The sequence below is a fragment of the Lithobates pipiens genome, unplaced genomic scaffold, assembly GCF_037356315.1.
Source record: "Lithobates pipiens isolate NorthernLeopardFrog02 unplaced genomic scaffold, aLitPip1_a1.2 Scaffold_30, whole genome shotgun sequence".
NCBI lineage: Eukaryota > Metazoa > Chordata > Amphibia > Anura > Ranidae > Lithobates > Lithobates pipiens.
Window position 1 is genome coordinate 92,684,539 of NW_027507791.1, and position 245,775 is coordinate 92,930,313.

The 245,775-nt window shown below is 42.9% G+C and overlaps 2 protein-coding genes across 4 annotated transcripts in view; one reads left to right on the top strand and one right to left on the bottom strand.

Moving 5' to 3' along the window:
- The first annotated feature begins 3,484 nt into the window (after positions 1-3,484).
- On the top strand, positions 3,485-123,298 carry MAP3K9 (mitogen-activated protein kinase kinase kinase 9). The gene is made up of 11 exons (XM_077464617.1): positions 3,485-4,610; positions 31,816-32,229; positions 67,542-67,722; positions 82,033-82,181; positions 89,976-90,151; positions 96,987-97,227; positions 97,437-97,559; positions 107,284-107,434; positions 108,715-108,818; positions 115,822-116,610; positions 118,567-123,298. Exons 1-11 carry the CDS (start codon positions 4,124-4,126, stop codon positions 119,040-119,042), a joined length of 3,291 nt encoding a protein of 1,096 aa, XP_077320743.1. The 5' UTR covers positions 3,485-4,123; the 3' UTR covers positions 119,043-123,298.
- A 109,431-nt stretch (positions 123,299-232,729) lies between these two features.
- The window catches only part of TTC9 (tetratricopeptide repeat domain 9), a 78,554-nt gene continuing 65,508 nt past the window's right edge, over positions 232,730-245,775 (bottom strand). For all 3 annotated transcript variants that reach the window (XM_077464620.1, XM_077464618.1, XM_077464619.1), the window contains one exon: positions 232,730-233,127. Coding sequence is in view for 2 of the 3 variants with exons in the window: in XM_077464619.1 (XP_077320745.1) it covers positions 233,048-233,127 (80 nt within the window). In the remaining variant the exon portion in view is untranslated. The remainder of the gene's footprint in view (positions 233,128-245,775) is intronic.

Below are 245,775 nucleotides of genomic sequence, written 5' to 3' on the forward strand. Positions count from 1 at the left end.
AAACAGACCTTTGTTTGACCCTGTCAAACTTAATTAATGTTCTGTACATAACTTTCCCGTATTCCACATAATTATTTTAATCACCTGTTTTTTTATCTTATCTGTTTGATTTATATGCATTTCAGGGACTTAGGACAGTTCTATATAACTTAAATCTATTCTAATGAACTTTCACTAAGTAAACTATCTTATAAAAAGTATGAGAAAGAAGCAGAGAGGTCATCTAAAGTTCAGCATTTAAAACTTTCCCTATATTTATACATTAATACAGATTAATAATTATTGTTTTACTATTTAATAATAGTATTGATAAGACCACTACTATATAATAATAAAAATAACAATAATTATATTATCAATGAAACATACGCAAATCAATGTGAATAATATGAAATACATTGGCTAATATGAGATTCTACAAGAATGCACAGATGTGCTGCCTGTCTTTGCCAGGTCCCAAAAACCTGACAGTGACTTGTGGTGCATCTATGCACATGGCAGATTGTGGAAAATGATGGGGGAGGGGCTTGATTGTGGTGAAATTCTGCTTTAACATATTACTAAACCCAAGAACCTACAATCACTATATCTGGTCTCCCACAGTACACAGAACATGGAAGTTCAATTATTTTAGTAAATGTAAACTGCTAAATACCTTTTCCCCCAGTCGTCTTCCAGGTCAGCCCTTGAGAAATGGAGCTCCTCCTCACATGCAGGAAACACATTGCCATTAATTTCTTTAAAAGGCGGTCCCTCGGGTCCCTGGTCAGTCTAATGCACCGTACACGCGACTATCCTTTCCAAATGAATGGACTTGCCCACACACAGACTAAAATCCGTTCATTTTCAACGTGACTTCAGGTACGACGGGACTAGAGAAAAATCAATGTCGCCGCTTTCATCGGTGAGATTGACACCTTGCAAGCCCCATCACATGGTATGTGTTTTAAGAGTAACCCCTACACTGAAAAACAGCGTGGGGGTCCCCCCAAAGTACATACCAGACCCTTATCCGAGCACGCAGCCCAGCCCAATCAGGAAGGGGGTGAGGACGAGCGAGTGCCCCCTCCTGAACCGTACCAGGCCGCGTGCCCTCAACATGGGGGGTGGGTGCTTTGGGGAAGCACCTTGTCCCCATGTTGATGAGGACAAGGGCCTCTTCCCGACAACCCTGGCTGTTGGATGTCAGGGCCTGCGGGCGGGGGGCTTATCGGAATCCGGGAGCCCCCTTTAATAAGGGGGCCCCCAGATCCTGGCCCCCCACTCTATGTGATTGAGTATGAGGTACCCCATCCATTCACCTGGGGGGAAAAAGTGTCAATAAAAAACACACAACACAGGTTTTTAAAGTAGTTTATTAGGCAGCTCCGGGGGTCTTCTTCCGACTTCGGGGGTCTTCTCACTGGGCTCCTCTGCTATCTTCTGCTCTTTTGCCGCTCTTTCTCCTTCGTCGTTGTCCGGGGGTCTTCTTCCGACTTCTCCGTGCTTTCCGGCCTCTTCTCCCGCTCTTCGGTTCTTCTGCCGGGCTCCTCCGCTATCTTCTTCCAGCTCTTTTACTAGCGTTGGCCCGGTCTTCTCGTTTGTCGTTGCCGCCGATGCCGCCGCCTTCTTCTTCTTCCGATGTTGACACAACTCTCTCTCCCGCTGTAATGTCGGGGACATTGTGCTGCGACTTATATAGGCATCATGGGCGGGGTCACCGGGTGATGTCACATGGTGACCCCGCCCCTTATGATGTCACAGTCCCAGCATGGGAACCCATACCAGGCAACGAGGCTCACAAGGTGTCAATTTCGCCGATGAAAACGGTGACATTGACTTCCTTCTCTAGTCCCGTCGTACCTGAAGTCACGTTCACAATGAATGGACTTTAGTCCGTGTGTGGGCTAGTCCATTCATTTGGAAAGTCCGGCGGACTAGCACACAGACAAGCGGATTGTCCACCGGAAAGCAGAGTCTGGCGGACAATTTTGAGTCAAGTCTTCTTTCAAAGTTCGCCAGACTTTTGGGAAGAAAAAGTCCGCTGGAGCCCACACCCGATCAAATTGTCCGGCGGACTAAGTCCGACGGATAGTCCGATTGTATGTACGTGGCATTAGTGTTTCCTCCGTCCGGAGGAGACATGTTGCCTAAAGGACCTGAGGGGCTCCATCTCCCAAGAGCTGACCAGGACAGGTGTCCAGCAGGTGCAGCAGCCATAGCAGGTGGAATGGAGCCTCTGAGCGGCAGGGGGTCAGTGGACCTTACTAAAGCCGTTCTGGCGTGAAGGAGGTCGAGTATGTGGCTGCGGCCATCCCCCCTCCACGCCTGGGCTCAGAGGGAAGAAGGATCTAGGAGGTGTCTGGGATTCTTCCTCCCTCTGAGCCCAGGCATGGAGAGAGGTGTTGATACGGCATCCCCTCGGCGAGCTTCGGCAGGGGGGTGTGTACCCGCGGCCGGAGGCTAGCTTGACCCGGAAGACGCAGCGCGTCATTTCCGGGGGGTGATCAGGTCATCGCCAGGGAACTGGTCCAACCCCTTAAAGGCGCAGGGAGGTCAGATGGTGCTGTTTTACACATGGCAAGGCTGCAGGAGACAGCGCAGACACCACAGGATACCATGATGCAAGAGGAGGATGACATCCCATCTGCCCAGGCTTTGGGAGGTGAAGGCACCAGCAGGACACGGGTAGGCACTTGGGGGTGTCCTTTGTGTCCAGTACAGTGGGACAGCATCTAGGTGGTGGTGATCACTAGCTAGCTGGGGCTCAGCAGGGGGTTACTAGTATCACCAGGTGTGCACTGTAGTATGGTGTGGTGGAGTGCGCTTTTGTCTCACTGCCAACGGATCCCCCTGTGTTTTTGTCTTCTGGCAGGTCAAACTGCTGAAAGACCCAAATCCCACTCCCAGGAAGCGATGTGCAAAATGTGCAACCAAGATGCCCTTGGAATACTCAGAACCACTGTGCATCTGTGCACAGACTTGTTGAAAAACAATCAGATGCAGTAGGGGGACACTAGTTCTGGTGACAACTAGGAGTTTTAATCCCTTTGGAGGGATTTCTTCTCACTTCCTGTTGTGGCAATGGGAAATGAAAAGAAATCTCCCCAATGGGACACAGATGACAAAAAACTGACAGATGTGATATCCCTCTATTTCTTTATCCAAAAATAAATGTTTGCCTTTAGTTCTCCTTTAAATGGCAGAATGGTATCGCTGCAGCTGCTACCTGTCCCTTTGCCTGAGGTGGGCGTTCCTCCCTCCCAGCCCCTCGCTGTACTTTGTATTTGCACGGACGCACCATTAAAGTTTATTTAAATAAAAAAAAGAGCCGAGCGGTCAGCAGGTTTCATGCAGGAGGCGTCAACAATAGGCTGAAGCCGAATGTGTTAAAAGCTCGCCTGGCGTCCAATAGAAAAGCAAAGCCGGATTGACAGACGGCTGCGTCAGCCAATTGCGGAGAAGAGCGGCGGCCGACTGCGAGCTTCCTTCCCCCACTCTTGACAAGAAGGAGACGGGTGCCGGGCGGATGGGTGCGGGCGACCGAGAGAGAAGGGAGCTGGGGGATGCTGCGGGTCAGCTTCTCGTTGCCTGTGAGTGAAGGGAGCCGGTGAAGGCCTGGCCCGGCTGGAGGTGTGTCGGTAGAGGGCCGTATCTTGCAAGTTGTCCTTCCTGGGGAGCAGTGTGCATGTGAAGCCCTCGTCATCCCCATCCTCAGGCCCTGACTGTCCATGCTGGCCTGCCCCCTGCTCCCCTTTGTTCTGCTGGTGTTGTGGTGGATGGAATAAGCTCCTTGTAATCCAGCCTGTCCCTCCCTCAGGTCTGAGGGGTCACATGGAAGGCCACCATTGGGGGTGATAACTTCCTTCCAGCTGCCCCACCTGGAGATCTTGGTGAACTTTATGTAGGATTCTACGTGAGCTGAGGGCGGTCTGTGCCGCTATGCCATGGCACCGGTGTTAGTGCCCCTGGATCGCGGTGTACTCTGGGAGGTATCCTGCCACTAGAGGTGACTGAGGTGTGTACGGGAACGGACTCGGGGGGGGGGGCCCTCCACAACCTTGCTTCCTCCCTTACCCACCCATGAAGTGTAGTGCATGGGCACCGGGCACCATACACCCATTCTCCCCTATGGATCGGTTCAATGGAGCCCCTCAGATCTCTTCTCTCCCTGCCTGGCACTAGCAAAGCCCCATTCGGAGCGACCAGAGGAGTGCCCAATGCGTCCGTCTTACCGGCCCCGTTGGTTTCAGAAGACGATGAGGATCAGGATGACCGAGGGAGCACGCCCACTAGACAGGAGTTTTTGGAGGAGTACGATGGCCTTGGCGGAGGGGGTGTTGGGGTCCTTCCGCCTTCGCCCTCTCTGTCTAATCAGTTGTACTGGACTGCCGTGTTTGATTACGAGGCCTCCGCTGAGGATGAGCTGACCCTGCGGCTGGGGGACATTGTCCAGGTGCTCTCCAAGGACTCGCGTGTCTCCGGCGATGAGGGCTGGTGGACGGGGAAGATTCAGGACAGAGTTGGCATCTTCCCCAGCAACTATGTGACCAGGACAGAGAGCTTCTCCAGCAAACTTCAAGGGAAGCGAGTGGAAGAGTTACCTTGCTGCCCAGCCTCTGCCCTACAATGTAAGAGCCTGACATCCTTGGTGCTTGCAGTATTCTGTCCTTTTTACTTTTGTATGGTAAACATCAAAGCCGAGTTCTAGCCGTTTTTGAGTTTGTTAAAAGTCAGCAGCTACAAAAAAGTGTAGCTGCTGACTTATAATAAACACAGACTCCCCTGTCCCGCGGTCTAGCGATGTGGCCTGCCGGAACCCCTACCTCTCTCCCTCGTTTCTCCCTGGTGCTGGCATTGCAATTGTGGGTGCCTGGCTGTGACAGCTTGCTGCTTCACAGCCAGGTGCACAGTGCGCATGTGCGAATCTCACTGTGCCTCAACTGCTGGGCAATCTTCTGGGACCTGTGTGACGTGTCCCAAATGATTGCAGAGAGGGGGAGAGGAGAACATCTGCTGGAGGCACCTAGGTGGCCCGAGCGGAAGTGGGAGCAGGTAGTGAACCCCCCCCCCCCCCCCCCCAAAAAAAAAAAGAAATATAAGGGGGTGAGGAGTGCTTAAAGTGGCACTTCCACTTTTGGGTGGACCTCTGCCTTTACTACTGTTGTGGGGGAAGGCATGATGGGATGTTCAGCCAGTCCTAAAAAATAGCCAGAATAATAATGCTTCTAATAACTGTAGTTATTGTTAGCGAGCATTGTTTTTATTTATTATTGCAGTGGGGTGTACTCTTTGATGTGACTTTTCAAGTGGTTGTAAATGCATGTACAATTTTTCTCCCCTGTAAGTGGAAGTCCACTTTAACTTGTACCTACAGTTAAGCTTATAACAAGGCTTATCTGTAGGTACAGTGAATATCTTTTGAACTGGCACTCTTCATCAGCACATGTGACTTGAAGGGATCATATACCCATGCCATACCTTCAGAGTTTGGGGCTCCTGCGCACATGTGCCGGAGTGACGTCATCGTGCCCCGGCCATTCACAGTCAGAGTCTGCGAACCCAGAAGAAAGACTGGTTGAAGATGGCAGCACTAGGGAGCCATTACAGTGCTTCGCTGGGGGACTCCGTGTGCAGGTAAGTCTGTCATAATTTGCTAATATGTGGTGCATATTGGTAAGTTTTTTGACTTTTTTTATATTTAAAAAAAAAAAAAAAAATTGTAATACTTATCTGCTCTGTGCAATAGTATTGCACAGAGCAGTCCCATACCTCCTCCTATGGCATCTCCTGCTGGTGCTGTCCGTGCCTCCTCCACAAGCCGCGTGCTTCTGAGCCGGGCTCTGTTTGTGTCTATAAATGCATACAGAGCAGCTCTGCCATGTGCCTCCTCCCTCCTTGCAGGATTTGACTGAACAGCAGTAGGTGCCTGCTCTCAGAGCCTCCTGTTAGACCAGGAAGGTAAGAGGAGCTGTGTTGGATCAAGAGAGAACTCTGGTAAGTGTTTGGGTGCACCAAGATATATATATATATATATATATATATATATATATATATAATTATTCTCGAATGCAGTGTAAGATACTTGAGTTCAATGCGCATTTCTTACACCGTGTTCAAAATGCACTGCAGTATGTTCGTGCAATGAAGGTTGCAAATGGTGTATTTACCTCCATTGGATTACATGGTACAGAGGTATCGTGAACTCGTTGCTGTGTTTTGTAAGTTAGTGCATGCACTACTTTTGTTCTAGTCTGGCACGTTTTTTAGCCCTGGTCTATGCTAAGAATTGCACCACAATCATGGGCAAGTCACATTCGATTCAGCCTTGTGCGATTTTTTTTTTTTTTTTTTTTTTTTTTTTTTTTTTTTTTTTTTTTTTTGCCCATACATTTATTTTTAATGGGCTCAAATCGCACCGCATCACACCAACGTAGTGCATGCACTAATTTTAGAAATGCACTGCAACTGGATTGCATGGTCGTTTTGTACCATGTGATCCAGTGCAGGCAAACGCACTGCATTTGAGACCTGAGTCTGTCATTTAACATTGCATTGACATCCACCGCTGATTGCAAACGGAGTGTAATTTGAATGTGGTGTGGGAAATCTGCACCAATTGCGTTTTTTCCTGTACCACCTTCTAGTGTGCACCTGGGCTGAAATCACACCACATCACATGTGAAACGCACAGTGTGTGCCTGTGTGGTTCATTGTGTGAACCAGCCCTAATGCAGGGGATGCATTAAAGCAGAGCTCCAGGCTCCCCCCAACAATTAAGTCAGCAGCTACAAATACTGTAGCTGCTGACTTTTAATATAAGGCCACTTACCTGTCCAGGGATCCAGCAATGTCTTCACCTGTACTGATTCTTCTGTAATCGGTTTCGGATACAGGTGCTGGCATCTCTATTAAGGGAAACGGGAAGTGAAGCCCTGTGGCTTCAGTCTCTTTCCTGTTGCACATGCGAGAGCTTGTGAATGGTCCCATAGTCTTCTGGAACCTGTGATGTGTCCCAGAAGACTGTAGGGGAAGGGGGGGAGGCAAACTGAGTAAAAAAGTAGAAGTGGGTAGCTGTCTAAACGAGGTACCGGCCCCCCCCCCCCCCCCCTTTCAAAGTGCTAAATGTGGCAGTGGAGGGTACAAACAAGGGTGAAGGGTGAAGCTCTGCTTTAAAGTAAAGTTTTTAATTTGTATATTTTAGGTACTTATTAAGCGCTGTCAATTTACGCAACGCTTTACATAAACATTGTACATTTAGATACCTTGCTGTAGGGGGCAAAAGGTAATGTTAAAAAAAAAAAAGTTCACCTAAATTGCAAATGATCCTCGCTATTTTGCAGATCTAGTGTAACCAATAGGATCTTCAGCATCCAATACTTCTGGGTATGTTGATGTCTGCTTCTTCATTCCTAGTCCCTGCAGAGCTGCAGGGGCACAGTAGAGATGTAGCAGCCAAGAATTGGGAGCCAAACTACATAGTATGAAGATGCATTGATCTGACACGCCCAAAAATTATTGGCTTCTTAAGATCATAGTGGTGGCTGTAACTGCAAAAGAGAAAACATTGGCTGCAGTGGAGGCAGCGCTGGTATTAGGGCTCTCCTTGTGCAATGTGCACAGACTACGTTTTTAGCATTTTGTTTTTTCCCCACAGGGCCAATGTGTATAGGCACAGATATGAACATTTTGTATCTGTGCAAACCTTTACATGTCTACAGCATAAATGGACACTGCCAGGTTTGAAATGTAAACCGTGTGCAGTCATCCGTGCCGTTCTAATGACCTGAAGACTGAAATCATTCTACACATATACCCACCACAGCTGACTGCAAACTATTAGGCTTCAATTAGACCCCCCCCCCCCCTTTCCTTGCACCGCAATAGGCAGCAGATGGGTGTTTACATGCCGCTGTTTGATGCTTTGCGCCTACATGTGAAGGGCAGCAAGCCCACTGAATGCCACACATTGAAGCAAATAGGGAAGCACCGTAAGCGCTCCACAACCATGTGCAATGCTTGCAGTTGTGGCAAGTTTTTATTTATTTATTTTTTTTTTTTCAAAAAAAGTTAAAACAGGTGGTGAGGAGGCATCACAGTACTTCCTCACTGCATGTCAGGCTTCAGAGGAAAGGGAGATTTAGATGCAGGTATATTCTAAGGCCTTTTTCACATGGATGATATGTTCAGGTCCGCCTGTCAGGTGTTTTTTTTTTGACCTGAATGGATGCTCCATAGACCTCTACATCCTACCCGCTCCGATCAGAAAAAGTGTGACTGAGGAAAAACCTACTTTTCCATGCGACATTGGATCAAGTGACGATGGACTCTGCGGTCTACTGTCATCCGTTCTCCCATAGGGGAGAGCGGCTCTCTGACAGGTCTGTCCCTGCGCAGTGTGCAGAGACAGACCTGTCATCTTCCTGCTCAGTGGGCATCGACGGAGCCATCCCCGCTGAGCAAGCGGATGTCCACGCGGTGGATAATCACGGATCCGTCCCGTGTAAAAGAGGCCTTATGTGTACATCTTCCCGTTAAGTTGTCCATGCACCACTGCTGCAAGAATGACTGGGAGTGAGATGTAAATATCAACAACATTTAGGTGTATACCCCTCATCTCATACAGACATGGAAATGTGTATGTCCATTGGAGCTTAGATGCAGCGTGGACAACTTTTGATGCAGAATCTTGCCAACTGCTATAGTATTGGGCCACGTTCATGAGGCCTAAGCCACTACAGAGAGTGGTCACTTCTGGAATCACTCGGTCTCATTTCTTCTTGGCAGATTTTGAGATGAGATTTTATCTATATACTGGGTGAAACGTCTTTTATAAGTTTGCTGGTTTGTAGACTTCCATTGTGAGCAGCAGTGGAGCATAGCCATTGTGTTGCAGTGTACAGCAGGAAGTGGAACTAGTACATGGTATATTCGCGTATGACTGCTCCCATGTGCATATGTTTACGAACTGCTTTTAAGGCCTCATGCACACTGGGCGTTTTTACAACAGCTGTTTTTAGCTTCAGACGTTTTTTATTTTTTCTACAGTCCATAAAGGTTATCCTGTGTGTCCATGCACACATAGTCTGTTTTTGGCTTTTTAAAAAAAAACAAAAACGAAACTAGTGGGTTCTGAGGAGGGTTTTTTTCAGCTGTAAAAAACGCTCTAACCTTTAAACGCGGCTCGTCAGTTTTTTTTATTTATTTATTTATTTTTTTACATTTTTGATCCATTATTTAAAAAAAAAAACAACAAAAAAAAAACGCTAATGCGGAAAAACGCTACTGCAAAAAACTTTTGAATAAAAATGTTGAAAAACTCACTGCAAAGCTACTGGTGTTTTCATAACGTTATTTTAACATCCAGCGTGCATGAGGCCTAAATGTATTGCTGCTTTTGCTTTCATTTTTGTGACTGATCTGTGTTCTGTTTGTTTGTTTGATCAGGTGGATAGTCCAGTATTGGTAGATACTACCACTACAACACAGTTTGATAATCCGAATTTGTCTGTAAATGATCAGCATTTCGTCTGCATGATATCAGTGGTAAATCTCACTGCCTGACACTCTACTATATTGGCTACAGATGTCCTGATCTACAAGAGATTTGGTCATCTTCACTGATGATTACATGATCCTCCCTGCTTTTTCATTTTATTCTGATAGTGGGACTCCCTCACTGTCAGAATACACTCAAAGCAACATTTCCAATAATCCTGTTCATGGGAGGTTAGCCTTTCAACCCCCTCATGATCTTACAGAGATTGTAAAGTCTCATTTAAAAAAACATGTTTACCTCCTCTGTGCAGTAGGTTTTGCACAGAGCAGCTGGACCCTCTTCTTGGGTTCCTCTTCACTGCTCCTCCCTCCTGTTGACTGCCCCCACAGCAAGAAGCTTGCTATGGTGCACCTGAAAAGAGTCACAGCTCCCTGTGTCCATTCAGACACTGAGCCCCGACCCCACCTTCTCTCTCTCTCTCTCTCTCTCTCTCTCTCTCTCTCTCTCTCTCTCTCCCCTGATTTGAATAGCTGATTTTGACAACAGCGGGAGCCAATGTGTCTCAGCCAATCGGGAAGGAGCATCTTGGGCGGCTGAGACACCAGTGGCCATCGCTGGACAGAGGGGGTCCTCATGTAAGTGGGAGGGGCGCTTCTGCACACAGAAGACTTTTTTTTTTTTATCTTAATGCAAAGATTGCATTAAAGCGGAGTTCCACCCAAAATGGAAATTCTGCTTTAAGTACCTCCTGGCATTCCACATTTTGCATGAAATGGCTGTGGTAATTACTAAGGCAGTGAAACTGATCAAATCACCTGTGCAAAATAATGGGAAGCCTGCTAACGACCTGTTGGGGCACCTTGAGGACTGGAGTTAAGAAACACTGTGTTAGAGGCATGGGGGAGGAAGAGGATAGATAAGTTGTCCTTTCCATTTTGGGTTAAGGTCTCATTTAATAACCCACGCTCTGTGGTTACTATTGCAAACGGTTAATCGAAACAAGACGTTTGATGGGGAAACATGGAAATCTTTTGGGTAATTGGAACGAGGTGTTGAAGCCAATTTGTCCATCCAAAATGTGTTTGCTTTAGTTTTGGATAACATTGGGGGGGTGGTCATTTTTACTGAGGTTTGGGGTACTGTTAAAGTTGAAGTCCAAGCTAAACTTAACAAATCCTTCTTATAAATCCTTGCCAACTCCCACCTTACCACCTATGCTGATCAACCTGTGTAAGAAAGATGCATATACTTCACTATTGTCAGGCCTCCCCAGTCCAATCGCGTGCTCCGGCTCCCCTTTGTCAGCCAGTGGCATCACCACTACCAGCCATTGTCAAGAGCTGTCTTTTCTCCCCTGCAGCTCCGCTGACTTACACAGTGGGTATGATGTGATTAGAGCAGGCTAAATATACTTGCCTGCTGTGTTCAATGGCTGTGCACAGAGCAGCCCTGATCCTCATCTTCTGGGTTCCCCCTCTGGTGGCCCTAGCTCTCCCCCCCCCCTCTTAATTTAGTAAATGCAGGAACTCCACCCAAAAGTGGAAGCTCTCCCCAGGAGGAACCAGTTATCTGCTCATACTTCTGTGTAAGATTGTGCGGCGATCTACAAAACTTCCAGCCCTCCTCTCGCTGCCTTCTGGGAGACACACAGGTCCCAGAAGACAGCGTGACCATTCAGAAAGTGCAGCGCGATATGTGCACAGTAGTAAACAGGCTGTGAAGCCTGTTTCCCTTATTGAAGATGCCTATACCTGGAGCCGATGGATGGATCGGCTTGGGGTGCCGATATTGCGGGCTCCTTGAACAGGTAAGTGTCCTTATATTAAAAGTCAGCAGCTACAATATTTGTAGCTGCTGAATTTTTTTTATTTTTTTTTTCCCAGGCTGGAACTCCTCTTTAAGGTAACCCATGGTGTGGTTCTGCTGTGGTTGTCGTGTGATAATCGCGCTGCAATTGCAGCAAACTGCATCATGTGAAGCTTGTCGACCAAAAAGAATCGGGCGCTTTTTTGGGCAACAAGTGCCATGTGATGCGGCTTGCTGCGTGATAATCGAGGCAGAACTGCACTGTGTTTTTAGGTGCCATTAAAATGAATGGCATCTGAAATTTGCGTTGTGATTTGTCATTTTAGCAGAGCATTTTGAAATCTTGGGTAGATTTGTGGCGATTCGAAGCCCCCAGGTGTGAATGCAGCCAGTCGGCAAAGATGTTAGGATGGAGGAGGGATCATTTTTAGGATTAGTTTAGGTAAAGCCTGGAGTTCTACTTTAATGAGATTTTCCTCACTTCTTGAACTGCAGACAACATTTTACCAGTGTGTGGAGCCCACCAACTGCAACATACAAATTAAAATGCTTTTCTTTAGCAGAGTGGTGAAGGTTAGAACGTCTCTCAGATTTTCATTGTGTCCTTGTTGAAGACTGTCCCTCCCTCTGTCTGGTGGAAACCATTTATTAGTAGGACAAGAAGGCAGAGGCATCCCTCTGAGAGCCCCAGTTAGCAGTAGAAACATAGGACTTCAATCCTCCTTCACTCCATTAAAAAAAAAAAAAAAAAAAACATGTTGGCATACAATACACTTTAAAGGATAAGTTACCTTTAAATATAGCCTGCCGTGGATTGCACTCGTAATAGGTAAATTTTAGGTGCAATGCCAGAATCTCAGTATAGCTGTTTGCCTGCATGTCCTCTATGGACAGACAGTTACTGGATAGCAGGAAGATCAATGATCTATGTGAGCGCTCGCCAGAACCCTCACATTTCACTGAGATCTACAAGCCGTCTGCTACAGCGGGAGGTGATACTTGTTTGTTCGTTCACAGGTCGCTGTGAATGAATGACGAGGCCTTATCCACATGCTCTTTAAATTTTGTGACAGTGTTTGCGGGGAGAAGATCCCCTGCCCCCTTTCACATCAGGGGTTTGGAGGGGCGCAGGCAAGTGGTCTTTGGTTACATTTACACCCTAAATACGGGTGTAACCTGTTATCAAAGGTAAACTTATTTTAAAGTGTAAACCTAAAAAATCTAAATTGCAGCTTGGATATGGTAGTTAAAGGTTTTCTTTTTGTCTTGCTGCATTTTATTTATTTTCTCCTAATTAATCTACAAATAACACTTCCTGTCCTAGAGTGACAATGCTCACTCACTTGTTAGTTACAGTATCTATGGTGGAGCATTCATTCAACCCTGGGACCCTAAACTGCTTAAGGCTGGGTTCACACTGCTGCGGTGATGAGATCGGATGTGATTCGCACTGCAGTGCAAATCGCATTCGATCTCTGTGCGATGCGAGTTCAGCCATACAGATAGTATGGCTGAATTCGCATCGCATCCGGCCCAAACTCGCACAGGACCCTTTTTTTGGTCCGCAGCAGAATCGGATCGCATGGGTGTTCACACCATGCGATCCGATTCCTGTCCGAGTTTGCAGATCGCACTGCGATATGCGAACTGATCTGGGGGTGTCATTAACGTTTCACTGACACTCTCAGCAGTTCGCATAGGGCAGTGTGAACTGCTGCCGGGAGACATGCGATGCGGGAACCCGCAGCGGATTCGCATTGTTCCCGCATCGCTGCAGTGTGAACCCAGCCTTAAAGAGGAAGTAAACTCTCCCACTCTGCTTTTCATTTAGTCCATTTTATAATAAGTAATTATCAAACTATAGCCACTGTAATCCAGCCCAAATCACATTAATTACTGTTTAAAGAAACTTTAAAAAAACTTGTTTCCAAGGGTAAGGCAGCGGCATCTTAAGTATTGTTTTCTGGGTCCACAGTGGAGTATATTTCCGCGCTTACATTGAGCACTAACCTGTACTGTTAACCAAGCCTCCTTCTCAATCCAACATTTCTATGGCAACCCTGCTTCCCTGTTCATAGCTGACTTGCTTTATTTCATAGTATTTACTTGTGCCGATTGTCTAATGTTTGCCTTTGTCAGTCTTGTCAGCTTCAGCTGATAAGACTGCAGTAATGGCCATGTTTACATTGCATGTCATGTCGCATGGGCACATGGTGTGTAGGAGGAAGCTCTGAATGATTCTGCAGCCTCCTGGGATTTGTGTTGTGCTGTAGGAAGTCCTAATAACAGATGGATAAGCACACAGAGTGTGCCGTAAATCAGGGGAGATCTGGGCATGCTCAGTGATGTCATTATGAGGAACAAAAAGGATTACAACAATGCTAAGCAAGTAAGGAGATATCAGCAGTGTTCATTAAGGTTTTTTTTATGCTGATTTACATGGGACAAAGTTGTGGGGGAGAGTTTACAACCACTTTAATAATTTGGATTAACTCCCTCTACCCCATTCCCCTTGTCTCTGTTTATATAAAGAGATATTTGTTTTTAACAGAAGATAGCTGAGAAAACTACTGACTCATGCAAAGAACGGAGGAGAGAGCAGCCAGAATATAGGTGTTGTGGATTGAGGCAAGTGCACATTATAAAACAGGGCTTGACAAATCCCAGGTGCCAGATCGCCATGGTGATTGAAATCGTGTCCTGGTGTCTGGGCTTTTGGCAGCCCAATCGGTGAAGTACAAATTATATCGCCTGATTATACTTATACTCCTGGGCGTTGAGCAGGTGTGTTTTATTTTTTTTCCCTAAATTTAGCCTTAATTGAGGCCGTGGCTTGCTGGAGCTGGATACAGCAATCGCTATCTTGTTTGTTACATTTGCCTAGGAACTGGCACCCTCTGGTGGGCCAGGCTGGCAGTGGCTGCACCCACCATCTTGACTGAGGGCTTCCCTTGTCTGCTGTCACTGCCCACCTACCTCGGACATCTCCTTCCCAGTTTGACATATGAGTGCTGGTGTTGCGGTTATAGGTGCCGCAATGTTGTGGTGCTTTTTCCTGGTTAGAGTGGGGCAGCTGGCTTAGAGTGCTGGAATGGCCTCAACAATCTGGCACTTCAGATTAGGGAGTGTGTGCACCCGCCACCTTGGCTGTGCTGTCGTTTTTAAAATAAAGCCTTAGTTTTTTTTTTTTTTTTTTTTTTTAAACAGACTCCTAACTTTTTTTTTTTTTTTATTTAGCTGGCTCCTAGATTTAAACCTAATTTGTCAAGCCTTGATCTGAAATGGCTTTTGTTAATTTTTAATTTCAGAGGTTTCCAACTACTTTAGAGAGGTAAACATCTTACTCCGGAGTTACTTCCGGGTTTGCAGCTCAGGTGCTCTGATTGGCCATCAAAATTTCCCAAGTTGTGGGGACCCCAACAAGAAAATTATTTTCGTAGCGTAGGTTGTCAGCACCCAAGGCAAGACAAGTAATTTGTGCCCCTAACCGATGGACATTAACCGTTCCCCGTGTGTCCCTTTCACTCGTACAGTACGAAAACCCCTTATGGTACCACTCTTTTGTTCTCCTCTCTTTTCCTTTTATCTCTCTATCGTAATTTTTTTTTTTTCTTTTTTTTCTTTTCATACATTAGGGGACACAGAGCCATAGTAGTTACTATGTGGGTTATAAGCCACCTTTTAGGTGATGGACACTGGCACACCCTAAGGCAAAAAGTGCACTCACTATATAACCCCTCCCACTACTGGGAGTACCTCAGTTTTTTCGCCAGTGTCTAGGTGCTGGTCACGGAGTAAAGATGTGCTGAGCTTCTCTGGAGCAATCCTTGCTGGGGCTAGCTATGCAGACTGATCCATTCAAGGTGTCTTTCTGGCCTTGTGTCTGACGAAACAAGGTTTTTGCCTGTGAATGCTTCTCTTTTGAGAGCTAGACCCTGGAATCCATTACTTTTTGGTATTAAGGCCATAAAGTTTACTGCCGGTGGTGCTATTGCAGGTCCAGGATTGTGGGCTTCCTTGAGGATCCCCAGCTCCTGAAGGTTTAACAGAGCCCACCATGAAGGGTGAAGATTGGGTCTGTTGGTTTACCACAGAAAATCCTGCGGCGGGAAAGGTAAATGGAGATTTTCTTATGAATTGTCTCCTTTTAAAGTAAATTTGGAGCACATACCTTATTGTGTTTTGCTCAGAGATCACGCTGTGTCACAGAAGCAGCAGACTCCTTTTCTCCAGCCAGCAGGCAGACCTCCAGTAAGATTGGTTTTTTTTTTTTGTTTTGTTTCCTCCAGACACCTCCACCTGAGCTGAACTCTTCCCCCCCCCCCCCCTCTCTTCATGAGGCTGAGTGTAAGGGAGAACGAAAAACAATCGGAAATGCCATTATTATTTTTTTTTTTTTTTTAACCACCCCTACACAGGGTGATTTCCAGGTCTCTTCCACGCCATCCATCCCTCCCTCCGTCCCTCACTCACAAGCCGGATCAGAGGCCCGTGCTTGCGCGGGAAAACTTTTTTGAAAGAGAAAGGAGGGGGGGGGGTGCAATGTGAGGTGGGGGCAAGGCTTAGCGCGGCGCTGCCATCCTCCAACGCGGGAGTGCTGGCTGCAAAATTGTTGCAGAGACATGAGAGCAAAGGGAGCATGGAAGAGGTTTTGGTGACACAGGCATTTCCTGCTTAACATATTTACTATTTGTATAAGGCTGAGCATTAATAGCAGTGGATGCGATTTCTTTTAAAAGTACCTCTGCGTTGTGCATCGGGCTAAGGTCAGAAGGGGGGGTTAACAACCCCAAAATAGAACTAAAAGGGTCCCCTCAAGCTCTGGAAAGCCTACTCCTCTTTACAATGGCATCCTCTCCTGAGAGGGAGTGGCTGGTCAGAATGAGCATCAGGGCCATGAAATGTTTGACTGTTTTCAACACTGCAGCCCTGTGTATTTTACCAAAATATCTTTTTTCCCTGATGGGTTTAAAAAAAAGGAAAAAAAAAAGTTAGTTTAACCAGTAGAGACCCGCGCTATAGCCAAATGACGGCTACAGCGCGGACCTCCTTTGCCGGGACTACGTCTATTGACGTCGTCCCGTGCTCTGTGATCGGTGAGTCTACGAGACTCGCCTGATCACGGATCTGAGCAAGGGGTCGATCCCGACCCCTTTCCACATGATCAGCTGTTAGCCAATGACAGCTGATCATGTGATACAACGGAGCCGGTAATCGGCTATTTTTCCTTTTCCAAAAAGAGACGATCACCGGCGGCCGTGATCGGGACATCAGTCCCGATCACCGGCGGCCGCGATCGGGACATCAGTCCCGATCACCGGCGGCCGCGATCGGGACATCAGTCCCGATCACCGGCGGCCGCGATCGGGACATCAGTCCCGATCACGGCCAGCTTACTAGTGCCCACCTGCCCCCTGCCAGTGGCACCTCTGTAATAAAGTGCCACACATCAGTGCCCACAGTGCCACACATCAGTGCCCACAATCTGCCTCAACAACGGTGCTGCACCCCAGTGCCACATATCTGTGCCCATCAGTGTCATCTACCAGTGCCCAGCAGAGCCACCTATCAGTGGTACCTATTAGTGCCACCCATCCGTGCTATCTTATCTGTGCCTATTAGTGCCGCCCTAACTATGCCTATCAGTGCCCACCAGTGCCGCCTCATGACCTGTTTGCAAAATTTTATAACAAACTATTAAACGTGATTTTTTTATTTTTTATATATATTTTTTTTATTTTGCATCTTTTTTTTTGTTTAGCAAAAAACTAAAACTCCCAGCTGTAATTAAATACCACCAAAAGAAAGCTCTATTTGTGGGGAAAAAAATAACAATTTTATTTGGGTACGGTGTTGTATGAGCACGCAATAGTCATTCAAAGTGCATCAGCGCTGAAAGCTGAAAATTGGTCTGGGCAGGAGGGGGGGGGGGTTTAAGTGCCCAGTAAGCAAGTGGTTAAGCGCACAGGTTCTCCTCCATTGCCCAGGACTCTCAACCTGAGGACCTAGGGGCGGGAGAAGACAAATCCCCTCAGGGGCCATGGTGAGGCTGATGACTCCTCTTATGAGGTGTCAAATGTGGGAGAATCAGCTGGTTTCAATCTTAAGATTGATGGTGCTCAGAGGCTAAGCAGGGTCAGGCCTGGTTAGTACATGTATGCTATATATATATATATATATATATATATATATATATATATATATATATATATATATATATATATATATATATATATATATATATATATATATATATATATATATATATATTGTTCTATCTTATTCGATAGTCCATGTTCCTGTATTGTTTGTAACCTTTAGCCCTTTTGTTTTTGGCCTCTTTTTTTTTTTTTTTTTTTTTTTTTTTTTTAGGCCTGAAGATTACACAAAACCCACACGTATATTTTTTCTGAAAGCAGAAACCCTAGAGAAAAAAAAATCGTGTGACAAAGAATTGGAATTCCCTTTTAATTTAACCGCAAAGGTCTAGCAAAAGCAAAATTTCAGTAAAAAACACACGTGAATATTGGGGCAAACCAACGCAATAAATTACCCAAATCTTTGAGAAAATATAAGACGAGGTTGCACCGAGTAAATGGCTAACCAACCTGCCAAACCTTAAATTTTTGCCTGCCTGTGAAATGGCAGCAAAATTCAGTACCCTATATTTTCAATAGGCTATGCTTCAAAAGCCCCCTCTATATGTATCAGTTTAGTGTTATGGAGGAGGTCTTGTGCTAGAATTATTTCTCTCACTCCGGTGTGCGTGGCGATATGTGACGTGTATTGCATTTGATGCGTGTGTGTGTGTGTGTGTGTGTGTATGTGCTTTTTATTTAAAAAAAATTTCTTAAAGCGATTGTATGCCCGCAAAAAAACAACAACCCTGTAAGGCAAAGGCATCATGAGCTAGCTCATTTTGAAATACTTACCGTATATACTCGAGTATAAGCCGAGATTTTCAGCCTCTTTTTTGAGGCTGAAAGTGCCCCCCTCGGCTTATACTCGAGTCATCGCTGTCTGCCCGCTCGATCAGCGTGTCGAGCAGACAGACAGCGGCCATTCTATTCAAAAGCCGCGCCTCCGGCTCCGCCTTCGCCTGTGATAGGCGGAACACTGAATTTCCCAGCAGCCTGTGTTCCGCCTATCACGGACATCGTATCATCCTCGTACTACGGACGAGGATGATACGACGTCTGTGATAGGCGGAACACAGGCTGCTGGGAAATTCAGTGTTCCGCCTATCACAGGCGAAGGCGGCGGCGCAGCTTTTGAACTTTACAATGGCCGCCGACGAAGAGGGCACGGCACGGCACGGGACGGCACGGGGGCAAGGCAAGGCACGACACGGATGCAAGGAGGCAAGGCACGGGACGGAGGCTCGGGACAAAGGTAGGCTGGACACACACACACACACACACACACACACACACACACACACACACACACACACACACACACACACACACACACACACACACACACACACACACACACACACACGGATGGATGGAGACACACAGGGATGGATGGATGGACACACACACACACACACAGGGATGGATGGACGGACACACAGGGATGGACGGACACACAGGGATGGACGGACACACAGGGATGGACGGACACACACACAGGGATGGACAGGCATGTCTCACCCTCGGCTTATACACGAGTCAATACGTTTGCCAGTTTTTTTGGGGGTAAATTGGGGGCCTCGGCTTATATTCGGGTCGGCCTATACTCGAGTATATACGGTACCTTAGAACGCATCGCCTCCCGGTCACCACTGAGGGAGCTGACATGTTGACGGGTTCACGGCTCCGGTGCTGTGAGTGCCTGGAGCCGCGATGTCACTCTTTTTGGCAAGGAGCTCTGATTTTCCGGAAGCATCCGCCAGACCTTCAGAGCCAATTTGCCACTGACACCAGCAGCTGCATGCAAGGTGAAAATCTCCTAAATTGTACAGGTTTAGGAGATATTCACTTTACATACAGGTAAGCCTTAGTATAGTATACAACCGCTTAAACTATTTTTTTTTTTTTCCCTCACTGCATTATTTTTAGTTGACGGGTTCTCTTTATTGAGATATGCATGGTCTAAAAGACCCTGCATGTCTCCCCTGGGCTCCACTAAGACCCCTTTCACACTGGGGCAGTTTTCAGCCACATTGGCACTAAAAAGAGCCTCTAAGTGCCTGAAAACCACCTCCCATTCACTTAGGCTGGGTTCACACGTGTGCAGTGCAAATTCCAGCTCTGTTTGTTTTTCTCTGCAAAGAGAAAAAAAATGTCTGTTTAGCGGTTCCTCTCCATTGTAGCTGCGGATCAGCTGACCTGGGAGAGGGAGGAGGTGTAGTGAGGAGGGGGAGGGAATTTGTGTTCAGAACGGAATGCATCTGCGAATCCGATTCCCTAATAATGTGCTTGCAATTCGCACCGCAATGCCCAGAAAATGCACACTTTTTTTTTTTGGGGCAATGCGGAGTGCGAATGTAACGCACATATGTGAACCAGCCTCCTTCAAATGAACATATTTTAAAATGTCATGTGAATTTTGATGTGCCGTTAGCCGCATCCAATTTGCATAGGTGTGAACCCAGCCTTAAGAGTCTTTTCACACTGGGCGGGGTGCTTGTGGGACATTCCGATAAGTCCTGCAAGCAGCATCTTTGGGGCAATTTGGGAGCGCTCCCGAAATGCCCTGCCCATCGGAATGAATGGGGTTAAAAGTGCCGCATAAACAGTGACCCCAGTGTGAAAGGGGGGTCTAAATGTTTTGCAATGCAAATCGCATTGCAAAACATTTCCTGGCTGAGGTTGCCAGGGACACCGAGATGTCGCTTTCTGCGTCATAAGAAGAATGGGAGGCAAGCCGATGTGTGTCCGCTCTTCTCCTTCCCCTCTTCCCGCTGGCACCCACCATGGAGCTCCTGGTCCTGCAAGCAGAGCCTGGTAAGCGTGGGGGTGGTGCGCTGGTACTGGGGTGTGTTTGTGCAAGCGATCGTGCAGCAGCGGAACTGCTTGAATGCTCTTTCCTTACAGCCAGGAGTCTGCCTGTCAGTTTCACACACAATCCTGGTGGTTGCAGCCACTGGTGTGCATGATACCCACTGCTGTTAGGACCGTACGACGTACGCACCTGGCGGTGAAAGAGTTGATGTGCCACAATGTGATTTTTGCAATAGAGACGCAGTGGCATTTATTTTACTGTATATCCATTGAAAGTAGAATGAATGGTAGTTTTAGCGTTCCATATTAGCTGTCAGATCTGCAGTATGCATTGTAAAAGTATCCGCTACATTGATCAATATTTTGTTTCTTGTTTGTTTTGCATGGTCTAATATTTATTTGTGTAATTGTTCTAGTGACCAGTGAGTGACCTTCTCCTAATGCAGACCTGGCACTTTCCCCCAGTCTAGGGGCTTTCCAAAACCATGTCTCCCAGGCTTCAGTTATCCAGCTCATGTTGTAAAGCATTTGAACGACAGCCGAGGAAATTTTGTACTTTTTTCTCATAATAAACATGAGTTGTGTGGTACACTTTTTAAAAACCTTTTTCTCTAGCAAATTTCACACGGTAGGTACACAGTGGACCATGAAGGAAAGCTTTAAAGAATAACACCAGCTTTTCTTCTCCAAAACAGATGCGTTGTGCATGTAAATAAATCACAACCTCCATGTCACTTTATCTGTATCTTACCTACTTTAGCAGATTTCTGTGTCTGTGATATCACTCCTCGTAGCTGAGTTTCAAAGTTCTCTGACATCTGGTTTCCTTCCTTTTTACCAGTCCTGATACTACATGTCCCATGATCCTTTGAGCCTCTGTGGTTTCAGGACAGGCTATGGGAGTCACTTGTAGCTGTTCTGGGAGTTGATGTGAATAGGCCCTAGGGTCGCTGTAGATGTTTCTGGGCCCTCATGTGTGTGGTGAAAGGAGAATATCTATCTAAATTCTGCTCTCACTAATCACACTCGCTTCACTGCAGGGGAGGAATTGAGTGTTGGACAGGAAATGTGCTATTCTAGCTATAAATATAGACATAGAGGTTCCCCAGTTGTGAGACTTTATAGGCACTTCAATTAATAAAAAACAGATAAATATTATGAATCATCAGTAAAAGACAGGAAACATACATGAGATGAACAAGTGAAAAAACAATATGATGATACACTCTGGTATCCTCAGGGTTATGAGAGGTAACCTTGTAGTCGTTCATTGATGTATCAAAGCATGTTCCATGTTTGGTTTAAACAGAGTCTCAGACCCTTCTGCCCAACCTTGGAGGTTAACGTATGTTGTACTGGATAGAAGAGCCAATCGTAAATAGCATCCAAAGGGTGCTACACTTGACCTGAAAACACCAGGGGTTACTGAGTCCTTGCTAACGGGGACCTGCACCTATGGACCCATTATAGCATGGCAGACCTAAAATTGAGTAGTAATATGAGAATGGGCTAGCTTTAGACAGCACAGCTAAAACTATGTGTCCTTCATAAAGGTGTGGCACAGGAAAGCCTCCATAGATTTAGGGATGGAGGTGTATAGTTCTATACATCTCATTTGATGTCGTGCCCCCCCCCCCCCCCTAAAAAAAAACCTCCTAGTTTATGAAGTGGCTATGGAAGAGTCTCAGTCTACATCAGACTATTACATGGTTCAAAGCCACAACTCAACCCAGAATATCCAAGGATCTGCAAACAGAGCAACATGGTGCACATGTATGATCTATGCTGGGACTGATCATTCCATTAATTTCTAATAAAAAGAAAGTTGCAGTTTAGCTTGATACTTTAAGCCCTATATTAACTACCCAGTGTCAAGGAAAGATTTGTTTGATAGTGAAGCGTTTTCAACTCAACGCGCCTAAGCGATAAGTACAAAAGACACACACACACACACCCCCCATAAACAATGCATGTAAAGTGCCACAAAAGATCAATGAGAAACGGTGCAAAAAAAACAAGATTTATAGTCCCATAGACCATACGATATCTGTGTAACGCGGTGAATGTCTGTGCTAATCCCAACAGAGTGGGACAGCTCGAAAATAGCTTGAACACTAAAGTTAAAAATATGTGTAAGGTGAAAACAAGCGTGCATCCACTAATAAATATGTTGATACCCTATCAGGGTTAAAGTGTTATATCACTAAAAAAAGAGATAAATACAGGTGATCAAAACAGTGCACATTATATAATAAAAGAATCGGTGTAAAACAGTGATCGGAACACTATTAAATGTAAATATAAATCATATAAACAAGAGTCCACAGGAATTAAGCCACGATGTGAAACAATGTGCATCTTCCAATGGTCTAAAGTCAAGGGATGATAATATCTATATTGTTACCAGATTTGTAGCATCTCATATTATAAAGATCTGACACTCCTGTGCAAAAGCCTGCCTGGGGTTCCTCTCGGGGGGGGGGGGGACACTCTTGATGCACCAAGATATCCAATAAATAAAAAAAAAGCTTGGAGACAAAGGTCATCGTCTATTCTCAGATGGTCCTGGGTGGTCTCATTAGTAGAGGATAAAAGAGAAGGACTTCATGGTGTAGTATATCCAAAAAATGTATTGAAGTAAATGCAACGCTTACATCCAAGAACACAGTGAAGAGTAAAAATTCAAAAATGGCCACGACTCAGACCAGCTCGCTGTGTGCACGGTGACATCAAGAACTAGCGCTCTAATGCGTTTCCCCATACAAGGCATCAACTGGGACATAATGAGGTTGAGTTAAGGCTGGTACACACTATGAGAAAATCGGGTGAACGATCATTCCATTTTCCTCATTTCACGGCAAAGGCTTATTTTGGTTATTGTTCTGATCATGCGCAGTCTTTTATTTCTGCTTTTTCTTGTATGTAAATGGTACCCATTAAATGACAATTGTTCAATCTGTTCACACGCAGGAAAAATGTTGTAGTTTGTGCTTTCGGAAACTTTTGTTTGCAAAGTCTGAATCGGATGTTGAAAGTTGTGTTCACACTACACGAAAATCGAACAATCACTCCTGAATTTTTTTTTTCTTCCGATTTAACTAAAGGTTAAAGATTGTGCAGTTTGGAATAGAGGTCGACCGATATATCGGCCGATATTTGCCGTTTTTTAAATAATCGGCATCTGCCGATTTTGCTGATAAAAAGCCGATTTAGAACTACAGCAGGACTTTGAAATGACTTCTGTAAGAAGTCAGTGTGAGTTGCCTGAGTCGTCATAGCAACACTTTCCTCCTCTCTGGGCAGGCTGCCAAGAAAAGAACTAAATGATACAATGTTTACACTTCAATGAATGAACTCATCTCAGTGTGTAGAAGTTCTCAGTTTAACCATTTAAAGACTAAATCTTTTCTGACACTTGTTGCTTACAAGTAAAAATCCTGTGTTTTCTGCCAGAAAATCACTTGGACCCCCCAAAAATTATATATATTTTTTTAGCAGAGATCCTAGGGAATAAAATAGCGGTTGTTGCAATATTTTATGTCACACGGCATTTGCACAGAGGTCTTTCAAATGCATTTTTTTGGGGAAAAAAATACACTATTTAAAATAAAAACAGTAAAGTTAGCCCATTTTTTTTTTCGTCCAAAAGTTTTGACTACCTGTTTTTATTTAATACATAGGTTTTTTTTTTTTTTTTTTTTTTTTAATCTAAATCATACATACAAGTAAACTGATTGGAGGTTTGTTTTGTTTAATAAATGTTTAAATGTAAGAAATTTTCTGTATCACTTATGAAGGCTGCTTTCACACTGGAGCGGGCAGGCGTTGATGGTAAAACGCAAGTTTTAGTGGCTCTTTACCATCATTTTAGCGGTGCTATTTGGCTGCTAGTGGGGCACATATAACCCAGCTAGCGGCCAAGGAAGAGGTTAAATACGCCCATGAAGCACTGCTGCCAAATCGCATTGCATGCGCTTCGGCAGTGGTGCCCATTCATATCAATGGGCAGGAGTGGTGGAGGAGCGGTATACACCACTCCAAACGTGCTGCTTGCAGGACTTTTTTTTAAGATCCTGCCAGCGCATCGCCTCAGTGTGAAAGCACTCTGTCTTTCACACAGACTGCAGGGGAGCTATTTTGCAGGCACTTTACAGACGCTATTTTTAGCCCAAAAGCGCCTGAAAAACGCCCCAGTGGGAAAGGTGTGTTAGATCAAGGGGGATTAAAAAAAAAAAAAAGGAAAAAAAATAAATAAATAAAATAAAATCGGCCTAACATATCGGCCCAAAAAAATCGGCATCATATATCGGCTATCGGCCGCCATGATTTCTAAATATCGGCATCGGCCAGAGAAAAACCCATATCGGTCGACCTCTAGTTTGGAAGTGCATTTGCACTCTGAAGGTAGCATTTGCTACAAAACATGTGCCAGTTGCACTCATTTACCCCAGAGTGTAGTAAATGAGGTGCAGCTTCAGTTTGCAAAGGATATCCAATCGCATGCAAGGAAAATTAAAAACAGCATTTTGTTTGCACATGGTTGGAAGACGGAAATTAGCAAAAGTTCCTTTCATTTACTTGCACAATGTCTATATACCTTTAGTAAATCGATCCCAATGCATAGCTATTTCTTGCAAACTCTCCTAATCCCCCTAGTTTTCACTATGAAGCCAGCCTCCGTTCCCAGTCTTTGCCTTGTATGGGGAAACGGTCGGGTGGAGCACTGGTCCTTGACGTCACCAAGCACACAGCCAGCTGGTCTGAGCTGTGGCTGTTTTTGAATTTTTACTCTTCACTCTCTACTAACGAGACCACCCAGGACCAGAGAATAGATGACCTTTGTCTCCAATCAAAGGTTCTCAGAGGGAGAACCTAATGCTCCACCTACCCTCCTCCACGCGGCATCCTTACATTACATCTTCTCCTCAAGGCGGGGTCTGTCTATGACGATAGGAGGAGTGAGAGAGAGAAGGACGAGGGAAACCCCCAGGCGGCGGCCAGGACAGCAAGTACAATTAATAAGTTACTGTTTCTTTTTCTAAGTCGGGTGCCAAGCAATATATAAAGTACTCAATATGGATTAAATTAATATACAGATTATATTGCAAAAGTAATCTGTGCTACAAACTCATTAAACAGTCCACATTCAGTGAGAATTAAAGTATTGCAAAGTGCTCTGTGTTATAATCAATATGCAATACATATACACTAATAAGCTGTGATATTATGAAACTGCACTGATTGCCACTGATGAGGCTGCACTGATGTGCTACAATGATGGGCACTGATAGCCTGCACTAGTGGCCCCTGATGAGGCCCTGCTGATAAGCTGCACTAATGAGGCTGCACTGATATAGGCACTCATATCAGTGCTGTCTCATCAGTGGTATGGGCACTAGTGTCAGTGCTGTCCCATCAGTGGCACTGGTGCCCACTAATGATGCGGCACTCTTGAGCTGCACTGATAAGGCAGCACTTTTGGCCCCTGATGAGACTGCAATGATGGCCACTGATGGGCTGCACTGGTGGCCCCTGATGAGGCTGCGCTGCACTGATAAGGCAGCAGTGATGGGGCTGCACTAATGTACCGAGCGGAAGAGGTGGAGCCTAGAGAGGAAGGGATGTTGTTTGCAGATGACTGGGCAGGGGTGTGACCTTGACAGGAAGGGCTGTGTCATTTAAATTAGGGAGTGCATGAGTTTAGTCAGGCCTATGGCAACACAAAACCTAAATAAATCACTGCACGTAGCTCCTCTTTCCTCTACAGCAGCGGTTCTCAACCGAGCGTTCTGCGGCAATCTGACTGTCAGGCAGCTGACAGGAGGATCACACAGGCAGAGATAAGCAGGGAAGCCTAGAGCATCCTATTGGCTGGAGAGCGCTGTTCTCTTCTGGCCCCTCTTGTCCTTCCTGAGTAAGTGACATCATCTGCGGTGGACAGTATAGGAGGAGAAATTAAATGTGCTCTGAAGCTAGAAGAAAGCCAATGGTGCTGTGCCCAGCTGTGTCCCCCCCACCCCATGTGATGTCCCATGTAATGTGCCATGTCTCATGTAATGTACCCTGTCCCATGTAATGTGCCCTCTCCCATGTCTCCTCTAATGTCCCATGTAATGTGCCCTGTCCCATGTCATGTGCTCTGCCCCATGTAATGTGCCCTGTCCCATGTAAGGTTCTCTGTCATGTCTCCTGTCCCATGTTATGTGCTCTGCCCCATGTAATGTCCCCTGTAATGTGCTCTGAATGGATCAGCTCTGCAGGAAAAGAAAACATGTGTTTCACATTAAATAGGTACTTTTTAATATTTATTATTTTATTTAACGCTATTTTTACAAATATTTGTTATCAACAGCTCGCTGATCATACCAATGTTCCGTGAGCTGTAGATGTCAACATTATTTCAGGGGTTCCTCGAGATCTTAAACTTTTTGCCAGGGGTTCCTCCAAGGTAAAAGGTTGAGAAACACTGCTCTACAGGGTAGTTTGTATAGGAATTATAATGACCCATTTTAGCAGGTTTAAGTTTAGATAGGATTTGACATGACTCCTACTGTAAAGTTAAAGTAATTGTAAAGTTTTTTTTGTGTTGTTATTTTTAGGGGAAAAAAATGTTATACTTACCTGTGTAACAACATATTTGGCAACCCATCGCAGTTTGCTACGGAAGTGAAGTTCCGTCGCCGCCATCTTGCTACACCCCACACACGCCCACAGTAAGGATACACTAAGAAGGGGGAAAGCGGACATGTTGCTACGCCCACTGGAGTTTTTCATTTTACATGTATTTATAACAGTAAAGTTAATTTATATAGTGAAATACAGTACTTAGAACTCCGTCTGACTGCTTAGATGTTGAATTTTAACCTCCCTAGCGGTAATCCCGAGTCTGGCTCGGGTTAGGAATTTACTAGCAGGAGCGGTAACCCCGAGCCAAACTCGGGATCGCATCGCTGGATGCAGGGAGGACACAGGGAGAGTTACTTACCTTGTCCCCTGGATCCAGCGATGTCCCCCGCGCTGTGTGATCGAGCTGTCCTCCGCTCGATTCACAGTGCCGAATGCCGCCGAGCTCCGTTCCCTGCGACGTTACGGCGCACGGGAGCGGAGAACGGCGGCAAATTTAAAAAAGTAAAAACACACAAAACACACACAGCACTGTAATCTTACAGATTACAGTGCTGTATTAAAAAATACACACCCCCTTTGTCCCTAGTGGTCTGTGCAGTGCCCTGCATGCACTTTTATATTATAAATACTGTTTTTTCTGCCTGGAATTTGGAGATTGTCCATAGCAACAAAAAAGTGTCCCTTTTTCAGTGTTTTAGGATTTGATTACATTATTGAATAATTTTTATTATTCTTTATTATATTATAAACTTTATCATACCCGGGATGTCTGCTAGATTCTGGTTTGAAGAGATTTAAGAGCGTTATTCCTAAGAATTACAGGACTACAAAATAAAACGCCAGATTTTTATGCAAAATAATTGTACCGCTTTCAGCACCTAATTCCAGACTGAATCATACTGCCAGGTAGGTTAAAAGCAGTGAACTTCTGTCAGATTAGCAAATCTGTGAGATGAGCAGGGTTGCCGCTGATTGTAAAATTCAAGATCTAAGTAGTCAGACGGAGTTGTAAGTCCTGTATTTCACTATAGAAACTGACTTTACTGTTATAAATACGTGTAAAATGCAAAACTCTGGTGGGTGTAACAAGATGTCCACTTTCCCCCTTCTTAGTGTATCCTTACTGTCGTCCAGTGTGGGGTGTAGCAAGATGGCGGTGACGGAACGTCATTTCCGTAGCAAACTGCGATGGGTCGCCGAATATGTTGTTACACCTGCTCTGTTGCAGTGGATTTGCACAGGGCAGCCCGGATCCTCTTCTGCCTTTACAACCCCTTTAAACTCCGTGGAGATAATAAATAAATAAATAAAAAATTAGGCCATTTGCTGTGTGTTTAAGAAAAAACAAATCCTCTATTGATGGCTGTCCTGTGTTTTGTCTGCTGCTCCATTTGGTAAAACTGTTTTTCATTTACCCCCACAGTACTGTAAGCCTCATATTTATAGTTCTAGTGATAGTAGAATGATCCTAGGCAGCGGCTCTTTGTTTACTTCTTCTATTCAGAAGAAACATTGTATTCTTTTCACAGAAAGTCCATAATGCTTCATGTACACGGACATTGTTCAACCTCTCCTGAAAGATTTAACTTCACAGCTAGAAACTGGCATCTAAAAAATGGCTGGTTAGCCGCATTTACGTCTAGAAGCGTTTGGGGAAAAAAATATTATTTAAAAAATTTTTTCTCCAAAATAGCCAAAAATGAAAAACGGCTACACGCGAGTTTTGCCGCATTTGGCGTTTGAAATGCCTCTAAACACATCTTCTGAACGCATTTTTTTTTTGGGGTTCCAAAAAAGCCTCTAAACACAACTGCCTAGAAACGACTATAAACGAACCAGTGTACATGTACTGATAAGATAACATAGATGAGAGTTCAGGAGCAGTTGAAAAAAATGCCCAACTGCTCCTAAACATCCGTTTACCAGCAGCAGTGTACATGAGGCCTAAAAAATTTCGCTTAAAGAGGAAGTAAACCCTGATGGGTTTACTTCCTCTTTGTCTCCCTGCAAAGGTAAAGCATAATGGACTACTATGCATCGCATAGTCACTTACCTGACACAGGAGCCAGCGATGTCACTGCTGATGTACGGATGATGTACTTGTATGTGGCTCCTGGCCCCTCCCTCATGCCGGGTGCCCTCACGGCAAACAGCTTGCTATGGGGGCACCTGAGCTGAGCCAGTGCTGTGTGTCCATTCACACATGGAGCCGCAGCTTGGCCCCGCCTCCTTCCGTGTCATGATTTGACTCGCTGGCTGTGGTTGACAGCAGTGGGAGCCAATGGCTTCCACTGCTGCCAAAAGCCAATCGGGAATGGGAGTCGCTGGAGAAGCAAGGCTCTCCTGGACACCGCTGGATCAAGAGGAGCTCATATACTGTACATGCACAAAATCATCATGTGAGTACACTCCTCGCATTTTTGTAAATATTTTATTATATCTTTTCATGTGACAACCCTGAAGAAAATTTATACTTTGCTACAATGTAAAGTAGTGAGTGTACAGCTTGTATAACAACAGTGTAAATTTGCTGTCCCCTCAAAATAACACAACACAGCCATTAATGTCTAAACTGCTGCCAACAAAAGTGTGCAAAAGTGTGTAAGTGTGTGTGTGTGTGTGTGTATATATCTATCTATCTATCTATCTCTATTAATTAATGTAGTGTCCAGAAGTCGGCTATAGCGGGTATTTTATCTAGGAGTCAGACATGAAGCTGTATGAAGGGATGGGGGGATATAAATCTTTTATTTTATGGTAGTTCTAAAGGCTGGGGCTTTTTTTGCATGATATTTAACAATTTAAAGATAATGCACAATGCTCGTAAACTTTTACTTTAAATGTCATTGTAATGCCTTAGCTCATCTCCAGTCTTATCAGCCCCCAGCTTCTTTGGGTTCAAATGGTGATCTTCCCTGCACAGAGCCTACAAGTGATTTGTAAACATGTATTTTTGTCCTACTTGCTCTGTGTAATGGTTTTACATAGAGCAGCCCTGATTCTCCTTTTCTTGGGTCACCTGCTGGTGCTTCTGACTCCTTCTCCCTTCAAAGTGCCTCAATAGCAAGCCACAAAGTATAGTATGGAGTTTTCCTGTAGCAAGGTAAAAAAAATCTTCTGCCTTTTAGAACAGGGCTTGACAAATTTGCTTGGAATCTAGGAGCCAGGTCGGTAACAGCGATCTGGACCTGTCCCTGGCCTGACATGGAGACGAGTGAGGGGAAGTCATTGCCCATAGCTCTTAGAGGGACATTTTATTTATTTTTTATTTAAAAAAAAAAAATGTAATAGCATTTTTGTGTAAATATGAGATGGGAGGTCTCTCTGACCCCAGATCTCATATTTAAGAGGACCTGCCATGCTTTTTTCTATTACAAGGGATTTTTACATTCCTTGTAATAGGAATAAAAGGGGCACCATTTTTTTTACAAGAACAGTGAAAAATGTAAAAATAAAAGTTAAAATAAATAAGTCCCGCCAAGCTCGCGTGCAGAAGCGAACGCCTATGTGAGTAGCGCCCACTTATGAAAGCGGTGTTCAAACCACACATGTGAGGTATCGCCGTGATCGGTAGAGGGAGAGCAATAATTCTAGCCTTAGACCTCTTTTGTAACTCAAAACATGCAACCTGCAGAATTTTTTAAACGTCGCCTATGGAGATTTTAAAGGGTAAATGTTTGTCACCATTCCACGAGCGGACGCAATTTTGCAATTTACTCAGCGTAACATTATCTTTCACAATATAAAAAAAAATTGGGCTAACTTTACCGTTGTCTTATTTTTTAATGAAATAAATTATTTTTCCCCAAAAAAGTGCGCTTATAAGACCGCTGCGCAAATACGGTGTGACAGACAGTATTGCAACTACCGCCATTTTATGCTCTAGGGTGTTAGAATAAAAAATATATATATAATGTTTAGGGTTTCTAAGTAAAGGGAAGGAGATAGGCAGGAAGGGGAAGCTCCATTAGCATTGCTGGTTGTCATACCAACGGCCACCACAAGAGGGCGCCGGATTCCAGAAGGAAGCATAGGACTGCAGAAGGCCCCAAGCCGCGGCCTCAATTACCGCCGGGAGGGGGGTGTACACGGAGACAGGATACCCCCCAGCTGTGCTGCCCCAGGCGCCAGGTCGCAGATTCTAGTCGCAAATGTGACCTGGTGCCCGGGGTTTGTCGAGCCCTGCTTTAGAATCACTTTATATCACTTCCTTCTCCTGCCCAGGACTACATGTCCCATGAGCCTTGGTCCTCTCACCTTCACAAGTCCTCAGGCACTTACATGTATGGATGGTGTACTGAGCTGTATGTGTGCTGCACTGTATTTACTGTGATGTAAACAAATAATGCATTCTGTATGCAGCCCAAGTAATCAGTAATGAAAATAGTTGACAGCCCTGTATCCATGAAGATTGAAAAGACTGTTAGGTTGTCTTTGCTTTCTCCACACCAGTCTCTCATTTGATATTATTAGACTTCATTCTCATGAGGTGGATCTACTGCCACAGAGTCCGCCTCTGTCCGCCAGCTCAGCGGGAGATCTCTCCGTTGAGCTCCACTGAGCCGGCAGATGACAGGTCCCTCTCGGCTCACTGAGCAGGGAGGGGCTTGTTGAGCGCCACTGGTTGCTATGGAGAGATCGGACGAAAATGGACAGCATATCTGTTTTCATCAGATCTCAACTGATCCGATCCATCAGGGATGTATGCGGACATAGCGCCCTCCGTCTAATTTTAGCGGATCGGACCGGGCCCGATGTCGGCAATCATGTCACCGCTGATATCCGTCGCTCCATAGACTAGCATGGAGCGCCCGCCGATAAAACTGACAGGCGGACCTGAATGGTCCGACAGTGTGAAAGGGGCTTTAGGGTTATTATGTTTGTAAAGACATTTATAGATCTGTTTTAACTAACCTGTTTTATTTCCTATTTTTTCCCATGCTTGCCTTACAGTAGAAGAAATCGATTTTTCAGAGATGCTCCTAGAAGAGATCATTGGAATCGGTGGCTTTGGAAAGGTGTACCGTGCTATTTGGGGAGATGAGGAAGTAGCTGTCAAGGCAGCACGTCATGATCCAGATGAAGACATCAGCCAGACTATTGAGAACGTCAGACAGGAAGCTAAACTCTTTGCTATGCTTGATCACCCCAACATAATTGCACTGAGGGGTGTCTGCTTGAAGGAACCCAACTTGTGCTTAATCATGGAGTTTGCCCGAGGAGGATCACTCAACAGGGTGCTTTCTGGGAAAAAGATTCCACCAGATATATTGGTGAACTGGGCAGTACAGATTGCCAGGGGAATGAATTACCTGCATGATGAAGCCATTGTACCTGTCATACATCGGGACCTAAAATCCAGCAACAGTAAGTGTAACCTATAAATACATTTAGAAGAAGTGATGGTAACACTTAACCGGATTGAGTTACGATTGAATATTTTTTGATGAAAGGAGCAACTAAGAATTTCAGGTATTAGCTATTCTTTAGTAATATAGTTGAACATATTCCTCAGTGCAGTATCCTCGGTTACTACATTATTTAGTTTATTCATTTTGTAGAAGGTTAACCTTGCTGTCCTGCAACACTGAGGTACTGTGCTGAACGTGTAAGTTCACCTTTACAGAAAATCTGTAAGTTGGACTTAAGCTGGACCCCCTCCCCCATCCCATGATCCCCATGCCTTTTTAAAGTATCAAAAAATATTTAGCATGGAGTGAAATAGATTCACTCCATGCTAATCTGAGGAAAGACATGATAGGAACCTCTTTACCTACCTCATATAATACCTTGTATATCACTAGGTGTATATTATGATTTGACTATTTTGATACCTAGTTCCAATTACATAAGGACTAATGACTCTTGGAAACAGAGGAGGACCGTTCTGTGGCATTATATGGGTGACAATGACCATTTTGTAGGTGGACCATTCAACGTGTTTCTACTTTGATGTTTTTGACTACTAACCGTGAGTGTTCATTCTGAAACTTTTCCTGAAGAAGTGTGTTATCTCTGGCGAAACGTCATAAAGGAGCCACCAAGAACCTGTATTCAAGGTTCTTTTATGGTGTTTTATGTGCAGTTTTTGTGTGTGTGTGTGTGTGTGTGTGTGTGTGTGTGTGTGCGTTTTTTTTTTTATATGTATGCATGTACAATTTTATATATATTTTTTTGATACTTTTTACAAAAATTGGGTACCATTATAGTCCTTATTTAGTTTGCTAGGGGCCATTATTTTGTAGATCATTGATTAGGATGAGGTACCAGACAAGACTTAGCAAAGTTGTGCTTTGCTCATTCAGTGCCCATTTTTTGATGCTACAGTGGTGTGAAAAAGTGTTTGCCCCCTTCCTCATTTCCTGTTCCTTTGCATGTTTGTCACACTTTAAGTGTTTCGGAACATCAAACCAATTTAAACAATAGTCAAGGACAACACAAGTAAACACAAAATGCAATTTGTAAATGAAGGTGTTTATTATTAAAGGTGAAAAAAAATCCAAACCATCATGGCCCTGTGTGAAAAAGTGATTGCCCCCTAAACCTAATAACTGGTTGGACCACCCTTAGCAGCAACAACTGCAACCAAGCGTTTGCGATAACGTGCAATGAGGCTTTTACAGCGTCCTGGAGGAATTTTGGCCCACTCATCTTTGCAGAATTGTCCTAATTCAGTTACATTAGAGGGTTTTCGAGCATGAACGGCCTTTTTAAGGTCATACCACAACATCTCAATAGGATTCAGGTCAGGACTTTGGCTAGGCCATTCCAAAGTCTTCATTTTGTTTTTCTTCAGCCATTCGGTGGTGGACTTGCTGGTGTGTTTAGGATCATTGTCCTGCTGCAGAACCCAAGTTCATTTCACGAACAGATGGTCGGACATTCTCCTTCAGGATCTCTTGGTAGACAGCAGAATTCATAGTTCCTTTTATCACGGCAAGTCTTCCAGGTCCTGAAGCAGCAAAACAGCCCCAGACCATCACACTACCACCACCATATTTTACTGTTGGTATAATGTTCTTTTTATGAAATGCAGTGTTCCTTCTACGCCAGATATACTTGGACACACACCTTCCAAAGAGTTCCACTTTTGTCTCATCGGTCCACAGAATATTGTCCCAAAAGTCTTGGGGATCATCAAGATGTGTTGTGGAGAAATTGAGACGAGCTTTGATGTTCTTTTTGCTCAGCAGTGGTTTTCTCCTTGGAACTCTGCCATGCAGGCCATTTTTGCCCAGTCTTTTCCTGATGGTGGAGGCATGAACGCTGACCTTAACTGAGGCAAGTGAGGCCTGCAGTTCCTTGGACGTTGTTGTGGGGTCTTTTGTGACCTCTTGGATGAGTCGTCGCTGCGCTCTTGGGGTAATTTTGGGCGGCCGGCCACTCCTGGGAAGGTTCACCACTGTTCCATGTCTTCGCCATTTGTGGATAACGGCTCTCACTGTGGTTCGCTGGATTCCCAAAGCTTTGGAAATGGCTTTATAACCTTTTCCAGACTGATAGATCTCAATTACTTTCTTTCTCAATTGTTCCTGAATTTCTTTGGGTCTCGGCATGATGTGTAGCTTTTAAGGATCTTCTGGTGGACCTTACTGTGTCAAGCAGCTCCTATTTAAGTGATGCCTTGATTGTGAACAGGTGTGGCAATAATCAGGCCTGGGTGTGGCTAGAGAAATTGAACTCAGGTGTGGACAACCACAGTTATAGTATGTTTTAACAAGGGGGGCAATCACTTTTTCACACAGGGCCATGATGGTTTGGATTTTTTTTCACCTTTAATAATAAACACCTTCATTTACAAATTGCATTTTGTGTTTACTTGTGTTGTCCTTGACTATTGTTTAACCACTTGCTTACAGGGCACTTAAACACCTTCCTGCCCAGACCAATTTTCAGCTTTCGGTGCTCTCACAATTTGAATGACAATTACTCAGTCATGCAACACTGTACCCAAATGAATTTTTTGTCCTTTTTTTCCCACAAATAGAGCTTTCTTTTGGTGGTATTTGATCACCTCTGGGGTTTTTATTTTTTGCGCTATAAATGAAAAAAGACCGAAAATTTTGAAAAAAAACGCATATTTCTTTGTTTCTGTGACAGAATTATGCAAATTATTAATTTTTCTTCATAAATTTTGGTCACAATTTATACTGCTACATATCTTTGGTAAAAATAACCCAAATTAGTGGATATTATTTGGTCTTTGTGAAAGTTAGAGAGTCTACAAGCTGTGGTGCGAATCGCACAAAATTGATCACATCTGATGTACTGGTGGCCTATCTCGCTTCTTGTGACCCGAACAAGTCAGGAAAGTACAAATACCCCCCAAATGACCCCTTTTTGGAAAGTAGACATTCCAAGGTATTTAGTAAGAGGTATAGTGAGCTTTTTGATGTTGTCATTTTTTTCCCACAATTCTTTGCAAAATTAAGATTTTTCATTTTTTTTTTTTTCTCCACAAAATTGTCATTGTAATAGGTTATTTCTCTCACGTGGCATGTGTATACCACAAATGACACCCCCCAAAAAATTCTGCTACTCCTCCTGAGTATTACAATACCACATGTGTGGGACTTTTTCACAGCCTGGCCACATAGAGAGGCCCAACATGCAGGTAGCGCCATCATGTGTTCTAGGAACATAAGTTACACATCTAACTTGTTGACTATTTATTACACTTTTGAAGCACCAGGACAATGACACGTGACACTGATGACAGATGGCACTGATACGTGGCAATGATGACAGGTGGCACTGATGACAGATGGCACTAATATGTGGCACTGATGACAGATGGCACTAATATGTGGCACTGATGACGCGTGGCACTTATACGTGGCACTGATGACACGTGGCACTAATACGTGGCACTGATGACACGTGGCACTGAAACGTGGCACCGATGACAGATGGCACTAATACGTGGCACTAATATGTGCCACCGATGACAGATGGCACTAATACATGGCACCGATGACGCGTGACACTGATGACAGATGGCACTGATAAGTGGCATTGATGACACGTGACACTGACAACAGATGGCACGTGACACTGACAGGTGGCACTGATGACAAATGGCACTGATACGTGGCACTGATGACAGATGGCACTATGTGGCACTGACGACACGTGGCACTGACGGCAGGTGGCACTGACGGCAGGTGGCACTGACGGCAGGTGGCACTGGGGGCAGGTGGCACTGGGGGCAGGTGGCACTGATGGCAGGTGGCACTGGGGTGGATGGCACTGGGGGCAGGTAGCACTGGGGTGGATGGCACTGGGGGCAGGTAGCACTGGGGTGGATGGCACTGGGGGCAGGTAGCACTGGGGTGGATGGCACTAGGGGCAGGTAGCACTGGGGTGGATGGCACTAGGGGCAGGTAGCACTGGGGTGGATGGCACTGGGGGCAGGTAGCACTGGGGTGGATGGCACTGGGGGCAGGTAGCACTGGGGTGGATGGCACTGGGGCAGATAGCACTGCTGGGGGCGGATGGCACTGCTGGGGGCGGATGGCACTTTTTATTTCATTTTTTTAATTTTTTTTTTTTCCAGAATCAGAACGGCTGCCGCTGCAGCCGTTCATCTCTCCCCTCTCGCACTGTCTGTGCGAGGAAGGAGAGCGGCGCTGCGAGATGATCTCATATGTTTACATATGAGATCATCTCCCATTGGACACGCCGATCACGCTGTAAACGGCCGCTGTGATTGGCCGTTTACAGCGATCTGTGTTTGCCTGTCCCCGGGGGACACGGCGAACACAGAACTTCCGCGATGCGCGCCCGCGGCGGCGCGCATTGCGGAAGTAAACATCAGGCCGTCCAGGGACGACCGCCCGAACGAACGCGCCTGCTCTACGGCCGTAATTCGGCTATAGGGCGGGCGCGAGGAGGTTAAATTGGTTTGATGTTCCGAAACACTTAAGTGTGACAAACATGCAAAGGAACAGGAAATGAGGAAGGGGGCAAACACTTTTTCACACCACTGTATATGACATGGTGGTTCAGCCACCATTTTTTCTGAAGTTTGTCTCATTTTAATCAGGAGTTTGTTTGCCTTATGTTATTTCTCAGGCATTAGTCACTCGGAGACAAAGCCCTTCACACATTTTAGATGTGATTTTGGCTGTGAAGATGTATTTGAAAGTGTCTGCTGCAATCAGGCAGCTGGGTTTTTTTTTTTTTTTTGTTCATTCTTCATGAAGGTCCTAGGGACGGTCAGGTGGCTTCTAAGTCTATTGCATGGTGGATTCGTCAGCTTAGTCCCCAAGCTTATGGCTTGATTGATAAGGTTTCACCTTTTCAAGTGAAGGATCACTCTGCCAGAAGTGTTTGGAGCCTCTTGGGCTATTCATCATCGAGTGTCAGTGGCCCGGGTTTGCAAGGCTGTAATCTAGGCTTCAGGACACACCTTTCACAAAGTTTTCACCAGGTTGTTGCAAGGACCGCTGAGGCTGCTGATTTTGGGTGGCAGTGTTTTGTAGGCTGTGGAGTGGTGTCCTTGGGCATGATGGTGGCTACTGTGTCGACTTCCTCTCATGCATCGCTTTGGCACATCCCAGTTAGTCATGATTTATAGCCTGTTCTGTTGATGTGCCTTGATTGTGACTCACTGTGTAGAGATGGAAGCCAAGACACCACTGGAGGGCTCCGTGTACAGGCAAGTCCTTCAAAATGTGCTAGTATGCAGTGCAGTGCACATGACATGGTTTTTCATCTTAATTAATTAAGGTGAAAAACCTTTTGTGCTGCTGCACTCCTAGACCCCCCCCCCCTTTTTTTTTTTTTTTACTGAACCCGATCGTTCCAGCTATGTTCTCACTTCCGGGAGCCTCAGCCGCAGCTCCCGCTGCTGTCAGTCAAATCCAGTGACACAGGAGCCGGGGCTGGGGCTTTGTCCTGCTATCTATGTCAATGGACGCAGCAGGACTCAGTAGCGAGTCCGCACGAGTTTCCCCCATGGAATGCAGCTCTCTGTGGGGGCACTCGAGAAGAGGAGGAGCCAGGAGTGCCGCGGGTGGACCCCAGAAAAGGAGTATCGGGGCTGCTCTGTGCAAAACCCTTGCTAAGAGCAGGTAAGTATGACATGTTTGTTTGTTGTTTTTTTTTTAAAACAAAGCTTTATAATCACTTTAACGTGCAGGGGGAATAATTGTTTGTTTCATATTTTTTTTGAGGCTTTACTACAGCTTTAAAAAAGCTTTTCTTTCTGACATTGGTGACAACTCAGTAATCCAGGGTATCAAACTATGCAGCTCAACTACCAAATGAAGTGACATTAAAAGCTGAACTCCAGGAGGAAAAGTAAAAACGCTCCCTTGCAGTGGGGCGTTTTTTTTACATTTATTTATTTTTTCTTTCCTGTAGCCACATAAAGAAGCACCACTGTACACAGTACTGGGTTGTACACACAGTAGTCTTTTCTCTTGTTGCATTATTGCATTAAAATAAATAATATTGCATTACAGTATCGCCGGTTATTGCATTAACTCCATAATAACTGAACATCTGATATTAGAAGTGTCTAAACTGGGGACTTGATGATGATGCATAGCCAGGATTAAGCCAGAATAGGGCAGTGTACAGTATTAACATTTGAACATAGCTGCTCACAGATGGCAAGGGCTTGTTTTGTTACTATAAAAAGCATAAAGCAAACCCTTTCCAGAGTAGGTATAAAATACTTAATATGTAGATCTGGAAATACTAGCTGGTAAAAGGCCTGTCTGAATAAATATATTCCGTATTCACTTTTAGAGGTATATAAAAAGGAAAAGGTATTAAATTGGAATGGATGGGAGGGGTGATCGCTTGTTTTAATGCTGAGCTTCAGGCAGAAAAAAAAACACGTTCCTAAATTCGTTTGTCCAGTCTGCTAGGATGAAAGTCAATTTTTATGACCTGAATACCATTTGAAACAAAATATATAAACTTATTTCAGCACCTTCAAAGCCTTAGCTTTCCTGTATTCCTGATCTAATTGGGACACTAGTGCTGTTAAAAGCCTTATCAGATCCGTTCATCTCTTAAAGTATAACTATAGGCAAAACTTTCCATTTTGGATAGTGCAAGGGAGGGTTATAGCCCCTGTCAGAGTTTTTTCCGCCATCTGTCTTGCATTGCTGAGATTTCTCTGGGGACCCCCAAGTCACCAGAACTAGTGTCTCCATTGGAAGATTTCCCCTCCTATCACTTTTCTCGGGACAACACCAAATTTGGAATTTTCTTTTACTTTCACTTTAACCACTTCCCGCCTGGCCTATAGCAAAATGACGGCTGGGTGGTGGTTCAGTTAACTTGAACCATATGCTGTTTTTCAGGACAACTGCCATTGCACGAACCCGTGTCGGTCTGACACAGTTACACGATCTCTGTAAAGAGCCGCTGACAGAGATGTGATCAGCCATGTCCAATCACGGGTCAAACATGAAGAGTCATTTATTGGCTTTTCCTCACGCGTGTCTGACAGACGCAAGTAGAAGAGAGCCAATCAGTGGCTCTCCTGGCCGGTGGGGGGGGGGTCTGCGCTGATTGTTTATCAGTGCAGCCCCCCGCGGATGCCCACCCAGGACCACCAGGGATGACCACCAGGTATGCCACCCTTGTCATTCAGTGCCCATTAAAAATGCCAGTGCCATTAGTGATGCCTATCAGTGCCACCCATATGTACCCATCAGTGCAGCCTTTCACTGCCCATCAGTATCGCCTATCAGTGCCCACCAGTGCTGCAAATGAGTGCCCATCACTGCCGCCTCTCAATGCTACACATCAGTGCCTCCTATCAGTGCCATCTCATTGGTGCCACTTCATCGTGCCGCCTTATTAGTGCCCGTCAGTGCAGCTTATCAGTTCCCATCAGTGAAGGAGAAAACGTACTTTTTACAAAGTTTATTTTTAACAAAAAACAAAGAAAAAGATTTTTTTTTTTTTTTTTTTTTAATTTTCTGTATTTTTTTTATTTATTTAGCAAAAAATAAAAACTTCAGAGGTGATCAAATACCATCAAAAGAAATCTCTATTTGAGGGAACAAAATGATAAAAATGTTGTTTGGGTACAGTGTAGCATGACCGCGCAATTGTCATTTAAATTGACAGCGTGAAAGCTGAAAATAAAAAAACAATTATATAATTGTTAAATATAATTATATAATTGTATAATTGTAAACAGCAATAAAAACAGACAGGTGTTCTAATCCCTCTCCACTCTATCCAAAACTAAAAAAACAATGTTTTGCCTTTTTTTTTTTTTTTTTTTTTAAAGAACAGGAGTGCTTTATTGTCAAACAATTATAGACAGAAGAACAATTCAGAATACAGTTATACTACGTACATCGTGGTCGGAGCATATGACAGTACAGTACACAGTTACAGATTTGAATACATTTGGGTGTACAGGTCGCGACAACCCGGTTAGTTAGACGTCCACGGGAGCCAAACTTTGTCAAATTTCCATGGACAACCTCTATTGAGGTAAGTCAGCTTATATAGCGGCAGACCATTATTCACACTTTTTTCCCAAGAGGCAACAGAGGGTGGAGTAGAAGAGATGCATTTACACAAGATTTCTTTTTTAGCATAGAAAAGGAGATATGAGACTAGTAACCTAGTGTTATGTGACCTTTGTTCATCCTCATGAATTCCCAACAATGCTATTGCAGGGGTCCTGGGGACATCCAGGTCAAGCCGGACATTTAAGTGGTCAAAGATCCCTGACCAAAATCTATCTAGCTTACGGCAGTCCCAAAACATATGGAGGTATGTCCCTAGTTCTGACCTACAACGGGGGCAATGCGGATCCCTGTCAGGGAAGATCCTGGCCAAGCGCACTGGGGTATGGTATACTCTGTGAAGAAATTTCGTTTGAATGAGTTTATCCCCCGCCGAGACAACCAACTTAGGACCCTGTTCCAAACAATCCTCCCAGTCTTCCCTCTCCAGAGTGGGAATATCAGCCTTCCACCTTTCCCATAGTAAATTCAGCTTGCAAGAATCAATTGGGAGAACAGTGCGGTATAGTTCGGACAACGGTTTACGTGGGCCATCCCCTGCAAACAGCTCCTCCAGCGGACTACATTTCACAACCGGGGGCTCAGGAAATTGAGCCCTGGCTGCATGACGCAATTGGGCATACCGAAAGTACATCCAACCAGGAAGGGCATGTGAAAGGGTCAGTTGTTGGAACGACACCACTTCACCCAGGGGCATAACATCACCCAGAGTCGCAATACCGAAGCGAGTCCACACCTGCGGGTCCGGAATCGTTCCGAAGTGTGGCAGGCGAGGGTTACCCCATAGGGGCTGGGCCGGAGACCAGCACCCCGACCTCCGAAACCGTCGCTTGGCCGCAGTCCAGGTCTGGATTGTCGCCCTCGTTGGCCCGGGGACAGAATCATGCGCCTTCACCCCCCTGTAGACCAAATTTCTCAGATCCTGCATGGAGCCCAGTAGGGCAGCCTCGAGGCACACCGCCGCATTAGACCCCCGCGCCACAAACCACCAGGAAACGGTGACCAACATTGCCGCCCAGTAATAAACTCGCAAATTGGGGAGGGCAAGACCCCCCAAACTCACTGGTGCCTGTAGCGCGGATTTAGCCAGCCGGGGGGCGGAGCCGTTCCATATAAAAGAGCCAATACACTTGTCAGCCTCTTGAAAGAACGCACCCGGTATACAGACCGGGCAGTTCCGGAAAATATAATTAAACTTGGGAAGAATGACCATTTTAATTATATTTATGCGTCCCAATGTTTTGCCTTTAGTTATACTTTAATTTAAATATCTATTAAAAATTAAAAAGGGCAAATCGCTGAGGAATTAAAACCAAACAAATCTGCAGTAATGTGAGCACAACCAAATCTAAAGATTACACTGCTATATTTTTTTGCTATGTTTGACGCCCGGTTGTCGGCACTCTTTTTACAGTCCGCTGACATTTCTTTGTAGTGCGCCCCCAGACTGGCTGTTTAGTGACCATGAGGGTCGCGTCATATTTGTGATCCTGTCACTGGTGTCCACTTAGCAGCAATAGGATTTCTATGGGGACTACTAGCGTCAGAAGTTTTTTCACTTTAATGCATAGGATGCTTTAAGGTGAGAAAACACAAGGGTTTACAACATCTTTTAGGCTGGATTAACACCTATGCATTTTTTGTGCATTTTGCAGATTTGCACTACAGTCCATTTACCATGGTTTCCTATGGAACACGTTCTGTAGTGCAAAATGCAAAAAGCACTAAAAATGCATAGGTGTGAATCCAGCCTTATTTTTTATTTTCAGAGTGAATATCCTCTTTAAGTTAGTAGCTACAAATACTGTAACTTGTCCAGAGGTCGAGCAACATGCTTACCCCCTAACCAGTTCTTCGCCAGTCATCTGGTCCCCGACGCCTGCATCTTTGCAACAAAGAAGATTGCATTTTGTTGTAGTTCTAGGGGTAGGTTTGAACAACAAGGGTAAACTGTAAGCTTTCTTACTTGGAATTTATGTAAAGCATTTGTGCAGGTTAAGGAACTCCTAAAAACATGTTGTAATATTTGAGGACTTTTTATAAAAAAAAAAAAAAAAAAAAAAAAACATACACCACACATGTAATACTTTCCTGTTCTGCGCAATGCCCCCAAGCAGCCCCGATCCCCCTCCTCTTCTAGGGGCCCCTGCCAGCGCTTCTGTCTCCTCCTCTTCTCAGTGTGTCACCATAGGAAGCCACTTCCTGTTGTGGCATGGTCCCAAGCTCTGCTGCTTGTGTTCATAGACGTAGACGCCACAACTCAGCCCTGCCCAGTCGTCGGAAGATTTGATTGACGACAGCAGGAGCCAATGGTTCCAACTGTTGTCAGTCTGGCCTATGAGGAGGGTGGAAGAGGAGAGAGCTGCTGCTCTCATGGGCTTTGCTGGATGGAGATCAGGCTCAGGTAAGTATAAGGGGGAGCTGCACACAGAAGATTTTTATTTATTTTTTACATTAATGCAGAGAATGCATTAAAGTAAAAATAAACCTTCTGCCTTAAGAAAAGGGGCAAACCTTTGCAGGTTGCATTTGATGTGTTTTGCAGCAGGGTTTCCAGGCTTCACGCCTGGAAACCTACTGTAAGGGAACCCGGCCTTATGGCTTCACGCCTGGAAACCTACTGTGCATGCGCCAGGCTCCACGAGGCTTCACTGCTCTCTGGCCGGTGGAAGGAGGAGGGAGCCCGGGCGGTGACGTCAATACCTGTGGCTGAGGCTCCCGAAAGTGAGAACAGGATACCCCCCCCCCCCCCCCCGTAAGGGGCCAAATGTGGCACCAGAGAGTGGGAGGAGTAAAACGAGCGGCAGTTCTACTTTTGGGTGGAACTCAGCTTTAAGTGGACTGTAGTGCGTTTCGCACTGCAAAACACATAGGTGTGAACCTAACCTTAGAACCACTTTAAACCCAAAACTTCGCTCCCTAATCCCTGATCTTAATGTAACCTCTAATTGTATTCTTTATACCTAGTAAACCCTTCTGTATTATGCTTGCCGCTGCACCCACATATAACAGTGCCAAGATCTTGGTGCCAGAAGCTATTGATCCATAGGAGCCATTCATACGTTCGTTCTTGTCTTTCGTCTCTGAATCTGTTCTGTGATTGTTACTTTAGCCTCTGTGTACATTATTGTAAATATAACAATCCTGCGTGCTCTCCTTTTGCCATATGAAGTGAAGTTGTACCATACTGGGGGTGATTCAATAAGACAACACATTTCTGGAGCTGTGTGTATAGTCATACAATTTTCATGGTTGGTACTGATTTGTGCAGCAAATAAGGTATTATTTATTTGCGACACTTTTACTTTTACAATAGGACGCTGTTGAGCCAACTTTATTCCATGTTGGTGTAAATTCTTGCGTGTGTTGAAAGAACTTCACCACCATATTCATTGCAAGGCTCTTCTTCCGCCCTGCCATTTTAAATGTTGCGGCGCATGGGCACATGAACCTTACGTTTCTGTGCATGCGCACAGTGCCACCAGTTTTTGTATATGGGCGCTCTGTTCACAGGTGACGTTCACATGCAGACAATATGCCACAGATGTACAGTACATTGCATTCTAGGATGGCTGTGACTTGGCAATCCCAGGAGGCAGTGGGGCCCTGAAGACTGAAAAACAAAAGACACCCAAAGGAACACATTTTAATATTTTTTGAATATTTTTGTAAAGGGGAGGGGGGGGGGACCAAAAAATGAAATAAAATACTGGTATAAGGAATTAAGTTCAGCTTTAGTCCTTGTTCACATGGGGCGTACATAACCATATACCTGTGGAGGGCCATTGACCTGCACAGGTGTTCCGTACATCCCCATGCAAGATGCAAGCAGCCCTATTGCTGTCAATTGGGATGCATCTAGGATGTGTTCAGAGCTGTGCACCCTCACAGATGTCACATTGAGAGCAGTGATTGTGTCTTTGCACCTGCTGTGTCTCAATTGACAGCAATTTAAAAGTAATATACTCATACCATGCTAAACAGAGAGCCTATAGCAAATCTCCAACAGAACAACCAGAATGGATGGCACCCCTCCTGTAAAACCGAGCAGGTGTCCTGGAGTTCTACAGATGCGAACGTGTTTCGAGGTGTCTCCGTTTCTTTCGAGATACTGTACAGTAGAGCTGCACAATTAGTCGTCAAGAATCGTTATCGCAATCTTGACTAAAGTGTTTCATAATTCTTTCTATGCAAAGAATGCTCTCTGCTCTTCTGAAGCCACAGCCATCAAAAGAAAAGGAAGAGAAAATCTGGGCAGTCTGCCAAGAATCAAAAGATTCTTTTTCATTTGACCTCAAGTGTAAACACTGTAACAATTTGTCAATGGAATAGACTTTGTGTGTAAGACTCGGGTTCACACTGGGGCAACTTGTCAGGCGACTTAGCTGCCTGACAAGTCGCGTCCCGTTGTGTACAATCTAACCGTTCTAATAGGAACGACACAAGTCACTCAGACTTAGAAAAAGGTTCCTGTACTACTTTTGGGGTGACTTCAGGCGACTGGCATTGACTTCTATACAGAAGTAATTTTGCACGCTGCCGCTGAAGTCGGATTCAGGTCACCTGAGGCAGTTGTTAGAAAAAACACTAAACCTTTTTCTGACATTTGATGGTTTCAAGTTAAAATCATTTTCTTGCTAGAAAATTACTTAGAACCCCCAAACATATAATTTTTTTAGTAGACGCCCTAGAGAATAAAATGGTGGTTGCTGCAATATTTAATGTCACACTGTATTTGCACAGTGGTCTTTCAAATGCAATTTTTTGGGAAAAAATTACTTTAATGAATTAAAAAAAAAATAAAAAAAATAACCAAGTAAAGTTAGCCTATTTTTTTTTTTTTTTCACAATGCGAAAGATTTTATGTCACGAGAATCGTGATCTTTTTATTCTAAACAAAAAAAATTGTGATTCTTGTTTTGATCAGAATCGTGCCTTTTGGAAACCAAGGCCTAAAGCTGGCCATTCATGGGTCAGTTTTTGTCCAGCCAGTGGGGACTGATCAAAATAAAAAAATGAAACACCAACAGGGTGGTTTTACAGAAGTTGATTGGTAGATCAACTTCTGTTCAACTACAGTGGCCACACATTCATGGAAATTCAGCTGGCCCTTGCCATCCATGTATGGCCAACTTTATGTTCTAATGGAACAGATAATTGATAGGTTTTCATTAATCTCTAAAATTTTCCAAGTAGCTTCAAATAGCCTGTAAAACTCTACAATTTTGCAGGAGTAATGCTTGTGACAGTTCTATCAGTGGTGCGACAGATTCATTTAAGCCCCATACATAAGGGCCGAATGTGAGACAATGGCTGGTTAAAAAACAAAACAGCCATACATTCATGTATGTCTGTCTGTCCAACAGAACCCTGCTGTTTGTTCTGGCAGAGGGGCCGTCCCCCTGTCAGAACACAACAGCTCAGCGGAGGAGATTGCTGAACTAAACCTCACATGGTTAGTTCACCGTTTGGAGAAATGGTGCCCCAAGGGCTAGATACGGGCAAGCAAAGGGCCACGTCTGGTCCCTGGGCCAAAGTTTGGAGACTACTACTTTACACCTTACATGCATACCTACCTACATACATGCAATCCAGTAATTTGTCTTACTGCTTGACTAAACTCTTCCTAAAGAGTATCTATGGCACTTTTAATGGTTGAGCCACTGAACACAGCAGGGAACCAGGAAACCGATTCCCCCAGAAGTGTTGGATTCTGCAGGATCTTCAGCTGGCGGCTTCTCAGTTACTGCAGGAATTGGAGGCGTGGGCAGCATGTGAGTTGAGTATTTCATGTCGTTTTTGCAGGCATCACTTTGTTCTTAAACTAAAAGATCAAATTAGTAATTTTGAGCCCACACAGCCTCTAAAGTTAATAATGCTCAAGTTTAACAGTTTCAACTGCTCTATTAAAACAAAAGGTGTAATTTCGAATGAGAAGCCTCATCACTCCCTCTTCTAATAGAGGCCCGAGTCCTACTGCATTATAAAGTGACGATTTATTGAGGACTTTTTAATTAAATGGCAATTAAGGTGCTCAGGGGAACGTTAAAGGCCCCAGCGATGGGTCATACAAAATAGCATTAAGTGACTTCAAAAGATCCCATTCTTTTCATTTACTGCCTGACCACATTATTACAGAAGCTTGCGAAGCTTGGCAGATTAAAGCCCTGGAGCAGAAAATGCTTTCACACAAAAATAATGTCTGTGTGTAGCAAAAACAACAATCAGCAGGGAGTTTATTCCTTCAAAAGCATTGATCAGCAGTAAGGTGATTTTCTGCGTAATAAAACAAAAGCTGATATTCGGTCTGAAAATTGCAATAGTAAATCGGTTGTTTAGGAAAAGTGGCTCTCTGCTTAGAATGATCCAGTAATCGAGAGCTCTGATGTCCAATTCAGGTTCTTGGTAGTACCGTATTTATCGGCGTATAACATGCGCCGGCGTATTACACGCACCCCAAGTTTAGGAGGGAATTTAAAAGAAAAAAACCTTTAGGAGGGAAGTTTAAGGAAAAAAACTTACATTTAAATGCCTATCAATGCAGCCTTATCAGTGTCATTTGCAGCCTTGCATTGCAGCCTTGTCAGTCATTTGCAGCCTTCCATTGCAGCCTTGTCAGTCCATTGCAGCCTTGTCAGTGTGTGTGTCGTTTAAAATTGGCGCCGCCGAGATACAGAGCGGATGCCCTGTGTATCTCGGCAGTGTTCGGTAGTTCTCGGCTATCTTCGGCCGTTCTCGGCTATTTTCGGACACACTCGCCCATTCTCGGCGGCTTTCGGCTTCCTGAAAGCCGCCGAGAACGGCCGAGTGTGCCCGAAAATAGCCGAGAGCGGTGAAACGCTCTCGGCTGAAAATACCGGCCGAAAATACCTGGAAGCCGCAGAGAACGGCAGAAACGGGTAGCAACAGCGGGGGATCGGCGTACAACACGCACCCCCCAAAAAAGTGCATGTTATACACGGATAAATATGGTAATTCAGGTTTAAAGAATTCTTTTTATAATATTAAATTTTTATTTTCTGGCCTGCAGAGGATCTTTAGTCACATAATATACCAGAGAAGTATGTCTTAGGCTGGGTTCACACAAATGCAAATTGTATGTGGGTTTCCCCATGTCCAATTCGTATGACAGGCGATGATTCGCACCTGAATCAGTGAACAGGGACACACCGGACCCCATGCTGTGAACTGCAAGTACAGAATATGTGAACTCAGCCTAAAGCTTTTTTGGCCATACTTCCTTTGTGGGTCACAGAAGTGCACTTATTTGTGTTCTCTTGTGACCCAGAATGAACTGACACCGGAATCCGATCCACTCCAGACTCTAGAGTGATCCTCACAGTGTCAGGATCCACAATGATGCCTTACAGCCATACAACCTCTCAGTGCAGCCACCACATATAATTATTGGTAGGCTGCAAAAAAAATTAATTAAATTTTTTTTATACTTGCTAGGTAAAGGCATAATTTTTTGTATGCATCGCATACTAGCACATTATGTTAAACTTGCCTTAAGGCCGGGTTGATAGTGGAACCGGCTGTGGATCGCACAGGAGTGCTGTGTGTCCCTGTTTCAGGGATGAATCAGGGCTGAATCTATACCTGAATTCAGCCCTGAAATGGAGCCAAAGACACACAGTGCAGTGCAATCTGCAGCCTCAATGGAGATATGTGAACCGGCTCCATTGGGAGCCAGTCACATTCTCCTGCTATGCGAATTGGATGCGACCAAATCCACATCTAAATCACGTAGGTGGAAACCTGGCCTAAAACGAAGCTCTTCCAGCGCTGAGATGTCTGTGATGCAGGCGCTCTTCTCTTCACCTATCTCCTGGATTCGTGGACTCCGGCTCTGTGACTGGTATGGGTGGCCATTCCTTCAGAGTGCATGTGCCTTTGATGTCACTGGCTGCATCTACACTAAATTTTTCGGTGCACGTTTAAGAGATATTTACCTATAGGTAAGCCTTATTATAGGCATACCTATAGGTAAAAAACAAGAGATGGAAGTTTACTTTTAATACCACTTTTAAATAGTTATTTTGGACAAAGCTGACCAAAACATTCTACTTCCATTACTAATTCATGCGTTCACTGTCCACGTTGTATAAACTGCACATGACGTCATCTACATACAGTGCTGCAGTGTATTTTTTTTGAATGAATGTTTCTTCTGGCTAAGGTGAGCGGATGGCCTCACAATCTCTGTCTCAGCCAATCTGTGGGAAGACTTGTATTTATTCATAAAATATTAAGCTTCCAGTGCTCAGCCTGACTTAATTTGTTCCTGGAACAGGACAGGAAGTCCTTGTCCGCTGCCGAAACCCAGCGCTGTATACTATATGTAGCACATGCCATATATAGACTATACAGCGCTGACTGCTGGTGCATGTATTCGTGAAGGAAAGTGTTTGTTGGGACCAGCTTGGTCCAAGTGAACTGGAGTAACACCATTTAATTGCCAAATATTTGTAATATGCACAGCTTGTGATAATAACTCCACTATGAAAAGCTATCTAAACTTTTTTGTGTGTGTGTTTTTATTTATTTATTTATTTTACATAGAGTTGAGGGTTTTGGGACCCCTGTTGGGTATTTATTTCTGTTTTTGTCCTATTAACATTGTCGCTGGCATTAGCAGTGAGGGATATCTTTGAGTGCAGAGATTTGGTCTGGTGTCAGCGGTCTAAAATGGGATTTAGGTCACTTTTGGAGAGACTTCCTCTCACTTTGGTTTTACTTCAAGTCTACTTTGGAGGAAATCTCTTGAATGGGATATGGATGAAAAAAAGAAAGCGTTTTTAGCATCCGCTACCCTCTCCAAAATAAAAGTATTGGCTTTAACTATTGCAGCCTTAGAACTTCTGTGTCGCTGACTGCTCGATGGACTATGACAGAAGAACGTCAGAGTTTAAAGTGGTTGTAAACCCTTACAAACCACTTTGACCTACAGGTAAGCCTAGATTAAGGCTTACCTGTAGGTCCAAGCAATATCTCCTAAACCTATATGGTTTAGGAGATATGTGCCTGAAAACGGGCACCGCTGTCTACGGCGCATGCGCCGTAGACAGCGGCGCGCAGGTGCACTGAGCGTGGCATACTCAGCGACGGAGCTGACGCGTGTGTCGGCTCCCGTGCGCATTCGCGGGAGTGACGTCATCGCGGCTCCGCCGAATGACAGCGGTGGAGCTGCGAGACCCAACCAACAAGATGGATGCGGCGGACTACAGGGGACAGCGGTGACTTCGCTGGCTCCTGTGTCAGGTAAGTGACACATAATGGGCTACTATACGATGCATAGTAGTCCATTATGCTTTGCCTTTGCAGGGAATGAAAGAGGAAGTAAACTCATCAGGGTTTACTTCCTCTTTAATTCTCTTCTCTATATTGCCCATATACTTTCCCCATCCTGCCCCCAGTGCCTGAAATCTCCGGCTGGCAACACTGCAGTTCCATAGAATCTAGCTGGGTTAGATATTTCTAGTTATGATATGGGTCATGGGAATATTACGATGTATTTCACTAGGTTATAGTAACGGATTTTTAAATACACGTAGAAATGTTTTTTCTCTAGCATGTCCACATTTATCCACTACCCCACCCGTCTTCTTCATATGTTAGTCTCTCTAATCTGATACCCGTTTTACCTTTCAGTTTGTGTTTCTAGCTTATGGACATCTAGAAATAAAGAAAAGCATTTGATATCAACAGGATTTCCTGAGAGGTATCCTGAAAATGTGTTGGAGAGTTGCTGAGATGGCAAGGAAATCTGGTCATATTTGTGCTCCCTTCTGGGGTCACCATGCAGCTACATGCTGACTAAACCTCTAGTACCGTAACTTCTTTTCAAAGTTGCTGAAGTGTTTTTACTTCACCTTTTTAAGACCTGGTTATACAGTGAATCCAGGTTCCAGGTAAACGCAATTGGTAAACTGCTAAGGCTGTCTAGGGCAAATTGCACCTGTGTTGAAGTCAGAACCCAAACTAGGTTTATATCAACTATTCAAAGAATCAGGTCAGGCATGCCCCTGGAGCTCAACAGGGGTGTTTTCTAGATTTCCACAAGGGTGTAATTAGGCTTTTCGTTGGGATTCTGGGTGAGGTGCTTAGATGGGAGAGCTGAGTGGAGGGAATGAACACGTGCAGATAGCAGAAAGAGGCAGTGGACAGAAACCACACTCAGTGCTTTGGATTGAGGCAAGTACACACTATATAGAAGGATGTGCTTTGTTCATTTTTCATGTCAGATGTTTACAACCACTGTAGGTTGCTGGCTGCACATGACATATACAATACATGTAGGGCAGAATGTGCTCTCACAGAATTCTCCTCCGCTTCTCATCACTTCTTCCTAATAGCTGCTGCTTTAGAATCTCCCTCGGTATCTTCTCTATAGCTCTCAAATTTGGGTCAACCAATCACCCATTGGGGCCACATTATGTGTAGCACTGTTAGAAAAAATCCGCTATAAATCAGCTATAATGGCCCACCTCAAAAATAATTTTATTTAAAATCACTTTAACTAGATGCTGACTGCCGGCTGTCAAATGACGGGCAGGCGGCGCACCTATTGTGGCAGGAGGGCGTCATATGACGTACTCCCATTTAAACAGGGAATGCGCGCGATCGTGCGTGCGCATCCCTGTCCCTTCGGTGGCGGCGTGTCACGGAGACACCGCTCGACCACCGAGGGGGGTGAACAGCCATTGGGCATGGCTTTTTACCACGTGATCGGCCGTGATGAAGTCACGGCTGATCACAGATGGTCACACCCCCACTGTGCATAGCGCATGCGCGCGATCACGTCGGCGGCGTGTCACCGACGCTGGTAAACAGCCATTGGCTGGCTGTTTACCCACGTGATCGGCTGTGATCCTTTCACATCCGATCACTAAATGTAAACAAACTGCGGTAACGAGATGTTATCGGGTTCTCCTCCTCACACACCGATCGTGCGTGAGGACGAGATTGCGTTAACATCTTGTTACCGCTTACAGTGTACACCAACACACGCTGATTGCCCCCACCCACCACCCATCATAGTACCGGTCACTCACAGTCCATCATAGTACCTGTTACTCACAGTCCATCAGAGTAACCAAGTACCTGTCACAGTCCATTTGAGTACCTGAGTACCCGTCACACTCCATCCGAGTACCCGTCTCAGTCCATCCGAGTACCCGTCTCAGTCCACCCGAGTGCCTGTCTCAGTCCACCCGAGTGCCTGTCTCAGTCCACCCGAGTGCCTGTCTCAGTCCACCCGAGTGCCTGTCTCAGTCCACCCGAGTGCCTGTCTCAGTCCAGTCCATCAGAGTACCCGAGTGCCTGTCACAGTCCAGTCCATCAGAGTACCCGAGTGCCTGTCACAGTCCAGTCCATCAGAGTACCCGAGTGCCTGTCACAGTCCAGTCCATCAGAGTACCCGAGTGCCTGTCACAGTCCAGTCCATCAGAGTACCCGAGTGCCTGTCACAGTCCAGTCCATCAGAGTACCCGAGTGCCTGTCACAGTCCAGTCCATCAGAGTACCCGAGTGCCTGTCACAGTCCAGTCCATCAGAGTACCCGAGTGCCTGTCACAGTCCAGTCCATCAGAGTACCCGAGTACCTGTCACAGTCCATCCGAGTACCTGTCGCCAGGCCATCAGAGTACCCGAGTACCTATTTGCAGCTCATGCCTCATAGAATATACGTTGTGGTGTTTGCTTTCCGAAATGGGGTCATTTTGTGGGTAATTTCACTGTCACCTTCAAAAGTGTGATTAGGTAGGAATGAAATGAGATGTGTCATTTATGCTCCTAGAACGCCTGAAGGTACTACTTTAATGTTCGGCCTCTCTATGTGGCCAGGCTGTGTAAAAGTCCTACACATGTGGTATCGCCATACTCGGGAGGAGTAGCAGAATATGTTTTGGGGTGTAATTTTTGCTATATACATGCTATGTGTTAGAAATATCTTATAAATTTACAACTTTGTGTAAAAAAAAAAAAAAAATGCGTTTTCATTTTTTCCACATTTTCCAAAAACTTCTGGAAAAAAATGAACCGTTCAAAAGACTCAATATACCTCACAGATTATACGTTGGGGTGTTTGCTTACCAAAATGGGGTCATTTCATGGGCAATTCCATTGTCCTGGTACTCCAGGGCCTTCAAAAATGTAATAGGTGGCTGTGAAATGAGATGTGTCATTTTTGCTCGTAGAACGTTTTTTTTTTTTTTTTTTTTTTTATAGCACAAAAAATAAAAAACCCACTAGTGATTAAATACCACTAAAAGAAAGCTCTATTTGTGTGGAAAAAGGGACACAAGTTTCATATGGGTATAGTGTTGATGCTGAAAATTGGTCTGGCCAGGAAGGGGGTGTAAGTGCACTGTATTGAGGTGGTTAAAATGCACAAAAGCAGCATCATCCTCACCTGCCAGATGAGTTTCAAAATCATGGACTTCCATCAGGGACTCAATTTTTATGTATTTTAAGTGAGTTTATAAATATTTTTTTCAGTGATCCACTTAATATCAGAGATGGGCCAATCATGCCAATTCTTGTGCTGGTGTTGGTTGTGTTCATAAATGTTTGACATGGATCAGCCTGAGCTGCAGCCTCTTGCCTTTTGGCTTCTACAAAGTTACAATGTTCTTTCACTGAAAAGAGGAGAGGAAGGGAAATACTTCCTCCCGTGGCAGTCTGATGACCTCATTTCCACCTTGGTAAAGTCAGTTCACAAGAGCTCAGGGACCGCAGAAGAGAGCGAAAATATACTGATGAATATTGTGAAATGGCAGGAATTTATTAGTAAAGACTTTAAATTTAGCATGAAGGTCCACTTTAACTGCTTGCCGATCATATGCTGTATACGGATACATACCTAGTACTTGATCCTGCACTCTAGGGTCAGGGGCATGAGCGCCCGCTGTGATTAGACAAAGCAGGAGCAAATTGGCGGGTACGGCAGACTCAGATGTTTTTTAGTGAAATGTTGTGTTTCCTAGAACTTTGTGGTAGAGCTGCACAATTCTGGCTAAAATGAGTCACAATTTTTTTTGCATAGAAGATAGCTCACGATTCTCTCACGATTCTCGCGGCATAACATCTTTAACATTAAAACAAAAAAAATTGGGTAACTTTACTGTGTTTTTTTTTTTTTTTTTTTTATTCATTGAAGTGAATTTTTTCCCAAAAAATTGCATTTGAAAGACTGCTGGGAAAATACAGTGTGACATAAAATATTGCAGCAATTTGCCATTTTATTTCCTCGGGTCTCTGCTAAAATATAATGTTTGGGGGTTCCAAGTAATTTTCTAGCAAAAAATACTGATTTTAAGTGTCAAAAAGATTTAGACTTTAAGTGGTTAAACTTCCTGCATTTACATATTGTTGAAAACTTGGCAGTCTGCTGATTATTTATTTACACAGAAGTTCTATCCCTTTGATCTAAGAAGGAAGCTTAGTTACAATGATGCAAGTAAAAAAAACAAAACTTTATTTTGACAGCTGAGTGAGCAGATAGTTTCCCCACTTGTTTATATGAAAGAATCAACAACCTCTGCAGGAGAGATGGGGGGGGGGGGGGGGGGTGAATCGAGATCACGATTTTTTAACGATTAATTCTGCAGCTCTACTTTGTGGTAATATCGTGTGACATGAAAAAATTGGAGCTGCCACTATTTTATTTTCTTCAGGGGCATCTGCTTTCAGAAAATATGTTTGGTGATTTTATGTAATCTACAGGCCTAAAATGATGTTTTAAACGAATACAAAAAATGCAAAAAACTGCTCTGGCTGTGCAAGGGTTAAAGGAGTTGTTGATCTTCGGAACATGTTACATTTTCTACCAGTAAACTTTGTTAAAAAGAAAAAACAGTTTTCTAACTTTTTTTAGCTGGCTCCTAGATTCAAAGCAAATTTGTCAAGCCCTGCCATACATTATCCCACCCCCGTTCTCAAATACAAGCACAAAGTATTTGCACACAACGGCCAGTAAAAACGATCGCTCCAGAGGAAATAGACTTTGACTGAAAACAATCCAATGCCTTGGCCTCGGATCTCTTCGAGAGTCATTGCTTAATATGACAGAAATTGTCAGATGAGATGGTGAGCGCTATGCTGGGCTCTCACTACGTTGGACAGCATTGCATTATTATGTGCTGTAAAATATTCGCAGGTCTGCCTTTTAGATCTGCAATCACTTGGAACATTCTTTTGTTCTTGATGCCAGAAGCCAGAAAGGTACAGACTCCTGCTGAGCCGTGCATTAAATAATTCAGAGCTGCAATTTGTACTGAATCCTGCTGAATGTGCAGTAGCCATCAAATCCTACAAAGAACATGAACATCAATTATGTTATTCTGATACCTAGAACATGAACATTATTACAGGACCATACGGTCTGTGTCACTCTGTTTAAAAGATGCAATAAAGGTCATTTCCTTTTATAAAATCTGTAATGAGCAAAACGCACAACAAAGTGCACAGATGGCAAAGCTGTTACGGGTTGTTCACCAAAATAAGTGACATTATATCTTCAGTTTGGTGAGCTAGCTTCTTATATCCTTTGGGTTTTCTCCAACCCGAGTGTTCCCGGTTCCTCATAAATCTTTCTTTTTTTATTTTTAAAATCCAGCAGGATTCGTATGGACTTAGTGGGCGGGTATGCAGGCATGGGAATACAAACTCAACTGTATCCCAACTGATATCACAAAGGGATATACTGTGTGTGTGTGTGTATATATGTATATGTGTGTGTGTGTGTGTGTGTATGTGTGTATATATATATATATATATATATATATATATATATATATATATATATATATATATATATATATATATATATATATATATATATATATATATATAAAATATATTTTTTTTATTATTATTTATTTTTTAACTAGCATGTGGGCCAAATACTAAAGTATCCCACAATTTTTATTTCGCTACCTAGTGCATGGGAGTTTCTTATTCATTGTTGTAACAAAGGTACTCTTCATCTACCTACTTCATCTAGTCCTCTGGTTTCTCTAGCAAAAATAAATAAATAATGATAGATAATTGATTTTAAAGCTGAACTCAAAGCAACTATAAAAGACACAAATGAATGCAGCTCTGAAATCGTTAAAGTGGAAGTTCAGCCAAAACCTAAGGCCGGACATACGCGGTTTGACTCTCCTGCTGAGCCGGCCGAGACTCGAACCATTAATGGGCAGGCTGAATGTACAAAGTTGAACTTGGGTACAATCAGGCTGCTGGATTCTCTTGCGATAATCGCTAGCTGCCGCTAACAGTAATCACTGTACTATCCCAGTGGGGATGGCTTCCCCCACCGGGAGAAGACAATTACCCAGTGGGAGGGTATTCCTTGTCAACACTGTTGATGGGGAAATTGTGCAAATTTCTTTCCTGCAACCCATGGTTGCAGACAGAAATTTGCACCATGTATGGCCTGCCTTGCTCCAAACCTACTCTGTCACATTCTAAACCTAATCTATCTAACCCTGTAAAGAGAAAATCGCTATACTTACCTTTTCTGTAGCCGATCCAGTCCAGACTCCAGCGGCACAGGCTGTGTAGATAAGAGAGCCGACAATAGCTGGAAAATGTCTGGGAAGTTACGTCGCCCATAGGGTTACTATGGGGCTTCTGTTGGCTGACTCTCCTGCACACTACCACACACTGAACAGCTCAGTGTGGGACAGAATTGGAGTAGATGCAGAACAGGTAAGTATAGCGATCTCTTCTTTGCAAGGCTAGATAGATTAGACCAGGGGTTGACAAATTTGCTTGGAATCTAGGAGACAGCTAAAAAAGTTAGGAGCCAGGTCCGTGACGGCGATCTGGACCTGTCCCTGGCCTAACATGGAGACGAGTGAGGGGAAGATAGCCCCCAGCCCCCCACCTGTCTCCAAGTCATTGCCCATAGCTCTTAGAGGGACATTTTTTTTTTTTTTTTTTTTTAATTGCATTTTAGTGTAAATATGAGATGTGAGGTCTCTCTCACCCCAGATCTCATATACAAGAGGACCTGTCATGCTTTTTTCTATTACAAGGGATTTTTACATTCCTTGTAATAGGAATAAAAGTGACACACTTTTTTTTTTTTTTTCTTTTAAAGAACAGTGAAAAAAATAAAAGTTAAAATAAGAAAAAAAAACATTATTTTAAACGCGCCCTGTCCCGCCAAGCTTGCGTGCAGAAGCGAACGCATATATGAAAGCGGTGTTCAAACCACACATGTGAGGTATCGCTACGATCGGTAGAGTGAGAGCAATAATTCTAGCCCGACCTCCTCTGTAACTTAAAAGGTGCAACCTGTAGAATTTTTTAAACGTCGCCTATGGAGATTTTAAAGGGTAAAAGTTTGTCGCCATTCCATGAGTGGGCGCAATTTTGAAGCATGACATGTTGGGTATCGATTTACTGGACGTAACATTATCTTTCACAATATAAAAAAAAATTGGGCTAACTTTACTGTTGTCTTATTTTATTTTTTTATTAAATACATTTTCCCCAAAAAAGTGTGCTTGTAAGTCCGCTGTGAAAATACGGTGTAACAGACAGTATTGCAACAGCCACCATTTTATTCTCTAGGGTGTTAGAATAAAATATATATATAATGTTTAGGGGTTCTGAGTAAAGGGAAGGAGATAGGCTGGCAGGCAGGGGAATCTCCATTAGTATTGCTGGTTGTAATTCCAACGGCCACCACAAGGGGGTGCCAGATTCCAGAAGGAACCATAGGATCGTAGAAGGCCTCAAAGCCGGGGGCTCAATTACCGGTCGCCGGCGGCGCGGCCTGACGCGATCACGCCGGGGGGGGTCCACGGAGACGGGATACCCCAGCTGTGCTGCGCCAGGTCACTAATTCTAGTCGCAAATGCGACCTGGCGCCCGGGTTTTGTCGAGCCCTGGATTAGACTTAGAATTAGGGATGCACTGAAATTGCGGCAACTGAAACATTTTGGCCGAAAATGTTTTTTTCCGCCATATTGCCGAAAGAAAAAAAAATGCAGATGATTGCGCAGTAGCAGTGGCTGCACAGCCAGGTGCCACTCATTGCCAGGTGTCATCCTGGTGGCTCAAGGTACTGTCCTTCACGGTCCAGTCCTTCCTTCCCTCCTCCTCTCCTTGCAGAGCGGTGATCTCCCTGTGTCAGGGAGCTGAATTGCCCGGGCCGTAGTAACAATGACCCCCTCCTGTGATAGACGGCAGACTGATCCAATGCCAGGACATTGAATCAGTGTTACTTGATCACAGAAGGTGGGACATTGTTACTGCAGCTGCAAGTGCAAGTTACTGCAAGTGTTTAGCTGTGTCCAATGACAGCTAATCATGGATGCTGACAGCGTGAGGAGAAAAAAAACAAAGCCGATAACTGGCTTGTGTTAAAGGGACATTGGCACTAATAATCAGGGCCCTGATTATCATTGCAGTCCCACCAGTGCTGCCAATCAACCAGTGCCTCCTCATCAGTGTCACCTATCAGTGCCCATCAGTGCAGCCTCATCCGCGCACATCAGTGTATGATGAAAATTTGCTGTCTTTTTTTCGTTTGTTTAGCAAAAAATAAACTCAGTGGTGATCAAATACCACCAAAGAAAGCTCTATTTGTGTGAAAAAAATTCACTGGAAAGCTCAGTGTGCTACTACTTCTCCCCGAGCTCTTATGCAGCTAAGAACGAAGGCAATGTAATCACTTATAAAAAGGGGAAAAGGGGTATTTATGAAGGTTTTTTTTTATATCTATATACAAAAATATTTTGCTTTTTTTATTTCTATTTTAAACTGAAGGGGTTGTTTTGCAATCACTGTAAGCTTGGCACCTCTCTTTCCTCTCAGGGATTACAATTGGTCCTGAAATGAGGTGTCCTCACCTATAGTGTGAATCTCAAAGAGTGGAAACTGAACTTTTAAATGTAAATTGAAGTTTTTTTAGTGAAGGTAACCTTTCTGCTTATACAGTACGGCTTCATGTACACAGGACGTTTTTACAACCTCTCCTGAACGATTTAACTTGACAGATGCGTTTAGCGTTTGCGTTTTTAGAAGAGTTTGTAAAAAGTAAAAAAAAAAATAGGCAAAAATGAAAAACGCCTATAAATGAAACATGGCTAAAGGCAGGTAGCCGCATTTAGATGTGTTTACCATCTGAAACGTTGGAATTTTCGGCGTCTGAACTCATTGTTTTGCCTTCAAAAAGAGGCCTATAAACGCACCTGCCTAAAAACGACGGTAAACGAACCTGTGTACATATACACATAAGATAACATTGGATGAGTTCAGGGGCAGCTGAAAAGTGGCCAACTGCCTCTGAACGTCCGTTTAGCAGCAGCCGTGTACATGGGGCCTTATTCTGTATGTAACGATTTTTAAAAGGAGGATTTGCACTTCCTAGACCGCTACTTGGTCTTGCAGCCTCTCAAACGTTTTTAGCGGCTATAAAATATAAAATATTACTGTATTGTGAAATGGAGGGGTTAACTGCCGACCCAGCAAATCATTTGAAATCATGTAGAGCACAGGAAGTCTGCCCTTCGCAGATAATGGGCTTCCTGAGGAAAGGCTTTATGCTAAAATTACTGGTAAGCAGTGGCAAATCCCGCTTGTTACAAACACTGAAGTCTCTATAAACAACAGATTCAGGAAGGCATATAAGAAGCACCAAGCAGCTTATGGTTAAGCAAGTTACATAAAGCTTACTGACTGCATAGGGGCTGGAAGTGTAATGATTTCTGTGCTGGGCGTCTGAGAAACCTCAGTAAGGCATATTTAAGTCAGAAAGATGCAGTAATTGACCATTTGGGTTTCAATAGCGGTACTAGGTTTGTAAACTGTTAAACCTCATCTCCAGGCTCCCTTTGTCCCCCCCTTTCCCCCACATCTACCTCTAATTGATCACTGCCATTACAAAAAACAAAAAAATGTAAATGCCCTTTTTACTTGCCTAAATCTGCGGTCACTTTGCGCTCAAGTCCCGATTCTTCTCTATTTTTCTGTTTACAAGAGGCAGGTTGTCCATGTCACCATAAGAATTAATGGAAGAAAGTTGTTCTGTAACTGTTCCCAAATTGTTGCTTTACAGTGGAACTCCACCCAAAAGGGGACCATAAAGGGGACCATATAATACGAGGTCAAACCTTAAGAGTTTCAGTTTGTATGCAATCAGGCAGGCCCTTGCACTACATGGTTTTGGTAAATCTGAAGACAAAAATCTGCAGAAAATCTAATAGTGTGTAGGGGGCCTTAGAGCCAGCGGGGGACAGATGCAGTATTGGACTGATGCTCCATCCACCTAGATAAATCTGTTTAAAAAAATAAAAAAAAGAACCCTGAACCTGAACTTCTCTTTAAAGGTTTTAGGCACAAGTGTGTCTAGGCACCCTCACATACCATATGCTCTGCTATTTTTAGGAGGACTTAAAGTGGGGTACCCCCTAAAATAATTAAAAGTCAGCAGCTACAAATACTACAGCTGCTGACTTTTAATAATCGGACACTTACCTGTCCCAGGGTCCAGCGATGTGGGGGAACGAAGCCCCCCTCGTTCCCCGCTCCGCTCGCAGCGCCGTCATGTGTACTGTGGGCACCCGGCTGTGGCTTCACAGCCAGGCACCACTGCGCATGCGCGAGTGGCGCTGTGATACGCTGTACAATCACCTGGGACACGTGACAGGTCCCATGTGCGGCGTGAGGGGAAGTGATGTCACCAGCCCGGGCAAGGAAGAAGGCAGACTACGAGGGACCCCCTAGTAACAGGTATTTAGAGGTGAGTAAAAAAAATTTTTGGCAATAATTTTTTTTTACTTTTTTTTAACGAATTTTAAGCAACTTTTTATTTTTTGGTGGCAACACCACTTTTAGACAAAAGGAACTGCATAGGCATAATGTCTTCAATGTTTCTATAACGTAGCAAATCTTCATTTATAATTTTTTTGGGGATCACTTAAACTTCCCAGTGGATCTTTAAACATTATTCCTAGAAAGGATGTTATTGTAGTATTATGGAAGTATTTGTGCATTAGTCCACTCTAAGGCACCTTTCACACTGACGGACCAATCGGGTCCGCCTGTCAGTTTTTCAGGTGGACCCAACCAGAATCATCCATTGCTCCCTATGGAGCGGCGGATATCAGCAGGCATATGTCCGCTGACACCTGCCAACATCAGGCAGTCCATTTCCATCCGACTGCCCCATAGAGGCCAGCGGGCTCCGTTCTGCATCAGCAGAGTTGGATACAGACCTGTCATCTGCCTGTTCAGTGGGGATCAGCGGACCGAGCCCCCGCTGAGCAGGCAGATCTGCTACCAGAGCCCACCTTGTGTGAAAGGGACCAGGAATCCTTTCTGAGAGCCTTGCTTTTAGGAATCAAGGGAATTTAAGATGTACTCCTTTTGGCGTATATGCTTACACAATTTGGGGAATTGTCCAGTCCAAGGTTGACAGTTGTTTACATTAACAATAGTACACATCATGTTTAATTAGATGAATTTAAAATTAGGGGCCAGTTGACACCACAGTCTCTGCATGTGCGTTTTTTTGATGCGTGTCCCCCCCCCCCCTTCTTTTTTCTCCATCTCAAGTGAGGAATTGAGGACATGTACATTCCGGTGTGTTGCGTTTTGTGTGTGATGCGTTTTGTCATATTCCACACAATAAAATTCAACATATTCAACTTTCATTGACTGCACTGGAAAGTACTGGACTGGTGTGAACTGGGGCCATTGGCATGTAGAACCAGCTCTTACACCATTTACTGTTTCCTTAACTTGCCATAATTGTAGTTATATGTAAATGCAATGTATTGTCCATCAATATGTGCAGATTCAAATCTGAATTTCATGTCGTGTTCATTGGCCCCACCAAATCCCCTATATAGTCTCTTGTAGTCTGTAGAGAGCAGGTCACTACATTCCTTCTGTAGCATTAGAACAAAAGGCCGGATCATGTGTATTTCTGGCCTGCTGGGCTGTTGGAAAAGATAAGGCCAGAATAACACAGAGCTCAGTGTTTCCGAGAGCGACATTTTACAGCCAACAAACTGCAGATACATGCAGATACAGTACTCCTCATTCTGTGTTGTAAACTGATATTTTATTTGCTTAATTCAAATATTTAGTATTTAAAGCACCAAAACATAAGAGCAAAAAAATATAATGTATTTCAGGATGTGGTGGCTGCAATAGTTTCTCCCTAATTTTCACCTGGTGATCCTGTTAGTAACTTGCGTTCTTTCATAGGACCACAATGCTCTTTGGCTGCACTTTATCTAAAGAGGAGCAGTGTTGTCACCCTTGGATATGAAGCGTGTTTGTACGACAGAACAGCTCTTTTCTCTCCTAAAAGGATAGGTTCTCTTTTGGAACATGTTCCAGCTGGTACCCCACTCCTCCCCCTCACCTTTTCCACTGTGACAGCAGGTGGGGAATCCTGTCCCCACACCCACTGTCACATTTCAAAATCCTCAGTGATCTCCGTGTCATCTGTGAATGAGGAAGCTACAAGCCATGTCTACTGATGAGTGCCCTCAGTTTATTCAAAAGCCCTGCAGCTTTCTAACAGAAAACCTTATAGAGGTAAGCGCAGAAAGCTGTACGACTTTATTTTACATTTTATTTTCAGTTTTGGTAGATTATTCTTACGATGACAGATTACCGTTAAATGTAAGTACTGTATGTTTTTCTACTTGCAATTGTTAGATATGGTTTTATTCTGGATACTTTGTTACTAAGGCCCCTTTCACACTGGTGCAACTTGTATTGCGACTTGGGACTGCAAAGTTGCTTGACAAGCCGTACTCCCTGATTTCAAATGAGTGCCTGTACGACTTCAAGTCGCAGCAACTTCAAAGTAGTCCCTGCACTACTTTGGTTCAACTTTGATGCGACTTGAAGTCCATAGACCTTAAGATTAAACAGGCATTACTTCAAGTTGCATGGCAAAGTCGAGTGACTTTCAGGGCATACAAGTGTGAACGGGGCCTAAGTGTATATGTATTTAGCATTTTTCCCTTGAGATCTGCGTGTGGGTATTAATGTATTATGTATAATGGCACCCCAAATGCAGATTGCAAAATGCAGACACCAAATTAAGGTCTGGTTCAAATACAGGATTGCACAGGAAAGTGCTGCGTTCTTGTGTGATTTTTTTTTTTTTTCTTTGCAGCCGTTCATTAGAATGAGCTGCTAATCACCCAGGATTGCATAAAAAGTAGTGCATGCACTACTTTATAAACGCGTAGCACCAAATCTGTACCATGCATTTTGGTGCCGCAAACACACTGCATTGGACGTTTGAACGCGGTGCCGGAAACATGCACAGAATGTGCCTTTCCCGCACTTCATGCAAATTAGCCTTCAAATAAATGAGCTGCATAATCTGACTGTGCGCCGCGTTCCTGTTCAATCCCAGTGTGAATCAGCACTAATGGTGTCAGAGGCAGGTAGTAGAAGTGGTGTGTTGTGTTTTGATGTACACATTTTTGGTTTTAAATTTTCAGGGTGAATAAAACAAAAAAAACATTTAAATTTCTATTGCTTATTCAACAATTTCCTTGATTATTTGAATATTTCTATGTTTAGTTTGCTTCGATGGAAGGAGTTATAAAATTATAAAGGTGGAGTTTGCTTACAATGCTGTCTGTAATAACGGCAGTTTTTAGGTAGACTGTGGTCCTCTGTTCATTCTATAGTCTTATGTGTGATGACTGCCACAAATAGCAGAGTTCCTGTAATCTGCTGGGTTACTTCCCCAATTTATTTACTTTCTGCAAAAGATGCAGTTACTGTCTTGGCATGTGTGCTGGACAGAGTTCTCTATAAATGGGGAGTAATTAAAAGAAAAAAAAAAAGGGCCGACAGCAGGAAGTGGTCTGCATAAGACCTCTCCAGAGTAGCATGCTGTTCTTACTTACTCATTCACTACGAGATTTGTTTTCTGTATTCTGCAAAAAACCTTGATGCTGCTGCTCTCTATCTCCCCATTCTGTCCTTGTCCCCGGTTCAGCTGGCAATTTTGTAGCTGTGGTGACAACTCTGCACACGCTCAGTTTTCAGTGAGTTTCTATGCTGAGCATTTCCTTCCTATCACATCTGAGCAGCCCATATGAGTATAAAGTCGCACATGTGGGCGTATTCACAGTGGTAAATGACAGCCTACTCCCTCCTTCCCTCCATGTCCCCTAAGCAGCTAAACACAATGGGGTGGGCTATTACATGTGGGTTAATAGAGGCTTCACCTCCCTCTTATTCTTGGACATCAGAGGGAGGGGCGTAACATGGCCCGTGACTGGCAAAAATCCACCCATACCATGTTATTGCCAAAAAATAATAAAGATTTTATTTCAAATATATATTTGTATGACAATTTAAAACTGTTTTAATATATATATATATATATATTTTTTTTTTTTTTACTCTATTCCAAAGGCTGTTTCTTTTTTTAATTTTGAACATGAGACCAGCAGCAGAGGGCTAGAAGCTCCTCCTGCTTATGTTTCCCTGCAGACAGGCTGAGAAAGAGCTGGGTCATGTGACAGCTGTATATCAATTAGGAAAAGGTACTAAGAATTTTTTTTTTTAATTGTCAAAATTAAAATTTACACCAAAGCACACAAAATCCACCCCCCCCCCCCGAAAAAATGTGAAGCCCCCCCCCACCCCCATATATACGCACCTACAAATTTAAATGCACGTGGTGGGGTGCCTACGCATGAAACCATTGATTGCGATACACGTTACATATTACAGCACACCCACACAAACTGGCTGCTACCTTTTTTAGTTGGCTCCTAGATTCAAAGCAAATTTGTCAAGATCTGACTTAATATAACATTTAGTAAAATATCAGACTTTATTTTTGATTTTTCATTCCAGAGAAAAAATAAAATAAATGAAAATGACATGAACAAAAATGAATGGGACCCTTAACCTAGTTTATAATATCCCAATGTTTTTGTTCTTGGCCATTGACCCTCAACTCGAACAGAGCTTTCTGACACTGGGCAGTATGTTACCTTCCATAATTCCTTGATAGTCTGGAGCAGATTTTCTCAACCATTTTAAAATGGAGAAACTCTTGAAATAACTTTCTAGTCTCAGGGAACCCCTACTAATAATTACAGCTCAAGGTACATTAGCATGATGGTCTCCTTGAAAGAAGGCTTCTTGCATTTTGTGGTTATTGGGAGGAATTCCTCCATACAGATAGCTAAAACATCAATTGATGTTAGTGGTTACTTTTGAGAGTTTTGAAATTGCTTAATGTTTAAGGAACCCAACAAGCTGTAGTGAAACCTTGGGGGTTCCATGGAACCCTGGTTGAGAAACTCTGGTCTGAAGTTTGTTGTACGCTGCACATTTTAAGCCAGATACAGCAATCGGCTGCAGAATATAACCAAACCACCACCATGTTTCACAGTAGATATGACCTTTTCTTTGAAAGTTTCATTCATTCTTCTGTGACCATAAAGCTGATTTGGCTTCCTTAAAAGCTTCAGTTTTGTCTTATCTGTCCAAAGGATGTTCTCCCAGAAGCATTGTGGCTTGTCTGTATAAATTTTAGCAAATTCCAGTCCGCTTTTTTTATATGTCTTTCAACAGTGGAGTCTTTAGTCTTCTGAGCCCACTGTCAAAAAACCGACAGATAGTGTGATCTGACACTGATGTACCTTGACCTTGAGTTTATCTTGTGTATCTTTGAAAGTATTTCTTGGCCTTTTGTCCACAATTTACACTATCCTGTTAAATCTGGGGTCGATTTTCCTCTTGCAGCCATGTCCAGGGAGGTTGGCAATACTTCCACTGACATTGAACATTTGAACATTTTAGAGTATGTAAACCCAACATTTCATTTTCCTGATATGCACCTGTTGTACCATGTACTTGTATGAAAAAGTATCCTGTTCTCTTTGTATTGCTTCCTTTATGTGAAATACCTGGTGTTCCTGCCAGTCTCTCTGCTTGACTATTAAAAGCTTTTTTTCTAAACAGGAGAACACACCGTGGTTAGTTCTCTAGCTGTGCTGGGAACCCAGCCTGCTCTCCTTCAATGATCAGACTTGTCCTGACACCCCGTCCCCCCACACAGCCTTTCACTGGAATGTTCGGTGTAATGTTGTTTCTCTTCCTCCCCAAGCATTTATGCAACAGAGATTTCTACCTCACCTTAGAGCAGGGGTTGACAAATTTGCTTGGAATCTAGGAGCCAGCTAAAAAAGTTAGGAGCCAGGTCCGTGACGGCGATCTGGACCTGTCCCTGGCCTGACATGGAGACGAGTGAGGGGAAGATAGCCCCAGGCTATCAAGGGATTACAAGGGATTTTTACATTCCTTGTAATAGGAATAAAAGTGACGCACATTTTTTTTTTTGTTTAAAAGAACAGTGAAAAAACTAAAACTTAAAATAAGAAAAAAAATAATTTTAAACGCGCCCTGTCCCGCCAAGCTTGCGTGCAGAAGCAAACGCATATATGAAAGCGGTGTTCAAACCACACGTGAGGTATCGCTGCGATCGGTAGAGTGAGTTGTGTATCGATTTACTCGGCGTAACATTATCTTTCACAATATAAAAAAAAAATGGGCTAACTTTACTGTTGTCTTATTTTTTTTATTAAATAAATTATTTTTCCCCCAAAAAAGTGCGCTTGTAAGTCCGCTGTGCAAATACGGTGTGACAGACAGTATTGCAACGACCACCATTTTATTCTCTAGGGTGTTAGAATAAAAATATATATAATCTTTAGGGGTTCTAAGTAAAGGGAAGGAGATAGGCTGGCAGGCAAGGGAAGCTCCATTAGCATTGCTGGTTGTAATTCCAACGGCCACCACAAGAGGGCGCCATATTTCAGAAGGAACCATAGAATCGCAGAAGGCCTCAAAGCCGGGGGCTCAATTACCGGCCGCCGGCGGCGTGGCCCGACGCAATCACGCCAGGGGGGTCCACGAAGACGGGATACCCCCAGCTGTGCTGCCCCAGGCGCCAGGTCGCTAATTCTAGTCGCAAATGCGACCTGGCGTCCGGGTTTTGTCGAGCCCTGCCTTAGAGCATCTTCCGGCGCTCACGGGAACCTTCAGCTCTCTCCTCTCCCCGGCTGATAGCTATAGCGTGAGAGGCAGAGAACTTCTGCTGACATCAGCCGGAGAAGAGGAGCAGAGAGCCGAGGAGTCACATGAGCACTGGGTGATGCTCTGAGATGAGGTAGAAATCGGCATAGTTTTTTATAAAGCACAGGCACTGGAACACACAGGCTTATATAACAGATGGGATGGCGTATATATAGAATATAGTTAAAATTGCAGCAGGGGAGGTAAGGGCTGAGGAGTGGACAGAGCTGACCGGCGTAGAGGGGGGAGAGCAGAGAGGAGAGCTGCGGATGATGGAGGCACATAAACTGACCACGGTGTCAAGGCTCAGCAGCCATGATATACCATGGTCAGTTTACAGAGGAGAGGGCAGAACCAGGCAGGATCAGGCAGGTATTTTAGGGTATACAGGGAGCTAAATGACATGACACAATCACTGTGCTGTTATTAATGCTTTAAGGCAGGGGTAGGGAACCTCAGCTCTCCAGCTGTTTTGAAGCTACAAATCCCATCATGCCACTGCCTCTAGGAGTCATGCCTGTAATTGTTAGGGTCTTGCAATGTCTCATGGGACTTGTAGTTTCAAAACAGCTGGAGAGCTGAGGTTCCCTACCCCTGCTTTAAGGGAACAGGATAAATTTTTTTTTGGGTAACAAACACATTAAAAAACTTTTGGCGGAAAAAAAACCCCCTTAATATAGGGTTTTCTTGTACTGGCCTTTTAGGAGCGTCTATAATTTTTTCTTTTTTCTGCCATAAAAATCCAATCAAAAAAGCAACCCAGAAGGGCTGTTTTCTTTTCTGCCTCTAAATGTTGAGCTTAAAATATGCCTTGAAATGTACTAATGTGCATGGACACATAGGATAATGTTGAAGTGGTTGTAAAGGCAATAGCAAGATTTCCTCACTTCCTATTTGTCTGTAGGACGGACCGCATTCTCTACTCCATCGACAATGGAAAAATTGTTAGCTTTAGATAAACTTTTAAGAATATCCCACATTTTTAATAGTTTTTTTTATGCCTTGAAAATTGAATTTGAATCCCTTTAAAATTTACCACTTAAGGCAATACATATTTTCAATTTTTGTCTTTCAGTTTTAATCGTGGAAATGGTAGAAAATGGTGACCTCAGTAACAAGGTTCTAAAAATCACAGACTTTGGCCTGGCAAGAGAATGGCACAGGACAACAAAGATGAGTGCGGCAGGTACCTATGCCTGGATGGCACCAGAGGTTATTCGCTCCTCTATGTTCTCTAAGGGCAGCGATGTGTGGAGGTAAGTTACTTTGGTCTCCTCCTGTACCTTCCTAACCATTTATCTTCTACGATGAATTCTGATTTGTTGAGATAGTTTTGTCACTATTTAAGCTGTGGCAACTTTGAACACTATCGGTAAGCAGGAAGCTGTTGAAGCCATGCAGAATGTTCTCATGCAAATGTTAACTTTGGTGAATTACTTAACAATTTTTTGTTAGTCAACTTGGGACTTTGGAATCCCTGCTGGCAAAGATCACAATGACACATTTCATGCCCAAACTTACATGCGTGTGATTCTGTTAGACCAGAGAATCTTCTCCATTGAAGGATGCATGTCTAACAGAACTGACAGCAGTCATCGGCTAAGTGAGGAATTTGTATCCTACGTTTTTTAATTAGAAAAACAGAAATGACAGGTCAGTAAAGCTTCCAGCAAGACTCTGCTCTAAGGCTGGCTGGAAATAATTGAGTTTTGTTTCAGATTTCTTTTCTTACAGCTATATAGTGTAAGAATTTTCCTGGTTGGATAACAACTGTGATTTTCAACACCAGGATCTTTACTTAAGGCTGCAACATATCGTCACAGGCAGCACGTTTTTACATCCTTGGTGTCTGCTGAGAGACTGTGGTCAGCATTTTGTAGGTGTTTTTATTGGGGTTTATGTCTGTGTTTAAAGGACAATAATTGTTTGGGGTCAGTTTTTTTTTTAACTTTCTATGTTACAAATGAATATAAAAGAATATGTAAAATGGAAATCAAGGCCGCAAACATTCGAAATAAACGACAGATTGCAAAAGATAGTAGGATATACCCCAAAAAATTATTCAAATATATTAATAGTAAAAAGGTCAGTTCTGAGCATGTTGGTCCTTTATAAAATAATCTAGAACGGGTGACTGGGGACAAAGAGAATGCAAATTTTCTAAATACTTTCTTCAGCTCTGTGTATACAAAGGAGCATGGGGGAGCTCTTGTCCATAATAGAGATTTTATTGACACGGCCCCAAATGATCCGCAATGGTTTAAAATTGATATGGTCCAGAAATATTTTGCCAGAATAAAGGGGAATAAAACACCTGGACCAGATGGTATACACTCACAAATCCTTAAAGTGTAAGTCCACCCTAAAACTAAAATCCCTGCATCTACAGACATCCAGGATCTAATACTAACCTATCTTACCCTGTTAAGAAATCAGTATATATACCACAGTGAAGCCACGGCTGACAGCTCAGCGTGGGGTCGGATCGGCTTCAGAAAAGTTATGTAAATTGATTTTTTCATTCCAGGGCTAGATAGGTTAGTGTTAGATCGTGGATGTCTGTAGATGCAAGGGTTTTAGTGGCATGACATCTACTTTAAGAATTGAGCTCTGTCATTTCAAAGCCATTGTTTCTCATTTTTAGGGACTCTTTAATGTCTGGCAAAGTACTACTGGATTGGCTCAAGACCAACATGGTGCCTATATTTAAAAAGGGATCAAAGTCTTTACCAAGTAACTATAGACCTGTTAGTTTAACTTCTATAGTTGGGAAAATACTGGAAAGTTTAATAAAAGACCACATCGAGTTCTTATTGGAAAATAATATTTTAAGCAACAGACAGCATGGATTCATGAAAGACAGAAGTTGTCAGACAAATCTGATTTCTTTTTGGACACAGAAGTGGCTGTGGTATACTTGGATTTTGCAAAAGCGTTTGACACAGTTCCCCGCACACGGCTCATGTGTGAGGTAAAGTCTACAGGTCTGGAAAATTCAGGTTGTAATTGGATAGAAAACTGACTAAAAGATATAATTCAGAGAGTAGTGGTTAACCACTTCCAGACTGCCGCACGACGATATACACCCAGATTTTGACGGGGGATACCGTTGTTATGGCAGCAGCTAGCTGCCATAACCCTGGTATCCTCGTGTTCGGCCGGCGGTCCACTTAAAAATAAAAGTGGTCTCTGCTGCAGATTCACCGCAAGATCACTTTCATTGGCAGCGGGAGAGGGGCCCCCCTCCACCGCCACACTCCAGAGGCCTCTGTCGCTTACCGGAGCCATCGGCAGCGGCGGAGGCAATTGGATGCTGTGCCTTCCTTGGCATAGAGACGAGTGAGGCGAAAATGGCCTCCACCCGTCTCCATGACATTGCAGGGCGGAAGCGACTTCAAAACGTCACTTCTGCTCTTGGCTCTTAAAGGGCCATTTAAAAAAAAAAAAAAATTTTATGACAAATTTTTTATTTATTTTTTATTACATTTTTGTATAAATAAAAGGTAAAATAAGAAAAAAAAATCTAAAGCGCGCCCCATCCTGCCAAGCTCACGTGCAGACGGAGTGCCTGCATGTGATACCTCACGTGTGGTTTGAACACCGTTATCACCATGATCAGTAGAGCGAGAGCAATAATTCTAGCCCTAGACCTCCTCTGTAACTCAAAACATGCAACCTGAATTTTTTAAACGTTGCCTATGGAGATTTTTAAGAGTAAAAGTTGGTCGCCATTCCACGAGCGGGTGCAATTTTTAACATTATCTTTCACAATATTAAAAAAAATTGGGCTAACTTTACTGTTGTCTTATTTTTTAATTCAAAAAGTGTATTTTTACCAAAAAAAAAGTGCGTTTGTAAGACCGCCATTTTATTCTCTAGGGCAGTGATGGCGAACCTTGGCACCCCAGATGTTTTGGAACTAATTTTCCCATGATGCTCAACTACACCGAAGGGGGGGAACGAGCATCATGGGAAATGTAGTTCCAAAACCTCTGGGGAGCCAAGGTTCACAAAGGAGAAAAAGGAGAGAAAGGGGCGCCTCTGGGTGCAGATTTTTTTAAAAGGTTTTATTTTTCAGTGTAAAAAACATAAAATTTTGCACTCACATTTAGTAGGCAAAAAGTAAGCATTAAACACCAGGGGTCATCTGGTATATCTGATTTTTGGGACGTCAGCCAGTGGTCGGGTCCACATCTGTCATCTCATCGCGTTGTTCCTGTTCCTCTCACATGCTGTCCACTGCAGGTGTTTTGTATGAAGCAGCCGGCTTGTGGTGGACACGAGATGTGCGGTCTTCAAAACGAGGCTTGGGAGGCAGAGACGACCAGGGCGCGGGGCTGTGACGTCAGCGGGTATGCGACGTGTTTCTTGAGCGTGCGGGTCGAGATTGTCGGACGACCGCGCTCTTTCATCAGGCAGAATCAGAAAAGGCCAAGGTTCACAATCACTGCTCTAGGGTGTGAGAAAAAAAAAATTCTAGCAAAAAAAAACAGTTTTTAACTTAAACAACGTAAACAACACATCTAAAAAAGAGGCTCGGTCCTTAAGTGGTTAATGACTTACTCTGAATAGTCTAAGGTTACCGGTGGTGTACCCCAAGGTTCATTGTTGGGACCCTTACTATTTATTATTTTTATAAGTGATATAGGGTCTGGGATTAAAGGTACAATGCCTTGCGAAAGTATTCAGCCCCCTTGAACTTTTCAACCTTTTGCCACATTTCAGGCTTCAAACATAAAGATATAACATTTTAATTTTTTGTGAAGAATCACCAACAAGTGGGACACAATTGTGAAGTGGAACGAAATCTATTGGATAATTTTTAACTTTTTTAGCAAATAAAAAACTGAAAAGTGGTGCGTGCAAAATTATTCGGCCCCTTTACTTTCGGTGCAGCAAACTCACTCCAGAAGTTCAGTGAGGATCTCTGAATGATCCCATGTTGTCCTAAATGACTGATGGTGATAAATAGAATCCACCTGTGTGTAATCAAGTCTCTGTATAAATGCACCTGCTCTGTGATAGTCTCAGGGTTCTGTTGAAAGCGCTGAGAGAATCATGGAGACCAAGGAACACACCAGGCAGGTCCGTAATACTGTTGTGGAGAAGTTTAAAGCCGGATTTGGATACAAAAAGATTTCCCAAGCTTTAAACATCCCAAGGAGCACTGTGCAAGCGATCATTTTGAAATGGAAGGAGTATCAGACCACTGCAAATCTACCAAGACCTGGCCATCCCTCTAAACTTTCAGCTCAGACAAGGAGAAGACTGATCAGAGGTGCAGCCAAGAGGCCCATGATCACTCTGGATGAACTCAGAGAACTACAGCTGAGGTGGAAGAGTCTGTCCATACAACAATCAGTCGTACACTGCACAAATCTGGCCTTTATGGAAGAGTGGCAAGAAGAAAGCCATTTCTCAAAGATATCCATAAAAAGTCTCGTCTAAAGTTTACCACAAGCCACCTGGGAGACACACCAAACATGTGGAAGAAGGTGCTCTGGTCAGATGAAACCAAAATCCAACTTTTTGCCCACAATGCAAAACTATATGTTTGGCGTAAAAGCAACACAGCTCATCACCCTCAACACACCATCCCCACCCACTGTCAAACATGGTGGTGGCAGCATCATGGTTTGGGTCTGCTTTTCTTCAGCAGGGACAGGGAAGATGGTTAAAATTGAGGGGAAGATGGATGCAGCCAAATACAGGACCATTCTGGATGAAAACCTGTTGGAGTCTGCAAAAGACCTGAAACTGGGACGGAGATTTATCTTCCAACACGACAATGATCCCAAACATAAAGCAAAATCTACAAAGGAATGGTTCACAAATAAACGTATCCAGGTGTTAGAATAGCCAAGTCAAAGTCCAGACCTGAATCCAATCGAGAATCTGTGGAAAGAGCTGAAAACCGCTGTTCACAAACGCTCTCCATCCAACCTCACTGAGCTCGAGCTGTTTTGCAAGGAAGAATGGGAAAGAATTTTAGTCTCTCGATGTGCAAAACTGATAGAGACATACCCCAAGCGACTTGCAGCTGTAATCGCAGCAAAAGGTGGCTCTACAAAGTATTAACGCAAGGGGGCCGAATAATTTTGCATGCCCCACTTTTCATTTTTTTATTAGTTAAAGTTTCAAAAATCCAATAGATTTCGTTACACTTCACAATTGTGTCCCACTTGTATAAATACAATTTTAAGCTTTTTGGATAGTATAGGGAAGGTTTAACGCCCCTGTATCATTTGTTTTGCTGTCTGCTCCCCTGTTCAGAAGATTTCAACTCACTTTCTGTCCCTATTACACTTGGATTTTGAAAATTTTGGGTTAAGGATTGGTGATAAAGCTTCAGTGGAGACACCTTTTTCCCATGATAACTCATACAGGAGTGAATTTCCCTTCATACGGGTAGATTTCCTCTCACTTCCTGTTGTCTCCCACCGTTTGTAGGTAGGAGTCATTTGTAAGTCGGATGTTTGTAACCCTGGGGACTGTCTGTATTTGGAACTGTCCATAATTCCCTCTACCTTGACTAAGGCTCCTGTTCCAGCTGAAGAAAAACAGTCCCAACGCATGATGCTGCCACCATCATGCGTCACTGTGGTTATGGTGTTCTTTTGATGATGTTCAGTGTTGTTTTTACATCAAACCTATCTTTTGGAATTATAGCCAAAAATCTTGGTTTCATCAGATCATAACACATATAGGGTTTTCCTCCATCACACTTTTCGGATCAGAAGCGGGTCGGATGTCAACGAACATGTCACCGCTGACATCCGTCGATCCATAGAGGTCTATGGAGCATCCTTTCAAGTCCACCTAAAAAATTGACAGGCGGACCTGAACGGTCCGTCTGTGTGAAAGAGGCCTTAAAGAGGAAGTAAACCCTGATGAGTTTACTTCCCCTTTCATTCCCTGCAAAGGTAAAGCATAATGGACTACTATGCATCGCATAGTAGTCCATTCTGTGTCACTTACCTGACACAGGAGCCAGCGATGTCACCGCTGTCCCCTGTAGTCCGGCGCATCCATCTTCTCGGTGGGTCTCGCTGCTCCGCCGCTTTTATTTGGAGAAGCCGCGATGTCGTCACTCCCGCGCATGGGAGCCGCCACGCGCGACATATTCGCAGTTGACGGTGCCGCGCTCAGTGCGCCTGCGCGCCGCTGTCTAGGGCGCATGCGCCCTAGACAGCGGTGCCTGTCTTTCGGCAAATATCTCCTAAACTGTGTGGGTTTAGGAGATATTTCTTGAACCTACAGGTAAGCCTTAATCTAGACTTACCTGTAGGTCAAAGTGTGTTGTAAGGGTTTACAACCACTTTAATGTTGTGGTAGGCCTCTTGGCAGCCTCCCTGACCTGTTTACTTCTTGTCTTTTCATCAATTTTGGAGGGATGCTCAGTTCTTGGTTATGTCACTGTTGTGCCATGTTTTCTCCACTTGATGATGTCTTCACTGTGTTCCATGGTATATCGAATGCCTTGGAAATTCTTTTGTACCCTTCTCCTGACTGATACCTTTTAACAATGAGATCCCTCTGTTGCTTTGGAAGCTCTCTGCAGACCTTTTGCTGTAGGATGCAACTAAGAAAATGTCAGGAAAGACCTACTAGAACAGTTGAACTTTATTTGGGGTTAGTCAGAGGCACTTTAAATGAAAGGTGTGTACTGATTCCTATTTAACATGAGTTTGAATGTAATTGTTAATTCTGAACACTGCTACATCCCCAGTTATAAGAGGGTGTGCACACTTATGCAACCACATTGTTTTAGTTTGTTTATTTGTACAATTCTCCCCCCCCCCCCCCCCAAAAGATTTCAGTTTGTTTTTCAACTGAATTGTACAGTTTATAGGTCACATTAAAGGTGGATAAAGATATATCTTTGTCTAATTTTTTTTCATCACAGAAACCTGACATTTTAACAGGGGTGTAGGTATAATTCTGTTTCCATATTTATCTCTCATTAAAACCATTTTATATTTGCAACAAACCAGGATGTTGCTTTACAATTCTGATATGGTAAAAACTTTTCTCTATCTTTTGGTTTACGTTTCTGTATTTAACTGCCACACCTACATGCTTGCCTCCTTCGTGAAAGGTTGCTCAGTGCGGAACGCATCCAGAAACTGAAGAAAAAGTGGGAGTGGGTGAACTTGGGTGTGTATACTGGAATTAAAAGTGCTAAAGTTCTCTTGATATGCCTCTGCCAGGATCATGGATATTCTTGTTTAATTTATCTCAGAACAACTGCATAAATCTTGTATAAAGCATACTCTATTAATTATATTTTATTATTAAGATATAATAAGGGCTCTCTCATAAGTACAGTATCTCACAAAAGTGAGTACACCCCTCACATTTTTGTAAATATTTTATTATATCTTTTCATGTGACAACACTGAAGAATTATGCCGCGTACACACGACCAGATTTATGTCCGACAGACTTCCGAAGGAGTTCTGCCGGAGTTCCGACAGAGTTCTGACGGACTTTTCGAATGAGCGGACTTGGCCACACACAATCACACCAAACTCCGACGGATTCGAACGTGATGACGTACGACTGGACTCGAATAAGGAAGTTCATAGCCAGTAGCCAATAGCTGCCCTAGCGTCGGTTTTAGTCCGTCGGAATAGCATACACACGAGCGAATTTTTCGGTAGGAACTGGGTCCGGGGGAGTTCCGTCGGAAAAATTTGAAGCATGTTCCATTTTCTAAAGTCTGTCAGACTTTTGCGAATCAAAAGTCCGTTGCAGCCCACACACGATCGAATAGTCTGACGAAATCATTCCGTCAGACTTTGGATGTTGAAAAGTCCGCTCGTGTGTACGGGGCTTTACACTTTGCCACAATGTAAAGTAGTGAGCGTACAACTTGTATAACAGTGAAAATTTGCTCTCCCCTCAAAATAACTCAACACTCAATATTTAAATCACTGGCAACAAAATTGAGTACACCCCCAAGTATAAATGTCCAAATTGGGCCCAAAGTGCCAATCTTTTGTGTGGCCACGATTATTTTCCAGCACTGCCTTAACACTCTTGGGCATGGAGTTCACCAGTGCCTCACAGGTTGCCACTGGAGTTCTCTTCCACTCCTCCATGACGACATCACAAAGCTGGTGAATGATAGAGGCCGTGCTCTTCCACCTTCCGTTTGAGGCTGTCCCACAGATGCTCAATATGGTTTAGGTCTGGAAACATGCTTGGCCAGTCCATCACCTTTACCCTCAGCTTCTTTAGCAAGGCAGTGGTCGTCTTGGAGGTGTGTTTGGGGTTGTTATCATGTTGGAACACTGCCCTGCGGCCCAGTCTCCAAAGAGAGGGAATCTTGTTCTGCTTCTGTATGTCACAGTACATGTTGGCATTCATGGTTCCCTCAATGAACTGTAGCTCCCTAGTGGCGGCAGCACTCATTCAGCCTTGGACCATGACACTCCCAACACCATGCTTTGCTGTAGGCAATGGGAACAGAGGGGCGCCAGACTGAGTGCAGTATAAATCATATATTTAACCACATGACCACTGGGCACTTAAACACCCTTAATAACCAGACCAATTTTCAGCTTTCGGTGCTCTCACATTTTGAATGACAATTACTCAGTCATGCAACACTGGACCTATATGAAATTTTTGTCCTTTTTTTCACACAAATAGAGCTTTCTTTTGGTGGTATTTAATCACCACTGGGTTTTTTATTTTTTGTGCTATAAAAGAAAAAATACAGAAAATTCTGTAAAAAAATGCATTTTTCTTCGTTTCTGTGATAAAATTTAGCAGATTACCGCAGTAATTTTTTCTTCATAAATTTTGGCCAAAATTTATACCACTACATATCTTTGGTAAAAATAAGTACAAATTGGTGGATATTATTTGGTCTTTGTGAAAGTTATAGAGTCCACAAGCTATGGTGCCAATATCTGAAAATTGATCACACCTGAAGTACTGACGGCCTATTTCAATTCTTGAGACCCTACCATGCCAGAAAAGTACAAATACTCCCCAAATGACCCCTTTTTGGAAAGAAGACATTCTCAGGTATTTAGTAAGAGGCATGATGAGTTTTTTGAAGTTGTCCTTTTTTCCCCACAATTCTTTGCAAAATCAAGATTTTTTTTTTTTCCACAAAATTGTCATATTATCAGTTTATTTCTCACACAGCATATGCATACCACAAATTACACCCCAAAACACATTCTGCTATTACTCCCGAGTACGGCGATACCACATGTGTGAGACTTTTACACACTGTGTCCACATACAGAGGCCCAACATGCATGGAGCGCCATCAGGCGTTCTGGAGCACCCAGGACAATTCTGACATTTCTCTCCTACATGTAAAAATCATCATTTATTTGCTAGAAAATGACATCGAATCCCAAAACATTATATATGTTTTTTTAGCAAACACCCTGGAGAATACAATGGTGGTCGTTGCAACTTTTTATCTCGCACGGTATTTGTGCAGCAATTTTTCGAATGCTTTTTTTTGGAGAAAAAAACTGTTTTGTGCTTAAAAAAAAAAAAACACAGTAAAGTTAGCCCAATTTTTGCATAATGTGAAAGATGAAGTTACACCGAGTAAATCGATACCTAACATGTCACTCTTCAAAATTGCACAGGCTCGTGGAATGGCGGCAAACGTCGCTACTTAAAAATCCCCATAGACGACGATTTAATTTTTTTTTTTACTGGTTATATGTTTTGAGTTACAGAGGAGGTCTAGGGCTAGAATTATTGCTCTCGCTCTAACATTCGCAGCGATACCTCACATGTGTGGTTTGAACACCGTTTTCATATGTGGGCGGGACTTACGTATGCGCTCGCTTCTGCATGCGAGCACATGGGGACAGGGGCGCTTTAAAAAATAAAATAAAAAATGTTATTGTTCATTTTACTTTATTTATTTTAGTTTGACATTTTTTTTCCCCAAAAATAAATTTTTTGATCACTTTTATTCCTATTACAAGGAATGTAAACATCCCTTGTAATAGGAATATGGCATGACAGGTCCTTTTTACAGTGAGATATGGGGTCAATAAGATCCCGCATCTCATCTCTAAGCTGGGAAGCCTGAAAAAAAAAAAAAAGATTCTGGATTTGATCGTATTGGCGAGTCAGTAGAAGCACCGGAGGGCGGCGGGAGGGGGGGGTGTCTATGGCTGGGTATTGCAGGGTATCACCGACTATGGCTGGGTATCTCAGAGTATGGCTGGGTATCTCAGAGTATGGCGTTGCAGAGTATTGCGTTGCAGAGCATTGCAGGATATTGGAGGGTGTTGCAGAGCATTGCAGAGTGTTGCACGGTATTGGCGGGTGTTGCAGAGCATTGCAGAGTGTTGCAGGGTATTGGCGGGTGTTGCAGAGTGTTGCAGGGTACTGGCGGGTGTTGCAGGGTACTGGCGGGTGTTGCAGGGTACTGGCGGGTGTTGCAGGGTACTGGCGGGTGTTGCAGGGTACTGGCGGGTGTTGCAGGGTATTGGCGGGTGTTGCAGGGTATTGCAGAGTAATGGCAGGGTATTGCAGAGTATTTGCAGGGAATTGAGGGGTTAATTTTCAGTGAGCAGCGATGTGGGCACTGCAGATGAAGCCCACATGGCTGCTGACACCGATCTCTTCCCCCTCCACTGTTCCGATCGGTACAGAGAGGGGGAGGGAGGAACCGGCGTCATAACATGACACCGGTTTGTTTACAAGTGATCACTCCGTCATTTGACGGAGCGATCACGTGGTAAACGTCCGCTATGAGCGGCCGTTTACCGTGATCCGTGATACAGGACCCGGCGGTCACGGATGCTCTCGAGTGCGCGCCCCAGGGGGCGCGCGAGAGCGGAATTCTGGGAGGACGTCATATGACGGCCTCCCAGAGTTAAGAAACCGCCCTGTAGCCGTCATTCGGCTATAGGGCGGTTATTAAGTGGTTAATAAAAACAAGTAGTAACTCACAGGTTAAATTAGATGAGTTCAGTATGTGGTGAAAATCGCCAGTCCTGGAGTCCAGATGGTCTGATGAAGAAGCTGTAGCTTCGAAATGCATTACCATTCCTTGCCACTGTGAATAATCACATTTCCTGTTCCTGTGAAGTCACGACCAGCTGCTTCTTGTTTCCTGCCTCCTGGTTCCCAGCATTCTCTGGATCCCTGTAAGATCACACCAGTGTCCCAGGCTGCAAAGGGAAGACATTTATGAGACTCCAGGACTGGCGATTTTCACCACATACTGAACTCCTCTAATTTAACCTGTGAGTTACTACTTGTTTTTATTAAATATATGATTTATACTGCACTCAGTCTGGCGCCCCTCTGTTCCCATTTCTACACAGAGCTCATCGCTTCACTCTGAGGGAGCTGCCTCCAGGTGCTAATCATACAAGATCTCGGATCATTTATGTGTGCTTATTCACACACATTTTATGTATACCTATATTCCAGTTGCTATATAATTTTATGTTATCACCATATCTAGCGCCGCTGTTCACCCCTGTTTTTTGGCTGTAGGCAAGACACATTTGTCTTTGTACTCCTCACCTGGTTGCCGCCACACGCTTGATACCATCTGAACCAAGTTTATCTTGGTCTCATCAGACCACAGGACATGGTTCCAGTAATACATGTCCTTAGTCTACTTGTCATCAGGAAACTGTTTGTGGGCTTGTGCATCATCTTTAGAAGAGGTTTCCTTCTGTGATGACAACCATGCAGAACAATTTTGCAGTGTGCGGTGTATGGTCTGAACGCTGACAGGCTAACCTCCACCCCTTCAACCTCTGCAGCAATGCTGGCAGCACTCATACATCTATTTCCCAAAGACAACCTCTGGATATGACTCTGAGCATATGCACTCAACTTCTTTGGTCGACCATGGTGAGGCCTGTTCTGTGTGGAACCTGTCCTGTTAAACCACTGTATGGTCTTGGCCACCATGCTGCAGCTCAGTTTCAGGGTCTTGGCAATCTTATAGCTTAGGCCATCTTTATGTAAACCAACAATTCTTCTTTTTTCAGATCCTCAGGCGGTTCTTTGTCACAAGGTGCCATGTTGAACTTCCAGTGACCAGTATGAAAGAGTGAGAGCGATAACACCAAATTTAACACACACATTCCCCATTCACACCTGAAACCTGGTAACACTAACAAGTCACATAACATCGGGGAGAGAAAATGGCTAATTGGACCAAATTTGGACATTTTCACTTAGGGCTACTCACTTTTGTTGGCAACGGTTTAGACATTAATGGCTGTGTGTTGAGTTATTTTTAGGGGACAGCAAATTTACACTATTATACAAGCTGTACATGCACTACTTTACATTGTAACAAAGTGTCATTTCTTCAGTGTTGTCACAAGAAAAGATAGAATAAAATATTTACAAAAATTGTTCTGCCTTAGTCAGGTAGGCAATTTCTTACCATTCATGCCATTTCCATGGCACCTACAGGTAAGACTTTTTCTAAGCTTACATGTAGTGGAAAATTCAAATTTTCACTTCAATACCACTATAAGAGAGGTTTCAGCTTTGCTCATTTTATTTCAAAAACCCTTTGGCTTCATTGTTCCCTTTTTAACCCGTTCCATGTCAGAGCTGTTTTTGTACACACTTTAAAAAAATGTAGGCCTGAAGATTACATAAAACCACCAAAACATTATATATTTCCAGAAATTAGACACCACAGAGAATAAAATGGTGTAAGGTCCAATTTTTTTTTTTTTTTACACGCAATGTTAGGTGTAACTTTTTTTTAATTTATTTTTTTCCATCACATTGGGGACCTTACTCCAATGAATCTAATTCAGTGCAGATCACACTGAAAAGAGGCACCTGCAAGTGACGTGGGGGGGGGGGGGGTGTCTCATGGACCAGACCCCCATTACAGCACCCTGTGCTTCCTTGGAATCTCAATTTAATTCTCTCTGCTGTGCAGAAACCTCTCTTTGAACCCATTAGGGAACATCCGTTGGGTGCTCTCGCCAGCAAAGTGACTTACTTGATAGCTATTACTTCTGTCAGATGTGTTTCACAGTTGGCAACTCACTTGTAAGGATCCCTTCCTGATTCTTTGCTGAGTTTACTTGAAATAAAGCTTCTGTTGCCCAGCTTTGTAAGGCTAGCACCTAATTAGGGCTGCAACTAACGATTATTTTCATAAACGATTAGTTGGCCGATTTATTGTTTCGATTAATCGGTTAATAACCTTTAAAAAAAAAAGTGGGTCAAATTGACGTTCATTTTCAACCACGGTGACAGGAAAAATGTTGAAATGGAAAACTTCTTGGTGAAAGGAACTTTCAGACAGTGTATGTGGTTTTCGTTCAGAAATGAAGTGAAAATTTCAAACAAAATTCTTTCATTCAGCGAATGTACAAAGATTTTTCATCTGAATATTCTCACCTGAAAATTGATCCGTGAGGCCAGCATAAAGCTCGGTACACACCTATGCAGTTTTTGCTTTTGATCTGTTTCTGCAGTGCTTTTTGCTGTGCGTTTTGATTTTTGCGCACGTGATTTTACTGCAATTTGAATTTTTTGCATTTTTTTGGGCAGATTAAAAAACACAAATTGCTGCAAAAACGCATTACATTCTTTTCTGCAGCTTCTCCATTGAAGTGTATTGAACCAAAAAAGTACAGTTTTGCATTAAAAGTCCCTGACCCTTTCAGATGTGAACGTGTCCGATAGGAAACCATGTAAATGAACTGTAGTGCGTTTCTGCAAAAAGCACCAATAAACATATAAATGTGAACCAGGCCTAAGACGTTTAGTAACATAATGGGGTTAAAAAGACAAAAAAAAAGCAGATAATCACTACTGGAAGGGGTTCATTTTTTTACTGTAGAACTGCAAAAGAACTGCAAAAGTAATATTTACAGTAGTGATTATATTTTTGTACTATAAAGGGCTAATTTTAGGTGTTTTTTAACCCCATTATGTTACTGGCCGATTAATCGATTATGAAAATAGTAATCGATTAATTTCATAATCGATTAGTTGTTTCAGCCCTACATCTGATCTACGGTTCACACTTTCTCCAAGTTCTACCATGTGAATGTCCAGGCTTCTGTAAATGTAGGCTTTCGAACGCATAGATAAAAGGCGTTTTGACTTGCCTGCAAATTCCATATTTCAGAGTACAGTACAGGGCACAGGCCAGCCACCCCTCTGTTGCTGTTACTCTGCATTGCTTGCTATAAAAACAGTGTGGGGTAGGGTATAGGGGGCATGTCCAAAAGCTTGAACAGTGTGCAAACATGTGAAGATAGCAGCCTATAACCCAGGGTCTATGAATATCCAGCCTGGGTATTGTGTCTGTCAGAGGCTCTAATCCTTACCTGCCATTTAAAAAAAAATGAAATAAAATGATTTGGTTGACTAAGGAAAATGGAACAGGTGACATTGAATGTAACCTAATTATAAACTTGACTTTTGTGTTTTTCATTGAGACATTTTATTAATCTTTTTACAACTATGGTGGTCAATACTGGGGGGGCACAACAGACATAATTGGTGTGTTTATCTGAGCTACTATATGACTTAACATGTTAATTATTAATCTTTTCATTAAATTTTAGCTACGGCGTGCTGTTGTGGGAGTTGTTGACTGGGGAAGTACCATTCCGAGGCATTGATGGCTTGGCAGTGGCCTATGGTGTTGCTATGAATAAGCTCTCTCTTCCAATTCCATCAACCTGCCCAGAGCCCTTTGCCAGGCTAATGGAAGGTAAAAATTACCATATGTAGAAATGCCAAAATGAAAGCAAAATTTGTAGTTGATTGTTATGCACAGAATCTACTTGCGCGACACTTTATTATGCAAACTTAATGAAAATGGAGCCAAAACAAAGTGGTGGTGTTTGCTTACATTTTCTCATCTGCAGTATAAAAATATTAGATTATGCATGCTGTGGGTATCATATTTTATTGCATTCCAGTTTATTAATATGCTAGTATTGCAGCCAGCAAGGGAAAACATGTCTAAAGCATTGATATGTAAAGGTACATGAGACACCAATTTATTACAAGGGCAGTATGTTTCAAAAACAAAAATCCTTTTAGTAATCCTTTTAATGATCATTGCTGTCTGTCATCCCTAAGCCGCTTTATTCTGAAACACCCAGTAAGATTAATCATAGTTTCTATGTATGTAGAAGAAACTATCGATTATAATGTTTTTTTGGGGAGGTTTGTGAGCTTTTTTTTTTTTTTTTTTTTTTTTTATTGTATTTTTCATTTTTTTTTAATATTTAAAACAAAGTGAAATACAGAACATCTTACTAAAACCTTACACAGGCAAACCTAAAAACCAAAAGACATGAAACATGAGGGAAAACAGACTAAGGATAGGTTCACACTAGCCCAGCTCCAAAGTTGCATGAATTCAAGTCCAATTTTGGAGTCTGACTTTGATACAACTTTGATGTGACTTTTACATTCTGTGGCATTGAAGTCATATCAAAGTCGGACCAAAGTAGTGCAGAAACCTTTTCTAAAGGCAGACAGACTATTGTTGTATCAGTTAAGATGTCTCTTATAGGGAAACAATGAATTTCACATGTCATCCGACTTTGGGTCTCGCAAGTCGGATCTATGCCTCATAGTGTAAACTGAGCCTAACTGGGCGACCAAAATCTCTACATTTTTTTTTAAACTTTGCCCACTCTCAGATGCTCCCTGCTTCAATACCAGTTTATCCTTAACCCCTTTATACCTCTCTGTATTATACCTTGTACTATAGATTTGATCCACGATTAGCCTACAGTCCTATGCTAACACTCCCCTACCTTTTACGATCCAAATATGAATGTCCTCTTCCTGGCCACCTCTCACTGTCCCACTCCATGTTGTTTAAAAACTCAAGCCAAATGTACATAGTACTACCGTAATATTTTATCCCCCTTAAACTCCCTTTTCAGGCTGCTACATGGCATAACCACTGTCCGCCATTTAGTGACGGCTGTTATATGGCTTGGAATACTGCAGTGGAGAGCTCTCTGCTGTATTTTATTTTTTCAACCATGAGGTTCTAGTTGTTTTTGCATGCATTTGTATATTGCACCTCCTCCTGTTCTATTCTCTATAATATAAAAAGCGTTAATAATTCAAAAGTCTATCTAGAACAGTACATATTAATAGTCTGTGGGCTGGTGACTCCCCTTGCTCTAAAGCTCTATTGGGCCCATGATAAGACATCCTTCCACCCTTAGATTAACTTTTCAAATTATTGCACAAGATGAGATTGCTGACAAAAGGCACTGGTCTCCATGTATTGGCCTATAAAAGGGCACCCCTCCCTTCCACCCAGTAGTTCTGAATTGTAATGCCTGTTGTCTACAAACCAGTTCATGGTAGATTCTAGGCTCTGGAGACTGGAAAATCCCAGAGATATAGGCATTAGAGGAAGCTCCAAATTCACCATTTACCCAAACCTCAAAAGATGGAACATACCACTGCTCTGTTAGAAAACCTGTGGTTGCATATATAACTCCCTAAATTATGACTTATTCTGCTCCTACCACTTATTAAATTAAACCTCAAATGATTACTCTTCATCATACCTGCGGCAATGGGAGAGGCCTACAGATTTTTATGGTCAATAAGAGAAAGAGAGCAGCTTCCAAATGTTGTAGGTGTTACAGTTACCCCAAGTGCTATAAATAAATAAATAAATAGCAGCTGCCCCTTTTAAGTGTAAAATGCACCAGCGAATTACAAAACAATATACAGTAAGGCGCTACTTTTGCTTGGTGCTTCGATTAGGCTTCAGTAGGACTTAGATGAGGCTATGGTGGAATTTTGATGGGGCTTCGATGAGCCTTTAGTGGGGCTTCGGTGGGGCTTCAAGGGAGCTTTGCCATAGACTTCTATGGAGGCTTTGAAGACGTTTTGAGGCACCACTAAAGCTACATGGGGTGGGGGCGTGGCCAGGATGGCACTGTGAGCGGCTGCTTTTTCAGTGAGCTCCGCTTCTGTGGGTTAAAATCACCCGGATCCAGGACTTTCCTCCTTCACAATCAGCCCCTCCGGAGCCTGGGGCTGGTGTTTGTTGGCCCCGTGGCTGATGCACTTTGGGATGGATACCCTCCTCAGTTTAAGGGGGTTGGGTGGGGTGGGGGGTGGGGACTGTTCCCCTAACGGGGCCAGGGACTTTTGTTTCCCTTTTTCTTTTTTCATGTATGGTTACTGGGGTTTTTTGTTTGTTCTCTGTTTAGTTTTGTTGTACTTGTTTACTAAAAATATTGATATTTCAGTGTTGCATTGTCCTCAGATATGTATGTCCCGGGTCCAGCGGGCCAATCCGGGAGCCGGGTTCCACAATGATCCTGATCCTTCCACTGCCCCCAGAATCCATGTCCACACTTAACATTGTATCCTGGAACACCAGGGGATTGAACTCCCCGGTTAAGCGATCCCTGGTGTTCCAATTTCTTAAAAGCTATAACCCACATATATGCGTACTCCAGGAGACGCACCTCATTGGAAGTAGGCTTCTTTCCCTCAAAAAACCCTGGGTGGGGTACCATTACCACTCCACCCACTCTAGTTTTGCCAGGGGGGTGAGTGTCCTAGTATTGAAGTCCCTCCCTTTTCGGCTCCTGGATCTGGCCTTGGACCCGGACGGCAGGTATGTTATTGTTCATGCGACTATTTACTCAATGACCTGGACCATTGTGGGATTGTACTTGCCCCCGCCGGCCTCATTGCTGGTGCTGAACCAAATCACAAGTAAGATGGCCGAGTTTGCCTCTGATAATGCTCTTATCCTGGGTGATTTTAATCTAGTTCCTGACTCAGACATGGACAGACTGACTCCAGGGGGACACCATGGACCTGGGCTTGCTGCCTGGGCAGACACATATGGCCTGACGGATGTCTGGAGGTGGAGGCACCCCGGGTCTCGGGCATTTACATGTCACTCTGCCACCCACAAAACATTCTCCCGCATTGACTTGGTCTTTGCGCGAAGCCCAGTCCTCCCAAGGGTCGTAGATATACAAATATTGCCCAGGGGGATATCTGACCATGCACCTTTGTTTCTGACATTGGATCTTTCCCTGGGACCAGCGGTTAGACTATGGAGGCTTTCCAGGTTCTGGATCTCAGATGCCGCTGTGGATACTCATTTTAGGACCGAATTGAACAGCTATTGGGAGGAGAATGCAGGTTCGGCTGGGGTCACGGTAGTGTGGGATGCCTTTAAGGCTACCACGAGGGGACACTATCAGACTATCATTGGCAAAATACGCAGGGAACGTAGAGCAGAGCTAAAAAAGGCAGAGGGAGAGGCGGTCTGCGCGGAGGCACTTTTTGTCCGCACTCGGGATCCCCACCATTATCGGCAACTGCAAATCCTGACCAGGGAGGCTGTTGATCTCCGTACCTCTCTCACCCAGAAGAGAATGCTGGCTCAGTCCCAGCGGATCTTTGAGCAGGGGGAGAGGTCGGGTAGGATGCTGGCCTGGCTCTCCAGGGAACAGGCAGGGGGGTTGAGCATTTCACATATCAGGGACAACTCCGGTCAGTTGCTTCACACCCCAGACGGAATTAACTGTTTTGCAGAGTTTTATACATCTCTCTATACCTCTAGGTCGGATTACAGTAAGGAAGAACTAACGACTTACTTGGCCGACATGGATATACCAATCCTCACGGAAACGTACCGAAATAGGCTGGACGCCCCTATCACGGTCCTGGAGATTCTCCGGGCGCTTAAATCTATGCAGGCGGGTAAGACGCCGGGACCGGACGGAATCCCGGCGGAATTCTATAAGCACTACGCTACGGAGCTTTCTGAAAGACTCCACCACCTTTTCTCTGCGTCGTCGCATATTGATAAACTTCCCAACACCATGAGCGAGGCGATCATAGTGGTGATCCCCAAGCCGGGGAAAGACCCCACCTTGTGTTCGTCATACCGCCCTATATCATTGTTAAATGCGGACGCGAAAATACTGGCCAAAATCCTGGCCAACAGACTAAACTTAGTCATCACGGCCCTTGTCCATAGCGACCAAACAGGTTTTATGCCGGGCAGAGGCACAGACATTAATATCAGACGCCTGCTCACGCACATAGATAGAGCGGCCGGGAGGGAGACTGGTGTGGTGGCCTCGCTCGACGCGGAGAAGGCTTTCGACTCTGTCGAGTGGGGTTACCTATGGGAGGTGCTCTCGCGATTCGGATTTGGCCCGGGATTTACGAACTGGATCCGCATGCTGTACCGCAGCCCCTCTGCTAGAATCCGTACCAATGGCTGTCTCTCCGGGCAGTTTCAGCTGGCACGGGGAACGAGACAGGGTTGCCCCCTCTCACCAGCCTTATTCGCCCTTGCGATGGAGCCCCTGGCTATATTGCTGAGAGCGGATGCTGGGATAAAGGGAATACAGGTAGGGCCCATCGAGGAAAAGCTGTCCTTGTATGCAGATGACGCTCTGCTTTGTTTAGCGGACGCGTCGTCTTCTTTGGGCACTGCACTGGAACTGATTAATCGATTCGGTCGGTACTCCGGTATCCGCATCAATTGGGACAAGTCTGTTCTTTTCCCACTCCACTCCTCGACCCCTCGCGTGCCTCATCCGCAGCTTAAATGGGTGGACAGCTTCATGTACCTGGGGATTAGGGTCAGTGGTAGAGTTCAGAACTATCTGGAGGACAATATACAGCCACTCATGACACAACTAGGGGCTAGGTGCACGGCATGGCGTTCTCTCCCTTTATCCCCAGTGGGCAGAGTCAATTTGTTAAAAATGATCTATCTCCCCAAGTACCTGTATTTCTTTCGTAATACCCCCATCCACATCCCCAGGACTTTTTTCAAGAGACTGGAGAGTCTGTTGATATCCTTTGTCTGGGCTGGGAGACCCCCCAGGGTAGCTAAGCAGATACTATATCTCCCACTATCGGGGGGGGGGGGGGGGCCTGGCGCTCCCAAACTTTCAGATCTACTACTGGGCGGCCGTTTTGGTCACAATTCGGTGGTGGTTCTCCCAGCCCACACAAAACCCGGCGGTCACCCTGGAGGCAGCCATCCTTGGCTCCTATGCAGCTCTGAGCAACCTACCATTTCGGGGGCTTAGAGCGAGCTCCTCCATGACGGGCTTGATGCGTACCACGGTGAGGGTCTGGCGGGAGGCAAGGAGGAGCTATGGAAAGCCCAATCACATCTCCCCACATATGCCCCTATGGGGCAACCCCATGCTCCCTCACCTGAATAGTATCCCAGACCCTTCTCTGTGGGCGAAAAGAGGGATCGTCACTTTAAAGCACATAGTTCACCAGGGTAGGCTAATGACTTTCCAAGAACTGAGACGTACATATGGGCTTCCAATTTCTTTCCAGTTCAGATATTGGCAACTGAAGCACGCCTTTGGGGCTCAGTTTCCTTCCCCTCTGACTCTGGAATCGGACTCCATTGAACGCCTACTGACTTCCAGGGTGATGGGGAGAACCCTGTCGACCTTATATCTTTACCTAACGGTGGAACATGACACTAGTTTGACCAGGACCCGGGAGAAGTGGAGTTCGGACATTCCGTCCCTGGGGGAGGAGGATTGGGAGGAGTGCCTGACTTCTTACATTCCAACAATGATAGCCGCGAAAGACAGGTTTATACAATTTAAATTCCTGCATAGGGCCTACTTCACCCCGCAGAGGCTGGCGCGGATTTACCCCCAAAGAGACCCTAATTGTCAAAGGTGTAAACAGGAGGAGGGCACTTTCTGGCACATGGTCTGGTCATGTCCCAAAATCCAGCCCTACTGGGAGGAAGTGGTTTCTACGCTAAATGCTGTGACCGGGTCGAACCTTCAGGTCGACCCTCAAACCCTACTATTGAGTCATTTGGCAGATGTTGAGGGGGACAGGTACTGTAAACTGTGCCTTACCTTCGCATTGTATTATGCCAGACGCGAGATTCTACTGAAATGGAAACTCGAGGACCCCCCTACCCCTGCCTTGTGGAGGAAATCAGTGAACCTGGTGCTCCCCCTGTATAAGTTGACCTACGAAAGTAGACAATGCCCGGGGAAATTTGATAAAATTTGGTCATCCTGAATAGATGTGTCCGCTGATCCTGGTTCCCCCTCCCCCTAAATTTGAGTTGAGCTGAGACGGTGGTGATTCCCCCCCCCCCCCCCCCCTGTCCTCTCTCTCCCGACCATTTCCTCCCTGGCCTCCCCCTTCCGCGGGCTCGCGCAAATGTTAGGTACCTGCATGATGGCTGTGAAGCTCCGCTGGGGATGTCCTGCATCTATGATAGGGTAATGGATACTCCTGTTATCTGTACTGCTGGATTATTGATATTTGAATGGATACTGGATGAAGGTGGTTTTTCTTTTCCTTTCTACAACTGTGTAATATCGGATCTACTGTACTTTGCAATGTAATGCTGATTTGTCTAATAAAAAATTTTCTGTTAAAAAAAAAAAAAAAAAAAAGCTACATGGGGTATCATTTTTGAAAAACAAAGTAAAAGCAAGGTGTAAATAGGACTGTAAGCTAACCATTTTATTTAGTGACAGGAGCTTGACTGGCATTGAGAGAGCTTTAACAATATGTGTCCCAAGCCATGTTTGGAAGCAAGTGTAAATGAGCCCTTATATTGTTTTGTGGTACAGTTCCCTCAACTCTACATAAGATCTTTCTGCAAACTTCCACCTTGTGCCAAAATTCAACAGGGAGAGTGAAAACCTTTTTAATAGTGGTTAGCAGGTATGCAGATCTAGAATCTCAAGTACTGAGATCTCTGAGTCAGAGATTTAAAATATATTTTAAGATGTTTTAACTTCAAAATCTTTAAAAAAAAAAAAAATTATAATTTTTTGATGGACGGATGATTGAAGGGTCCAATAACCAAGATGGTTTTTAGAGACTTTATTGGTTAACAATTAAAGTATAACGAAAGGCAGAACTTTTTTTTAAATGTTGGCTAGAGCAGACAGAGATTAGAACACCTGTCAGGTTTTTATTACTGACTGTGTCCTCGTTAGGGAGAATCGCCTTCTATTTGTCCTGTTTACCAATATCATTGAAAGTGAAAGTAAAAGAAAATCCCCAGAAAAGTAATAGAGGGGCGAAATCTTCCAATGGTGACACTAGTTCTGGTGAACAGGGGGTCCCAAGGGAACTCATTTAATTTGAAGGGATTTCCTCTCACTTCCTGTTTGGCTATGGGACAGGAAGTGAAGGGAAATCTCTGCAGTGGGACACAGATGGCGAAAAAAAATCTGACAGGGGTTATAGCCCTCCCTTGCTCTTTCAAACAAAAAAAAAAAGTTTTTCCTATAGTTCTACTTTAAGGCGATGATGCCTCTGTTGGCTTCCTTTTTTACTGATAAGAGGTTACTGTCATGGAGCTGTGATGTACTTTTTGTATTTTTGGTATTAAAATAAAATATGTATATATATATATATATTTTTTTCTCCTTAGTATTGGGTATAATCCATGATTAGTACAATTTTATATCAGAAATTCTATCAGCTGAACATTTCCCCCCCCCCCCCTTTTTTTCTTTTTCAGATTGTTGGAACCCTGACCCACACTGTCGCCCCTCATTTACCAACATCCTGTTCCAGCTAATCACTATAGAGGAATCTGACTTCTTTGAGATGCCCAAAGACTCATTCCATTCTTTGCAGGAGGACTGGAAGCAGGAGATCCAGGAAATGTTTGACCAGCTCAGGGCCAAAGAAAAGGTCTATTCTTAAATTTAACAGTTGTAACCCATAGTCATCCTACTCTGTAACTAATATGGAAAATGAATATAATTGATTTGATTGTAGCTCTTTGTATCCGGTACACATTAGTTTAAAAAATGTAGTTTGTATCCCTAACCTCATAGTTTGGCAGTTTAAAGCGGTTTTAAAGGCAATTTGTTTTTGAATTAAAAAAATAAACCTGTTATACTCACTTGCTCAGTGCAATGATAATGCCAAAAGCAGCCCAAACCTCCTCTTCTGGGGTCCCCCGGTGGAGATTTTGTCTCTTCCTCTTCTGTGTCTGCTCCTCCCATAGCAAGTGCTTGCTATGGGGGAAGACGTGCAGGCTGCATCCCAAGCTGGGCTGTGTGCATCTATTGGCACTGCATGGTTTGAACCATGCCCTCTGCTCTTTGTAACACTTTATAGCACTATACTTTGGGATTTATATTGAATGTGACAGTTATTTGATTGCATTTGGATAGCACAGCATTTATTCACTGGATTTTAGTCACTGGAAGTTCAACATGGCACCTCATGGCAAAGAACTCTTTGAGGATCTGAAAAAAATATTGTTGCTCTACCTAAAGATCGCATAGGCTATAAGAAGATTGGCAAGACGCTGAAACTGAGCTGCAGCATGTTTTTACAGCGGTTTAACAGGACAGGTTCCACTTTGGTAGGCCTTGGTGAGGCCTGTTCTGAGAAGTTGCGTGCACGTGCTCAGCATCATATCCAAGATTGTCTTTGGGAAATAGATGTATGAGTGCTGCCAGCATTAACCTCTGCAGCAAAGGGGGGAGGGATCACCCTGTCTGTTCTCAGACCATAAGCCGCACACTGCATCAAATTGGTCTGCATGGCTGCCATTCCAGAAGGAAGCCTCTTCTAAAGATGATGCACAAGAAAGCCCTCAAACAGTTTGCTGAAGACAAGCAGACCAAGGACATGGATTACTGGAACCATGTCCTATGGTCTGATGAAACCAAGATAAAAACGTATTTGTTTCAGATGGTCCCGACTGCACAATTGTCAAAGTAACGCAGTACCGTATCACAATAAAATGGCTTTGTTACGAAAGGCGGGGTGAATCTTCTGGAGGTTGAGTGGTTTAAAGAGGTCACCAGAAGAAAGAAAGAGGTTTTACCCTGAACAAAGGAAGATTCCATAAATCTTTTCCTTAGGAGTCCCTAACTCCTCAAAACATAGAGCACCTGCCTGCTCTACCCAGGTTTTCACTTCAAAGGCCAAGTTCAGCCCATCCTTTGGCACAAGGCTTGGCCCACAAAAGCCACACAGCCATCCCCAAAGCCCTCTTCACAATGAAGGGGTCACCTCACTCCTAATTGATGGGGGAGGGGGGTGTGTGTTACAGTTCAGCCCTCAGAGTCACAGGTTTTCAAATCGACCAAAGACTGCCCCAAGATTTATAAAAGGCCCTGAATTAACTACTGTGCCAGGGATTTGTTGTACCTCCACACGACCCGTTCAATGGTTTCTACTCAAACCTGTTTACGGTACTAAAGCTCATTGGGGATATTCCCTCCACTCCATTTTGGACCTAAAATCCATTAACATATTCCTTCAGACTCCCAAATTGCGTATAGAATTTATAAGTTAAGTAATTGCCTTTCTGGGACAAGGGGAATATCTGACATCGGTGGATATCCTATCTGCAAGTTCCCATTTATCCACCTCATCAGTGTTTTTGGAAGTTACGCATGCAGTGTCACAAAAGTTTATCTCACTTTATTTTGGCCTATATTCTGCTTCCAGAGTGTTCAGAAAAGTCTTAGCACCTCTGCTGGCCCTGCTCGGAACCCAGGGCCGTTAAGGCAGGAACTATGTAAATGGCCTCATTCTGAAGGACTTCTCTCCCTGTCCACAGGACAATTCAGTTGCTTCAGGCTTTCAGTTTGATTGGTTTTAAGAAATCTGATTTGACTTACCCTTTGTCTAAGCAAAAGTCTTTCTTTCAGAAATGAAGATTATTTCTCTAAGAGCTCATGCTTGAAAACTGAGATCCAAGAGAAGTCCCACAGTGAGTTTCTCAATGAGTGTTCTAGGCCCAATGGTCACTCCTTCTTCAAAGCAGTGCCTTTTACCTAATTTTATTCAAAAACATTTTGTTGGAACAGAAAAAGCAGGCTCTATCCCTTGACTTACCCATGATCCTATCCAGCCAAGCAAGAACTTTGTATTGGTGGATCATTACCCCATCCTTAACAGTGGGGAACCCCTTCCTCCCCGTCAATGGAAATTCCTTACAACAGACAAAAGTCTATCAGGCTGGGGAACAGAGATGGAACGAAAAGCCGAACAGGAAAAATCAAGAGTGCCAATTTTGAAGGCTTATATGCAAGTTATTGGCCATAAAATGAGTATGGGGGTCCAGGTACTGCCTGGGGGACATGTATCCATGAAAAACAATTATTGATATTTCAGAAGCAGGGATTTTAATGATGCATACAATAGTGCAACAATAAAAATAAAAATTTGATCAACAAATCACTCTCCCACAATGGTCCAGAATTTGGTCCTCCACCTCTAAAATTTCCAGATGTGTGGCACAGAGAGAGACAGCATATAAAGTCCTACTGTTCTGGTATAGGACCCCCGAGGTTATTCATCGGTATGACGCCTCTCTTTCTCCCATGTGCTGGAGGTGTGGGAGGACCAAGGGTACGCATTATCATATCTTTTGGCAATGCGCTTTAATTACTCCTTTCTGGTCCATGGTATCTCACATGCTCCAGCAAATTTTTGACACCCCCATTCCATTGGATCCTGTCCACCTTCTCCTAGGCCTTCCCTTCCCGGAGTTGGGGAAGGCAGCTAATAAATTAGCTTCCTATGTGCTGCTTGCTGCTAAAAGAGCTATCCCCTCTAATTGGTTGTCTACTCAGCCCCCAACCCAGACTCAGCTGATACAAACCGTCGGGGACATACGCAGGATGGAACATTTGACGGCTATGGTGGAGGATGGGATTGACCGGTTTGGCGTGATCTGGGCCCCATGGGATGCCTCGATTTTTGGGCTCCCACGGGAGCCCTTGGTACCCCTAGCCACCCGGTTGGTGCCCGTCCCCTAGTGTTCCCTGACCTTCTGGCTCCCTGATGTTTTGTATTGTGTCGGTACTTCAAGTCTGTTTCTGCTGGCCCAACGGCCATTTGAAGCTTACCTTACCTCCTGAGGAAATTTATAGTGGTATGTAGCCCTCTTATGTCAGATATTAGTCACGTTATTGAAGCACCTGCTCAAGACTCCAACCTCTGCTTTACGATATGTGTTGTCTCTCAGCCTTTTTATTTTCATAAGGTTTTACGTAATACTTTTCTGTTGTTTATTTCCTTTCTGCATTTTATTTTGCTTTGTTTTCTTTTAGTTATTTTTTATTTATTTTTTTATCCTTCCATTGCTACTGTATATCTGTAGTCACCATGAGGTTATATCAGTCTCTCCAATAAGGTATGCTCCAGATTTTCTTTGAATATTGTCAGTTCTGTATCTTTTCATTCTCTGTAAAAAATTCTCTCAATAAAAATTACAATTTAAAAAAAAAAAATTTGTTTTTAAGTGCGCATGCGAGGACCAGCCCGGTGACCGTGCCTTAAACTGGCTCCGAATTGACTGTCTGAGATCTCGGCTTTTAAACAGAAAATTACGGTTCTATCACAGCATATCCTCCACAGGCTTGTTCCTCTCATACTAGGGACCTTTTTGAGGTGTTTTGGGGGTCTTAAATCACCCTAGAACCCGCTTGGCACCCACATCTTCTGGCTCCTTTCGGGATGGCATTTCTGTTAACATGACGATTTCTCCTGCTACTGACAGCTCCTTAGGTCAACTCCACATAAAACACAGGTTTTATTATAGTGAATCCTTCACAAGCTTGTTCCTCTCCACCGGGGACCTTTTTTTAGATATTTTTGGGGTTTTAAATCTCTCTAGAACCCACTGGGCACCCACTTCTTTACCATGTTACCATGGCACACTCTCCTGTTGCTGACATATTACTACTACATGAGAGCTTTTACCAACAACTCCTAAACCCCTTGCGATACCTTCTGACACTAATGATCATTCAGACTTGCTACATAATATCAATATTATAATACAAGGAGATTGGGTAAAACCTTCAAATAAATTATTTAACATTTATCGATTTGATTAATTCAATCTTAATGACCGCACCAAAAAACTGGAAATATCTATGGAAAATAATACCCCTCTGCTTATGAAACACAGTAATACTATTGAAAATGTACAGCATGACAATGGCTGACTTCATTATAAGCTAGAGGATGCCGAAAACGGAGCACGTAGATCTAACCTTCGTATTAGGGGCATTCCATAATTAACTACTAATCTCCTTGTCCCCTTAACTGAGATTTCATCAGATGTCCCTCAATTCCTCCTGAGAGATTGGAAACTGATAGGGCTCATAGAGCCTCTGGCATACTCACTCAAAATGGTCCGCCACGTGCTATTGTAGTAAAACTACATTTTTATAATACAAAAGATCAACTATATCCTGATCTTGCGACATCTGCTATTCAGGAAAGGAGAGACTTTAGACTGTTCTTGAAAATATTACAGGATAGTAACATCATTTATCGCTGTGGCTTCCCCTTTGATTTATCCTTTACATTTCAGGACTATCCAGTTTTCTCTACTTCAGATTTCAACCTGAAACTTATGGAACTTGGCCTTCTTCAACATGATCAGGAAGAAAACCCTCAACAGAATATCTTCTCGCCATCTGCTGAACCTCCCAAACCGCAATGTTATTCTCATTCCACCCGCATATTAAAGAAATAATATTTACAAATGTTCTTGATTGATTTTTGGAGGGAAGGAAAAATTAAGTAAAGAAGATACGGTGGTGGCTTATGTCACTGACCAGGGTGGAACAAAAAAGTGTGTGGAACTTGGTGCTTACTGTTCTCCAGAAACCTCACTTTGAAAATATTCGGGAGATTCCCATCCTCACACTGTCACAGAAGGTGGCGTTTTTGGTGGCCATTACTTTGGACGCAGGGTATCGCAGTGTTATCTTGTCATACCCCCTACTTGGTGCTCCACAGAGATAAGGTGGTTCTGCGTCCACGCCTTTCGTTCCTACCTAAGGTTGTCTCTGACTTCCATTTGAATGAAGACATTGTGTTGCCTTCCTTATGTCCCAGACCCGCTCATCCCAAGGAGTTAGTGTTGTATGCCTGGTTCGGGCAATTCGGGTGTATCTGACAGCTACAGTGTATTTTCGGAGGTCACACTCATTGTTTGTGATCCCGGATATGCCAAGAAAAGGACTGTCCGGTTCTTCGGTGACCATTTCCAGATGGATCAGACAGACGGTGACTCAGGCCTATTCTATAAAGGGTCAGGTTCCTCTTTTCCCTGTAATGGCGCACTCTGCTCTGGCGCTTAGTGCTTCTTGGGCCTTCTGTCAGTGGCGCAGGTTTTCAGGGCGGCCACTTGATGGTCGGTGCACACTTTCACTAAATTCTACAAGGTGGATGTGTTGGCATCTGCGGATGCCTCTTTTGGCTTCAAGGTTTTGCAGGCTGCTGTCTAGGGGGTCTGTTCCCTCTTGAGGGAGTATTGTTCAGATGGGCACTTGTTACCTGACTGGCTCCTTATATTTAGCCTTGGTATTTTTTTGTTGTCCCACCCCTCATGTTTTGGCACTGCTTGGGGACACCTCTATGGTTCTGAATGTGGAACGCTGTGTCTGTCAATGAACGAAAGAGAAAATAGAATTTTTGTACTTACCGTAAAATTCATTTTTCTGGGTACATTGACGGACATAGCACCCACCCCTCTATGGTGTTTTGATTCTTCTGACACTACTTGTTACTGAAGGCCTATAACAGAGAGCGGGATGTATACCAGCTAGGACTGCCCATAGGCACAGCCAAGTCCTTTTTTTTTTTTTTTTTTTTTTCTTTTGCCTAGGGGCAATATAACCCTATGGGTCTGAATATGGAACTCTATCCATTAATGAACTCAGAGAAATGTATTTTACGGTAAGTACAAAAATCCTATTATTTTTTTAAGAAATTGTCTTTTTCGGTTGCGGCCAAGTGCATTCTGAATTTTTGGTTTCGGTACCAAAATTTCCATTCAGTGCACTTCTAGCAATAACCACCTGCATTGTTATGCACCCATTCATGCAGCTCAGTGCTAATTTCCCAGGCGATTTGGCATAAAGCCTCCATAGCCCAACTATGTAAAACCACCACCTGGTCTTCTATTATACTTTCTCAAGGTTTTTTCAGGTGGTTGGCCAATCTGTGGTTGCAGCTTTCAGCCGCGAGGTTTGTGCAGCAGCATTCTAATCTTTGACCTTTTGACCCCTGTGGGTTTTTGGGCCTGTTAGCATAATTATTTGCTTAGTTGCTGTTCACCCTTGGTAGTCATTGCTTGGGACATCCCTTGGTGCCTGCCTGTATTTTACAATGAAGATAATTAATTTTGTCCTACCTTGAAATTGGATATCTTGGTGTACTGGACACAGCCCACCCTCCCTTCCTTTCCTTGGTTTACTTTGAATTGCTTGCTACACAACTGAGGATTCCCAGAGAGTTAGAGTTATCCGTGGGGTACCCAATGAGGGTGTTTCCTCAAAAGCTTACCAGTGTCCAGTCACTTGAATGTATGTACCTATAATTAATGCTGCATGAATGTTGCCTGTGTCCTGTACAGTACTCTCAAAATCTAGAATTTACAGGCAAGTCAATTTTTATTTATTTTTAACATACCCATATTGTAACTAAATAATTGGTGGGGGTTAAGACAGGAGAGTGACAATTATCCCTTTCAACACAGGAATTGCGTAGCTGGGAGGAGGAGTTGTCCAGGGCAGCTCTAGAACAGAAGAACCATGAGGAACTTCTACGCAGGAGGGAGCAAGAGTTGGCAGAACGGGAAATAGACATCTTGGAACGCGAACTAAACATCATCATTCACCAGCTCTGTCAAGAGAAGCCAAAGGTGAAGAAACGAAAAGGAAAATTCAAGAAGAGTCGACTTAAGCTAAAAGACGGCAACATCATCAGTCTGCCATCAGGTAGCTCTTTTGTTTGAATTGATACTGTAGCCCTCCTGTGTGAAGGTATCGCATAATACAAGACTCCTGCTGACATGCAGGCTTGACTGAAATGTCGCATGACATTGAAGTTCTGTTTGCTTATGGCTGCATCCCTGCTTTTACACACACATAAGCAAGAATTACCTTTTGTTGATGGTCATTTCTCCTGTTTCTGTTGTGCTTTACAGATTTCCAACACAAGTTCACAGTACAGGCTTCTCCTACCATGGACAAAAGGAAGAGCTTAATCAGCACCAAGTTCAGCCCTCCTGCAAGTCCTACTATTATCCCACGGCTCCGAGCCATTCAGTGTAAGTACCCTTCCAAAAAAGCATTTGAAGTATACATTGTTAAAGTCTTAGTCCTGGCTATACACATTGTATGCCTCCACTCAGCTGGGGATTAAAAAACAACACAACCCAGTTTCACGGTAGAACTGCAGGTCAGTAGTTGGTAAGGAGCAAGTTGTACATCAAATTTTTCTGTTTTTGGTTCTTATCTTAAGCATCCCATCTAGAAACTTTGCTCCTGCATCCTTCCCCATTGTTTTTTCTTTCCATAGTTTAGTATTTTGGGCTTTTGCATAATTTTAGAAGCATGTTAGAGGCCAACCCATACATCTTTGAAGTTTATTGCATTGGGTTTTGTAAAAAGGCATCATAAATCTACAGGGGGGAGTAAACCCTTTAATATCTAAGAACTATATGGTTTGATAGGACAATCAGGGGGTTAAAACATATCAAACTGTTTTGACCTTCTTGTTGTAAACATGATTGACACAGGTAGAAGACCCACTCAATCACTTTTACATTGATCAAAATGAGCCCACCAACCCCTGACATTGCCATGGCCCTCCTTTCTCTATTGTGAGTTCAGAGATACTATAGCCATTTGGAGAATGGTGAACAGAAAAAGGTGGTGTAACTGCTTTGACTGAATCTGGAAGTGCTTAGCAATAGAGCACCTTCATGTTATAGCTTCATAGATCAGTCTCCAAGAGGACATTATAATAGATTTTTGCTTTCTTCTGTTCCAAATAGAAAAAATTGAATGGTTTTGTGTTGCTGATAGGAATACATTTATAAGAAATAAAAGCGATAAAACAGGAAAACGGGGATGTCTGGTTCTAAACAGATAGAGAAGCCAGCATCGGTCATACTTGTACTTGTCATAGGGAGTTGTAGGTCTGCGGAGACCGAAAAAACAATAGTGGTGTTTACTGGGATTTGTGGTTGTGCATTGTACAAATACAGAAAAATGGCCAGCTTCAAAAGTAAATCTGAACCTCTCTCAGAAGCTTGGAGTAATCATCATTGCTTTCTCTATCCGCAATTATCATTTTTTCGCTATTCCATCCCCTATGAGACAAAATACATGTGGTAGTTTTGTCCCATGTTGCTAAGTGCGTTATAAGTCTAGTTATGAGGTCCAACCTGCTCCCACTCCCCTCCTACCATGGCCAATCTGACAACAGCTGGGAAATCGACAGCTGCTTCATAACTGCAGCTTGTCTCTGCACTTTCCACAAAGGCAAAAGAGGAGTGCATAGGGAGGGCCTGTGTGTCAGCCTCTGCTGGTGGCATGTGATACCTTCCCTGGGATAACAAAGGATCATATTGGTGAGCACTTCCACTGTTTAAACAGAACTATTTTGGGAGTCCATGGCTGTATTCTGGTGGCAGAACCAATTAGGAGCCCATTATAACACTGGAGTGGTTGAGAAAGGAATTGTCTCTGGGACAGCTGTCCTACTGAGACAATAGTACTGGTTATAAAAGCATCAGCTTGAGGTATATGACACCAGGCTGATCTATGATCCACAAAGTCATTCTTCATAACAGTATCACAGTAGATCGATCCACTGGGCATGCCCATGTATCTTGGGTTTTTGCAAAGTATCCCAGGCGTTTCCATTGTTTACCCTAGGATGCATCGCAGGCCCACACAACCTCTATGTAATATTTGGAAGGGCAAATGTGCAATATCAATATCTTCTACGCTCCTGAAGAGTAAAGTGCGAAACATGTTGAGGCAAAAGACCACTCCCCTTAAATCTATATATTGCTTGTTGAAAAGCTAAAATGTTAAATGGTCATGTCTAACCTCATATTTAACAGGTTTTTCTCCTGCTTTTAGCAGCTGTTAAATGTTGGATTTCTCACAACTTTTTGCCCTGGTGACAATGGGCAAAGGACAAACAAAGAGAAATCTATTTGGAGACATTGCAATAAAAAGCAGAGGTTCCAGTTGTCACCCACTCTATCCATCACATTTTTATGAAGGCAGAGGAAGTCGTAATCCTACCCACTTGCCTATAGCAGTATATTTAGATTCCCAGGAAATTAGGCAAGGTCATCCTTAAATTATATAAGCAATTAGGATTATATAAATGTCCTGCTTTCCCTTTGAAAATCGAGTACAGCTATTTTCAGATATGCTTTCTGTTAGGACATGCCTGGCTTTCAGCAGGAAAAAAAAAACAACTTCCAGGCTTTCTGGATGGCTGGTCCAGTTGCCATTACAAATGCTGTAACCTTTTGAAAGCTTGTGTTGGCATCATTGCCGAGCTTTTCATCGTCACCTTTTTAGGTCTTACCGTATATACTCGAGTATAAGCCGAGATTTTCAGCCTCTTTTTTGAGGCTGAAAGTGCCCCCTCGGCTTATACTCGAGTCACCGCTGTCTGACTGCTCGATCAGCGTATCGAGCAGACAGACGGCGGACATTAAAATTTAAAAGCCGCGCCTCCTTCTCCGCCTCCGCCTGTGATAGGCGGAACACTGAATTTCCCAGCAGTCAGTGTTCCACCTATCACGGACATCCGCTCATTCTCATACTATGGACGAGTATGAGAGGATGTCCGTGATAGGCGGAACACAGGCTGCTGGGAAATTGAGTGTTCCGCCTATCACAGGCGGAGGCGGAATTTTGAATTGTAGAATGGCCGCCGAGAAGAGCGGCGATCCATCGGCACGGCACGGGACGGAGGAGGCACGGGACGGAGGAGGCACGGCACGGGACGGAGGAGGCACGGGAAGGAGGAGGCACGGCACGGGACGGAGGAGGCACGGGACGGAGGAGGCACGGCACGGGTCGGAGGAGGCTCGGGACGACGGCGGCTCGGGACGGAGGCTTGGGACACAGGTAGGCTGGACACACACACAAGGCTGCACGGACACACACACACACACACACACACACACACACACACACACACACACACACACACACACACACACACACACACACACACACACACACACACACAAGGCTGCACGGACACACACACACACACACACACACACACACACACACACACACACACACACACACACACACACACACAAGGCTGCACGGACACACACACACACACACACACACACACACACACACACAGGGATGGATGGATGGATGGATACACACACACACACACACAGGGATGGATGGATACACACACACACACACACACACACACACACACACACACACACAGGGATGGATGGATGGATGAATATACACACACACACACACACACACACAGGGATGGATGGATGGATGGATGGATACACACACAGGGATGGATGGACGGACACACACACAGGGATGGATGGACACACAGGGATGGACGGACACACACACAGGGATGGACAGCCATGTCTCACCCTCGGCTTATACACGAGTCAATAAGTTTTCCAGTTTTTTGGGGGTAAATTGGGGGCCTCGGCTTATATTCGGGTCGGCCTATACTCGAGTATATACGGTATGTGGATTCTGTCATCCCTAGACAGTTCTGTGCTGTAATTATTTCCTTTTACATCAAGTAAGATAATTACTTTTATTTACAGAATGAAGTGTACATGGATAGTGTTTTGAGTGTTAAGGGAGGCAAGCTATAAAGTAGGAGAGTGAAAAGGAACTGATCTTGATCAAGTCCCCCTTATCTCTACTAATAAGAAATGATGTGAAATCCCACATTAACTGCCCATGGATAGTGATATTGCTGGTTTAGTAGATGCAGTAACGATGTTGGTAAATTGAATTTCACGTTGCTGGTAATCATAATTGCTGTTTCTAAGTCTCATCTTCATTATACATACACAAACAAGAATGGTGCATTAGGTATTGGCACTGACTATAAATAAGGTAGAGATGTACAAAAACCATCACTTCAACTTGTGTTAGTTAACCTGTTGTGTGCACATTCAACATCATGCTGTAACTAAACTGAAAACAAAAATTGATGCTAACACTTTTTTTTTATTTATTTTTATTTAACATCAATTGCTTGAAAATATCAAGTATACTATGGCTCTTGTTTTTATTTTATTTTTATTTTTTATATTGTGTCAAGTCTTACCAATGTTTTTAGGCTTTTTTTGTCCTGTGCATTCTCCCTATCTTGCACTGATGCTCCTCGCTGCTATTAGTATAAAGTGAGCAGTGCCGCCATTTCTGGTTAAATGCACCGCTGTATGCGTACTACAATATCCTTAGAGCTTAATGCATTTGCTGGTAAATATGTAGTCCATCTCAGGGGTGAGCAGGAAAGAGTGGCTACAGTCACATACACAAGGGGGACATGGAGAACGAACATAGCCAGTCTAGAACAGGAAGTCTGAGAACAGCATATTTGAGAGATGAAACAAAGGGAGAGAGAGAGATAGAAGATACATTCTATTTATATTTATACATATTGTATATATTTTATAACAAAGTTTAGAGCCACTTCAAAGCAACCTATTTTAAAGGGACATTAAGTCCAAAAGCCAAAATGTATTATATTGCATTGCTTCTCAGAGAGGTAGTAAAGACTGCTTCATATCTAAATGACCTCAGAGTCTGAGGGGTTGGTAATTCCGCTTTAAGAGCCATTTCACTACCAGCACTTTTACTCTTGTTTTTGCAGAGCTTTTCGGGCACTAACCCCCGCTAGCGGCCGAATAAAGGATTAAAAACGCCCGAAAAGCACCGCTGCCGAGGCGCTGCCCATTGATTTCAATGGGCAGGGGCGCTTTAGGAGCTGTGTATACGCCGCTCCTATAGCGCCTCTAAGAAGCTGTTCGCGGGACTTTATTTTTTTACATCCAGTTCAGCTCCCCAGTGTGAAAGCACTCGGGCTTTTACACTGGGATTGCAGATTAGGCTTTTTTCAGGCACTTTACACGTGCTATTTTTAACGCTGAAGCGCCTGAAAAAGGCCTCCAGTGTGAAAGGGATCTAAGGCTGTCAGCAGATTGGCTGCTACAAATTCGGCAGTGCTTAAAAATAGAGAGCAACTGAGCATGCGCAGAGCAGGGTGTGACAGTGTATTACTGGATTTTAAACAGTATCTGCACTTATTTTTAATGTTTTACATAGCTATACCTGGAAAAGGGGCCAGCTTGAAGTGATCTAGCAAGACTTAATTTTCTGGCTAATGTTCCACTTCAACCACTTGACCTCCGGAAGATTTACCCCCCTTCATGACCGGGCCAATCTTTGCAATATGGCACTGCGTTAACTGACAATTACGCAGTCATGCAACACCGTACCCACATAAAATGTGTCATTTTTTTTTCTTCAAATAGACCTTTCCTTTAGAGGTATTTGCTCACCACTGCGTTTATTTTTTGTGCTATAAACAAAAACGACTGACCGTTTTGAAAAAATATAAAAAATATTACTTTCTGCTATAAAACACATCCAATAAAAAATTGAAAAAAATACATTTCTTCATAAATTTTATGGCCAATATGTATCCTGCTACATGTTTTTGGTAAAATACATTCCAATAAGCATATATTGATTGGTTTATGCGAATGTTATAGCGTCTACAAACTATGGGATTTATTTATGGAATTTGTATTGTTGTTTTTTTTATATTAGTAATGGTGGCGATCAGCGATATTGTAGCGGGAGTGCGATATTTTGCGGCAGACTGTCGGACATCAACTGACACTCCTGACACTTTGCGGGAACCAGTGATACTCATGCAGTGATCAATGCTAAAAATATGCACTGTCGCTGTACTAATGACACTGGCTGGGAAGGGGATAAACATCTAGGGCGATCAAAGCCAGTGTTTTTGTGTACTGCTGTGCTGCTTTCACTAAGGGAAGAGATTGATTCTAGTTTAGGATCGTTCCTTTCTCCCTGTCCAGAAGAGCCTTGTTTACATATGCATATCTCAGTTCTCTGTGTGTTCCTAACAGTCGCCGGGTGCTGGATGACATCGAGTCCCCGGGACCCGCGGATCAGCTTTTGCTGTGAATTATCACAGCAGATGCAGCCCAGCGGCACATAACTTATAGGTGGAAGTGCAGAATCACGTGTATATAAAAGTGATTCCATGCTCTGTAGCAGTGAAAGTGCTATAGGGCGGTCAGAAAATGGTTAATAGAACTGTTTTCAACCAGGCTGCCTTCAGGATTCTTCAGGGGTGCCTTAGAAAAATTCTTGGAAATTGCCTGAAAATTGTATACAAGCCAGCGGATCAAGCCTGCCTTTTAGTTACAAAAAAGCCATAAGTTTTCATTGTGCACCATTGTAACCTTCCAGCCACTGGCATCCTAACAACTAATGATGTCGTTGGTTGATAAGGAGGATGTTGATCACCTGCACAGCATCCTTGTTTGCCCCTCCCCTGCCCCTCTCTGTATGCATTTGGGTCACATTAGCGGAGTATGGGAGACGAGAAACATTGGAGTACCAGTACGCAAAGGTATGTTTGCTATGTAACAATAAATCACTTCTAATGTTGGGTGTCCTATAGGTGTGAATGTAGCTGCGTTTATATAAAGCTATTTTGTTTTTTATATTTTAGAACGGGCTGCCTAGTGCATAATTTTACACTGTGCCTTGACTCAAAAAAGATTAAAAACTGAATTAATACATGCACATAGGGACTCGATAAGCCATACTACAAGTTGCAGCCACAACATGTGACCCTATCATTACAAAATCTGGCAAGCAAACCTTAAAACTTTAAATATAGGGGAGGGGGCGGTCTGTAGTTGGGGCAGAGGCTGACACATGAAAAGAAAGATTATGCTGCATAGCCTCCTGCTCTAAACCAAACATATTTGTTGGCAATATATGGACAAAGTATAGGTTTGCTTTTAGACTATCATTTGAATCTATTGTAAAAACATCCAAGCCCCCCATCCAGGACTGTTATTGTAGAAGGAAAAGATTTGATTTTGACCTTTATTATCTTTTTTCCAATCTTTTTCTACTAAAGGTTGTTAGAGTGTGTGGGTGTTACTTTTTATTTATCACCTGACATTTCTTCATAATTTGCACTTTATTCTGTAACGGGTATTAAAGAGAACAAATTGGAAGCTGCTGAGCTGTGAACTTATTATTTTATAAGTTTAGTTTCCTTCTATTTCATGTTATTGCAACAAAGCTATTTTTTGGTCAAAATTTTCTTTTTTCAATTCAATTTGCAGTAAGCATTGGTTTTCTAACATTCTGATTTCTCTTGCAGCATTTCAGCTCTTGGCATTTCCTGCTTCTATGATTAACTCATTTTCCCAGAAGTTTTTTTGCTTATAGCAGGCAAACCTGTCCACTTAGCACTCCCTTTTCCTTTTAATATTTAAGGAACTTATCACATCCATTTTCCCATCTTGCATTATCAGTTAACGCACACGACATGTATGTGCATGCACTGTACCTAGAAGCATCATCTTGGTTTTATGAGATGTTTATTGATCTTGTAAAATATACTGTAACATGTATTTTTCAAAAATGTATTTTAGTAGATGGAATTTTTGCTGCTTCTGCAAAAACGTTTGTAGAAAATATTTTTCACATTTTGTATCTGTGTAATGGTCACTCTAGTTGGCCCATTATCGGACTTGTACATCAAGTCCACTTGTCACTGAAGTCATAGAGAAAGGGGAATTAGTGTGACAGCAGTCACAAATTGGGGCTTGTGTCAGCAAATGCAGCTTGTTTTCAGGTGTGCTCCACGTGCAGTTGAGATCAATCAGGTGTCATTGTCCGGACCTTTAGGCCCTGTTTACATCGGCACAATTTGACAGGTCAAATCGCAGCCTATTGCGGGCAATGGTGCCATTCCAAACAGCGCAACGTCGATTTTGTGGCACCGCACAGATTTCCAAATCTTTTGTTCCTGCACTACTTTTGGCGACTTGAATAGACCCACACAGATGTTTTTGAAGTCGTCCCTGAAGTTGGACTGAAATGCGGCTTTGAAATTGGAAAGTTCAGAGGAAGTCGGGCGATTAAAAAGCTGTGTTCAGTGCGAATGAAGGCCTAATGACTTTAAAAACTGCACCAAACTGAATCAAGCTGCTTTTGCATTCCTTTTGTCTTCTATGGAGAGGAAAGCAGTTCAGTTGACACAAGCCCCAAGAGTGATCTTGACTTTAACCATTTGGCAACCAGGGATTTTATTTTTTTGGACATATTAAAATCCACATTTTTTGCTAGAAATTACTTTCAGTACCCAATTAAATTTTCTGAAAGCAGACCCTGGAGAATAAAGTGGCAGTTGCAATTATTTATGTTGCACAATTTTTGCGCAACTTTTTATCAGATGCATGTTTTTAGGAAAAATTCATTTTTGAGTTTGCTTAAATTAAAAATAGATACCACAGGTGTTAAGTCTTTAAAACTGCATGTATCCGTGAAATTGAGAAAAACTATGATGGCCCAAATTCTTTATAGGTAATCGAATTAGGCAGGGGATATATCCTCTTTATGGAGTCAGCAGGGGTCTAGTATGCATCCAATGTCTCCCCTGCAGCAAATCAAGTACAGATGCTACAGTAGCTGGGGAATGACAGCTGTGAACCCAGAAGTGATGTAATAGGCTTCATGTACCCTGAACGTTTGAAAACCTCTTCTAAACGATGTAACCTGACAGCTAGTAACCAACATGAAGAAAACGTCAGTTTTGCCGCTTTTACATGCTGCATTTAGAAGCCTTTTCAATAAGGAATCATTTCTAATCATTTGCAGTGGGAAAACGCTCTCTTGCATGCACGCGCGTTTCAAATGCCTCTGAACATCTGTCCTGAACGGATTTTTTAAATAATAATAATTTTGATAAGAGAACATAGATGAGAGTTCAGGGGCGGCTGAAAAAAAAACGCTCAACTGTCGCTTCCAGGTTCATTCGTTTTAGAGGGAATTGGGGAATGGAGCAGCATGAAGAGCTGTGCCATGTGATTTTTCAGTCTAGTTTTGTTGAAGGAGCAGATGGAAAATTCTCAACAAGACTGCACCTCCATATCAATCAGAATACAAGATCTAGCATTCATAGATTCATCCATCTATTCTATTTAGTGTGGTTGGGGAATGAAATGATTTCATTCATTCTGCCCACAGGGTTGAAATCTTAATGTGTATGGCCTGCCTAACAGGATCAAATTATTAAAGAAAGAACATGCTTTTATAAATCTATCTCAACACCTAGGGAAGTTAGTGCTGTGCCAAAAAACTCAGTGAAAAGCACTGCATTGAATTTTGAATTTGTTAGGTTATTATGACTAGATTACAGTGGTTCAGCACTTTTACCCTAATGCATTTTCTGTGTTAAGGTAAACATTGTCCCAGTAATTGTATCACTCCCTCATATCTACCTGAGAACTAGCGCAATCTAGCACTTTGCCTGTTTGCAGTGGCTCTCTTCTCTCTCTCTCTGCTCATAGTCAGCAGAAGGAACCATTGTCTGCTGCTGCCGTCAGTCAATTCCTGTGATTAGAGAGCGAGACTGGGGCTGGGTCACGTTGTGTGTGCCATTAGATGCACACAACTTGGGTCGGAATTGAGCCCGCAGGTGAGCCTCCATAGGAAGCTGCTCAGTGGCGCACTCAGAAGAGAAGGAGACAGAAGCGCTGGCAGGGGACCCCTGAAGAGGAGGCATGTGGCCACTCTGTGCGATACCATTTTACAGAGCAGGTAAGTATAGTGTTAGTTCCAAAAAAAACAAAACTCTTTAATAAACATTTAAATGTTCATAGCATGATGAATTTATTTGTATGCAAGTTCCCAAAATCCTGATTTACCTTCATCTCAATTTAGTAACTCCTGGTGACTCCAACAAGACCAGAAACTGGAGCAGTGGCCAGAAAGATGAAAGTGAAGATGATGAGAAGAAGGACACAAAGAAGAAAGTTCGCTCATGGGCACAAACCAGTTTGTGTAGTAAAGACTCTGGTTCTGGTGAGGATAGGTAAGTGTGGAAGATATTTAAAGGGGGGGGGGGGGGTGTTATAGTTTTTTTTTTTCCCCCTGTTTACAACCCTAATTTCACAGTTGGAATCCTGTGTAAAATCTACATAGAAACAGAGTGCAATGATTTGCAAATCTCAAAAGAAACTTTAATAAATATTTTGACTAGAACCTATATTTTTTTCACTGTAGAAAACATATTAAATGTTTAGGCTCCATTCACACTTGTGCGACTTGGCATGTGACTTTGGTCATTAAGGACGCATGACAAGTCGCACCCCTTCATTTTCAATAACAATCGGTCAAATATGTGCGATTTTACAGTCACAGCAACTTTAAAAAGGTTCCTGCGCTACTTTGGTCCGACTTGATTGCCATAGACTGCAATGTAAACCATCAAAAGTTGCATGAAAGTTGCACCTGAATGTTATACATGCGACAGTTGTCCATTATCATTGGTCAAAGCCAAAGTACCATCCCAGTCTCGCCCATCCAAAGTTCCGTAAAAGTTGTACATGTGTTAATGGAGCATTAATCTGAGAAAATTTAACATTTTAAGAGAAAATGTCTCAAACAATATTATATAAACAAAAAAAAGCATAAATTTGGAGAAAAAAAAACGCATTATTTTTTACTTTTTGCTATAATAAATATCCCCCAAAAATATATGAAAACATTTTTTTCCTCAGTTTAGGCCGATGTGTATTCTTCTACATATTATTGTTGGGAAAAAAATCGCAATAAGCGTATATTAATTGGTTTACGCAAAAGTTAGTGGCTACAAAATAGGTGATAGATTTATAGCATTTTTTATTTATTTTTTGTTAAAAAAAATGACTGCTTTAGATCTGGTTTTCTATTCTGGAAATTATCACTTGGAGATGCACTGATTACATAATAAGCTTTTTAGGAAGAGTAACCCCTTGTGGTCAAAGCAGCCACAATAGTTAGGCAGACGTTTTAGTAAGTAATGTAATAAATGTCTGTTTATGTTTAGATGGGAAGGACTGGTTGTAAGAATGGTTTTACTATACATAATGTCCCGTTTAATTGTAGATTCTGCTTTCAGGGTCTCTTGTTGATCAGTGGTTATAATTGTTTTTCTTCTCAGTGACCATCATAATTCCTTAGGATGTTTTATCACCTCCCAGGTGAAAACTTTGCAGGAAACCCATTACAGGCAAATAAATGTGCAACTAGAAGCTCAAAAAATACAAAATTGAGACTTGGTTCTTCACGCTTCTATCCTGTAGGTAATGCTGTTTTTCTTTAAAAATGCAGGGTGTCAGTAGAAAGCTCAAAGTCTTGTTCATCAAATACATCAAACCATGGGAAGCTAATCAAAACATCTACTGCACCTGCGTTTACCACTGTGACAGAGACAGGTAAGGCATATGAATTGGTTTCTAGTTACTGGTGGCAATTTATTGAAACTAGTATGATAAGCCTACAGTGCGCAACTAAGTTTGTTGAAAAAAAAAAAACATTTTTGTACTTGTAGTTTTCATTTCACTCTTGTGTGAATAGAGCTCATTAAATACTTACAACAGATGAATCAGTGCCATTGTATATTCTGGGTATAGAAGGCTTTTATTTGGTGCATTCTTTATGTGCCTGCTTATGTTTCTCATTCAAAACTGTTCAATGGACTAACAAATGTAAAATCTAGTTGTGTTTTTTTGACATTTTATTTATTTTTTGTCTTACTATGCATAAATCTTATAAAAGTCTGAAAAGTTTTATATTGCAGCTTACAAATCCTTACATGTGGTGGCTACATTTGTTTTCTTTAGGCTTTTTTCCTTTTGTTTTCACTAGATTATTCTGCCAGTGATATACTTTCTTTATCGTACATCACGAGACACAGAGCCATAGTATTAGCTATATGGGTATATAGGCACCTTCAGGTGATGGACACTGGCACACCCAAGACAGGAAGTTCGCTCCCTATATAACCCCTCCTCCTACCAGGAGTACCTTCGTTTTTTTGCCAGTGTCTAAGGTGTTGGTCACGAGTGAAGATGTGCTCTGAAGAGCTCCGCTGGAGGGATCCTTATTGGATTTAAATAGCCTCCACAGACCAGATCCATCCAAAGAGCCACTGAGGCCAAGGTGGATGGTACCCGGGCCTCGTATTAGAAGAATGAGTTTTTGACTGTAACGCCTTTGGTCATTCTCACATTACCTAAAGTTTTTCCTGGCGGGCGCTATACGGGTCCAAGGGAGTAGAGCCCAGATAAAAGCTACCCGGTCCTTTTAAGGTTTGTGATGGGTGAAGGTTGAAGCTCTCTGATAACAGCAGAATCCTGCGGTGGGGATAAGGTTAGTAAAGAAGCCTAAGAAATGTAAAAAGTCCAACTAGGATTTTCTTCTGTGAGTGGAATGTTGTAATGTCTAAAATCTCCACTAGAGATCATGCACAAACCTTATTACGTTGCTTCTTAGTAAGAATGAGCTCAGGCGTGTTCGCATGGTCCATGTGCAGAGCCCGTCAGGAAGTCAGCGCAGCACTGCGCTAATCACAGGCAGTGAGACATTGCCCCTATGAGCTGCTGCAGAGATCGGCCACTGTCTCGCTGTCTGTGATTAGCGCAGAGTGCGCCGACTTCCTGGCAGGCCCTGCACGTAGACCATGCGAACACGCTTCTCAGCTACATCTGTGTCAGCAGCAGATAGTATGTTGGGTCTCAGCCATCAGGAGCAATGCAAGGGGGGAGTCCTGGATCGCAGGGAAGGTTAGCAAGTGGGTAAACCTTTCTGCAGCTTCCCCCTCCTGGAAAGAGGAAGTGGTAGGAGGCTACAACAGCTTGTTTGTACTCCCCCACCCACCCCTTCACAACCTCCGAGAGGTGCGGCGGCTTTCAGTGTTTTTTTTCCCCCCCGAGTGTCCCTCTTCTGTGTCCTCCCCCTCCCTTTCATGGAATCTGCCGCAAGGCAGATCCGAACAGTGCCGCGCTCGGGAACTGGGAGACGTTTCAATTAATGGAGGGGCGTGGCCTAGCGCTGCACCGTGTACAGGACGCGGCGTCTATGTGGATTATACAGCGCAGGCACAGAGCTCAGAAAACAGACCTCTGCCAGTTTTCAGCTGAGAGCCAGCAGGCAAGGCACAGGAGCGATGGGAAGCACGTAAGGGGGGTGATACAGGCATTCCCAAAGGGAAAACATTTCACTCAGCATCAGGCTGAACTTTATTAGCTGCATTTTCATTTGCTAGACTATAGTTCAGCGAGTGGTGCTATGCCTCCCAAAAAGGCCGGTACAAACACCTTAAAAAAGGTACCTAAAGCATTAACCCCAGGCACTGAGGATTCTAGTCATGCCCCCACATTGTCATCTTCTCCTGAAGTACCAGAAGTGGCTAGCCAGAGTGAGCTAGTAGGACTGGTGGGAGTTGCAGCTGCTGCTGGCACTTCAGCCCCTGTTTACCTGAGGTAAAAGCATCTTCATCTGCCCTGCTGGGGCTAGAGGAGAGACTAGTGGCTTTAATCGCATCCTCCATCCAAAGGGAGAGGAAGCATGGTAGATCCCCGATCCCCCCACCTCAGACCCTTTATCAAGGGAACAGTGGGTGGAGGATGAGGTATTGCCCTCAGGGGATCGGGAGGAAAGACAATCCAATGACTCCTCTTCTGAGGAATCAACAGGGGAAGAATCCTTTTCAGCCTTGCAATCTCAAAAATTGCTGGTACAATCTCTTACAGAGATGGTTTGTTCCACTTTCAAGTTGCCTCTGAGTCAGCCGAAAGTTCGGTTTCTCCTTTGGGTTCCTTAAAACCTCTGCAGACTTTGCATGCATTTCCCCATCCATGCATTACTAGAACAACTTATTTTTGCTGAATGGGATCATCCGGATAAGCATTTTCTCATGGAGGAGACATTCACCAAGAGACTGAATGTGCCAGCAGTTGACGCTGCTATACCCAATGTGAATAAAAGTCTAAAGCCCCGTACACAAGAGTGGACTTTTCAACATCCAAAGTCTGACGGAATGATTCTGGCAGACTATTCGATTGTGTGTGGGCTGCAATGGACTTTTGATTCGCAAAAGTCTGACAGAATTTAGAAATGGAACATGCTTCAAATTTTTCTGCCAGAACTCTGCCGGACCCAGTTCCTACCGAAAAATTCGCTCGTGTGTATGCTATTCCGACGGACTAAAACCGACGCTAGGGCAGCTATTGGCTACTGGCTATGAACTTCCTTATTCGAGTCCAGTCGTACGTCATCACGTTAGAATCCGTCGGAGTTTGGTGTGATTGTGTGTGGCCAAGTCCGCTCATTCGGAAAGTCCGTCAGAACTCTGTCAGAACTCCGGCAGAACTCCTTCGAAAGTCTGTCGGACATAAGTCTGGTCGTGTGTACGCGGCATAACTTGTCCAGTAGACAATGCTCAAATTCTTAAGGATCCGACAGATAAAAGATTGGAATTGCTGCTGAAATCCTCTTTTTCTTTGGCAGGTGCAGTTACTCGGCCTGCAGTTGCTGCAATAGGCATCTGTCAGTCCCTGAAGGACCACTTTAAACAGGCCCTTAAGGAGGTTCCTGTACACCAGGCCCGGGACTTGGCCGCACTGCCAAGAGCATTATGTTTTGCCATTGAGGATTCTATCCACCAGGCGTCTCGCCTTGCGCTTGTGCTGGTGCACATGCAAAGGATCCTGTGGTTGAAAAATTGGTCAGCTGAAGCACCACGTAAAAGGCGCCTGACTGGTTTTCCTTTTCATGGGGATCAGCTATTTGGGGAAGTTTTGGACAAGTACAGCCAAAAGATTTCAAGTGGGAAAAGTACTCTTTTGCCAGTAAAAAGGCGTAGACGCCCTTCATTTAAGCTTGCTCTTTCGCCAGCTGCCAGCCTTTCAGGTAGTAGAGTAGTACTAGAAATGACAACTGTCCAGGGACAGTGGTCAAGAACTGAAAGAACCTTGCCCATCAACATCCTAGAGATTCGGGCAGTGCATCTGGCTCTGAAGGCCTGGACATTCAGGTTACATGGTTGTCCTGTCAGGATCCAATCCAACAATGCCACAGCTGTGGCTTATATCAATCGCCAAGGGGGCACCAAGAGTCTCGCAGAGGGAGGTGAACCATATCCTAACTTGAGCAGAAAGGAATGTTCCGTGTCTATCTGCAGTTTTCATTCCGGGAGTAGGGAATTGGCAGACGGACTACTTGAGCTGCCAGCAGTTTTTCTGGGGCAATGGTCCCTTCACCCCAACATTTTTCTTGCCAAAAATGGGGGACTCCGGACGTAGAACTTCTGGCGTCCAGGTTCAACATGAAGTTGGTCAACTTTGTGTCCAGGACAAGGGATCCACTCCCATGTGGAACAAATGTGTTGGTGACCCCGTGGGATCAGTTCTCACTGATTTATGCATTCTCCCTATTCAGTTGCTGCCATGACTTCTTTGTAGGATCAAGCTGAAAAGAAAGCCGGTAATTCTTGTAGCCCCAGCATGACCAAGAAGGTCCTGGTATGCAGAAATTGTAAAGATGGCGGTGGGGGATCCATGGTCCCTTCCCACTATGTCCAGACCTACTCTCACAGGGGCCGATATTCCACCCTACCTTACAAACTCTAAATTTAACGGTTTGGCTATTAAAACCCACATTCTGAAGAAACATGGGCTATCCGGGTCAGACCTTGATTAATGCAAGGAAGCCAGCTTCCAGAATCATATATTATAGAGTCTGAAGGGTTTATGTTTCCTGCTGTGAATCCAAAGATTGGCACCCTTGGAAGTATATCATAGGCATAATTCTTGCCTTTCTACAATTAGGAGTAGAGATGAAGTTGGCCTTGAGTACTATTAAAGGCCAAGTCTCGGCCTTATCGGTCTTGTTTCAAAGACCACTTGCTTTGCATTCTTTGGTCCAGGTTTTTATGCAAGGGTGATGCGGTTTAATTCGACAGTTAGATCACCTTTAAACCCTTGGGACTTTAACTTAGTTTTGTCAGTTACAAAAACAGCCATTAGTAGTAAGTTAGTATTCTTGGTTGCTATATCCTCAGTAAGGAGGGTTTTGGAATTGGCTGCTCTTTCTTGTAAAGAGCCATATTTGATTATTCACAAGGACAGGGTCATTATGCATCCTTGTCCAAGTTTTCAGCATAAAGTGGTCTCAGGGTTTCACCTGAACTAAGATATTGTCCTTCCATCGTTTTTTCCAAAACCATGTTCTAGGGACGAGAAGTCGCTATGTTGTCTTGATGTGGTGAGAGTGGTCAAGGTCTATTTAGAGACGACTACTCAGATCCGGAAGACTGATGTCTTATTTGTGCTGCCAGAAGGTCCTAGGAAAGGACAAGCAGCGTCGAAATCCACTATTGCTAAGTGGATTCGACAAGTGATAATTCAGGCTTAAGGTTTAAAGGGTAAGATTCCTCCTTTTCAAGTCAAGGCACACTCTACCAGAGCAGTTAGTGCTTCTTGGGCAGTGCATCACCAGGCCTCCATGGCTCAGATCTGTAAGGCTGCAACTTGGTCTTCAGTACATACATTCACCAGGTTTCATTAAGTGGATGTAAAAAAGCATGAGGATATCGCCCTTGGGCGCAGTGTGCTGCAGGCAGCAGTATAGGTCCTCAAGTCTGTGGGCGCCCTGCAGGTTGTCTCCCTCCCCTCAAATAGGATTGCTATGGGACGTCCCATATAGTTAATACTATGGCCCTGTGTCCTGTGATGTACGATAAAGAAAATAGGATTAAAGGATAAAAATTGGGTACTCCTGGTAGGAGGGATTATATAGGGAGTGAACTTCCTGTCTTGGGTGTGCCAGTGTCCATCACCTGAAGGTGCCTATATACCCATATAGTTAATCCTGTGGCTCTGTGTCCCGTGATGTACTCCAAGAAAAGGATTTTACAGGTAAACTGTCATAAAAATCCTATTTTCTGTCATGAGGGGACAGCCCTCACCCAGCTGTATCTAACCCAACTGTCGCCCTAGGCTGCTCTCCTGATTTGGACTACAAACACCACCTCCTGTCTGCAGCCCCATCACATGGGGGAGGGTTTTTTGGTTTCAGAAAGATAGCTGGGAAAGCTGATAACATTGTTTGAAATTTTAGATCGGTAAACAGGATGTTGCAAGGACCCGAGATTTCTGTCAGGATCATTAAGTATTTTTCTGTACTTGGCCATGTGTAGATGACCAATTGTTTTTGCCCCCTGTCCTCATAATAGAGTTTATATGCTAAAACAAGATTTGGCTAAAGAACAGTTTACAGGAGAAGCTTAGCTTTGTTGAAAAATATGGCCCCTTCCCTTAGCCTCTGCATCATTAAAGTTAGAGGACCCTTAACACTGGCTCTATAAAATCCCATCTCTACTCTTCCTTCACCAACATCTTAGATCTCCTGTGTGTGCACACGCAAATGTACATCTGTGTGTGTGTATATGTATATGTATGTATATATGTGTGTGTGTATATTATATTATAGATTCCCACAACATGCATGCACCCCTTAGTAAAACTGCCTCCTGAGATGTGTGATATGAACAACTGAGGAAGCAGTGGGGGCACCTACGTCAATCTCGCCTAGGCAAGAAAGTTGGACGTACAGCAGTAAAAATGTTAAAAACCTTTGGAAGGATAAGGAAAGATCATCCAATGGGGGTGAGGGGGAGGAGCAGGAGCAGAACTAGTTTCATGGGTTAAGGTCTGCTTTAATAGGAAAGTTGTGTAGTATAACAGTTTGTCATAGCTGGGGTAGTGCAGTGCTAACACATTTGGTGCTGCTTTCTTTGATTAAAGGGTAGGTTCAGCATATCAGTGCCTACCCAAAACGAAAGTATTTTTGACTCTTTAAAACCCAACTACACGTTTAATGCCCCTTTTAAACAGTTTGTATAGGCCAGGCTGACCCAAACAAACTATTTACTGCACTAACCGGTGCGCTTGCTGGATGCGCTATGTTAGCTGTATGTAGACTCAGCTACATACAGTATACAGTGCTCTATTCTGGCAGTGAGACAGACTTCCCATCCCACTACCAGAAAATAATAGTGTTGGCCTGAGTGCTGATCAACCATTCAGTTAGGCTTTAAATGTAATCTGCCTTAAGAAAAGTATGTGGGTTGCCATCCTTGACCTCTCATATTGAAAATACTAGTTCTCTGACTATCTGCTTGTGTTTTGGCGCCAAAGCTTTATGTCCCTTATATAGAACAAATGTGGTTGAGAAGGAATTCTGACTTCACCAACTTTAATTTGTCTTATGTTTGTGACTTAAAAGTATTAAATCCATACAGGTCAGCCTTTTTAGGGAGCCAGAGGTCCCCCCTCCCATATTTCTGTCATGAAAAATCTGCTTTGATGTGAAGTGCATTCAGTTTACTTCTTGGGTCTGCTGTTTGTTGAAGATTTTTTTTTTTTCTTTGAACAGAGGCTGAGAATGCTGCTGATCAATTTGTGAATCAGGTTGATCTTAAAGATTCCCAAACACCCACTCCAAACAAATCCTACCTCTGCATACCATTCCATAAAGGAGAAGATTTGGAGGGTCATTTTAGCGATACCAGTGACAATCCCACACCAGTGAACTCTGCTACAAGCACTCCACAGCTTACTCCTACCAATAGCCTCAAGCGTGGCTCTCAGCACAAGAAATGCTCAATGGTTCTTTTGGGTTGTGGTGCCCTCCTTGCCACTGTAGGACTTGGATTTGACCTTCTGGAAGCTGGCAAATGTAATTTAGGTCAAGAAGAACCTGAACCAAAGGAGGAGAAGAAGAAAAAGGAAAGCCTCTTCCAGCGTGCTGCCCGTCCAAGAAGAAGCACCAGCCCACCATCCAAAAAGCTTTTTCGTAAAGAGGATTCACCATCTCACCCAGCAGAACCAACAACCTCTATCACAATGCAGTCCCTGTCTTCCATCTCTGAATGTAACTCCACTCGTTCACTTCTACGCTCAGATAGTGATGAGATAGTGGTGTACGAGATGCCCACTACACCCATTGAAGAACAGGCACCAGTTGTCTGCAATCCACTGGTCAATGTTCAGGTGGAGACATTCAAGCGAGCTCCTAACCAGTCCCTTACTCCAACCCATGTGACTCTGAATTCCCGAGCTCAGCAGGAACACAGAAGGACTCCCTCTGATGGTGCAATTAAGGTTCCAGTCATTGCAAATGGGACTTCATCCAGTAATTGTTTAGTAAGCTCTGCGGGTTCAAGTAAGTAATTGTAATGAAAGTGTCAAATGGCCTTTTTTTTTCATGTTGTTTTATACAACTATTGCTTTGCCCTTCAGGGATTAAATTATCAGTCTATAGTTATGAGGCACAAGTAAGGTATTCAGTATGCCAGGGGGTACAAAAAGAGCTTATATTTATATTATGTGTTTTTGTTTTTTGTTTTTTTGGTTTATTTTTTTGTTTTGTTTTTTAAGCATGAAATGTAGAAGATAAAAAGAGCAATGATGTTGACCATAGTTAGCACTCCGGTATTTCTAACTTTTTCCCCTTATACCCCAACATGTTATCGAGAAACGTTTCCCTTACAGTCTGATGGTGAATAATAGTGTATGCTTCCTTAACCATTTTGTGACCAAGGTTTTTTCTTTTCTTAAGCTTAGACGCACAAACCAAATGGACTTCTTTAACTCTAGGACCATTTTTTCTGACTGACAGCGGATCTGAGAACTAGCAACACAAACTTCTAGATCTCTGCCGCAAGGTTAATTCATTTTCTCATGGCATGAGACATTTTCCGTAAAAGACTTTAGCTGTATTGTAGTCACAAATGGATTAACTGTCTTTAGTGATGTGTATTAATAAAATTATATGTTGGCAGTTTTCCAATTGTCTGTACATAAAAGCCATTCTTAGTGGGGTAAAAATAGAGATTATGTTAACTTTTTAATCTGAAAATTCTGAGCCTCTGACTTTAACATTGTAAAGGTTGGCCATACATGAGTTTTTTTTTTTTTTTTGTTTGTTTTTTTTTTTCAAATGGCAGGTTGAATGAAAAAAACAAGCCAATGTTTCCATTTACACACAATGTGGATGGAGAAACGTTTCCTACTTTGATTTTGTATTTTGACAGTGGGGAGCCTTCCCAACTATCAAAATACAATGATGCATATTCCTGGCTATAGCCAGCAGCACTGATCATTCCAGTTGGTTGTACACAAGTCAATCGATAGATTGACTTGTGTACAACCAGCCTGCCATCAGCTGAACCGGCCAAATTTCGATCCATGTTAGACCAGCTTTTGTCACTACTGCAAAACATTGCAGAAGTTTTGACTATTGTAATCTGCATTTTTTTTCTGGGTCAGTGACAAATACTTATGTCAAAGTCAACATAAGAGCCAGGAAACATGCATTTTCAAAAGGTCATCAGCTCTACCAGCCTGCATGTTTTTATTTCAAGAAAGTTTACTTTAAATTGCACCTTGCAGTACAATGCAAGGTCAGCTTTTAATGTCTGGGCACCCTTCCTCTGTAAACCTCACCAGCAGTTCATGTGTGCGAAAACTACCTGTAAAGTTAGATTTATACTTGCCTTACCCACTCTTATTTTTTAATTTAACAGGCGGGATGAGGACCCAAACATTAAAAGCAGACCTTGCAGTTTAATGCAAGGCCCACTTTAAAGTGGTTGTAAAGGCAGAAGTTTTTTTTTTATCCTAATGCATTGTATGCATTAAGATGAAACACCTTCTGTGTGTAGCAGCCCCCCTAAGACTTATCTGAACCCATCTCGATGTTGCAGAAGAATCTTGACTGCCTGGGAATCTCCCTACTCATTGGCTGAGATAGCACCGCCATTGGCTTCCTGCTGCTGCTGTCAATCAAATTCAGTGAGCCAATGAGAGGCGAGAGGGGGCATGTGAATGGACACACAGAGCTGCGGCTCAGCTTTAGTGCCCCCATAGAAAGCTGCTTGCTGTGGGGGCACTCGGCAGGAGGGAGGGGCCAGGAGAGCAGGCGAGGGAACCAAAAAGAGGATTATCTGGGCTGCTTTGTGTCAAACCACTGCACAGAGCAGGTAAGAATAACATGTTTGTTATTTTTTATTGAAAAAAACTGAGACTTTAGTATCACTTTAAGGTCAAAGTTCTGAAAACAGTGCATTTAGTAATGTACCCTGCAGTATATAAAAAGTTTTGTTTCCTATTTGTTCAGGTATTGTGTCCCCAAACAGAGATCCACATGAAGTCCCTCGTCTTCCTGACCCTAATTTGGTTTTCCCTCCAACACCCCGGCGCTGGAATATACAAGAAGATTCTGCACTGGAAAGACCCAAAACATTGGAGTTTGTCCCGAGACCTCGGCCTTCCACCAACAGACAAAGACTTGACTCATGGTGGTTTGTATCTCCAAGCAGGAACCGAGGGGAATCGCCAGCTAACAGCTCATGCACTGAAACCCCCAGCAACATGGACTCCTGTTTTGCCAGCAGCAGTGGAAGCACTGTGGAAGAAAGGCCCGGCTTCTCTAGCTTCATTCCCTTCCACGTGGCACAACCAATAGGCGAACGGACATTACTGGATGTGGATGTTGAAGGCCAGAGTCAAGATAGCACTGTCCCGCTATGCAGAACCAAACTTAAAACCTTCAAAACTACAACCTGTGAACAAAAACAAGAGTTCTGGTCTTAAACCGGCATGTATTTGCACTGAATGCACTTTGAGGATTCAAAAGATCACTGGAAGGCAATATGAGATTTAGTCATTATGCTGCTTGTGCTGATTATCCTTAAATCTGCCTTTTCATTTCTTAAAGACACTGCAATACTCAAAAGTCAAACGTCTACAATCCCCAAGAGCTCCTTATCGGATGCACGAGTTCTGAGAATTTTATCAGTTTGCCTTTTCTGGGGAAGAATTCCTTGTTGGATTAAAAATGAGCATCCAAATCCAGCATTTTAATTGTCCTGCTGTCATATATGTAAACTCCATTCCTTTACTTCTCATTCCGAAATAATCTACTAGAGCCACTGTTCATTGCTGTGTTCATTTTTTCTTTCAACTAAAGTGTAGGCAAAAGGCCTTTCTGATATATGCAATGGGATATATGGTCCCTATTTTTATGGCTTCTGAACAAGTCATTTCTAATGGTGATTTGTGGTTTTGTTTTCCTCAAGTCTTATACACTGAATTGTCCCATTTTTTTTTTTTTCTGCATTCCTGTCTGAAGCTATGCCAAAAGCTATGAACAAATGTAAACTGGAGCCAGAGCACATTAATCGAAGCAGGTGATTGGCAGAGGATAGAATGTGATCTCTGTTCTCATGTCAATTTTGTACTCTACTTTGCCATTATGGAGTTGCTCATTTTTCTCTGTAACTGCATGGATAGCTTACCAATGAATTGCCAAGCCACCTCAATTGTCCATGTAGCTCTGTTAAAATGTGAACCAACGGACTGGTCTGCAGTCCATTGCTCTATAAATGCGAAAAAAACAAAAAGTAGCAGACCTGGCAACAAACATCGGTAATTGTTAAAGGGGATATAAACCAATCCATTATTCAAGAAAAGTTTCCCCATCTAACCTCTCCCAGTGTTAATGTTGACAAAAGTCCACACATCCTACAGTCTTTTTGAAACCTTGACACCCTATTTTCCCTTTTTTTTTTTTTTTTTGTGTCACTTGATTGTCTAAAGTTCATCAGCAGATATTGGTGGCCCATATAGACTTTCAGTATTACTTTTCAAGAAGGTCTGCAATCTCCCAATAAGATGGGACAGCACTAAAAATCATCATATTGTTAGTGACAGGGATAGGTTTTTACAGCAAGGGTCTGGATCAGATTGACATCTGCTTAAGGCCAGCAAATATTTTGTAACATAAAGCTATGTACAGCATCTCTGTTCAATTTAGGTGACCAAGGTGGACGGGATCCTGGCATCTGGCTCTTGTGCCAATCATCAATTATTATGTGTCATCTGAGTTCTTATTGTCAACATATGACCTAAAGCATAGAGCTTTATAGCGTATGTCTATTCATTTTCACAGGATGATCATATGAAATTTTTAAATACAAGTTTTATTAGATTTTTGGAAAGGAAAGCAAAGATTAGGTACAGCAAAACTCCACTTCTAACAGGGATGCAACCCTGTGATTATCAGAATAAACTTGGATATGTCACACAAGACCAGTAAAGTAGCAACAAGTTTGAGGTGGTAAGAAGGCAGCCCAAAAAACCCAAAGCGGGAGAGAGAGAAGTGCCCTAATCAATAATTAGCAGCATGCAGATATCCAACATGAATAGAATAAAGACTTCTAATGGTAATATCTGCTATGTGAAACTATGTAAGTGTGCCATAGTACCTTTCCTAAACTCATGACATTTTAGACTTTTTTGCTTAGTTACTTCCAGGCTTATTTTTTTTAATGGTCTACATGTAGTGCCTCACTACTTTTTACATAAGAACTGGCTTTTTAAAGCTAAACTCCAGGCAAATACAAAAATTGTTTTATTTCTGTTCTGTTTTAACACACCAGACTTAGATAATAGCATTGACCTAAAATTCACTTAATTAGGGCTGCAACTAACGATTATTTTTATAATCGATTAGTTGGCCGATTATTGTTTCGATTAATCGGTTAATAATCTTAAAAAAAAGAAACCACTGTAATTTTGCTGCAGGTTGTATTTTTACATTTTTTTTGGCCAATTTGTTGTTGGGCAGATTAAAAAACACAAATTGCCGCAAAAACGCAATATTACATGCTTTTCTGCAGCTTCTCCATTGAAGTATATTGAACCAAAAAAAACAAAATAGCACCGTTTTGTTTTAAACAAAAAGTACTAGTCTTTTCCAAATATGCAGCAGCTGAAAAAAATCATGGATGTGAACATGTCCCATAGGAAACCATGTAAATGAACAGTTGTGTTACTGCAAAAAGCACCAAAAACACAGAGGTGTGACCCAGGTCTGAGATGTTTAGTAACATAATGGGGTTAAAAAAAACTAAAATTAGTACAAAAAGAGCAAATAATCGCTACTGTAAGGGCTTCATTTTTTAATATGGGACAGTGAAAGTAATATTTACAGTAGTGATTTGCTCTTTTTGTACTATAAAGGGCTAATTTTAGTTTTTTTTAACCCCATTATGTTAGTGGCCGATTAATCGATTATGAAAATAATCAATTTATTTCATAATCGATTAGTTGTCGATTAATCGATTAGTTGTTTCAGCCCTACACTTAATAGCAGATTGGTACTCAGAGGATTGGCACTCTGTCAGCCAGTGCTCTATTTTTTTGTACAGTGCTGTTGGTCTACCTGAAGGGGAGAGCATAGAATTACCTTATTGGTTTCCTTCTGCTCTTTTGTTGCCCAAACAGGCTAGCTGTGTCCTGGACCAGGCCCTGCTGCTTGAGTGCAGTGTAGATTGCAGAGGTCCAGGACCTTGTTTTTCCCATTTGATGGTTCCTGAATTACAAGGCAATTACAGATTCTGTAGCAGTTAACATATGCATTTCAGCTTTAAAGTGTTACTAAACCTGGGACCCTGCATTCACTATATGTTGTCCACAGAACAAATATTAATGGCTAAATACCCTTTTTTCATTAGCAGAGCAGTCTTGTGATTTCTATTGATGTCTGGTTAAAGCTTGTAGGAGGAGTTTTCATTCTGCTCTGAATGTCCTATAAGGCTGCAGGACCCCTGACCCTCTGTCTAGACAGTGCTGGTTGGCCCTGTGCTGATCACATGCACCCCCCCCCCCAAAAAAATAAAACTCTCTAGCAATACACACCGAACTGAGCATGTGCAGCTTGTCCCCTAGGCTCTGTTCTATCAGGAGATGGTTTGGGGACAGTGGAAGTAGGGGAGGAACAGAAACGACAGGATCAAACAGCCTTTTTACACAATGCAGAGGATTGACCCCTTAGGTTCCACAATGAGTATGACAATCATGATTTACTACATATACAGACTGATTTTACTGTTGTGGGTTTAGTAACACTTAAAGTTCTTTGCCTGACTTTCAGTTTAAAGCTGATCCATGACATGCAAATATAGTACAGATACATAAAATGTGTATTACTTGAATCTTGGTATGCTCTCACAACTCTGCTCTCTGGCCATATACAGTGTTGTAATAACGTTACAGCCACTTTTACAAGGTCATAAGTAGTGATGCACCGAAATTTTGGCTTCTGAAAATTATTATCCGAAAATAGGGTTTTCAGGGTTGTGGTGAAAGGAAAAAAATTGACAATAATGCCTGCCAAAAACGCCAGCAGTTTTGCCGCAATTTTGGCCTTGCTTACAATGTGTTTTTCATAGGTATGTGACTCAAAAAATTTATCAAAAATGCAACACGGGTGCTTTTTTTGATGCGCTCTTGCTGCATTATGAGTGCATTTCAATGGGGAGGTGCGTTTTTTTTTTTTTAAACTGACCAAAAATGCAGCAAGCAGGATTTTTTACGCCGCTTCAAAAGGTGCCGATAATGGCTGACAATTCATGTTAATTTAAATTCATGATATTAATTAAAAAGTCAAATATAATACAATTATTTATAAAAAAAATATATATATCATTTTTTTTTTTGTGCATCCTGAATTTTTGGTTTCAGCACCAAAATTTCCATTTCAGTGCACCGCTAGTAAAAACTGAGTTCACAAAGGCATTTAGTGCACTCAAAATGGATTTATAGCTGTTGTTGCTATTGAGCATTATATTAAAATTATTTTTGTGCCTGGAGTTCAGCTATAATTATTCTTTTTGATATATTTGACTATATACCCATTGGAGTGTATTTTGCCAGCTTAATTTTTATTTATTTTTTTATTTTTAGGAATTTTCACTACACTTTCTATTTCAAAATTTTGAGTAATTTATGATGTATTTCCAAATTTCACTTTACAAATTATTCATGTTGCCCGCTATTTATTCCTTTTTTCCATATGTCACGTTTTATTGATTCCAATTTTAGACATTTTGTTGGAATTTTTTTTTTTTTTAAAGTTTTCAGTTACTGAAAAAAATTTTTAGACAAATTTCGAAAACAAAAAGTATGATCTTTATGAATTCTTGATTAATAGATTCTGTTGGGTACACAACCTTCCCATCTGCCTTTTCTGTTACTGGCTAAAACCAGGAATAATGTTTGTTTATATCAGCTCCTCTGTGCACTATATTTAAATTATTTCATGCTGTGAAGAGCTACACTTTCTGTTCCATTATAAATGAGCTTGTGGCTTATCAAAATGAGGAGCCACTAGGTATTGAATAGATTACCTGAAAATACTAATACAGTATTTGAACTCAGAGGTATTTAGAATTTTGTTTTTGAAAATATAGCACTGATCTAGAAACCAAAATAAATTTTCAGCAGACCAAAACATGCATTTTAGTGGGCCTTTAGGACCAAAGCTAAAGTAGAACTCTAGGCAGACATTTGGGGTAGGGTTAAGACATTGGGTAGGTTTTTATTGTGGTCTATGCCTCTTTTGGGGGTAAGCTTCTACGAATATTTTTTTTAGTAATCTGGCCTATTTTACTGAAAAAGAAATGGAAGTAGACCCCAGTAGGGTTTTCATAACCGTAAAATCCTAAGAGGTTTTAACCTCTAGCTATTTTTAATGTTGTTTGCATTGTTGCATGTTTCCCCGTTGATAAGATCTTTTGTCTTGACCCCATCGCTGCATCGGGAAGTAAGGGAAATCCCCCCTTTGGGGACACAAACTGCTATGACAACCTAGATGGGTTTTAACCTTTGTGCTCTCATCTAAAACTGATAAATAAATGGCACAGGCTGCAAATTTACTTTGTCATCCCCCAGCAGCATACATTGCTTTTACTTTCTTCATCTTTATTCGGCTACCAGGAGCAAAGCAAGCCCTGTGAGTTGCAGTAGTCATTGCTTACATAGGTTTCTAGGTCTCTCTGCATGACATGTTGATTGGCCATGGGTTGTCACATGAAGTAAGTCACACGCTCTTCTATTACTTCATACTCAGAAATACTGGATATTTCCTTCAGCTTCCAGCAGGGCACTAAATTAATGATTATGATTATGCTGAGAATACATGGAGGGTTAAAGCTAACCTGGTGCTTTGTCTTGAATGAGCCAGCCATCAAGGCCCACTAACAGTGCATGTTGTAGGCACAGCTGTGCTGATTACTAAACTATAAAACAGGAGAATGCTATCGCCCCTTTGACTCTATTAAGAGAACAGAAAATTGTGCACTGTTATGGGACTGTAGGGATCACTTCTGACATTTGTCATATTCACACTGGAACACGGTATGTAACAGTGTATCCGGATTTGTGTATTCATCGTTGCACTCAGGTTGGGGTGGGGTAATACAAATCAATGAGACCTCAAGAAGGCTGCAAGTCTTGATTACTTTAGGGCTGTAACCTCATTGAGGGCTTCTGTGCACTGAGCCAACATTACAACCTGCCTACTTTGACCACCAGCTAGTAGACGACCAGTTATGGAAAATTCTGCCTGGTGCACATGGTCTATAAACACATTCAAACTGAGGTACAGATCACATTGCGATGATGGACCAGTGGATGCTGAGGAAAATTTGTGAATAGCACCATTTTCCCTTGGTGGTCGATTTCAAATTAGAGGATAGATACGTCTTTACTGAAGACTACACTAACCCTCCCTCCTTAGTCTTCCTGAAACAAAACCTCCCCCCATCCCAGCTGCTTGCTTCCCTTAAGATGATCATAGCCTGCTGCTTGTTTTTGTCTATTCAGGCCAAAATTCTCTTCACTGTGCCTTTAGTAGTAAGCATTCATTGATTTTTATTTGTCCATATTCTGACACTCAGGAGACACATAGCCAGTTGTGAGGAGCGTTTTGGGCTTTTGAAGATAGATAACCGTAATGAAAACCTGAATGAAACCCCAAATTACTAAAGCAGCTTTTTGCCACCAAATTCACCTTCCATTCAGACTTCCCCCATGCTGCTAGATGTCCTCAGTTTGATGACCAGTATCATTCAACACACCTCTGAGCCCAGGTTGTCCTGTACTAGCCCCCAGCCTCTTACTGGACAGTGAAAGGAAAAGCTGTACAGTGATGATATCTCTGTCACTCTTTCACTTCCTATCAGCTGGAGTTTTGTCAACACATGAGTTGGATGGCTATTGCACTGCCTTTTAACTCCGACACTCCAGCTCTGCTATACAGGGACTGCAGAAGGCTGAGACCATATCTGATTCCGCTATTTACACTGCTTGTGTGAGAAAATAATTTAATGATTATACAGCTTTGTTAATTTGGTTATTTTATATCTGCCTTGAGTTCAGCTTTAAATTGAATGGCCAGCCTAAACTTTTTCCATCACTTCCTGTCTTGTGAAACTTTTGCAACTGTCACTGAAAGTGATGGGAAATCTCACTAATAGACCTCTGGATAGCTGTAAAACCTAGCAGGGGTTCTAATCCTTCCCTACATTGGTTTGAAAAGGGCACATAGAGGGATCTGAGTTACCTGCACACCCCGTGTCGCAAGAAAAATACAAACAAAAAAGAGGTTTCCCCATGGGGTTTTTTAGCAGCAAATGAGAAACAAAGGAGTTATAAAAAATGTCTTGGTTTTATTATCCAAAATGCTGATTTGTTAACATGAGGTGCAAAAAGTATTTATTAAAACATGAGCTCTGGTATACATAGTGCGAAATATTAATATTGGTAGAGGGACATGCATCTACAATTTCACCGTTCAGAAAATGAATATATTAAATGCAAATTTGAATCACCATCTGATATACAAGATACCCCAATGCATTTCGACCTTGTAAATATTGCAGAATTCTTCAGGGGGGAAGAGGGAAAAATTATTTCCACATTTCTTATCCGCCACACTTAACACTTTCCGCACTGACCAGAGACTTTCCTTTAAAAGAACCCCACGTCTTTCTTCCTGGAGGTGGTCCTAGAGTTTGCCGCACACAGCCCCTCCTGGGGGGGAAGCCAATTCTAGGGCCCAAAGACTTACAGGGGGTGACAGGTTTAGTGAGACCTCCCCACAACCACTGGGGGGCACCCCTTAATGTACCTAATACTTGGCTGGATAACCAAACACACTTCATTCAGAGTGTATACAGCCTCTGGAATGGTACCAGTATGTCTGTTACATCTGTTTTTGCTCAGTAAATCACATAGCCCAGCTCAGCACACTCCAAGGATCGGCTGATCTCTGAACGGTGAAATTGTATATGCATGTCCCTCTACCAATATTCATTTTCTGCACTATGTATACCAGAGCTCATGTTTTAATAAATACTTTTTGTACCTCATGTTAACTAATCAGCCAAAACCCAAGATTTTTTTTTTTAACTCCTTTGATTCTCATTTTCTAGTTATCCTTCCCTACATTATACAGAATTTAAAAAAAATTAGACTAGGCATTCATTCTAAGAAAGCTTGGGCTGTCTTTTTAGACTCCATTCACACCTGAGCATTTTGTTGCTCAAACCTCCAACATCCAAAACCTGATGGTTTTTTAATTGCACCTGTTCACGCCTGAGCAGTGTCACTTGTTGCTCAACATACACTAGCTCCTTTTGAGCTTTAAGTATTTTCGGCCTCAATAGACTTTAATGGAAACACATTTGTTCCCCCCAGTAACTTTCTTTCCATTTGCTAAAAATAATAAAAAATTGCTAAAGCAAACACACCTTTACCATTTCTCAAAAAAAAAAAAAAAAAAAAAACTGTACAAGTTATTCCTGTTCTGGCAACTCAAAATTTAGAATTTACCCTCACTTTCTGTCCTGGTGACATTGGTGGTCAGGAAAATTGGAGTGTACAAAATTCTCCCTAATGCGTACAGACAGCAATAAAAACCTGACATTGGTTCTACCCCACCCTTCCACCCCCCCAACCACACACACACTAAGGCCCAGCCAGCAGAACCAGCCGAGATTCGGAGCATGTTAACCGGCAGGCTTCGTACTGCGCATGCGTGAGCCGCACTGCACTTTCTGAATGGTCCCGCTGTCTTCTGGGATCTGTGTGTCCCCCAGAAGGCAGCGGGGGGAAAGAGGAGGGGCCGGAAAAGCACGTAGATCGCTGATTGGTGATCTTAGCCAGAAGTGGGAGGGGCTACCTGTCAAAACCAAGTACCCGCTCCTCCCCAAAAAGTGCCAAATGTGCAAACAAGCAGAACTTCCCCTTTTGGGTGGAGCTCCGCTTTAACTAAAACTTGGCCATACACAGATTTTCTTTCTTCATTCAGACAGCAGGTCACACAAGTGAGGTTGATGGAGAAACCCCCCTGCTTAAGAGATTGCATTCTGACAACCAGACCTGCTGTTGTTCCGAATACACGTCCTCTCTATTGAAGTCAATTAACTTCTGTCGAGTGGGGATGTCTACACTGATCGACATTTGACCGTCCCTGCTAAACTAGCAGGATTTCCGTCAATGTATGGACAGTTGGTCAGTATGACAGCCAGGTAACTACTATTTGACAGCAATGCCAACCAGCATGTTTTAATGTAAGCATTTTTCACTGAAGTCATTTAAATTGCATTCTACGGAACTCCGAGAACATAACAGAAACATCCTCTAAAATTCCGAACCTCAGTCCTGTTTTTCATCAAACATAGGCCTTTTTTTAAGAATTTTATCTCTGGTTATTTCTGGCCTTAGATAATGTAGGAATGTCTGCTTTGGGTTTTTACTCCCTTCTCAAAACACTTCAGAGTCATCATTCCAAAGGTGTTTCTCTGTTTGTTGTAACTGGCAACTGATAACAAGTAATGGAATTTAATTCTAACATGCTTTTCTAACGCTGACTTTCATACCTATATGAGCTTGTTGGACATCCCACTCCAAAACTATGTGCAATAATGCTAAGCTGCCCCCTTTCCTTGCAGTTTTACCAACCTTCTCTCTTCTGGAAAGGCCTTTCACAAGATTTCGGAGTGTGTCTGTTGGAATCCGTGTCCATTCAACCAAAAGAACATTTGAGGCCAGCTACAGATATTGGGTTAGAAGACCTGGCTCGCAATTGGCCTCCCTGTTCATTTGCAAAGGTGTTTAGTAAAGCTGAGTTCAGGGCTCTGTGCAGGCTACTCAAGTTCCTCCTACAGCGTGTATACAGTTTAGATCGCAATAAAACCTGCAAATACAGTGTAATGTAGCATGTCACCCAATGTATTCCTGTCCGTTTTTCTGGCTGTCTCCATAGTTTTAAAAATGTTTCACAACCAACAAAGAGAGGTTTGTTCAAAATTTTTTTTTCTTTTTTTACGTTTTCAAAATATTTTCGTTTTTCGAAATATTTCATATGTAGTGCATCCATGACACCCAGTCTGCAAAGCATGTTGGGCTTGCTAAAAGAAAAGCCCAGCGCTGTCTGCATGGTTTGACTGCCTTTCTATAACTAACTTACCCAAATGGTCCAGTGTCTTCTATAAGAAGGGGAGGGAAGGGGTTGTCACTCTTACTTTGCAGAGTGTATACAATCCAATTTCTCCTGATTTTTAGGCCTGTCTCACAGGTCAGCTGTAGAAAGACAAGGAACTAGCATTTTCACAATATCTGCCTCCATATCTTCTCAGGACCATTTCTCTAATTTCTTTGGTCTGGCAGCTGTTGGGGCCAATTCCAACTTGTACTGCTTACAACTGTGGGGAAAATACCACCTGAAATCATGACATGGGATGATGAGTACCCTGGTTGGAGCTTTGCTGTAGGAGCGGTTTACTGGTGTGCTTAAATGGGAACTTGGGCAAAGTGTTTGTGTAGAAGGCTCCCTACCCACTGATATTCACCTTGTCAGTCTTTCCTTCTGCGGTTCCAGTAGCCAATCGATAGGCCTGAGCTCAGTCACATGAAGGAAGTAACATCGCTATTTGGTCGCCATAGGTCCCAACACTGAGGATTTTGGTGCCAGCTTTAACAGAGGAAGGAGCATTGGGGTAGCACTGACGAGGTGAGTATTATGCCGCGTACACACGAGCGGACTTTTCAACATCCAAAGTCCGACGGACTGATTCCGTCAGACTATTCGATCGTGTGTGGGCTGCAACGGACTTTTGATTCGCCAAAGTCTGACGGACTTTAGAATATGGAACATGCTTCAAATTTTTCTGGCGGAACTCCGCCGGACCCGGTCCCTTCGAAAAATTTGCTCGCGTGTATGCTATTCCGACGGACTAAAACCGATGCTAGGGCAGCTATTGGCTACTGGCTATGAACTTCCTTATTCGAGTCGAGTCGTACGTCATCACGTTCGAATCCGTCGGAGTTTAGTGTGATTGTGTGTGGCCAAGTCCGCTCAGTCAAAAAGTCCGTCAGAATTCTGTCGGAACTCCGGCAGAACTCCTTCGGAAGTCTGTCGGACATAAGTCCTCTCGTGTGTACGGGGCTTTAGTGTATCAAGAGGGCCCACATTTACACACTTTTTGATATTGTCACATTGCCCTGTGACTCCTTGATAAAATAAATAAATAATTACATTTGTAGGTAATGCTTATTACACTCATTCAGGCCTTTGCATAAACACATAGGAGATAGGATGGGTTGACATGATGAGGAGACTTTTACAAGCCAATGGCTATTCATTGAGATTTTTCTTTTGTGTCTATATAACAATAGTTTTGTTTTTATTGTACTATACTGTGTGCTGGCTTCATAGTTACAGTATGTGGCAGTAACAGTTTGCATTCTGATGCTAGATAGCAGTATTCCTAGGCCAACATGTCAAACATATCTTAAAGCACTCCATTAAGTTCAATTTATGTCTAATATTTCCACATAACATAACTTTTTTATGCTATAAATTAAAATACATCTGTTTTGTCACTTCTATGGTGTTTCCTCAAGCTTCAGCTATCCATATATACAGAAATTAGAGTTTTAGCTTTGGATGTTGCTGTTTTTCCCACTCCCCATGTGACTGCTGAGCAAATCTAAACCAGGAAAAAAAATCTGAGTACATTTTTGAAACTTTTTGGAGGTATCAGCATAAACTGCAAATTAGTAGTTTTGTAATTAAAACAAAATGCGTAAAGATGTTCCTTTTGTTACATGTAAGGATCAGATTTTAACAGTGATCATGTACTGTTGTCTACCCACCACAGAACACTGCAGTAAATAATCCACACTTTGTGTGTTAAAACTGAACTCCAGCTTTTGATATATTTGACAGTTTGGGCCAGCTTGGGCCATGTCCCTTACTAACATGTGAGGCTGCTGGATGTGCTGTATTAACTGTATATAGCTGTGGCTCCATACAACATACAGAACTGTGTTCCGGGTTCAGACTGAGACATTGAGTCTCACACCCAAAACACAGCAGAGTCTATCTGATCAGTGCTCAGCCATTCAGAGAAAGCAATGTGTTCTAGCAATAAATACAAATCTTCCTCTGATTGGCTGAGTCAGAGAGGCAGGCTGATGTCATAACCTCTAACTGCTCATCAGAGGAGGCTTTGCATTCATTGCTAGAATACATTGCTTTCTCTGAATGGGTGAGCGCTGATCAGATACTTTACTGTGTTTTGGGTATGAGACAGGAAGTCTCGGCTTGAACCCGAGCACTGTGTGATTATGCGGTATGTAGCCTTAGCTACATACGGTTTATTCCGCACATCCAGGGGCCTCGCATGTTGGTGTTAGAACTATAAAAAGTTTACCAAAAGCTGGAGTTCAGCTTTAAAGCAGGGTTCCACCCTAAAGTGGAACCTCCGCTGATCGGAACCCTCCCCCCCCTCCGGTGTCACAATTGGCACCTTTCAGGGGGGAGGGGGTGGAGATACCTGTCAAAGACAGGTATTTACACCCACTTCCGGGAGTCTATGCCATTTCCTGTCCTGCCGCGCTGTCTGCTGGGACACACGGGTCTCAGAGACAGCGCGGAGAATTCCTATTGCGCTGCGCAACTCGCGCATGCGCAGTAGGGAACCAGGAAGTGAAGCCGATTCGCTTCACTTCCTGATTCCCTCACCTAGAATGGTGACGGCAGCAGCCGAGAGCCGAGCGATCGATTGGCCTCGGCTGCCGGCATCGCTGGAACCCGGGACAGGCGAGTGTCCATTTATTAAAAGTCAGCAGCTGCAGTATTTATAGCTGCTGGCTTTTAATATTTTTTTTTTTTTGGTGGAATCCCTCTTTAAGCTTCAGAGCAGAGTTTGGAGCCTGCAGTGTCCTTTTAGAGTGTTCTCTGCATAATGCAACCCCCCATTCCCTTCACCCAATTGAAATCATATAAAATTGATGGGACTTGTTCATTATAAAAATATTTTATTTTTGAAAAATGCTCATAGTATAAGGCCATAACAATGCTTTATAAATCAGTCCAATGGTGATTCCAACAAGTCCTCATAGTTTTATGCGTTCTTCAAAATTGTGACATTGATTTTATTCTAAATTGTATACGATTATGGAGAAAAATTACGATTTGTTTCTTGAGTTTTAATACTTAAAAATATCGCATGTCTAATTAGCAGGCAATCCTTCTAGAACAAACCATACATGAAATAGGGAAGGAAATTTTAGTAGAAACTGAAGGTTTTTTTTTTTTTTGTTTGTTTTTTTGTATTGTTATCAAAATATGTGAAGCATTCCGATTTGAAAGTATAGCATTTGTTATTCCAATATTTGAAATGAGTAATCTCTGAAACACCAGTGTTTAATGAACTACCAATCCCAGCATGCCCCTACCACTAGCTCTTTTTCCTTAACAGCTGGAGGACCACAGATTACCTATGCTTGGTTTTCTGCAGCTGTCTGTACTCAAAGTAGTATTATTTGTGCACTGACCTAAATGTTGTTTGTAAAATCTACAGGTAATATAAGATGATATTGCGCATAGCGCCTTTGAACAAAAATCTTTTTGTTTTTATGGATTGTTAAGAGAGCGTGAAAAGCTACATGTGATGATTTACTAGTGTATCATGTAAATGTATGTGTATATGTATATATTGCTGTCTTCTGCCTGTCAGCCATTGTCTATAATGTATGGCTAGCTCTGTCTATATCATACATACGTATTTAGCATGGCCTTTTTAATAATACATGGTTTTTCAAAATTAAAATCAAGCCTTTATAGTAAGCCTGTACTTTGCCCATGCAGGGCAGAGTAACAGGTTCACTTTATTAATGGCCCACCAGCTGCACATACTTGCCTTTTTATCCCCTCCCCTTGCACCAATTTGTTTGGCTGCCCATAGTGAAGATTAGCTCTGTACAAATGCCCTGCTGCTTACTCGTGGCTGAGGGCATACTCTCCCTATGGTATAGATTTGAGTGGCCAGGCACCAGTGCTTTCATCTTGGAAGGAGAAATAAGTTACATGCTTGCCTTACCTTGAAAGATCAGCAGTTTCTTCTCTTCCAGCAGCTAAACAAAAGCAGGAGAGGAGCAAAAGCAAGGTATGCAAGGCTGGTATTGAAGTGAAACTGTTGATTTGCCTTACATGGTTAAATCACAGGTTCACTTTAAATAGGGTTCTTAAGCCAAAATAATTTATTTCAACATTGCTATGAAGCAGGGAAAGCCATGTAAAAATCATAGTATTACACTCAAGCTATATTTGCCTCCTTGGGAGTTGAGCCATTCTCATGTTTGGGTGGTCATCAAAGGTCCTGCTGTCTGTCAGCTGTGAGAGTGTTCCTTGTTTGACACGACGGGAGGCAGACAAATATTTGGTGGTTTGGACTGCTGCACACTCCAGCTTGCTTTACCAGCTCATATAAACACATCAAATTCGACAAGTGTTACTTTCTCTGTTCATCTGGACTCACATGTTTGCCTTTCCCAGAATGTGTCATTGAAGGGCAAAGCTAACTCTGTGGCAGATTGTCAGGTGGGCTTTTAGAGCAGCCTCAAAGATGAGGCTTACTAATGGGGATTTCCCCTCAACCACACCAACATTTAAATAAAAAAACATTGTGCTAAACCTTGTGTAAAATGGGGCTCTTTAAGTCAACCGATCAGGACAATTACATGGGTAAGTCCTTTTTGTCCAGGAAAATACTTTTCTCAACCCCAAAGGGCATGTGGAGACTTGACCGTTCCAAACTAGAAAGCCTGATCTGGAAAGTCATCCAAGTTGCCAAACATTAAAGGTGCATTCACTGGTTGGTTATGAAGACTCGCCAACTTTTGTAGTATAAAGTTATTTCCCTCAAATTATGGTGTTTTCATAAACATCAGACAGGATTTTATTCATAATTTATGACAAGCATCTGATTGGTTGTTATGGGTCTCCAATCCTCTTTACTCTGTAAGCATAGTTTTACATGAATCATTACCAATATCATTGACTTAGAATATATGTTAATAGAAGAGCATAGATGTTGCTTTTGGAAGACACATTGGCGTTGATTTACTAAAACTGGAGAGTGCAAAATCTGGTGCAGCTGTGCGTGGTAGCCAATCGGCTTCTAACTTCAGCTTGTTCAGTTAAGCTATGACAAACCTTGAAGCTGATTGGTTTCTACCAGGTCTCTATTTTTACTAAATCAACCCCATTGGGTCTGAACTAAGAGCAGTATGTTCCCCTTTAGTAGTCAGATTAATTTTTTCTTTTCATTCTGCAATTTTCTCATCTGAGTCTGATTGTATGGTATGGGTGACAAAGTTCTTATTGCATACCCAAGGAACATTTTTTTCTTTTTTTTTTCCGTTATGTGAACAATGGTAGATGGATCACATATTCTTTAACAGATCCTAAAAACTGTATAACATTCAATAAGGGGCTATGGATGTTCTTGCAAGGTCCCATTGTCTCAATCTGGAGATCCATTGTGCCCAGTATGTTTTATATGCATAACTTATGGCTTTGACCAAAACCTTTCCAAATGTTTTTGGGTAGTGGGTTAAGGCAGTAGGGGTTTGTATCTGTCATTGGACAGCTCCAGAATGTATGGTATGTATATATGTGACTTTATCATTGTAATCTTGCACGTTTTCCAAAAAAACACAACAAATCTGTAATTGTTAAAAGTCTGGAAAGAGCAAAAATCCTACATATAGATGGTAGAGACTACTTTTAAAATACATGTGTAGCTTGGTTTCCCACCTCCCATATTTTACAGAGATGCTTACCCAGTTTATAAACCACACATTGAATGCATCTAGAACCTCTCTGGCAGAGAAGGGGTTAACATTGTGCAAGCCTACTGTTTTAATTACCCATTTACTGTGATTGTATCATGTGTTTTGTTACTTGGATTTTTTTTTTTTCTTTGTTAAATTATTGTATGTCAAAGTATTTAAACTGGAGCCAGAAGCTAATGGGATTCATTTTTATTTTGGTTTGTATGTTAATATTAAAATGAAGATTACCAAGCCGGCTTGGTGCAACTGGAAACAATGTTATATATGATGAGCTGCCCTAGGCCTGGTCTGAATATTAGAGCACACAGACCATAAATAAAATGGTTAAACACTTTTATGCCTATCTTGTGTTTTTATTCAGTTGTATTAGCCCATTGGCAACCGAATATTTCAACAACCTTTTTTGGACTATGAACATGAGGCTATTTACCTTTGTTATGCACAACTCGCACATAAAATATAGCAAAGGCAACATAGCCTGCATCAATTAACAAAACGAAGCAGACCTTGAAAAACAAAATCTCAAAAGCACAACAAATAATGATATTATTTCAGTAAACTAAAATATGATTTATTTATCGTTGATTAAGAGACACAAGATTCACTTAGCCATAGACAGTTGGGTTAGGCCCCTTTCATATGGATTAAATGTTCAGGTCTGCCTGTCGGTTTTTCAGGCAGACCCGATCAGAGCCTACATTCACTCCTATAGAGCAGAGAATGTCAGCAGTGTAATGTCCGCTCACACCCGCTGCTGTCTGTTCCGATCCTGTCTGTGAAATCCAGATGGCTAGAGACCCTATTTTCTATTCGTATGACAGATCGCATTGGAAATGGACAGGCGGTCCATTTTCATTCGATCTCCCCATAGAGGAGAATGGGGCTCTGACAGGTCTGTCTCAGCACAGTGAGCAGGGATGGACCTGTTATCCGTCCGCTCAGCAAGTATACGTGGATTGATTCCCCACTGAGCAAAGCAGAGTTCACCAGTCAGACCACCTGTGTGAAAGGACTCTTATACGACTGCCTACAGGTGGGTTTGGAAACCCACAAACAAAAAAGCAGTTGTCCATCCAGGTATAACCCCTCTCAATCTCGGCATGCCTTGGAGGCTGTACTCCAATCCTGCTGGACTGAGGGCCTGTCTGGAATATGCCCTTTGGGTATTGGGCTTAATTGGTGCCCTGACCTTCAGGTACTACTAGCCACAGAATGTTTTGGAGGTTCAGAGCCATGGTACACCTTTGGTGTCACCCATTTTCCAAAAATCTTAATGAGCACTCCATTTGGGATGAGCAGCAGGAGCTACTATGTTACTGATGTTACATGCCACCAATGTTCCCCTATTCTATTGGTTACCGTGGAAAGAGTAAACATGTTGAGGAATTTCATGCTTTGTAAAAAGCATGTGTGCTCACTGCCTATTCTGTTTCCACATTTTTTACTTCAGCGCAAGATTGTTTATTTTCACCATTGCTCCTGTCTGCAAGTGGCAGTTTTGGTCCACACCCTTGTTAGTTTTTGGTGCCTCCTACAATGACCTGGGGCAGCCTGCAGTATCTGTCAGGGACAGAAGCCTGGACCATTGTCATGAGTCCTCTGGCTCCTCAGTCTCATATGTCCTACAAGTGTGGCCCCCTCTTCCATCATGCTCAGGGAAGAGTTTTCTGCAATTATGCATATTGTATGGACCAACGAGCAAATAATATTGCTGACTGGGTATAGAGGCTATAAGCTTGCCTTCCAATTTAGAAACTTTCTCTGATATTCCTGAAGCTGTAGCAACCTCTGAGCCTTCTTTTGCAGATGTGCTGCCTGCCAGAGTCTCATAAATCCATTCCTGGGGAGTTTTAATCACCTGAATTCACTCCCAGGGCAAGGATTCAATTTCAACTCTTATCAATGCTGTAAGAAACGCATTCAAAATGCCTGTAGCTTCTACTAGTGCTCTTACCATTCTTGGATCCTCAAAAGGACACAAAACCATCAAAACGTTCCTGGTACACTTCTTCAAATTTTATACAGAGACTTTGGACAGTACTGACAAACTTACTCCTCTCTAAATGACTTCATGACCAATATTATTTTTATTTATTATTTACAGTATCTCACAAAAGTGAGTATACTCTCACATTTTTGTAAATATTTTATTATATCTTTTCATGTGACAACACTGAAGAAGTTACACTTTGCTACAATGTAAAGTAGTGAGTGTACAGCTTGTAATAGTGTAAATTTGCTGTTACCACAGAACCCAGCAGCTGGATAAGGTAAGGGAGATTCCTAAGGCCGTGCTTCTCTTAATAAAAATGTCTGCCTGTGCGGCCATCTATCGTACATGCACCGTCTGGCCACACAGTTTCCGCCCCCAGCCTCTGCTACGCCGAAAACCATATTATGTTGATGTCGACACGTGTGGTAAGCACCACGAGGGACACCCGAATGGTAGTAAAGCGCGGATAGAAAAACTGCAGGAGAGGAAGAAAGGACAGAAAAGGGTATGGAGGTTTTAAAGAGTAAACTATAAGAAGGAATACATCTGAAAGCTAGACTGAAAGAAATGAGGAGTAGCAGAAAGTTACTCTGTCTGCCCACAAAATAGTACATACCATGAAATGACTGCAGGTCTATTGCTCCATGTTAGGAGACTGCTGCTGCCCCAAAAAAAAACATACAAGGGGCTCCCCACCTTACCAGCGGATTTAGCAGCACAAGGATGAGGACTGCATCTGGGAGAGGCTGAACCCAGATGGAAACTGCACAAGGCAGAGGTAAGGACATACACCAACATCACTAATTCTATGAGGTATGATGAAAAAAGGGAGAATGGTGTAGCTGGATTGTCTTTCTTTTTATAAATATAACTATCTTGAGGGGAGGAGCCCAGGGCGGAGCTTATCACAGGTATGCTACCATGGAGGCACCAGGAAAAAGTTTTGCCTAAAGTTCTACTTTAATTATTACTACCCTAATTACATAAAAGTTGGGATGTTGTGTAAAATCTACATAAAAACAGTATGCAATTATTTGCAAATCTCATAAACCCATATTTTGTTCACAATAGAAAACAATCAAATGTTTAATTGAGAAAATGTACCATTTTAAGAAAAAAAAAGTAATTTTGAACTTGATGGCAGGTGTTGTATAAATTATTTAAGGTGTTTTTAAGGGTGCACAATAAACACCACATTCAGTAAAGAGATAACTGTATACTTTGTATTTTTGCATGGGTTGGGTCTGAAAACTGACAATGTAAAAACCACAGTGGATGTGGTTTTATCAAAGGCATAAATAAAATCACTATGTTCAAAATAGGCAGTTATACATGTATAGTTGTTTGTGGGTACATTAAACAGATTTTGTGATTACTTACACATTCATGAATACAGTCTATGGGATAGGAAAATGGGGCAAGGAATGTCTCCTTCTTAAAATGGAGTCTAGTTATTTGACTCATTTGGCAATTGAGGGCATATGTAGCATGCACCAGTGGTAAGGAACCACTACCCTGACTGTTAAGCAGTAACAAAGGGTGTCTTGATTGATTTAAGCGAGCCAGGAATCATGAAAAGTAATGTGGCCTCAAGAGTGTTGGAGACTTTCATTCCTATGACTTTAGTGTATCTTGTCAGGCTCTTTTCCCAGAAAAGTTTGAAATGGTTGTATGCCCACCACATATGGGTCATGGTGCCTGTTTGAACTAAGCATCTCCAGCAGGTGCCGGGGAAGGAAGAGTAGTACAAATGGAGAGTATGGGGGCACCTGTACCACCAGGTCAATATTATGATATTCTTTTTATGCGCTTTGAATGGCAGGTGCAATTTATGAGAAAATATTAAACCGTTTTGACAAATAATCTGAGTTGTGGGGTGGGATGCATTTTGGAGGCGGAGGTCAGTGAAATGGGTAAGATCAGTGGTCAGGTGCTTTTTTATTTAAGCTATGAGTAAGCGCTGGTCTTAGCGTCAGAAATTTTGTTCTATTTTTTTTTCCTTTTCTGTGGTGGTTCGTGTGATGTGGAGTTTTTTCATTTGAAGGAATAAAGGCACTTTTACTTTTCATTCGATCCGGAGTGCGGCTGGCCAGAGTTTGTTCGTTTTTCATGCTTTTTTATTTAGAAGGGAATCTATGAAGGATTTGATTTGTAGATATGTCAACCATTGAGATGTAGTTCTGTGGCAAAATTGTTGGCATGAGTAAAGAGGTTAACTGTCTCTGTAAGGAATTTGCATTAGCATGCAATGCAATATTTTGCACAGGCGCAGTGCAGGAGAAAAGGCTTATCAGTACATTGAACATGTGTAAGGGAGTTTGTGTGTTCATGTACTGCCATTTCCCAGGCATTAGGAATGTTGTACTGTATGTAATGTAGGAATGATGGGCCTCTTCAACATCAATTCTGTCCAAGGTAAGGCTCAAATATTGAATGGCACTAGGAGCTGTTCTATGCCAAGCCAGAGCTTGAAAGATTGGTTATGGAACAGTCTACGATTCTGGTAAGAACTAATGTCTGGTGGTTTAAGAGGATGTGTGGAGCATTTGTTCCTTCTTTTCATTGAGAAAGGAGAATAGCTTGTCATGGTCCTCTGAAGCACTTTAAAGAAGGTGCTCAGGTTGATGGGGATAATCTAGAATAAGTAAAGGAATTCGTGTGCGATATCCATCTTCCTTTAATCTTTTTTTATTAATGGTATCAAAAGTGAGGTACAAAATAGCCAAGGCACTGGCGAGTCATGAATAAAGAGCAAAACAGAAAAGTCACAACAATACGGTATAGCCCACGATCAAATTGCCATCACAATTAACATCAGCCCCATATGGGGTGTAATACGATTTCAACGTCAAAAAACTTCGGAAAAGGTTCACCACACTTATCCAAAAGGGTACAGGAAAGGCTGCAACCCAAAACTCCAAGGGGAGTGCAATACAACAAAAATTTAAAAAAGAAGAAAAAAAAGACAGAACATGGCAGAAGAAAATGAGGGACGGAGGAGAAAAAAAAGGGGGGCACCTAAGAAACTGAACAAAAGAAGAGAAGGGAAACTTGGGGGAAAAAGAGCAAAATGTGTCAGTGAAACTAAACAGCACAGAGAGCTTGGCCCTGGTCACAATAGTTCAATATGAACATAACTGGCCCATGGACTCCAAATCTTTTAAGATTGTTTAGTGGTATCATTTATGATACTAGCAAGCTTTTCATTAAGCATGATCCAGGATACTTTATGTTTAATTCATGATTTCCATCTTGAGAATATTTGTTCTGCCTGGCCAGGAAGATGGTTTATGAAAGTATGTTCTGAGGTCTGGTTGAAGAGGACAAAGAGTGAAGCTGTGAAATGTCAAAAGGGTTCTTTTCTTCTTCGTATTTCAGACAGCAGATGCAAATTTGAAAAGGAAATTTGCCTTTGCAGCAGTTTTTTTATTTTTTTGAAAGGGTGAGAATTAAACATTACGAATTTCAGATTTTGCATAATTCACTTAAAACAAGAAGCTGAACTATTTAAATGGATTCATTATAGATCGCATACACGTGTGTGGTTGTTTCAACACCACCTAGATGCAAAAATCAGGCGTGTTTTTGATGAATTTACTCCCTACAAGTGTGCAGGAAGGGTAGTGGAATTGTTCTGGACCACTTACATATTTTTAGGTCTTGTACTGAGCTGCATGAGGTTATAATTTTTCTTTAGTATGCTGGAGCCTAGAGGTGGTTTCTTGCCACTACAACTGTACTAATGTGATTTTGGTTTCTTAACCTGTCCACCTCTCCTGTTAAGTGCTAGTTAGTTTAGTCCTACCCTGTTTCCCCCAAAATAAGACCTAGCATGATTGGCAGTGATGGCTGCACTATAAGCCCTACCCCCCAAATAAGCCCTACCCTGTTTCCCTGAAAATGAGCCCTACCCTGAAAATAAGACTTACAAGGACTTTAACTAGGACTTATTTGGGGGGTAGGGCTTATATTGAAGCCATCACCGACAATCACGCTAGGTCTTATTTTCGGGGAAACAGGGTAGCTAGACCCTCCCTACTTCTTCCATCTTCCCTAAGTCAGTGTTAGTAATTTGCAGAGACATGGCTTAGGAAGGCCAGTCATCCCCTGTCACCAGATTTGGCGTGTCACTTGTCACCTGTCCCCTGCCTCCAGATTCAGTGTGTAACTTGCCACCCATCCTCTGCCCTCAGATGCAGTGTGTCACTTGCCACCCGTCCCTTGTCACCAGATACAGCGTGTCGCTTGCCACCATCCCCTGCCACCAGATTCAGCAAGTCACTTGCCACCTGGCCCCTGCCACCAGATGCAGCGTGTTACTTGCCATCAGTCCCCTGTCACCAGATTGTGTGTCACACTTGCCACCCATCCCCTGCCACTGGATTCAAAGTGTCACTTTATACTGGTCCCCTGTCACCAAATTCAGCGTGTCACTTGCCACCCATCCCCTGCCACCAGATTCAGCGTGTCACTTACCACCCATCCCCTGCCACCAGATTCAGCATGTCACTTGCCACCCATCCCCTGCAACCAGATGCAGCGTGTCACTTGCCATCAGTCCCCTGTCACCAGATTCAGCGTGTCACACTTTCCACCCATCCCCTGCCACTGGATTCAGAGTGTCACTTTATACCGGTCCCTTGTCACCAAATTCAGCGTATCACTTGCCACCCATCCCCTGCCACCAGATTCAGCGCGTCACTTGCCATCGTCCCCTGCCTCCAGATTCAGCGTGTCACTTGCCGCCCATCCCCTGCCACCAGATGCAGCGTGTCACTTGCCATGTGCCCTGCCTCCAGATTCAGCATGTCACTTGCCACCCATCCCCTGCCACCAGATTCAGCGTGCCATGTGCCACCCATCCCGTGCCACCAGATTCAGCGTGTCACTTGCCACCGGTCCCTTGTCACCAGATTCATCATGTCACTTGCCACCCGTCCCCTGCCATCAGATTCAGCGTGTCACTTGCCACCCATCCCCTGCCTCCAGATTCAGTGTCACTTGCCACCCATCCCCTGCCTCCAGATTCAGCATGTCACTTGCCATGTGCCCTGCCTCCAGATTCAGCATGTCATTTTCCATGTTCCATGCCACCAGATTCAGTGTGTCACTTGCCACCCATCCCCTGCCACCAGATTCAGCGTGTCTCGTGCCACCCATCCCCTGCCACCAGAATCTGTGTCCCTTGTCACCAGACTCAGCGTGTCACTTGCCATCGGTCCCTTGTCACCAGATTCAGCATGTCACTTGTCACCCGTCCCCTGCCACTAGATGCAGCATGTCACTTGCCATGTTCTCTGCCTCCAGATTCAGCGTGTCACGTGCCCCTTGTCCCCTGCCACCAGATTCAGTGTGTCACTTGCCACCAGTCCCTTGTCACCAGATTCAGCATGTCACTTGCCACCCGTCCCCTGCCATCAGATGCAGCGTGTCACTTGCCATGTCCCCTACCTCCAGATTCAGTGTGTCACTTGCCACTGGTCCCTTGTCACCAGATTCAGCATGCCACTTGCCACCCATAACCTGGTTCTCTCTCCCTCCCCTTCAGCTGGGCATGCTGGGGGCTGTAGTTTCCCTCTTTGGATAGCTGGGGCTTACCAGTCCTCGGGGCTACATGTTCCATGATCCTCTAAGTCTAATACAGGTATTTGCTCCCACTTCCGGCGATAGATCGACGCAGAATCTGTGGTAATCTACGCCATGTCTGACCCCTCCTCTGCCCCCCCCTGCTATCTTCTGAGAGACACACATGTCCCAGAAGACAGCAGGGACCAGTCAGGATACACAGCGGGACTTGCGCATGCGCAGTAGGGAACCAGGCTGTGAAACCGCAAGGCATCGCTTTCTGATTCCCTTACTGAAGAATAGCGGCGCCTCCACCCTGGAGCCGAGGGTCGACTTCAGGTGAGGATATTGCAGGGGTCCTGAGCAGGTAAGTTTCCTTATTTTAAAAGTCAGCAGCTGCAGTATTTGTAGCTGCTGACTTAAAAAAAATTAAAAATCATTTCAATCCATGTATGGCCTGCAAAACCACTACGCAGTCCCTAAACATCCTTCTACAAACCTTTACATTTTACTTGCCCAGATTCCTTCATCCTCCTCGCCTGTACATAGTGCCTGCTGTCATATCCTCCAAACTCCTCTCCTGTACATAGTGCCCACTGTCATACCCTCCACACTTCTCATCTATACATAGTGCCCCCGTCATACCCCACACAATCCTCTCCTGTACATACTGTCCACTGTCATACACTTCTCTCCTGTGCATAGTGCCCATTGTCATACCCGCCACATTCCTCTCCTGTACATACTGCCCACTGTCATACCCTCCACATTCGTCTCCTATACATACTGCCCACTGTCATACCCTCCACATTCGTCTCCTATACATACTGCTCACTGTCATACCCTCCACACTCCTCTCCTGTACATACTGCCCACTGTCATATCCTCCACACTCCTCTCCTGTACATACTGCCCCTATCATACCCTCCACATTCCTCTCCTGTACATACAGCCCCCATCATACCCTCCACACTCCTTTTCTGTACATACTGCCCACTGGCATACCCTCCACACTGCTCTCCTGTACATAGTGCCCACTGTCAATCCTCTGCTGTGCATACTGCCCACTGTCATACTCCCCACACTCCTCTCCTGTACATAGTGCCCACTGTTACACCCTCCACATTACTCTTCCTCACCTGCACATACTTCCCCCTTTTATACGATCCATACTCCTCCCCTATGCCTCTCAGCCACAAAAACAGTTCTTTAAAATTATATTGAATATCCTCAATATTGCCAGCTCTAGAATGGGAACACTTTTGTTAGTTTAATTAAAGGAAATCTCAGTCCTTATATTTGTTCTGCCCATTATTAGTACTCATTTCATTTTGTGATTACTACTGTGATGTATAGAGTAACATAGGGGATGTCAGCTTCTATAAATATACCACTGGTAAAAAAAAGTGTCCCTGAAAATATTTTTGAAATGTTGGCAACTATGCACTTGGACATTGCCCAAGGGCCACCGGGTAAGTAGGGGGGCCCCATGAGAGGCTCCTAAGATCATGTGATATTAAAGCAGTAGTAAACTTCGCTAACATTACTACTTTTTAGAGGCCCTGAGGTAGGTTATGCCATAATGTACAAGTATGCACAGCATATTAGCACATTGGGGTACACTTACCTGTCAGACTGAGCCCTCCAGCACTGCGCTGTGATCAATCCGGTGGGTTCCGGGCGCTTCCATCTTCACCCGGTCTTTCTTCTGTGTTCTGAGCCTTCAGTCACTTGCCTTGGCTGGGTTGCATTGATGTCACTCCCACGCATGCTCATGCACATCCTCTCTCACTCATCCTCCCTCCCTTACCCCTCACCCCTCTCTCATCCCCTTTCTCTCTCTCACATCCTCCCTCTCTCTATTTAATTTAATTTGTTATAACAAAAAATTGGAATTTTTTTTTTTTATAAAAAGCCCCACCTAAATCCTCAGCACCAGGCCCACAATGTTCTTAATCCGGCCCTGCGCCCAGGGGTGCCCGCTCAGTAAGACAGCCCTGCTTGTAGGTGGTGGCAAGTCAGCAGTTTACCATACTGTCCAGACAGACTGGGTCTAAGGAGGTATGGTAATTCATAAAGCAGTATTTAAAACAGCAAGATGCTTACTTTACTGTATGGTTAGTTGGCTTCCCAATACAGGGGGGAGTTCTTCCTGATTATGTCTGTAGGCTTTTTGGGGTCCAACCTCCCTTCCCGTGACATATAAAAAGGGAAGAAGTCAGGGTTCCAGTTCCAGTGGGCAAGAAAACGGGAACTTTGCAGAAGCTTGCTGGAAACAAAATGAAAGGTCTGCAGTCACCAGTGATACACCTCCATCCCTATATGCATATACAAAAAACTTTTTATTTCATTTAAACACTGCTTTACACACAACCTTTTTCCTTTTTTCTTACTATAGGGGTTGATTTCCCAAACAAACATATTTTTTCAGGATTCACTTCCTTATTCATGGTCTCTATGTGTCAGGACCTGGACTTGAACCTGGGACCTCTGGTGTGTCTGGCAGTGACTCTGCTTGCTGAGCCACCCGGAATGCTGGACAGCTCCCTGGACAGCTCCCTGGACAATTCCTTTAGGGATCTTGTCTTGAATCTTGTTTGCCTTGAACCTTGAACCCTTTGCTCCTCCCATGAACTTCCTATATAAGCCATGTCTCTGCACTTCCTCCTTGCCAGAATATTGTGCCATCTCCAGCCTGTATCTCGTTCCCGTCTTCTCTGCTGCCGCTTATATTTACTACTGCTTGTTATCGACCCTTGGCTTGTTCCACGACTACGCTTCTGCCTAATCCCAATCTGCAACGACTCGTTACCGACCTTTTTGGCTTGCTTACTGACCACGCTCTAGTTTGATCCTTACCTGTTCATCCGCTACTGAACCCCGGCTTACTCACCTCCTGGTGGGGCTATCCTGAGGACCGCGACCTGGCACTAACACGCAGCCAAGCCCATCTCCACCTTTGGGAGCTCTGGTGAATACCGGTTAGTGCTTAGACCCCGCACCTCAGGTGAACCCGTGCCATCAGCCAGGGTGACCTGTGTGAATACCTGCTCTGCTGCTATAGCTACTGGTCTCTGAGCCTGACCCCTGATCGTGACATAATATTCTGGCCAAAAACATGGAGGCCGCTATAGCAAATGCCGTGGCTCCGTTCAGGCAGCAAATTGCTGAGCTGCAGCAAGAAATCCGCTTGTTTAGAGGCACAGTACACCCAACCCCGGAACCGGTATTTCCAGAACCGTTTGTCTTGATGCCTGAGAAGTTTGATGGTAATCGTGCATCCTTCTTTTGTTTTAAGATGGATTGTGAGCTTTTGTTTTCCCTTAAGCCTAGAACCTATGCCACTGACTATATTAAGATTCGTGCTTCCATCAACCTGCTCACTGGACAATGCAAAACATGGGCTCATCAGCTTTTACAGGAAAGGAGTCCAGTCTTGGATAGCTGGGAGGCATTCATGTTTGCTCTGGACTCTTACATTCCTGTTTCTAAGAAAACCAGAGTTCCCAAGTCTGCTCTTTGCTCACGTGGCCTGCGGGCATCCAGGGACAGGAGTACCTGGTACAGATATGACTCCATGCCATCACAGTATGTTCCAAGCCATGAAGCTGAAGTCCTTACCCCACAAAGCCTAGACGCTCCTAATGTCACACGCACACCTTCACTGGGAGACGTGGAACCCATGGAGATCGGGGCCATCCGGCCCAAGCTATCTCAAGGTGAAAGAGAGCGGAGGAGAGACTGTGGTCTTTGTTTTTACTGTGGGGGGAGAGGGCATCTTATCTCTCTCTGTCCAATTCGCCCACCTCGGCCAAAGGTTCTCCAAGTGGGTACTTCTAGGATCCTTCCTGCTGTCCCTGAATCTCTGCCTGCTATCCAGCTCGAAGTTCCAGTGTCGGTGTCCCCAGTCGCAGTTCCAGTGTCGGTGTCCCCAGTCGCAGTTCCAGTGTCGGTGTCCCCAGTCGCAGTTCCAGTGTCGGTGTCCCCAGTCGCAGTTCCTGTGCCGGTGACGCCGCTTGAAGTTCCTGTGCCGGTGACGCCGCTTGAAGACTTTCGAAAGAGCCTTGCGAGCAATGAAAGTCTCAACAACTGGAACTTCTAAAACTAATAAAGCCCAAAGGAAATAGAATGTTAATGCACCTAGATTAACAAGAGAATTCCACCAGAGGTTCCCTCACAAATCGGGCCCTAAGACATCCAGTGGACGTCTTGGGAGGAGGGGAGTACTGTCAGGACCTGGACTTGAACCTGGGACCTCTGGTGTGTCTGGCAGTGACTCTGCTTGCTGAGCCACCCGGAATGCTGGACAGCTCCCTGGACAGCTCCCTGGACAGCTCCCTGGACAGCTCCCTGGACAGCTCCCTGGACAATTCCTTTAGGGATCTTGTCTTGAATCTTGTTTGCCTTGAACCTTGAACCCTTTGCTCCTCCCATGAACTTCCTATATAAGCCATGTCTCTGCACTTCCTCCTTGCCAGAATATTGTGCCATCTCCAGCCTGTATCTCGTTCCCGTCTTCTCTGCTGCCGCTTATATTTACTACTGCTTGTTATCGACCCTTGGCTTGTTCCACGACTACGCTTCTGCCTAATCCCAATCTGCAACGACTCGTTACCGACCTTTTTGGCTTGCTTACTGACCACGCTCTAGTTTGATCCTTACCTGTTCATCCGCTACTGAACCCCGGCTTACTCACCTCCTGGTGGGGCTATCCTGAGGACCGCGACCTGGCACTAACACGCAGCCAAGCCCATCTCCACCTTTGGGAGCTCTGGTGAATACCGGTTAGTGCTTAGACCCCGCACCTCAGGTGAACCCGTGCCATCAGCCAGGGTGACCTGTGTGAATACCTGCTCTGCTGCTATAGCTACTGGTCTCTGAGCCTGACCCCTGATCGTGACACTATGTCTGCTCCATTATTGGATCAGGTTAGTTCACATATGTTTCTATACAAAGGATTGTATAACTTGTTTACTCCGCTTATTTAGTAAGGTTTGACATATACACTTATGCTAGAGTATTATGCTCTTATACAAAAAAATTTTACTACATTATATAACTTGTTCATCTTACTAATTTTGGCAAACCATTGAGACATATACATTTATGTTTACAGCTGATATCTATCAAGTTTCATACTGAGACAATTAGGACCATTCACCTTCACCCATGCCATGTCTGCCACCTGGCATCCCCCTTGGGGGTACCTGTGTTCGTCTTCTCCCACTCAGCTCCTGTGCCATACTCTGGCTGCTGCCGTCCATTTGGGGGTTCAGCGATGGAAACCCTGGTTTCGTTCATTGGTAAGTATTGGGCCGTTTGGCTCTGGCCCATTCTGCCATTGTTCTTACATTTACCACTGTGACACATCTTTTTGTCTATTTAGATATACTTCATCCGCATCCACCCCTGATGAGCGAGCAATGACGTCGGGTTTTCTGATGCGTGCATTGTTATTTTTGTGATGTTTATTTTTTTTCAATTATTAGAGTGATTTCTGATGATCAGGAGTACATTTACTTCTAGATTTGTTCTCAAGAGGAAGGGTCAGTAATGTGTTTCAACAAGGAAATGGCTACATTTTTCTTAATTGTGGTATAATTATAGCATTTATAATGGGCATTTATAACCAAAAAAAATAAAAAATTCCTCAGTGCGTACCACCAGATGGCAGTAGACTGAACCTGCAGTAATAACATTATTTATTCAGGTTCAATTAAAGTTTAGTAGAACAGCAGCATTAATGCCGCAGATCATTTTTTTTTTGTATAGACATATTTTCAGACATTTCTTCTGAAATAGAGACTCGGACTCTAAAGACTGAGTTATACTTAACTTTAAAGGAAGTCTAACTGTCTTACACATTTCATGTTCAATAACGTTAAAGCTACTTTCACACTGGGGGTGGAGGGGGGGGGGAGTGTCAGCAGTAAAGAGCCGCTAATTTTAGCACTGCTTTATCACTGTAATAGCGGGGCTTTTCAGCCTCTAGCGGGTCGCTTTTAACCCCTGATAGTGCCCAAATAAAGGGTTAAAAGCGCCCACAAAGGGGCGCTGCCAAATCACTTTGCAGTGTCCACTGATTCTCCCCCCCCCGTGCCCGAAAGATGACTTCCTAACATCCTGTAAACGCGCCGGCCCAGTGTTTAAGCACTCGGGCTGCAGAGAAAGCGTTTCTTCACGCAAAACATTCAAATAACTATTATGGGGATTTGAACGTCAAAAACACCTAAAGAAGGTGGAAATCTAATATACAATATGCATAAAATCAGATATGTGTGTGTGTATATACTGCAGTGTGCATCAATACATGTAAAGTGCATAGAACATACAGAGGGTATAGAACAGAATCACCCCCCTTTAAAAAAAAAATCAATTTTATTGCTTTGCAGCCTGAAATGAAGACAGACACATTTTTAGTTTTTTTGCTTTTTATCCAGTTATATTTACTCAGTGCAACTTATAACATCCAAGTGAAAGATAAAACACCAACATGTTAGAAAAAAAAACAGAATCACTGAGTTGGAAAAAGGATCATCCCCCCTTGTGTCAGTATTTTGTTGAAACACATTTTGCATTAATCACTTAACCCCCAGACCAATTGTCAGCCTAAGGACCAGAGGTCTTTTTACAATTTCGCACTGCACTGCTTTAACTGGTAATTGCGCGATCATGCAATGTTGTACCCAAACGAAATTTGCGTCCTTTTCTTCCCACAAATAGAGCTTTCTTTTGATGGTATTTGATTGCCTCTGCGATTTTTATTTTTTACAATATAAAAGGAAAAAGACTGAAAAATAAAAAAATAAAAGATATTTTCTACTTTTTGTTATAAGAAAAATCGAATAAACTAAATTTTAGTCATACATTTAGGCCAAAAGGTATTCAGCCACATGTCTTTAGTAAAAAAAATGTCAATAAGCGTATACTTATTGGCTTGCGCAAAAGTTATAGCGTCTACAAACTAGAGTACATTTTCTGGAATTTACACAGCTTTTAATTTATGACTGCCTATCTCATTTCTTGAGGTGCTAAAATGGCAGGGCAGTACAACCCCCCCCCCCCCCCCCAAGGAAATTGCTGAGGGGCATGTTGAGCCCATTGAATATATTTTTTTGTCCCAAGTGATTGAATAATGATACAAAAAAAAAAAAAAGTTTACAAAAAGTTGTCACTAAATGATATATTGCTCACACATGCCATAGTTATATGTGGAATTGCACCCCAAAATATATTCTGCTGCTTCTCCTGAGTACGGGGATACCACATATGTGGGACTTTTTGGGAGTCTAGCTGTGTACGGCACCCCGAAAACCAATCACTGCCTTCAGGATTTCTAAGGATGCAAATTTTTGATTTCACTCCTCACTACCTATTACAGTTTCGAAGGCCATAAAATGCCAAAATAGCACAAAACCCCCCAAATGACCCCATTTTGGAAATTAGACACCCCAAGCTATTTACTGAGAGGCATGTTGAGTCCATGGAATATTTTATATTTTGCCACAAGTTGCAGGAATATTACAAACTTTTTTTTTTTGCACAAAGTTGTCACTAAATGATATATTGCTCACACATGCTATGGGCATAAGTGATATTACACCCAAAAATAAATTCTGCTGCTTCTTCTGAGTACGGGGATACCACATGTGGGGGACTTTTTGGGAGCCTAGCCGTGTACAGGACCCCGAAACCAAGCACCACCGTCTTCAGGATTTAAATAAAAAAAAATCTACCAAAAAAAACTGTTAGCGATCGCAGGGATCAGGCCTTACTCTGCGAACGCTGCAGTTATGTGTTTAGTGTTTTGTAAGTGCCAGTGATCGATCGGTACTGCACTTAGGTGGGCTGGGCGGAGGGGCAAAACGCAGGTGCAAGCAGGAATCTGGGCTGATCCCGCTAACAATGCGTTTATTTGGAACCCTAAACTGCTGGGGACGCTAGTATAGATCTGATCAGATCAGATATTGATCTGTTCAGATACTATACCACTACAGGAGGTGTATGCTTTGCGCGTGGGTTTTAGCGGTACTGGCACTAACCTAGTGCTGCCTGGGGCGACGCAGACCCTATCTGACCCTAAAACCTAATTGATATCACCCGCCGGGTGATCAGGGGGTTAAACCTTTATTGGGTAATAAATGGTGGGTGCCCTGATGCTATAAAAAGCAAACAAACTAACCAGAGTCACCCGTAACACTTATACAGTGATCACTGGTGAAAGGGTTAACTAGGGGCAATCAGGGGGTTAAAATCTTTATTAGGTTGTCCCTGACGCTATATAAAAACCTGACGGGGAACCTAAATAACTAACTGGCTAACCAGCATCACCAGTGACACTTATACGGTCATCGCTGGTGAAAGGGTTAACTCTAGGGGCAATCAGGGGGTTAAAACCTTTATTGGGTAGTATATGGGGGTACCTAATGCTATAAAAACCTGGCGGTGAACCTAAAAAAATAACTAGCTACCTAGCTAACTAGATACTGGTACGTGCTTGTGCCTGTCGGTGCCATTGTGCCGACGTAGATTTACATGCGGCGGTCCTTAAGTGGTTAATTACAGCCTTTAGTCTGTTGGTATATGTCTCTTCTTTGCACATCTAGACATTGCAATATTTGCCCACTCTTCTGCTCAAGTTCAGTTAAATTTGATGGTGACCCTTTGTGGACTGCAATCTTCAGGTCGTTCCACAGATTTTCAATGGGGTTTAAGTCTTAAGCCATGCAAGGACATTCACCTTTTTTTTTCCTTAAATCACTGTGTGGTCATTTTTGCTGTATGCTTTGGGTCATTGTCATGTTGGAAGGTAAACCTTCTTCCCATTGACAACTTTCTGGCAGAGAGCAGCAGATTTTCCTCCTAAATTTGACCGTATTTTGCCCCATCCAATTTTTCCTTCTAACCTGACAAGTGCTCCAGTCCCTGCTGTAGAGAAACAACCCCATAACTGGATATTACCCCCTCCATGCTTTACTGTAGGAATGGTGTTATTTGGATGGTGAGCTTTATTGGATTTCTGTCAGACATATTGGTGTTTGGCATTTGGTGTTGAAGCCATATAATTAAATTTTTGTCTCATCTCTCCATAACACCTTTTTCCATGTGGTCTCAGAATCTTCAAGGTGTGTTTTGGCAAAGCTCAGTCATGAATGCATGTGGCTTTCTTGAGTGGCGCTTTTTTCTGTAGTTGCTGTAGACCTCTTGGTAGCCTCTCTGACCAGTTTCCTCCTGGCTCTTTCATCTAGTTTGGAGCAACATCCTGATCCAGGGAGGGTCTGTGTCGTACCAAATACCTTCCACTTCTTAATTATTAACTTTACTGTGCTTCTAGGCATTTATAAAGCCTTTGGATTGTTTTTGTATCCATTCCTAACTTGTGCCTGTCCACAACTTTTTCCCGGAGATCATTTGACAGTGCCTTGCCACCCATAGTGCAACTGAAGCAAACAATCAACTATCAGGGACTGAAATGCTCCAGGGAAGCTCTTTTCATGCTGAGCTAATCAAAATGACCACAGCGGATCACATTTGGAAGCTTTGTGTTCCATTGTGAAGGTGATTAGCTACACTGGATTAAGTTTACAAGACATTTTTAGAAGGGCGTGACATGTGCCTGAGTCCTACTATTTTAGATGTTGATATGGATAAATTATGTCAAATTCTCTCCACCGCAGTCAAAAATAAACGTTGATTTGACCATACTAACCATTAGAAAATCAAATATTCTTAAAGTGAAACATTTTGAATAACTTCTACTAGTATGGTCAGTTAAAGTTATTAGCCCTGTGAATGCTCCAAGTTTCTCTGGCCATATGTTCTTCTTTTCTTCTACTTGCAAATGTGTGATGTCCCTAAACCCTCAACGGACTCAGAGCTGTTACTCAGTTGACACTCCATATCAGGGATATGCAATTAGCGGACCTCCAGCTGTTACAGAACTACAAGTCCCATAAGGCTTAGCAAGACTCTCACAGCCATAAGCATGACACCCAAAGGCAGAGGCATGATGGGACTTGTAGTTTTGCAACAGCTGGAGGTCCGCTAATTGCATATCCCTGCTCTATATTATTCCCCTTCACTTTGCACCCACCAGCTACATAAAAGGTTATGTAGGGAAGTAAGGGGAAGGGTAGAGGAGCTGGGTACTAGCTCAGGTACGTGTATGGAGATCGAGATGCTAAGAGGGCTCCCCTTGCGGCTAAGTGCAGCGCATTCCTGAAGTTGGGAACAGGAAGCGCTGTGCCCAAAGATGCACAGTTGGCCGGTGCTTGCTTGCAGTTCAATGAGCTTGGCTGCTGAGGGATGGGCAGAGCAGGCGGAGCAGAACTTGCTGTGTTCAGATGAATGGAGCAACCATGAGCCAGGCCAGGGGTCATGCACAGATAGATCAGTCCAGAGAATACACAGGGGCAAGCCAAGGTCAAACACAGGCAGGGTCCAGGTACAAGCTGAAGGTCAAGCCGGGAGATCAGAAAGCAAGGTCAAGGCAAACCGGGTCACAACGGGTATCTCAGATCAGGAAGTAAGGTCAAGGTACACAAGGGAGCTGAGGAGATAATCCAGCAATGTCCTGTGGTTACAGGCCGGCTTAAATAGGGCCACTGGCGCCAGCGTCTGTCATGCCAGGTGTGCGCCGATGCGCACAGGTATGTGCCAATGCACACCAATATGCGCCAATGTGCGCTGATGCACGGCCCATGCTCGTGCACGCCTTGGGACCCTCTGTGCATCCATGAGTGTTCTGGGCGGCATTGCCAGCACCATGACAGCCATGTCCCTGACGCTGGGCCAGCAGAGAAGGTAATTAGATACTCCCAGAAGAGGAATGGGCCATGACGTGCAAGGAGAGAGGGGGACTGTATTAAGGAAAAATTTAAATATCTAAAGTGGTATTAAACCCCAAAACAGAAATGTAATATAGTGCAGCTTACCAATTAATAAACATAGCAGATGCTTTGGTTTTTAGGCTTTTTTTCTTCTCTTTTCACCTGGTAATCCAGCCAGTGACACACTCCCTTTCTTATGGTGTCGCCACTGTGGATGGAGGAACAACAGAGAGACATCCTTAGACAGCAGTATTGTCAATCTGGGGAGAGGGTAGTGTTTTAGATTTAGATGGACTTGACTAACGAACTCCAGCTAACACTTTATAAGCAGTTACAACAGGTTTTTTTTGTCCCCCTTTTGAGATAAAGATTATGCATAAATGAATAAAAGCTGACCATTGTAAGTAGGGGGTCCATGCTAAAATGGTTTGTCACAACCCCCTAACTGCCACTTTTGCTGGACAGCTAAGTTTGTTAAAGTGGTAGTAAAATGCACCTTTAACCACTTGCCCACCACCTTCCACATATATACTGCGGCAAGGCGGCTCGGCTGCGCAAAACTGGCGCACCTGTACCTAGGTCTGTGCGTGTGACAGTGTGGGCGGTTGCATGCAGTGTGAATATCTCCTAAACTTTAAAGAAAGTTGACTGACAGAATCATTAGGTGAAAATAGAGCAAAACAGGTCTAAAAAAACAAAAAAACAAATGCAGCCACCACATCCAAGAATAGGAAAGCTGCTATATAACAAATGTTTGTTTTTGGGTTCAATACCGTTTTCATTATTGTGTACTTTTACTTGTTACCTGTTATTATTAGGTGGTGATATGTTATCCTAAAGGCACGTTTGAGGAATGTTTAATGCTGCCTCAGCTTTCTATAACATCTTTTTATCCAAAAAAGGCAATTTTTAAACAAAATATGCACCACGACTGGTATTTCCAAGTATAGCAAATCATATGATTACATAACTGTAGTGTTTATTATTTAATTGTATCAAATTCAGCTATACACATGTATCTAGCTAAGAAAAAAAAAAGATACACAAACCTCAAATAAAACACATTTAAAATCCTCTGTAGTCTTTCTCTTGGAGAGCATGCATACGTGGCTCTCTATATTTAAAGTGGTTGTAAAAAAAAAAAAAAAAAAAAAAAACCCTGGGTGCAGCTCTCCCCACAGCCCGCCCCCCTACACTTACCTGAGCCCCCTCTCAATCCAGCGACGTGCACGGGAGCCTCGGCTGTCCAAGGTCACTCTCTCTCCTTATTGGCTGGACCCAGCAGCAGGAGTCATTTGCTCCCCCTGCTGTCAATCACAGCCAGTGAACCAATGAGGAGAGAACAGTGGTAGTGGCAGTGGCTCTGTATCTTATAGACGCATAGAGCGGGGCTTGGGAGTGAGCATGCACCAGTACAGTGGTCAAGGAGGAGGAGCCAGGAGCGCCCGTGGAGGACCAAAATGAATAGAATTGGGGCTGCCCTGTGTAAAACCACTGCACAGAGCAGTTAAGTATAACATGTTTTTTTTTTTTGTTGTTTTTTTAAAACCTTTACAATTAACATCAGCTTTACAGTCAATTTGAAGAACTCCCATTTCTGTTCTGTGTTCTTCAAAGACAATATTCCCTCCCAGTCTTAGAGAGCAGCGCTCCTCCTTAGAAAATGTTCTCTAATAAAATGAAGTGCTTTTATCTTTCCAATAAGTGCTTGTTGTTTACAGTTCACATTAACCACTTGACTGCCAGAAGGTTTTACCCTTTTCATGACCAGGAAATTTTTTGCTGTTCGGCAGTGCATTAGTTTAACTGACAATTGCGCAGTCATGCATTGCTATATGCAAATAAATATTTATGTTTTTTTACACTTCTAGAGCTTTTTTTTTTCGGTGGTATTTGATCACCACATTTTTTTTTTCATTATCTAAAGAAAAAAGGCCAAGAAAAAATAAAATGTTTTACTCTTGTCAGGGCTGGGCCCAGCCCTTCCTTCTGAGCTGGCCCCTCAGCTGTCAGCTAATTGCCAGCTCCTATCTCTCCACAGTGACTCACCTGTTGATGATATCCTGATCGTCGGTCCAGCCTACTTAATCCGTCCAGTCTAGATGATCTCTGCCTTTGCCTTGGTCACATCTCTAGAGATGCTCTCCTGTACTGTGCTCCTGTTAAAGACTTGCTTGATTGACATTCCTTCTGGCTCCAGATCCTGTTTGCTGTTCTACTATGCTCATCTCTGGCTCCCTGATGATGATGCGTGTCTGACTATCCGTTCCAGTTCCTGATCTGGCTATGTTTTGACTACATTTACTCTGTTTACCTCTTTTTTTATTATTATTAAACAAGTGTGATTTAACTGTACTTCTGTCTCAGTCTGATGAGTCGTGGTTTCTGACAACTTTCTGCTATAAAACATATCCAATAAAAAAATTTAATTTCTTCATAAATTTAGGTCAAATGTATTCTGCTAAGTTTTTGTTAAAAAGAAAATCTCTATAAGTGAATATCAATTGGTCTGTGTGAAAGTTATAATGTCCACAAATAATGGTATATATACTGGAATTATTTTTTATTTTTTGAATAATGGTGTTGATCAGCAACTTATAATGCGATTGTGATAGTGCAGCGGGCAATGTGACACTAACTGACACTGGGTAGGAACTGACTGACACTGACATCACCAGTGACACTATTACAGTGATCAGTGCTTATACTATACACTATCACTGTACAAATAACATTGACTAAGAAGAGGTTAACATCTAGGGGCAATGCAAGGGATAACTGTGTACTTAACAAGTGTATATATGTGCTGCTTTTACAAGTAGATGTGGCAGATTTTTCATAAAAACAGCCACATCTCTGCTCCGTATACAAAATTGTTAGTAAACACAGGACTCACTAAACAGAATAGCAGGTCCCGGACATAAATCATTGGCCAGAACCTGCTGACTGACTTGTGCTGTACCGAAGCACAGCACAGATGGGGCGGTGGGCGTGTACAAGTGGATCATGTGGATTGGCTGCCCCATTGCCGTATATGTGCATGGGATGGTCTGCAAGTGGTTAAATAAATTCATAAATTGATTTATTTGAGATTAACAGGTCCAGTAGAGCATCATTTTTAGTTGGGGCTTCTATAAACTGTATCATAAATTTGTGCTGTAATAGGTTTGCACCCTTTTACTGTTCCAGCTATAGCATTACTCCAGTCACCTTCATGGTATGTAAAGTCCCCTATTATTATCCCAGTCACAGCTCTTTTTATTTGTACAAGGGGCCTCTACCACCACAATAACACTGGGCAACCTGTAAAAAACTCCAATAAATAAGTTTGAAGTGCACATACCCATATGCAGCTCCACCTATAATGCCTCAGCACCCTCATACTCTCCATTAACATCAAGGCCCTCTTTCAACTCAACTTTGAGATCACTTCTCACATAACGACAAACCTCACCATCTCTTTTTTTTTTACCTTGGTGCTCAACTTCTTTTAAAGTCAGAGTGACTTCAGTAGCGTGCATTAAGACGGCTCTCATTCACTTACATTGATTTTTAAATGTCCGACCTGAGGCGACTAGGGGCGACCTCAAGTCGGATCTGAGTCGCCCCTGTGTGAACCGAGCCTAAGAGAGCAAAGCCAGGAATATTAACAACCTAGTTGTGAGAAGAATTAATCCCAGATTCAGCAACAACAATGAAACTATAGTTCTCTTCACGCACCAAGGCTTCCAACTCTCTTATTTTTCTTGGCAGACTTCTGGTATTGGCGAACAACACTTTAATCCAACTGTGGGCATAGTATTGTGTATAGGGAGGTTTTCTTTTTATTTATTTTTTATATTGGTTGAGCTAGATCACATTGACTTCTGTCCAATCCACGATACTCCAGTAAAATATTATCTTTAGCCCTAATAGTGAGCCATGTAGACAACTGAGTGCAAATCAGAGCCAATAGCATTGTAAAATTGTAAAAAGTTCAAACGGGGATCCATGAATGAAGAAAGAAAATACTGCTCTGTTGTTAATGGCAATTACCACACGCTGTTCCTACAAATGGTGATGCGAGAAATAGCCAGCAAATAAATATTTGATATACAGATGCCACATTCCTTATATATACGTTGTAGCAAGCTGTGACTCGGAAAGGGGATACCTTGCCTGGAATATGGGGCTAGGACAACATATGGCATTAGAGACACACCCCAGGTTTTCAGAATTGTATCTTAGGCTTCACAGTTTGAAAGTTCAACACCATCAGCAAGCTCAAAACTGATAGCCAGGATCTCCTGTACATATAGCAGGTATAACGTAACATGGCCACTGGGAAGTGGACTCTTCCTGTTCATAGATCGCATGAAACTCACTGCATGCTCAGTAAGGTACCCCTTCTGAGTGACAGCTTGGTTGCTGCAATGTGTATATAAGGAACATGGCACCTGTATATCAAGTACTTACTTGCTGGCTATTTCTCCACCCTGCTCAACCCCCTCCCAGAGCATGACCTGGATCTGTACATACACAAGTTCATGATCACATCAACAAGAAACGTAAGAATGCATTCTATCAGGAACATTTTAGTTGATTCTATCTCATTGGTTATTATCCTCATGTCTTGCCACTCTTCTAGTGATGGGGCGCCTGGACAATCGCAGGTAATCTTCATAGAGGGAATGTGTTCTGCTCCCTCAGTCTAAGCATTGAAAGTGTGATCTCTATACCTTATCCAGTTGTGGCGAGATAGCTCTAGCTTACAGTCTTAAACCTCATACACACAATCGGACTTCCATTGGACTTTTCCGTGGATTTTGGTCCAAAGGGGTGTTGGCCGTGAACTTGTTCTGCATTCACACAGCAGAACATTTTCATTCAACTTTCACCAAATCACATGGTTTTTAAGCTCTTTACCGCCACCCTTTGGGCCACTTCTTCTATTGTTGTCCATAAAACAGGTCCGATGATCGTTGTTGTCAAAAAGTCTGATCGTGTGTATGGGCCTTTAGAAAACGTGCCAGACAGAGACTAGATCCAAATGGCATTTTGCAGATTGAAAAAGCTTTAATTGAAAACCTTTGCAGACCCTGAAAAAAAATATTTTCTAATTCCAGCAATATACATACATTCATTCAGAATTACACATTTGCCAAATGACCTCCGGTTCGGTTTGCGGAAGAACTTTCGAACATCGCAAAAGTTCGGAGCCGAATAACCAACCCCATTAAAGTCTATGGGACCCAAACTGGAAAAACCAAAAGTGCTCATTTTGAAGGCTTATATGCAAGTAATTGGGCATACAGTGGTTAAGGAGGGTCCGGATAGTGCCCTGGGGACATGTATCAATTAAAAAATAGTTTGTAAAAAACATAATTTTTAAATGAGCAGTCATTTATTGATCCCAAGAAGTGAAAAATGAGAAATAACAATAAAAAATGAAAACATCCTTTACATATAGTGCCTGGGGGGTCCCCTTAGTCTGACTGTAAAGTGGCACATCTGTACCATGTATAGAACCTGCTGCAGCAATCATGAAATTTATAAAGAAAAAAAAATACATTTTCCCTACAAGCTTTCTCTATTTTGTAAACAATTGCTGTGGGAGCCAGGCTGTATGAGGAGGCCACAATTTAGTGCATTTGGAACAAGATTAGAGATTTTTTTGGATAAATTCTGGTGTCTCTTTTGCAGACTTTGGATAGAAGTAACAGATGCAGAAAAATTGGTCTTTGGGTGTTGGTGGTGTCTTAACACTATAACCCAACAGAGGTACTCTTGATGAAAGCAGGAATTGGCCTTGCTGTCAAAAATGTAAATGATATGCACCTGTCAAACAGGTGTGGAAAAACTGGTCATTGAGGCTCAATGGTGCCTTCACACCATAACCCTATATAGGTATACTTGATGAAAGCAAGAATTGGCCCTGCTGTCAAACATTTAAATAATATACACCTGTCAAACAGGAAAAATTTGGTCCTTGGGTGTTAATTGTTCCCATGAAACCTACATCAAAAAAAATTCTTTCAGATGAAATTAACACCCACAAAGTTAGCCAGCCTAGACCAGTGATGGCGAACCTTGGCACACCAGATGTTTTGGAACTACATTTTCCATGATGCTCAACTACACTGTAGAGTGCAGGAGCATCATGGGAAATGTAGTTCCAAAACATCTGGGGTGCCAAGGTTCGCCATCACTGGCCTAGACAGTCTTTCAGAGATTCCAGATCCAGAAAGCAACTTATCAGTGACATAGGCATCAGGGGCTTGATAGCTGCTGCTAATCCAGGACTGATTTATTTTTATAAATGTCAGCTGGTCTACCGAGTCTGTGGACAGACGTGTTCTCTTATCTGTCACAAAATCTCCACCAGCACTGAATGCCTGTTCAAAAAGCACGCTGGATGTAGGGCAGCCCAGCAGCTCAATTGCATACTGGGCAAGTTCTGGTCAGTGGTCTATTCTCATGACCCAGTAACCCAGTGGATCGTCAATTGGAAAGCTCTCCATGTCTGTTTTCACCCCTAGATCATGTCTCACCATATGATGCAGACACTGCTGCTCCTCTCTTGACCAACAGAAGCCTCAAAACTACGTTTTCCATGAGACTGTAACCTCTGGAAAGGCAATACATAAACTCCTCTTATCCGCAAGAAAGTTCATCTTCTTCTCCCTCTGTGGGGATGGGATGAGTTCCAAGACTTTCCCCTTGTAATGGTGGTCAAGAAGGGTTGCCAACCAATAGTAATCCTTCTCTTTGATGCCACGTATTCTCGGGTCCTTTTGCAGGCTTTGAAGAATGAGGAAGCCCGTGCACTGCAAGTTTGCGGAGACATGAGAAGCAGCCTCCTCTGGGTCACTGAGGATTACAGTATCTGGAACTGCCTCCTCCCAGCCATGTACTACTCCCAAGGGTTCTGGGGATGGAAAACCATATGTTAAGGGTTGACGTATGTCTTCCCCTGCTTCAATGCCTCCAAAACTGCCAGAATTCTCTTCCTCCTCCCACTCCTCTTGTGCGTTGTGCGGTGTCGCAAAAATGGTGTCTGCTTGAGAGGAAAGAAAGTCCTCCTCTTCCTCCCAATGTTCTGCATCGAGTGTGTCACCAATGCATGCATTGTCATGGCTCACCATCCTTGTAGCCTCCTCAAATGGTGACAGTACAGTGCATGGATCCTTTATCAGCAGCCATTGGCATGGGGAAAAAAAGCAGAGCCGGCCTGAGCCTGATGTTGCACCATACTGACACTTGTTAAAGGCCTTCTGCTGCATGTTCAGCCACTGCAACATTGCCAAAGTCAAGTTCCACCTGGTGGGCATGTCACAAATAAGGTGGTTTATGGGCAGGTGGAATTCCCGCTGAATTTCAGCCCACCATACACTGGCTATGTATTAAAGCCCAAAATGGCTACAGACTCTTCTGGTCAGCTTTAGCAGATCTTCCAACCCTGGGTACCTGCTTAAGAAACGTTGCACCACTAAATTGAGGACATGTGCCAGGCATTGCACGTGTCAATTTTCCCTGTCTCAAGGCGGACAGGAACCACCTCTGGGCTTGCCCTTGCAGAGCTGCAGGAATCTCTGCTTTGGTGTGGCTCCTGTCCTCTACACAGACCAGATGAAGCACTACATGGCACCTTTTAGCCTGGCTCAGGGAATAGCCGTTGAACATTTAGTGGGTACTGGTGTTTCACAGGACAATTCAGCATAAGAGGACATGGAGGAGATGGAGGAGGAGGGGGGGGGGGGGGTGAAGCTGACCAATCTTGCATCATCACCACTAGCTGTATGGAGACATGGCAGAACAATAAGCTGCAGCACTGGCCCCTGTCCTGCATCCTTTCATGTTGCAGAGTTACCCAGTGTGCTGTGAACGAAATATATCGTCCCTGACCATGCTTGCTGGACCATGTGTGAGCAGTAATGTGGACCTTGCGGCTGACTGCCTTGCCTAATGATGCCACAACATTGCCTTCCACATGATGGCACAGAGCTGGAATGGCCTTATGTGCAAAGAAATAGCGATTGGGAACCTGCCATTGTGGTACAGCACATTCTGAAAAATCACTGAAGGGGGCAGAATCTACCAGATGGAAAGGCAGGAGTTGTAAAGCCAGCAGCTTTGACAAGCTTTAATTTAAACACTGGGCAGTGACTGTAATTATTTTTTTTTGCTGAAGCAGATGGGGCAGAGAAATTTGTCTGCTATAGTCTACAGCTAGTAGTGTGCTACTGGCAGACATGCTGCAAGGACCTGTGACACCCTTATTTAAACCATCATCCCTGTCAGTGGAGGCTGCTGAGAGGTCATAAGGTATAACAGGGGTAGACCTGAATGGTGAGGAGGAGTAGAATTGCGTTCCTTTTGCATAGCTTTCAGGTGCTTTTGCCAATGGGCTGAGTGGAGGGAGGTTAAATGCCTAGTCAAGCATGTTGTACCCAAATAGCAGTTTTTTTAGCCACGCCTTGATCTGCTTGAGGCAAAGTTTGCAAATTGCAATAGTGCCATCGGCTGTACATGTGCTAAAAAAGGCCTAGACAGCTGAGCTGTGGGAAGTGGGCCAGGAGAAAACAGCTCCCCAATCTAGTGTAATAGGGTGGCTGCTCTTTACTCTTCCATGATGGCTGCCTCGTTGGGGTTGTGCCTCACCCTTACTTTCTTCCACTGCTCTATCCGGCACCCATGTTGCATACATTGAGGCTGGGAGAACATGACTGCCAATTTGTTGTTTATCAGTGTTCTTCCCTCCCTGTAGGCTTTTGTTCCTACCTTCCTCAACCTCAGAACCAAGATCTTAATCAAGTAATGGCTGTGCATTGTTAAGGAGGAAGTGGCTGACGCTGTGTTCAAATAACTCAGCTGTGGAGGACTGCACACTAGTAGTTGCTTGGGTGATGGAGGATGAGAAGGATAAGCACGTCCATCACCTCCTCTGCATGCTGTGGCTGGATAGCATCGGCAACATCACTGAAAGGAGTACATGATGCCCTGCCTGAGGATGGACCACGTCCACCTTTGCCTGTGGAGACAGACACTGCTGTCACCCTCACAGTGCCATGGGAATGTCTGTCTCTTTTTGTTGGCCTCCCAGACATGATGGGGGGGCTTATTAACAAAATGTAATAAAGATGGGGAAATGTGTACGTGGATGCCCTTTAACCAATTAACAACCGGCCCATAGCCGAATGACGGCTACAGGGCGGTTGTTTAACTCTGGGAGGGCATCATATGACGTCCTCCCAGAATTCCGCTCTCGCGCGCCCCCTGGGGCGCGCACTCGAGAGCATCCGTGACCGCTGGGTCCACAGGACCCGGCGCATCACGGATCACGGTAAACGGCCGCTCATCGCGGACGTTTACCACGTGATCGCTCCGTCAAATGACGGAGTTATCACTTGTAAACAAACCAGCGTCATGTTATGACGCCGGTTCCTCCCTCCCCCTCTCTGTACCGATCGGTACAGCGGAGGGGGAAGAGATCGGTGTCAGCAGCGCTGTGGGCTGCATCTGCAGTTCCCACATCGCTGCTCACCGAAATTTAACCCCTCAATTCCCTGCCAATACTCTGCAATACCCTGCAATACCGTGCAACACTCTGCAATACCGTGCAACACTCTGCAATACCGTGCAACACTCTGCAATACCCTACAATACCCTGCAACACTCTGCAATGCTCTGCAACACCCGCCAATACCCTGCAACACCCGCCAATACCCTGCAACACTCTGCAATGCTCTGCAACACCCGCCAATACCCTGCAACATTCTGCAATGCTCTGCAACACCCGTCAATACCCTGCAACACTCTGCAATGCTCTGCAACACCCGCCAAAATACCCTGCAACACTCTTCAATGCTCTGCAACACCCGCCAATACCCTGCAATGCTCTGCAACGCAATACTCTGCAACGCCATACTCTGAGATACCCAGCCATACTCGGAGATACCCAGCCATAGTCGGTGATACCCTGCAATACCCAGCCATAGACATCCCCCCCTCCTGCAATGCTCTGCAACACCCGCCAATACCCTGCAACACTCTGCAATACCTTGCAAAACTCTGCAATACCCTGCAACACTCTGCAATACCCTGCAACACTCTGCAATACCCTGCAACACTCTGCAATACCCTGCAATGCTCTGCAACACTCTGCAACAACCGCCAATACCCTGCAACACTCTGCAACACCCGCCAATACCCTGCAACACTCTGCAATGCTCTGCAACACCCGCCAATACCCTGCAACACTCTGCAATGCTCTGCAACACCCGCCAAAATACCCTGCAACACTCTGCAATGCTCTGCAACACCCGCCAATACCCTGCAATGCTCTGCAACGCAATACTCTGCAACGCCATACTCGGAGATACCCAGCCATACTCGGAGATACCCAGCCATACCCAGCCATAGTCGGTGATACCCTGCAATACCCAGCCATAGACATCCCCCCTCCCGCCGCCCTCCGGTGCTTCTACCGACTCGCCAATACGATCAAAGCCAGAATCTTTTTTTTTTTTTTTCAGGCTTCCCAGCCTAGAGGTGAGATGTGGGGTCTTATTGACCCCATATCTCACTGTAAAGAGGACCTGTCATGCCATATCCCTTGTAATAGGAATAAAAGTGATCAAAAAATGTATTTTTGGGGATAAAAATGTCAAACTAAAATAAAGTAAAATGAACAATAAAATTTTTTTTTTTTTTTTAAAGCGCCCCTGTCCCCATGTGCTCGCATGCAGAAGCGAATGCATACGTAAGTCCCGCCCACATATGAAAACGGTGTTCAAACCACACATGTGAGGGTATCCCTGCGAACGTTAGAGCGAGAGCAATAATTCTAGCCCTAGACCTCCTCTGTAACTCAAAACATATAACCAGTAAAAAAAAATTAAATCGTTGCCTTTGGGGATTTTTAAGTAGCGACGCTTGGTGCCATTCCACGAGCGTGTGCCATTTTGAAAAGTGACATGTTAGGTATCTATTTACTCAGCGTAACTTCATCTTTCACATTATACAAAAACTGGGCTAACTTTACTGTGTTTTTTTTAAGCACAAAACTGTTTTTTTTCCAAAAAAAAAGCATTCGAAAAATTGCTGCGCAAATACCATGCGATGATGTGAGATAAAAAGTTGCACCATTGTATTCTCCAGGGTGTTTGCTAAAAAAACATATATAATTTTTTGAGATTCTATGTAATTTTCTAGCAAATAAATGATGATTTTTACATGTAGGAGAGAAATGTCAGAATTGTCCTGGGTGCTCCAGAACGCCTGATGGTGCTCCCTGCATGTTAGGCCTCTGTATGTGGCCACACTGTGTAAAAGTCCCACACATGCGGTATCGCCGTACTCGGGAGTAATAGCAGAATGTGTTTTGGGGTGTAATTTGTGGTATGTATATGCTGTGTGTGAGAAATAAACTGATAATATGACAATTTTGTGAAAAAAAAAGAAGTAAAATAAATCTTGATTTTGCAAAGAATTGTGGGAAAAAATGACAAAAAAAATGACAACTTCCAAAAACTTATCATGCCTTTTACTAAATACCTTGGAATGTCTTCTTTCCAAAAAGGGGTCATTTGGGGTGTGATCAATTTTCAGATATTGGCACCATAGCTTGTGGACTCTATAACTTTCACAAAGACCAAATAATATCCACCAATTTGTACTTATTTTTACCAAAGATATGTAGTAGTATAAATTTTGGCCAAAATTTATGAAGAAAAAATTACTGATCTGCTAAATTTTATAACAGAAACAAAGAAAAATTCATTTTTTTACAAAATTTTCTGTATTTTTTCTTTTATAACACAAAACATAATATAACACAAAACAAAATATAACATAAAAAATAAAAAACCGAGCGGTGATTAAATACCACCAAAAGAAAGCGCCATTTGTGTGAAAAAAAAATTCATATAGGTCCAGTGTTGCATGACTGAGTAATTGTCATTCAAAATGTGAGAGCACCGAAAGCTGAAAATTGGTCTGGTTATTAAGGGTGTTTAAGTGCCCAGTGGTCAAGTGGTTAATCAGGAGAAAGTGGTATTTGGTGCACTTTAACTTGAGTACATGCAATATAATGCGGTAAACATGCACCAACACACTGAAATATACTGCGTTAAAAATGCACTAACACACTGCAATGTACTGCAGCAAACGTTCACCAACGCACTGAAATATACTGTGTTAAACCTACACTAAAGCCCTGCAATATACTGCGGTAAACCTTTGATACCGCACCAAAATATACTGCATTAAACGCACAGAAACGCACTGCAATATACTGCGGTAAACATGCAATATCACACTGAAATATACTGCGTTAAACATGTACTAACACACTGCAATATACTGTGGTAAACGTACACCAACGCACTGAAATATACTGCATTAAACATGCGCTAACACACTGCAATATACTGTGGTAAACGTGCACCAACGCACTGCGGTTAACGTGCACTAACGCACTGCAATATACTGCAGTAAACCTGCAATAATGCACTGCAATATACTGCAATAAACCTGCAATAATACACTGCAATATACTGCAGTAAACACGCAATAATGCACTGCAATATACTGCGGTAAACATGCAGTAACGCACTGAAATATACTGCAGGAAATCTGCCCTGACAAAATAAAACACTAAAGTAAAAATGAACATTTGCACTACACTCACAGTGCACTATCACTAGATTCACATTAACTGATACTTTACACTCACAATAGAATCACAGTAGCCCACTATAGCACACTAACTCGCTAGTAGCACTGAACAGAGCCCTGTTCTATTTCTCTCCATGACAATTTTACATTGCAAATGACCGATATGGGAAGAATATTTTGATAGCGTGGGGTGGAACTAAGAACAATGAGCCATGATTGGAGAGAATCCTCATAACAGTGTCCAATCATGGCTCTGACAGTGCTATGTGCCCTGATTGGGCAAAGCTTTCATTACTGGATTCCAATGCACTGTGCGGTGGCGCAGTGCATTGTGGTCATTCGGCGGGCCAAACAAACAGTCAAGCACCCTGACAATTCAGATGTTCGCCATTGTTCAACCTGAACTCATGTTCGGCCGAACCATTCGGCAAGTACTATTTAGAATAGAAACTAAAGGCACACTGAAGGAGGGTGGAGTTAAGGTAGAGAGGACAAAATTATTAAAGTCAAAAAAATGCACACTACATGTGTAACATGATAGAATATTTTATGTGCTACAAATAAATTTAGGTGTGCCAAAGCACCTGTTTGGGACTAATGCAAAATACGCATTTCTGACACAGTTTCATCCAAACTGATAATTACAGTTACTGCTTCTAAGACATTGCTACATGAAATTGACAACACTTGGAATGTGGCATCCATATTCTACATATTACATACTACAATTAGCTGAACATTCAGGTATATATCATGCCTGTCCATCTTGGCGACAGATACTCATAACTCAGTTTAAGGCAACTGAGTTGATTTACTAAAGGCAACTAGACTGTACACTTTGCAAATGCAGTTGCTCCAGAGCTTGGTAAATGAGGTAAGGCTTAATTTTACAAATAATACCCAATCATATGCAGGGGGGGGGGGGGGGACTGCATTTTTGCTTGCACATAATTGGATGATGGAAGTCAGCAGAGCTTCTTCTCATTTACTAAGCTGTAGAGCAGTTTGCAAAGTGCACAGTCTTTTTACCTTTAGTAAATCATCCCCAAAGTGCCAGTGAAAGACTTTTGGTGTTGTTGTGGGCCTCACTCTGATATGGACCAATACTGTTTTACTGTTTTTAGCGTGAATTGCAAAGAAAAAAAAAGCAATGGATAATGCAGCACATTTGCTGGTAAACGTTTGTGTTTTGTATTTACAAGACACTCCACATTCTGTAACATTTAACACATCTACAATGAACGGTAGTTGGCATTACTGCAGGAAATAGGTTACGCTTTTTGCTGTATTTTGGGGACCAGGTTTAATTAATGGCTGGTTTTCTTACATGCAGGCATCAGAGATGACTTGCTGGCTAGCTCCTTATCAGTCCTTTGGCAGCTGTGCTGCTTCTGACATTATCTCTTCTGAGGTGGTACACCAGAGGAAAAATAAACAATCAATGACCTTGCTTTTCAAAGGACGTGGTAGGAGTGCTACTGGCATAGTCCATGTTCCTAAATCCCACAAAGGATTAAACTGTTATCTGCTGGGGAATAAAAAATAAAAGATTACAACCAAATACATAATATAATATCACCTTTTTATAATAAGAGGCGAGAGAATCTTTTGTTCTCACCACTTTAATTAACATGGATATGGATCAATAGGATGACAGGCATCAGTGCCAGCATACCACTAGTTAACGATTCCAGTAGTGAAATGTACAGATTAGTCTTTTTCTTTGCAGCACTGTAGTAGATTCTAATCCACTGTAATTACCAGACAAATTCACACTGAGTGGCAGAGATTTTCTGCCGCTGTCTGAACTGAAATGGGTAGCACACATTGCACTGTACAGCTGATATCTTCATTACAATCAGACGTCTATTATGTATTCTAAACCTCTAGTTTATTTGGAAATAAATGCTTGCATAGACATGTACAGAGCCTGCAAGTAACCTATTTTACAGTTATACGCCAACATTTCTGTGAAGATATTCAAGAGAGCGTGATGTGTAGAATTAAAGTGGGCCTCTAGTCAAAACTTTTATTTTTAGTTTTGAATGGAGTAGGGAATGCTATTTTTTACCATCTTTGTCTCATTGGGGCGATGTCCTTTTACTTTCTGTCCTGGAGACTGTCTGGGAAATTCGAAGCTTCTCCCTATAAACAGATAATTTCTTTGTGCTTAAAAGCACAAAAACAGCTCTCTTATATAACGCCGGGAAAGCGCGCTTGTATGTCTCCAAGTAACACAGACACAGATGCTGGTATCCCCTTGAGCTTAGCCGAATCTTCCAGAGAATAGCCAGCTCCTTTTATTTATACTATAACCACTTCCCGACGGGCGCACGCCGATGTACGTCGGCAGAATGGCATGGGCAGGCAAATGGGCGTACCTGTACGTCCCTTTTAAATTTGCCGCCCTGCCATCGCGAGTGCACCACCGGCGACACGCTTGCATGCCGGTCGGGAGCCTCGTGAGTCCCGTCGTGGGTCCCGCGGACTCTATCGCTGCAGGCATACCCGCGATCGTCTCATGGGGCGGCTGAACTGGGAGATGCCTAGCAACAAGTGATGCTGATCTCTGCTCCATGTGATTGGAGCAGAGATCAGTGTTCACTAAATGAAAGCCCAGCCCCCAACAGTTAGTAACACGCCCCTAGGAACACTTAACCCCTACACTGCCACCCACTGGTTAACCCCTTCACTGCCAGTGTCATTTACACAGGAATCACTGCATTTGTATAGCAGTGATTGCAGTATAAATGACAATGGTCCCAAAAATGTGTCAAAAATGTCCGATGTGTCCGCCATAATGTCGCAGTCACAATAAAAATTGCTGATCGCCGCCATTACTAGTGAAAAAAAAACATTAATAAAAATGCCATAAAACTATCCCATATTTTGTAAACGCTATAACTTTTGCGCAAACAAATCAATAATCGCTTATTGCGATTTTTTTTTTTTTACCAAAAATATGTAGAAGAATATGTATCAGCCTAAACTGAGGGAAAAAAATGATTTTTTTTATATATTTTTAGGGGATATTTATTATAACAAAATGTAAAAAATAATGCGTTTTTTTCAAAATTGTCGCTCTATTTTTGTTTATAGCGCAAAAAATAAAAACCGCAGGGGTGATCAAATACCACCAAAAGAAAGCCGTTTGTGTGAAAAAAAGGACGTCAATTTTGTTTGGGAGCCACGTCGCATGACCGTGCAATTGTCAGTTAAAGCGGCGCAGTGTCGAATTGCAAAAAGTGGTCTAGTCTTAAGCCAGCAAAATGGTCCAGGGCTTAAGTGGTTAAACGTGAATAACGTAGGAAGGTGGTGGCTTCAGAATCAGCCAATCAGACACTTGTATTCTTTCAAAAGAACCAATCACACACGTACATATTCAAATAGAAATACAGTAGAGACGTGTGCATATGGTTATGTGCAGGGCCATGCGGCAAGCATCTTGTGAGACACAAAGGGGTTGATTTACTAAAGGGAAATCCACTCTGCATTACAAGTGCACTAGAAAGTGCACTTGTAAGTGCAGTCTCTGTAGATCGCTGTAGATCTGAGGGGAAGCTCTGCTGATTTTATCATCCAATCATGTGCAAGCAAAAAAACCTGCTTTTTATTTTCCTTGAATGCTCCCCTCAGATCTACAGCGACTGCACTTGAAAGTTGGATTTGGCTTTCGTAAATAACCCCCTAAGTGTCTCCAAATTAGAACACTACTCACCTGGCTCTGAACATGATCGTGTGTACATGTACGCAGATTTGCTAACATAGGAGTGTAGATGCAGTCGCCTTGAAGTGGCCAGTCCCTTGGTGAGGCATAAACAAACATCCTTAAAAGAGCAAACATCTGTCGTGTCCACAGGAAGGTTTCCGTAGCCAATGGTCTTCCACTAACATCTGTATGTGCGAATGCAAATTTCCACAACAAGACACAGAAGGAAGTGAAAGATCTCTGTAAAGCAGGGGTCTCCAAACTATGGCCCTCCATTTGTTCAGGAACTACAATTCCCATCATGCTTAGTCATGTCTGTGAATGTCAGAGTTTTACAATGCCTCAGATTGGCCGTAGATTGGAGATCCCTGCATTAAAATGATAGAAAATCAAAAATTTCCAGTTGCCACTACTTGTTATAACAACTACAAACTTTTAGATTTTTTTTCATTTTGTGTCCTTGTGACAGTGGAGCATTTCGGGAGCAACTCCTATCCACTCTACTACCGGCAAAGACAATTTTCCATGGCAAGCTTGCAAGCAATTGGCTTGTGCATCTGAATACAGTATCTGAAAACTGATGTGAGTTGCTGTTGGCAGCTGTGGTTCAAGGAACCCTTTAGCAAAACCCAAAAGCCATTGCAGCCCATATATAGCCGTGGCCAAAAGTTTTGAGAATAAAACACATATGTTAGATTTCACAAAGTTTGCTGCTTCAGTATTTTTAGATCTTTTTGTCAGATGTTGCTATGGCATACTGAAGTATAAATACAAGCATTTTATAAGTGTCAAAGGCTTTTATTGAAAATTATATGAAGTTTATGCAAAGAGTCCAATATTTGCAGTGTTGACCCTTCCTTTTTAAGACCTCTGCAATTCGCCCTGGCATGCTGTCAATCAACTTCTGGCCCACCTCCTGACTGATGGTAGCCCATTCTTGCATAATCAATGCTTGAAGTTTGTCAGAATTTGTGTTTTTTTTTATGTTCACCTATCTCTTTAGGATTGACCACAAGTTCTCAATGAGATTAAACAGGGAGTAAACCGGGAGTAAACCATGATGGGTTTTACTTCCTCTTTTTCCCCCTGCAAAGTTAAAGCATATGCTGCAATTACAGTGTTTCCTCGAAAATAAGACACCGTCTTATATTTATTTTTCCTCAAGAAGACACAGAACCTCCTTCTCTCCCTTCCTAAAGTAAACATATATAAAATAAAACTCATATGGTTGCTGGCAATCTGAGGATTGATTCTGGCTTCTTCTTCCTGGAACTGTAATCAAAATCTGGCAGGTGGGAGGTAAAGAGGGGGGGGGGGGGGGGGTGGCTGCAGCACGGACAAAGCATTGCAGCCTCACTGTGCCCATTATTGCTGCCTTACTGTGCCCATCATTTCCACCTTACTGTGCCTTCATTGCAGCCTCACCATGCCCTCATTGCAGCCTCACGGTACCCATCTCATTGCCGCCTTACTGTGCCCATCATTGCCACCATACCGTGCCCTCATTGCAGCCTTACTGTGCCCATCATTGCAGCCTCACCACGCTCTCATTGCAGCCTTACTGTGCCCATCATTGCCACCATACCGTGCCCTCATTGCAGCCTTACTGTGCCCATCATTGCAGCCTCACCATGCCCATCATTGCAGCCTCACCATGCCCATCATTGCTGCCTTACTGTGCCCTCATTGCAGCCTTACTGTCCATCATTGCCGCCTTACTGTGCCCTCATTGCAGCTTCGCCATCGCTGCAGCCTTACTGTGCCCATCATTGCAGCTTCACATGCCCATCATTGCCGCCTTACTGTGCCCATCATTGCAGCCTTACTGTGCCCAACTCATTGCCTCCTTGCTGTGCCCTTATTGCAGCCTCACCGTGCCCTCATTGAAGCCTCACTGTGCCCTTATGACAGCCCACCATCATTGCAGCCTTAGCACTGTGTCATGGAGCTGAGTGTCAAATCTTGTTCTGCCACGCTATGACAATGTCCCGCCCTCCTCCTAGACCAGCTCATGTGATAGAGAGAACACTGCGTCTATCACACGAGCTGGTCTAGGAAGGGGGTGAGACTTTTGTCATAGCTCAGCAGAACATTTCACAGCTCCATGACACCGCAATCTCCAACTGTGCTTGTGTGTGAGAAGAGGGAGAGGAAGGGGAGCGCTGCAGCCATGCATTGGCATAAATCCAAAGAGGCCCCAGGGCAGGCAACCTACCGGGAAATGTCCCCGTCCGGCCCTGTTGGGGGGGGCACATGGGGGGCCCAGTATGATGTTGGGGGGGTCAGGGCCCCATGTGGCACCCAGGCTGGTGACGCCTCTGGTTTTAGTTGTATTTTAATCATGTGAATTGTTTTAGTTGTATTTTAATTTACTAAAATTGTGTTATTTTAGTCGATAAAATTAACAGTGCCATTGGCATGAGAATACACGAGCAACCAAACGTTGGTATGTTTTTATAGGTGTAAATGTCAGTGCTGTCATAACCATCATGCCTTAATTTCTTGATGATGGTGGAGCCAATATGTGTATATTAGGTATTCCACTACTTAAAGGACTGTATGCTTGTTACAACTCAGTGACTCACTAAGCAGTAAATCAACTGTAGGGATTACAACTTGAGGGGTTCATCTTTAAATTGAAGGTAAAGGGTTTTTTCGGTGAGCAAATATTTTAGGTATTTATTGAGGTATACTGTACCTTAAAATAATTTTTGATGGAATTTTTGTTCACATGCTTGTTTTGTGCTTTCATAATTGTTTACCAGGTCCATATTTTTTTCCTGTCCAACTGTCTTGTGTAGCTTTTGGGTGTTGTCAACTTTTGAGTGTTCCAACTCCTTCTATTACATTCTCCATAATAAATAACTAAAGAATCCAAAAAAGAAGAGTAGGGACCTATCATAGTGGCTATAGCAGGTGTGTAGACCAGGGAACTCAGCAAAGAGATCTTTCTAATTGAGTCCCTTAGTGATATAGGAAATTGTAAGCTGAATTGGCTTATGGATTGCTGTGGGCAGTAAAGAGACAAATTGATAAATGAGTTGTCAAGTCCCATCTTTTGGGACTCGGCACATCATTAGCAATAGCAAGTTTCTATTTATTGATCTCTCCATCTTTGCCAAAAGCATCTCAGTGGTGTGTGTCATACCTGACCTCTGTTTTAATATAATAATGCAAGTACTAGGTGGCATAGTAGTGTAGTGGTTAGCACTCTCACCTAGCAGTAAAAAGGGTCACTGGTTTGAATCCCAACCACGACACTACCTGCCTGGAGTTTGCATGTTCTCCCTGTGCCTGTGTGGGTTTCCTCCAGGTACTCCGGTTTCCTCCCACACTCCAAAGACATGCAGGTAGGTTAATTGGCTTCGGTCCAAAATTGGCCCTAGCATATGAATTGGAACCTTGGATTGTGGGCACCTTGAGGGTAGGGACCGATGTGAGTGTGCAATGTAAAGGGAGAGGGACAACTGCAGACACTCACTCAGGTTGAACTGGGTGGACTGGTGTCTTTATTCAACCTTACTTACTATGTAAGTAGAAGAGGAAGGGGTACTTTAAAAGACAAAGGCAGACCTTAGACTTTGCAGATCAAAAAAATACCTGATGATTTTCTCTTTCTTCCCAATGCTCTGCCTACCTCAAAGTAAGAAGATTTCTGTTGGGACCTACAGTAGGAATGACAAAACAAATACATGTAATTCGGAGCTCGTAATGAACTGGGTTGTTTCAAATAAAGTGCAAGATCGTTATTTTTGGATTTTTTGTGGTTCAAGTCATTTTGCCGTGACATTGGCAGTGAATAGGCACTTCTCAACATAAATTGTTCAATGTGTGAGAAGGGGCTTTCATTTCTGTTTGATAGAGTGAGAGAAGCATGGCCTGGAGCAGTGGATGCTGGTAAGCAAGGTTTTTCGAAAATTCAGTATCAGTTTTTTTTGTTCAAACTTATTTTATTAAATTTTAAAAGTGCAAAGAACACAGATTGGAGGTACAAATAATATAAAAACTCCAGTATAAGAGCATTATCAGCAGTCTGAAAAACATTGTTCAGTGTAAGTCAACATTGGGTATACATCCGAGAAAGCCCATACTAATAGAAAATGTACCAGTAATATAAGGCGTTGTGGGAAAGAGCACCTTTCACACAACAGGGAATTCAAAGTGTGCATTAGGAAACACATCTGCATTTTAGCTATTTCTTATGTAATGGAGAAAAGTAGAAGTCAGCAATAGAGGAGAAACTATGTAAGGAAGTTGGTGTTGTTGTGGGAGTATGTAAAGTAGCCAGGGCCATCAAGGCTGGGGGGGGGGTTGAGTCTTTTTTGGCCCAGGCCTGAAATTCAGACAAGTTGGTCTTCCCTTCCTGTTTCCTGCACCAAATGTTCCAGGTCCCTTATGGAGTCTAATTTGGTTTCAGTGAGAGTTTTTATTTAGTTCCTAAGTTCATGTAAATCACAGAACATGTTGGCATTATTGGTGGTTGCACCTAGGTAATGTGTAGGGATGGGAGAGGAGAGGGTGGGCATATGGATCAGCAAATCCATCTTAACTTGAAGACTCAGATCCTGGGTCAGGTGATGGGGGTGTTGACAAAAAGGAAAGCATCAAAGTGTAAGTAAACCCCCCTAATGTTTTCAGCCAAGGAAGCTGCCATATTTGCCATGATGATGCACATGTGATCAGTTTTGGCACTAGCCATTGGATGGCTTGACAGTTTGGCTGAGAGCACAACCTATAGGAGTGTTACATTTCCGGAACGTGAAACTGTTTTATGGATGGGTTTACTTCTGCTTTAAGTGTGAGCAAGAGGAGACATCAAAGGAGAGTACAGTTGAAAAGAACCAAGGGAATCAAACACAAAAAAAGAGTAGGGTGTAAGAAGGCAGGATGTCTTCTTAAATGGGTGGCTGTAAGTTAAGAAGTAAACTGAAAATAAACACATAAATTTAAAGTTACCCAGAATTATTTGCATCTATTCAGCAGGAGAAATGATGAGCATAGCCTGACCTATTCAGAATGTAATTCCCATAAGATTAAGTATATTTTCTGCTTGTTAGTAGCTTACTCTCACCTCCATGGTGCCCCTATTTCATGCAGAAAATTCAGCATTTTTTAGGTAATGCTGCTGTAACATCCTGTCTCCAGAACAGAACTGATGTACCGCTAACAGTGAAAATTACAATTTTGATGGATATTTTCGTTCCTTCAACACTCCCGACGGTAAAATCTGTCTGATATATGACAGCCCGGTTTCATGGTATTTTAATGCGCTGCTGGTAATCGGTCTAAAGACTGAATTAGATTCATGCCATGGTTTAGGATATTTAATTAGCTTTGCTGACAGGGAAAGTCCAAGGTCAAATGTTGTCTGTAGCGTTGAAATAAGTCAATCTGTGCAAGCACCAGGATTCCTGGTATATAAAGCATTCCTTCTCTTGTCTTTACATTAACATTTATATGATTGAATTATGGTCCAGTTATTTTTTTATTAAAAGGAAATGTAAAGTCATATGCATGCAAAAGAGATCTGATGTAAATCTTATCAATGTGGGTTCATGTTAAGAACATTGGGGTTCATTTACCAAAACCAGAGAGTGCAAAAAATGATGGAGCTCTTCATAGAAACCAATCAGCTTCTATTTTTTTTGTCAAGCTAAAGTTAGAAGCTGATTGGCTACCATGCAGTGCTGCACCACATTTAGCACTTGCCGGTTTTATTTAGTAAATCAACCCTGTTACTTCTTGTTAAAAACAAAAAAAAAATACAGTTTCTATGTACCATTTGTAATTATATATGTACATGGGTGCAGCCACATTTGCTCATTACAAATACAGGCTCTTGCATTGCAGTTGTACATAGTGGTAGTGTCCTGCTACAAAGGCAGAGAGGTGAATGCATTCGCGGTTAATGCACATAAAAAAAAGAACATGAATCAGCTGTATGGTACGTAATAATGGTGCTATAACAATATATTTTGTTAATGTTCAATATAAAGCAAAAAAAGGGGGGGGGGGGTGTTTGGGACTTTAAACGAGGAACAATTAAGTGCCTCTATCCCGATAATAGGTAGGTATCGAGGGAAGATTGGGACTTTAGATGAAGTGATTTGGATAGTGGAGGTAAATAACATCGTATTTAAATTTCACCATAAAAATGTTTAATTGTTAACATAAATATATAATATCAATTCCATATACATACGAGTAACGTACACATGGCAAAAGCATAGTAAAAAATATCCATATATGTAGTGACACATGGTTTTGATGGTAAATAGTGTAGCACAGAGTTACCAACAACAGCACGCCTGGCACCGAAGTGCATCCACACAATAAATATGCATCCACCAAATAAGAAATAAAATACTATTCATGGGTACATAACAATAGTTCAAAGAACATGATTCCATATGAAAAGTAGCTGGAGCATCAAAACAAGGCTCGACGCGTTTCGTGGATGATGTTCGATATAAAGCATGTTCAGTAGATTCACATCTGAGACCCCCAAAGTGTAACGCTTTGCTCCACAATCTTCTAAAAGACACCAGAGGTGCCTTACCAAAAGCAATATCAGTATAACACTACCACCAGGTGTGTCCACCATACACTAATAATATTTTGTTTGGAAACTTTAATTTTAGCAACATTCGTTTGATTTTCTAATAGTTATTGGGGGGGGGGGGGGGGGTGTCAAATTGACATGCACTTTCGACGGCAGTGATGAGAAAATTGGAAGAGGCAGAAAGGAAATATTTTTGTTTGAATTGTTCAGTTAATCTAACATTGAGTGTGGTTTTAATGCAAGAAAGATCATTCACTCCAACGATTGAATGTTAAAACCCAAGTTTTTTTTTATGTAGTTTTGAATGACATGCATTAAGTCATCAAATGTACTGAATGTACTGACATTCAATCAAAAATCTACTACAGTGGCTTCTTGGTCTCCTTCTTTTTAAAAATGTTTTTATTTTTCTTGAGTATTACCTCTTTAATTTGGCGCTGAGTGAAGGTTTAATAGGAGTTGTTCTGTGTTGTTTATAGTATATCTTGAGTCAGGGAATGCCCAGAGGCTCTGTTTTGTACTTTTGTACTACCTTTTTGCTTTTTTCAAATATACTAGCATTACTACACTGTGTGCACAATTATTAGGCAAGTTGTATTTTTGATTTTTGAGGATTCATTTCATTAATGAACAACTACAGTGCTCTTGGTCAATCCAAAATGCTAATAAACCTCAAAACCTGAATATTTCAGAAAGTAAAAGTGAGGTCTTGGCTTTCTTAGGAGAATATCTATGTGTGCACAATTATTGGGCAACTATTTATGTGCACAATTATTATGCAACCAAATGAAAAATGAAAATGTTCCCATCTCGGACCGATCAGGTTCACCTGTCCGTTTTTCAGGCGGACCTGATTGGGTCACCCATTGTCCTCTATGGGGAGGCGGATGTCTGAGGATATCTGTCCGCTGAGACCCGCCTGGCATTCCGATCCGCCAAAATCCACTGAAAACAGACGTATGGCAAAAAAATGGCCATCTGTCCAGCAGGTCGGATCGGATAAAAACGGACAGGCTGACCGTTCTCATTCGATTTCCCCATAGAGGAGAGCAGGACTCTGACAGGTCCATCTCTGCACAGTGAGCGATCCCCTCTAAGAAAGTGGAGTCCGTCAAAATGGATCCACCCAGTGTGAAAGGGGCCTTAAAGTGAGAATAATAAACAAACGACTCAAAATTTACAAATAAATATTTCTGACATTTAAAAAAAAATCAAAAAAATCAGTGACCAATATAGCGCCCCTTTTTTTTCAATAACAGTCATAAGCCTTCCATTCATGGAGTCTGTCAGTTTTTTGATCTGTTGATGATATACTATTTGTGCAGCAGCAACCACAGCCTCCCAGATACTGTTCAGAAAGGTGTACTGTTTTCCTTCACCATAAATCTCCCATTTAAGAAGGGCCCACAAGTTCTCAACATGGTTTAGGTCAGGTTAGGAAGGAGGCCCCATCATTATTGTTTTATCTTTAACCACTTCAGCCCTGGAAGAATTTACCCCCTTCCTGACCAGAGCACTTTTTGTGATACGGCACTGCGTCGCTTTAACTGACAATTGCGCGGTCGTGCGATATTGCACCCAAACAAAATTGATGCATTTTCTTTCCTATAAATAGAGCTTTCTTTTGGTGGTATTTGATGACCTCTGTTGTTTTAAATTTTTGCGCTATAAACAAATAAAAAGCGACAATTTTGAAAAAACAGCAATATTTTTTACTTTTTGCTATAATAAATATCTCCCAAAAATATATAAAAAAACAACTTTCTTTCTCAGTTTAGGCCTATATGTATTCTACATATTTTAATGGAAGCGATGTGGGATTTTTATTGTGACTGCTACATTATGGAAGACACATCGGACACATTTGACACTATTTTGGAACCATTGTCATTTATACAGTGATCAGGGCCATAAAAATGCACCGATTACCGTATAAATGACACCGGCAGGGAAGGGGTTAAAAACTAGGGGGTGATCAAGGGGTTAAGTGTGTCCTAGGGAGTGATTCTAACTGTGGGGGTGTGCTACCACTGACATGACAGCAATCACTGCTCCCGATGACAGGGAGCAGTAGATCCCTGTCGTGTCACTTGGCAGAACAGGGAAATGCCTTGTTTAATCTCCCCATTCTGCCACTTTGTGACACGATCGCGGGACACTGGTGGACATCAAGTCCGCGGGGGCACGGAGTAAGCGGTGGGCATGTGAGCCCACAATGCTGTGTCTTAAAGGGGACGTACAGGTACATTCATTTGTGCAACCGTGCCATTGTGCCGACGTATATTGGTGTGCACTGGTCAGCAAGCGGTTAAGCCTTTACTGGCTAGTCACACAGTGGAGTACTTCGATGAATGTGATGGAGCATTGTCCTGCATAAATATCCTGATCTTCTTGAAAGATGCAGACTTTTTCCTCTACCTGAAGAAAGTGCCTTCTAAAAACTGGCAGTAGGTTTGGGAGTTGATTTTGAGTCCATCTTCAACCCAAAAAGGTCCAACTAGCTCATCTTTAATAATACCAGCACATACCAGTACCCCACCTGCACCTTGTTGGCGTCTAAGTGGAAGTGGAGCTCTGTGTCCGTTACTTATCCAGCCACAGACACATCCCTCAAGAGTCACTCTCATCTCATCAGTCCATAAAACCTTTGAAAAATATGTCTTCAGATATTCCTTAGCCTAGTCTTGACATTTCAAGTTATGTTTCTTGTTCAGTGGTGGTTGAGTTTCAGCCTACCTCACCTTGTGCATGTCTCAGTTCTGGAATATGACAGCATTGGAGTATAATGGGTTCCTGGTAGCTTCACGTTTGATTCTTCTCAAATCTTTGGCAGTTAATTTTGCATCTTTTTTTTTTCTCAAAACTTTTCTTGCGACCCTGACTATTTGCAACAAAACATTTGATGGTTCTGTGATAACACCCCAATATCTTAGCAATTTGAGGAGTGCTGCATCCCTCTGAAAGACTTCTTACAATTTTTGACTTTTCAGAGTCCGTAAAGTGGCTGAATACCCCGCTGGCACATTTTTACCTACAGGTAAGCCTATAACAACGTGAGGGTGAGTTGGTTTCGCGCTGTTCTAATTTAGAGTACTATTCCGAAGAGGGTAAATCCCTATCTTCCTAATTCAAAAGGGGGGAGGGGTAATGTAGAACTGGGAGATCTACAAAATATTTAGAGAGGTATTTGGGATATTTTATCCACTAACAAAATATAGATCTCTTCCCCTATGGTTTTGAGTAGATTAGATGTAATTATATAAAATGCCAAAAGTACAATAAAAATAGTAAACACAATGCAGGGGTGTCTTCACCTAAACTCTAGACAAAGACAATAGTGCTTAGTGTGATCGTGATGGACGAATAAAATCAATATCAATATAATCAAAAAAAATAATAAAAGTAAACACACTGCAGAGCCAGCTGTGGCCTGTAGTATAACCATAATACGAAGTGTAAACAGATTCAGCACCGTCACTTGCAACGGTCAAAACAACCAGAGAGTGCTATGTGCTTCTAAAGGTAGTATAAATAAGTAATAGTGGCAAAAAAATTAATACATTATATAAAATGAATTTAAAGTAGGTGTGCAATCAAGTGGCTACATTAAATTAGTAGACGTGAATTTCATAAAAGAACAAGAAACAATTGGTAAAATATGGTGTGGAAAAAAAAAAATATAATAAAAATGCCCTACAGAGCCTATTCTTTAGGTGTGTGAGGTTTAACTCGTTAAAATACAATTAAGAAAAGTGCTGAGTGCAATGTAAATTGGATAACGATAAACTAAAACAAAACTCTAGAGCAATATATGTGAAAACACACGAAAGTGCATACATTCAGATTTTTCTGTAGAATAAATAAACGCCTTTCAGGGCCAAGTTCATAAGTGCAATAAACCACAAGTGGATCAGTTAGGTACTACATCCGCTTGGGTGAATTAGTCCAAAACACAGGGGGGTGAAAGGAAAAATGGGGGAACTTCAAAATATATAGTCCCTTAAAGTGCTTGTGCTTTTTCTTTTTGCTATAGATGTGCAATCCAATTGAAAACACCGCTTCCCAGTGTGTTCCTCCTTCATGACTATACACTCAGGTGGGCAATGGCCCCTTACCTTATGGTAAGGAGAAAGGCGCCTTAAGCTGGAGGTCTCTTTAAGGTTCTTTCCACCAGGTTAAAACTTCTCCTTTCAAGTGTCTTTAGAACTCCAGGGAACCCAATAGATTAATAAAAGAGGGGTACCATGGTGTAGTAATTTTTGAAATTAAAACCAATTTATTAGAAAACTTTATACGGTACTCACCTTTTCATTCATAAAAATATTCCTTGTAAAAATGAGTAGTGAACTTGTGTCTCTATACAGCAGCAGAGGGCGTCCTTCCTGTCCCTACGCGTGGCGTCACACCACATGACTTCATCAGGCGATCCCCTGCTAGAGCAGACTCTGTGTGGCATTATGGACAGGGCACTGGAGGCAGAGCAGCTGGAGGAAGAGGAGGACTTCCTTTGCTCTCAAGGCCCACTTTATCCAGACACCATGATTCCTATGTCACAGAACACACAGGAGGAGAGAGGGGAGGAGGATGAGGAGGAGGATTCTGGCACTTTCATAGGCTTTGAAGAAGAGGAAGACATGCGTCAATCTGTAAGATAAAATCTCGAGGACATGTTAAAGAAGATTTTATTGAACCTTTTTCCTGACAGTAGGTTACAGCGTCATGGAAAGCGTTGTTTTAAGTCTTCTGTTGGTCAAGAGAGGAGCATTGGAGAAGGCGTCCGCCTGTCAGCTTCCACATCCCATTGTCAGCATCTGCATCACATGATGGATGATTACCTCTGGGACAAAACAGAGATGAAGAGCTTTCCAGCTGACAATCCACTGACTTACTGGGTCATGAGAATAGACCACTGGCCAGAACTTGCCTAGTATGCTATTGAGTTGTTGGGCTGCCCCGCATCCAGCGTGCTTTCAGAATGGGCATTCAGTGCTTCAGGAGGTTTTGTTACTGGTCATAGAACACGTCTGTCCACAGACTCCATGGACCAAATGAATCAGTCCTGGATTACCAGCTATGAAGCCCCTGATGCCGATGTCACTGATTAGGTTTTTTTGTTTTTTTGGCATGTGGAATCTCTGCAGGACTTCAAGGCTGCCTATCTTTGAGGGTGTTCAATCATTTCATCTGGAAGAATGTTTTTGACATTGGTCTTTGGGTATTAATTGTGCCCATGAAACCTATCTGCCAGCACCTGTTTGACAAGTACATATTATTGCATTTTTTTGCCTTCATTAAGAGCACCTATATAGGGTTACAGTGGGAAGGTGCCCCCGACACCCAAAGTCATTTTTCTGCACCTGTTTGGACAATGTCATTTGTCATTTGTCATATGTCCCTGCCTTGCCTTTTGATGCCTCCCACTTCTCAAAACCCCTCAACCTTCTCAATACACCCACTCCATCCCCTGTATTCCACTAGCTTCCACCAATAGTGCCAGGAGTATTTAGCTCAGCATCACAAAACAGAGTATACAGACCCAGTACCACAGGACAGAGCATACAGCCCCAGCATGTGATGACAGAACATACAGCCCCAGCATCACAGGCAGAGTATACAGCCCCAGAATCCCAGGGCATTGTATACAGCCCCAGCTTCACAGGACAAAGTATACAGCCCCAGAATCCCAAGACAAAGTATACAGCCCCAGCATCCCAGGACAGAGTATACAGCCCCAGCATCCCAGGACAGAGTATACAGCCCCAGCATCCCAGGACAGAGTATACAGCCCCAGCATCCCAGGACAGAGTACACAGCCCCAGCATCCCAGGACAGAGTACACAGCCCCAGCATCACAGGACAGAGTACACAGGCCCAGCATCACAGGACAGAGTACACAGGCCCAGCATCACAGGACAGAGTACACAGCCCCAGCATCACAAGACGGATTATACAGCCCCAGCACCCCAGGACAGAGTATTCAGCCCCAGAATCACAGGACAGAGTACACTACACAGCCCCAGCATCCCAGGACAGAGTATACAGCCCCAGCATCACAAGACAGATTATACAGCCCCAGCATCCCAGGACAGAGTATACAGCCCCAGCATCCCAGGACAGAGTATACAGCCCCAGCATCCCAGGACAGAGTATACAGCCCCAGCATCCCAGGACAGAGTATACAGCCCCAGCATCCCAGGACAGAGTATACAGCCCCAGCACTGACTGATGATTATCGATCTATATCCACTCCCCCATCCTGTCTTTTGGTATGTGTCTGCGGAGAGGATGCAGTCAGTGCAGAGACTGCTAATAAAGGTAGCAAACAGAAACATATCTTTCTCTATAACTTGTGACTCATTGCTCTAGCACAGAAGGGGCACAGACTCCTCAGTTGATGTTTCAGTTGGTTTTAGCAAACACATTGTAATGCAGAAATAACAACTTTACTTTTCCTAAGAGTCTACCAATTCTGGATTCTGTAAAAATGCACGGTGCAATTGGTGCACCGCTGCGTTCTCACTGGCACCAAGAAACCAGAAGTGAAACCGCGGTTCTGAGGGAAAGCACCGCCCATGTCCTACGGCGGTACCAATCAAAAAAAGACATCAAACTTGAATGAAGGCGTGTTCAGGCGCATTGCATTGTGCCACAATGCAGCAAAAAAAAAAAAAACAGGCAAATGAAGCGTCTCATCTGCAATCACATAATTGCATAGATATCATGCTTTCCATAGTGCACTGTGTCTTGCGCACTAAAAGGACCTTTATTTTCGTTTTTTTAAAGGGCCTTTTTTTGTGACTAGCTTTTGGGGGGGCGACGCCCGTGCGCCCCCTATGGAAGGCCCGCCACTATTTATAGGTAAAGTTCATCCAGGGTATCAACTTTGATCCTCTCAGGGGATCAGGAAGAAAACTTTTCCCCCGTTGGAGCAAATTGGATCATGCTTTTTTGTTTTTTGTTTGCCTTCCTCAAGATCAGCTGTGGGTATAAAATTGTATTATTGTTTTTCAGTTTTTTTTTTCAAGATATTTTTATTCAAGATAAGTATGATATACAATGACTGTGAAAAATTGTTATACATTAGGGTATTGGACACTTTGTGAAATTACAACTTATGAAACCACATTGGCCCTATACAGCCAGTTAGAATTTTTTTCCTTTTATTGGTTGAACTAGACTTGTGTCTTTCTCCAACCACACTAACTATGTAACCTATTCTGTCAAAAACAAAAAAAAAGTTTGAGCTAAGCACACACTTTAACACAGATAGCATCTCTAATGATATTTTCCTAGGGGATGAATGGGTTGGAAATGGAATGTGGCTCTGTAAGACAGGGATGAGATCAGGAGGGAGGGGGGAATCCCCCTGACCACCATGAATATACTTCCTTATGTGTGGGCGATATATTTTATACTGTGGCCTTAAGCATTGCTGAATGGTCTTCTTTTAATGGTCTTCTACATTTTTTTTTTTTTTTTTAATATGAATGTCCACATTTTACAGAATGGCTTCCTAGTAGTGTCAACAATGGATTTTTCCTGCCTAATGTAGGTGTAGCCACTTGTAACACACGGGCAAAAATTCAGAAACAGTTGTCCCCCTATAAGAGAAAGTGACTGAACAAAAGCCTCCATCGTAGGATCACCAGGTTATTTGTTTTTAAAACCGCAGATTATAAAAGGCTGAAAACTGCTTTGGAAATTTAATTAAGAAGTTAAGGTTTATATTAGAGTTTTACGTTTTAGATCTCCAGAGTCCAAACTCACTTATGTTAGTATATGAGAGGGTACATAGAAAAATGAATACCACTGATGGAGAAGTATAATACAGTGAATTGATTATTAGCAAGTAATACGGAATCTGTTGAAAATGCAACTGAAAATGTGCTGCATTTTGCAATTACAATGTACAAAATAAAATGTACAGCCATTACATGGCTATCCGGAGGCCTAGTCCGCAATACAGGAGGCTGACCTATAAGAACCTACTCTTCATCTGTCAGCAAAGTGGTCTCTGTGGTGCCTGTAGGCACAAACCTGCCCTAGATAACTGGCGCACTGCAGCTTGGCTACCCATTAGGTAGAACGTGTGACAAGGATTAAAGGCTGATAATCAACTGTTCACAAATGATTTTAGCAGACAAGTTAAAAATGGATCTAGAAAGAATAAGCCAGGATGAGTCCTTCTTCAACTCCACATATTAAAATGGAATGTTTTCAACTTTTTTTTCTTCAATCTCCTGGATTACTGTTTAGATATGAACAAGAGTGAATATAAATCACCAAAGCCTATAAATACACGTTTGTTGCCCAAAATCAGTAGCCCTGTGCTAGAATAATCTATTATACAGGGGTATATTATTCATCCTGTAAAACTGTATATAGTCATTCTGAACGAATACTGGCAAAATCGAATGTTACTAGGTTATTTGATGTTCTGTACTCATTAGAATAGCATGAATCAGGAAAATACCACATTATTGCCACTAGATGGAGCCTGTTCTGCTTCGCGTTATTGAACTGTTGTATAACACTAGCCAGACAGCTTAACAATAATTCAGAAGTCAAGAAACGTGAGACATCAGATCTGTATATATTCTTTTTTTCCGAATAACTTAGTAAAACTACAACATAAGCATAAACAAAACATATGTGTCAGTACATTAAACATTATACAGCAGCCTCACTCTATGAGTACTCAAAGACAATTCCATCATTAGTCCAGGAATAGATCAAGAGCTCTTCTGCATGCAGTCTGCTAGATCCAGGAGCAGTCATGAAATGAAGGAAATATAGTTCCATGTTAAAGGTTACTGCCTTTCACTCTGAGGAAAATACCACTTCCTGTCAAGCTCTGGCAAAATAATAACTAACTCTGACCACTAGATGGCAGCAATGTAAACTAACATTGCCGTATAATCTGTAACAGCACATTGCACACATTTACTATGAATAATATGGGCAGAACAGAGCCGATGATCGCAGTAAATAAGTATTTCCTGGTGCATCATGGCAGCATACATATGGGTTGTTGCCCCTACAACCTGATAGAAAACAAAGACTGACCCGAGTCACAGCATTCTCCTTTTTTTCCTCACCTGATCAGTACTGAAATCATGAGGTATCCCTTACCGTTTATCGCCCCAGCCAGGTTCAGCCTCTCCTGGGTGGAAGTCCTTCCTGTAAAGCCTCTAAATGAGCTAGATGGTTGGAGCCCCATTCTGGTGGTTTGGGGGCACATTGCAGCCTCTCCTGGAGGAAATCCTTCCTGTACAGCCTCTAAATGAGCTATATGGTTGGAGCCCCATTCTGGTGGTCTGGGCATATTGCAGCCTCTCCTGGTGGAAGTCCTTCCTGTACAGCCTTTAAATGAGCTAGATGGTTGGAGCCCCATTCTGGTGGTGCAGGCTTCTCAAAGAAAGCTTTAAACAAGCTTTGAGGTTTCCTTTTTTTCTTTCCATATGCTTCTTACTTCTTTTCTCTGTGTTATGGGCATTTGCCATTCCAAGATGGCTGCAACAGTGCAAGTATACTCTGAGCATGAGAGGCAGGAAGTGATGCTGCCTCTGTTTTTTCTGGCTAGAGCTTTTCCAGGATGGTGATCTGAACAGGCTCAGGCACAGATATCCTCAGCACTGTGAGTTTTAAATGGTTTTATGGCATTTTTGCCAACAATGTTAGAACTCTCTACTCATGCATGCTGGATGCTTATGTGGTCATTGTTTGCACGTATGTTTTCCCTTTTTTATGGCTTTCACCTATGTTTTTCCCCATCTCCTCTCAGTGTTGCTCTACGTTCATTGTGCTCTTTATGGCATTCACCTGGGCTCTTCATATCCCCTTTTCAATGCTTGCTCTGGGATTTCTGTGTTGGGCTCAGTTTCCACTAGTGCAACTTGTCACTGCAAAGTCGCATGACAAGCCGTATCCCATGATTTCCAATGAGTACCGTTCATATCCGTGTTCATAGACCTTAAGAATACAACAGGCATTGCTTCAAGTCGCATCAAATTTGCGGCAAAATCATGCGACTTTCAGGTCGCAATAGTGGAGACTTAGCATTATGCTGTTTTTTATTTCAATCTGCTGCTTTGCTCCTGTTTCTATGGGAAACGCTGTCCATTCAGACCACCCATTGCATTTAAGGTATAGGGATTAGGTAAGTAGTGAAGATTGAGAAAAAGAGAGCCAATATCTATAGTCCTGTAAGGACTACAAGATGGAGGGAGCCTTATGACGGTCAAAACAAGTCACTATCTAAGAACAAACATCCAGGCAATGTTGATTAAATCTCATCACCTTACCCCTCATTATCATTGACCCCCGTTTACAAACATCACAAGTTACCAGCCATAATGGTTGCTGCATTTGTTGTGGAAAGTCATTGCCTGCCAAGCTAGTGTGTCAAATCTGCCTGGAACAAGCACTATACAGCCCTGCAAGGACCTCAAGATGAAGAGAGCCTGCTAAAAGCCAGAACCGTCACTGTTCAAAGGGCAGACATACAGGCAACATTGATCAATGTCATCATCTCATCTCTCATTTTGTTTGCTCCCCGTTTGCAAACACCACAGTTTACCGGCCCTAATGGTTGCTGCATTTGGGGTGGAAATTCATTGCTTGACAAGCTACAGTGCATAAATTGCCCAGCATTTCCAACCAGAACCAGTAGGTGGTGTCCAAATAGGAAAGCTTGCCATGTGAAGAAAGCGTTAAAGGGGCCACAAGCTTTGAAGATTGCCTTATAGAGACTTTTTGCAATGGCAGCTAAGGACGCATTTGCCTGGGTTGAAGTGGAGGAAACTCTCCACAAGGTTAGAAAGTACTAATTTCCTTCACTGAACAACTGGAAGAGTTAATCCAGGAAGAATCGAAGGGGTCAGAGAAAAATGCCCTTATAAACAGGCTGTCAAAACTGTATACCCTGAAAAAGCTAAAGGTCAACCTGCTGCAATCTCCTTCGATTATGGATGCATCATGACTGTAGCTGGCAAGATATGTCACATTCAAGGAGGCTCTAGTCCGAAAATTAGATCTAGCTATGAAGTGCTCCTACATACTGTAGCATCTGCAGGTGCTGGCACACCAGCAATAACCAGCCCATGTGCTGAATGAGTCTAATGGGAGTGGTTTCATAATTGTCAGCCAGCTGCTGCACCTGCAGGACTGAGAAAAGTGGCAGGGTCTGCATCCTTTTAGATGTGATTCACTATTGGGAGTATCTTATAAAAAATTACATTTTTATTGCAGTGGATGCCAAAAAATCTGACTTTTATCTTGGTGCAGACTTCTGGGAAAATCAGTGAACCAGTCTTACAAACAGGAAATTATGTTTCAGGGGGGTGTTCTTTACATATTTTGTGTACAGAGCACCTCCAGATAGTCATGTTTCATCGCATTTTACAGAAAATTGCAGCCCTACAGATTAAAAAAAATCAAAAAAGTGGAGTAACCCTTTAAATAAGCCCGTCTGGAAGAAGTGAAGAGACAAGGTGGTAACAGCTTTGTAAGAGCTGAAATTTGGCGACATACTCCGTGGTGGATGTGTCAGACATCATTTGATGGTTTTTCAAGAGCGGTGTTCCCAGCGGTTACGGCAAGCAGTGCATTATGGCTGAAGCCATGGTTGGTGGATCCCTACAAAAATTAAAAATAGTGCAAGACACCAGAACACAGATCCAATCTATTTGGGAGTAGACAGGATACAGCCATCTCAAGGGTGACCATTCGCAGGTCAGGGCGAATATCATCTGACAAAAACTGAAAATTCAAAGGTCCAGCATACAGGTGGCTGTTCCCAAGTAGACACCAGGAGGCAAAATCCTATGAACTGGGAAAAAGATTAGTAAACTAACTAGAGAAGTACCCAATCTTCATTATTGAAGTCTTAAAGATCTAAGGCTCCTGTCTTAGAACAGCGGAAGTCCTTTTTTAAGGGTGCACTAATCCAGGGGGTGCCTCTGTGAAGCTTTACGCAGACACACCTGGAGGGAAAATCTTCAGGATCAGTGGACCATATTAGCTATATTGGTGTGACATTGGTTCAAGTTTAAGGGAGGTCCGCCTTTCTGGTACAATACATTTTTATTGAAAAAGTATAAATGCAGGGGCATAATTCAATGAGCATACCGATCATATAACATTGACGGGTGGGAAGTCCACCTTTCAATCTCTTCCAGTCAGCCAGGCTACCGGGGTTGATGGAAAAGTAAAAATAATTTTCCAGTTTATAACTGGATTAAAAAGGAAAAAATAAAGAGCAATCGTGAAGGTTCCAGTTACCCACAGGTAATCTGTGCCCAGTGCTAAAGTAAAAAAATAAAAATAAAACATTTTGACAAGCAGCACAGGAAGTTGGAGTCGTGCAAGATGGAAAACCTCCAATCAATTATAATATTCATAAATCTGGGAGACTGGATTCTCCCGTAGGTTTATCGGACACCTACTTGTCCCAATTCTTCCTCAATTCCTCTACCAGTTGAGTTCCTCCCCTTCCATCTGTACATCTCCCCCAGGGCATTCACAAGGTCTTACTGTCTGCAATAACGATGGGTACAATTCAGTAGAACTTGCACAAGGGAATTTCCATCCTCTGATAGAGAAAAGCCAAAGGTGCTTTGGTAGTGAAGTCTCTTCCAGCAGAACAGTGCCGGAGTATCCTTGGTTCTTCGTAACTGACCAATTGTTTTCAGATGGAACATTATCACATCAGACCCCAGCTAGAAAGGTTGGGTGACTCATTTCAAAGACCAGGCTGCTTAAGGTCATGGGATGTTAAACTTATGAGGAATAGTATTGAATTTTCTTGAACCGAGTAGTGTTCAAAGCACTTATGTAATTTACTCCTTTTAGCAAGAGGAGCAATATTTGTACTGTGCCTAGACAGCAGTGGAAGGTTAGAATTCTTAGGCTGTCAGTGGAGCTTCCTGTATCAATAATTGCAATTATACAATTTTGGCTTTCTTTCTCTCTTTCTTTCTCTCTTTCTTTCTCTCTTTCTCTCCCGTCAAACCAGAGAGGTCTTTATGAATATGGGAAAACAATGCAGATCTCACACAGCAAAAGCCTGGAGTCCTTTATCCCCTAAACCAGCCAAGGTTCCACAGTTCTTACAACTGGGGCTGAACAGGGGCCTAGGTTCAAATATGTTTAAAGCTCAAAGTTCAGCCTTGACTGCATTTTCAGGAGGTTAAGGAGTCCTTAATCCTTTGGTGATGCAATTCTTAAAAGGCTTGTATGAAGTTATAGGCCTCCCAGGAAACCATTGTTCCCTATGTGGAACTGCTTATGGTCCCCATTTCTATCAAGGTCTCATTTCTATCCTACAGAATTGACTACACTCAGCAAACCCTAAAGACCGTATTCCTGGTTGCTACAACCTCTGTGAAGGATATCAGAACTGCAGGCTTTGTACTTGGGGAGCCTCACTTATCATTATACCCGGACAGAACAGAATAGTCCTAAAACTCCAGACTGCTTTTATCCATGGGGTGTCTTTCTCCTTCCAATTTAACCAGGAAGTCAATTTGCCGTCTTGGTTGAGTGAGAGAACCACATCACCTGGATGTTGAGCTAATGCTGGTGACCTGCTTCTGCAGCTACCTTTCCACTCAGGAAAGTTGAAATATGTTCTTGGTTCCAGTGTGGCTTAAGACAGGATCAGTCAGCATCAACACGTTCAGTCACCTCCTAGATTAAGACAATTAAGAGCCTACTCTCCAGGGCCTTCCTGTTTTGGAGATCTTAGGAGCACATTTTAACTAGGGCAGTGGCAGCTCTTTAGACAGCTCAGCGCTGAGTGTTTCCTGAGGTTATCTGCAAGTCAGCAATATGGTCCTCCCAGGAGACCTTCATTACACTTTTTTTATAGGTGTCCCCATATGTATGCTGCCATGATGCACCAGGAAAATGGAAAATTGTATACTCACCTTTCCGTAATTTTCCTGGTGCATCTTCATGGCAGCATACAGATGCCCACCCAAATGGTGAGAGGTACGGAGAATGCTGTGAGCCGGGTCTGTCTTTGATTTATATTTAACCAGTCCTATCAGGTTGTGGGGCCGGAGACACAACCCATATGTATGCTGCCATGAAGATGCACCAGGAAAGGAATATTACGGAAAGGTGAGTATACAATTTTCCGTTTTATTTCCTATCGTGCCCTCTACCTAGGGGTCATAATGTGGTATTTTCCTGATTCACGCTATTCTTATGAATGAAGATCATCCAATCTGGAGAGAAAATAGACTAGTAATATCCAATGATTTTGCTGGCATTTATACAGAACATTTGAATAGCTCTGAAAATGTGTTTCTAAATGGAACCCATAACATCTTGTTTTTTGCTGACATGACCTGGCTTAGACTGTTAAGCTAATGTCTGAAAAAGCTTAAAGAGGAGTTCTCCTAAAAAAAAAAAAAAAAAATTTAAAGTCAGCAGCTACAAATACTGCAGCTGCTGACTTTTAATAATCGGACACTTACCTGTCCCAGGGTCCAGCGATGTGGGGGAACAAAACCCCGCTCGTTCCCCCCCTCCGCTCGGCAGCGCAGGCATTCTAATTGTGGGCACCCGGCTGTGGCTTCCCAGCTGAGCACCCACTGCGCATGCACGAGCGGCACCGCGCCGTGATTGGCCACGCAGTCATCTGGGACCTGTCACATGTCCAAGATGACTGACAGGAGGGAGGGGGCAGAGCTGAGCCCTTCCTGCACCGAGAGGAAGTGACGTCAAGAGCCCAGGCACTGAAGGAGGCAGACTACGAGGGACTCCCTAGCAACAGGCATTTAGAGGTGAGTTAAAAAGGAATTTTGGTGATTATTTATTTTTTAATGATTTTAAAGGAATAAGCTTGTTGTGTGTCTCTGCTGCCTATAGGCACACACTTTCTGTTCCTAAACTTGGCCTTGGATGCATAACAGGACTTTATTAGAGATGTTCTACTTGTCACCTGCCTGTGATTGATGGGTGTATCATGATCAATGGGATATCAAGCCCTAAATTAGGGTGTGCCCAGGCACTCCCTGTGCGCACGCTTATTCGTGAGTCACGCTACGCTTTGTGAATGGACCCGCAGCTTCCCATGACATGTCCCAGGATAGTGTGGGAGGGCAGGGGGTGTTAATGGGGTGACTGTCCAGTGGAATCACCTAGGTGATTCCAGTGGAAGTGGGAGCAGGAACCTGACAAAACAAGGTAGCCCCCCCCCCCCCCCCCTCCAAAAGTGGTGGAGAGGAAACAAAATATAAGTTCCACTTTTTGGGTGAAGTTCTGCTTTAAGTTTGTTCTGATCTCTGTATATGTAAGGGGTGTTCTTTTTTTTTTTGTTCGGTCCATATGAGGCCCCATTCACATGGAAGCGCTGCACTCTATTCAGTAGGCGATCCATGAGCAGATTCGCTTCTGAATCAGAGCAGAACAGGATGGACATCAGCCCATGATGGCTCTATAGGTGGCCAGATGTAAACAGAATTGTGTCCGTTTACATTAGGCTACCTCCGATTCATCACATTTAGGTCTGGAAAAACAGAAAATAATGCAGTCCTTTTCTGTTCTTTTTTCCAGACCTGGAGAGACTCAAGGGTAGTGGACTTATTACCCACCTGCCTGTTATTCACCTGCCCATAGACCTACATGGAGCTTCCAATCAATTCTGCCGGAAAAACTGTTAGGCGGACATCATCAGAAAGCCTGTGTAAAAGGGACCTAAACCTGCTACTTGCCTACAGCCTTGCACCCCATTCACACTTGTGGGACTTGTCATGTGACTTTGGTCATCAAAGTCTTACCCAATGTTTTCCAATGATAACCATTTAGGTATAATTGACTTCAAAATAGTTCATGCACTACTTTGGGCCAACTTTCATACAACTTGAGGGCCATAGACTTCAAAGTTAACCATCAAAGGTTGCATAAAAGTCGTACCTGAATGCAATGGTAGGTTTGACTTTGCAGAGGGACAAGAAGTCACATCCAAGTTGCATCTTTCTAAAGTTGCATCAAAGTTGCACTCCAAAGTCACGGGACTAAGGCTAGGTTCACACATGTCTGGTTTCAGTTTGCAGTCCGGAGTCCAGTGCAGTTTTGTTCACCATTTCAGATGGCAATCAGGTGCAAATTTTTACTACAATTTCCACCTGAACCTGAATCAAAATTGCACAGGACCCTTTTCTAGAACGGCCTCTTTTGCTGTTTGTGTGATGCTAAACCCGTAACAACATAAAAAGCATACCTCCCAACCTCCCCGAATTCGGTGGGACTGTTCCAGGATTTGATGTAAATTCCAGTGAATCAAAGCCAAGTCCCAGAGTGGAGCCCAGTGCCAGAACAAGTTCTACCACTTGGCTCCATTGACTTTCCTGGCAGGAGCATGCTGGTGAGGGCACCAGCAGGGCTTTTTTAAAATGGAAAGTTTATGTAGCACACCCCTCAATCCTGAACTCTTTATGTAAGCACACTCCTCAACCCTGCACTCAGTGCATAGCGCACCCCTCAACCCTGCACTCAGTGCATAGCGCACCCCTCAACCCTGCACTCAGTGCATAGCGCACCCCTCAACCCTGCACCCAGTGCATAGCACACCCCTCAACCCTGCAACCTTTATATAGTGCATCCCTCAAACCTGCACTCAGTACATAGTGCACCGTTCAACCCTGTACTCTGTACACAGCACACACCTCAACTATGCTCTCTGTATGTAGGGCAACCCTCGACCCTGCACTCTGCATGTAGGGCACTCCTGAACTCTACACTCTGTATATAGCGTACTCCTCAACCCTGAACTCTGTATGTAGCGAGCTCCTCAACCCTGCATTTTGTATGTAGCCTGTTTTTAGACCATGAACTTTGTATGTAGAGCACTCTTCTACCCTGCACTCTGTACACAGAGCAACACTCAACCCTGTACTCTGTATGTAGCACACGATTTAACCTTGCACTCTGTATGTAGTGAACTCTTCAATCCTGCACTCTGTATGTAGCAAAATCCTCAACCCTGCACACCATATGTAGCACACTCTTCAACCCTGCACTCTGTATGTAATTGTATAAGGACAGCAGCTCCTCTCACAAATTTCTGAATTATCGTCAGCCTTGTATCCTGTGTTCCTGTGCCTTGTGCTTCTGCTTAATTACATGTTACTGACCTGACTAACCGCTGACCTGCTCTGACCTCTCTCCTGGTTCTGAACCTGGCTTCCTCCATGGATCTGCTTTTGCCTTGTTCCTGATTGACATCCTGTGTTTGACCTCGGCTTGATCTTTACCACGCTTCTGCCTCTGCTCCTGACTGACTTCCTGTATTTGACCCTCCGTCTAGCTTCTGACCTTGCTTCCTGCTTTACCCATCTGTCAAGATCCGCCAGCGCCTCCAGAGAGTCATCTGCTGTGACTACTTTTCTGCTCTTGGGTGTCCTCACATCTGGAAAAATCAGTCGGCTTCACCTTCAGGCACCCCATGCAATTTTGGGCTTAGCACACTCTGTCACCACCTTACGGGGTACTCTGCAACCTGTATTTATGTCACCTTAGCTTCCATTGAGGTACGAAACAGTAGCATACCCCTCAACTCTGCATGTATAGGTACAAGGAAGCTTTGTTTTGTTTAACCACGCCCATTTAAGCCCCTCCCACTGATAAGTCTTTGGAAACACCCACATTTTGCACCCCTTACCTTCGGTGTCCCTCATTCTGAAGTTTAAGAGTTGGGAGGTATGAAAAATAGTCACAGAATTCTTCTTTGACATATGACTATGACTATTGATGAAACCTTTTAGCAGCAAGTTGACCTCCTTTGCTTTATGGTAACAGTAAATATTCTCTGCTTGCACTGTGGGTACTACTGCTCCCTGTTACTCATATCCAGTGATCCAACTAGCTTATAAATTGTTAATCGGCCACTAGTTAAAGGCAGAGAAGTGCAAACAAAAGCCCGCCTTCCATAGCTGCAAGCATTGGCTCCTCTTCCTTCCATTTCCAGTTAGGCTTTGCTGTTTCAGCCTTCTCCTAAATATATTTTACCACACATTAAGAGATTGCATAATGATCAAGGCAAATCACGGTTTAAGAAGTACTTTGTATAATAACAACTGCAAGATTCCAAATAAACTTCTGTTAAATAATACAAGAGTTTTAGCCACAGGAAGGCATTAGCATAGATACTTAGACTCATTAAATCCCAGAAATACGAACAGAAAGCCTTGAGGTAGAAAACTAGTCAAACTAATTACGGCTGGAAAATAATACTGAACATGGCAATGAAAATATTCAAATCCCTTTAAAATAGCATTATACATGTTTACTATGGATGTCCAGACACAAAAATTAATTTGTCCTGTAATCTAAATTAAGTCTTTAAAATAGAGGCTTCTATTAATTATAACTTGTATACATGAGGCTATTAGGCTGTGTATTGAACTGTGTATCTTAAGTATTTGTAACAGTTATTGTTTTTAGAAAGAGGCTTTTGTGCTTAATACTTATTGTGCCAATCTACTGGGTCTCTGGCACAGGGACTGTGTGGTCAGTATGTAGCTTGATAGACTTCATATTAAATATAGTGAGAATCAAAGGGGGGGGGGGGGGATTTACTAAAACTGGAGCGTGAAAAATCTGGTGAAACTCTGCATAGAAAGAAATCGGCTTCCAGTTTTTATTGTCAAAGTTTAATTGAACAAGCTAAAATTAGAAGCTGATTTGCTACCATGCACAGCTGCCCCAAATTCTGAGTGGTCTAGTTTTAGCAAATCTCCCCCAAAGAGTCCAGAGGGCACCTGCGCAGAAAAACACTTTGAGACACATTTTGATTCCTGCTATTTTTTATGTCATGCATATGTCCTATTGTTAGCTGTGCGGCCCAGCTTTTTGCAGATATCTAGTGTAATGGAAATTTGTAGGTTCTGTATATAATTGTATTCTATTTTATATGTATTGCACGATGCCCTCACTGTGCACACGGCACTAACAATGTTTTTAGTACATGTTTTGCATTCTTTCAAGTCCTGATTAGAATTAGCCTGCCTATGTAACGCCCCTTGTTGCCATAAACGTACAATTGTAATATTAATGCGATACCTACGTAATCATGTGTATAAAAACCTTCAAATGCGTCATAATAAAGGAGAACGGTTATTTGGAAAGATGTTGAGCGCATCTTTTGTGTCTGTTCCCTACTGCAGTAGTTATTATTAATTTGGAACCACTAATCAATATGAGGATAGGAGTTGCCTATCCTCAAAATATCCATTTCACTAGTTACAGCATTTCCCTACTGCCGCTCCTCATACAGACATCACTTCAATAAGTTAGTGTTTGTATTAGTTTTTTTGTAGAGGGGAAGTTTAGGTTTAGGCTAGATAAGATGTTATGGTTAGGGTTAGTTACATCATTTAGGCTTTGGGGAAAAAGGTTTGAGTCTGCACGGTTGGGCTATCTTTGGCAAAGGACTGGTTTAATTTGGCCTAAGAAGCATTAAAATTCTATTAGCCTACAGTATTTCAGCAAAAGGGCATTATGGGAAAGAATGCAGGGTTTCAATATTTTACTCTACCACATATCAGGCTAATCAGTTGCAAGGGTTCAATGAATATTTAGCCTGTTCACTGGTGACACAGATGCTAAGAGAACCAGTCAAGATTGGTTTATTATATAGAATATTCAATCTGAACGCTCATACCATCATAAACTCATTTGTGACTGTAAATATGTAGTAATTTTAACTACTGGGATCTGTTATTTGACGTATATGTCTATGCATCCAGCTCTTCACTTTTTCCACATTTTGTTATGTTACAGCCTTATTCCAAAATTAATTAAATTCATTATTTTCCTCAAAATTCTACAAACAATACCCCATAATGACAACGTGTAACAAGTTTGTTTGAAATCTTTGCAAATTATATATATATATATATATATATATATATATATATATATATATATATATATATATATATATTATAAATCTATGTACATAAGTATTCACATTCTTTGCTCAATACTTTGTCTAAGCACCTTTGGCACCAATTGCAACCTCAAGTCTTTTTGAGTATGATGCTACAAGCTTAGCACACCTATTTTTGAGCAGTTTCTCCCATTTTTCTTTGCAGGACCTCTTAAGCTCCATCAGGTTGGATGGAGAGAGTCGGTGCGCAGCCATTTTCAGATCTCTCCAGGTTCAAGTCTGGGCTCTGCCTGGGCCACTCAAGGACATTCAAAGAGTTGTCCCATAGCCACTCCTTTGTTATCTTGGCTGTGTGCTTAGGGTAGTTGTCCTGTTGAAAGATGAACCTTCACCCCAGCCTGAGGTACAGAGTGCTTTGGAGCAAGTTTTCATCAAGGATGTCTCTGTATATTGCTGCATTCATCTTTCCCTTGATCCTGACTAGTCTCCCAGTTCCTGACGCTGAAAAGCATCCCCACAGCATTATGCTGCCACCACGGTGCTTCACTATAGGAATGGTATTGACCAGGTGATTAGCAGTGCCTGGTTTCCTCCAGACATGATGCTTTCTATTCAGGCTAAATGGTTCAATCTTTGATTCATCAGACCAGAGAATTTGGTTTCTCATGGTCTGAGAGTCCTTCAGATGACTTTTGGCAAACTACAGATGGGCTGTCATGTACCTTTTACTGAGGAGTGGCTTCTGGCTGGCCACTCTACCATACAGGCCTGATTGGTGGAGTGCTGCAGAGATGGTTGTTCTTTTGGATAGTTCTCCTCTCTCCACAGAGAAATGCTGGAGCTCTGTCAGAGTGACCATCGGGTTCTTGGTCACCTCCCTGACTACGGCCCTTCTCCCCCTGATCTCTGTTTGGCCGGGCGGCCTGCTCTAGGAAGAGTTCTGGTGGTTCCAAACTTCTTCCATTTAGGCATGATGGAGACCGCTGTGCTCACTGGGACCTTTAATGCTGCAGAGTTTCTGTGCCTCGCTAAATCCTGTCTCAGAGGTCTGCAGACAATTCCTTGGACTTAATGACTAATGCCGCGTACACCCAACCGTTTTTTCCGTCATAATAAACTCTGATGGTTTTTCAGATGGAGTCCCGATGAAACGGACTTGCTTACACATGATCACACCAAAGTCTTATCGTTTAGAACGCGGTGACGTACAACACATATGACGAGACTAGAAAAAGGAAGTTAAATAGCCAGTAGCCAATAGCTGCCCTTGCTTCATTTTTGGTCCGTCGTAAACAGCATACAGATGAACAGTTTTCCCGATAGGGATTGATTCCTTCGGTAAGATTTAAAACGTGTTCTATTTCTAGGTCCGTCAGAATTTTCGAAAGAAAAAGTCAGAGGAAGCCCACCCACGATCTGAATATCTGATGAAATGATTCCGTTGGACCTTTTCTGCTGGAAAGTCCAACCGTGTGTACACGGCATACGTTTGTTTTCTGATATTCACTGTTAACTGTGGGACCTTATATAGACAGGTGTGTGCCTTTCCAAATCATGTCCAATCAACTGATCAATCTCTTATTGGAATCAGGGTTCATGGCAAAGGCTGTAAATACTTATGTACATGGGATTTTTTATTTTTTAATAAATTTGCAAAGATTTCAAACACATTTCTTTCACGTTGTCATTATGGGGTATTGTTTGTAGACTTTTGAGGAAAACAATCAATTAAATCCATTTTGGAATAAGGCTGTAACATAACAAAATGTGGAAAAAGTGAAGCGCTGTGAATACTTTCCGGATGCACTGTATATGTAAATACAGTATATTATACACACACACTATAAGTAGAACATCTGTGCAACACATGCACATGTCCCCAGGTTTAGCCCTTACAAAATTCTGCAATTAAAGAAATGCAAGATTAAAAGTAGTAAGCTGATAATACAGTGCCTCTGCTCTACAAAAATCACAAGCAGTGTTATCAGCCCTGCCCATTTCTATGCTGGACTACAGAGCACTCCCTCCTTACATTATCGAGGTCAGGGTGGAATGGGGAGATGGTGACATCCAGCAGATAAGAACTGGGCAGAGCTGTTAATACAGCTTAGGTTTTCAGTACAGCAGGGGCACTGTGTTGTCAATCCACTGTAGGATGTTATGAATGCATTTTTGGCAGGATCATCAGGCAAATTGTGTGCTCACAAAATCTATAAAGGATAAAATATAGAGACATGTATATGTATTGCAGAGAGTCCTGCATACTCTTTTTATTTTGCCTTGGCATACATCTTGAGGCACATGTGTCAAACACAAGGCACATGAGCCGAATCCGGCCCACCAGGAGTGTTCATGTATGTGGTCATAGGTGCACCAAAAGCTAAAGAAGAACAGTTTTTTGCTTTTGGTGCACTTTTTCACTTGGGGTTCACATGGCTGCTGGGGGAGAGGTTTTTATATGATTTTGGGTTACTTCCTTTTTGTTTGACTGAGATACCAGAGGCTTGTATTGATCAGCAAGAAGACCGGTAGCATGCTTTTATGGGGGGGGTAGTTACTCCCATGCAAGGTGATAACTGAATGTGAGTGTTATCTGGTTAGCATATCGGAGCGCCTTTACCCCTGGCAGATAGAATGCGTGGATGTCACAGGGCTCTAGCACTCCCTATATGAAAAAACACACACAAACTATCACTTTATTCTATAAAGTCCTAATATACATATATATATATATATATATATATATATATATATATATATAAAAAAAAAATCATTACAGAAGCAATGCTAAGCTTCACCTAGCATAAAGCTGGCCATACACTACTAGTAGATTTATGAACAAACATTCGTACAAAAAATCTCATTATTACATTCAATGGCTTGATGAATGCCGCTCTAAAGTACTTCAAAATGTAATTTTGCTTTTAACATGCGATTTTGCAAAAAATGTAATTTCCCAAATGAAAACCGCTTTGACTGTTAGAAATCTGTTCTTTCGAGAAAAAATTTCCCTCTGGCTCCTTCAAATTTACCCCACGAACGGTAAAAAAAAAAAAAATCTAACAAATGCTTCTGAACTAAAGACTTCAAAATAAATTTCTTCTAGTGTATGGCTGGCTACCTTTAATCCATACACATACTGTAACTATAACATTGGGCCAACAAAAAAAAATCAATTATGCAATGATTTTCCACTGAGTTTTACAATAAGCTTTCATTTCACAGCATTCAATTTTACTGCTTTTAAATGAGTGTAAAAATGAACAGCAATAAAAAGCCATTTGGGTTTTGACTTTGTTGGCTCATTTATAGTTCGTTATGAGACATGTTATGCTAAAATACCTTTTTTTTTTCTCTTTAGAGTTGGCTGTCAGCAATTTTTTTTGTTTAATAAATGTTTATTGAAAGAAAAAAGAAAAACAGAAAGACAGGGAATACAAACGACATAAAAGCATGAACCTGAACATGACCATGACCTGACAATAAAGATTCTGAAGGTAGAGTCTAGGGCATCAATGACTGGAAGGAACATTCATAGACCCAAAAGAGCATTATCAAAACCATTTGCATACTCCTTTCATCACTTTGGTTGAATAAATTGCTCTCAGCAATGCCAGTGATAGCCCAAACGAAAACCCTTATGTTTTCGATCAAGTGGGGGAAAGTGTGCTTGGTTCCCAGTAGAAAATGTAGAAAAGATGGAGGGGGGAGGAAAAGAGATAGAGGGGTAGGGAGTGGAGGGGGGGGGGGGTTGGCATGCATGGAGTACAGTCAGGAGTATGTCACCGAACAACACAGTCTCATGTGAGGAGCAACCTCATTGGTTCGATTTTAAGATAACGATGGCGGATAATAAGTCGAGTCTCAGTGGGGTTGTGCAATTATCTCCTTGTAAGTTGAGGTGTGCTTGAATTCCACCCAAAAGGACCAGGTTAGAGTATGTCATTGATAAGTGTCCTTGATGCGGTCGGTGGGTGATTTCTTCCATGAGGTGGACCTCAGAGATTTTTTGAAGCCACTTTTTCACGGTTGGAGTTTCCGGCTGGCCCCACTGGGTTGGTATGAGTGCTTTAGCCGCGCTGAGCAAGTGGGGAACTATGGAACGTTTATACCTTCCAACTGGTTTCGTGGTGGCATGGAAAAGAATGGTCCATGGGTCGGAAGGGAGAGAGACATCGGATATTTGATGGATCAGTCGGATAATGCTAGACCAGAAGGGGCGGATATATGGACACGACCACCACACGTGCGCGTGTGTTGCTTTGCTCCCACAATTCCTCCAACACAACGGGGAATTGGCGGGGAACATCTGATGAAGTTTTGCAGGTGTGTAATGCCATCTGGTTAGCAATTTATAATTGACCTCAGCCATCTTTGATGCGATTGAGGAGATATGAGTCAACCTCAGGACCTTATCTTTTTGACCCTGTGGGAGATAGGATTCCAGGTCTGACTCCCACCTGGTGAGGAAGTGTGGATGAGTGTCTCCTTGGAGTTTGATGGGCGCTTTATAGAACAACGAGACACTGTGTTCTGGCGGGTCCTGCGGGTGTAATATCTCCTCGATATTGTTTAGGTCCTGTATCCCCCTTAGCGGTTTAGGCAGCGTTCTGAGAAAACCCTGCAGTTGAGTGTATCTCCATTGATGTAGGAACGTAAGTGGCGTGGGGCCCAAAATTTCTGCCAAAGACTTAGGAGTATTAGCTCGGAGTACATGGTGCAGAAGCAGGGGTCTTCCTGGCGACCATGTCTTGAATCCGGGGTCTAACAGACCAGGTAGAAAGTAGTTGTGGTTGAGAAGTGGTAACAGGGGGGAAGCATGATTTCAAGAGAATTTCTTATGCAAAGCGTCCCATACGTCTAGTGTGGCTTTCAGCAATTAACAGGCCCAGAACACAATAACAGCTCATGAACTATGAATTTTTCGTAACGAAAACTTCCAGAGGCAAATTTTAAAACCTAAAAATCAGGGTCTGGTAATGATCAATTGATGATGACAATCATTACCAATAATATGTTTTTTTCTTGCAATGTAATGCAAAATATATTACTAAACCTGGAGCAGTATTCAAGTACTTCAGCCCATTTTTACTCTTTATATATCCTAAAAAAACTGTAAGCAAAGCTTTATGTTTACATAGGCCCACATATGCTGTATCTTTAGAACTTCACAAAGATTGTAGCCATGGACTTTAATGCCGCGTACACACGACTGGACTTTCCGGCAGAAAAGGTCAGACAGAATCATTTCATCGGATATTCCGATTGTGTGTGGGCTTCAGAGGACTTTTTTTTTTTTTAAAATTCTGACGGACCTAGAAATAGAACATGTTTGGCTACTGGCTATTGAACTTCACTTTTCTAGTCCCGTCGTACGCCATTGCGTTCTAAACAAACGGACTTTGGTGTGATCATGTGTAGGCAAGTCCGTTTCAGCGGAACTCCGTCAGAAAGACAGAGTTTATTTTGACAGAAAAACCGGTTGTGTGTATGCAGCATTAAGGGCATACAGTGAATGGCACAGGAAAAACGTTTTATATAAACTCAATTTATTAAATATTCACTCACCGGTCACTTTATTAGGTACACCTGCTTGGCAACATAAATTGCTAATCAGCCAATCACATGGCAGCAACTCAATGCATTTAGGCATCTACATGTGGTGAAGATGACTGAGGTTCAAACCAAACATCAGACTGGGGTAAAAAGGGAATTGGCATTGAATGTGGTATGGTTGTTAGTGCCAGATGGGCTGGTCTGAGTATTTCAAAGACTGCTGATCTACTGGGATTTTCATGCACAACCATCTCTTGGGTTTACAGAGAATGGTCCGGAAAAGAGAAAATATCCAGGGAGCAGCAGTTCTGTGGAGGAAAATGCCTTGTTGATGTCAGAGGAGAATGGGCAGACTGCTTTGAGATGATAAAAGGGCAACAGCAACTCAAATAACCCCTCATTACAAAGAAGGTATGCAGAATACCATCTCTGAATGCACAACAAATTCAACCTTAAAACAGATGGGCTACAGCAGTCGAAGACCACACTGGGTGCCACTCCTGTCAGCTAAGAACAGGAAACTAAGGCTACAATTTGCACAGGCTCACCAAAATTAGACAATAGATGATTGGAAAAATGTTGCCTGGTCTGATGAGTCTCGATTTCAGCTGCAGTATTCAGATGGTAGAGTCAGAATTTGCCATAAACAACATGAAAGCATGGATCCATCCTACCTTGTATCAACGGGTCAGCCTGGAGGTGTAATGGTGTGGGGGATATTTTCTTGGCACACTCTTGGCCCCTTAGTACCAACTGAGCATCAGTTAAATGCCACAGCCTACCTGAGTATTGTTGCTGGCCATGTCCATCCCTTTATGACTACATCTTCTGATGACTCCTTCCAGCAGGATAATGCACCATGTCACAAAGCTCAAATCATTCCACCACTGGTTTATTGAAGAAGACAATGAGATCACTGTACACCAATGGCCTCCACAGTCACCAGATCTCAATCCAATAGAGCACCTTTGGGATGTGGGTGAATGGGAGATTCACATTGATAGGGAAATCCCAGTACATGATGAAGTAATTGCTCTCCTGAGGCTGGGAGCCTAAATAAATGTATACATTCTAACGGGGGTGGGGGTACCTTGTGAGCCTCTTTGTAGGCTTAATGAATTTGTTGGTTATTTATATTGATAAACAGATGGTCACTTAGCACCTATACGTCACTTCCAGAGTTCTCTGGGAAAATGCCTTTTCACAGCTGGAGGTATGAATGGCATTTGACCACAAACACAAGAATAGTTTTTACTTGCATCCTGTAACTAAACATTTGTAAAAAGTATCTCTGCTTAATCAGAATACATGTTTTGATAATCATAACTAAATGTTTGATAAATAAATGGCGATTCCATTTACCCGATCAATCCCATCTTTTGGTCAAATTAAAAATTGACCACATAACTAGCAAAACATAAGATAACAGCACTATAACAAACAATTCATACACTGGTTGTGGGCAGTTAGGTTCTTGACTATTCAATGTAGAGATTCTTTTGGTGACAGTTAAAGCCGTGTAGGGCCTAACTAGATGTGAATATTAATTGTCATGATAATGGGGAAGATGGAAAAAAGTAAATCTCATAACACATACAAAACATAACACAAATGGCATTTTAAAGAAAATCAGATACAATTACAATTCCTATGAATCGCTTCTAAATTACAATATCTCCCTCAAACTGCCTAATCTTAGTTTAACCACTTGACCACTGGGCACTTAAACACCCTTAATAACCAGACCAATTTTCAGCTTTCGGTGCTCTCGCATTTTGAATGACAATTACTCAGTCATGCAACACTGGACCTATATGAAATTTTTGTCCTTTTTTTCACACAAATAGAGCTTTCTTTTGGTGGTATTTAATCACCGCTGGGTTTTTTATTTTTTGTGCTATAAAAGAAAAAATACCGAAAATTCTGTAAAAAAACGAATTTTTCTTTGTTTCTGTTAGAAAATTTAGCAGATTAGTAATTTTTTCTTCATAAATTTTGGCCAAAATTTATACTACTACATATCTTTGGTAAAAATAAGTACAAATTGGTGGATATTATTTGGTCTTTGTGAAAGTTATAGAGTCCACAAGCTATGGTGCCAATATCTGAAAATTGATCACACCTGAAGGACTGACGGCCTATTTCAATTCTTGAGACCCTAACATGCCAGAAAAGTACAAATACCCCCCAAATGACCCCTTTTTGGAAAGAAGACATTCCAAGGTATTTAGTAAGAGGCATGATGAGTTTTTTGAAGTTGTCATTTTTTCCCACAATTCTTTGCAAAATCAAGATTCTTTTTACTTTTTTTTTTTTTTTCACAAAATTGTCATATTATCAGGTTATTTCTCACACACAGCATATGCATACCACAAATTACACCCCAAAACACATTCTGCTATTACTCCTGAGTATGGTGATACCACATGTGTGAGACTTTTACACAGCGTGGCCACATACAGAGGCCCAACATGCATGGAGCGCCATCAGGTGTTCTGGAGCACCCAGGACAATTCTGACATTTCTCTCCTACATGTAAAAATCATCATTTATTTGCTAGAAAATTACATAGAACTCCAAAACATTATATATGTTTTTTTAGCAAACACCCTGGAGAATACAATGGTGGTCTTTGCAACTTTTTATCTCGCACGGTATTTGCGCAGTAATTTTTCGAATGCTTTTTTTTGGAAAAAAAACTGTTTTGTGCTTAAAAAAAAAAAAACACAGTAAAGTTAGCCCAATTTTTGCATAATGTGAAAGATGAAGTTACGCTGAGTAAATAGATACCTAATATGTCACTCTTCAAAATTGCACACGCTCCTGGAATGGCGGCAAACGTCGCTACTTAAAAATCCCCATAGGCGACGATTTACATTTTTTTTACTGGTTATATGTTTTGAGTTACAGAGGAGGTCTAGGGCTAGAATTATTTCTCTCGCTCTAACGTTCGCAGCGATACCTCACATGTGTGGTTTGAACACCGTTTTCATATGTGGGCGGGACTTACGCATGCGTTCGCTTCTGCATGCGAGCACATGGGGACAGGGGCGCTTTTAAAAAAACATTTTTTTTTATTGTTCATTTTACTTTATTTATTTTAGTTTGACATTTTTTTCCCCAAAAATAATTTTTTTGATCACTTTTATTCCTATTACAAGGAATGTAAACATCCCTTGTAATAGGAATATGGCATGACAGGTCCTCTTTACAGTGAGATGTGGGGTCAATAAGACCCACATCTCACCTCTAAGCTGGGAAGCCTGAAAAAAAAAAAGATTCTGGCTTTGATCGTATTAGCGATTCGGTAGAAGCACCGGAGGGCGGAGGGCGGCGGGAGATGTCTATGGCTGGGTATTGCAGGGTATCACCGACTATGGCTGGGTATCTCAGAGCATGGTGTTGCAGAGTACTGCGTTGCAGAGCATTGCAGGGTATTGGCGGGTGTTGGAGAGCATTGCAGAGTGTTGCAGGGTATTGGCGGGTGTTGCAGAGCATTGCAGAGTGTTGCAGGGTATCGGCGGGGGTTGCAGAGCATTGCAGAGTGTTGCAGGGTATCGGCGGGGGTTGCAGAGCATTGCAGAGTGTTGCAGGGAATCGGCGGGGGTTGCAGAGCATTGCAGAGTGTTGCAGGGTATTGGCGGGTGTTGCAGAGTGTTGCAGAGTGTTGCAGAGTGTTGCAGAGTGTTGCAGGGTATTGCAGAGCGTTGCGGAGTGTTGCAGGGCAATGCAGAGTGTTGCAGGGCAATGCAGAGTGTTGCAGGGCAATGCAGAGTGTTGCAGGGCAATGCAGAGTGTTGCAGGGCATTGCAGAGTGTTGCAGGGCAATGCAGAGTGTTGCAGGGCAATGCAGAGTGTTGCAGGGCAATGCAGAGTGTTGCAGGGCAATGCAGAGTGTTGCAGGGCAATGCAGAGTGTTGCAGGGCAATGCAGAGTATTTGCAGGGCAATGCAGAGTATTTGCAGGGCATTGCAGAGTATTTGCAGGGCATTGCAGAGTATTTGCAGGGAATTGCAGAGTAATGCAGAGTATTTGCAGGGAATTGCAGAGTAATGCAGAGTATTTGCAGGGAATTGCAGAGTAATGCAGAGTATTTGCAGGGAATTGCAGAGTAATGCAGAGTATTTGCAGGGAATTGCAGAGTAATGCAGAGTATTTGCAGGGAATTGAGGGGTTAATTTTCGGTGAGCAGCGATGTGGGCACTGCAGATGCAGCCCACATCGCTGCTGACACCGATCTCTTCCCCCTCCGCTGTACCGATCGGTACAGAGAGGGGAGGGAGGAACCGGCGTCATAACATGACGCCGGCTTGTTTACAAGTGATCACTCCGTCATTTGACGGAGCGATCACGTGGTAAACGGCCTCGATGAGCGGCCGTTTACCGTGATTCGTGATGCGCCGGGTCCACTGGACCCAGCGGTCACGGATGCTCTCGTGTGCGCGCCCCAGGGGGCGCGCAAGAGAAGAATTCTGGGAGGCCGTTAATTAACGGCCTCTCAGAGTTAAACAACCGCCCTGAAGCCGTTAATCGGCAATGGGCGGTTGTTAAGTGGTTAAATATCTTTTTTTCTAGTTCATATTCCTCCTAATTTATGTACGCAATTTACTTCTGCAGAAAAATCTCATTTTGCTAACGGCTAAACAAAAATATAAAAAATACAAAAATGTCTAAAATAAAAATTACACGTTGATCATGATGTGCAGCTGTCAAATCTGCAGCAACTGTGTGATGCCATCATGTCAATGAGGTCCAAAATCTCTGAGGAATGTTTCCAACACCTTGTTGAATCTATGCCATGAAGAATGAAGGCAGTTCTGAAGGCAAAAGGGGTCCATCCCGGTACTAGCAAGGTGTACCTAATAAAGTGACCAGTAAATGTATAGCTTAAAAACATGCAAAATCATCTAACAACGTTGATGTTATGTGAAAAATATATCTGTGCTTGGAAAATAAAATAAACCAAAACAACCAGCAGATACCAGGCACAAATAATAATGTATAAATAAAAGTGCAGAGCTAGATGAGTAAATAGCAATTCATGCGAGTAACACAATGCACGTGATATGTGCAAACGCCCAAATAGATATACTAAAGTGCAATCTGTGCCATCAATAGTATATGAGCAATATAAGTAAACAATAAAAATTGAATAAAGACTGCGAATACATTCTAAAACACATATGCAATATTATATCATGTGTGAAAGGATGCAATTATGTGCAAAAAAAAAAAAAAGTTTATATAGAGGTGAAATTCGTCAAAGTCCCATGGAGGAAAAGTGTATTGGAAATGATGATCAGACACCTGGCATCATGATACCCATCACCACAACAAAATGGAGGCTTACCAGGAAGCCAGCGACCCCCCCCCCCCCCCTTACTCAGGGAGGTCACAAAGCGTTTGATTGGATCTGTGATCCACTGGATGTCCAGACGGTTCACTCCAGTAGCGTTGGATAGTATACACCAGAAGGTTCACAGCTGATCAGGGCTGACAAGGAAACCTAGCCAGCAGGAGAAGTGCAGAGGGGGCTCTAAGCAGCAAACAATAGGTGGCCCCTGGCTGGTGAGTTGGGAGGATGTGGGAGCCATAAGAGGGAAGACAGCCCCTGCTCAGCACTTGTATGGGGGGAGGGGGGATTTTTATTTATTTTTTCTCCTTGGAGGGTTTGTCTCTGCTCCCTCCTGTGTGATGAAGGTCAGGTGAGGATGAGGAGGGCTTTGTGGGTGCTCCACATCCTCACCCGATCTTCATCACACAGGAGGGGGCAGAGACAATCCCTCCAAGGAGAAGAAAAAAAATCTTAAGTCTTCCCCCATACAAGTGTTGAGCAGGGGCTGCCTTCCCTCTTCTGGCTCCCACATCCCCCCAACTTACTAGCCAGGGGCCACCTAGTGCTTGCTACTCAGAGCTCCCTCTGCACTTCTCCTGCTGGCAAGGTTTCCTAATGAGAAGCCCCTGATCAGCTGTGAACCTTCTGGTGTATAATATCCAAGGCCACTGGAGTGAAACATCCGGACAACCTTCTCAGTGGATCACAGATCCAATCAAGCGCTTTGTGACCTCCCTGAGTAAGGGGGGGTCGCTGGCTTTCTGGTAAGTCTCCATTTTGTTGTGGTGATGGGTATCACTATCCCAGATGTCTGATTGTCATTTCCAATACACTTTTCCTCCATGGGACTTTCTTTGACGAAATTCAGTTCTATGTGAACTTTTTCTTTTTGCACATAATCCTGCATCCTTTCACACGTGATGTTATATTGCATATGTGTTTTAGAATGTATTCACAGTCTTTATGCAATTTTTATTGCTCATATATTATTGACGGCAGAGATTGCTATTTGGATTTGCACATATTACGTGCATTGTGTTATTCGCACAAATTGCACTTTACCTATCTAGCGCTGCACTTTTATTTATACAATGTTGAGGTTATATTAACAAAAAAAAAATCTTGTGCCATTTACTATATGCCCTTAAAAATCCTTGGCTACCATTTTGGGATGTTCTATATGTACCATCTAGAACAGGGTTTCACAACCTTTTTTTCAGCCAGGGCACCCCTTAAAATTAGCATCTCGAGGCACCCCATTTTAAAATGTACACTATATTAAGAAAACACGTACAAAATCCTCCTATTTTGGTATATGACCCCAGATGTACTCCACGCCTTACTAGCATGGATAGATGCTGGCGATGCCAGGGGGCAAAGGGCACTCTCCTAAATATTTATTGGAGTTACCCACTAATCACCCCATATTGGACCATAGTCCAACAGTTATTGAACTGGTCCCGGCGACCCCAAAATTTTTCTTACTAGGTTTGCCACCCCTACAAAAAACAAATACGCCATGTTCTCTCAGCAGCACGCTGTCTCATAGCCCTAAATTGGAATCAGAGATGCATATCTGACAAAATCATAACACTAGATAAATAATGACTACTGTCTTTAATCATAGTTACTCATGAATATCGATGCTATCTGAAAGAAATGATGCATATTACGATTTCCACCTTTTGAAATTGTGTACCTCTTTATTCTGTATCACAAATACAAACAATAATAAAAATGTTATTTGATAATTAAAAAAAATGTTATAAAAACACCAGTAGCTTTGCATTGAGGCTTTCAAAAATTTTAACATTTTTGCAATAGTGTTTATTAGCGTTTTTCCACATCAGTGTTTTTTAGCTTTTTTTTGTTGTTTGTTTTGTTTTTTAATTATTGGTGAGCCACGTTTTTTAGCGTTTGGCATTTTCTGTGGTCAGAAAAACAGGCCATAAATTCCACTGCTGATAAACGTCCAAAAACGTCCATGTGCATGGACACATAGGATGTTAAAGAAAATGCCCAAACTCTCAAAAACAGCCATTTATGAGCTTCAGCGTGCATGGAGCCTAATAGTGCACAATGAAAATATGTGGCTTTGAATAACTAAAAGGCAGGCTTCATCCACCCACTGGCTTGTATACAGTTTTGTCACACTTTTTAGGTATTTTTCCAAGGTACCCCAGGGTGCCTGGAAACCTTGGTTCAAAAAGGCTGATCTAGGATGTCAGCATTCAGGACAGGACATAGACCCTCCAAATTTATGCGCAATATTTTGTATCTTGGCACTTATCAACGTAGGTGAGCTATAAGCTATAAGTAGGTGAAGTCTTAGTGAAAAACATCTGTGGCCAGGGACACATTTTTGGTTGCCCAGGGAGGTTCCTCACACCCAGACCTCTTGTTGCTGAATTGGAGATTGCAGGAATCAGAAACCAGCTTGTGATCTATCAATATTAGCTGTTTAACTGATGTCAATGCATTGGGCTGCACTTCTTTAAAATTACTATTAATTATTAGTAGAATTTTTTTTTTCTGGAGTACACCATGTGCTTTGATGTGGAAGTGGTCCTAGGAATAGATCTAAGCATCTAAGCCAGGCTGTTTATGGTAGCTAGAGGGATTAATTGGTTGTGTGAGCACACTCAAACAGAAGCCAAACTAAATGGGACATGTTCCTTGTGGAGTCAGTAGCAATCATTGCTTCTCTGTGGATGCTTCTGTCGGTATAGTACTGATTGTATCACTGCTGAAATGTTTCTGGTTGTGGCAGTATAGTAAAGATTGTGTCACTGCAGAAATGGCTCTGGTGCTGTTAGTATGAAACAAATTGTGTCTAAGCTGAAATGTTTCTGGTTGTGCCAGTATTGTAATGATTGTGTCTCTGCTAAAATGTTTCTGATTTTTTAGTGCAATATTGATCATTTCTTTGAAGACTTATCTCTGGTTGTAGTAGAATTGAGTAGAAAAGAGTACTGGTTGTGTCTCTATTGACAAGTTAGATTGTTAATAATAATGTGACACATTTTTATATGCTCCATATTTCTTGCTATGCAATTCTATTACGTAACTTTGCCTCCAATGTTTCTACAATTATTGCTTAATGATTTTTTATGTGGAATAGTGTTTGTATCTTGTGTGTCTTGAGGGGGACAGCGCCTAAAGTATTTAGAGGGGTGGGGGGGTTAGGTAGCTGGCCTAGATGGGAAATTATAAATCAGAATTGTCTGTGGCCAAATTATTATTCCTTTATTCATTATGATTGCCAATAGCTTACAGTTTCCTCTGTGCTAAGTTTGCTATCGCTGGATTGCATTGTATGGAGAAGTGTGGTGCCCAAAGCATTTCTAGAGGCATCAACCATTAGCTGAAAAAAAAATCTTTTGGCTGTAAAATTTGCATCAAAAATGTGCTGTAAGACTAGACATGTGTACAGTTTCTGATCAGTGATGAAAAAAAGTCAGTAAAACATATTTCTAGGAACTCTGCATGTTTTTTGGCGACATATGACCCTCTCCAAATTGTATTGTCTTCAATACATATGCATTCATGTAATATATACTCTCATCAACAAATGTTTGCAATCCCATTTTCTTATAGGACATGTTTTTAATCTGTTATATAAAGTATTCACACTAAAGGACAAGCATTCAGATAAAAAATGTACAATTTTTTGTAAAATTTAAAATTTTGAGCCATAAGACAGGCAGGCAGGCATTCTAAATGGAGTGCTACAACATAAAATTCATTTTGGGCTTTGTAGGTTCCCTTTTTTCTGCCTCCGTCACTTACCTTTTGTTTTTCTTCTCTGAGATCTCTTGGTCGCCCAGTGTAAAGTATCATCTTTATAAGTGACACTGAAGAGGATGAGTTCTGAGCAGTATCTGTACCATCAAGTAATCAAAGCCAGAAATTGATGCCATGTTACAATAAGAATGACCCATGTTTCCAGTGTCCAAGCACTGCCATCTTACCAAAGTGTAACCATGTTATTGCAGCCAGATGTCAGATTAGCATGTCCGTAAGATGCCATGTTACAGAAACTGGAACCATTTTCTGTCTCTGAGTTATTTCTGGATATCAGATGAAGAAACGGCACACTGAGTCCGTTTCTTCAGTGCGCATGTGCCGATGACGTCGGCACATGCTGATACAGTGGATAGCTCCTAAACCCTGCAGGTTTAATCAAGATGGCAGTGGCTGGTTGCAGGCTTGCATAGTCAGCTATCTTGATTTGTTTGTTTGGAATGCTGTTTTTATTCGGACCTGTTGTATGTACAGTGCAATAAAGCTCCTTGTTTTTATTCGAACGTACTTCACTATGGGAGTCTTCTTTTGTGTTTAACATTCTGATGAGCTCCATGTGAATGAGAGGTTGCAAGTTGATTCCTATGAAGGTTATTCTGGATTGCTCTATAGAATGTACAGGGCTGATCAGAGGATTTCCTTTTGGATACTCGCTTATGTGGCCACTCTATAATATGAGGGCCCATTTTATCGGGTAAGGAGACCCACTGTGAACACGGTGGTGTTCTGTGCCTCTCCTTTGCACAGAAGCTGGTGATCTTCCATCTGCTTTCTCCATCTTGCAATAAATTGACTTTTCTTGAATGACATTTTGTGTATAATGCAATTGTTTACATTTCATAGTGCTGTATATTTAGTTATTTTAAATAGAGGTGTCATGTAACTTTATGAATGCCAAGCTGCTTGATGATTGCTGTGTTTCTATGGGTAGTTAAGAGTTTCAGGTAGCCTGTATTACTGATAAACTGCAATGTCTACCTACACCCCATAGCATATATTTAATTATTTATTCAGTTTTCCCTTCACTGTATGCCTCTGAGCACATTAGCACTTAATAGCCACAACAATTAATTAAGGCTGGGTTCACACTTAGTGCGGACGCAGCTCAAAGCAGGGGTTTGGTGTGTCTCTGTTCTCTGTTTCAAGGAGGAATCATGCCTGAATTTTTGCCTATCGGGTTTGTTTTTGCCATCTATGTTCCATCGGGGAGATTTACCTTCACTTTCTGTCCCATAACCAAAACAGAGAGCGAGAGGAAATCTCTCCAAAGTAAAGAAATCCTGGTGTGTCACCAGGATCACCAGAACTAATGCTACCATTGGAAGATTTCCCCTCTATTTTTTTCTGGGGACAACCCAAAATTTAACAGACCAAAATAAAGCAAGTTCCTTGTTAGGGTTTACATAAACTTTGTGGACTTGTATAGAAGACCACCCATTCAAGAAAATATGATGTGGAGATTCCCTACAGAATGTGGTTCAGGGTAGAAATGATAAATATAAATACTCAACAATGGCTAAGAAGCAAATAATGTTCACGTACCAACAGTGCTGGTGTCATCAACCTCCATGTACCTAGTTGCATGTTCATTTTCCTTACTTGGCAATCAGTGTGAGACTATTGGCATGTCTCCTGGGGTAATTCACATCACAGTTTAGCTAGCTAGCTAGCTAGGTAGGTGATGAGGATAAATCAGTACCTCTAAATACGGAGGCTGACACAGGAGCTGTTGCTCAGCATGTGTCATGCTGCAGACATAACATACTCTCGTACTGATTGCGTTGGTCCTGGAACTATGCAGGCATCATCAAAGAGGAGATCATTCAGCCACAGCTCAAGAAACCCCCAACAACCTCTGGCGAAACCCTAGGATGTAAACCTGGCTGAGAATGGCTGGTTTAGAATATAGCTGCAGGTACATTTACCTCACTTGGCAATGTGAAAGTATTGCTATCTCTCCTGGGGTGGTTCACATTAAAGTGTAGCTAATTGGGTGAGAAGGATAAATCAGTACCTCTGAAGACAGAGGCTGAGACGGGAGCTGTTTCTCAGCATACATTATTTACTGCTGAGGCTAAGCCAACAGGATCGCTCCACAGTTTTAGACTTCATGTTGTACGCTATACTACACTTAGTAGACATTCTCCTATTTTGTTTTGCAGTTTTAATTAGGTACTTTTGGAGCTGTGTGCCAGCATATTTGGGAACCAGTTACACTAGAAGAACCTTTCAGTATGGAGGTATCCCAATTAACCAGTGTGCCCATGACAAGGTTGTGACTTTTTTGTGTTCTCTGATCCATTAAATATTGATAAAGTGGTTCCGGAAGACCCTTTTATCCTGGCATCATTTTAGCAACTTGGATTTTATCACTTGAGTTTCCCACATTCTTATATGAAGGGACTAGAAGCCATTATACAGTATCTCACAAAAGTGAGTACACCCCTCACATTTTTGTCAATATTTTATTATATCTTTTCATTTGACAACACTGAAGAAATTACACTTTGCTACAATGTAAAGTAGTGAGTGTACAGTGTAAATGTACTGTTTCTCAAAATAACTCAACACACAGCCTTTAATTTCTAAACCGCTGGCAACAAAAGTGAGTACACCCCTAAATGAAAATGTCCAAATTGGGAACAATTAACCATTTTCCCTCCACGGCGTCATGCGACTCATTAGTGTTACAAGGTCTCAGTTTTGAATGGGGAGCAGGTGTGTTAAATTTGGTGTTATTGCTCTCACACTGGTCACTGGAAGTCCAACATGGCACCTCATGGCAAACAACTCTCTGAGGATCTGAGAAAAAGAATTGTTTCTCTACATAAAGATGACCTAGACTATAAGAAGATTGGCAAGACCCTGAAACTGAGCTGCAGCATTGTGGCCAAGACCATACAGGGGTGTACTCACTTTTCTGAGATACTGTATATGTTATTTTGTTATGTTTTCAGCCTTCAGCTGACTAATATTTGAGAATGCACATAGTACCCATTTGAAGATTAAAATGTTGGAGGAATGAAGCATGATTTACAGTTTGTAGATTCTATTTGCTTGGCTGATAATAGATTAAAAGATAACTATACATTTTGTAGCGATCGCCTTTAAAATCTCCCCCTCCTCTCAAAACGTATACTTTTTTGGCCCCACTCCTCCAAAATCTTCAAGGTGAGGCAATCTGCATGGCTGCCAGTCCACTGGTTCCCCCTCCCCCCCCCCCCCCCCCCCCCTTGAGTTCTTCTTCAACACATGTCCTGCTTATTTTGCAAAGCCTTGTGTGCCAGTACTGCTTAGACTGAGAAGGGGGGGGTGGACCCCCAAAAGCTTGTCATGAAAATGTAATGTTAGTGCAAACAAAAATCATGCACAATAATCAGTTGTGGCGTTACATACTGTATATCCACAAACTCCATTCACACCTATAGAAAGGTTATCCATTATTTCTTCAAATTGTGAATGGTCAGATGGCAGACCTGCAACAAGCATTTAAGGAGCTCAATCAATGGCGGGCATCACCTGAATTTCATTTTGGTGAGATGCACTATATTACCAAAAGTATTGTGATGCCTGCCTTTACACACGTGAACTTTAATGGCATCCCAGTCTTAGTTTGTAAGGTTCAATATTGAGTTGGCCCATCCTTATAACAGCTTTTACACTTCTGAGAAGGCTGTGCACAAGGTTTAGGAGTATGTCTATGGGAATGTTTGACCATTCTCCCAGAAGCCAATTTGTGAGGTCAGGCACTAATCTGGACGAGAAGGCCTGGCTCGTAGTCTCCTCTCCAATTCATTCCAAGGGTGTTCTATCCGGTTGTCAGTCATGGCCATTCAAGTTCCGCCACCCCAAACTCGCTCATCCTTGTCTTTATGGACCTTTGTGCATTGGTGCTCAGTCATGTTGAAACAGGAAGGGACCATCCCCAAAACTGTTCCCACTGAGAGCATAAAATTGTCCAAAATGTCTTGGTATGCCGACGCCTTAAGAGTTCCCTTCACTGGAACTAAGGGGCCAACCCCACACCATAATTCCCCCTACACCAAATGATTTGGACCAGTGCACAAAGCAAGGTCCATAAAAACATGGATTAGGGAGTTTGGGGTGGAGAAACTTGATTGGCCTTTCTCAATCATTTTATACTAGAGGAACTCAAAATATTTATCAGGTTTTGGGGAACCCCAGCTAACACCAATTATTCGTGAGGCAATGGTAATGTCCCCCTTGAAGGTAGCCAGGAAGATTATTGGTAACATGCTGCTGATGTTACCAGGTGGTGTTGGCCCAGGAACTATGCACACACCATCAAATAGGAGCCACAACAAAAGGAAACCCCAGAAACCTCTGGAGAAGCCCTAAGGTTCAACAGAAACCTGGTTGAGAATGACTGGTCTAGTATAGCTTTTAATAATGTGAATACATTCAGAAAAATACACAGATCTGTGGAGTAGGATACTTTTACTAAGGACAAACATTTGACAATATTAAATAAATCAAACAGGGGAAAAATTGAAATTAATTTTATCTAAAATATAAAAAACACATTAAAAAAAAACTTTCCCTTTTAAATTTACTGTATTGTTGCCATTTAGAAAGGACACATTGTTCAAATAATGAAACCAGAAATCACAAACGCACACTGGCATTTTTAACAAGAATAGACAATACCAAAATTTAAACATATCGAAATTCCACCTGGTACATATTGCATCACATTTCAGGATCTAGAAGTGTTATTATGAAATGGTAAATAGTCTTCGGTTTTCTGGAAACCAGATCATTCCTTTTGTAGCACTGCTGCAATTTTAAGATAACAAGATACATAGCAGTGGATGCCCAGACAGAAGGTCCCACTGTATCCAAACAACATATATTATAGTGCTAAAAGCCAATTCACCTGTATCAACATTTGATAAATCTGAAAACCCTATTAATTTACGGTATCTATATTATAAATCACTCCATATCCCAATATTGTGAAAAACAGTAGCAAGCCACTTCATCCTAGAATCCAGAAAAAAATGTTTAGCTAAAAATTTGAGGAAGAGGCAGATTCCCGTCAGGAGCTTCTTCTATTGAATTCAGCCCAGAGACCCAAAACTTTCAACCATCTCGGAGGTCACCCTGCTTGCTAAAAGACCTTCTACGTATGCAGCCCAGTTCTTGCAAGAAATATGCCCCAGTCCTCCTTCTACTAATAAACATGCACTGCAGCCTGATTTCTATGGATTAGCCATACTCCACTTGACTGCTGGAGGCTACCGAAAGTATGGCTCAGCCATAGGAATGAATTAGGCTGCAAAATGCATATGCAAGAACCTGGACTGGGTATTTTCATTGTAAAGGCTGTGCAGCACCAGGCATGACTGTGCAATCAAGATTGTGAGGAAGGTACGTATTTTAGCAGGCAAGCTGCATTCTAGGGCATGGATGGTTTACTACTGTACCAAAAGTCAAGAAAACATTGCTGCTCCAATCTAAAAATGCTAATTACCTGGCTGCAATGCTGACCTGTCCTTTGGAATCTGTCCCATGTTAGTGTCTCATCCTTTAAAAGGAATTCTTTCATGAAGCAAGACAATTAAACTAACCATGATAACTTAAGCTAACCAAGCTAACCATTAAGCACTAGATTTTTTTCCACATTCAGTCCATGGAGCAGATTCCTCCATCTACACTATACAGTACAGATAGCCAAACCTCCTGTTGCGCTTACCGTGACTGGATGCAGCCTCTGCTTGGATTTTTCAAATCAAAGGATATCAGACATGAGGGGGCCAACAGGGACAGACATGTAACAAATTTTGGCAGTTTCATCAGGAACCATTCAAAATTGACATAACGTATGGCCAGTTTTAAGTGACAGGACATTCGCTGTTTTACAGACCCGTGGTAGAGACGCAGGCTCATGTTAGGAACACATAGGGAGACTTTCCAGAAAGAGATAAAATAAAGCAATAAAAACCTGTGCATTTACAGGAAAATGTAACTTTGTTTTCTTGTAGAGGACAGGAAGCAAGGTGAATCTCTCAGGTGAGCATACACAAGTAATAAAAAATAAAAAAACTTTACATAGGATCTAATCCCTCCCTGCTCTATCCAAAATTTTAATAAAAAAAGTTTTGGCTAGAGTTGGTTATTAATAAAAACTTCAAATCCTTTGTTCATTGGCCTGGCCCCCTCAGGCAATTCCATTATGGCACATTCACAGATGTTCTGAAGGACTTTACCTGGCCTCTGGTCCTGGCAGAGCCCTTTGGCACATCTGCACACACCTGGGTGGGCCACACAAATACCATTTTTGTCTAGATGAGAAATGAGGAAATCCTGCTTTTGCAGCATAAATGAATGTCACAAAAAAACAAAAAAAACTCAGATTTATATCCAATTGTGAGAAGCAGAGAAGGCACGGCAACATGACATTTAGGTCTGCTGAAGGTCTGCTTTAAGGGCCAGTTCACACCAGAACGTGGTCCCGGAAAGCCACATTCTGTGCACGTTTCCAACACCACATTTAAAACGTGCTGCTTTTGTGAGCTGCTGCAGGTCCCAATACATTGTTAACTGTACCCCAAATGCAGACGTTTGTGGGCACCGGAACACACAAAAAATAGTGCATGCACTATTGTGGCTCCATGCAATTTGCAAACCTTTCAAATGGGCTGCAAAATTGCACTGCAGGAATCGCACAGGAAAAAAAGTCTGCATTTCTGTGCGATTCTGGTCTCAACTGAATAAGGATGAGGAATATCATTCACAAAACAAAAAAAAAAGTTAAAAATCTGCCAGCCATAATTCTTTAGTACACAATAGCTACCTTGTCCTGCCTTAAGCTGGCCATACACTGTTCAAACTTAAATCAGCTGAAAAGGAAGCTATCCTTGGCCATGTTGGCACCAATCTAATCTGCAAAATTCGATCTTTCAAAAGACTTGTTGAATGAGCCAACTGGAAAATTTTGGGCCAAATTATGCCTGCATCCAACCATGTGGGACGGACCAAAGTTCTTTATGGGTTTGCGTTGACTAGCAAATGCAGCTTGCTTTTAGTAGCATTCAACTTGCATTTTAGAGTGCTTTGAATTCATTCCGAGATCATTCAATGTTCAATGACCCCCTTTCAAGCTGCATCGATTTGCTTCAAGCTGCTTTTGTGTTCCCACTGACTTGTGTGCAAAGAGAGACCATTCTGGAATTAAAAATTGGACACTTGCCCTAGCTGCTGTGACATCCTTGGAGTTGGACACTATATCACAGAGGGTTAGCGGCTGTAAATGATTTGTTTTCTTAATAGTTGGAGGAAATACTTTATTTTGTGAAGGGGAGAGGGGTGTGGGGTGAACATATGAATTATAAAAAAAAAAATTGCCTACCAGTTGAGGTGGGTATTTATTTTAATAGTTGGATGCAGTTATTGACCAAGGGAATGGATTCATTGCTTTATTCATAGTATTACAGATGTCTGCTTGGTATTAAAGACTGAGATGGTATTAATTACTGGCAATACTAATGTCTAGAGGAATTACCTTAGAATTACTAGAGCAATTAATTACTGTGATAATGATGGTGGGTTAATAGCCATTTATTCCTGTGGGGAAATAATCTATTCAATTAACATTTGGAAGGCTTAACTACTTTTTTTTTTTTTTTTTAATGCCTGGGGCAACTGGCTAGGAGTATCACATCAAGAATGGCTGGGTGGCATTTCAATACATTATTAGCTGGAGGCTATTAAGTAAAAAAAACAAAAAAAAAACAACAAAAACTTTTTCATTTCTAACATGCTCTTGAAAGACAATTGCAATGCAAATAGTTGTCATGGACAATAAGAAAATGCATATCCAAGGCCCATAATGAACAGTACTGCAGTGTCATTACACCATTTCCTGCTGCAATTTCATGCCTGGTGCTCCTCGGTCTCTGTGCGGAATTTTTAAGCACAGATTCCCAATCAAAAATGAAAAAATCTGTGGCACAGAACGGTCTTGTGTCACATTGCGGTTTAGAAGTTTATTTCAGGAGAGCTGTGTCATTTTTCAATGAGCCAACACAGGCAAAATATGTACAGGGAAGGGACTTCTGTGCAATGTGAAAGTAGGCCTATGCTTTTGGTTGGCTTTACACTTTTCCTATGTGGTAATGTGCTTTACTATGCGGTCGGCCTTGTTCACATGTGCAAACTCAAGCGTACACACGTGTGAGAGCCGTGTTTTGCTAGCTCAGTATACACAGATGTTTTGTGGATTTGCATACAGGCAGTGCCATTCATGTTAATTGGTATACAGCGTATGGTTGCCACCTCATCCTTTTGAACCGAACACATATTAATTACACAGGTTCTGTGGCTGAATAAGGTGGTAATTAAACTCACTTGGTGCCTTATCTGCATTTAATTAGCCTCAGAACCCATGTAATTCAAAGGTGTTCGGGTTTAAAGGGATGAGGTGGCAACTCTAATGCCCTGTACACACGGTTGGACATTCCGACAACAAAATCCATCAGATTTTTTTTTCTGACGGATTTTGTGCCAAACTTGTCTTGCATACACACGGTCGGACAAAGCCGTCGTAAAATCTGATCGTTCCTATCGAGGTGACGTACAACACATACGTCGGGACTATAAACGGGCCAGCAGCCAATAGCTGTGGTCCCTTAATTTATTCTGAGCATATGTGGCACTTTGTCCGTCGGAATTGTCTACACACGATCGAAATTTAAACAATTGGATTTTGTTGTCAGAAAATTTAAGATCCTGCTCTCAAACTTTGTGTGTCGGAAATTCCGATGGAAAAAGTACGCTGGAGCCCACATACGATCGGATTTTCTGACAACACGATCCGATCACACATTTTCCATCGGAAATTCTGACCGTGTGTACAGGGCATGATACAGCAGCTGGACAGTCACAGGCGTTGCTCTCAATTTGACATCCAAGTGGGTCCCTGAACTCATACAGTCTGTGTTCAGTGCCCCGTACCCAGGTGAAAGTTACATTGGAGCCGCACGGACACAGCCACTGCTCCCAAAGTGAATGTAGAAAACAAGGGCCCAGCACACAGGATGGGTGTCAAAGCGCGCTTTAATGAGCTCTTAGGGCTTATTTACACCTGTGCTGGTCTGTGAAAAGCATTCTGTGTTGGATTGTATTCAAAGAGTGGCACAGGTGCGGCTGACTCCCTGCTGCCAAACAGACTTTTGTAAGAGGAATACTGTGGAGGAAACCTAGCAGTTACAGTTGTTGGGCGACTCCATCACTTGCATGGGTTGTAGTCTGAGGCGGCACTGTCCGCAAAGATCAACAGCAGGGATAATTTTTTGCCATGCAAAGCACACCATACGTATGACTGTCAGGAAGCCTTTGCAGCTTAAGGGGTAGGGTGCTGGTCACAGGGCAGTAAAATTGCAACTCGGCTGCCTATTTTTTTACCTCCCTTTAGATTGGGAGTGTGAACTAATCCTTCATCTCATGTTTTTATGCAGTCATTTTTAAAATGTAATACTACTCTATTAGCAGGCTATGAACCGATCTCTGAGGCTTCAAAAAGCAGAGGAATTGCCCTGTCAGTGTTCCTCTTCATTTAGCTCGGCTACAGTGGAGTTGTGCTGCCACTCTGCATAGATTTCACTGAAGATTGATGGCGACACACGGGCACTTTCATGCTACCATCGACCTGTATTTAGCCGTGGATACAGAAGAGGCGTGCTGCAGACAATGAAATCTATGATGCAGTAAATGGAAGTCTATGCAGAGTAACAGCACAGCTCTGCACTAAATGCTGAGAAATGCTGATGGGGTCCAGGATGCTCCCTGGGGCAGCTGTACACACAACATAATTAGAGCAGAACATTCTCTGGTCCAGTTAACATTCCTTCAGAGACATTAATCAAATTTATTTTTAAAATACTGAGAGCGGAATGGCTAGATCTTGAATGCCGTTTCCCCACCGATTTCTCCCAGGTATCACACTCTGTGTGCCTCCATGGAGGAGATTTCCTCTTCTTTAGGAAAGACTTTAAGGCCCCTTTCACACTTGTGTGACTTGTTCTGTGACTTGGAATTGCAGAGTCGCATTACAATTGGTACCCCATGATTTCCAGTGAGCACTGTTCATATCTGTGCAAATTCAGAGTAGTCCCTGCACTACTTTGGTCTGACTTTGATGCGACTTGAGGCCCATAGACCTCAAGATTTCACAGGCATTGAGTCAAGGTCGTGGCAAAGTAATGCGACTTTCTGGTTGCACAAGGGCGAAGGGGACTAATATGGAGTTTGGCCCCCCACCAAAAAAATAAGAGTTCCATAAGCGGAGCTTTCCACTTTTGGGTGCAACTCTGGTTTAAGCGTGTTCAGATTCCCAGTTCCGAAACCCGAGCTATCCCGCAATAATGCTGTCTCTGCACACCACCAATCATAAGTGGCTGAGGCCTTCCCCACCTCGCATCCACACATATACAAAGGGCGTGTATATGTATGGCTGTGGGGAATGCTTCAGTGGCATATGAGTGGTGGTATACAGCAACAGCTTTCTGGTGGGATAGCCTAGGCAGGTTTGGACCACAAATCTGACATGCCTGAGCTCATCCCTGCTTCTTCTCTTCCTCTTCTGTCAGATACTTGTCACCTGGAGAGGAATCAAGGGGAATTCTCCTCTAAAAGGGACATAGACCTCATTAAAAACCGTGTCAGCTGATCTAAACCTTATTCACTGTACTAAAAAAATATATTTTATTACAATCTGCGCCCCTGTAGGGGGGATTCCCTCCAATTTAACACAACTAGACAATGATCGAATTAAATGGAATCAGTATACACAGGTTTACTTCTTCTGAGAGATATTAAAGAAACACTCTAACCACCATTACCACTGATTTAAAGTGGTCAAGGTGGTAGGAGTCAGCATGTGGGATGGCATGAATATACTAAGGTGGTCTAAAGAGCGGCTTCTGTCTAAGGGCTCCTTCACACGGATGCGTCCGTGTACGGAGCCTGCTCTGTTCAGCGAGGGATTGCTCCGTCGATCCCTGCTGAGCAGGAAGATGACAGGTCCGTCCCTGCACAGTTGGTCTGTCTCTGCACACTGGGGGATCGGATGAGGACGGACTTCAGAGTCCGTCGTCACCCGATCCAATCCTCAGATGGATGGAAAAGTAGGTTTTTCCTCCATCACACTTTTTTCGGATCGGAGCGGGTCGGATGTCAGCAGACATAGACCGAGGTCTATGGAACATCTGTTCAGGTCCGCCTAAAAAACGGACAGGCGGACCTGAACGGATCGTTCGTGTGAAAGAGACCTAACAGGGAGGGTTACACAGAGATCAAAATTTGGCCGATCCCTACTAAACTGAATTTTAATCCGAGTTTACCCAACTTTACCAAATTGCTTACTACAGCTGGCTTCTTCCAGCATGGACTTGTTCCCCACAGCGCCTGTGTATGTTTTACCGACTATGGCAGGCCATATATGGGTCGAATTTAGAAGGAATTTGCTTTAGAAAATCTTATCTAAGAATTTTTGTTCGTATTTTCGGACCATTAGTGGGCTGCAGCAACTGCCGATTTTCGTGCGGCAACCAAATTTGAGTAAATCGGACATGTTAGAAGTTTTTTGAAAAACCAATTTTCTAATCAATGATGGGAGAATTGTGCGAGAAATGTAAATTGCAAAAAGAAATGCGCAGAAAATAAAATTCCCAGAATCAAAAGAAAAGAAGATTCCCAGCCATGAAAATTCTTTTCTGTAGCAACATGTGAAATTGAAGGCTTTGTTGGCCAAATTTTGAAATTGATGGTGGCAGCATCAGATCACAAATTTTCTGATTTTCGACCATATATGGCCAGCCTATGGTCACACCCCGGCCCCGCTTATCATACCATACAGGGTTAATGTTCCTGGAAACAGGTAAATGAAAGAAAGTTCTATTCTCCCCCCTTCCTTCCCTCCCCCCCCCACACACTTCAATTGGGCTGTATTATGGCACCACATCCTTTGCTGTTATTGCTCAAATTCATGGCTATGTTAGGAATATACTGGGACTTTTCAGGTGCTACAAAGATATTCTATATACACATATATTTAAAAAAAAGGTGGCGATGTGAAATGCATCCACTTGAAAAGTCCCAGTGTGTGTTCCTAACATATTCAGGAAATTCACTTTCACCATACCTGTCCTGCTGAGGTACAGGACAGGTTCGCAGCACACAATTGTATGGTGTGGGAGGCAGAACAATTGGGACTTAGGCCGCGTACACACACGGGGACTGTTCGCCCAACTTTGTCCGCTGAACAGTGTTTCGGCGGACAGTCCGCCCGTGTGTGGGCTTTCAGCGGACAGTTTCAGCAAACAGTTTGCTGAACAAGGTTTTTCGGAGTTTCCGAAAAACTGTCCGCTGAAACTTGGTTTCAGCGAACAGTCCCCTCGTGTGTAGGCTTGTCAAACTAAGTTCAGCGCATGCTCAGAAAGGATTGACACGCCGAAAGTTGTAATGCAGTGTATAGGACGTTGTATTTTCCGTCCCGTCGTACGTGCCGTTCACGTCATCGCGCACGGTTTCAGCAAACTGTTCGTTCGTCGTGTGTGGGCAAGTCCGTCCATGCTAATTTTGAGCGGACTGTTTGCTGAAACTGTTTGACGGACAAAGTTGAGCGAACAGTCCCCGCGTGTGTACGCGGCCTTACAGGAGAAGAATGCAGTCCGTCATCCGTCCTGTCATCTTGCCTTGGGGAGAGCTCTGGTGACTGTTGTCCTGCTTGCTCTGTCCTCCCTGGGGGCTCGGGTACAGACAGGCCGAGATCAATCTTCGCCTTTCTGGAAATTCATCTGTGATGCCCACAAGCTGCTCCTCCTTATCCATGGACCCCAAAGGGACAGGGTGTCTTATCTCAACAGTGGCATGTCCAGGCTCCTAGGGTCTCCCTCGCTCAGCCCTGTGACAGCTCAGTGTCCTGTCTGCAGCAGTTGTCAGGGCTGACATTTCACATCCTCCCTTCAGCTAACTCTTCAGAGCTTCTCCAGAGCCAATGAGAGAGGAGGGGTGTGGATTGAAGGCGGAAGAACCAACCAGGATCTGAACATTTCACCACAGCAGATGGCCTGACGCCGCACACTCGCTCAGGATCGGCCCTTCTGGGATATTGCAGATCACTCGCGGGTGTCCCGGAGCCGCTCCTCAAATGCGGGATCTCTCGCACCTTGCAGGAGACTTGGGATGTCTGTGTTAGACACCTGCCACATACAGGAAGTGCCCATATTTCTCATTTCACGCTAACCAAAAAGGCTAATGCAAACCAATACATGGGTCAAATTCTCAACAAATTTCCTTTCGAAGATCAGAAATTATGCATTTTGTGATCTGATGGTGCCACTATTAATTACGAAATTCATTCAATCAATCCTTCAATTTCATCTTATGCTACAGAAAAGAGTTTTCATGGCTGGGAATCTTCTTTTCTTTCCAGGTCACAGCTCAGGCTTATTTATTTTTTGATTATATTTCTCGCACGATTCTCCCATAATTGATTAGAAATTTGTTTTTCAAAATAATTCCAACATGTCTGGTCACTCAAATTAGATGGACACGTGAAAAGTGCCCATTGCTGTGGCCCACTAATGATGCAAAATGTGAAAGAAAATTATTTTGGAATTCGACCCATGTATGGCTGGCTTAGGATTTGAAATCAACTTCCTGCAATTCCATGAACATATCCAGTTGACATTAGGACAGCATCCCTGTAAAAATAGCAAGAGTAAATAGTAAAAATCACTGCATAGTGCTCTGCTCTCTTTACAGGCAGGTGGAATATAGGATAGTGACACGCAGGGGCGGACTGACCATTTGGCCACTCGGGCACTACCCGGGGGCCCCATCAGGGTTGCCACCCTCAGTAAAACCAGGGACAGTATGTAAAAATCTGTGTTTTTTTTTTACATCTGTCTCTGAAATGTCCCTTACCGACATCCTTTTGGTCTAAAAATCCTGAAATTATAGCTGCCCCACCTCTCCAGTACCTTCTCAGCCAATAGAAACATGTCTGTGTATACTGTGTGATTGTATACTGTGTGTGTGTGTTTGTGTATACCAGGGATATGCAATTAGTGGACCTCCAGCTGTTGCAGAACTACAAGTCCCATGAGGCATAGCAAGACTCTGACAGCCACAAGCATGACAACCAGAGGCAGAGGCATGATGGGACTTGTAGTTTTGTAACAGTTGGAGGTCCGCTAATTGCATATCCCTGGTGTATACTGTGTGGCCCCATAATGTCTGATTGCCTGGGGGCCCCATAATCTCCTATTGCCCGGGGCCCCCATGAGTTGTCAGTCCGCCCCTGGTGACACGGGAAACTGCAGCTCTTTAACTGTATGTAAACTCTAACAATACATTTATCCTATTTACCCCCTTTTGGTCTGTTCAATTAAAAAAAATATATAGCCACTCAACCAGCAAGAAATTTTGTGAGCTGATAACTTCCTGTGCTCTATGCAACTGCATTGTTTGCTGCAATCGATGTGGTCTACACAACCCCCTCGTTATAGATAAGAGAGAGGTGTTATGTAGTTTTCACACACTCTCTGTCCCACAGTGATAACACTGCTTAATACAGATATCATCTCCGGGCAGGAAGTGTGTTAATAACCGAATCACCAGGTTAATAATAAAAAAATAAAAAATAAAAAGTGTAAAAAAAAAAGTAACAATCCACATGTAAGGATTGGTAAGCAATCAATCTGTGTTCTTAGGTTTAAATATGCCTTAAAGAGGAGTTCCCCTAAAAAAAAAAAAATAAGAGTCAGCAGATACAAATACTGCAGCTGCTGACTTTTAATAAAATCGGACACTTACCTGTCCCAGGGTCCAGCGATGCGGGGGAACGAAGCCCCGCTCGTCCCCCCCTCCGCTCGCGGCACCGGCATTCTAACTGTGGGCACCCAGCTGTGGCTTCACAGTCGGGCACCCACTGCGTATGCGAGAGCGGCGCCGCGATTGGCCGCGCAGTCATCTGGGACCTGTCACGTGTCCCAGATGACTGACAGGAGGGAGGGGGCAGAGCTGAGCCCTTCCTGCACCGAGGGGAAGCGACGTCAAGAGCCCAGGCACTGAGAGAGGCAGACTACGAGGGACCCCCTAGCAACAGGCATTTAGAGGCGAGTTAAAATGTTTTTTTTTTCCCATATATTTATATTTTTTTTTTTTATGAATTTTGGTGAATTCTTTTTATTATTTTTTTTATGTGCAACACAACTTTAAGGCTGCCACCAGATGGCTATACAGCCTGGATTCCAAGTCTGGCTAAACAGATTTTCAGAAATGCTAAAAATGATTTCCAAGTTCTGTTTTATGAAGCTCTTTATAATGTAAAGAATGCAAAAATAATTCTCTGGCATATATGTTTAGATAAAACACAGGGATATGTGAATATTTTCAAATTAAAACAAGGCTCTTTGTAAGATCTGGAGCCAAAATTCCACCCTGAATAGGCAACTGCAATTATCAGGAGTAAAATCAGAACGATGTAAAGAGGAGGGTGCAATTAGATCCAAGACACAAGGCGACAATCATTTTCATCAGCATCACTCAGTTCTTATACACAAGACACCTGTGCTAGACGCCATAGGAGGATTCCATGAGAACAGAAGGGAAAAAGACCTCTCAGGATCTCAAATGCCAATTCTGAACATAAAAAATAAAAAACGGACTGTCCTGATTTGCTCAGGAACACCTAAGGGCCCAGTACACCTGTCACATATATGACATCTGTTTTGGTGGGAGAATTATACCTGCTATCAGATGCATTTTTATTTGAGCATCTGATTTGGTCTGTATGTACAGCAAGCACAGACTTGTTCCATTATGAGCAAGTTCTTGCAGCATAGGATTGCCAAAAGGACTGAAATACCTAAAAGTGATTCAAAGTAAACTATATTCGAACAACCTGGGCAGAGAATTCACCCCTTAGAAATTTGGCTGTCCCCAAAATGCAGATGTTAAATCCCAATAGGCCATAATTACTTTAAAAATAAAACTGTTGAAATGAAAACATATTTGGCTGTGTTTCATCCTCATTGCATTTGTACTGGTGCCTCTTAGCTGGGTTCACACTAGTGCCATGTTAAACATTGCATGTGATTTGCACCGCACTGCCCTGCAGATCACATGCAAATTCAGCCGCACATATTGTATGGCTGAATTTGCATCACACCAAAATGGTGCAGGACCTTTTTGGTCCGCACTGGAATCGGATCCGATTCCTGCACCATTTGACAGCTCATACTGCAATATGCAAACCAATCTGGGGGTGTCAATAACTTTCGATTGACACCGGCACTGGAATCAAACTGGTTCTCGCTTCGCGCTAGTGTGAACCGACACTTAAAGTAGAAGTAAACTCCCCTATCGTTTTTATCCACGGAAGCTACCATCTTTGCCTCTGTTTAATCTTCAGCTGCCACGGTGCTGCACATGTGATCCATTATGACACCAGCCATTGGGTGGTTTGACAGTTTGGCTGAGAGCACAGCCAATGTGCAGTTAGCATTCCCGGCGTGCCGTTTTTTGAAACTGTTTAAATCGATGGGTTTACTTCCACTTTAAACTGTATGTTTGCAAAACTTAAAGGAGAAAAAAAAATTATGGAAGCTGCCATGGCTGTACTTTTGTAAAGGTGCAAGTGCCAGGGCTGTTGACCTTTTTTTCCACTACTTAATGGATCAGCAAGTCAGATCAAATATGCAGCTAGTTAAGTTGGGACCTCTTAGGCCAGAGGTGTCTAAACTTTTTTCAAAGAGGGCCAAATTTGATGAAGTGAACATGCGTGAAGGCCGACCATTCTGCCTGACATTCTTTAAACCATTAAAATTTTGTGTGTTTGGCCGAGCACTAATACACTGCCCAACAAGAATTCTTTTGCCTTTGTGGTGAAGAGATGAGCTTGGGCGTGTTATTTGGATAGATCGAATTTATCAGCATATAACACGCACCCTCACTTTAAGAGGGAAGTTTCAGAAAAAAAAAAAAACGTACATTTTAAACAAAGAGCCGTGAAGCAAAATAACGGGTCAGTGCCCATCAATGCAGCCTAATGATTGCCCAAATGCAGCCCCACCTTTGCCACAAATGCAGTCACACTGTTACCACAAATGCAGCCTGATCCATGCCCATCTGCAGCCTTGGAGGGGACAGGGAGGGGCGGGATGAGCGCCAACACATTACATACAGGAGAATCTGTTTTCTTGGTGGCCTCTTTAATACAAAGTTCTGCCTCTTATAATGAACAGAATAGTGGTCCAATGGCAGCGCAGGAGACAAGACTTCTTATTACAGAGGCAGCCATGTAAACAGGAAATTCTCACTGTATGTACGGCACTTGTCCCGCCCTCTCCAAGGCAGCCAGCATAAAACACAAAAGATATACATGTCCAGATTACCAGGCAGGCCGTTAGAAACTGGAATGCAGCCTGGACTTTGGACATGCCTTCCTTAGGCTATATTCTCATGGACATGTTACATAGCTGCATAAACTGGTTGAATCCCTGCATTCAGTTCACTACAATAATTCCCATGATTTTGGAATGGGATGTATAAAAAGACCATATAGGTGCCCCTATCAAACACAAAGTAGCAGCCAGGCTCTCAATTGGTCAACATGCAGTGCGCCAATCAACAGTACTCTTGCTAGACTAGCAGCGCTGTTGATTAATACACTGTTCAGTGGGAGGGGCAAGTTGAGCCATGGAAGAGCTTGTTCTCCGCTTTGTGTAAGAGCAGGGGCCCAGCCGAAAAAGCCCTACAGAGTAAAAGAGGATTATATTTATGACAGCATGGCTGCTTTACAGCAGTCAGTCATGAGGGTTAACGTATGCTTTAAAAGTTTGTAAGAAATTAGTCTGAAACTCAAAAAAAATAAATAAAAAATAAATAAAAAAAGAGAAATGTTATTGTGTGGTTGCTCATTGATTAAAAGAAACCTGAGAAATATGAGGGCTGCCATTGCTGACCTTCTGAAAATGCTACCACCCCAGCTGTCTGTGGCTTCATTTATTTGTTTGCAAAACTTTAATCAAGAAGCATGCACCCAGTTAATTCATACACATTCAATTGCATGCTTGTTCCGGTTCGTTGTCTCAACTCATTGTAACCAGTAGACCAGCATGGGGCATATTTAGTAGAGGTTAGCAGTTGCGACCTACAAATCTCTCACACAGTACAGGTTTTCTTTTACACCAAGAACACATTCAGTGTCAGAAACTGAGGTGGACAACAGATAAACTTGGGATTGTTTCTGGAAATACAAGGCAGCTGGCAACTATAGAGCTTATCATACAGTGAAAAGTAAACTCTGGAAACTGGGCTTGTACAGTATCATTATGTTAAAGCTGAGATGATCTACAAAATCCATAAATCAACTTATTTTTCATTACATAATAGAATGTACACATTATTACCACCACACTCCTAACTTTTTTTGGGAAAACAAAATAAATCAACCAATATGACCATCTAGAATTACCCTATGAGGCTCTAAGGTGCCCCAGATATCCCATTCATGACCACACAAGCATCTTATCTACACTAGTACCATTTCATACACATTCTCAATCACAAAGCAAAGAAACAGGTCAGAGATTTTTCGGCCTTATATGTACAGGTTTCAGCTTTCATAAGAGCAAAATATACAGCCAGCTTTACAAAGCATTTGCAAAGCTTACAACTCAAAAAGCTTTGCTGAAGCCATCAGAGTGAGACACAAAAGTTAATACACAAAAAATATTTTGAAGCACCCTACTAAAGATGATTACTAATACTTCCCTGTCAGGCAGTCGGCAACTTCAGTGTTTGTTATCTCCCAGAACAAGGGTCCTGCTGGCATCCAACACTTCTGCCTAGGTTACATACAGGGTCCTCCACTGCACACCGTGATCTCATCTGCCATCACAGTGCCCTGTAGTACTGTTGTGGTTAGCAAAAGGAACCACAGCATGCAATGGGGGAAGCGGCATTCAACACACCTAGAAGTGTGGGATAACAGGTCACCCATAGCCCTGCAAGAAACTTACCGCCCACCAGTCAGATATGCTTTAGTTATCTTCATTTTCAGGGTGCCGTTAGCTTTTTTTTTTGTGAACATAGAAGCTCGCTCATTCAGCACATGCACCATTCAGGGAACATTTTGCATTTTCTAAATGAATGCAATGTACCACCTTGTCTAATCAGAAAACGCTTTGCATTCATTGAGAATATGCAATGTGTTCTCTAAATAGCACCCATGCCCATGGGGAACCTCTTCTGTTCACAGTGAAGGAGGACACGAGCTCAGCACGGGACTCGGAAGCCAGTGGAGCCCACTGTAGTAGTAGTGCCTACTACAATTAATTCCAGCTTCAAGAGCAGTGGTCTCCAAACTTTGGTGGCCAGATGCAGCCCTTTGTCTGACTTTATCTTGCACAAGTTTGAGCCAACACTGTTTTGTTGTCGGAAAATCCTATCATGTGTATATAGCTTTATAAGCTTGCAAATGCTCTGTAAGGGGTGTTCACATCACTTTCATACCTATACATACAACGCCGAACACCTGAATTTTGGAAGCCGTCAAGACCCCATTGTTAACATTCCCTCCAGTTAGATCCTACTTGCATAACATTAGACGTTTATACTTTAAAGCAGAACCACAGTAAAATATATTAAGCTTTATTACATTTAAATAAGTCTACATTTTATTAAGCCATACCGTTTTTGAAATATTTTTAGTATAAAAAAAAAAAAAACTGCCGCTGACAGCTGTTTGGATTCAATGCACCTTGCCATCCACTTAATTTGATGTAAAGTAATTTTTACACATGTACTGGACTTTAAAAATACAGTTTCACCTTACATTGAACAGGGACTACTGCTAAAATGACTACAAGTACTAGCAGACGTCTTAAGACATGGATAAATATCAGTTGGCGTGAAAGCACCATCATTAGGTGTTAATTATTTCCCAGAAGGCTATGCTGCAGCCAGGCTTTTCTTACAAATCAAGCTGCTAGAGGCAAACGCCTTTCCCGTCTTGAAATATCATCAACCTGTATCTCAAAAATGAACTGCCTTCCTCTTGATATATGAACAAAACAAAATCATTAGGACCTCAAGCCAGTTTGTGGAAATAAATGCCATTTTGGCTACAGTCCAACGCATCCAAAAATATATTCAGTGATGCACAGTGGCTCTGTTATACATCCTTAATAAAAAAAGAAAAACCTGCACCATACTGTAGAATGGATTTGATCACATTCTGAAATTTTATTTTGTGAAATAAAAAATAAAACCAATCACGTTTGATAGACAAAATATTATTGGCTGTTGTCAAAAACACCTTCTCCTCTTCAGGTAAGCAAGTGTTTGAAAGAAGAAGCACTTATATTGCTTATAGCAGGGGTCATCAACCCCCGGTCCCCGGCCCACTACCGGGCCATGGCCCTTCTGCAGGTGGGCCGCGGGTGCGGGCGGTCGCAAGACACATGCTGGGCTACTGGCATGAGAGCACTGGGTGGATGGAAGAAGCGAGCGGGCGTGCAAGCAGAGATGATATCATCTCTCTCCGCCCCCTCTGCATCACCGCTCTTCCGCCCTCAAAGCCAGCCTGTCAGAGGTGCAGCGGGGAGCAGAGAGATGGCAATATCTCATACTGCCTGCCCCGCATCGCCTCTCTCCCCTGGCTCCTTGGTGTGTGAAAACTTAGGATTGCTTATTCAGCGGCGCAGATTGCCTGCCCCCCAGACAGCTGATCAGGGATGGCAGAAGGGTGGAGCCAGAGACTGAGAGCTGAAGGAGTCCCGGACCCTCCCTCTGTCAGATGAGACCAGTTGCAGCATCAGGAGAGAGACACCCTGTAACATCCAGAGGGGCGATCCCACAGAGATGTGATGTCATCAGTGACAGATGAGCTGTGTGTAGGAGTACAGGTGAGGTGTGCTGGGACTTGTAGTTCACCCCCTCAGCTGTCTGTTTGACATACCACAAGAGGCGCTCCACTCACTCTGCATCTGGTGACAGGCAACGTGGCAGGTGGCAATCCACATCTTGTGGCAGGCAGTGTGGCAGGTGATGTGGCAAGTGACATTCCGCTTCTGGCGACAGGCAGCGTGGCAAGTGACTATGCACATCTAGCAGCAGGCGACAGTGGTAAGTGACACACTCAGGGCTCCCACTGATTCTACAGTATGGCGAGTTGAACTATTTAATTTATTACTGCAATGTAATAATAGAAATAATACGCTTCAATCACCCGACACCATATCAAGCATGGTGCCGTGATTATTGAATCACTAACACCAGCCATTGCCCGTGAAAAATCATGACCCCCCCCCCCCCCCCCCCCGGTCCTTGCCACAATTTTCATCCACACAACCGGTCCCGGTGCCAAAAAGGTTGGGGACCACTGGCTTATAGCATTTGTTCTCTCCTCCTTTCAGGTCTCATATACTGTATATACATGGGAGAAGATGGCCATACACTTGTAGGTTTTCAAATGAGCATTCAAAAATTCTTAGTACACAAAATGACTTGATAAATGTTATTTAAAAATACTCAAATTTTGTTTGCTTTAAATATTTGATGTTGGAATGGACTTTGCCAAGCACAAACCCTGTTGGAAAAGTGCTTTCCCATGAGAAAAATCGGAATTATCTTGTCACTGCAGTAACAAACGGGCACTGATTTGACCCAACTAACGATTGGGAAATTAAGCAAGTGTTCTGAAAATGAAAAATGTCAAATGACATTCTATAACTGTATGGCCAGCTTTAGTGCTGTGTTGGCAACCTGGCAGCTGTGACATTTGACATAATGGCCGATATGTCGGAGTATTGATAGGCTGATATGAGCCACTGTAGGATGGCAATCAGTCTATACTATTGAAACAAATCCAAAATGAACTGCAGAATATGTGGTTACATCTCCAAAAATATTGACAGGTGCTCATTAAATCTGTTTCTGATTTGCTCATATGGGCAAAACAGTCAGCTCTTGTTTCAAACACTTTGCTTTGTGAGGCTCAGGTGGCGTTTCATCTGTAGAAATAAAAGTGGTCGATTCCTGTAAAAGAAATGGAATCTGGGCAGGTAAGGAATAGAGCTTGCACAAATGGATATAAACTGCAATCAGGAGACCTGCCATTTACAAAATGCCCATTCCTGCCTTTGCTCTCCATGCTCCAATCACAAATAATTGGCACAATGTGCACTCCCTTAGCAGTAAGTGTTTTTAACAATTACGGATCTATAAAAAGAGCTTGCTGTGTGTAAGTGAGAGAGGAATCAAACGGGACTTGAGAAAGATTGCATGATTCAGGAGGCCCTTTGAACGTTACAGTATCAGCCATAAGCAGACTTTAAAAAAAAATAAAAAATGATGGTTTAATGTGCAATGGGCAACCTCACCCTCCTCTGGTTAATGCAAGCCGATTGCGGAGTGCTTTGCAGAAGCAGACACAGATACATCTATGGCAGATTTGATCCCTAGTTTTGTTTTTGTTCCTCTAACCCTTTACATATGAAGGGGCTGGGGCTTATAAGCAGAGATATATTCAGCCATGTACAGTACTTTATAGAACTGCAAAAACAAAATTGTGTGGCTGGTTAATGAGGCGTGCTCACTGAACCGCGCAGCTAGCAGTGATGAAACAGTCATGTGATCAAATCAGCAAAAAATGATGTCTTGTTTAAGAGAGCTCCTTTTCTCTTTGGGAACATCTACTAAGCTTCATTTCTGCCAGCTGGATGTACCGGATTACGTTGGTATCTAAAAGAAAGAACAGAGAGAGAAAAAAATAATAATAATTAGTGTGAAAATGTACCTGCACATTTGGTTTCATATTTTCAGCACAATTGTACATTATTCTGAACATTTGCATAACGCCTGAGCTTGACCTTTAAAAACCAAGGTGCCCCTAAAGATCATCAGACAAAACCAATGTATCAGTTTAAAAGAAAAGTATGGTTTCGGTCACTTTTTCAGATTCATATTTACCTAGTTGGATGCAGCATCAGTCCAGCGCTGCATCTGTCCCCTGCCGGCTCCAAGACTGAGAACCGATAGATCAAACACCACCAATCGCTCGGTTCTCAGAGCTCCATGAGCAGAGAGCTGGTGTTTGTCAGTCCAGCCATATGGGCTGATCACGACCATATGGCCGCAACCTTACCAGAGCCTGGGCTGGCTCTGTGACATCAGCCGACAGCAGGCTTCTGCCCGCTATCAGCTGAAAATGGGTCACAGGAGTGCTCCACACGAGAAGTACAGCCGAAAAAGCTTTAGCTGAAGTTATTCTTTAAAGCGTATTTTTAGTCAAATGTTAGAAAACCCCACTATGCGTTTGTTATGTGTTCTTATTTTTACAGGACACCTAAAAACAAACAAAATAATTATCGGGGGATATTTTTTTTACCTTTTTACTTGTTTCCCCAGAGGTGGTGTCATGGCTGAATGCAAAGTTTTTTGTACATGGTTACCGAGGACAGACCTGGGACAGGTTCACTGTAACATTATGCATGAAGCCCAGCCGCTGCACCTTTAAACCTTTGTTAGGACAAACCATTATCAATTGTAACTAGATTTGAACACGAAGATCTTTCTGCACAGTACAAACATGGATAATTTCGGCCCCCCCTAATCAAAGGGAACCATGTAGGATTTTTCCTTGCTGGAGGGTCCAGAATAACGCATCTAAATGCAAGTTGTTTTTTGTTTAAGTCATCCTATGCAACTGGGGGCATATAGCACATATAAAGTAGGAGTTAGCCCAATTTCGCTGCAAAAGTGGAAATACAATTTAAGACAGATGTCAGGTTGCATCACCCACCAGCTTCACATATCTTTTAGGGACAGGAGAACAATAGTAGTACTGAAATTCTTAGCTCCACACACCTCCTTTATCTGACTTTAACATTTCCAAGCAGCCAAAATTAGCCGCCTCCTTAGCACCACTTTTAGAAAGAATGCAGAGGATATGACTAGAGTAGACAGTGCCCAAGATCATCTCATTTAAGATTTGGATATGATTGGTGACCAAGCCAAAATTAAACAGTTTCACTAGCAACATCCCTGGCTCACAAAATACACAATGGCACAAATGTAGGTTTTTCCAGCTTTCAGAAAACTTCTTGCACAGAATTGTGGCGGTTATTCTCAGGGTCTAAAGGCTGTTTATTATATCCACATGGAAAAGCACTTAACTCCCCCACTGGCACTGCTCCTTTAATTGTGCACACGCATACGGTTATCTCCCCAAAACACACCACATTTGCATTCAAGGAAATACACTGTACATGCATGTGTGGGTAAATGTTGATGGAGAAGCAATTGCACTTTACACACGTAAAGCCATGTATAGGCATTCACTTGATCTAGCGGAAATTTTTAGCTGATAAATGTCAGCATGCATGAGGTTGATAAGCAGATATGACCAAATGGTGGACGCCAGGAGCTACCAGGTGAGCATCCACAAAATGTAGACTAGGGTTTCTCAACCAGGGTTCCTCCAGAGGTTGCTAGTGGTTCCTTGAACAACGAGCAATTTCTGCCTCTCAGACAAGTTCCCATTGACCTTTTTAGTTATCTGTAAGGGGGTAATTCTTCCCAAGGACCATAAGTGTAAGGAGCATTCTTACCACTGACGTATCAGGAGTTGTAGATGTAGTAATTTTTAGCAGTGGTTCCCTGTGGCTGGAAACCCTATTTGAAAACCTATGCCCAAGCCACATGCCTCAACGCCATGTCATCTCTAAGAGTCGCAATGTGCTCTGGGACAATAACCAGGCTGATGAGGGAACAGCCTGCAAGGCCTGGGCTAAAGATTCAGACACAAACCTGACAAACACCACCTGGGAAAAAAATATACTGAAACGTACACAAGGGCTCCATAAAGGTCTCCATCCAAGAGAACAATTATAAAATTATTTCACGCTGGAACCGCACCGCCTCTATTTTACACAGATTTGATGCATCCAGCTCAGAAAAATGCTGGAGATGTAGACAAGCAACGGGCGATCTCTTGCACATATGGTGGAACTGCCCAACTATCCAAGCCTATTGGAAACAGGTCCATGAACTAATCAAAAAATAACCACATACTCTCTGGAATTTACACCTGCACAGTTCTTACTCCATCACCATGAAGTAAATGACGCACCATACTATAAATCATTAGCCATGATGTTAGTTAACACAGCTAAAATATGTATAACCACACTATGGGGCACACCCAGAGTCCCCTCCATTTCAGATTAGTATAAAAGAATAAATAAAATTGCAGAAATGGAGGCACGCATCTTAATTTCTCTGAATCGTCCGCATAAATTCACTACTTTATGGGCTTGCTGGACCCATTTTCGATCCTCCAAAGACTACCTGCAAACAATATTACAATACAATTGTTGTGCTGGACACACGTACAAGTAGACAACTCCAATGCAGACTACTTCCCAACCTCCACATGCTAATCAAGACACATAATGGGTGTAAATCATGAAAGGAGAGGAGTAATGGAAGCAATACATACAACCTAGACGTCATACACCTCACTTATCAAACTGGCTACCCCCCACCCCCCCGTTGGAACTGCTGAAGTGTTACCCACTGTTATTGTTATCATTGCAACCTATTATTGTTCTTAAAGAACAAAAAATAAATAAAATTTAATTCAGCAGCTACAAATACTGCACCTGCTGACTTTTAATAAAATTGGACACTTACCTGTCCCAGGGTCCAGCGATGCGGGGGGGATCAAAGCCCCGCTCGTCACCCCCCTCCGTTCGTTGGTGCCGGCATTGTAACTGTGGGAACCCGGCTGTGGCTTCATAGCCCCATGCCAATATAAGTAGCGGCACACAGCGCACCCAACATTAGAGTAGGAGAGAGCGTTGAGTCAACATCAGAAGAAGAACAGAGGTAGAAGACAGCAGAGAAGACCTAGCAGAGGCAGAAGACAGTGAACAGAGGGAGAAGAACCGGAGCGGGCTAGAAGACATCAGCAGAGAGTGGACAAGACCCGGAGAGGGGAGAAGAAATCAGAAGCAAACTTGCCTTAATAAATTACTTTAAAAACCTGTGTACCGGGTTTTATTTTTTGATACTTTTTTTTTGTTTGTTTGTTTTAGGTGAATGAGTATTGAGTACATTGTACCTCTACCCATTCACATAGGGTGGGGGGGGTCGGGATGTACCCTTGTTAAAGGGAGCTTCCAGATTCCGATAAGCCCCCCTGCCTGCAGACTCCGACAACCAACGGCCAGGGTTGTTGGGAAAAGGCCATTGTCCCTATCAACATGGGGACAAGGTGCTTTGGGGTGGGCGGGGCGCATAGCACCCAACCCCAGGTTGAGGGTATGCGGCCTGGTATGGTTCAGAAGGGAGGGGCCGTCTGCTCGTCCCCACCCCCTTTCCTGATCTGCATGCTCAAATTAAGGTTCTGGTATGGATTTTGGGGGGACCCTACAATGGTTTTTCGACGTAGGGATTCCACTTATAATCCATACCAGACTGAAGGCACCATAATAACGATTTGAAAAAGCATCAGACAGGTCCTCGTATAAATGTTTCCATCTGATTTTAGGATCGTTTGTATGGGCCTTAAGCCTGAAGAATAGAAAAGTCAGATTAGACTTAGACTTGCCAAAAAAAAAAAAAAAAAAAGCCAGACCCGTTCTGGAAAAGCATTCCTTGGACGGATGAAACTAAGAATAATCTGTACCAGAATGACGGGAAGAAAAAAAAAGTGTGGAAAAGGCTTGGAACAGCTCATGATCCAAAGCACACATCATCTGTAAAACATGGTGGAGGCAGTGTGATGGCATGGGCATGCATGGCTTCCAGTGAGACATTGGTGTTTATTAATGATGTGACAGAAGCAGCTGGATGAATTCTGCAATGTTTAGAGATATACCGTATATACTCGAGTATAAGCCGAGATTTTCAGCCTCTTTTTTGAGGCTGAAAGTGCCCCCTCGGCTTATACTCGAGTCGCCGCTGTCTGACTGCTCGATCAGCGTATCGAGCAGACAGACGGCGGACATTAATTTTCAAAAGCCGCGCCTCCTTCTCCGCCTCCGCCTGTGATAGGCGGAACACTGAATTTCCCAGCAGTCAGTGTTCCGCCTATCACGGACATCCGCTCATTCTCATACTACGGACGAGTATGAGAGGATGTCTGTGATAGGCGGAACACAGGCTGCTGGGAAATTGAGTGTTCCGCCTATCACAGGCGGAGGCGGAATTTTGAATTGTAGAATGGCCGCCGAGAAGAGCGGCGATCCATCGGCACGGGACGGAGGAGGCACGGCACGGCACGGGACGGAGGAGACACGGGACGGAGGAGGCACGGCACGGGGGAGGCACGGCACGGGACGGAGGAGGCACGGCACGGGACGGAGGAGGCACGGCACGGGACGGAGGAGGCTCGGGACGACGGCGGCTCGGGACGGAGGCTTGGGACACAGGTAGGCTGGACACACACACAAGGCTGCACGGACACACACACACACACACACACACACACACACACACACAGGGATGGATGGATGGATGGATGGATACACACACACACACACACACACACACGGATGGATGGATGGATGGATGGATACACACACACACACACACACACACAGGGATGGATGGATGGATGGATGGATACACACACACACACACACACACACACAGGGATGGATGGATGGATGGATACACACACAGGGATGGATGGATGGATGGACACACACACAGGGATGGATGGACGGACACACACACAGGGATGGACGGACACACAGGGATGGACAGCCATGTCTCACCCTCGGCTTATACACGAGTCAATAAGTTTTCCAGTTTTTTGGGGGTAAATTGGGGGCCTCGGCTTATACTCGGGTCGGCCTATACTCGAGTATATACGGTACTGTCTGCTCAGATTCAGCCGAATGCAGCAAAGTTGATTGGACGGCGCTTCACAGTACAGATGGACAATGATCCAAAAGACACTGCAAAAGCAACCCAGAGGCTTTTAAAAGGAAAAAATGAAAAAAGGAGTGGAATATTCTGCAATGGCCTAGTCAATCACCTGATCTCAACCGAATTAAGCATGCATTTCCCTTGAAGGCAAAACTAAAGGCAGAAAATCCCACAAAGAACTGAAGACAGCTGCAGTTAGAGCCTGGCAAAGCATCAGAAAGGAGAAAACCCAGTCTTTGGTAATGTCCATGGGTTCCAGACCTCAGGTCATTGCCAGTAAAGGATTCTCAACATAGTAAAAATAAACATTGATTATATTCATTTGTCCTATTCAACCCCTTGAATTAAAGCTGAAAGTCTGCACTTCAAATTCATTTGGATTGCTTGGTTTCAATTTTAATTTTATTCTGGTGGCATACAGTAAATAACAAAGAATTGCGTGTGCCAAAAAATAACTCAAATTTCTAAATGCCTGCTTAATTGGCACTCCCTGTACCAAATAAAGCTGGTGTATTACAATAAAATTAATCTGTCATGTGGTGGCGCACCGGATTCAAGCGTATTTACTTTGTGTAAAGCTATTTACTACCATATTTACAGTACACCACTCTGGTAATAGTGTGCAGTGCCTTGCGAAAGTATTCGGCCCCCTTGAACTTTTCAACCTTTTGCCACATTTCAGGCTTCAAAACATAAAGATATAACATTTTTATTTTTTGTGAAGAATCACCAACAAGTGGGACAATTGTGAAGTGGAACGAAATCTATTGGATTTTTGAAACTTTTTGAACTAATAAAAAAATGAAAAGTGGGCCGTGCAAAATTAATCGGCCCCCTTGTGTTAATACTTTGTAGAGCCACCTTTTGCTGCGATTACAGCTGCAAGTCGCTTGGGGTATGTCTCTATCAGTTTTGCACATCGAGAGACTGAAATTCTTGCCCATTCTTCCTTGCAAAACAGCTCGAGCTCAGTGAGGTTGGATGGAGAGCGTTTGTGAACAGCAGTTTTCAGCTCTTTCCACAGATTCTCGATTGGATTCAGGTCTGGACTTTGACTTGGCCATTCTAACACCTGGATACGTTTATTTGTGAACCATTCCTTTGTAGATTTTGCTGTATGTTTGGGATCATTGTCTTGTTGGAAGATAAATCTCCGTCCCAGTTTCAGGTCTTTTGCAGACTCCAACAGGTTTTCATCCAGAATGGTCCTGTATTTGGCTGCATCCATCTTCCCCTCAATTTTAACCATCTTCCCTGTCCCTGCTGAAGAAAAGCAGGCCCAAACCATGATGCTGCCACCACCATGTTTGACAGTGGGGATGGTGTGTTGAGGGTGATGAGCTGTGTTGCTTTTACGCCAAACATATCGTTTTGCATTGTGGGCAAAAAGTTTGATTTTGGTTTCATCTGACCAGAGCACCTTCTTCCACATGTTTGGTGTGTCTCCCAGGTGGCTTGTGGCAAACTTTATACGAGACTTTTTATGGATATCTTTGAGAAATGGCTTTCTTCTTGCCACTCTTCCATAAAGGCCAGATTTGTGCAGTGTACGACTGATTGTTGTCCTATGAACACTCTCCCACCTCAGCTGTAGTTCTCTGCAGTTCATCCAGAGTGATCATGGGCCTCTTGGCTGCATCTCTGATCAGTCTTCTTGTCTGAGCTGAAAGTTTAGAGGGACGGCCAGGTCTTGGTAGATTTGCAGTGGTCTGATACTCCTTCCATTTCAAAATGATCGCTTGCACAGTGCTCCTTGGGATGTTTAAAGCTTGGGAAATCTTTTTCTATCCAAATCCGGCTTTAAACTTCTCCACAACAGTATTACGGACCTGCCTCTGGTGTGTTCCTTGGTCTTCATGATGCTCTCTGTGCTTTCAGCAGAACCCTGAGGCCATCACAGAGCAGGTGCATTTATACAGAGACTTGATTACACACAGGTGGATTCTATTTATCACCATCAGTCATTTAGGACAACATTGGATCATTCAGAGATCCTCGCTGAACTTCTGGAGTGAGTTTGCTGCACTGAAAGTAAAAGGGGCCGAATAATTTTGCACGCACCACTTTTCAGTTTTTTATTTGCTAAAAAAGTTTAAATTATCCAATAGATTTCGTTCCACTTCACAATTGTGTCCCACTTGTTGGGGATTCTTCACAAAAAAATAAAATGTTATATCTTTATGTTTGAAGCCTGAAATGTGGCAAAAGGTTGAAAAGTTCAAGGGGGCAGAATACTTTCGCAAGGCACTGTATATCTTACAACGGTTTATAAATTCAAACATTTGTGTAAGTGCTTCATTATTTTAGCCCATGTGATTGGACAGTTAAAAAACTGGGATTTGGCAAAGCTGGTGCAACGCCACAAAAAACTTTGTGTATAATACAGTTGTTAATTTATCACACAGAAAATGTGCCAATATTTACACCATTTCCCAGTTCTTTGTCAAGGCCGCTCATCTATCAACTGCAGGCAATTGCTCCATGTGCGATCACATGTGAACAGCTACTGAGCCCGTCATTGATTTTTATAAGCCGATTGGCTGCAGCTCATGAACATCTGGCTGTACAGGCCGCAGAAATGCTGATCTGGGTGTTGTACAGCCCTGGACAGCCATGTGAATGAGTGAAAAGATAAAGCTGGTTGCAGTTTTATCAGGCCCGACTTTTGTGAATCGGTTGATATTTGTCAATGCAGAGAAACTGCAGCCAATTCTCTAATATAAACCAGACAGCAGAATAAGTGTACACAATAGGAGACGTGTTCCTCCCTTTTGACTTAGGCCACAGTACTGGCCTAAGCCGCATACACAAGAGTGTTCTCAGCATTACGGATTCTGCTCTTCCTATGTGTATATAACCTCTCCAGAATATTTGACAGCAAGAGTCTCCCTGAAAGGGGCTCACTGTCAACAGGCAACACTAATGCCTGGAGAGGGCACAGAGGGGAGTAAAGATCACATTTTGTAGAAATGGTTGCATGTTCAAATGTATGTAACTATTTACCTGCCATCATATTGAAAAAACATTTGGCTCATAACTAATGATAACATTTGTAGAAATGCAATCTGCTGCATGCAAATCCAAGAACTTTTTTTTTTTTTTTTTAAACAAAGGAGCATGCTTTATGGGGAGCCAATAGCCAAGATAAAGCCTAGCTTCTTCCTTGAGTTCTGTGTTGGGTTGGTATGAACTGGTCCCCTGGCATATCTACTACACAAAACTGGCCCTTTGTCAGGATAAAATGAGCAGTAATTGTATACTATTTCAGCACCTGGGATGCTGTATTTAGCTGTGAGCTGCAGGTTTTCTATGCTAGAGATTCCAAATCAGTTCCCAGCAGAATAAACAGATTCCACTGGAATGAATGGAGATCCTAGCCTGCATAAGTGGGAGGGGAGCGCGTGTGTGTGTGTGTGTGTGTGTGTGTGTGTGTGTGTGTGTGTGTACGTGTACACACTATATATTTTTTTATATATTCGTGCAGTGTAACATCTTCTTTCACATTATACAAAAAAATAGGGCTAACTTTACTGTTTATTTTTTTTAATTCATTAAAGTGTATTTTTTTAAAATGCATCTCAAAAACCACAGTGCAAATACGGTATGATATAAAATATTGCAACAACCACCATTTTATTCTCTCTCTCTATATATATATATTTTTTTTATTCTCTATAATATATATTTATATTGTTTGGGTCTTTCAAGTAATTTTCTAGCACAAAATAATGATTTTAAATTAAATTTAAATAAATGTCAGAAAAGGTTATGTCTTCAAATGATTAAACTTCCTTCATTTACACGCCGGAGATCTTTCCTTTGATAAAAGAACTTTGTGTCTACTTATTCACATGTTGTGATAAAATTTGGCAAGCTGCCTGAATATTTATTTTTTTTCCCCCAGCTGTGAGAACTCTCTGCATTTGTTAAAAAGAATTGCGACATGCTGATTTGAAGATCAGAGCGGGAAAAAGATCGCAATTTCATTCCTAATATATATATGTATAAAATGTATTTTTATTAATAAAATATTTATTAGTTTGCTAGAAGTTTAGCTTTAAAAAAACAAAAAAAAAAAAAAACACTGTGGTCTCACAAAATATAGGTTTCAATATCTGATATAGAAATCAACCACCCATGCTTTTGTTTGAATTTAATCCGAGTCAAAGGGCAATAAAATTACATTGATCATTTAAAAATTACGTGTACAGCATTAGTCACCGAAGGACGGAGGACTGATTTTATACAATTTCCCTCAGTAAGCTGACCACCAAAATATTTAGAATATTTTTCCTGTACTCCCTCCTTTAGGCTGGGTGCACAAAGGTGATTTATGTTAGTGCTACAAAGGGAACTTTTACCGCTGACACAGTGCAGACAGGAAATGGATAAAAAGGCTGGAGGATAGCAGAAGCAAAAAAGGGATGAAAACCGTAATTTTCTAAAAGAAATGTAGAGCAAGTGTTGTTTATGAAGTACAGAGCTTCAAACCAGACATGAACCAGCTAGGACCTGCATTCACTGTAACATCTTTTTCTTGTTAAGGGCTCAGTCACATCAGAATGCACTGAAATTCCTGTCCATATTGGGGAAAAGAACAACTGGTACCTTTCGATTTGCTGGGAAGTCCAGTGACAGACGTCATCCTGGAATACCTGATCACCCTCCATATAAGCCTCAGTCTATCCCCTCACTAAGCCTTTTATACATACGGGAAAGCATTGATCAATCCTTTGCCGGACACATGGGGTTAATTTCCGCAGAGATCCAATGACTTGTTAGATGGAATGTAGTCCTTGCAGGCCTTGGAAAGGTCTAATTTTTACATGCCGACACAGGTAAGATGTCTCAGCAGATCTGTAGAGGTATGCGCAATGCCAGGTACAATGCCTGTTCAGACACACCATACACTTGAATCATTCTCAGCAGGGACATCACATTCCTAAGAATCACCTATTTTTATTAGAGGCACATGTTCCCAGACTTATTACAATTAACCTGTGGCCTTATAATTGATAGTAATAGGAGAAGGACCTTAAAGTGGAATGAAAATCTAAAATGGAAAAACTGTCAGACAGGCTCTTATTGCAGAAAATACATGCAATGTCTCTTTGACAATAAAATAAAATAATCTGTCTGCTCACAGTCTTGTAGAATGTACACTGAGCTGCACATGCCAGGGCGATTGCACTCCATTCGTTAGAGCGATGTCAATCCACACAGGCCAATTAAGGTGGCCAAAGACTAGCACCTGGCCGAGAAGGTAGCGGTGCTGTGAGGGACCACGCAGGTGTTGGACTGTTGAACCAGAGGTAAATATTTTGGAGTTTAGTTCTGCTTTAACCACTTGCTTACTGGGCACTTAAACCCCCCCTCCTGCCCAGACCAATTTTCAGCGCTGATGCACTTTGAATTACAATTGCGCGGGCATACAACACTGTACCCAAATGATATTTTTATCATTTTTTCCCACTAATAGAGCTTTCTTTTGGTGGTATTTAATTACAGCTGGGAGTTTTATTTTTTGCTAAACAAACAAAAAAAGATGCAAAAACATAAATAAAAAAATCACGTTTAATAGTTTGTTATAAATTTTTGCAAACAGGTCATTTTTCTCCTTCATTGAAGTGCAATGATGAGGCGGCACTGATAGGCTGCACTGGTGGGCACTGATAGGCACAGATAAGGTGGCACTGATAGGCACAGATAAGGCAGTACTGATGGGCACAGATAAGATGGCACTGATGGGTGGCACTAAGAGGCACTGATAGGTACCACTGTTAGATGGGACTGATGGGCACTGATAGGTGGCTCTGATAGGTGGCACTGCTGGGCACTGATGGGCGGCACTGATGGCCACTGGTAGATGACACTGATGGGCACGGATATGTGGCACTGGGGTGCAGCACCGTTGAGGCAGATTGTGGGCACCGATTGGTGGCACTGTGGGCACTGATGGGTGGCACTATGGGCACTTCTTTATTAATGAGGTGGCACTGGCAGGGGGCAGGTGGGCACTGGCAGGGCTGGCCGTGATCGGGACTGATGTCCCGATCATGGCCGCCGGTGATCGGCTCTTTTTTTCTCCTCGCGCTGTCAGGGCGAGGAGGAATAATAGCCGATTACCAGCTCCGTTGTATCACATGATCAGCTGTCATTGGCTGACAGCTGATCACGTGGTAAGGGGTCGGGATCGACCCCTTGCTCGGATCCGTGATCAGGCGAGTCTCAGACTCGCCAATCACAGAGACGTCGTCCCGGCAAAGGAGGTCCGCGCTGTAGCCGTCATTTGTCTATAGCGCGGATCTCTAGTGGTTAATGAAGGCACTTTGGTACCACAAAGTGCTTAAAGTGGGAGTAAACCCAGTTTCAAAAAACACTTACATTCCCGGCATGCCGGAAATGCTAACTTTCACATTGGTGGTGCTCTCAACCAAGCTTTCAAACCATCCAATGTCTGGTTTCATAACTGATCACATGTGCGGCATCATGGCAGAATAAGAGGCCAAGATGGCGGCTTCCTTGACTGAAAAGGATAGAAGGGTTTACTTTCACTTTAAGGAACCTCAACCTCCATGATTGTAAGCTCTCACGAGCAGGGCCCTCCGATTCTTACTGTGGTAAATTTTATTGTAACTGTACTCTATCCTTATGTTGTAAAGCGCTGCATAAACTGTTGTCGCCATATAAATCCAGTATAATAATAATTTCAACTTTCATGGTCTTATTATTTTACCCTGCTTCCTGTTCTTGTCTCCCTCCCAGCTAGAGTGTGAAGGGTAGGCTTATCCTTGCGTAACATGTAAAATTTTGTTTGAACGTTCGGACAGAAAAGGATAGAAATCACTCATCTGACCATTCAATGGTGCCTTCATGGACTCGACTTATTTTGAAGTAGTTTTCATTCGTGTACCAGGTCAATGTCTTGCTTCTCATTGAATGAATGGTCTACTTCCAGATTAATTTTGGCAAGTGCGTGTGCATAAGACTAGTTATGATTTTCCTCACCCAGGATCAAATTCAACTAATACAAATTTGCTTGTTGCCATTATATTGGATAAACATTTTCCATACTTGTTCTTTCATTTTATTTTATTCTTAAAGTGGTTGTAAACCCTTTCAAACCACTTTGACCTACAGGTAAGTCTAGATTAAGGCTTAACTGTAGGTCCAAGAAATATCTCCTAAAACTACACGGTTTAGGAGAGATTTACAAAAAGACAGACACAGCTGTCTATGGCACACTAAGCATGCCGCTGCTAACGGCAATATGCCGTTAGTGGCGGCTCCTGTGCGCATGCGCGGGAGTGACATCATCGCTGTTCCGGCGCCGTGAGTGGCCGGAGGAGCGATACCCGGAAGAAGATGGATGCTTCGCGCTGCAGGGGACAGCGGTGAGATCGCTGGCTCCTGTGTCAGGTAAGTGACAGATAATGGGCTACTATGCATCGC

Excerpts from the sequence above, each read along its gene's own strand:
- MAP3K9 (XM_077464617.1), top strand. The coding sequence starts at position 4,124 with ATGGAGCCCCTCAGATCTCTTCTCTCCCTGCCTGGCACTAGCAAAGCC. Across the intron at positions 67,723-82,032 it reads AAGGGCAGCGATGTGTGGAG|CTACGGCGTGCTGTTGTGGG; the intron begins GTAAGTTACTTT and ends ATTAAATTTTAG. Across the intron at positions 90,152-96,986 it reads AGCTCAGGGCCAAAGAAAAG|GAATTGCGTAGCTGGGAGGA; the intron begins GTCTATTCTTAA and ends CTTTCAACACAG.